General features: G+C 45.0%; 1 protein-coding gene and 1 long non-coding RNA gene across 3 annotated transcripts; one reads left to right on the top strand and one right to left on the bottom strand.

Moving 5' to 3' along the window:
• Nucleotides 1-13192: 13192 nt before the first annotated feature.
• LOC146204736 (uncharacterized) lies at nucleotides 13193-15019 on the top strand. 2 transcript variants are annotated; one of them, XR_014702883.1, is made up of 5 exons: nucleotides 13193-13345; nucleotides 13415-13517; nucleotides 14039-14194; nucleotides 14797-14838; nucleotides 14939-15019. It is a non-coding gene; the product is annotated as an uncharacterized LOC146204736 (long non-coding RNA). The 2 variants fall into 2 exon arrangements; XR_014702882.1 differs by having other exon boundaries at nucleotides 13415-14194.
• A 55582-nt stretch (nucleotides 15020-70601) lies between these two features.
• On the bottom strand, nucleotides 70602-228989 carry LOC146204737 (uncharacterized). Its single transcript, XM_084589451.1, has 55 exons — nucleotides 228184-228989; nucleotides 165444-165588; nucleotides 154602-154739; nucleotides 152895-153015; nucleotides 148419-148573; nucleotides 147650-147763; nucleotides 144433-144567; nucleotides 141904-141969; nucleotides 140132-140209; nucleotides 131679-131857; nucleotides 129074-129156; nucleotides 126560-126693; nucleotides 112149-112352; nucleotides 111963-112036; nucleotides 111077-111178; nucleotides 109800-109973; nucleotides 109092-109232; nucleotides 108910-108991; nucleotides 108257-108795; nucleotides 107360-107504; nucleotides 106314-106442; nucleotides 106095-106215; nucleotides 105682-105836; nucleotides 105048-105161; nucleotides 102166-102300; nucleotides 102010-102075; nucleotides 101827-101904; nucleotides 101542-101708; nucleotides 101149-101228; nucleotides 99840-99973; nucleotides 98659-98862; nucleotides 96711-96784; nucleotides 95893-95994; nucleotides 95181-95351; nucleotides 92773-92913; nucleotides 92444-92525; nucleotides 91024-91547; nucleotides 90779-90920; nucleotides 89270-89401; nucleotides 89035-89155; nucleotides 88402-88556; nucleotides 86262-86375; nucleotides 84914-85045; nucleotides 83558-83623; nucleotides 83393-83470; nucleotides 81724-81878; nucleotides 81529-81608; nucleotides 78898-79025; nucleotides 76660-76863; nucleotides 76414-76487; nucleotides 76234-76335; nucleotides 75977-76147; nucleotides 75266-75406; nucleotides 75099-75180; nucleotides 70602-75009 (listed from the first exon to the last, which is right to left on the bottom strand). The coding sequence occupies exons 1-55, from the start codon at nucleotides 228987-228989 to the stop codon at nucleotides 74863-74865; spliced, it is 8316 nt and encodes a 2771-aa protein (XP_084445577.1). The 3' UTR covers nucleotides 70602-74862.
• Nucleotides 228990-240063: the final 11074 nt, after the last annotated feature.

Consider the following 240063-nt stretch of genomic DNA (forward strand, 5'->3'; position numbering starts at 1 on the left):
ACATTTCTGTGAAAGTTAATGCTCATTTGTCATGTAGTGGTACACTTCCAGAAGTTTGAGAAAAACAAGAAAATTATATTCCAGAAGAAGTTTATATTATAAAGCACGCAAGCAAGCGTGCAGGAGAATGCATTTTTATTACTTTAAGAGGATTGAATATTACTGATGTACAGAAAAAAAAAGAAACTCGCCCATGAAAATTCCTTGTGTGACCCCTGGCAAAATGTCAGCGGCCGATGATCCAGTGAAGTTGCCACGTTCGCACTGCGAACGTTGGGAAAGAAAACCCAGCCATGGGTTAACAATGTTGAAGTTTTCTAATACGGTGTTAAACTTCTTGCAAGAGTTTTCAGTTAAGGGCAGTCTCAAACGCCTCCAATAAGGCTATGGGGCCAATCTCTTTACCCATGCATGACAAGAAAACAAGGTATGGCATGAGAAAATTCAGATAATTCAAGATGGTGCTGAATCCACGAAGGAATCCGTACGGGAGTTTATACTGAGTGAATGTATTGTTGGGTTCGAGGAAGACTGCTTGAAAATATATCTTTTAGCAATCTATATGAAGAGACTACCAGAGAAATAGTTATGAAGTTGGTACAGTCGTACGAGCAGCCGTGGTTGTACGTAACGCGTTAAAATACTGACTAGTTTGTTGTGATCAATTTAATTTTGTAGGTATTTTCAAACTGATACTTCTTTCAAGCGGAAACTTTACGATCAGTTTAGTTATTGTTTTCTGCAGCCCATTACTAATAATTAAACACATTTTTTTTAAAGCAGGCTGTACCTCAAGTTACAGCCTGCGAAAATCTGAAGCAGGCAGTAAACACTGGCGGTAACGAGGATGATTTACTTTGCGACAAAGACCATGGGCTGCGGCCGCCTCCTACGGCAGCACCCGCCCCAAGGAACATTACGTGGTCAGTATTCGTCACGAGATCGACCTAGAGGTGGCGCCACCGTCACTCCGGTAATGTGGATCGGCAGCAGGCGGTGCTCGCAGAAACGCACGCGGCGTATGTCTGCTTCCGAGTAAAAGGCAGGTTTGCTGGCGACGAAAACATGCCTTTTGCAATGCATTAGCGATTTACTGTTTCCAATATTCTTATATTACATAAAAAATCCGTCGATTTCGCAATTGCAGCAAAAGAAGCGCGAATTTCAGGAAAGCAAGGCACGCAACCACCGGCCTTTTAGATTTACTGGCGGTGCTTTGCACGCTTTTTGCGCTGGACCGCGCTCATGGGCCTGATATTTTTGTATGTATCACTTGCCTAATGTCAGCTTTCGTTTTCTTATCGCCTTCTGAACAGTGTGCGCGTGTCTTATACGAGTGAGACGGGCAAATTTATAGTCAAGCCCACGCAGATACTGAGCTGCAGTACTTTAGAATAAATCGAGACAGCCTCATTATATCGTACTTGACTCCAGGATTAGGCTGGTTAAAAGTAATACTGACAGCATACTGCCCCGCGGGTTGCTGTGGACTGAGTGCACATCAACCCTGGCTGGACAACCAGGCACAGTTGAATTCCCCAAAAATGAGGTTACGCATACACTGTACACGAAACCTCGCCGCACAGAAAAGCTGACTGCTCACGTGTAGAGCGGTGAGTGGATTGAGTTTGCCGAGCTCACAACAAGGCGGATGCTTCTTGCGGCAGATAATCTGGTAGTGTTGAACTGTGAAATGACTCTAAATGATTTCCTGAAACCGAGGAAAGAAGGAGTGTGATGCTTATAAATAGTAAATTTGTCGTGCAATTTTTTTTTTTTTTCAGTGACAATAAATTTCACCATGACAGAACTTTTATGCACTTGACAAAATTTAGGACTATCAGCAATTAATTTTCAGTAACGTTAAAGTGCAAGCTACAAGCTGCGAAGACATCGCAAAAAAACATCGCATGGGCGCTGGGATGTTCTGGCAAGGAATTTTGAAGGATGAAGATTTATTTATCACTGTAGTTAATGGGTGATGACTCAATCTTATGGGAAGCAAAATATTATGGTTATTTCCAAGTAAGGTGCCGGATATAAAACTATCCCGAAATAAATGGAGTTCATCTTATCATGCGACTATAAAGATGCATTTATTCCCGTACTAAACACCGATAGTCAAGCCCGTATGAAACTATTTAATCTACTCCTCTTGTCAGAAACAACGAGTTTGCTCGAAAGACAGCACTTATACGAAAAGCGATTCTAATGATTCTAATCGGCTACCAGTGAAGTGCATTGATCTAGGGGAATTATGTTATATTTAGTGTAAAAATTAGGTGCTGAGCAAAATGTGCTCACTAGCACTGTCACGGATGCGCAGAAGCCTTGAACAGCAAAAAAAAAAAAAAAAAAAAAGCAAACGAAATAAAATAAAATAAATAAATGCATATGGCCTGGGATTTAGCGCACCAAAGCGACATCGGCTATGACGGATGATGTAGTGGTGGACTTCGGTGTCGTCGGCCACGTGGGATTTTAACGTGTAGTCAAATCCCACAGCAGAGGAGCGCCTTTCGAAACGTCCATGATGATGATGATATTATTGGCTAGTCCCTTTGTATCGGGTTGGTGTCCCAGCCGAAAAGAAAAAAGAAAAAAAAAAACCTGTCGAAAGACACAGAAACCAGAAGTTCACACACAAAGCATTCCACCTGGTCACACTCACACGACCGCACTTACCCACAAACACACCCTTTGAATAGGGTGACGCCACCTCGTGGCGGCCAAGAAAATCCTGACTAGGTAGTACAACGGCTGCTCTGCCTATACATACCCATGGTGCAGCGCGTATCTCTCAGGCTTTCTATGTCGACTCGCGGTTATTTCTGCCCCTTGGTGAGCGTGAAAAGACTCGTCATGTATCATGGACATCATTGTGCACCGGCAATAGCCTAAAGTTATATAAAAAAAAAAAAAAAGAAGCGCTGCGGCTGCCTTCCGGCGAAATGTTCAAATCATGCGGCGTCGACCTTGCCGGCACCCCTCAAGCTCGAAACATCGTCACCGCCGCTATATTGCCGCTTGTGTCGTACGGTGCCACGGATAAGTTAAGAATTTCATCGTTCGACTATACTGCTCTCTTTCATACCCGCTGGAAACGGGGCTACGGTGTGATTGGTACGGGCGATCAAGTGCATGTATGCTCTGGTTCAAGAGGAACGCCTTTCGCCCTGCGCTGGTCGTTCTGGCGGCTCAAAGCTGAAATATAGGAGTGCAGTCAGCTATGTGCGCGTGTTTATTTGTGGTCGCGAGAGAAACCGCCCGTTATGCTACTGTTTCCGGCATCTGCACAAGTATAAAAACTGCACGTACGCCAAGCAACGAAATTTAAGGACGGCAATCTACAGCGCACTTAAAACGTTTGCTATCTCAATGAAAACAGCCGTTCACTTTCAAGAGGAAACAGCAGTAGGCGGCATCTAACGCAGATTTATAATTACTAAGCAGCCGACAATAGCATTTCGATCATTATGCCACGCGCGTTCCTGGGCTGACAGTGCGCTTCAAATGTGCGATGTCTTCACGGCGCCAAAAGGTAAAAGCTCTGGCTCGACAGCTAGTTGAGCAGTGGAACTAAGTCAGCGTATACCTTCACTGATATCTGTACCTAACGACGAACATCGAAACTGCTGCCGCGGCATAATTCGAATGTTTTTGCATCCCAGCTTCAGCTTTCTGTGTGGCATTCCAGTACGTGGAATCTGTATTTCCAAACATTACGAACGCAACTTCTCATCTAAACTGGGCATAAAAAGCAAAAACCAGCGCAGGATAAGTTCTGGGACAAGCATGCATTGAACGCAGTCCCCAGCGGCCCATGCACGGCCAGCGCAATGTGCCTATTGGAAAGACTGTTTGTGCCTTAGAAGGGTTACTTACGCTGCCTATCCCTGTTGTGATTTCGTGTATCCACGTGCTTAAGCTTAATGGCATGTAAAACTTTCGTAGAGCTCTACGAATTCGCGCGAAACGCGATCGCCTGGCTATATCGACTGGCAGCGCGCCGAGACTTCGTCTCCGATTTCTGCACGTCGTATAATGCCTAACATTGGTTTATTTATGGTCCTTTCCGCATCGTGACAACCCTAGCTGAAAGCATTTTCAGCGCCTTGAATTCTTTATAATTCGTACACAACACAAATTAAAGGGGCTGATCCATGCCTGCTGCATGCATTGGGATGCAGGCGCCGGGGATTTGTACTATACCCAGCAGACGCCTAGAGGGCGTTTTTTAGCACCATTTTCGTGACGCCTCCATCCTGTTAGATGACTCCTCAACTTGCCTCCCAGTATCCTACATCCCAGTCCTGTGCCTCGATGGTCAGCGCGCGAAGGCATCGCGACCCACTACCCCCAAGTCCTTCCTAAAGCACCCAACTCGCCGGTTTCTACACAGATGAAGCGCGCAAAGATTCTGTTGAAATAAACAAAAGCGTTAGAATGTTCCGAATTAACCGAAGGAAAAGTCCATGGGTCACGGGAACTATAAGAATAACAGCGCATCAAAGGCAAGGACGAAAAGACCAGACACAGCGCTGTATATGAGTCTTCTCGCCTTTGACACCTTCGTACTATATCTGCTTCGTCCACTATGTGCAACTCGTTAGATTTCAGTTCTCCACTTGATGCTTTCAAGGTTAGATTACGGAGGCGCTTAACAATACAGCCGAAAAGACGGCAGCATGGAACGGTACGCCCGCCAAAGAAATATATGTCTGCCGATAGAGTGAATTTGCGCTGGGAATATCAGGGTGCACCGTCGACCAGCGAAAAACAGTGACCACGTTTGACAAGGGACTGCCGGTGTCCCCTACAAGATAGTGAGGTGACGGATGGGCGGAAGAGACTGTGCCGCATTCTGCAGCGACCATTATTTATAGAGCACGCAGGCTCGTCCTATAGTATGTTTATTTTCGTTTCATGATACTGGTTCCTTCACGAATTGTAAGGAGACTACAAAAGTTCGTAGCATGTCCAGCGATTATTTCCACCCTGCAAGTTATTATTCACATGGGGTCGATGAGCAGCTTTTAATACTGGCATCGCCTTCAAGCCGCAAGGTTTTTCTTGGAGATACATGCTGCGTCTCTATGAAAACCCGATGAAATGTCGAACGACGTTACTCCGTGTTCTGCACATGGTCTGTGCATTTTACCGTATTTCTGCTATGATAAAAAAAAAAAATTGAAAGGTAAATAAGACAGTTGTCCTCGATTAGTTTTCTATAGTTGATTAGTTACTCTTTCGGGAATCATATTTTTGCAGTGGTAAAAAAAAAAGAAAAAGTGCATAGTTGATTAGTTACTCTTTCGGGAAGCATATTTCTGCAGTGATAAAAAAGAAAAAGTGCAGAGAAAGCAAGCCAGTCGCCATCAGTTATTTTTCGATAATTTATTACTTATACTTGGGGGGGGAGGGAGGGGGGGTGGCTGTGATCGGCCACTTAAATCAGTTGCATTTCAGATCGAGTAATTATAATTGTAGTCGGTTACTTATCTTCTGTAACGTGTGCAATACTGACAGTTGAACAATATATGCACCTAATGGTTGTATAGTATTCACGTACTCCAAACATTTCTACCCATTTGCGCGTCTAGAAAACATCTGCTTGAAGCTTTATTCATCGCCCATGCTGCATCTCCTCTCTATTCTACTAATACTGCTTTCTTTGTCACCGTAATTAACCTTCTCGTGTCTTAGGTTGTTAAAGGACGCCCGTCACTATTTCCGGGATTAATTCCTTACTGCAACCTTTTTTTTTTTTTTTTTTCTCGCATGAAGTCTCTTTGTTCTTCGGATATTGATTCGTCTAATCACCGCTCTTACCCAAGGAATCTGGCAGCATGCGCTACTTGCCCATGTTCCGTTCTAGATTATATTCTAGACTATATACAGTGCCTTTCTTCTAATTCTTTTTCTCGTTTATTTTCTTTGTTTCAATAATTTGTTATACTATTCATTTTTTTTTTTTTTAATTTTCGTTTAGTTCACTGCCGCTTCTATTTTTATTTTTTTCGCCGCTATAGTTAGGTGTAGTCAACGTTTCAAAAGTTGTTCTTCGCTCCTCTAGTACTGTTTGTTTAAAAGTTTGCTAAAGTGATAAATATTATGAGTTATTTCATGGAACACATGCTTTATGCATTCAGGTACGCACGTGAGATGTGTTTTATTTTATTTTGTTTATTTTTTAAACATCAGCAATAAGTCACTCTTTTGGCCATAATTTTTACTGTATCGTTTTCCTGAACCTGTTTATCTTTATTTTCTACATCTACCTAACGCGAAGTACACGCTGAAGTTGCCGGAATAATGTTATTACTTGATACAGGTAAGCGTGCCGGCCCATAGCGATTTTTGAACCGGCATACCATGCGACTCCGGCGATCAGTACATTTATACTGTCAAGTTTCGCAATAGGCTGCAGTGAAGTAATCATAAATTAATAAATGGTGCTTGCCGTGCCCCTCTCCGCCTAAGTATCACGGGCTACGTGCGGTCTGAGCGCAGTATAATCTATTGACGAGGTAGTGCACTGGCCCATTAATTGATCTCCGTAAGCGATTCATGTCAATCACATTGCTGCTTTCATAAGAATTACGGCGAAAAAAAACAAACAAACTCAGAAAAGTACATTTTATCCCCCCCCCCCCCCCCCCCCCCCCCTCCCTCCGCGGCCACAACCTTCACAAAGGGCTGGTTTTGGAAAAAGGTAGTTTTCGGATAAATGCAGAGACCACAATCCTACGGCCTTGACCGTCGCCCAGTCGTCGTGGCAAGCTAAGGTCGAAAATAAGTTTGACCTGAAGCCACATGGGTGCGCATTGAGCGTTGTGAAAATAAACGCGGGTACAGGAACAAACGGATACGTGCATGCTCCATGTGGCGCCAGAGGCACCAGGTAGAGCTCGCGGTGGAGTAAAAAAAAAAAAAGAAATCCATTGTCGCAATGTGATACCTTCGTCCTTTTCCTCGCTACACATCCCAAGTGCAAGGCCGACAGCGAACGTACCCGATGACACCTAAAGGCTTAATGACCCCGCTATGGGTCGCCGTCGGACCGAGGATAGGAAGCCGGCCAAGCCGTATACCTTCCGTCCCCTTTGCGCGCCAGTCTGCTGTCGAGGGGAAGCAGAGCTGCGAGACGGTCTGGCGTGGGAAAGGAGCCAGGAGAGCAGCTTGGTCACGTTATTCATTTGGTGCGGGACAGCGCAGTGGAATGGAGAAGCGTCTCAGTCGTGGCCACCCGCTTCGTGCATCGCGTTGACCTACCGCTGTAAGCGCCGAAAACCCCGAGGGCGCGATGAGTTGTTAGGACCAGCTTTGCGAGGCGCCACCAATTAGTCCGGTGAGACGTCAAAGAGGGTGACAAGGGTGGCGCCAGCCGTCGCGCGCAGCAGCTGTCGGGAGTTAGCCCGTGTCATTGCCGTCGAAAAGCTGAAACGCTGGTTCCTTGTGTGCGCTGGTGCCTCCCCAGATGGCCATTGTGACCGCGGGAGCGTCTGGATACCTCACGGAGGCCTTGACTATGTTCCCTGTACCTTGACTTGAAAGTGGTAAAAAAAAAAAAAAAAAAAGGTTGGGGATGGATGAATACTTGACCTCGTCGAGGTCGCTCCTCTCCACTTCTCAAGACTGGATGAACATTTTTCAGCCTCGTTGAAGTCTTCTTCGTGTTGGTGGCGGTTTTATAAATTTAATAAACGCAAACGAAATGAGATGGTAGGTTCCGGCAACTGCAAATTATATCGACTATCTGAAGTACCTTAGTTGTGAGCGGCGGAAATAAAGGGGTAAAAGAGAAATGCAGATAAGGGGGATAACGAGAAAGAATAAGGAAGTCACTGTGTATGACTATGTAGAAGACCATATTCACACACATATCTACACAAATGAAGAAGAAAAGTTCCAGTATCTAGGCACAGTTTCGCACAACGCGCGGTCATCGTCTCTATATACACAAAAGTACACACGGGATACTCCCGTCACTGTGTATCACGCGCGTAGTGTACGCAGAAGTATCGCCCAGTGATCTGTTCCACCGTGTAAGTATACTCGAGTATCTACTAAAATGCAATAAAATTAAATTTTATTTGCTTGCCACAATAGGGGGGGGGGGGGGGGGGGTAATAAAGTGAATATAGTGAATATGCATAAGGAGGTTCCAAGGTAATGTAACCACGAACAAAATTTTCTATGCTAGCAATGTGTTAAATAAAAAAGCAAGCAGTAAGATGCAACGTCCAGGCACAAAACAATAAAGTATTAGTTGTGATCATTACACCACGGTTGCAATTAAACAAGGACCCCCTTGATTTGTTTTTCAAGAAGTTATAAATGCAATATTTCATTGGAAAGAGCAACTCGCTTCTGCGCTATCTGAAAAGTGCAATATAAGTATTCCATTTTTAGAATGAATCTGAGGCAGAAGTAAATTACGGCGAGGTTCAATACATGTAATGTTACAGTTTAACAACAACTGGCGGGAAAATATATATCGAAGGATGCGATGTTACGTAAACTCTAAAGAATAGTACACTAAAGTTAAAAATAGAGTTGTGGCAAAGGAAAAATGTTGAGGCGGAGGAATACAGAAAAAGAAGACGAAAATAGTGGAGCGAGATGAATAGTACGTATAGCTAGTTTTTGAAGCCTGTGTAATGGTGCAAGGGGAATGTTTCCTAAAGATAATACAAAGTAATACCAATTGTTCATAAATAATGCATAGAATGCAAAGTAATTGACTTCTGTATAATAAAGTAACTTCTAGCTTTAACCATTTGAAGCAGCAAATTAAATAAATTGAAGGAAAACTATTTTTCCCTCCATTAGGCTACATATTACACATATACATTCTAAAGCCGGTATAAAACCTTTTTAGTGCCGCTAATGTTTGAGAAATCGCCGAATGCTGTGAATTAGCAACTGTTAGCATTTGGTAGATCGAGGGCCTGAACCAAACTCGGAAGCCTCTTTGCCAAGTAGTGCGCGCGGGACACGAACTCTCCGTGCGTGCTACCTAGGACGTATGCTGCCGGACACCCCATCCGGCAGCTTGTGCAATGTGGCGCACGCGCGATCTATCGCGACGCTACGTGCGCGCGGCTATGCATATACAGCCTCGTGACTGTATTATAAATAATCTCAGTAGCCACTCGCGCGCGGACACTTGCGTGCGAGTGACGCGAACTCGTTCACTTTTTGTATTTTGTAAATAACGTACAAAGCTCGCTGCCCTTTCTTGATATCGCTCCCCTCTGTACTTCCCCTCGCTATCCTCTCCCCAGCCGGGCGCAGCTCGGGTGCATCAGGTTTTAGATAGCAGTTACCGCGGCCAGCAAACTCTTTTCCTTCTATTCTGATTATTAATTCAATAAACTACAACCACTACTGCACACAAGTGTTTGAGACGAGGTGGTGAAGGAACAGCGCAAGGGACAGGACACAATGACACGAGGAAACACGAACACAAGGCGCTGCGCTTCCTCGCGTCAACGTGTCCCGTCCCTAGCGCTGTTCCTCCCCCCCCCCCCCCCCCAACACACACACACACCATGCAAAATCAACTATACTTCGCCTCAAGATATCTGCAGCACTGCGAAAGGCAGAGGAGCCCTTACAATTGTGCTCCTAAGTGCCTCTCGCCCCTGCACATTAAAATAGAGAAATGCGCTCCTACTGTCACCCCCGCCAATTTGAGGGGCGAGAGGCGCGTAGGAACACAATTACCTATTGTAGTGCTCGTGATCCTAATTGTACCGGGGTGCCTCTGCCTTTCGAAGTGCTGCAAACATCTTGTGAGACGAAGTATAGCCCGCCAACTTGCTCTTATAAATTTCAGACCGGTACTTGTTCGACGCTGGCCGCAAGTCGCATATTTGTGCCCCGTTTGTCCTCACACATCCAGACACTATTACCGGAAAGCGCTGGCCTTGAGACGCATGCTGGCACCAAACTTCGCTTTTAAGCTCCATTTAGTAATTCATTTTGCCGCGAATTCATTACTCGAGGAAATAAAGGGTTAAGCAGGGAGCGTACACCCGGTTATACTTTTTGTTTTTTGCGAGCTAAAATAATCTGAGAGAGAAATTTTAAACTAGTGCCATCTAGAACACCAAGGTATATGGATGTTCTACAGTACAAAAGGATGGCTGAAAGTTTAAAGACGAGGCGAGATTTGTCTTCTCCTGATCGGTGAACAAAAACTTGAAGGCAGGTTTGGAGGCATTTACAGACGATGGTTAAAGGCGATCCCATGCCTCAGGCAAAATTGAAGTGAGCCTGTATTTATAGATGAATATTTTGAGATGAGAAGCATGCGAGTGGAGCGTTGTATCGTCTAAACACACACACACACACACACACACACACACACACACACACACACACACACACACACACACACACACACACACACACACACACACACACACACACACACACACACACACACACACACACACACACACACACACACACACACACACACACACACACACACACACACACACACACACACACACACACACACACACACACACACACACACACACACACACACACACACACACACACACACACACACACACACACACACACACACACACACACACACACACACACACACACACACACACACACACACACACACACACACACACACACACACACACACACACACACACACACACACACACACACACACACACACACACACACACACACACACACACACACACACACACACACACACACACACACACACACACACACACACACACACACACACACACACACACACACACACACACACACACACACACACACACACACACACACACACACACACACACACACACACACACACACACACACACACACACACACACACACACACACACACACACACACACACACACACACACACACACACACACACACACACACACACACACACACACACACACACACACACACACACACACACACACACACACACACACACACACACACACACACACACACACACACACACACACACACACACACACACACACACACACACACACACACACACACACACACACACACACACACACACACACACACACACACACACACACACACACACACACACACACACACACACACACACACACACACACACACACACACACACACACACACACACACACACACACACACACACACACACACACACACACACACACACACACACACACACACACACACACACACACACACACACACACACACACACACACACACACACACACACACACACACACACACACACACACACACACACACACACACACACACACACACACACACACACACACACACACACACACACACACACACACACACACACACACACACACACACACACACACACACACACACACACACACACACACACACACACACACACACACACACACACACACACACACACACACACACACACACACACACACACACACACACACACACACACACACACACACACACACACACACACACACACACACACACACACACACACACACACACACACACACACACACACACACACACACACACACACACACACACACACACACACACACACACACACACACACACACACACACACACACACACACACACACACACACACACACACACACACACACACACACACACACACACACACACACACACACACACACACACACACACACACACACACACACACACACACACACACACACACACACACACACACACACACACACACACACACACACACACACACACACACACACACACACACACACACACACACACACACACACACACACACACACACACACACACACACACACACACACACACACACACACACACACACACACACACACACACACCATTTCCAATAATTAGAACAAATTAGCAAATCGTTATTATAAGTCGAAAATAACAATGGGGACCTAACATTGAACCTTGTGGAAAGTCTGTGCTACTTCGTCTCTAACTTGACCTCTTTTTAGGCAGCTACACGGCAGACATGTAGACGCTACAAACCTTGCACAAGCAGTTCTATTTCATTTTATTTGGCAGCACCCTACCTGCTTTTGCGCGTACTGGCTGGCCATGTAAGTGTGCCACACACTCAAGGAACTTTCCTTTCAGTGCAATGCTGCGTTGCTCACCACCGTTCAACTAATGCCGTCTAATTATGCACTATATTTCTTGTACTGCACAAGACTGCCGATACAGTGAAATCAAGAGTGCAATGAGTGACGAGCAGACGTAGAGCAACCGCTGCTTGGTGTGATTGTGCCACAACAACCAAGCAGCCGGGCAGAAGAAAGGACTGCGCTGTGTTTCTTTGCCGCGTGAGTAGGCTGTACCGTGTCTTGGTAGCGGATCATCGAACATGTTCCGCCTAATACTAACACCATCCCCCTATCCTTCCTCACTCCAACCCATAAGAAAAATCTCCCTGCTTCGTACTGGTATACCGCAAAAACTTGCGCGTTGGCGTTACTGAACAGTTTATGTAGGAGCAGCGCGACAGCCTATCACACGGCGCTGTCATCTTGCTGCTCACGAGAGTCATGATGCAAATGTATCGTCACAGAGGCGTGCGAGTTTAAACACTATGGAAATTAGTTTACAGCCTGTTCAAAGAGGTGCTAGCAGTTAACCAGCGGGCGAGTGCGAAACAGTTCCATATGAAGAGCTTCTGGTGTGACTTGTGAGGGGTAGGGGAATAGGTTTTAAAAATTAGGGAGAGCTACCAACAGAGGCTACCTTAAAGCGCTCAGAATGCCGCTGGGCAACAACCACATATATAAAACTTCTTTACGCAGCATTGTGGTGCGAGGGCTGGCCACTTGCGAGCACCGAGGAAAGAGGCACCGTCCAGTGGTAGTCTTGCTTGCGAACAGCTCTACAAATTCATACTCGGATGACTGCCCTGGCATTGCGTTCGCCTATTAGCCCCGAGAGCGAAAACTGGCGCCGCTGCGATCGCCGCAGTCTGACGTCACGGCAAGGACTCCGCCAGCCGGGCTGCTGCTCCTCCCGGCCGATGCCGGCTCCTTTCGTTCGTTTTCGCTCGCGAATAATCATGATGGTGACTTATTGCTCAGTGCGCAGTGAAACTCACTGAAGAAAGCCGGTGTAAGCTTCCACTTTACCCAAAGTTGTTCAAAATGAAGGAGGTTAGATTGATAAAGTTAAGAATGGGGAAGCAACCGTCGGCATTGCCACTAGTGTGCAGTAAGCACTTCAAAAAGGAAGACTGTGTAGCCGGTGTACAAGATACTAGGTGAGCCGTACGTGTAGCGACGCTTTTACGGGCTGTTTTTCAACTAGTCTTTTTTTTTTTAATTATTAGTGTACAAGAACAAAACTATTGCCAGACGCTGTTCCATCCGTCAACATTCACGTGCGTCCTAGCGATGCAAGGCGATCGCTCCCGGGATCGACGAAGCGGCGGCGTAAGTAAATTAGCCATTGCTCAAACTTTCATTTCCTCGATCTTTGTGTCAGTGAGTGCTCAGACATTTTGCTCAGTAGCGGAATGTCCAAGCTGAATCAACTGTGACCCTGCTTAAGTTTTTGTTTAAAATGTGTCTCGCGGCAGTGGTGTTCTCGTGTTCATTCATGCCGCGAAATTTGACACAGTCCGCACAGCTGTGCTGGTCTTTTTGTTTGAATGCTGATATTTTGCAAATTTTCCAAGACATGGGGCGCAGATTCAATGCAACGCGTCCCTAAAAACAGCACTTCAGTAACGGTTGTGATAAAGAATGTTTTTTTTTTTTTTTTTTTTTTTCGGGCTCCGTGTAGCCCTGGCTTAGCTACGTCTCAGACTTGTGTGCTATGCAACAAGCGTAGCTTTAAAGTGCACGTGATGTGCAGCTGCTCTGCGCTTTTCTGAGGTAATGCCCAAACTTCGTTAAGGCCTTGTTTCAGTGTTTTTTGAGGTTGTAGCCTGAATTTCTCTATCTGATTCCAGGTGAAAGAGGCGTTCCCGCAAAGTCGTACCAGTTCTGCGCACACGCAGAGGCTTTGACAACACACAAGAATGGGGACAGTAGTGAAAATTCGAGCGCCGTTCCAATGGACGATGCTGCACAACTAGAAGAGGAGGTGGAAGTTATAGATTGAGACGGTATGTCTACCTATGGATACGCTATGCGGCCACTATTCCTTTGTGATTTCACATTGACGTGAATGATTTTTATCAAGCATTCAGGAAAAAGAAAAACATTTATATATCCCGCATTGTCTTTAGTTCTGACCATGAAACTGAAATACATGAGTAAGCTAGAATGGTGATAAATTATCGGCTTTTGCTTCCTCAGCACTACTGTTGATCAAAACAAACAATTAATACCTTAAACAATCTCTATATTACTGCAGTAAATTCGAGTGTAGAGCTTGTTACAACATAAAAATGAAGTAATAAAATCAAGTCATCCGTAGATACACGAGGAATATTCTTTTATCTAGCCACGTCACCAAATGTACATGAAAATACTGCATTTCAACCTTATCACTCTAAGCATAATGTTACCCTAAGAACAGAGAAGGACTGACCTGTTTAAACAAGACCCATTTTTCATCCTCTTCACGTACGGATTCAATGAGCCGTTTGTAGTATTTAACAAAACGAAAAAGTTTTCAATGCGTGACGGAAATTTAGTGATATCTCTGTATCTGTAAAGAGTGGTTTAGATGGCATAATAATTCTGTCGTTTTTTTTTTCTCAAGGACCAACACACAGCGCTAACCAACGCACAGGAAGTTCTGAAGGTATGTAATACAGTTTTATACACTGTTTGCCTGTTTCACCTGCAGCTGTTTTTTTTTTTTTTTTTTTTTTTTGACAGAGTTTGCGCTTTTCTCTTTTCAGGAGTTACCGTGAAGGTTCAGAAGCTTTTCAAAGACGCTGGGATTCAGCTCAGCGCGAATGACATCTTCAAGCAAAAACAGCTAATAACAGTTGCAAAAATCATTGATGAAAGTGGTTTCTCTGCTTCACTAAGGCAGCGACTTGTTTCGCACGCTTTGTCCACGTAGGAATTTATGCTCCTCAGGGAAAGGGAGACTGGAAAGAAATTTGCAAATTAGCAGTGCCCCCAAGACATCTCATACGCGCACGGCTGCGGCGCAATAGGCAGAGGCGAACAGAATGACGGAAATGTTTACGACGACACGGTTAATAACTCATATTTCTGGCCATCAAAATGCACGTTGCTCTTGGCAAATCATGCGTAATTGCTTCTCAAAAATGCTCGACAAGTAAGATGATTCTAATAAAGTTTTAATCAGTAGCCTCTTTTAAATAAATATCCGTGCACAAATTTCACAGCGCGCAGTCCATGATGCGCGCTCTAAGCAACGTCCACAGCAAAACGGTACAAATTTATCGCGTCGCAGGCATATAGACCTATCTTCATGGTTGTATTACATTCGTAATACAATCATGAAGATAGTGACTCCACGCACATCATCAGTTTCAAGGGACGACGCACGAAAGACTCCTGCCGCGGCGATGGCACCAGCTGCGCCCGTTGCGGCGAGCGCTCGGGCAGTCGCGAGACTTGCGCTCACCGCGACGAGCCCATGTTTCGTGTTTTGAAAGCAAGAGGAATCATTATTAAATACTTTTTTTTCCTGACACTCGATCGGTGCTGTCTGCGTTGTTCATAATGTTGTTGTTATGAGAACAACCGAGGCAGCAGACTCGAAGCTACGCGGCAACCCGGAGAAGCCAGAGCGATCGGCGCAGGCAGTCCTTGCCGTGACGTCACGTCGGGCTGACCGCCAGAGGGCGCCACTCAAACTTCTCGGGGCTAATAGTGACTGCGAGGTTTCCGTCAAGGATGGTACAGATTTCTAGCACAAATATCCTTCTTCATTCAGGCAAGATTTTCATTGTTAGCGTGAAATATGCTCAGTGCAGTTCCTAACGACACCCCTATCCTACCATTTTTCTCTTCCTGTCAGAATATCTAATTGTGCCCCGCTCCTTTGCTCCGTAACTTTGCATGCTAAAAGTGCCCAACCCGGATATGGCGGGGATCCCTGTTGTCCCAGAAAGAGGTCCTGTTGCCGTGAACAGCAAGCCTTATCGAAGTCACTACAGCATCATCGTTTGAGCCGGTCTATATGTTGTCCGACGAAGAGATGAGTAAAAACGTGACTGAACGGCAATGCATTTCGAACTTTGTTTAGCTAAAAGAAAATTGTTATTTTCATTTTAGCCGTTAGCATGATGCGTAATCATTTAGCTATAGCCCTCGCGTTGTTATAGCAGAATAACGTCAAACCATGCCGAAGACTCTCGCATCATCGAGCGACCATACCAGCTTTGAAGTTTTCATTATATTTATAGGCGCTTTTCAGGGCTCTTTTGAACTCACTGAACCATGACTTAACCCGAGTGTCTAAACCTTCCGCGTGGATATATTCATATATGCAGTGTTCAGCCTGGCATGAGTCAGCTGTCGCTAAGAAAAGAACTGCAGCAGGTTTTCGGAGTAAATTGTGGGCGTTATTTTTGGAGATCACGCAGAGCCAGCCAGGTGGGGCGCTTCAAATCATACGAAATTAATTATTTCTCAATTTTGAAGCAATTTTTCTAGTTCTCGGCTCGAGTTGCAAATTGTGTCGTGTTATAAAACGAACTGAACTTCCACAATGCACAGGTTAATCGGGTGTGACATTGTTAAGCGCATGAAATACGTCTTCAAGAGTAACCGGAATGGAATGCGACCGTTTAAAAGCAGACTGCAACCTGGCGGTGCCTCACGACTATCATCAGTTGTAAAAAAAAATATAAAATACTCCTATTTGTGTGACACAATAAACCCGCACTGGATGACATGGTGACCCAGACAAGCCGCGTTTGTGGAAAAAGTATTCCGTTAGTCTCGGTATATTTAGTATCTGTAGCGAGAGGCAGAGGTGTAACAAAATATAGAGGAGATGAAAAGATTAAAGAAACAGCAACAGCTCATTCAAGCAAAAGTACCAGCAAAGAAGCCCCCGCGAGTAGCATCCCGAGCTGAGATGCGCGCACAGCAGAGCAGGGTCTGACCCGTTTCCTAGAAGGATTATGGCCCGCAGCTTTCACGCGGTTTGGGCTCACAAGCGGCACATTGTACAAGTGGCGGACGAGCGCGGCGACTAGCTTTAAACGAGGACGCCTAGGGAAGATCTTGAGCCAGGATGATGGGCGGAAAAAAGCGGGGCTATGCGGCACTTACGACGGTCATTTGGGAAGCCCTGCGCTCGCCGCCCAGCGCGGCCACACGGGGAGCTGATCAGCTTGCCATTGTGACACCTTAACTGGAAACGATCGGCGCTCCGCGTCGGTGCGAGTGGGGCGGCCGTTGAGCACAAAGAAACCGAGGGGCGTGGAACAAGAGCCCGACTGCGCGGTAGCCGAGTTGGACACGTGTACCCTCCCCACTAGACCAAAAAAAAAAGACATACTCTGTGTCACACTTTTAGCTGCTTCTACGGAAAACGGCACGTGTTTCTTGTTGAAAGCGAACGACAACAGGTGCTTAATGTTTGCAGATGCACAAGAAGCGTTTGTTGCGATCTACTTTTGGTAGTACAGGTAACGGAGAAGACCGTGGTCTTTAGTGAAAGCAGATATTTCGAATTGATCGCCCTCAACACGCTTGCACGTCATTTCCGCATTCTCACTGCCAGCAAAACAAGAGAAGACAAAACTTACCAACCATATTACAGGAGGCAAGTGTCTGAGAGAAAGCGGTTCGTAATTACTAAGTGTTCTTGCTGGTTACACCACCCACTCAACCGGCCTATGACACTGTTATTACAGGAGATTTACTCAATTTGCCGCCGGTCACGGTGCCGTTGGCACATTGAGTTCTGTTTATATCAGTGTCGTACATTTAAATAAGTGTCCATCCATTTTCTCCATTTTGGTTCTGCTTGCACATCAGAGGTGCGAAAATGCCTACCCACTATTCCCGGAGCACCTGTATCTACCTTTAGCTCGGCTAACGTTAAGACAGAAATAACACGCAACAAAAAGATCTGTTACATTATACTCGTCCTGTTTTGCGTCAGGCAAAGAGGAAACTCGTCATTTCCGAAATAAGCCAGCAGGCAAAGCGTATGATAACGATGGTCGTTCACGATTCATTCGAGAAGGGCGACGCCGGCAACGCCAGGTAACGTGAAGTGATCGCTAGCGTCACATGACCTACGGAGAAGAACCGCTCAGCGTACGTCAATGGGTCTCTTTCGCCTTCAAAGGTGGCATCCCGTGACCCGAGGGGTCTGACGCGTGAAGTAGGCGGAGCAGCATTTCCAACTGTTCCCCCTCCTCATCATCCCGACATCCCCGAGAGCAAATGGGGACCACCACGAAGGGCGGGACCCTCTCCACTTCTCGTATGGCCAGCATCACACGACCACCGAGGAGGTATCGTGTGCTGGCTGCTGTTCATTGAGCCGCCGGCTACGACGACCTGCGCGCCCAAGCTTCCGGCCTTATCTCATTGAAGTTGCAGTTACTTCCAGATGCTCCGGATGGTGGAAACAATACACTCTGCCTCTGTACCTTGGGCCCCCGTGAGACAACGTGGCGCCGCAGACCCTGCCTCACGGCAGCGAAGTCCCGTAGGCCGCTCACTCGTCCATTCGGACTTCCAAGCGGCTGTGCGGAGGCAAGCTCGTGCCGAGGTGCTCCAGTCATGGGTGTCGTTACATACATACTCTCGGTGCTCACACTGTTCGTCTTTAATGCAACTGCATGGTAAGTGCCATTTTCTTTTTTTCTTTCATTAATGATTAGACATGTCACAGCCTGAAATTATTGCCATTTTGGAGCACATGATGCCTTGTATTTTTGCACTTCTATTTGACAAAGATACCAATGGGACATCTTTGTCAAATAAAGTTGAATTATCGTAAATGGTGGCAGTGCCGGGCGCGACGGCATGTCATCAAAGGGAAATTCGGTACTGACAGAACTTTTCTTGAGTGCGCTGCTTTTACGTGCGGGAAGTCGATAGCTGGAAGATTGATATACTCAAAATGACCTCAGCCCATTTGTGAAGGGTGACAAGAGCCGCGCTTACTCAACAAAAGTTCTGTATATAGTATTCACATCTGCGGAAGTATGCGCGCTAGCTTTGTGATGTTGGTCGTAAATTACGCGCAATTGCTGAAGCGTCAATACCAGTTATCCGGATTGAAACCGAAGGAAGTCAACGAAAGTTGATAGCCAGAAATAAAGGAGAAAGGAGAGCAATCTTGGACCACAAGTCACGTGACAGCTGCATCTTTATCAAGCCTGTTACTCTTCTTTTTTTTTTTTTTTCGCAGACTGACGTTTTCGCACTCATTTTCTCTCTTCCCCCTCCCCCGCCTTTTTTTTTTTTGCCATTGCCATAAAAGACCTCAAAAGCCTCTTTGAAGTATCCGCTCGCACCCGACATAAAAAGATATAAAAGAATGCTGAGCGTCATCTCGACCGTACACTATGCTCTTCAATGCTTAATAATTGCAGATAATCGTCCCTCGTAATGTTTTCTTTGTTTTCTGTTCGGTGATCGAAAAAATTATACGAACTTTATTTTTTTCCTGTCTAATATAACCCGTTTAAATGCATTGACGCGGACCAGTAAGACAGGCATTTTCCAGTAAACACGTTCGAGAAAGGTAGATAGTTCGCGCCACTCACCTCTCATCTCGTAGTGCTCCGTTTCGCATCACCTAAGAGAAAGCCGCAGTCACGAGAAAAAAAGAAAAAACTGGGTGCGGGCAAGTAGCGCGAAAGCAGTAATACTTCCTGTGACTTTACTTGCGCATTCCTGTTCCCGTACATGTACTTTGCGCCTTTCTTAATCACCAGTCTCTTAATTTGTACCTACAATACCTAATTCAAATTCATTGTCATGTAGCCGTAAGCTGCCGCACTGCGTGAAAGACTATACCACCTAGAAAAATTTGAAAGCCCCACTTGGACCAAGCTGTACTACCGTGCCTGCATGACCTAGGGGGTAAAGTGTCCGGCTTGGCATCCAAGAGTATCGTACGTAGTACTGGATTCCTATCTCAAAGAAGCCGCCCGAGTTGACGGTTCCTATCAGCTCAGGTGCATCACGTGTCCTCATGACGTCACACAACCCGCGAACCATCAGTGCCTTGCCGTGTCACTTGCCAACTACCACCTCCCAGAGTCATGCCTATGAGTTTTCGCTCACAACGTCGACAAAGCCGGGTAAATTTCTGGAGTATCGCTTTAAAAAATGACCTAGAGTATGTCCTGGCGAACTGTTTTGAAGTCTAAAAGCGCCGGTATATGAAGCGAATATAAGACTAAACCAGTACTGCTAGCGCTAGCATAGAGTAAACACGATTATCTTTAATTGGAGATAATTTTATTAAACAATGTAAGAGCATTACGCGATATGCGAGGCGCCGGATATGCAATAAAATTTAAGCACTCGAAAGTTGTGGAGCGTGAGAAGAAACCTGTAGCGGGATAATTTTCGTTACGGTAGTTTTACCTCAAGAGTCTTCTTGCTCAGAAAAAAAAAAAGAAAAAGAAAAAAGAAAGAAAAAAACACGCGAAATCCAAAGCTCCTTCGATGCGATTTTTAAACATCAAGAGCTTGTGCAGCGGTCCCGTCCAGGTTTGCGGAGCTACAGTCGCTATCAGCGCCAGCGAGCTTCGCTGATTTCGCGTACTAGCGAAGAAAGAATAGTACACTCGCTATAAAGCTATGCTTCTAGTAATTGTGCGAATCGGGGGTTGTTTCTGACATTGCGCAATATTCTAATGTAAGCTAAAGTGCTTTAAAAATTCATTACTACTAAATGGTAAGAAATAAAGCGTACTCTTTAATCCACCGGCAGTGATGATGCCCCAATTTTATTCCCGAAGTTTTGACCAATTCTTTCATTAGCTGGCAATTGCTAACACTAGCCGGAAACTAAGGAGCAATTTCCTAGTTGGCGTTGCATAATTTCCCTCGAAGCTCTGGGCCCTCCTCCTCCTCCTTCCTTCTCCCCTATCTTTCTCCCCATCTTGCTTCTCCTTCTCTACCCTTCCCTGGCTTCTCCGGTCTGTCCTCCTCCCTCCTATTTTCTGTCCTTTCAGGTGCCGGGGTGTGGTGACTCTGATGAGCGTTGAGTTCACGCTCCTCGTTGACGTCCCTTACTACAGTACGCAAATATGCACCGACCAAGTCATTTGATACATCTTCTGCGCGTGCTGTATACGCGCGAGAATGTTTGGTTCGCGAGATAAGGATATTAATTCAAGGGCCTCATGAAACCATCTCGAAATGAACGCGTATCTTGTTCTGTCATATTCTGTGCTGTACCACACTCGAGGGAATTGTGGCTTGTATAGAACGCGATTGTGCGTGTATTTCAGGCCAGCGATTCGACTTGTCAATCACTTGGCGCTAACGCGACCTTCTATATCGTAATTAGATGCATGGACGTTTTATTCTGGTGCGCGTCCAGTGCCCACAACCTCATCGTTTGAGCTTATTGTACACGGATATTTGTTTACTAAGGGCAATTTTCTAGTTGGCGTAATCAACTAGCTGAAAATAAATCTTACTGGAACTATGCTTTTCATTCTCTGTTCTCTTTTATTTGCATTTTTTCAACCGTTATTCGTGCAGCGCGATCATTCGACTGACATAAGCTAATGTTCGCTCACTCAGGTTCGAACAGACACCCGCAGTGCCAAACAGACGCGGGCAGAGATGGTACTATTGTTACCGCGTCTTCCATTTAGCCGCTCGAGGCCCGTTCCATACTTTGATTAAGTAGCTTGTTGGGCCAGTGGGCTTAGTATTAATGCAGCTCCAGCGAAACAGACTGGCGGTACGTAACAATTAACAACCAAGTCCCGCCTCCGCCAGGACAACCTGGCGAAAACTGCCGGCAAATCGCGCGCCGTTTTAACGCGCAGCTTCGGAAATTTCTCTTCTGGTTTGCTGGAGTAGCTGTGTCGCTTAGATTTCAGTGAGCACTTCTTTTTTGAGATCAGAGTATAAAAATGTTTGCTTTCAGCATTTGCTCAGCTGACCTAATCAGCATCTCTGCGCGCATGATTTTGCTGGAGATAAAGATGAAACACGTTGAGCACGTATTGTATCTTACATACGGAGCGGAAGAAACTCTGACTTGGCGCGCGTAATTAGGAAATTTGAGGGGAAAACATGGCAAGACCTCGCACAGGACCCGGTTTATAGAAAAGATATGAGGGAGAGACCTTTGTCATGGAGCGGGGGCACTCAGTATGGCGATGATGTATATTTCTTGCTTCGTCCTGCCTGTTGCGCTGCTGCTGTGGCTGGGCTAAGTTGATCAGTGGAAAAGTAAACTTATATTGACCCAGAGATAAATGATTAATCGATCGGCATGACCACTGACTCATGAATCTCAATAAGTGGGTAAATGTTTTGTAGCAGTGAGCGTAATATGATTAATGCGCCAATGTTTCACCTTGCATGATCGATGTCTTGACCCATTACAAGAAAAGATACCTAACAATTATGCATAAGGCACAAAATGTTTGTGGTGTGTTTCGCGGCGTAGATTTTTTTTTTTATTCAAGCCAGCATCCGCAGCTGCTCATTGCACTTAGCGTTTTCATGAATAGGCCTGGCCGTGATCCACTGTGATACTTTTCCTTTCACATCTGACGAAACCGAATGAAGCAAAAAACACAGTTAACTAGGATCTAATTCTTGTTTTGCTTTGTTTTATTTCAGGTCACACAGAAACCACATGCTGTCTGGATCTAGGGTGTGTACATTTTGATACTGTCATGACTCTGATAACGTTTGCAGTCATTTCCTAAAGGCTGTCATAGCCGTTAACTGCGTGCATCTCAAATAAGACGAAAAATATGCTCAGCAGAGGCTCGCCTAATTGTCCAACACAAGCGACCATATCGTCGTGGGTTGTCATGATGACATGAAACATGAGCTCGGCGGCAGTAAAAATCGGATGAGAATAGCAAAACAAATTAATACTAATACGGCGGTTAAGCAAAACTTGTGGCGTCATTATTCGGCCTTCAATGAACAGAAATATTGCGGCCCTGATTCCATTCATTCACTCACAAATATAGTACATTACCTAAATATTAAGGGCGAGATTGACTATATTTGTGAAGCCGTGCAATGGAGAGGCTATACAATTCTTCATATGATGAATATGGCCTACTTTTGCCTAGGAAACATTCATATTTCTCGCTGGCCTAATATGCGTACGCGGCAGCAAGCATGAAGCAAGTAGCGCCAGCATCCCTGCGTGTGTTCTCAACAGTGTAGAAACCACATCCATAATATTTTTGGCGTGAATAACAGAAAAGTCACCACAATTGTTAATGCAAAATTGTGTTTACAGCAGTACGCAACCCTTTTAGGGATATTTCTAGACAGATCTGGTGAAAATCAAGGCGTTTACAGATTACATCATAGTTACTCCAGCCCGATTCCGGAAACTGCTTCTTGGCAGAGGCAATCGACCGTAAGAGGGTTTCTTTCTTTTTTTTTTTTTTTTTTTTTTTTTTTTTTTTTTTTTTTACGGTCAGAAAACAATTTTTAGGGGTAAAGAAGGGTGCTATAAAAATCTCTTTATACATGTCCGCACAGGCCAACGGGCACGCTTATAACACTACATCAGGCCTCTATGTGCTCATCAGTAAAAAGCAAGCACCTCTACCTGCGACAGGCAAAGCCTAAGATATTTTTCTGCTGCCACCACTTACTCCTCCTGCCGCTCACGCTGTTGACGGACTGACAGCACTATAACATGTACGAGTTAGGGTTTTTCACAGATTTTTGTTGAGTTAACGGTTAACGCGAGTTATAATATTGCGTGCTTTTTTTTTTTTTTTTTTTTTTTTCTGGCAGCTTTTGTTTCCAGCGGCTCGAAGTGCACTGAATATTTAATTTATCGCCCCTAAAAGCGATAAAGAATTTAGTCGTGTTTAAGCTACTTTTATTGAAGTTATACCTTAGGCACTTCTTTGGACCTCTGCTTTATTTCTTATCGAAATGTTTGGCGAATCTTCGGTGGTTTTAAAGGCGATTAACCTAATTAGCTGATTACTTCCACACACTCGTAAAATCATTTCATGTCCGACATGTTTGTGTTTTGTACATGGAAGCTGCTGAGCATGGTCTTCGGAAGACAAGCTGCTTATTGTATTGCTGCGATCATCGGCTGCAGTGTTCTGATATAGTGTCGCATACTAAATGAATAGGAATGTTAAAAAGCATTTTGGAACGAAATAACAGAACGGGAAACTATGCTTATAAAGCGGGAGTTCGAAAGGGCCGCAGGGGACGCAGAGTACGCCACATTTTAGAAGCGATCCGCTGTACGCTTCAGCGGTTGCGACAGGGAACGGGGTGGTTCATCACGCTCCACTCGCGACCCTTTGTGCCCAACCGTGCTCGGCTCCCGCAGCTAATCCTGGGGGGTGATGCTAGCCTAGACCCCGTCGTTTTAGGCTTACTTCTTCTGGGAAGCACTGACACCGTTTTTCGTTCTTTTGTCAACCACGTTAGTCGCGTTATTCCTTAACCTTTGCACCATGAAGCGGACAATCTAGGAACAACCTTGCATTATTTTCTTAATCTTTGCACTTTTTAGACTAGTGCGCACATATTGGAATAAAAAAAAAAGTAAAAAAAAATACGCGAGGTATATACGTCTGTATTCTGTTCGATTTTTACCCCCTTTACTCTCGCCCTGGCAGTTTTGTGCTTGCAATAACACCCCGAAGTGTACAGACAGGAATGATATCCATAAGCGCCTTTTCTTTCTTTTTTTTTTTTTTCTCCGGACAGGTCGGGCGTGCCACGCTGGGAACTATCGACGTTGGCGTACGTCAGGCGCTAGACGAGTGCCAAGAGCAGTTTCGGTGGGACCGGTGGAACTGCCCAGAAAGTTCTTTCGACATATTTACGAAGCGTGGAAAACTACCAGGTACGTTCTTAGACGCAATAACTGGTGTTTGTAATTGCGCAATGACCAAAACGAAATTAACTGGCAGCAGTGAATTTTCCTGCAGTGAACTGCTGCGGTCAGCAAGAGCCTAAAACTAAACCAGCAAACTCATTCCGTGGCCAATGAAAATGACATTTAGCTTTGTCTTAGAGTAGGAGCTTACCAGTGCGTCCAGTGCGGCCGTGTGCTCAGTGTAGGCACTGGAGTGGTCGCTTTAGGGCGTTCGTAGGCTTTAACAGAGTACTCCGCGTATTCGCGGCAATCCCGGCTTACCAGTATTTCTTTGCATCGCTCAGACCGCAGAGCGTTCCGGGTACCCTTGCACATCTCAGAGGCTGATCCGAGCGCATCGCTACTGGGTATAGCCTTGCTCTGCTGATGCTACGTAATAGCGTCGTGCACAATCTAGAAGTGCAAGGGACAACTCTGTCATTTGCAGTGAACGGGAAACAAAGAGGGAGAGGGTAAAGCTTAAAGCAATGTTTTATGCCTTCAGTTTTATCGGGAAGTGAGAGATGTGCTTCCAGCCAGTGTAAGCGGCATGATCTTTTGCGCTCACAGGCAGTGGATGTCTCTGTGGTTTTCTTGTTCCGTGTGTGTTGACCACAGGCTAGTGCGTAGCGAATTTGTTTAGCTCAGTGGAGGAGATAAGATGTTAAGTGAAAGCAAGCGTTCTTGGTCTCGAATGAAAACTGTGCTAGGCCTGGCTTCGAGGCGGATAATTATCCAGCGCTGTCGTGACTCGGCATTGCACGATAGCATAGTCTGCGAGGGAAACGAATTTGCTACGGCTGAATGCACTTCGGACGGACCCGGAACTTCTTTTGTCCCAAATAAGTCGGTTTTCAAAGTCCGGCGTATACCAAAACTTTCTTGTGGGTTCAGTAGTATACGGGTACGATAGTGTGTTTCAATCCAATATTTTTGATCTTGGCATGTATACCCACTGCCCTAAATGAGGCGATAATTGGCTTTTGGTGCGCGTATACTGCGAGTTTGCAAATTGCTGTTTGTGCTGCTATGTGCAATGACAATATCTCGGTGTAAGTCGTTGACTACCACCGTTAACTGCAAAATTACTCCTGGCTATTACCATGCAAACTTGATGCACGGATTTTCTGCCATGTGCCGAAGTCCAGCGCCGCATGTCGGCTGCTGCTCGCCTGAGACGACAGCTGAGCGGGACCATTTGATCGGCTCGTGGTAACTTGGAATCCGCGGGAGTTAACGCTCCGTGTATGCGAACTTCCACGAGTAGACAAAGCTGCGGGCAAAGCGCTTGCCTACAGTCTCCCCCTGACTACCCTAACAGCGTCGCTATTTTTCCGGCAACGGATCCTCTACGCTTTCTGGTTGTTCACTAATTCATTGCACTGTCGCACATCTTCGCCTGGGCGGGCTCACCGGCCTGGTCATCGGCGCTGTACCAGAGTAGAGCTCAAATAGATTAGACACACCTTTTGCCATATCTAGGAGGTAGGAACCAGAAGATCTAATAATCAACGTCTTGTTTGCCCTGTTTGTAGGTAAAGAATAACTAGCATAACCGCTTATGTTTTTCCGCACCTTTAGATGCGTGTTGTGCATGCTACGAGCGCTGAATCACCAGTGTACATATACCTGCGCATCAGAGGTCGCTGCAAGGCGGCAAACGACGCTAATGTCAGCGATAGTACTTAAATTACGAGCTTATTTAGGTGGCAGATAATGATACTGTTGACTAAGTGCGAAGAAGCGAAAACGCGCGAATGCGTATCCCTAGCCGTGTTTTCATGAATGAAACAACTAGCGCACCGCATCGGCATCCTGTTTCTGGCGCTTCGCATTCATGTAAACGGGTAATGCGCTAAGAAAGAGTCATATTGGAAGGGCACTGCGCAAAAAGACACGGGACGAAAGGAAGAAGACGTACACACGAGCGCTGTCTTCTTCCTTTCGTACCGTGTCTTTTTGCGCTGTGCCCTTCCAATATGAATCGATACCAACTCGCCCAATTGTCTATCATTCTTCTAGGAAAGAGTATCGCATTAATGCGCCAGGCAGGGTCGAAAGACGAAATCATCGCTTGACCTCGCACCCCCACCCCCCTTCCTCCTTTCTTGCTATCGCTCCCCTCTGTACTTCTCGCTATCCTCTCCCGCACAGCATAAGACTAGCCAGCAAACACGAAAAAAAAAAAAAAAAAAAACACGAAAACTTGTTCCGACGAAAGCGCCACATTTGCTTTCAACATGCGACACCGTGTGCCGCCACCATCGCGCTAGAGAAAATGCGATACATGAACAATCCACTGTATTTTGTACTATAATGTATATATCTCATTTTTATCTTATTTTAACCAAACCTTACTCGCCTTTGTTGCTGAAACGTGAAGGCTAACGAAAAGGGTTCTACTTAAGTTGAGAACAACGCACAGAGCTGTGGAACGAAAAATGGCTAAGAGATAGGAAGCGCGCAGAGTGGGTCAGAGAAATAACTCGTGTTAGTGACATTCTAGAGGAAATCAAGAAGAAAAAGTGGGCATGGGCAGGTCATTTAAGGCGTAGAGAAAGCGACCGATGATCGCTTAGGGTAACAAATTGGATTCCAAGGTAAGGAAAGAGTAGGATGGGGCGGCAGAAAGTTAGGTGGGCGGATGAGGTTAAGAAGTTCGCAGGGGTCAAGTGGATGCAGCTAGTACAGGACCGGGTTAAGTGGAGGAGTATGGGAGAGGCGAAATAAAAAAAAAAAATATGCTTATGGGCTCTGTGAACCGGATTTCTAATGCGGTGTCCATTCGGAACCTTAAAGCCAAAATACGTTCAGAACTTCCAATTACAGATTTTGATAAGCATATTTATCTGTGAATTGGTGCTTAAGGTGCTAAAAAAGTCGAACTGGCGGAGTGTGGAGGCCCGTGATACCGTGCACGCGAAGCATGGAACTTCGTTCTATCGTTCCGCGCCAAACATTTCTTGCTCCGACTGTTCAAGCTGCTCAATAGTTTCTTGTACCAGATGGTAGACCGTTCCATCATTAGCAACAGCAGCCAAACATTCTAACTCTAACAACCTCATTTACGGAAGCTTTGTCGTTTAGCGCCAGCATTTTCCCCCGGCTTTACCCAAGCTTGAGGTACGGATGTACAAAATGCATGCCAGTTTTCGTTGATGACCCACGCTACAACCGCACAGTGCTTGCAATCGCCACGACATCCGTAGCGGGAACCGCATCTGCCTTCCTGTAACCTCCGCGGCCCTGTCGAAAGGTGCACCTCGAGAAAAAGTGTTCGTCATGGTATTAAACTGTAAAGCGAAACGGCGAGGAAATTATGCTGATGTAATCAAACAGCAAGAATAAAAAAAAAAAAAAAAGGAACGGCGATCAATATGTTCTCAGATTCTCTTGCACTTTCAATGTTTGGGTATGAGGTGTGAACGCATTAAATGAAAAGCTCCGTTTACATCGGCCAACATTTTTCATTCATTTAATCATTTCTTAATTCATCATCACATATCCGACTGATGCCCTGAGGCAATAAATACTGTTACAAAAAGAATTCTCCGTTTATTCGCGCGAAATTCAACGTTGTGCGCGCGGTTGTTCCGTCGCGAGTGGGGCGCACTTCGCGGTGATGTCGACACTGTTCGCGTTCTAAACATAACAAATCCCGAACAGGCGATGTTCTTTCGCCAGTATTGGTGTTCAGAAGTAGCTCTGAAGACATTCATTTGCCTTAAAACCGCAGAAAATGAGAGCCGAGATGCTTCCCGCCGTGCAACGCGAATGCAACCCGACCGCGCCGGCCGCCTCAGATTACTCGACGCCGCCGTTGGCGGCGCTGAACGCTGCGCTCCTTTTGCGCCGCCTGGCCTCTGCAGGTTGCCTGTATAGTTAAAACAAGTTAACGCTATAGCTGAAAAGTCGGTTCAGCAAGACACCATCCAGCACGCCGGTGAATGTGTCGTGACCGAGGTTTTAGGACTTCATCAGCGCAAATAAATCGGCTCTCCCAAAAGCCGACTTCCACAAGCCACACTTGATGAGCTTGTTTGAGCATGGGAAACATAATTCAAGGCCGCTTGCTGAGATGTGTGCCTCTCATTCACGCAGCCACGCGGGAAATGGCTTTCGTGCACGCCATAACGAGCGCTGGAATCACGTATACAATCAGCAGGAACTGCAGTCGAGGCAACTTCCAGGCATGTACGTGCGACTACCGGCCACGAAAGGTTCCTCAAGGTGAGCACCAACTTTCTACAGATAGAAAGGCGGTTGCCCGTCACTTCTATCGTTGCAATAGCAATCATTGGGCACCCTCGAGAAGCGTATACACTAATTCTGCTCCAGGAAAGGTGTACGTCAGAGAAAGGAACAACACTGGCGAAGTACACGAGCTTTGTCTAAGGTTTCAAGCCCAGGGCGATTTGCTTTTGCGCTATGCCATGTGGCTCTTTACACATTTCCAACGTTCCAAGCCTCTCGAGCGTAAGATGAACCGCAAAGGTTGATTTCCACAAACGTTAGAGCCCCGGTACACGACTTTGACAAAAGATGTAGTTATCTGTTTGTAGCGAGCTCTCGAACTTGCATCGCGGATTGCTAGCGTGTACGAAGCCAAGATCTCATGCATGTCAACCCGTATATTATGACGCGGTAGCGTTTCGTTAAGCAGAGAACCCAGATTAGTTGGTGTCGTCATAGGGTTGACGTCACATGCAGAGCGACGGTATCGAAAAGTGGCTAAACCTTGCATAAATTGTGATTGCATGGTCGCAACATAACTAAAACGTCATTATGACATGTATGGGTGGGAAGCAAACTGACTAGGTTGAAAATAAAATAAGGGTGCGATGGGAATCTAATCAAAGAACCTTATGCCGCGACACACAGACATGTTATCTCAGGGCCACTGAGGCACGCTCATTGAACGCCTCACGTGTCTTGTACGACAGTGTCCGCGCCTGCCGAGTTATATCCAAAAACGACACCAGGCCCTTGAAGGGAGCCGTTAACTCTATCCCGTCATGCCCTTAAAGGTGCACTAAATGTAACTTTGAAAGTGCCTTTTAATAACGGTAGCTCGACCCACATGCTCGGAGCATTCTTCGAAGCCTGGAATTATTGCCCTGTGTGGCGAATTTTGCTATTAAAATCAAAGAAAACGTCCTAACTCCTACCCACAAATATGTAGCGGTGCTATCAAAATATTGTTTGCATCGTATCCAAAAACACCAATAAATACTTCTTTGGGTGTCTTCATATATAAGAGGAATTTCAGTGGCCATCACAGAGTGATGAGGTTGAGTGCCGCGAAAACAAATAGTACGAGCGTATTTTTAATTTACAACGACACTATCTGCAGCTAAAATTATTTATTCACGGAAATCTATAAAACAAAATAGAAGCGAAAACAAAATTTTGCTGAAACTTTTCAGGTAGCGTACGCACATTGCTGTCACGAATTGAACGGTCGATAAGCAGTGTTATCAAGAGTTAAAACCTGCCAAAATATTTCGCTCAGGAAACCCAGCAATTAGCAAGAAGTTTACCGCGTGCTATTGCCACATATATGTTCCTCCATGTACGTAACGACTACATGTAATCACTGCTCAACTGCAGGACCCAAAGTACATGATGGTCAAGCGTAGTTATCGTATCGTTGTCTGCTTTCATTACTTCCTTGCTTGTAGGATGCTTTAATGTGCAAGCCGCTTCTGTAAGCTATTCCTGGTGGAGAATATCGTTCCTGACCTGGCCCACGCTTTAACGCAGGCGCCGGCTGGACCTGGGGCGGCTGCAGCGACAACGTCAAGTTCGGCGACCGCGTCTCGCGCAGGTTCCTCCTCGACAAGACAGAAAGCAGGGACCTTCACGCCGTCATGTACAAGCACAACCACCGCGTCGGAAGATACGTGAGTAGAATGCTTCTCTGCGGGGCTCATATGTAAACAACGCCGGCATTTGTATGTGACAAAAAAAGATTTCTTTTTTGCTCAAGCATGACGTTGTCAGGTCTGATAAAGCTTGAGGTTCAGCGTTTCTTTTGTTTTCTTTGTCAGGAGTCTTTTTTATTGAAAGAAGGGGGAAGAGGGGGGGGGGGGGTGAGGGGAAGGGGCACTAGAACATTAAAGGCTGATTCACACGACGGCTGGAATCGCTGCAGTCCGCGAACGACGAGCACCAAGTAATCAGGCGTCATTGGCTCCGCCTTGTCCGGGGATGGCGCAGCCTTCGTAAGCCAAAAACAGGCTCGCGTGTTTCCGCTGTCAAAATGTGGAAGCCGTCTGCTGCTTTTATAGCAAACTACATCTTGTTGAGTGGGGCAAAAGTAGTATTTTCGTTGTTTTTGTTTTTTTTTCCCCCAACAGAGTGTAGTTCAGTGTAGTTTCAGTAGTGCCAACAATATGGCATGGTTAACTTGAAATGACGTGTTCAGTTGCCTTCTCCATGAAGGCCAAACCTGTTTTGGGGCAGAAATTGAATGGGGCGCCGGAGACAACTATTGCAACAACAATAACACCGCGTCCATCCGCTGCACTATTCGCGCGACCTTCATGATGACCACTCCTCAAACTGAGAGAGCAATGTTTTATATCTATATATATATATATATATATATATATATATATATATATATATATATATATATATATATATATATATATATATATATATATATATATATATATATATATATATATATATATATATATATGTACAAAGAGAGAGGGAACTGGATCGCAAGCACGGCTACGAGAGCTACGTTAGCTGCGTCTTCCGTCCGCGCCGCTATCTTCTCGGAGCCTCGTTCGTCGCCTGCAGACCAGCAGGAGCTAGTCACGTCTGGCGACATGGGGCTCTGTCCACGGACGGTTCGTCCGTCGTGAGAATCGGCCTGAGGCAAAGTTTACATTTCTAGAGCAAGGGACAATATTTTAATATTCACGTTAGTTTGTAGCTTCACTCTAGAGACAGTTTTGGAATACAGCTTCGGTTCTTTGGGGAGCATGATTAAAATGATGAGCTCCGGTTGACAGACCTCACAGATAGGTGCAAACATAAGGTCTGCATTATACAATTGCGAGCTTCAACTGAAAAAAAAAAATTCGCGAGGTTTATGTGCGTAAGTGCGTGGTAATGCAGCATCTGTGGCGTTATTTTAGGATGGTCTCCTGTACCATGCACCGAATCAGGGGATCAGAGCGCAAACAACGGAGCTAGTGCCTGTGAGCGTAACAAACTCTCGTGGTGGCAAGCAGAATTTATCGTGCCTTCTAGTAATCGAGGCCCCTGGTGAAACATTTTTCGAAAAGGGCCTGGGAACATATGTCATGGTTAAAAACTATGATCATATCTTCAGGACGAGCTCTCCGCAGAGTGTGTTCAGTGTGTGCGTTGGTTCTCGTCAGTCCACTTTGAGATTTTACTTGGTAGCTCATTAGAGTGACAAAAGTACAGCACCCCTGAAGAGTGAAATCACTGCATGCAGTCCACAGTGTAGTCCACACCGGTTTGTGACTGAGTTGTGCAAAAGTTGGATCTCGCGGATACGTTCGAGGCGTCGAACGTGCCTGGAGAGCAGGTAATCGCGGTCTAGCGTGGCGCCGAAGACGCACATATGCTAGAAGGGGCTTTACAGCAGCCCGCGACATCGTATCAACTGTAAAAAAAAGTCCGTAACTTTGCGGAGATTTACTACGCATGAAAACTGAACCGTTTGCCATTTTGGAAAATACGAAGTTTGCCAGGCCGTTACTGGACTGAAGTATGGTCTTCCTCGTCGTGTTTTCCAAATCAACAAAAGGTTCTGTTTTTCAACGCTGTAAGTCTCCCTAAGGTTAGAGTTTACGGAGGAAACATCCATATTCTGCCGTAGACATTGCAGGGCAGAAAAAACAAACATTCTATTGGGCAGCAAAGCTTCACACGACGCAACAGTTGACTCCTTCGACATTGTGTTTCCTCCAAATGCACTAATACCTTGCTTGAAAACTGCTAAATACAGATCAGAGGTGTTCATGATGTGCCACCGCTGCTTACTAAGCATGCCTGATCAATAATTGTTTATCAGAAAGGAAAGGCGCAAAAATCTGTCTTACTGTTTCGGTGGACACCTGAGCCTCAGGTATCACCAGAACTTCACAGAAATGTTACATTTTTGTTTTCGTGGAATATTAATGGCATTTTGTTAAGTCCTTTCTTTTTGTATCAAATTTGTCAAACCTCGCAAAGATTTTGTGCAGTAACATTTTTCTACCATTATTTTAAACATTTGAGCCACACTATGCATCTTTCACCGATATTCTAGAGCAACCTTGCAAGGCTAGACCCGGCAACTGTGATCCGCCACGCGCCGGGTATATTGACGATTTGCCGTTGGAGTCGGAATTCGACGCTAATGCGATTTCTCAGTTTTGTTAGCCACTTTGGCAAATTTAATGCGCCGCTAAACGTGTTAGTTTAGCGCTGCAATTTACACCTTTAGTATAAGTGAAATTTCTTTTTGATGTCCACCAAATTTTTATGGGGGAGTAGCAGAAATTGTTGCCCTGTGGGAGTCTTGTTGAGCAGTATATCAATAGCCTAGCCTGTCAGCTTGATGGGAGAAAACACGCTTCTCCTCGCAGGCGGTGCGCAAGTCGATGCGGCGAACCTGCAAATGCCACGGACTCTCGGGGTCGTGCACTGCGAAGACGTGTTGGATGCAGCTGGCCGAAATGGCCGCTGTCGGAACTCGGCTACGGAGAGCCTACGAACGGGCTCAGCTGGTCGTCTCAAACCGAGGTGCGCCCGCGGAGACCGAACCTAAGAACGTTCTGCTCTACGCCGTACCATCGAACGACTTCTGCCAGCCCAACCGCAGCCTCGGTTCCAACGGTACCTACGGTCGAGAGTGCTCTCGGTGAGTTGTCAAATTTTCTTACGTTTGAGTAAAGCATCTGCTATAGTACTTTGAAAATTACTGCTCAGCAAAGGCCACAGCGGTGTAAGTCCAAACCTGACCAGCTCCATGGCGCTGCCTACCAATCATTCAACTGTTAGTGCAGCAATATCCGGACAGCTTAAAAAGCAAAGAAATAGTTTTAAGGTACTTGTTTGCAAAAACATTTTCGTTAGCACGGCAGACAAGCAAGCAAGCGCTCGGAAGACATACAGATTTCAATTTACAAGTTAATGAATTGGGAAGCGAATTGGTAGGTTTTGCAGCGACAAACGCGAATTTTTTCGATTCTAGATAATAAAAAAAGGCTATAGAGCTTCCCATAATTCGACAAGTTCTGCTGTTGCAAGAAATGGATAGTGAATGTGCTGTTTAAACATCGATACAATTACCAACCTGAAAGAGTCGAAAGTACGATAACCCCGCGAGCTATAGGGCGGCAGAAACTCGACCGTAAATTAAATAATAATTATTTCAATGTCTTAAATGTACCTGGGTGCTGCGAGAGAAAGGCTGCTTCAAGCAGTCACATGTTTGCGCTGAGAGCTAATGGTTTCCGGACTTGCTGCCAATCGCAGGAGGACCGGCATCAGCGTTCCCCAAATAGAGCGAGACAGCTGCCGCAACTTGTGCTTCGACTGCGGCCATGGACTCAGACACGAGGCGGCAACGAAGAGCAGCCCTTGCAACTGCAGGTTCATCTGGTGCTGCTCCGTCAAGTGTGACGTCTGCACTACCAATGTGCAAAAGCATTTTTGCAACTGAGACACACAACTGTTGCACACAACTGAGTGCGCTGATGCAGCGAACTCCCACGTGTCGGCGCCGCGCTGCTGCAGATGATGGGAACGTCCACAGTTCTGGTATGCATGCCTAAGATCAAATCATGCCTCTACATCTGCGCACGCCAAACCCAATTCTCGTCGAACTTGAAAGGGTACTCCTGCAATATACACCTGCAACAGCTTAATTCTGATATACACGCCCTTGATCACTGTCTGCGAGGGACGTAATTATTGCTGCAGACAGCTGGCAATTTCTACAAGGCACAGCTTGCACATGTTGATAGTTGTACAGGCATATCTAGGACTCTTATTCGCCTCTGAATGCATCTTAAACAGCGCTGGCTCCATGCTGTGTTTTCGATGTGTCATTTTCTATTGACAATTATTTCTCCTAAACTTTAAAGTTATAGCAGAAGCCTGCTCTGCCCTGAAAAGGTAGCTGCTAGCGCCAGCAAATAAGCAGTATCTCATGCGACCTCGACACGAAATGTATATAGTTCGCAATGAAAGAAAAGATATAAGGAATCTTCACAATGGCATACTTACATGTATATTGCTCTCATTCTGCCTGCACTACCCTCCGCATGTGGTGTTTATACCTCAAACGCACGCGCAGTTTCTGAATATGCATATGGGGCGGGGAGTGCGCGGAGCAGCACAACGATTTCTCCGTTACCATGGCATTGAAGCTCTTCGTTTTCCTATGATGCTGTGCAAACTGTGAGCTAGAATAACCTGATGCTCTTGTGTTCTGTGTTTTTCCTTATTTAAGCAGCTGTGTTTTAGCAGCTATTCGTGCTTTATAACTACGTTTCGATGCGCAGTCACTGTACTCGGCATCTTATGATCTTGCTCACATGAACCTTTCTATTAGTAAAGAGAACACAAGGCTGGCAAATCCCGAGTCATTTTGTGAACGAAAATGATGCTGTACAAATACTAATAACAGGCGAGTTCAGTAAATGTTTCTTTGCATTGTCAAGAAAGACGGCCCTATGAAGCAAAGTATGTATTTCAGTGGCTACTTTAAAGGTATGTGCGGTTAGTTGCGTTATGCTAGATTTTCCAGAACAGTACTCTGCCTTTCTGTACGTTCATCTGTTAAACGTTCATTGAATGTGTATACCTGATTTCTCATTTTGTGAATATACGTTACCTGACTTGAAAAATAAATGTTCCGTCGTATAATTTATTCCGTTTTCCGACTTTATCTTGTATCTCTGTGGTGTCTGTTCGAACGCAATAAAGATATTTATGTAGACGTTCTCCACTTTTCTTGTGTTCACAGATATTTAACACATACAATTTAGACTTCATAATTTTATTTCTTCTTTCTTAACGATATAACCTCAACAAAACCTTTACACATCGAGAGATGAGATAAATATTATGACTGGCCTGGGTCCGGGTCGCCCAACACGTGGGCGGTATGGGCAACGAGCTGTGGCCACAGGATTCGACGGAGTGCAGCAGAAGAATTCGCTAGTTCTCCCAAGAATAGATACATGGCTGGGTACAGAACTGCATTGCTAGTAACGTGGTGACTTGTGTGGCACGTGGCCAGGTCCAATATGTGGGTGTGTTGTCAGGGTAGACTCCCCCGAAAGCAGAATTAGCCAGAGTGTTGGTTGGTGGTGGTTGTACAGGTTACATGGTAGAGAGTTCATTTGCGCTTGTCTGGTGAATGTAGATTCGCGGTGAATAAGATGTGGATGAGGGGCGGGAAGATAGCGGTTGGTGTGTCATAGTTCTTCGAGTCTTCTCTCTGCTGTTTTGGGGCATCCTTGCTCATCCTTGGGGTTTGTAACTATGCGACCATATATAGAATGGTTGCTTGGAGACGTGCTGCAAGCGAAGGCATGCTCCCGTTCGGTCGGCCTGGGACCAATGCCATAATGACTTGCAGGTTTGTGTGCTGGTGAAGATAATTGCTTAAGCGCTAGTGGCAAGAGCTGGTGAAAGTAAATTCACTCTCGCGCTGAGCATTGCACGCCGTCGTCTCCACTAAACTCATTCCATCTGTATGCAAAAGCTTTCGCACGTCCTACTCGCTTTAACTACGTTAAAACCCTACATTTTTTATATCTCGAAAAATGTGATAATTGACAAATTATTTAAGTCATTTTTTATTATTGAGTTTACGATCAAGTGCATTTCGTTAAGCTGTAGAGGTGATTATGAAACAACAGATCCAATTTTTTCTACCAATGTACCTCTTGCGCGATCTTTTTTCTGGGATTTAAAGCCCGTGAAATATTAAAAATGCTATGTGAAAATAGCATGCACTTCCCTTTCCGTTTGAATGAAAGGAACGTGCGCGCTGACCGCGACCAATTGAGCAGCCGGCGCTTATTTCGACGGGCAGCACAATGATACAAATAAGTCAATAAATTAAAGGGGCGCCACTTCAAACTGCGCCACTTCGCATATTTTATTCGTGTTTTTAAACGTTCGCTAAACGGGCCCCGTTCAGTGGAAAACCCGGCGTTATCCTGTAGACGCCCTGTCGTGAAAATTCTGATAAGTCGGCAGGGTCATAACGTCACAGCCACTTGATCTCGCACGGCATTTTAAGCACCACACAATGCTCACGTGAAACGTGATGTCACGCTGGAACAAAAAGGGTTAAAACATGACATCAAATGCAAGTTAAAGGGCCTCGCATGTCCCAAATTATTTAACTTATAGCGTCTTCGACTGGTCGCTGTGATCCTCTGGCTCAGAGCGCGCAGATCGGGGCGAGCTCTCAATACGATCCGGAGGAGACGCTGTCAGGCCGAGTGCACGTGGAGCTCTGAAAGCGGTCACGTGACGGATACAAAACACGAAAGCTTTTTGTTTCGAATCGACTGGCAGCAACATTCAGCGCATTTTAATTTGTTCATTTGTACCTCTCCGTCAAAACACATTCATATTTTATCCTCAGAGCACTCGCTGAAAGTGAGCTGTTTGATCGGCACCGCGACACTATATGCTCAGTGCCATCATTCCAGTCAGTTCGCCAGTGGACCACAAAAACATTGCCCTTACGCTTTGCACATGTATATTTATCGCACTATACGCACTAGTATAGTGAACACCTCTACAGCTTTTGCTGTCGCAATAACGGAGCAGCAAAGATGTCTCCTCAAAAGTGCAGGTATGCAGACATCGCTGAAGAGCCTTGGCGATAAACTTTTCCCACATTTGAAAACGTCGCTAGTGCAGTAATCGACACGTGGTGATCTATGCTGCTACATACAGCGAGGAAACGTTTCGAGACACCGGCACACACCGATAGACTGCATCAATGTGAAGCCTGTGCAGAACTCGGGTCCAAGAGCTATCACCCGTTGTCAAAGAGTCTCTTCGCCGGCCGCAGCCCAGGGCCCGGCTTGACCATGTCAAAGCTTCCGACCATCACATACGTGCCGGTCCTAGCTAGGATTGATAGGAGCACCCACGTGAACCAGTGAGCTCCAGTCACTGAGAAAAACGTCGGAGCGCCTAGAAGGGCCCAAAGTGAGATGCGAGCGCTAGAAGAGCCAGCCGACTCTAGTCAGAACGCCATCTCGACCAGCCAAATGTGCGGTCGCCTATTAGAAAGCTCCAGAGGAACAGAAAGCGACCGGCTGAAGACGGAATTAATATATTGATTTTACTTCAAAAATGTTTCAAGTTATAGGTAGGATTCGAACCCACGATTTCCGGTATGCGTGCCAGACACGTTAGCGACCAGCTACGCCCGCTACACCTTGGGAACAAGCAGGGGTCTGTATGCAAATCATGTAGTCTTTCAAATAATGTGCTGTCTTAAGGCTGTATGCTAATGAGTATGCTAATGAGAGAAGACCACAGGCCGCTGTGGCATCATTCCCTTACAGAGGATCTTAAGTGTCTAAATGTGTGTGTGTGTGTGTGTGTGTGTGTGTGTGTGTGTGTGTGTGTGTGTGTGTGTGTGTGTGTGTGTGTGTGTGTGTGTGTGTGTGTGTGTGTGTGTGCGTGTGCGTGTGCGTGTGTGTGCGTGTGCGTGTGCGTGTGCGTGTGTGTGTGTGTGTGTGTGTGTGTGTGTGTGTGTGTGTGTGTGTGTGTGTGTGTGTGTGTGTGCGTGTGTGTGTGTGTGTGTGTGTGTGTGTGTGTGTGTGTGTGTGTGTGTGTGTGTGTGTGTGTGTGTGTGTGTGTGTGTGTGTGTGTGTGTGTGTGTGTGTGTGTGTGTGTGTGTGTGTGTGTGTGTGTGTGTGTGTGTGTGTGTGTGTGTGTGTGTGTGTGTGTGTGTGTGTGTTTTCTTAAAATGCTGAAAACAACCACATAGCAGATACGCTAACAAAAAATTGAATCGGCTGTTTCTTGAACTCCTCTACTACTTAGCGAAACACACTTGACCTCATTGTGACTAACGAAAAATTATGTAATTATTCTTGGCTATAACTATCTAATTCGAAGGAACTGAAAAAAATCTGAGAAGCGCCGTGTGGCGGAAAGCAATGTGCTGTTGGTTGCACGTTGCAAGTTACCTGAAACACCGTGTATATGTATTCCCTTTCCTAGAACTGGCCACTACAGTTCGGAGAGAAAAATTTCCCTTCGTGGATAGAAAGTTGCAGTGCGTGTGAAAATCAATCTTCTCTGTTCACGAAAGTCATTTTGTCTAAGCCCGGGATCGAAGTCAATAGCATATTTATACAAGCGATATTTGAAAAAAAAAAAAAAAAAAAAAAAAAGGATTAGTGTTCGAAGCGAATACAGATATCGTGATCGTAATATTAATCTTTTGGTAGTAAAAAAAGGGTAATGATGTCATCTGAAGCAAAGTCTGTTCTAGTAACGTTGATAGGGAGAGGCTATAGTCCAGCGGACTTCGCACTTCTGCTGCTGCTGCTGATGATGATCCTAAAATGAAATTGTTCATTCTTTTTACATTTAAGCAGCAAAGGAACATTGTTGACGCTCACGTGAGTTGATAATGGCTTCTTTTTGAATTTTTCGTATAGTCTGATGTTAATGCGAAAGCACGCTGTCATGAGGGCGAAAATCGTCCGCCATGTGTCTGAAGCCCGTGGGTTGAAGGTGTCTGTAGGTTGTATGTATGCGTCTGTAAATTACAAAAGGTGCGGATATCACACAGGACTCGGTTATAATCCGACATGGACATTCTTACGAGAGTCCTCAAGAGGGTGTTCTTACCTTCACCTTATGAGGAATTCCCTTGACGAGAGGATGGTAGATGGTGAGGGAGGTTTGGCGCAGAAAAATTTGTGAAGTAGAGGGAGATCAAATGTGGCGAGTGAGGGAGGGGTAATTGTGCGTCACAAGGTTCGTACCTATATCTTGGCCTTTCTTTGAGTTTGCTGTACCAGGCCAGCATAGACACGCTCGATTCCAGAAGACGTTTGGGCGAGGGGACGACTTAAGGAAAGAGAAAGAGGAGTCATAGTCTAATGGTGAGGGCCCATACAAATTCCTTATTCAACCTACCCCTCGAAGGCCGCTCTCTTGCCAAAGAGTGGTCACCAGAAGTTCTACCTCCAACCCTCACCTTCCTATAGGGATTATTCCCTGACGCGTAGAGCGCGGTGCATTGTGGGGCAATGCACTATCTTTGTGTTCAGTTCGAGACGAGCGGGCAAAGCTGTCAGTTGTTGCGCTGCCATTCTGCACTTCTCTGACATATATATGGTACACTGCATTATTGTCGGCTGCAATAGCCGGAGCCAGACTAAGGAGCAGAAGCTGAAAAGCAACAAGAAGGACCTTGATTTCTTCAAGACACTGGATATCCAACTAAATGAGTACGAACCCACAAAGCTGCTGTCGGAAAAGCGGCTTCTCGAATGGCTGGTTAGGATCAACCGGCAAAACATCAGTGCCGCTCCCGATAAGTACCACGTGTATGCACGGCACTTCTTGTCAGGTAAGAACACTAGCTCTACCTGCGATATTTAATTAACGATTGTGAAGAGCACTAAAGTTGTAGAAAGTACGTGCGGCATCGCACAAAGACGTTCAGACGGCCGCCGTTACATCGGTGATGGTTCTGCGCCCACGTACGACGCGCGTAAAAGCTATCTTCTGATTGTTTGCACTGATTAACTTTTTCTGGCGTTCTCGGTGGGTAGCTCGTGATACATCTTGCGGAAAAATCGCCATCTAATCGGCGCTACTCTTTATTGTCGACGACGCGAAATCCATCTCTGCGATGGGTCGCGCTTCAATCTTCGGGACATGTGGTGGAAGCCACTGGTTTGCCCCGTCTGTGCACGAGCGTTCTTTCCGTACCCGCTGTCCATGTTCAATGTAAGAGCAGGCCTGCGACATGCGAACATCCCTCCGCGTTCTCTGCCATGCACACACAATGTGCCGCCAGGACTTCCCCGTCGTTGTCCGCGAAAATCCATGCTTTCATGGGAGGGGTTGACAGGCTTCGGGAATGGCTGATCTGCGCAAGTAATAAAGCGAGCAAATGAAGTGATTAACGGAATCGTAACTAAAGAGCTGGACGCTTACTTGCGTTAAAATGATGACAGTGCCCTGGCCAACTTTCTTCAGCCATGGCTCTTTCACCCAGCCACTGGTCACGTAATTATGGGCCTCCCGCGACTTGTAGGCTTTCAATTATTTACGAGAAACAAAACTTGTCCTCAAAACAAAGTAACCGTGACTGTCACAAAAATTCGCGGCCACAGATCGACGTTGACAGCGCAGCCCCGAGCGTCGAGCAAAAACGGATCCGCGCCGCATGCCTATATTTTGGTAGCATACCTCTCCTTGTCTGCGTCGCACAAACATGCCGAATAGACTGATGAGGGGATGGAGGTAGGTGTCCTAGCTTCCATTTCATCTGCAGCGGAACAGTGAGTGCGTACGAACAAAAAAAAAATGAAAAAAGCGACGAGACATGTACGCACGTGCTGCGCTACGCGACCGATGCCCGGCGAACATCAAAACGGCGCCTGTGGGCGGAGACGTCGCTATTACGTCACATGAATATTACTTATAGAGCATTACACCTTCCCCGTTCACATCGTCTCCGTACCGGCTCTTGGCCGCGGGTACAGCGACACAAGCGGCGAATAAGGGTTAGTTAGCTACGCAGCTGCACGATGGCGATTGCTTAAATGACCACGATGGTCTGAAACCCCATTGCACAGCGCTTGCTTGTTAAGAGGACCGGGGCTCTCTCGTGCTCCTTTGTCAGGAGTAAAGGGGCTCTTGTGAGTTGGGGCTGTCAGTTCTTTAGCTTATTTTTAGTTACTCATAATCATCATCATCATTAGCCTGACTATACCCGCTGCAGGGCGAAGGTCTCTCTCATATTCCTCCAATTAACCCGTCCTTGTGCTAGCTGCATCCACGTGATCCCTGCGAACTTCTTAACCTCATCTGCCCACCTAACTTTCTGCCGCCCCTGCTACGCTTTCCTTCCCTTGGAATCCATTTTGTTACCCTAAGTGACCATCGGTTATCCCCTTTTCGCACTACACGTTTTGCCCATGCCCATTTTTTCTTCTTGATTTCCAACAGAATGTCAGTAACTTGTGTCATTTCTCTAACCCACTCTGCACGTTTCCTATCTCTTAATGGTATACCCCTAGCATTTTTTATTCCATAGCTCTCTGCATTGGCCTCAGCTTAAGTAAAACCCTATTTGTTAGCCTCTACGTTTCAGCCCCATAGGTGAGTACAGGTAAGATGCAACTATTGTATACTTTCCTCTGGAGCGATGCCGGTAAGCTGTTAGTCATAATCTGCGAGTGCTTGCCAAATGCGCTTCATCCCAAACTTATTCTCCTTGTTATTTCCCTTTCATGGTCCGGATCTGCGGTTACTACCTGTCATAAGTAGACATATTCGCCTACTACTTCCAGTGCTTCGCTACCTAGCGTAAATTGCTGCTCCTTTCCGAGGCTGTTCAACATTACCTTAGTCTTTTGCATATTGATTTTCAAGTCTACCTTTCTACTTTTCCTTTCTAGGTCATAAATCATTCTTTGCAATTCATCCCCAGAGTTACTTAGCAAGGCAATGGCATCAGCAAATCGCAGATTACCAAGGTATTCTCCATCTACCCTTATACCTAGCTGCTCCCATTCCAAGTCTTTGAATACTTCCTCTATGCAAGCTGTGAATAGTGCTGGGGAGATCGTGTCTCGTTGTCTAACAACATTCTTTACAGGAATTTTGTTACTTTCTTCATGCAGAACTAGCCTTCTAGTACTTTTCTCAATGCCTGCATGACCGCCGATGTTTCTAATGAGTCAAATGCTTTATCGTAATCAATGAATGCTATGTATAAGAGCTGGTTATATTCCGAGCTGTCACCGGTTAATAATTAGGTATTATTAACGATGCGCCCTTAACGGTGCGCACACTCCCAGACACCCTTAGAGTGAGTGGGGGTAGCCGTTCCGGACGCAAAGGAGATGCCCTCGACCTGCGTGGCAAGCTCAGCCGGAATTCAACTACCTTGTAGTGACAGAAGTGGGGGCCGTTTGATGCCCAGCTGTCGCCGGTTCAAGCCAGAGTAAGGGTCGGAGTCAGAAGTAACAAACAAAACAAACTTTATACACAGCAAGAGATGATACATAGGAACACACAAATACCAAAATTGCACAGACAAGAGGCTCACAGAAAAACAAACGCTAAGCATGCAACTACAAAGGTATTCAATAATACAGAGGCTTTATAACACAGGTCAAACACGAGAGAGTCACATAAACAAACACCAAATTGTTCACCGGGCACTGTTGCAGTCCGACGCCTCGAGAGTCACGATGTGGCCGCCATACCGTGGGCTTGCCAGCAGCGGGTGATCCCCGGGAGCCCATTTGTCGCACTTGCGAACACGCCGCAATCACTGACTGACTGACTACACAAGCGGCGCGGCCTCCATAAATAGGGCGCGCCGCGTCTGTCTGTTATGGCACGCTAAAGCTAGCGTGCACACACACTTGGCTTCGCTGGTTAAAGCGCTCCCTTCTCCTCCCGCCGAGCCGCGCGTCGTCATTGGCTAGGACCCGTTGAAAATTCTGGAGAGCTCTGGCATATCCCAGACTGATGAATCAGCGTCATCGCCGGGCGATGAGAAAGAGGGTGACGGCGACGCGTACAAAGCTACGCGTTCTCTCGCGCGGGGTAGGAGGCTTTTCTCCAACTTTGTGGAAACTTACACGCGGCGCCGCGGGGGCCTCGCGCCGCGCCGGCTTGATAAAAATGTGCGCCGATTTCGTGACACTCCCCCTCCCTTAAAGAATATTGTCCTACAATATTCACAACGCCCACGAACATCACGCGCACATGCATGCATTCACAAACTACATTGGACAAATGTCCACGTCACACACAGACATTGCAGAAATTGCAACCACAAATTACAATTCACACATCAGAGTCTCACAACTTTCTCAGACTCTGATGACAAATTTTTTCACACATCACTACATGATGTTCACAAACATAGCAACACACTGTTGTCGGATACACATAGGAATCAGCAAAACAGAAACACACAGCTTTTCAAATGCGAAGCGCACAAACCTAAATTTCCGAGCGTAATTCCAACTTGCGATCAGTGCTTGACGCGCTTCTGTCTGTCAGGAATTCTGTCTTTGCTCTAGGCTCTCGCATTTGAGGTGCTTCCATGTTCCCAGATCGGGCTACTGCAAATTCCTTAAGGCGTGACTGATAGTCACCTTGCAAATCACACAACCAATGTGTGCCAATAAATGCCCCTACAACCAGTAGTGCCGACGGATACACGGGAACCTGCGCCAACGCGCACAGACCAACAAAAAGAATCACTGTAATAGTGTTCTTTCCTAGGAACCGGTATTCCTTCCGCTGAATGTGAAATATTCCAAGTAATGCCCCCATAAGCAGGAAAAACACTTGGGCTACCTGCATCAACGACGGCCTAGGCATTCCTGGCTTAATTTTCTGTGTCGTCTCTTTCTTTGCGGTTTCCTCCTGAGGTGTTTCCTTTTCTTCATTATTTCCCGGGGCTTTTCCTCCGGCTTCTCGGCGCCTTGTTTTCCTCGCCTTCCCCTTTTCTTTTTAAATTCACTGCAGCGCACAGGCGCGGAACTTCGATCAGGAGCCTCGGGAAATGAATTGCGCCCTTGATATTGCCCAACACCAAATCGTAGATAGGGCGTTCCATGCAAAGGGCTGTCAGTTTTCCAGAATAATATTGCGTCTGCACTTCAAATTTTCAAATTTTGCCTCAGGTAGCAACTGAATTGAGCCGTCAATTAGCCTCACAGGGCACTTCTCACCAGTCAGATCATTCTCATGAATCAAACTTCGTTTAACGATTACGGCACTGCTACCTGTATCTCGTAGCACAGAAACTGATTTTCCTCCTGTCTTTCCCCTCGAAACCGACATCCGATTCACCGCAGATCCAGGTTGCGCGTGTACTACGGCGTTCACCACCCGGATTTTCTTGCCTTTCTTCAGCTCAACAAAGCCATCGGCATCTTCTTCCTCCAGGCGACATTCCAACTCTGTCAGAGCCCTCGCGCATGCGGCCTGCGAAGCTGCCCTGTCAGCGTCAGGACACAACATCGCTTTGTGGCCCTTCTGTCCGCATTTCCAACATGTGGATGGATTGTTGGTTGCAAGTATGCGGCAGTTAGGTGCATAATGGCCTAGTTGTCCGCAGAGATAGCACCTCGGGGTTGACTTTACGCTGGGTTGTGTCTGCCGAAATTCGGGCTTTCGAGGGGTTTCAGAATTTACAATCTCGCTCAAATTTTCGCTTCCCTAGGCTTCCAAATATTGGTCTGCGAGATCCATCATTTCGTCCAATGTATGCGCTTTTCTTTCTTTTGAATAAAGCGACAGACCAGGGTGACAGCTGCCCAGGAATTGTTTCTTAATTTGGAGTTCTCGAAGTGCGCCATACTCTAGTTTAATTTTTGAGAGTTCAGTCCAGCGGTCAAAATAATGACTCATACCCTAGTCACACGGTCATTTTCAAAGGCGATTGAGTCGATAGCCTTCGAGATTTTCAATCGCGATCGAACTCGAAGGAGTTGTGCCACTGCTACACGGCAAAACTCGAAGTGTATTGAAATAGTTGTGGTGTTTGGCGCCAAACTTTTGAGGCGCCACTACCGTTGCTTTCGGTTTCGCTTAGAACTAAAATCTCTCTACAAATGCAAAATAAAATCTGTTACATTTTTTTTAGTAACTGCAGGTGGTTTAGTTGTTATTCAAAGACAACTTTGTTTTTGTTTTTTTGTTTTTTAACTCGCTGGCGTTTATGCGGCTGTGCTTTTCATTGCGTTTGCATTTCTCGGCGGCGCATGTTACAGGGGTAGAGAGTACATAAATTATTTGCTTTAAAAAGAGCGATGTTTTTTTTTAATTATTACGGATATTAATATTTTACCGCGTAAATTAAATATATAAAATAACGCTCGTTCACGTTTTTGTATCGTAAACACGCTGTGCACGTGTGTGCGTGACGCTCCTCGGGTCAGCGCTAGCAACCTTGCGGACGTTCGAGGGCCTTCGAGATCTGGATAGAGTTCTGGGCGGCTCCGCTGACTCGATAGAAAATCGACTCAATGGTCATTGAAAACGCCCGTGTGGCAGCTTCCGAAGGCCTTCGAGTCGATAGGCAGTCGTTTCGAGGGCCTTCGAAATGCCCGTGTGACAGCGGTATCAATCGCGCAACATACTGTGTTGCCGTTTCACCGTCCATAGGTTTAATAGTCCTGAACTTCTCACGAAACCCATCCGTCGTAAATCTAAACCTCCTAAGTAATGCAGCCTTCACCTTGTTATAGCTGCCTGCATCCTCAGGAGGAAGTCTTCCGATTACACTTAATGCTTCGCCGCTAAGGCAAGTGCTCAAGATGGTAGCACATTTACTGTCTGTCCAATTTGCATTCATGGCGATCCTTTCGAAGCGCAAGAGGAACGCGTCGAAATCCTCTCTTCTCTCGTCGTACTTCGGCATCAATTTACTTGCGTCTATCCGCAAACTGCTATGTCCTTCACTGGGGCTACGCACTTCAGCTAAACCGTTGTTGTTCCCTGAGTTTTGAAGCTGAAGTTTCATAGTAAGTAATTCCTTTTCCCGCTGAAATTCCTCTTCTCGCTCCTTTCGAGCCCTCTCTCTTTCTTCCTCGGCTTCCTTTCGAGCCCTCTTTCGTTCTTTTTCTGCTCTCTCTCTTTGCTCCTTTTCTCTCTGGCTAACCCATTTGCGCAGTTCGACACCGGACAAACCCAGCTGGGTGCCAGCCTCAATCAGCTCTTTCAGATTCATATCTGAAGCGCGAATTCCGTTTGGGTGTAGCCTAAAGTCTGCTTAGCGATCCTCGCCTAAACGCTTCCGCGCTGCACTACCTCTCGCTATTGCTCTGCTGCTACACAGTTTATGAGCTGTTCGTAAACTCCTCCAACTCGTTCTCCGTCCTATGAGCTTGAGTGCACCAAACGTCCTGTCGCGGACGCCAGAATAATTGCCACCCGTTAATAATTAGGTATTATTAACGATGCGCCCTTAACGGTGCGCACACTCCCAGACACCATTAGAGTGAGTGGGGGTAGCCGTTCCGGACGCAAATGAGATGCCCTCGACCTGCGTGGCAAGCTCAGCCGGAATTCAACTACCTGGTGGTGACAGAAGGGGGTGGCCGTTTGGTGCCCAGCTGTCGCCGGTTCAAGCCAGAGTAAGGGTCGGAGTCAGAAGTAACAAACAAAACAAACTTTATACACAGTAAGAGACGATACAGAAGAACACACAAATACTAAAATTGCACAGACAAGAGGCTCAGAGAAAAACAAACGCTAAGCATGCAACTAGAAAGGTATTCAATAATACAGAGGCTTTATAATACAGGTCAAACACGAGAGAGTCACATAAACAAACACCAAATTGTTCACCGGGCACTGTTGCAGTCCGACGCCTCGAGAGTCACGATGTGGCCGCCATACAAGACGAGCGCCGCTCCCTCGCAGGTCCGTGGGCTTGCCAGCAGCGGGTGATCCCCGGGAGCCCATTTGTCGCCCTTGCGAACACGCCGCAATTACTGACTACACAAGCGGCGCGGCCTCCATAAATAGGGCGCGCCGCGTCTGTCTGTTATGGCACGCTAAAGCTAGCGTGCACACACACTTGGCTTCGCTGGTTAAAGCGCTCCCTTCTCCTCCCGCCGAGCCGCGCGTCGTCATTGGCTAGGACCCGTTGAAAATTCTGGAGAGCTCTGGCATATCCCAGACTGATGAATCAGCGTCATCGCCGGGCGATGAGAAAGAGGGTGACGGCGACGCGTACAAAGCTACGCGTTCTCTCGCGCGGGGTAGGAGGCTTTTCTCCAACTTTGTGGAAACTTACACGCGGCGCCGCGGGGGCCTCGCGCCGCGCCGGCTTGATAAAAATGTGCGCCGATTTCGTGACACGAGTATTTTTCTTTCACCTGGTTATTGGTATGGGTATGATCACTAGTACCCTTTTCGAAAACCTGATTGATATTTTGCTTGATTGCAGTGTAAGGTTGTCCTTAGTTATCTGAAGCGAAGAACAAAGGGGCTGCCCTCAGATCTTAAAGTCGACCACCATGTATACCCAGAGAATGAGTGCGTTCTTGGGGTGGAAAATGTTCATCGCTAAAACTCATGAATTCGATTATTCGCTTTGCATTTTACTATCACAAAATTAAATGTTACAAAACTTGATTGCGACGTATACACTATATAAGCCCATTAAATATGCAACCTTCAAGTTTCCGCCGTTCTTTTGGGCAAAAGCTCCTTAGTATATGAATAAGTGTTCTTGAGGGCCAGATCTAGCGCCTATCAGCCTGTTTTCCGATTAGCTTAATGATTCGTGTTACTCTACCCTTAAAAAAAATCCTTCTGTACGTTCAAGAGGCCATTGACATATATAGTAAGATGCCATTGGCACATACCATTCTCGATTCTGAGAATGCCGGGGTTGCGGTCGATAGGTTCATTCAATTACTAATCCTTTCAATCAATCAATCAATCAATCAAAGTGATCTTTATTTGTAGGAAACGAAAGAATATTTGGACCGATAGCCGGGGGGCTAGTAGACGGTCCAGTACAGAATAAACTTGGTCAGGCAGCCGTAATGAGCGCATACAAACACACACACACACAAACATACAAAAAAAAAACGACTCAAACAGACAAGCAAAAAGAATCAACAGGCACGGAGAAAAATACTTTTCAGCAAGCAATTCATAGGCAATTAATACAAAACGCAAGCGCACACACACAAAAAAAAAAAAATGGGGGGGGGGGAGGGGATCATAACTCTCCTTGGCTGTTAATAAAGAACATTTTACAACTCATTTTAAAGTTACCTGCAAGTTTTACATTAATAGGCAACGTGTTCCAATGTTTTGCTCCAGAAAATTGTACTAAACGTTCTCCGTACACATTGTGGCAGGCAGGGAGGTTGAAATTGCCATTTAATGCGTGTCTTGTATTGCGAGATGGCAACAAGAAAATATCAAGTGGCAGAGGAATACTAGTATTAATGATGTTATTTACCAATACACAGATTTTGTATTTAAGCATTGATTCTAAAGAAAGTACTCGATTTTCTAGAAATAAATTATTGTTGCTGCAGTCGAAAGATACGCGGTATATTATACGCAATGCTCTCTTCTGCAGTCTCTGTAAGGGAAGTAGATAAGTTTTGTACGTTTGTCCCCAAGACTCACAGCAGTAGCTGATGTGGCAGTGAAATAACGAAAAATACAGGGAACGTAGTATGGTGTACGGGAAATACCTTTTCGCCTTGGTAAGCGCGTAGCAACTGAAAGCTAGCTTTTTAGATAGCTTATCTATCTGCTCTTGCCAGTGCAAGTGTTGGTCAAAGATGATACCAAGGTATTTGAAAGAACAAACTTGCTGAATACAATCGTTGTTTAGAGATATGTGAATCGTACTAGGGTCAATGTTTCTTCTCTTGGAGTGGAATACTACATATTTAGTTTTATCTACATTTATTGTTAGTTTATTAGCACGAAACCATTCTGAAACATTAAACAGTTCGGACGTTATCGTATTTTCTAGGCCCAAGAGTGACTTAGATGTGAACAAAAGAGCAGTGTCATCTGCATACATAAAGACTTTTGAAAATTGAACGGCCTGCGGTAGGTCGTTCACGAAAATGGAAAACAAAACAGGACCCAATACAGATCCTTGCGGGACCCCGCAAGTCACAGGTAGTAGTGTGGAGTGTCTGTCACTCAGCACTACTTTTTGTTTTCTAGCGGAAAGGTAGCTATCAAAAAACTGGAGAGAGGCATTAGTAATACCACACGATTTTAATTTTTCCAATAACTCTGAGTGACAGACGCACTCAAATGCCTTTTTTATGTCGAGGAATATTACTATTGCAATTTGATTTTTGTGAAGAGCAGTGTTAATATGGTGAGAAAGTGATGTGACAGCAGTGGTTGTTGATTTGGCTGAGATAAAGCCATGCTGCTCAGCACAGATTACATTATTATCAAGCAGAAACTTGTTCAATTGTAAGGATATTAATTTTTCAAAAACAGTATTGATTATACTAAGCACAGATATGGGTCTGTAACTACTGGGGTCATTGGGATCTCCTGTCTTGTAGACTGGCACAACTTTCGCAATCTTCAAGCTTATTGGATACTGAGAGCTAACCATCGCATGGTTAATTATGTTGCATAAGGGGGTGCAAAGAATGTCGATATTGTCTTTTAGCACCTTCGATGGTATTCCGTCATAACCACAAGCTTTGTTTTCTCGCAGATTTTTAACTACTGACCTCATTTCTTCTTCAGTTATCTCCCGGAAAGCAAAGGTATTATTTGTTGCAATAGGTCTTCCTAGGTGAGGCGTTGTTGAAGGAAAGCCATTAACCAGTTTTTTTCCTCGATCGACGAAATTATTATTGAAGGTATCAGCCATCTCCTCTGAGATTAAGTCTGGAAGGATATGTTCTTTTTTCTTTAATCCAACAACATCGCTCACAATTCCCCATATCTTTTTGGAATTTCCTTCCTGTCTCATAATTATATTAGTGTAGTATTGTTTCTTTGAGTTCCTCATCATGGCGACCGATTTGTTTCTGTAGCATCGAAACTGTTCCCGGTAATACCTATTAGTTCGATTGTTTTTCCACTTATGATAGTATGAATCTTTCTTTTTCAAGACTTCAAGTATAGCTTTTGTCATCCAAGGGCATATACCATGGTCGTAGTTACGTCTAGTGTATGTGTAAGTGGATCGGTCAATGACGTCTGTGATTTTCCTTATCAGGTATTGATATTCAATATCTATGTCATCATCATGCACGCCTTCGAAATCTGTGCACTGAAGCAGCGATCGCACTTGAGCGTAATCGATTCGGGTGGTACGTTTTTTAAACTGCTTGGGAGGATAAAGCAAAGGGTCACAGGGATAAAGAATAAAGATGGGATTGTGGTCTGAGATGGCAATGTCGCACACACCAGCAAACACATTTATGTCCTTGTTGCAAAGCACATGGTCAATCAGAGAGGCGGATTGGTTAGTGACTCGAGTTGGCTCATCTATAACATTTGTCAAGTTAAAGGACTGTATCAGCAAGAGGTAATCACGGCAATCATCTTTCAACAAATCAATGTTGAAATCACCACATACAATCAAAGACGATTTACCCGTCGCAAGTGATAATAGCGTAGTTTCCATTACGGAATAGAATTTGTTTAGACAAGCGCTAGGTGGGCGGTAAACAACACCTATAATGATGCCACACTTCATTTCAATGAACAGTGTTTCAACTACACCTGCTTCATAACTAGCATTGCATTTACAGCAGTAGTCGATCCCTTTTCGAACAAAAAGTGCGAGGCCACCACCACGTGATACACTATCCCGCGGTCGCGAGAGGAAATTGTACCCAGGAATTTCAACAGTTTCACCTTGCTTGAGCCATGTTTCTGTCAGCGCAATAACATCAAAACGATACGAGTAATGTGACAGATAAGCAACCAAATGATCGAGGTTTTTCCTAGCACTCCGGATGTTGCAGTGTAACACAGATACCTGACCGCGCCCAAGCCATTTGTTTTCGATTTGAGCAGAAGTGTAAGTCATTCGGAGATACAGCGATTACAGGGTAGCCTATTTATTACTGTACCTGGGCGAGGTCAGCCATTCGCGTCACCTGCAGTACGTGCGAGTTGTCTGTCTTGCGCATCAAGATTTTACCTTCTATGACCCAGGCATACTTCCAACCCTTCTCTTTTTTTGCCTTCAAAGCGTGGCCCAGCAGCACTTTTTTTGCCGGGCACAAATGCTCGTTTACATAGACTGGTGAACTCTTTTCTTCTGAGCTGTTGAAACCCAGGTGAAATGTGTTTAGTCTTTGTTTTTTGGCAGCTTTCAGCATTTTGTCTCTAGCGGCACGGGAATGAAATTTGACCACCACATTTGACTCTTTTTTGTTCATCGATGGCACTCGGTGAACGACATCAATGTCACTCTCACTGATTTCAATTTGCAAATGGCGTGATATATCTGTCAAAGTAGCGACAAGGTTTTCACCCTGGACTACAGGAAGCCCCTTGATTTCCAGATTACTTCTCCTGCTGTACTGCTGCAAGTCAATCACCTCTTTCTTCACGTCTTCTAGTTCTTTTGAGAGGCGATCGTTGTCTTTTTTTATTTCTACGCTTTCAGCTTTCACATATTTCAGTTCCTTTTTCATTTCAGCTATTTCTGCCTTAAGCTCCTCAAAAATTGTGTTAATGAACTCCATGGATTTCCGCACTGGCTCAAGCTCATCTTCAATTACCTTTTTGAGGGCCTCTTTCAGCTCTAGCTGATTTGTCTCAAAGTGTGCTGACATGTCAGCAAGTGCTTTCACGACTTCCTTTATAGTCGAAGGTGCCTTGTCTCCCATAATATCATGTACAAATATGAATATGAAATGTACAAATATGAATATGAAATATGAAAGTATATGAATAAGTGTTCTTGAGGGCCAGATCTAGCGCCTATCAGCCTGTTTTCCGATTAGCTTAATGATTCGTGTTACTCTACCCTTAAAAAAAATCCTTCTGTACGTTCAAGAGGCCATTGACATATATAGTAAGATGCCATTGGCACATACCATTCTCCATTCTGAGAATGCCGGGGTTGCGGTCGATAGGTTCATTCAATTACTAATCCTTTACCTTGCTCTACTTTCTTACCTTGAGAAGGGGCCTTATTGAGGGAAATGGAATACGGTGTTCGGTCGTGCAATGCTCCAGTTGTGAGAGACCAGATTCCCACGTCTAGACCAGCGTCTCTTCCTGGTCGGTCGTGAAGCCTGCCAGGAAGCCAGGAAAATTTTCGGGTCCGCCAATGACTACCATGCCATTTGGGACTTCAAGCAATTGAAAAGCAAGCTGCGATGCTATATCAATCAAAGCACGCAACACCACGCTGAATTCAAGCGGGAAGCACGTCCTTGTTCGAAATTTCCGACTAGGCCCTACATGATTTCCCGAAACCATCATTACATCGACATTGAGCTTGTGTTAATTTACCATACTATATCACCCCTCTATTTTTTTTCTTTTGGCAGTCACTCTGTTACTATTAAGCTCTCTGTTTTCGGCGAGCTCTCTGTGTTCGGGGGTGCTTATAGATTCGAAAAAATGTGAAATGAACCCAGCCGCCCTTCTTTTCGCGGTGATATCTCGACGAGATTGGCGCAAGTAATACTTTATTTGGCAATTAAACATTTTCGTCAAACGCGATTACAGTTGGCCTAGATATCAAGCAGTAGGCAGCCCTCTATGAACGTCCCGTCCTCCGTTACGGCTCTCAAACAACTGACACCAGACCATGCTACGCGCGCCCGTGATGCCCGCGTTGCCCGTGAAACCTGCAGAGCATTATGCTTTAACGCGGCAGCGAAGCATAAAACACGCAGCGTGCTGATGACTACCCTTTCTTTCTAGAGATGAAAAGAGCCTTTACGCCAGGAAGTAACAAATCAACGATAAGCTTTCTTCGTCTTTTCGTATGATAAAGCGTGTTCGGCGTATCTTCATATTTTTACTGGCAACTTGGTTGCTGCGACGCTGATCTTCGAAAGCTGAAACCTGAGCAAAACCATTCGCCTACTGACGCTGCCTGTTCGTCTCAGGTGTGATAATGTGGAGTGACGTCCTTAAGAAGGAACGGCCTAGCAGACGACAGGTCCAGTTGAGCGCGATTTGTAGGCGTGCGCTTAGCCTCAAACTGTTTCCAGCCTCGCCCGGCGCTGACGCACGGAAAAGTCGCCGCTCGCGCACGCCTGCTAAATATTTGGTCAAATATTTAGGGGAATCCCCCAAGGTGGAGTATATTTGTAACCGTATGGCTGCGCTTTGGTGAATGCAGTGAGTAATTACTCCCTTATTACAAATCTACACCACCTTGGGGGATTCCCCTAAATATTTGACCAACACCATTCCCACTTCGAGTTATAGATCATGCGCTCTCACCCTACCGACTGGTCTGCTGACCGGTCTGGTTAGCTCAGTCGGTAGAGCCACTGCTCCGGAAAGGCGCTTGGGCCGGGTTCGATTCCCGGATCAGGACTAATTTTTCTTTAACTACGAAGTTTCTGAGAACTTTCCTTTGCAGCCGTATGGCTGCGCTTGGGTGGGTGCAATGAGTAATTACTCCCTTACTACTGCTAAAGATTTGGGCACCTATACATACATACATACATACATACATACATACATACATACATACATACATACATACATACATACATACATACATACATACATACATACATACATACATACATACATACAAATAAATGCCGTTGGAGTGACGGACGTAACGCGCGTCGAGGTCGAATAAGTGGCGCGTCGAGGTTGGGAAGGCGAGGCCTGTGTATAACAAAGGAAATATGCACCTGCTGGGAGAGAGCACCGTTGTATGTCTTCTGGGGCAACAATAACGCGCTCGCCGGGGAAAAACCCACATAAGTGGCAGATTTTGGGAGAACCGTGGGTCAAGACGACGACCCTTTAGCGTAGCATGGCGCCAAGTACGGGAACGATGCGTCGAAGCGACACAACCAATTTGGCCTTATTAACCGTGGCGTTGAAATGACCAGGTGCGATGTCGACGCGTAGGTGAAACGGGGCTAAAGGAAACTGCGTTCTTGTGTTTGTTTTTCCCTTTCTCTGGAAGAGAGGGGATAATGTTTTTGCAGATCGTCGATGCGCAATCACGTGACACATGGGTGACGTAGACCACGCGTCACGTACGCGTATCTCGCAGAGTTATTTTTTTTCCCTTGTAAGAGGAAGCGCTCGCGGCAGTTTGTTTTGCCCACGCCATGGCTCCTTCTCCAACAGTCTTCTCCCATCCCCTATGGCTCCAAGCAATGCCAGGGCCGATCTCGAGGGAGAGACAATAAAACGTGCAAGAGTACTGACCTTATTCGGGGCCGCAAATATAATGAGTACCTGCACATGAGTTATTTGTACACACTCGCGCCCACAAACATGCAGTTTTGTACTGGCAAAAACAAATAACTTTAACTGCATGAGAGCATCTTGCGTGTAAACGTTGATGTTTGGAATTAAGCGGTGAAATTATACAAGATGCTACTTATCTTATGGACATACAATTTTACGTCACTACATATATAGTCTTGAAGCCGTAGGTAGCGTAAGAGGGTTCTAGCACAGCTTTCGCCCACGCTCTTGATCACGTTCTACGTGACGCTGGCGGCAACACAGGACGTTCCACGTCCACCGCTATGGTTGAGGGTGGCGCTGGTGAACAGTCTCAAGGTTCGTATACAGGCAACATTAATACCCAAGAAGGTAGCAGGTGGGACAGCAGCCGATGTAGCTCAGTTGGAAGAGCACCGGACGCGATATTCGGAGGTCGTGGGTTCGGTTCCAACCATCGGCACTTTGTTTTTCCTTCTACTTTGTGTTTATCTTTCCCCTAAACAGATTACGTTACTAATTTTTGTCATTACCGAAGTAAAATTATAAAAAAAGACAAAGTACAGTCCCCAATGCTTTTCTTGGCCTCGCCGACTGTTGGCTTCTTTCCTTCATGTATTATAACGAGCACCCTCATGTCCCCTTCATTTATCTTCTTATATATATATATATATATATATATATATATATATATATATATATATATATATATATATATATATATATATATATATATATATATATATATATATATATATATATATATATATATATATATATATATATATATATATATATATATATATATATATATATATATATATATATATATATATATATATATATATATATATATATATATATATATATATATATATATATATATATATATATATATGGTTTCACATAATTGAGGCGAATTTAAAGTTCAAAACGGCCGATTGAGCCAAGTACACGCGCACCGCAAATATTCAGCATTCCCCTCCGCTGTCGCTCAGGCCAAACCATATGCCCATACCTCACAGCTAGGGAAAAAGAAGAAAGAAGAAGGGAAGCAAGCGTGCACACTGCTTTGCCGAGGGCAGCTCCAAGCCGTCACTCGTTTGAAACTACGCTGCCTACTTTGGCTAACCTGCCCGCCCCTCCTTTCAACCTTTCTCCACTAATAGATAGGGGAAAAACAAAAATACAGAAGAAAGCGTGCGTGCTGTTGAGTACGGACGGCTAGATGGTGGTGGTGAACTCTTTTATTGCGCCCAAAAACAGGGGACCAGCAATGGACCGGTTGCGCTGGCTTAGAGGAGGTCGGCGAGGATCCCTTGGGATGTCGCGGCCTCCACCGCGCGCTGGGACGGCTAGATACTCTCCCTTCTCCAGCGCGAAGCCGCGCTCCGACGGCCAAGCGCTTTTCTCACTACCCCAGCAGAATTTAAAAAAAAAAAAAAGAAAAAAGTGGACATGACACACAGCAGTGACGTAGCTCTACGCCACTTTTGTGTCACGTGATTGAGCGTTCAGGATCTGCAAAATATCCTCCCGGAAGAGAGGACTCCGCGCGTGGGGCAGGACCCAGGATTTGGCTGGCCAATTGTGATCGCTCGGGTCGCTGCAGTTTGCATGTTCTTACTTTTTTATGCTTTTTTGCTTGCTATGTGTCGCGAGAGCGAGGTAGCACGAGAAAGTTGAAGGGATTAGGCCAGCAAGTAGCCAAATCAGGTTGATACTTGCTGCAGTTGGCTACGATTCGAGTGTGGGCTGGGCCCCGAGGGATTAAAAACTGAGCCCGAGGGTCCAGTTCAAAGTTCTGAGCTATGGCTCAGACGTCATCTTCGGTAGGCCAAAATTGCTGTAGATGCTGTGAATATCGTAAATTTTTGTGTATAAGTTTCAGTTAATCTCTGAGCTCCAATAAAGTGCTGTTCTCCGTATTTCATCATCGTATCATGCAAGTCTCGGAGTGCACCACAAAAATTCACTATATTTTATTGCTGCTATTTCGGGAGATAATTGAATAAAATTTAACGTTGTAATTACTAAGGCGAAAGCCTTTTTTGGCTCATGAGTGGCGTCCGGACGAACGCATCAAACGAGACAGATTCATAGCCAATACAACGATAGCCACATAACAAGCCAACTTTGGCTAAAGTGTCTAAACCTGGAGGTAAAAAAACTGAGAGAGCGTGACGTCACGTGGCCAATCTTTGCAAGCCTATACTCCATTTCATACATCAGGTGCACCGCAGCGAAAGCTACGCAAATAGTCCGCAAGAAAAAAAAAGGAGGCGTATCACTACGCGCTCGTTCTGTGGCCGAGTGGTTTCTGCGGAAACGGGCTTTATTCCGATCATACACGTTTGCAATAACTTACTTAGCGTGCCTGGACATCATCGCAGTGCAAAAAACCCGCTCCGAAGAGGCAGTCGAGGTCGCTGCGTTGCGCAGCACGGAGGGCACCGCTGGCAGGTTTCGGGGCAGCGAAAACGCGGCACGAACTAAAACGACAAACAAAACATACAAATTCACCGAATCCTATCTTTTCTCCCTAAAAAAGGAGCTTTTTATGGAGTTGATAGCAAATGTAAGATGTGTTAAGCTTGCAGACAAAGCAACTATTATTTCCTCTCGTCAAGAGCAGGCACTATTTTTCATCGCGGATGCGGGGACCGCAAACAAGAGCTGTAGCTTTGGCAGTGTTGCACTTGAGAGAAGCCGTTTCCTCCTTCGTTTTTTCGCTCTCCTGAGTAAGTCCCTAATATTTTGATGTCGGTATGTTTTAGTGCGCGCGTTTGCCCTGGGGCGCGGGCGCGCGGCTGTCTACAGTGGCGAGCATGGGACCCCGCCGATTCCCCGGTGTCACGTGCGCGGGGCGAACCCCGCGCAGCGCCGATTCGCGCATGCGCTCGCTCGCAGCGGTAGTAGATATCACTGCACGCTATCACGTGGTCTAATCACGTGGGGACTGACACGCTTCCTTTTAATTTTTATGGCTATGCTTCAAGGTTATCGCCGCGCGCACCCTCAGTTTTTTTCCTTCATGATCTAAATAATGGCAATCAATAGCCAAGAGTAACTTGAAATAACCTGTAAATAAAAATTAAGAGAAAAAAAAAGAAAAAAAGGAGAGAAATGAAAAAGATAAAGGAGGAAGCTAAGTGCAATCCTGTAATTTTTGCAGTTCAGTGTTTAATGGTAATTTAGAAATTGTGGAGGATCGTCGGTCGGCCCGATATCCATGATTATATTTATGATAATTTAATTGCGCGCAGAACTGCACCGCTCTGAACCTCAGTTATCCCGACACGCGCAAACGGATCCGTGCGGCAGATGAGCACCGCAAAGTCACGCAATAGTGTTGACGTCACTCACAGTGGTAGACGTCACACGCACGACGCGTTTTATCCTCGGCCCGAACAATGGCAAGCATCGTCGTGTTCATTCCCCGCTGGAGCCTCCTCGCCCGTCCAAATGTGACCTGTCATCACGAGCGCCGAGTGCACATTTTTCTACAGTTCGGGGACTAAAATGAAATTTTACTTGCCTATTTTTGGCGCCTAAAACGTGCATTTTTAGCGCCTAAAAATCCGACCTCTAGTAATTGACTATGACTACGCTTCATGACATACATAACATTTTATCTGTCATGACTATGCACGTATTCTTACATACGCTATGCCATCGTACACCGCCATAGTGAAGCGATCCGAATTTCGTGCCCTGGATGTTCGCCAACGGTCTAACTTTTGTGCTAGTGGTACAATTAATGCTTTCACATTTAATAAACCAAACACAGTGAAAGACGTATAAAAGGCAAGTGATATGCATTGTAAAACAGTAGTTTGTGACAAATATTATAGAGGTTCAACTCTGCTTGAACAAAGTTTCACGAGCGTACGCCATCAGCCGCAGTCGGTGCTGCCGCTTCGATCTTGTCTCGCCTCCTTGCTTGGTAAGCTTCTCGGCAACAGGCTGGTCTGGCTTCTTGTTCTATGGTCTCGGCAGGCTATCTGGCACGACTGCCTAGAGTGGCTTCTAGGCACCCTACGACGCTTCTTTTTGTCACGACGCTTTGTGGATTCGCCCGACACTACAGTCGCGGACCTCGCCCGCGCACTCGCCCACACAGTGTACATGTATGGCGTATTTACCCAGGTCATATGAAGCAGTGATGCAGATGGAACTTCAAGAAGACGAATATGTTCACTGCACAGCCCGGGAGGCGTATTGCCAAACCATAACCCGTAGGCGCACTGGAGCAGACGACGCTTTCAGCGAGTTAAACGGCGATTGTTGCTGAAAGGTCTCTGTGAACGCAACCTAAAGGTGGCATACACTCAATGTAAACGGCGATTGTTGCTGAAAGATGTCTATGAATGCAACCTAAAGGTAACATACACTCACTGAGGCAGGAAATGACTACGGGGAGGTAATTGCTTATTGTATCTGTTGTCATACCGATTGTTAATTAAAGGTGTCTGTGAACGCAACCTAAAGGTAACATATACTCACTGAAGGCGGGATATAATTACGGTGAAGGTAATTGCAAAAACATATTCAGAAAAAAAAATTTGAAACACAGGAGTCGAACAGATGTTTATGTGGCATCAGTGCCGAGATGGGTGGTGTTAATCCATTGCGCCACCAAAACTTTTTTTAATCTTTATTGCCTGACTTTTGCAAGACAACACAAACACACGCAAGACATTGATATAATAAGCCTGCCAGGGGCTGGCTTTTCTAAGATTCCTTAAGATCTATCAAAGGTTCTACCTTTGACAACCACTCAGGATTATCATTTACTTTGAAACCATTTGCTTAAATATCTTGGACAATGAGAATATTACTGGTTTTCGTTTGCAAGCCGTGGAAGTGAAGGTGCTGGCGTACGCCGATGATGTTGCGGTTTTTACTGTTAACCAGGAGGGTATAACCGAAGTTGTTGATTCTGTAAAAACCTTTAGCGAAGTTACAGGCAGTAGGGTAAACTGGTCCAAGTCCCTGGGACTCTGGCATGGTAGATGACAAAGTGCTCCTGATAATTTTGGAATTGTGTCCTGGGTGACGACTCCGCCAAAGTACCTTGGCGTGCCACTAGAATGCTATCGTGATAGCGAGACATTTGAGAGCATGCACAGATTACATGCGGGAAAGGGCAGATAAGTGGAAAGAAACTAGTTTATCAATTTTTGCAAGAACCACAGTGTGCAACCTCTTTTTCATTTCTAGGCTGTGGTATGTAATGCAAGAATTACACTGTGCAAGATTGAGTGTGCAGAAGCTGCATAGGATATTCGCGGTTTTTGTGTGGACTTCAAAATGGGAAAGATGCAGCCGCACGAATTTATTCAAAAGTGTGAAGGATGGCGGCGTGGGCTTAGGGCATCATTTTTTTGCGGCAGATTGTCAGCAGATTTCTGTCCCTGCGTCACGTTCATGATCCATTTTTGTTCACTGTCTGCCAAATTAGGATTGGACGTGCACTGCCAGATTTTGTTGTGTCAACCGAATGTTACACGGGAGGTATTTTTGGTTACTTTAGAGAAGTTGTTCAAAGTGTGCGATTTCTTTCTGCAAGGTTTTCAAAAGAATATTTATCAACTGTGAAAAAGAAAAAGTTGTACAAAGATTTGTGCGACGTTGTTCTTCCGGAGCCCATCTATAGGGCCATATACAGGGGAGGCCCTGGCAAGAATGTACTTTTCACCTGGCAAGAATGTACTGAAGAGGGTAAAGAGAATGAAAGCGCCGGCAGCGGCTAAAACTTTCTTTTCTAAGTTGCACACTGTAACTTTGCCAGTAAAAGTGTTTTTGCAAGAAAAAGGGTTATTTCTTCCGTGGGGTGCACACTGCTTAATTTGTAAACAGCCAGAAACAATAGATCATGTATTTCTTCACTATTGGGAAGTAGTTTATTTTTGGGACGTACTTCAAAGAACCATAAAGAAAGATTTACCTATAATTCCTTACGGAATACGGTACTTACCCAAGCAAAATGAGAAGAGGGATCCATATGATTTAATCATGCTAATGGGCCTCCACAGTAAATGGCTTTCACGCATGGCAGGATATCACTGTGATCCTGATGCGCGTCCTGCACGAATTTTTTTCCGCGAGGCTCTCCATTGGTTTATCGAGATTGTGAAGTTTGACGATCATTGCGCCACCAAAACGACGGGGATGGTAGCCTTTAAATGCGTTCTTATTCGTTTAGACAATATATCCCCTATTTGTCGCCAGGTGGCGCCTGCTCAGAGGAATCACGCGCCAGAGTGTCGTCTGTTCGAGTGCTCCTACGGTGTATAGTTTGCTAATACGCGCCCGGGAGTGTTCCGCAGTTGAAACTTAATGAAGACGACGATGTTCGCTGCACAGCGCAAGAGTGTGTTGCAGTTTTACACAATAGCACAGCGTTGCGGTGATAGCATAGTGCTCTCGGGCCTGGACCAGGGAAGCTTATGTGCTCGGTCTGGTGCGGGTTGAAAACCCACGTACTGCAATCGCGGCAATTTTTCTTGCGGCGCTGATGGAACTTCATGAAGGCGACGTTTGAAGCACAGCGCGAGAGTTCAAGGTCAAATGTTCGGAACCAGATGACCTTGAGGTTTGTCATGCTAGAAGTAGAGCTCTAAAACATATCTGAATTATTGAACACTCCCCAAAACTGATAATGTCAGTATTGTGACGGCTCGGGCGCGTGCACGAGGCTGCGGACGCCGGTCAGTGACATTTCCTGGACACTGCTGACCGCGCCATGCCGACGTCGAGTGGCCAAACTATACGCATGCCCATGTTTGGTATCGCGGTACGAAAGCCTGTCATATATGGACAGCCACTGACTACTCCCTTAGGACGGCATCTGCGAAAGGCCGAAAATCACAGGGGAGCTAACAAAGGCAGCCGGCGGCCGCGGAAACCGGTCAACTCGTGAAAAGGAGGCGCAACAATGGATCCAGGGGGCTTAAAAGAGGAGGCGAAGGAGAGACCGGCCTGGTTGATTAGCTTCCACCGGAACTGCACACCATGGTGCTGGCGAAGAAGCAGACGACGGCAAGAGCGGTACTAAGATAAGCACCCCCCTTCCCCACATCCCATCTCCCCTTCCCCTGGACGCCAAGTGTGCCGCCACGACTTAGGCCGGCATAACCCCCCAAGTAGCACAAATTGGGCTATGACTTGGGGGCCCGCGTTGGGCCCGTAGGGGCAGCCCATACGGGCCCCATGCGGGATTTGCAACACGTACCCAGAGGGGCCCCGTGTGGGCTGCCCAAATTTGCCGCGATCGGTCCCAATCTGTATCCGTGTGGGCAGCGCAAATAAGGGCTGCCCGCACTCAGCCCAGATAGCCGAATGTGTGCAGCATACTAGAATCATTAATGGGTCCTAGGTTTGTACAGGCAGTGCCACGTCATTGATCAAGGTTTTAATTTTTATGACGATTAATCTCTCCAATACCAGAATTGTACCGGCGCGGGCTTTGCGGCGGCTATCCCGATTTGGGCTAGCCCACGTGCTGCCCTCATGGATTGAATCTGGCATTTTCGGGGCCGCCCAAGTTTCATTAATCATCATGTGTGAAACACTGCGCACTATCTGAGCACCTTGTATTCGATACTCAGTAACATAAAAAAAATTTATTCCCAACGCTATAACAAGCGTAAAAGCGACGACTTCATGGCCTTCGGCTTTAGTGGGCACGGGAACACTGCAGTAATCATGTCGTCTAAGTTCTGCTTTCCTCCGGTGCAGGTGTGTACATTTTCTTTGTACGCCAGAAAAAGCGATGACATATGTTTATTGCTGTTCCCGTGCCCCGAAGTGCTATATGATTGCGACGTTGCTTCCGCCATTACTTACTTGCCCAGTTTAAGTGATCACTCTTTGCTAACCTTCGTCATTAAAGCAAATAGTCCCAAGGGTACCAAAAAGAAAAAGATCATACATGACTATAACAGAGCTAACTTCGATGCGATTAATAATGAACTATCGGCATTTATGGAAGTCTTCTTCACTAACTTCAGTGATCGATCTGTTCAAGCCAACTGGGATATGTTCGCAACAAGAATTCACGAGCTAACAGACAAATACATTCCTACCCGAACCATAACTTCCAATTCGCAGGCCCCCTGGTACACAGTCCATATCAAACGCTTATCTAACAGAAAAAAGCGCCGCTATCGCATTGCTAAACTATCTAACAGCAACGTGCATTGGGAGGCATATAAGGATGCGGCCAATGCCTACGTAACAGCCCTAAAGGATGGAAAACAAAATTTTCTTTCTTCCATTCTACCTTCCATGCTATCAACAAACATTAAAAAATTCTGGCGCATTTTTAACCCACCATCCGATGATTCTATCACTTTGTTAGATGAGTCAGGGGACTCCGTTCCCAGCAACTTATGTGCTTCTATCCTTAACGAAACCTTTGCGGAAAATTTTTCTTATTCTTCAAACTTGAATCTACCTACCACTCACCAATACAGTTATGTAGTTATGCCTCCTATACGCATCGACACATCAGGTATTGCCAAACTTATTAACGATTTGAAATTTCACTCATCTCCCGGTTATGACTGTATTAATGCCAAGTTTTTGAAAAACACCTTTCCCTGCTGTTCTGAAATACTAACCAGAATTTTTCAGCAATCACTCGATACCTCAACATTGCCCATACAATGGAAAATCGGGAAGGTTGTCCCATTGCACAAGTCAGGCAGTCGAACTTCACCTGCGAATTATCGTCCCATCTCTCTTACCAGCACATGCTGCAAATTACTGGAACACATAATATTCACACACCTTGTTAATTTTCTTGAGTCCAATTCCTTCTTCACACCCGCACAACACGGTTTCCGAAAATCATATTCATGTGATACGCAACTTGCCTGCTTCACTAACAAACTTCATGTTATCTTAGACAAATCATCACAGGCTGATTGCATTTTCCTTGATTTCTCTAAAGCATTCGACAAGGTATGTCACCGCTTATTACTTTTTAAACTAAATAAGTTGAACATTGATCCTAATATTCTTAAATGGATTGAATACTTCCTTCTTAACCGATCTCAGTTTGTTTGCGCTAACAATTATAATTCACCTTTCAGTGATGTTTATTCGGGAGTGCCTCAAGGCTCAGTTATTGGACCGCTTTTGTTTCTCATCTACATTAATGATCTTCCTTCCAAAGTGCAATCTAACATCCATCTGTTCGCTGACGATTGCGTTGTTTTTTGTGAAATAAAATCCCCTGACGATGCCAACCTTCTTCAGAGCGATCTTTCTAACATTTCTTCTTGGTGCAACGCTTGGCGCATGGACCTAAACATTGGCAAATGTAAAGTTATGAGAGTATCCCGACACACTAACACCCCCTTCAGATACTACCTAAATAACGTACCCCTAGAGTCTGTTACTACATACAAATACTTGGGTGTCCACATTTCTGCAGACCTCACCTGGTCACACCATATCGAGTACGTTATTAACAACGCTAACCGCATGTTGGGCTACGTACGCCGAAACTTCATGAAAACTCCGTCATCTCTTAAATTATTGCTTTACAAAACGCTAATTCGTTCTAAACTGGAATATTCAGCTGCTATATGGGATCCCCATCACGATAAATTAATTACTTCGCTTGAATTGGTCCAAAATAATGCCGCTCGTTTTATTTTGTCTAACTTTAACCGTGGTGCAAGCGTAACCAGCATGAAATCGTTCCTCTCCTTACAACCTTTAGCATGCCGCCGAAAAATTATTCGTCTCAGTCTTTTTCATAAACTGTACCATCATTCCGCTCTACGAAACGCGCTCATTTCTCCTCCCCACTACATATCACACCGCACCGATCATCGCTACAAGGTTGGAATTGAAACATTTAACACTGTGTCTGCATTTCAGTCTTTCGTGCCTCGTACTTCACGCGAATGGAACAACCTTCCCGCTGAAATCACCGACATCACTGATAACCAACACTTCCGCAACGCTTTAGCTAACATTGTATGAATAGCAGAATAATTTTGTAACACTCACTGTTCTTGTTTCTGTATTTTTTCTATGTTATAGTTTGTAACCACTCCCCTTTTAATGCCTCCGGCCCTGAGGGTTCAATAAATAAATAAATAAATAAATAAATAAATAAATAAATAAATAAATAAATAAATAAATAAATAAATAAATAAATAAATAAATAAATAAATAAATAAATAAATAAATAAATAAATAAATAAATAAATAAATAAATAAATAAATAAATAAATGTGGGCTGTCCCACGTCACCCCCAAAATGTGAGTCTGAATATTTATTTCGGTGGTGTGTGTAGAATAATAATCGCGCAGAACTTTGGAGGTAGTTCAGTACATACGCGTAAAGCGCAACAGTTACTGCTGCATATTTTCTTGCAATACTGTATAACTAACGTAGGTTTTAGAGTAAAATTAGATATTCTTTATTCGTGGCATCTATATGCTTCGGACAGTTATGTAAAACCTCCAGAAGAGGCAATTTGCGGCCGGTATTATAGCATGAATTACATGAATAAAATGGTGCCTTAAATATAGGGTGGAGACATTTCAGAGCGGTAAGCCCGCCTGGCCAATTCGGGGCCCACTTCGGCCTTCCATGTGCAGCCCCAATTGGGCTGATCTTATTTTTACCGCATGAAATACGAATATATGTTGCATTTCCAGCAAGTACCCCAAGAAATATCCGTGTGGGCAGCGTGGGGCCATGCCCATTTTTCAGCCCAGCCGCAGACCATGCGGAACCTATTTGGTTTTTGAGTGGGCAGCCTTATTCGGGCTAGCCCGTATTCTATTTGCTTTTGGCCCACATTTACATCAGGTCTGCCCTAAAGTGCCTCGCAAGAGACCGATCCGGGCAAAAGCGGGAAAGAGCACTTTCCAGCCCCGCTACAGGCCATAAAGAAATTATCTAGGTTTTTGGTGGGGGCTGCCCAGGAGTTTTCTGCACGAATCCCACATTTCCGTCTGACATTCCGTCGCGTACCCCTCAAGGGTCCCTTGCAGGCAATGTGCGGGCATACACGTATTTAGCCCCGCCGCGGCCCATGCGGGACCTATTGAGCTTTTGAGTGGGCAGCCCCATTTAGGTTATCCCAGGCTTTTTCTATACAAAGCCAAAATTTGCTTTGCATCGGCCCTAAAGTTCCCCAAGCGGGACCCTTGAAGGCCAGATATAGAAATATGTACTCAGTTAGCCTTTCCCGCGCCTATATGATGCCTAGATGGAAAAAGTAGGGGCAAGCCCAATTCGGGCTTGCCCGCTTGATTCCTAAAGGGGGCCCTCATGGGTGTTATTGTGGTTGCCCCAGCCCAACTTGCCCATACGGGCCCCAGGTGGGCCACGTATTGTGTGCTACTTCCAGTATCCCCACCCCCAAGAATACTCTAAAGTACTTAGTAGTAATAGTAGTAGGGCAGAAGACGGGCTGCGCCATGAACTGGAGCCCGACGCTCGACCATGACCTCGACGCTCGACAGAAGCCGGGAGAAGACGCAATGCGCGTTTGCTTCCCGTCTTCGCTTCCTTGGTAATGACACTCTAGCGCGAGAGCCAGGGCCTGATAGTGCTGAGCAAAAGCACGCCAAAGAGCTGCTTCTTGAGCATATATTAAGTGCCAGTTTATCACCGGGCTGAGGGATCCAGTGCGCAGGTTTGTCCTGTCGAAGGCGCCAGCTATTTTTGAAGGGGATGTTGAGGCAGCCGTAGATGAAGAGCGCAACGAGTTGTTGATCTCCAGGGAGGAAAACGTGAGGTTGGTAACAGAGCCAAGAGGCGTAAGCCCAGACTCAAGCGTAACCCTGCTAGCTGATAGACGACACTGACTGGAAGCGCTCCTTACGGAAGGATCAAGATCAAATAAGATGCGATTTCCGGAATCGTGAAAGGCACATTCGCTGCTATGGTTGTCGCGGTTACGGGCACGTAGATAGAAACTGTCCCAGGATAATCCGCGAGTTTGATAGGCCAAATGATCAACAGCTTACGCTGACGGAGGCGGAACAAAAGCTACTGCCCCAAAAACGCTTAGAGTCCATCGCAGCCGAGTCTGTTGTGGGTGAGATCTCTATTAGGTGTGCTATTCTAAGTGTGTTCGGAGAGCCTTGTCCAACTGCCAAATTTGTGGTGAATGGGGTCACTTACAACCTGTTGGTAGACTCTGGCTCCAGGAGAACGCACCTAAAGCAAAAGTTTTTCGACCTGCTGAGGAGAATGGGAAATAGGCAAGTGCAGAAAGCCCGACAATATCCTAATGTAAGGTTTTTGGGTATGACAGGAGCGGTTCTCGGAACTGGAAGCCTGTATCTTTTCCGATTTGCTATCGGAAACGAGAGCTTTGGCCATCCCAGTTACATTTGTTCTGACGCTGTGCCGCTACCGGATGAGCTAGCGGGTCTCGTGGGCCAAGAATACTATAAAGTACTTAGAAGTAATAGTAGTAGGGCAGAAGACTGGGGCTGCGCCATGACCTGGAGCCCGAGGTCTAGCCAACGTTCAAGTTCGGTCCCTCTCGTCTCGCCTCCACTCCTGGCAGCTCATCCCACCGCCAGCTGAACGACGCCAGCAGCAGCAGCATTCAGCATTCCACCACCTGGCCTTGCCGAAAGCTCAGCCCTTCTTCGGAGCTCGTGCCGCACCACGCCGACGCAGCTCAATGAGGCGAGTCGCAGCATTCGGCATTCCAGACCTTCTTCGGACCCGTGCCGCACCACGTCGACACAGCAACGCAGCCCATTGATGGTGAGCAGTGAGCGAAACTGAGTCAGTTGTTTTAATTAAATGTTAAAAACTATATTCCGAGTCTGTGTCTCCATCTCATCATGCCCAGTGTGGACCCTGACCACTTTAAGTAAGTCGAGTCATCACAGTATATCCGATTCAGACAAGCGAGAAGAAACGAGCCTATACACATGTATAATTACGGCGTTCTCGATGTTGTCACCATTTATAAAAACTTTTTGCAGCACTGAAGCATAAAACAGGCCCGAAACGCGCGCTTCCATTGTTTCCTGTGACCTGCCGGCGGGTTCTTAACTGGAAGAAAAAAAAAGTGCCGTGTGCTGCTCATGGCATGTGGCGGGGAGGAGAATCTAGGAGCGCCATGCTGAGAGTGGTGCTACTTTCAAGTTATCAGTGGGCTTAGACGTAATTAACTAATTAAAACACCATCTGTCAGCAATGGCAGATAGCAAGAAAACCCAACCTGACACGGTTAATAGGTGTACGCTACCCACCTCATGTTTAGGGGCAGGGTGAGAGACAACGGGTGGTTTAATTAGTGGTTTGGGCTGTGTGGCGAGAGCGAATGAATGCGCAACCGAAATGAGGCTGCCACCAGGAAGGTGGGGTGGCACTGGCTATAGGTTATGGCGAGGGCCGAAGAATGCGCAACTTGAGGGTAGTACTATTAAAACGGTAAAGCGGCTTCCTTGAAAGCAATTTAGCTATGGCGAGAGCACAGCAATGCAAGGGTGATCACTTAGGAGGAGGTCAGTGGCGGAAGAGGGAAAGGTGAGAGTGTAAGATGGAAAGTTGAGGACGATGGCCCGGCGATGGGCACTGTGAACGAAGAATTACGAGCATGCGTTCCTCGCGTCGCCCACCATCCCAGGATAACACCTGGGCCTTCAAGACGTCCTGGCTTCCTCCCGGCTCGTCTAGCAGCACTTCTCGCATCGAAGTCGCGTTATAGTGCTCTAGCTGCGCTATAGCGCCAGGCGTGGCTGTGCCAGGCGAGGTTTATTTTCCATTGTGAGGTAACGTCGGCGGACATCTTCGGGTACCCAGGATGGCCCAGTGGTATCTGCATTGTGTACCGTGAGTGCCCTCCGGACTCTTATGGTAATGTGGTAGCTGGTAATGTGGACAGGCGTGGACGTGTTTTAGGTTGCTACCCGAGTTGGCAGCTGCCGGGTTGGAAAAATGGGAATCAAACCTGGGCACTTGTATCCCAAATCAGACATTCTAGGACATACAGGGACCTTCGGACTGCTTGGTTAAAACTGGGCTTTGTCTGTGTAGGGCGGTCTATCACATATGGTAGCATATCACTGTATATGTATGACAGAGATAGGAGCCATTAACGCGGTCGTGTCATACCGTTAAAGGCAGAGCTTAATAACTGTGCAAATGGTCTGCGGTGAAAAATGTCTGCGCCGAAGAGAAATGCACGCATGCCTACGCGCACCGCTCAAGGCAAGGTCGACGAAGCCCGAAGGCACCAGGTGTCATGGGGGTATCACCTTTATAACACTCAAGGACTGAGAAAAGATTGACTGTCAGCTGAAGGACGTTTGTGTAGGATACCTAATATAGAGTAGGCTCTAACGTATACCGTATTTAATTGGCACCGAATGGCTGCCGATTCCATGTCCAATTGATAGCACGCTGATAAGAGTTATCGGGGTCACTTTCAGCAGTCTTTTGGCATTCTGCGTCGCCAGCTGTCGTGTAGTGTCAAAACACGGCAATAAAAGAATCTGGAGATTGCGCAGCTGCGGTCGCCGCGCTCACCTCGGGGAAGGGGGGGGGGGGGTGTTTAGATTCGCATGCGAATTTTGTTCCCCATTTTTTAGCGCAATTAGGAGGGTGCTTAGAATCGCGAAAATACGGTATATAGAAACATGTCTTCATGAATTTTTTGTTTACCTTAGAATATTGCAGAACTAAAATGCATATTGCATTTGTGAAGAGCTGCACTCATGTTTTACATTACTGAATATCGTCCGGCAAAAACGATTCTATTCAGTATTATGTATACATTTTCATTTTTGCAACTGCATATTAACAGAGGTGCAATAAAAAAGGCACCCATTTGCTGTGCAGTACCACTGCATGCCCAATGTGGTTGAAATTATTCCGGTGTCCTACATTACATTGTCACTCTCCCTTTCTTCCTTTACTCATACCTTCAATTCTAGCTCTCCATATTGTGGTTGAGGTATCCATCAAGAAGCAAGACAAGCAATTATTGCACCTTTTCAAGTCTTCTCAGTCTCTTACTTTTAGTTTATAAAGTGCCTGTAACACTTTTACAAAATAAATGTGGAGGCCGACACATATAAACCGCTTATATCAAGCTGCTGGCATTCAGGGTTTTTCCTAGTACTCGAAATTAAGGGGTGTCTAAATTCCTGGATGGGATCGGGGTTGGGGGTAAATGAGAAGTAGTAATCATTTTGATAATACACGCAAGTGAAAATAATGTGTTACAAATTAAGGGGGTGCCTTCTTAAAAACAAGGTTATGTGTAAGGAAATTACTGCTGCCAGTGGATCCACTATGTGGTGCTATAGGCCAAGGTGGATTCTATAGCACCCTGGCATTTACACCATCAAAGGTCTCAAATCAATGTCTTACTGCTTTGATGCACACAACAGCATATTTTTATTACTGCAGAACAGAAAGAAGTGCACTGTTCTTTGACAAAATATAGTACAAAACAGAGCACAACTAAGGCATATGTGTGACAAATTACAGCATAAATAAGCCAGTGGTTCAACAAAAAATGTTGAACTAAATTATTATGCATAAAACTGAAAAAAAAAGTATACATTTGAAACATCAAATCTGGAACACATCTATGAATGATGAACACATTAAGAATCTTTTAAATTATGCATACAAGCACACTGAACCATTTCTTTATTATTCTAGCAATCATGCGAAGAAAGCAAAAGTTAAATGCACATAGTGAAATGTTGAAGTGATAAGAAAGGAGCAACTTCTTTACACCACTTCTGTTAAATTTAAGCTTTGTTTCTTACGTCGTCTGCTTTGGCTTCAGTGCACTTCTAAATGTGTGGTGCATTGAAGGACTTGACAATGATAAGAAATGACTAATGTACACAACAATGCAACAGAAGTGCTGAAAAGTGACTGTGAAACTGAAACTGTATAAAAAAATCTTGCCAGTTTAAGGTGAGTGTGGCACATCTTTAATTGTACAGCACTGTTGTGACTGTAACTTCTGCACTAAACATAACACATTAGCAATTTCAGTCATGTGCTATATAAGTCAAAGCTGCCGTAGGCTTGTTTTGGCACAAAGAACTGTCATGAAGACAATGGCCTGTTGAACACAATCCACGCTAGTCGTAAATAAAACAAAATGTCAGAGTGGCAGCCTTAAAATTAACTCATAGAGCTTTCAAACAGACTACAAGCAAATGAAAAACTGTTCAAGGTGTGCTTCCGTCTCTAGGTTTGTGTATTTCCTACAGAAGGTCTATTTGTGGGAAGTACAATACATTCTGTGAAGTGTCCGTATACCCTCCACCCAACTATATATAAACCATATTAGAGGGAACAAAAGGACATGCCAGCCTTTGGACCTACTTCTGTGCCATCTAAAATAGTTTAAGCATGCAAGTTTGTAAGGCAGTGAAAATGATTTGTCTTACCATAGAGAAATACTGTCAATTGAACAGTGCCAATACTTTAAGATTAAGACTGTCGCATGCTTGCGTGTACCTTCTTTAGGTCATGAAACAAAAGAAACCTAACATTTGTGTAAAAGTGCATTAATTAATGAAAATTATGAGCAAAATAGGTCATTTTTTGGAAATAAAAGCTGCAGTGGCCTCCCACTCTAACCTTAACTGACCATGCAAGTTTGAGCTCATAACTTCTTGACCACCTGGATATATATGTGTTTTGATGCCAGAAGTGGTTCTTTTTGTACTGGGATCACTTTTGCACAGAGAATAGCCCTTGTTGCCAAGTGAACATCCTAGAACCTTGTCTCTGAATTGTAGCAACTTCATTCTAACCTTTATTAAAGCTGCATAAAAAAGTATGCTTCTTTGCGCTATGGAGCTTATATTGTCCAAAGGTAATGAGATTCTAGCACATGGTGCTATAACTTAGTGCTCCTTGAAAGTGACTGGCTCTGTTCTTTCTACTGGGCTGGTGGCCTCAAGTTGTCATAGTTTTATATATGCCTTCTAAGATATTCTCCTTGCACTCAATTACCTCGAGCCAATGAAATATTCTAAACATAAAAGCCCTGCTCATATAGTCAAACTCAGACAAGATACAAAAAATATAGAGCCTTGCCAGAATATTCAATGAAGAAATTGAAGTAGACATTGTACACTCATTGTCGATGATGGTGTATTTAGTTCTGAATGATAAATTTTACCACAATGCGTAATTGTGCATAGCATTCTTGATCCTTCTTGAGACTAGACATAAGGATAGTGTAACATACTGACATGATTAATCAATGTGTAAGTTAGAAGTTCACTTGAAATAAAATCTAGATAAAATCAAATGTATTGTTTTGCACTAAATAGCATCCATAGGCATAAAATGAAAATGAACAATGTGTACCAGCCTAGCTTAGTTACTCAGATGCAGGCAGTATAATACATGCTAAAAATGACAGAGGAGCATGTGTGTGCACGAGGAGAGCACATACTGTTGCATTTTCTTCAGGTCAGAAGACTGACTGCAAAGTAAGTGTGTAAAAGATGTTTACAGTGTACAGATGTTGAAAGGTGCACTTCTAACAATGAACAAGCAAACACAAGTAGTGAGCATCAGAGCTGTCTGTCCCTTGAAAGTTGACACTGAGGTTGCAGCACACAGTGTGACAAATGCTTTGATTGCTGATATGCATTAATAGGCAAAGCAAACAGCCATGTGTCATCCCACCCCAAAAGATAACTGAAAAGTTAATACTATATAAAAATACATGAACCAGCAAACAGGATTAGTTGGTAATTCATCACATCGACACAATGTACTGAATACATTTCTCAAAACAGAAAACTGATGACAAAGCACATTGTCATTTTTGTTTGTACAAGCTCAAACAACACAAAAGGAGAATGGTGCAATAAAGCTAGTGCAAGAAATGGTGAATAATTGTTTTTTAATCAGATAAAAATTTTATTCTTTAATCTCGAAAAATTATTTTCTTTTCAACCAAGAAGACAATCTATTGTTTCCTAAACAAAGCTTAGCTAATGTTCCTGCACTGTTTCTTGTTCCCCTTCCAATAGCTGTTCAATACATTGTTCATGCCTTACTGTCCTTCCTAAATGTAAGAGGTATTGTAAAAACCTCACTTTTCTCATGAAAAAATATCTTAGTGTAAAGAATGCCACCCTATGACTTTAAAAAGAATAATGAAATGAAAATATATACATTGCTACTCAGAACACAAACTGGTCACAGAAGAACCCATTCAGTGCTTCTTGCAATGCTGGCTTTCAGCATGTTGATTTGTGACATTATATTACATACAACAATGAACATGCAAATGAGGATGGAGCTCACACTTCAAATTATTTAGAACAAGCACCTCCCTTCTTAGAAAAACAGTGTACGCATTATGACAGTGAATGACAAAGATAATCCACAGGTAAGCTGCTATCATTGACATCCCACTGTCAGTTTACACATACGCTGTGCCTTTAGTAATGGGGGCTTCTTGTCAATTCTGAAGCATGAGCTTTGTTTTCTCTCGCGAATTCATCAACATATGTAGCACAGCTTCATAATTTAACATACTGCCACTCCCTGATGAGACATGCACAGTTACAGGAAGATCAGGTTGCAATGTAAAGCTCCAGTTACGCACTGGTAGTCATTTCTTTTTCATACTAAATAGGGGCAAACAAGCTTTGAGCAAAAAAGTAATGCATCACACTGAGAATACCTGCCAGCAGCTCAGCATAAGCTCATCGCATGAATAGCATTTACAAATTTATTAATTGAGGAAGAGGCACGTGAAATTTAATACATAATAAACATCAGTATTATTACACATGCCTCCTTATATTTAGCCTCTGTGCAATGACATTAGCTTGTGTTGCTAAAAAGAAGTGGGCATTTAAGTCATTTAGACACTGCAGAGGCACCTGTGTGCAGCCTGCACTCAGATGAATTTTATGCTTGACATTTTAATTTCCATTAGACCTCCTAATCTTTTACCAAGTAAGCACACTCTGAGGATACAGACGTCGCACCTGTGGACTACTTCTAAAGATAGCTTCTGCAACTGTATTGCAAAGTCGCCTCTGTAATTTCTATGAAGCTGACAGCATGAACTCTAGGAAGAAGACCATGAATAAGTTTCGTGCACACATTTTATGACCATAATGAAGCATTATTTAGGATGAAAAGGAATGTAGTGGTTATGAATGGTGAAACATTGTTTATGATTCTATCGTTTCTATCTGGCAGTCGCATTCATGATCATGGCAGCTTAATTTGGTTATGATTCACTTCACACTGGAAAGCTAAAATGTGAATTGTACTATGTATACTCTGTAAAAATGGGAGTTTTACAATAAAATATTTTGTTTTAATAAAATACTGTATGTACAAATGCCTATTTACATGACTCTTGTAAAATCACTTTGGTTAAAAAGACAGTTGTTCTTTGACTCGCACCTAAGCTCTTCCATGCTCCTTCAGCATTCTTCACCACCCATGTATCACTCGTAATACATAAAAAATTATGCATCTAAAATTTGTTCATCACAGCCTATCATATGCGTCATTGCTCATTCTTTTCTTCAATTGATTGTGATTTAAAGGTTACATTCCTCTTTGTGACAGCCTTACTTTTAACAACACATCCTGGCTTAGGAAGAAATCATCAACTGTTAAAATAGCTACAGTGGTCAGCTGAGCAATCCACGTAAGGACTCTGCAACTTTTGGTTCAAATTTCGATATCCACTTGATGTTGTTGTCAACATCTTGAAGACATTCCCTGCGAGACTGCTTTGTGGCATCAGTTTCCGGGTGCTCTTTGAGAAACTCCTTAATCTGCATGTAGAAGAAAGGCAAATAATTACAATACTGCACCTATAATTAAATATAAGAATAGCACACAGTAACTAGTGGTTATTGATCACCTCCTGCATCTTTTCTGGAGTGTTGAAATCGCTGCATACAAGTCGAAGCAGTTTTCCTGGTGTACGAGAATGTTTGCCAAACCTGGAAGAAAGAAAGAGTCAAATGTGTCAGAAGAAAACGGTGTGAATATAGTGGACTGGAATTTGTGTTTGGCTCTGGTACTTACTTGTTGATGATGAATTTCCAGTTTCCTTTCAAAAAACTCCAAGCAAGGTCATGCCCCTTTGGGTTGCTTACAACAGTCCCATAAACAGTGCCAATGTCTTGTCCTCTTATTTTTGTCTCATCTAATGTATAGTTTAGGTACCTGCAATAAGTGTGAACACCACAAAGTTACTTTAATACCTTTAGCCAACACATGCTTCAAGAAAAGGTTCAGGGTAGCAAATTTAAACAAAGCACCCTCATTAAACGTATACATTCATATAGGAACTTATTATTGGCTGCACTAGTTCTATTAGACAAATTCTGACATGCCATGTTACATGCTCAGTGTGGGACTAAAAGCAAAGTTCTTATTTTGAAAGCCTCATTTTTTTGGCATATGAAGTATTATTGCCACTAATACGTATCAAACAGATTTCTGCCTATATACAACTTATGGCATGCAAAGTGTTGGTGTCGCATTGGTCTAGCACTTGAGCTGTTACAATACAATGATTTCATTCCTTTAGTTCTATTCTGATCTTAACTTTGTAATGGCTACTGGGAGATCCTGGCGACAGCCTGAGAATGGTATCACTTGAGCCGCTCACAAAGGTATAAAAAATAAATAAATTGCAATGCAAAAGTTTTTCTGAGTAATGGCATAATCACAGTGCTGCTGTAGCTGAAGATGACTGCAAATTCCACACATCAAAAAGGCCTTCCTACCCACCTTAAGAGTATTACTTCATCCTGAACTTGTCCAAGCCCAGTCATTATCTTGATTTTTTCTGCATGGTTAGGCTCTTGAAGATATTTCTGAAATACTTGTTGCCACGTGCTTTCATCGCCAATTTGCCGCATGCCATAATGAAACACAATGCTCTTGAAGTTTGGTTCAAGTCTAGAACACAAACATTCGTACAAAAGTGAGTTTTTTTTTCACCTTTTGGAACAAAATAGAAACAATTTAGCAAAGCCAGTACTCACGATTCTCCATTCAACCAACTTCTGAAAGCATGACTAGCGACATGCAGGCAACTTTTTTCGCCGCTTCTACATGCGACCCTAAATATAGTTGCTCGCCTTAGCCTGTAAATTCAAGAAAATGTTTAATTAGGATCAGAATGAACAAGCCAGTTAATGTCAGGTAAAGAAAGGAGGCATTACCTTTCTAAGTGGGCCCCTGTGTCACTAAACTTGACACCCTTCAAAGCTTCAGTGAGTAAGCCCCTGACAAATGCCTGCAAAAATAAGGTATCACTGACAAAAAAACTATTATTTTCTTTCTAAACATTGACGATCAAAAAGAGTCTTTCTTCAAAATTAGGACTTTATTCCTCCTATGTCTGTGATACGGAGCACATTTTCATTAAAAAAATGCTCTATGATGACACAAGAAAAATCAGCCTATACCTTGAACTGCTTTCCTGTCTCCGTACCAGTGAGGCGATGATGAAGGAAGGAAGTCGCTGTGGAAAACATTGCCCATGGCACGTAGTGGTTTTCCTGCACTATGTACCTGCTCAGGTTCAGAGCAGACATGTAGCTGAGATGACCAGCCCTAGCCAGAAAAAAGGCTTCTGCTAGCAACTCTCCCCTGTCACTTGGTGTAAAGGCCTGTGAAATGTGCAATGAAGCTTTACAACAAGGTCCTGTAGGCAGTAAATGCAATTTTGTTGGTGACAAGTGAAGTCAGTATCAAAGCAATGTTCAGTTCAGAGAGTAATCACGTTATGATAAAGAGTACAACAAATACAACATTTTACAACAAATTCGTCTTGTAAGCAATATCTGTGAAACTCATATTAGATTCACACAAATAGATAGAGGTGTGCTCGACATCTTTAACACAGCTTACAGGCACATACACTGTGTTGTCTAAGATACTGCACTGCAATAAAACATTTCTTAAACAATGCTTCCATTAAATGCAACCATTAAATCCAGTCTAGCCAATACCCTAACATTTATATGCACTGGCTGTTTGTACTGGTGATATCAAAGAGCAAAGTTGTAGATTTATTCGTAACAAAGCCAACTTTGACATTAGCTCAGTATCATCTATTTGTCGCATCATTATTTTTAACTCCAACTGATCTTTCATCATAAGAGAAAAAGCTGCAGCATTCCGCTTGAGACATCCTTTTGATCTCCATGAGGGGGTCAAAACCCTTTAATCAAAGTTGCAAAATCTGCTATGTACTAAAGGGCACTGCTCGTGCAATCTGCTACTGAAAAAAACAAACATTTAAAATGATTTACATCATCTTGCTCATAATCTGCTACTAAAAATCAATCATTTAAAGCTACTTGCATCATCTGAGTTATTAGTCACCAAGCATTGCCTCATAACACCTCTGAAGCTTTTGCTTTCCCCTCATCATTTCTGCAATGATGGAGGCACATACATCTGCACCAGCACTGTGAGAGGGTTGTAATGTTCCACCCAGAACCCTTTCTTTTCTCATATACACAAGCAAATTAGGGCCAATTAGTGTGCAACACATTGCATTTTCTTAGCATGCTATCACCCTATCTTATTAGAACCAGTGATTCATGATAACAAAAGAAATTCAGTTAATTTAAGTGCTATATATTTTTGTCTACCATGACATGTCAGGAACAAATTAGTGTCCTCAGGAACACAAAGGAAGAGGTATTAGGAGGAAGCAGCAATCAATATTTGCAGCAAAAGCTAAATCTAAATTCTGTGCTCACAACAGGGCAACTATATTTGTGGACATTTCCATCCTTATAGTGACCTGAAATATCCGAAGATTATTTACTACATTTTACGCATTATTTAGGCTGCACAAGTTGAAACTACACTTTCACAGTAACATTTCATTTGATGATTTGTCTAGAACAGGCACTTCACAAAGAAGAAAAACAGCAGCCATAAAAATAATTGATCAAACATGTAACATTTCTTGCATTAACAATTCTACTCCAGACCCCAAACATGGTGTATTTGCAGCCACTTTTATAGAGAAGTACAGCTCTAGAGAACGAAAGGTTGACTTGGGCTTCATTTCCAACTGTAACAGTGAGAATTTCAGACAGCTGCTCATGATGATTTCTATCACTTTCTTTTCAATAAGTTGTGTTCTTGTGCTCAGTTCCACTGAAAACTGTTCTAAGATACGCAAAATGGCTATATTATTTGGATCATTGCACATTTTCGAGCAGGACAAGACATTTAATTATGACAATTAACTAGCAGAACCCCACTACAGTAAACTCAGATACTGTAAAGTGAAACTGAAGTCCTAGTTCGTCCTCTATAGACAACTGTACATTTTTCCCCCTTTATAGTAAAGACATTTTTGGTAAAAATCGGTTATAGTAAAGTGAGTCTGGCCGCGGCGACGACTTCCCACGAAATGACATCACCGCACTGCATTATGGTCAGCAAACTTTCTGACTGATTCTGACATTCAGAACATTAAAGTAATGCCTATATCACAGTGCCCATACTTGCATTTATATTGTTGCCATTTGTGGCAACGCAACTGCATGCTAGAACATGAGCCTGGTGAAGTTATGATTGAGCTGGTATGTGTACTTTCAAAGTGCTTGATTGAAATTCCGACACAAATGGAAGGCCAGTCATAAACAAGCACTTGCATTCAACTTTGTAAAAATACTCACATTAATGTCTCGTTTTAATACATCTTCTAGAAGAAGGAAGTTCTTCTTGTCATACTTCACAAAAAAAACTCCAGTCATATTGTTGTTAAATTTCACCCAAGCATTCTCAGAGACATCAATTTTGAATGCTGCAAAGTGAAAAAAAAAGGCATTTATTAGAGGTTTATTTTCGCCAATGTCGGTAAAATTTCACCATAAGCTAGAAATAAATATTGTGCGTGCATTATTAATTAGTTCACAATTGTATCAAGGGTTGCTGTTTTTGGCACTGAAAGCACTCAAAATATTTCTTTTCTCTGCAGGCTTAAAATGCTCACACATGCTCAGATGCCAACCTAAAGGATGCCCCCAGTCATATTTATGACCTAAAACACTGAAACATCTACATGGATATGGTCTTCATGTTCCTACAGATGTATTCATAAAGATTTCTACACCCCCATTTGATAGCCCTGCCTGTGGCACTTAAGGCAGTGACATCTAAATTATGAATGCCTCGCCTTTATTGTTGAAGGAGAAATGCTGCACAGTGCAACTAGACTGTCTTGACCTTCACCTTCTGATAGAAAGCAAGATACCCTAATGATGGTCAAATCAATCCTTAATCCTGAAGGCATGCCGGCCACTGTTCCACATTCTGAGGACATCAAGTTTACATGGCAGGTTACGATTTTGCCACATACATATGACTTTCTGCACCTTTTCTCTTTTTCAGTGCCAAGTAGCCAATTAAGTGGAATCATCTTCCAGTTAACCTCCTTGCCTTCCACATTCCTGTCTGTGTGAATTTTTTGTTTTGCTGCCAGTTCAACACTGACACACCAGATCATTCAGTGGTATCTCACTGCTGAGAAATCACAGAAAAATAGCAGTGATGATTCGTGCATGCATAGAGGTTATCAACTCTAGCTGATAGCTAAATGAGATGCAATCTGCACTACAAGCTTTTGGAGACATTTAATATAATTGGAGAGTTTTTACACAGACTTCATCTGAACATCACTTAGCACTTACCTTCCTAAAGTTGCCTTAGCTGCCAGTGTAAAGATACCAGAGACGAAAACATCTGCTGATGTAGCAAGTAGTTGAGCAAACACTTTAAGAAATTCCAAAAACTAATGAGATGAGAACAGGAAAATCGTTTTAGGAGCAAACTGTCAACTATAGAGGGCGTCAGTTATTGTAAATATCATAATTAGGTGTAGTGAACTAAATTAGCTTTTAATCAGCTCAGTCTAGCAGTTAGTACCAATGGTGACTTTAAAGCCACGGAAAAGATGAGGTCATATTAGTTTTTAAAAGGCAGAAAAAGCCATTCTTGAAAGCTTTGCAACACTTGAAATGTGGAGCTTTTTTCCATAAAACAAAAATGAAACTGAGCATGTCATGTGTGCAGGAAATCAGCAGTTCAAACGAGACATCCACCACTGATGTATTGGAGTGTCTACAGTGCTCAATTCAAACTGCCAACACTACTGAAATCAGACGCGGACTTTCTTTTGCTTTGTTCTTTAATACAAGGAAAAGAATAGTCACTGTCAACTATGCGACCATCATTTTTGAGAGCAACAAATAAAAAAAAAATATGTACGCCGCAGTACAATAGAGAGGTAGTTTGAATTTCATATTGCAGCCATTGCAACATGTCACCAGCAGATACTGCATTTACACTGAACTTCTCGCACACCCATACACTGCGGGCCAGTAGAGAATTACTTTTTCTGTGCTTCAGAAAGAGATATGACATGATCTGTGTATGAGTAACCTAACTTACACTCACCACCCAACTGTTCTAATCATAAAAAGTGAACTGAAACACCTTTTGTTAATAATAAATTAAATTATTATGAATTTTTGAACAACTGACATCTGCCATATTTAACAGTTCCTTCCTCAAAAGATTTTCTTTTTAGTACTTCAACCCCGTATATTTAGGAATTTTGGAAATGCTATTCGAAACACCAGGTATAAAGATCATACCGTAAGGTCTTATTGATATGACTTTCCTATGACCCCGGTGTACAATTATGCAGTATAAGATTTGTATAATCCAAAACACAAATGTTATAAAAATGAAATTGCATTTATGAGTATATTTCTGTTGTTACCTAGAGTGAAAAAGTTATCTAGGGCTCAGTTTTATCTTTTTATCTTCAATTTTAGTGAGAGAACTGTTTTAAAGTCCTTAAAGAAGAGCATGATAACACTCTTATGCTGCTTGAACATTCAACAAGTTACAGAATATCAACAGCATGCAGAATTTGTTCTGCTACACTTGTTGTCAACTCCGCAGCCATTGTCAGCTTCCCAGCCTTTACTTGATTAACAATCTCGGTGACAATGATAATTACGTGGATAGAAAAATCTCCAGTGATTAATTGGTGTCGCAATGCTTCAACTTTGACTTCTTCATAGTTTGGTTTATTAAAGCCTGCTGCTGCTAGATGCACATTGACAAAAGCAATAGGAAAAGGTGGCTCTGTCCATGCAAATCCATGACACAGATGCAGTAGCTAGAGCCAGATATGATCCTATTATTCTCACCATCTTGTATATGAATTTCCTACAGTTCTATTGAAAATGATGAAGGCTTTTAGACGAAAGAAGGGCTTTTTTGTTTAATTCACTCACTTTGCAGGGGTTTGGTCAGCCAAAGCAGACCTGTTATTCCTTCACTGGTATGATATGTGAGAGGAATTTTCCAGATGTATCTGAAAAATGCACAAGTCTGGTTAAACACCATTGCCCCCCCCCCCTTCCATTTCACCAAAACCAAATTCAAACTTGCAAGTGCTAAACTGGCCATGCTGAATTGCAGACACTTACTTGAATGGTGTTGGCTTGCGGCTTATGGCAGTGTCAGGATCAATCAAAAACTGTGACTGCCTCACATTAAAACTTTTCCCACTCCTTTCCACGGTAACAAGGGGAAATCCCATTTGCTTGGTCCAGCTTTCCATAATACTAGTTACACTTAAACCCTAGACAACAAACAAGCCATAAGTCAACAGAAAAAACAAAAGCCAGGAGTTAAATACATGCATACTTTGAATAAAAATGTGGCTTTAGCTGCCCTTCTTCAAACACCATTAGATGTGCAATTGATGCTCCTATACCATGTTATACAAGGCACAGAATCCCAGCAAATCATGAACTTTCCAGTGATGTACCGAGTCTAAATGTCCATGTCTGCAGGAATCATCCTTTAGATGGTAGACTTATGAATGTTTTTGAGAAAAAAACTAACGATATACTTGTGGTGTTGGATCTACATTAGTCTTAGACCATTCATCAATATTATTCAGTGAAGTTGAAGAAACTTGAGATCTAGCTCCCCCCATCCCTCTGCACATTTTATTCAATCATATCTGTGGACACATGTTAATCTAGACTCTAGAGGAATGACTTATAAACTAAATCAATTCATTCCCATTGATCTATGCCTACATTTTCTTCATGCACTTGCTCAACATTTAATACAAAAAAAAAACTGCTGGGAGCATTAATTTTAAACGAAATTGATTAATCCCAGTTGGTTGTTGGACAAAGCTGAAGCTTCTTCAGTTGGCCATAGACTAGGTCATAATCAATTAGGATTTGTTGTAGATATATTTGAGGTATACTTTTGAATGAGAGAGCTAAGCACACAAACCTACAGTATCTACTTAATATTATTCTAGGTTTTGGCAATGTCTGTGATTTAAACCAATAGAGCACTGTGAATGAACCCACTTGCCTCTATAACACACATAATGAATAAAGTCACGATATTCATTTTTGAGTAAACAACTTTGCTAAAGAACTGTCTACCACATCCTTCCTGAGAGGCAGAGAAGCATAAATGAAGGTAATCTAGTAGATACAGGCGAATGAAGAGGTGTGTGAAGTGCTTGTGCTACAGCAATGTGACGCTCATAAAAGATATTAAAATAGGAATTCACAATATGAATTCAAATCAACCAAAACTACACGGAAAGTATTCATGCATGAGAGGGGTTATCTGCAGGTCTCTGCTTTTAGCACCCCCATGTCATAAATACTCAACTGTATGAATTACGATTTCATCTTTTGGTATTATTAGATACAATCATATTTATTTCAGATCATAAGTGCATATACTATGGAAACAGCTCATGTCTCCACTATGCTGGAAATTCATAAACATTTTGCAAAACATCTAGCTGAAATATTTACCGTATGTGCTACATCATCAAAAAGAAAAAGTTAATTTCATTTTTGGAAGCAGCTAGAATTTTGGCGAAAAAGACTGATGACTTAATTGCTGAGTTGTAACAGAAACCAAAATCAGTTTTCCTTCATCTTTGGAATGTTTTATAGCAAAATACCAAGTTTAAATTAAATTTGATTACTGGTTTTAATTGTCTATAAAGCTAAAATAAGTATTTAATATTAAATTTAATGACTAGTTATTTGCCTATTAAAGCCAAATCAGTATTTAATAGAGGAGCCAGTAAATACAAAAATCACCACTTACGCTTGATGATGATGACTCAAGTTCATCCCAAAGATCAAATGTTATAGTGTTGGCAAACTTGTGCTTGTTAAGGTATTTCTAGATAAAGAAAGTAAACATTTACTGGTGTGCTACTAGGTAAAACATTTTAATAAGACTAGGAACTGGAAGGCATAACTAACTTACAGAGATGCCATTTTGGAAGTCCTCTTTTGACAAAAAGCCTTCTAACATGCGAAGTACTGATGAGCCCTGTAGGGGTATTTATTTTTGTTAGAAGCAATCATATCATGCATCTTCAGTGCAGGGCAGCAGCTTTCAGAAGTGCCTTTTTTCATGCACAACATATCACTAAAAAGAAACCACATAGCCTGTATTTATATAAAGCCCCTAGCTTTTACTTCATATAGTCCACTTCCATTATTTTAGTAGAGACTGATTCAGGTTTACATGTAATTATGTAATTCTGTTTCCATCTGTCAAGTTGAAAAGTGCTATCAGGTGCCCATGATTTTCTATGAAGATATAAGCTAGTTACTTTGAACTGACAACACTTAACATGAATTAGTATGAATGGGAGAAAATCGTTAGCAGGTAGATCAAATGTCATTACAGTCACGCTTAAGGTATTTCTATTCAAACAGTGGCACCTGCACATAGAGGTGGCATAGAACTGTGCCCCTTCCAATATAGTACCAAGTGCAACAGTAAAAAACCCAATGCAAACAGAGCTATATAAATGGGCTTTAAAAGACTCAAGGGGTCATTGCTGAGTGGGGAAAGGCAACACATATACTCAAACCAAAGTAGTGCTGTGTCTACATCTGATATCAGCTAATTAAACAGCTAAAATAAAAAGTTGTTTGCACGTAAGAAAGAGCTTATGACTGGTCATTGCTTTGCCAGTTGTAGCATTACTAGTCATAACCCTAGCCCTGATCAGCCCCTAAGCATTCTTACATGAATGTAAGTTGGTGAATTCAGCTGCTGATTAGCTGCTACCAGGTGCATATCCCCACAATTCTTCATGGCTGAGAAAGCATGCAGGAAAAACAACTAAAAACTCCAGTAACTGCTGTTAGTCACTCAAGCCATAATAGCATCTCTTGCACACATGTACATGTCTTTGTACTTGAAATGCTTAATAGTGTGAAGCTTAATAGTGCATATTGGCATTGTACAACCATTCGTACAGATGAAGTGAGGACAGGCAATGATCCAGTAGGAAATTTCAACTAAGTAAAAGTTTAATCTCCTGGAACTATTAGACCCATTTTCTCACACATTTTACACACTCTGACCATGTCATCCCATATGTGACCTAATAAATGCAGGCAAGGCCAAATTAGCCTAAGTTGACTGTAGATTGCCCCTCCCCCCTCCTCATTAGCAGTAGATTTCACTAGCTCAATTCAACGTACTATAAGATAGATAATGTTTATTTAGGTGTGCCTCAACAGCCCAGTAGCCTAAAGGAGCACACACTAGGTCAGATACATCAGAATGACCATTTAAAAACATTATTAGAACTGGTAGACTCACCTTTGCATAGGATATTACATCAAAGAGTGATGATATTTCACTAGGATTGCTAACATGTTGAATAATAGGGTGGGAAGATGTCACAGAATCTGCTTCAAGGACACCAGCTAAAATCATTGTAAATAAAGCATCCTGAAATAAAGCAGAACAATTAAATAAGTCAAGTGAGAAGAACATCAATAACAGAGGCATAAAAAACCTTAGAATTATTAGGTGTGACAGGTCAGAATCATACAATCAGAATGATATTAGCAATGATGAGATCATCTACTCATATGCTATGCTACCCTGTTAGTTATGTGTAAGAATATTCAGGCTGAGTTTACACTGAAAATCTTATATATTGCAGCTGAAGATCCAGCACAATACATATATGTGCATGGTTCATTCTTGCTTAGTTTGAGCTTTTCTAATGGGAGAAAGAAAAACTACAGCTTCCCTGTTAAATCTAGCACCTACGCAATGAACAAAGCAGTTTGCTTCAACCTTAAGCCTAACACGATAATATTTGTGTTTAAACATTATTGAGCACTTTGCTTGAATTTGCTTGCAAAAGAATAATACATTGTGCTGACCGAGAAAGTTGCTTTGGGCAGGCTGGCTGGCTTTTAACATTACCATTAATTAGCACAACCCGAATTTCCCTGTGAATGAGGCTGTGAAAGCTTGAGACAAAAAAGAAGAGCATTCATTGAAGAAGTACACAGCACAGAGTGGACATGAAGTTATTACTGTATTTACACAACAGTAAGCTTACCTGCTTTTTAAATAACAAAATCTGAAGTTGGTGGATGTCGACTAACAATTGATTCTAAAACGTGGACATTGCCATTAACAGTGAGCCAAACAAGATATCAGGGACACAACAGTATAGTTGCAATTTTATGCTTGCTCTATGGCTCTCCTCATAGCGTAAAATTGTAGATTTACAATCGTAAATGTGTAAATATAATATATAGACATAATATGTATCATTTGGATCCTCTCTCACTCTCTCATTTATATTTGTGATTATGGCAAAAAGTTGGGTGAAAATAGGAAACAAGGAGCCATTGAATGTAAGCCTCTATAAAACTGATTGATCATGCACACTGAAAAATATTACAAATAGCTTACACTGGACTGCATTTTATGGGTAGAAAAACAATAAAAAGCAAGTATCTTTAATAAGCTCTGCAAAGGCACTCCTTATCATCGAAAGAACCAAGTATATTTAATTATCTTTAGAGAAGAGACTAGTAATACTAAACCATAGGAAGCCATCATAGGATTTATTTATTAGGTTGAAGTTATATCTACAGAAAAAGACACTGCATACCCTAATTCAGACAAAATTGTTGTCACTCACCGGCTCCCACTCGGGGTAGGCATAAGCCATGCCCTTGTACTGAATATAGCTAGCAAAGCCTTCGTTGAGCCAGAGGTCATCCCACCATTCCATTGTGACCAGGTTCCCAAACCACTGAAAAAGACAATTATGTGTCTCATGTAACCTATATTCAAGCAAGAGCGATTTACAGCTAATAATGCTACCCACAACCACAACAGAAAAGGTTTCTATTTGCCCTTAGTAAGTGAGGTAAAAATTACCATGGGCACATTATCTTGTGTCCTGTGTAGCTGTGGATACATTTTCAACAACCAGAAATACTCACACTAATGAGGCACTATGTATGATGCAACTGTGCATAGTGATGCTCTCTGTCCAAGGGACAAATTTTTAAAAGACAAGCTTCTAAATTTCCTCAGGAAGGTAATTTCAAGCAAAATAGTCTTAAAAAATAGTAAGCAGCTTTCACATGTTGCTACTCAGTAATTGCTGGCTAAAACTACTAGATGTGATTTGCTTTAATGATGGTCTGCATCAGCAAAGAAACTATCCAGGAATTTAAAGCAAGAAGATACTTTTGTACCACAATTTGCCCATAATAAATAAAAACAAATGGAAGTAAAAACATATGACCATGTTTCAGGCTTCATAAAAAGTGCTCGAAATGAGCTGCTTGTAACATATCTTTTTATGCTTTTCACATACATATCAGCACTGCATTTCCTTTAGCATATTATTTTTCAGATATTTGGTTTTCTACATTACTTCAGTACTGTCTTTCCAAGCAGTTGACCATAATATGCCACATAGCAACAAGCCTTTGGTCAGGCTCAGTGGCAACTGATGTTTGCACATCAAGAACAAAGTGTGCTATGTAAGTTAAAGGCCTTTTGTCAACAAAATAAAGCAAACATACCTTATCCACACATACATACCTCATACACTTCTCAGATACAAGAAACAATACATAAGGCAGAGCATGCGTACAACAGAGCTGAGTGTCTCTGGTGCTTTACAGTGTTTTCACAATGAGCCCACTAAAATAAGTTATACCGGATTACCATGCTTATAGGGATGCTAACTGCATTTTAAAGCATTCACAGGCATATGACCTCTGTATGTGGCTCAGTAATGAAGAGCGTGCCATTTTGGCCATGCTGGTATCAAAACTCCGGCCCAGTTAGCAGCCTACATCATTAGCTGAGCCAAAATAACTCAGCTGATGCCCTGAGGCAATAAATATCGATTAAAAAAAAAACATCTAAGAGGATGGCTTCCATTGCTATGAATATAACTCAAAACTCAGGCATCATTGTTTTTATAATAGCATTACAGACAGCACCATCAATCATGTTCAGAGAATGGTAAACCTGCCATAGCACCACTAAAGAAGCTTTGCTACTGAAAAACACACAACATGCCTGTAGCACAGTGAGCACTGTTTATAGACTAAATTTCAGTTCCTGAAAGAAAAAAATGTTTCTGATGCTCTTTCAAGTTAAGTAAGGTTTACTCATTTTTAATGCTGTAATTTTAATGAAAACGAGAAATTTTGAAAACTGCATTTCAGCGAATTAAAAAATTTACATTTCAAGAATATAAATACAGTCTTCAACATAATTTTGCTACCTTAGAGAATCCACATCTTGGTACTGCTGCTCTTTGCTATGAAGAAAATGCCTACATAATTTTAATTTTAAAGAAAGTAGTACTATGAGGGCACTAGAAAAGTGACTAGAACATGTTGGAATGCTAGCGCAGGCCAGGAATGAGTGGCTGAGAGCCGTGAATCCCAAACCAAGACTGAGCTTTATTTTTCTTGTTGGCCGCTAGGCGCGTCCGTGCTACACCCTGTTTCCTCGTGCATTCCCCTTCTCTCACAGGGATAGGGAAACCATCGACTTTTGCCACCTTTTCAACAATAGTCAAGAGCGGCAAGCAGCGCGCGCATGTAGGTCGCTACAAACATTTCATGCCCAGTAAAAAACATATCAAAGCCGCAAAATTCATGAAAAAATGTTTGTAAATAGTAATGAGCCGCACCAAATTCTGTAAAAGCAAAATTTGGTTCCCTACGTCTTTTTGTGGTGCAGGTCTGAAAGCAAGACACTTTTACATTCGAAACATGGAAAGAATTAAGCCACTGCGAGATGCTTACCATGTGTGCAATTTCGTGTGCGATGATACGACATATTGTAATTAAGTCAAAGGTTGAAGACGTTTCTGGATCATAGAGAAGGCGAGCCTCCCGAAATGTAATCAATCCCCAATTTTCCATTGCTCCAGATGAAAAATCAGGAATGGCAATCAAATCTGTCCCAGAATAAAATAAGATATGTGTTTAGCATGCACAGAGTAAAATGAGCATGCTTTAGATGACATATAGTTCCGGCATTTAGATTACATTCACGTTAGCAGAGACTAAAATGGACATGATTTAGATGACATGTAGTTCAGATTACATTCACATCAATTTCAGATTTCCTTCAGTCTTGTTTGTTGCTTCAGAGTGTACCTTGAGAGCCCCCAATGGATTCTACTTGCAACCACTTTGTACGAAACTATCTTGAATGCACAGTACCAGAAAATGTAGCAAAATATTTATACAACTTTAAAGCCTACAGTCTGAAACTACAACTGTTGAAAGTACTTAACATCCTGTTGAACTGAGCCAGTTTTCCTCCACTTATGTATATCTTTCATAAAGGTTCCTGCACTGACACTGATTATTGTTTTAGCCCTCTTCCTCATATCTAAGACGAGATGTTATCATTCAAATTTGGAGACTCACCAAGCTTGGGCAAAGGGTACTTTATTCCAAAGTACTCTTCAAAGTATGTTAGAATCTTCAGTGAGGCTTCAAGGGCATAGTGAGCTTTATCAATTTCTTCCTCTCTGGCAAAGACCTTAACCTGTTTAGAGAGAAAGAATTGTAATTCCCAACTAATATGAAACACTTTTTCAGTACAAATCTAGTGCAGAGAAAAGCCATCAAGAGTAAATACAAAAAATTCAAATTTACTCACCTCTACACCATTTGAGCTATTTCCAGAAATGTTATGAAAATCGCAAACGATTAATGCAACCAAGTAAGTTGTCATTTTTACTGTCCTCTGAAATTGAGTGACTTGCAAGCCTGTTGTTGTTATCTCCTTGCCCTATATCAGGGTAAAAAAGGTGCAAAGTCAATTTTAAAATCTGTTTAGAATTAGTGAATAGTACTTATGTGTTTAAAAGGTTTGGAAAGGATTACAAAAGAGCTGCTGTTTAGAAAACATATGCTGCCCAGACAGTGGTGAAATTATTTGATTATTATGTTGTTAACCCCCATCAACTAACTAGGCCATGACAGCAGTGAGGTTATGTTTTAGACAATGAGAGATAAGAGCCTGGCTCATAACTTTCCTTATCATGTTGCATCTGACATTGTCTAGTCAAGCAGGTGCCCATTACGTGCGAATCTGGCAGAGCATAGAGGATTTTGCCTCTACCAGAAAATTCCGAAAAAGTGCCCCCCCCCCCTCCCTCCTCTCTTAAGAGTCAAAATTACAGGAAACGTGGAGGGGGTGCTTTCCCGGAACAGCACCGAAATTCAAAATGGCAACAAAAATTTTTTCTCGGCAGAAAAACAATTTGGCCACAGTGCAAATGCTCTTAAAGTTTCATTTTTCTCTGATCAGGCTGAAGAGGCTTAAAAGTGTGCACCGAGACATCGGTGAGCTGTCGCCGAATGTTCGTGCTACGCCACAGCCACTGTATTCTAGGCACTATAGCCATTGTAAACTCAGCGCCTGCCAACGTTTCCTCTCAACACACTATTTAAATATGTTCCTGGTAGTTTTATTTCTTTCGGCGCCAGCTCCTTTGGTTGCTCGCATCAGATATCTCTTTCATGGTGGTCATCCGAAGCCAGCCGTCAACCATTAGGCATGTGCACATCCGTGCGAGTCAGCACCGTGCTGGTGGCACTTTTGTTTGTTATGTTTTTGAGAGCTGAGATTGGATTGGATTCTTGAACTGCATAGGGCTGGCAGTGTTGCCTGAGGAAGTGAGGGAGGTGTGTGCTAAGGGTATATAGGAAGCAGGGAAGTGCGGCGTATTAAAAGAGTGGGGGGAGGTGCTTTCCCGGAGCGTCGTGGAAATGTGCAGTTAGCAGTAAAGTTAAAGGGGGTGCTTGCTCGGAATTTAACGGTATGTATGCTAGGACAAGCAATGCGCTGAAATCACTACAAGTACTGTTAGAAAGTGCTTTTTCTGTTCACTAAGCATATATATTGTGGTGCTGATGTCACCACGAAAACTGTTCAGGTTCTTTATGTTTGCTAATTTGTTAAAACACTTTCATTTCTTGTGTTCTAACGTGGCTTATATGAATATATAGTTTTCCCATACAACGGTCATGTTTCACTATGGTAGCAGTTTTAGCTAGTTGATGGCAAGGCATAGAATGGGTACACAGCACAAAAAACACACAAGACACATTTGTCCCATGCTGTGTATGCCTCACGTTTCATGTGTCAGATTAGTTTTCTTACCATGACAGGCATATTGGAGATAGCAATGTAATCTGGATCGTGAATTATCTTGATGCTAAAGGTGGCCTTAAATCTTGGCTCATCAAAGCAAGGAAATGCCTTTCTGGCATCAGTAGGCTCAAACTGTGTGGTTGCGAGGTACCTGCAACAACAAAATACCCACGTTATATATCCTGTTTACGCCTTTTGTAGCTGTATCCAATATGAAAAAAAGATTTGAAAAAGCCATGGTGGCTTCACTGCACCTTGTTTCATTTGCTCCGACAGGGTAGCTGCTCAGGTAAAATCCACGCAGGTCTCTCGAAAGAACGCCCTTGAATTCATAATGCAAGCTATATGTCCCAACATCCACAGTATAACCAAGCTGCATCACATAAAACTCATTGGGCTCGTGAAAAAACATACTGGACAGGGGTACCATCATTTTTGTAGACTCATCTGTCATGAAAGCTGAGGTGATGTTAAGGCTCCTGGCATGTACGTGTACACTCTTGACTGGTTTGAGGACCTCCACTTGGATATCCACCTGACCCTGGAATGTGTGTGAGTCCAGAAGGGGTTGGATCTGGAGGTCATAGTGTACAGGCACAACATGAGCAGGCAACCGGAGATTCCTCCATGGCATGTACTCGTACTCCTTGACCCAGTTGAGCACAGTTGATGCGAAGAAATTCCGCCAGCGGATGTTTGCTCTCACTGTCTCAAGCACCTGAAGGTTAGAGCGCTTTCCAGTACCCCCTTCCGGATATTCTTCAAAAAACTGCTCCACCTGAAAATCAATGCCACAGTTTTTTTCAAGATGATAAATTCAAGATCTACATTATGAGGATGACAGGCGTTTCTCAATTGGTTAATATATAAAACTTAAGAAGTGATTTTTTTCTGCAGCTGCTAAACTCACCTGAGTGAAATCTGTTGGATATAATAAATAATGCCTAACTCCAGTGAGCGATGGAAGTAAACATGACTTCTGCATTTAGTTTATGTAGTAAATTGCTGCGAATCGTAAATTAAAAGAATTCATCATGCCTGCAGCTCCATAATAAAAACTGTAATAACACCTGTTATGACCATTTTGTGTAAACGAAAATAACATACTATCTGAATACCTCTTTACAGCTTTGTGTTCTCTCCTGAGCCACTACAGCCATACTATTGTAACTGACATATAAATCTCATACAAGATGCAGTTTATCCACATGAATTACTACAAAACAAAGTTACAAAGGTTTAAGTCCCTAAATAATTTACCACTCAGATTTTTAGCAGTTTTTTTTTGTACACAACACTGAGGGCCTACTACCAATGATTAATTTTTTCTTTAAATGCAGCAAACTTCAGATGAATTCCCTGCGTAGAGTGCAGTAGCTGCCTAATGAGGGTTTCTGCATTCCCTACACATTTCAAAAAGAACTCTAGAACTTCTGTGGCTGAACCTTCATTTTATAATAGGATTTTGTTACTACTTGGCAGCTATACCAGAGCTGATTTTTTTTCTATCAGACCTTTATGTTGAGCTCATGCAAGAAAACTGGTTCCTGAATAGCATTGCCAGGTGGCCTTGTGAGACAGCAGATATTTGTTCCAAAATACCCATCTATGGCATTTATAAACAATTATGAAGGAGCTCATAGAATCCATTCATGAAGCTCTCCTACAACTCACCTTTTGAAGCTGTTCTTGTGTTGTAAAGTGTTTGCACACAGAAAACAATATGGCTCCCAGTTGTCTTTCATCTGAAGAGTATCTAATAATAATACAGAAAGCCACATTTCAGGAACTTAGAGAAAACCAGCATTCATCCATATGTACATACAGAATGCACATTGCAGACTCAGCACTTTATTTCATGCAAGAATTAAGTGCCTGTGAAAATTATTTCCTAATGTTGAAGCTAACACAATTTACGAATGCTATTGCAATAAAAAAAATGAAATTAATTTCTTAAAAGATAAACAACAGTGGTTACAAATTGGTAGTTAAAAGCTTGTTACCTTGATGACAGAAGCTCCCAATTATTTCTTATGAAATCCCAAGCTAGGGACAGCCCAACATCTCTGGTTGCAAGGTGTTCCACAAGCACTGCGAAGTCCACTCTCCTGATCACAGTGTCATTCAAGGACAGCGTGAGAAGCCTAGAAGACCCACAAAAAGTATGACATGAGACATCTCGTAGTGGGAAGCATTAGCTGCTCGACCAGCTGGATAATTTAGAAGGATGTAATTTATAAAAAAAATGTAGTCTTTTTTTATTCCTTTGTGGTTCACCACATATGCATGTAAATACGAAGCCCTTATATTCTATAGAATTGGTCACACATTAATCAGTTACTGGCTTTGGACAAAGTCATTGGTTTAAAGAGACCATGAAAAGCTATTTACTAAAAGTAGAAAACATGCACAAATGATCAGTATTTCCTACTAGTCCAATCCCTAGCGCAAACATTTTAAAGCTAGCTTCACTAACACCAAAAATATTGGGGACCAAAAATGATGCTCTTCCTCCTCCCTGCAACTCAGTGTGCTTGAGCAATCGAAAAAAATAAAGCAGGCTGTGACAGCACCCTATCCAACCCATGCCACTTGGGAGCGCCCAATGAGAGGATGCACCCAGAAAGTCAGTGACTTCAATGGGAAGAGGACGGCAATGAACGCGCGATGAGGAGTCACCATAATTTATTATGAGCAGACGCCATGAGCACTTTGCAAAATTTTACTTGCACTAAATAATAGGGCCTACGCAAAGCTCTTAAATTTGACTTGAATACTCACAGAGAACACCTCTAATGATTTGCTGTATTTGAATATTACTATAAATATAGTTTCAGGGTCCTTTTAAGCAATCTGAACCACAAAGCACATCTAGCTACAAAAACTTTCACTGAAGTTCTCTGGTTAATTCTTTTTTGCTGAAGTTAAGAATTGCTCATCCTAACATTTGACTGACATAACATAGATATCTGTCAGATCTACTGTCAGATCTACTGTCAGCATAAAAATAAATGCAAACAAGGCAACTTAGATAGAAACAATGAAGAGAAAAGACTTGAGTGAAAGAAGACAGCAGACAGATTTTCCCACTGATGGCTCGAAAACTGCTGCATGAAAGTCTAATACCAAGCTGCCTCTATTTCTCTTTTGGCACCTAATATTTGTAAGTTTGGCTTAACATTGCAGTTATTTTGTTCCAGTTTTATTTAACATTGTTAGTACATACTAAGGATTTATATGCTTTATATTCATCCGGATCTAATTACAAGCATAATGACTGAAGCCAATTTGTAAAACAACTAATAAACTGCAATACTGATTAATCTTCCATTACCACTCTTATCTAGTTTATCTCAAATTAATCCATTCAATCCTTGTAGTAAAAATCTGACACCTTCTTTTCATCATGTTTCAAGCCACGCCTGCTGCTGATATGCTACATCACATAGCATTTATTGTTTTTCATAATGTACAATGTGGGCTGAAAATATGAGAACTCATATTATGAGACACAAAGAATAGGCTGCTGCTTTAGCACTTCCTGTGCAAAACCAATCGAATAACATACTGTGCTCTGAGACTGCCAAAACAAAGAGTTCGAAATTTTGCTGTGTACAGTCAATGCTGGTGGATAAAAGTTGTATCTCCCACAAAATAACTGTGTACATTACCATCTTTGTGCTCATAAGTCTCACTGCTTGCAAGTGAGAAAAAAAAACTTTTACAAACACCGCTAGAATAAATTGATTTCAGTTTAGCTCTAAATGATTCCTGAGAACTTTGAATAATATTTTGGAATCAAATATTTCTAGTAGGATGCCACACATGCACTTTCACAAAAAAAAGAAGCTGGAACAAGTCAGCATAGTTTACAAAAGTGGAACCAATGGCATCATTCTCAAACTGCTGCACATGTTGCTGCAACAGTGCGGTATGAAAGTTTTGTTTTCATTCAGTGTTATCTTGAAGGGCTTGTAAATGGATATTTTGTAGATAAGATCACCTTGGTCACATCAACAGTTTCACTTTTAGTCAGCGCTACATACTGTAAAACTTCAATGCTAAGAACCCACTGCCATTAAGGCATCACTCTCCTCAGAGAAGTGGTTTAAAGTTCATCACTACAGAAGACGAAATTTTCATGAACTGAAGCAGCAACGATGCCTGTAGCTTTATCCCTCTCAGAATGTGGCACTATGATGACTGTTACTGATCCAATGCATGACTTAATCTGCAATAAAACATTCCAAACTCATAACTCGTACAATATTTCAGTTTTCTTTTCCAAATACTAACTAAACAATAGTATTACACAGTGATCAAATACTGAACTCCATTTCTTTCATGCTGATTTTGTATTGTTATGTCAAGTGTAAAGTTTAGCTTTTCAAAAATAAGAATGAGATTATACCTTTCAATGACCGTTTCGTTATCGATGCTCGTAAGTCCTTTTATGAGGCTTTTCCTTTCAGATGGCAGGGGCTCGCTTTTGTACTTTGAGTACATGGCTTCCCATATTGTAGCATTTCCACTCGCAGCCATTCCCCAGACATAGACTAGCTCCCGGAGATTCGGTGGTATCCTAGACAGAGGTAGCAGAGCAGTAAAAGCAGAAGATTGCACACCTGATTCTTACCTTCATTGCAACATTATAAAAGCTATTGGCAGGCTTTTTTTAGCTATTTCATTCATCATATTTCAGTTACTTACACATGCAGGCCATAACTTTGGTTTTGCAAAGTAGCAACAAATTTGGGTAGCTGGCAGTGTCACATTAAATGAATGCTAAATGTAGCATACACAGGCCCTATACTGATGATACTGTATTACAGGTGCCATCTATAAAATGGCAATATCTTGAATACGAGTATAAATGTCAAAATGAATAGGCTGTACGTGGTAATTTAATAACACCAACATGTTTTTGTCACTATATTACCACAGCTTAGAGTTAAAGTTGAGTTACTAGGATGAAAACAAACCAATGTGTGATTACTGTTCCGCTATTGAACTCTGTGCTCTATAAGGGCTTCATTCAAGTAGCATTCAATGGGAGACGATTGATCAGGCTAGTTGCCATCTTTTATCACAACAAAACTTGAAATCAAGTGCTTGGTACATACGTGGCTCCTGCAAACCAAGCCTCCAGAAGGTCTCCGGCATTTTGGAGGCAAACTCTGTCGCCACTGAAGCATGACAAGTATAAAACCACTTCACGTGCTCGCCTGCATAATAAGAAACACAAAAACAGAGGAATGAAAAAAAATGCCCTTAAAGATGTTCATAAAAAAAACTACAGAATCTCAGTTTTCCTGTCTAATTAAACAGGTGATAATATTGCCGCGAATCATTCGAATCTTTTTTGTTGCTTTCAACATTTGCCGGAGTGCAGTTTATCACTGATCACTTTGCTTTCATCATGCAGAACAATTTCGTTTTCCTTCTTTGCTCATGCTCAGTGTCGCCGAGTTGGTTATATCATTTTCCTTATCACGGAAGATGTGCCAAGATGTATCTCAAATGGCTCCAGCCACTAGCGTCTGTTTTCACAATGTTTTCGGGCGTGCTAGTCACCTTTTATGTCTTTATCTAGATGTTTCTGCACCAACTTTAAATTGGGCGTTGACGAGTGTAACGGCAATTGTAGGTCGATGACCACCAAGCATGCTTGCTGCTATCGCCACCGCTGATTCTCTTAGTTCTTCCGCGGGCACAAGCCAGCCCAATAAAGAGTTGATTTGGGTGCAACTCCAGCCTCCTCTTTTGTTGCCAGTGGCATTGTCACCACTATGTGACGATATAAGCTGCATAGATGAAAACCATGCTGACTTCATCTGAACAGTATTTTACTGCTGAAAGTATCACTTCTACCATTGTCAGCATATAGAAAACTAATAACTGTGTGACCTTTTAAATGTAAAAAGCTTGAAAACATGCTTACTTTGTTAAATGATCTCCTCTGTCTCTCCACCCAAGTTCTTCAAAGGCTTCTTCAATAATGTACTTGACATAATTCTGTAGGGTATTCAAGCAAGCTTCAGTGTTTGTTATGCAAGGGTTTGTGGCTCATAGCAACAGAAATATCACATGCAAGGTCATCAGAGACATAGGATCTTATTTATTATATGCGTTATTTTTATTCACAGCTCAAGTGAGTCAGATGTGTGCACAAGGTACAATGCCTCAACGAAAAATGACAGGTGCTATGATGAGTTTGCATTTTTGGCTTCATCCAATATAGTACTAGTATTTTTCACAGCAAAGTATTAATGGCTTTTTGACTTGTATGAGTATACAACAAAAATCACTCCGTGATTTAGCTGCTTCGTAGGCCCTCAGAAACTCAATTATATCTAAAAGTATTCTGCATGTTGCAGTAACAATTATTTCTAAAATATTAATTCCAAGGATCCACCATATCGTTTATTCCGACAAGGCCTTTTCCATTAGAAAACAGGTCAAGTAAGAGATAGCATTAGACACAACAGAAGAGTAATTATTACTTCAATAAATGTCTGTGGTATATATATACATCATAAGTATCAGCGAAAATAAAATTTTTGTGCCTGCAAGTTGACCTTGCAAATGCCATCAACATGATATTAGCCGGTGTGTGTCTTTATGAAAAGACAGGTTATCCATATGTGATACTTCAGAGCTAAATAACCCACAAAAGAAAGCAAAGGAACGTCAAAAACACTATTAGCAATCAGTTATGACCACATGCAGTGCATTAAAGCTCATGATCATTGGAAGCAAACAAGCTGCCTTATTGCAGAACATTGCCAAAGCACTCTCTACAAAAGGTTCTTAACCTTACCCTGCACCATATATTGCGTAAAATAGCATTAAATTCACAAACTTCATCTGTGCAGAAGCCAGGTAACCTATTTCTTACATCCTTTACAGCTGTATGCATTTTGTAATATCACAAGCTTACAACACTACAGGAAAGTTTACATAAAGATGTTTGCTGCAGGAAGCTTGGTTACATGCACGTGAGCCCAGAATTTTACTGCATTACCCACTGCTGAACTCTGTGCATTCTAGTGGCCAAGCGAGTATAACTCATACAAGTGAGTCTAACTCAGGAAGTATTAAAAGAAATCCCATTAATTTGAACCTCTGGCTTACTAAAGTTGACATTTTAGTCTCACCCAAACCATATATGCACTTCTACGATGGTAAATGACTGGTAATTTGAACATTGTGTATGCAATGGTTAATCTGAACAGGCCATACAAAAAACCTGCCCTGATGAGGTGGATCAGTGCAGTGTTTTTTTTAATAAAGACTTGATTGTACATGATTTCTGAATTGTCTATCTAATGAAAGACTAGTGTTGAATATATTGCAGAAGCAGCATAATGGCCTACTAATAAATTTTTGGCATGCTTTTAAACATTGCATTCAAAAGCTAGAAATTTTTGGAAAACATTGTATTTAAGTAGAAATTTGATGATGGAAATTTGATTTTTATAATTCCAGGGCAGCTGGCCACGCAGCACTATGACCAATATGTTTAATCCGCTTGCTATTGATCAAGGAGCTCTTTTTTTGAGTATTGCATCCTAGAAAAGCCAAAAGCTTGGCTAAAAGGAAGCTTGTACCCATTAAAATCAAAGGGTAACCGCCGGCTCTGCAGATTAAAACCTGTTCCCTTCAAATCCATTCAGAAAGTATTGTCTAAGAATGAGCAGGGATATCTTTGCTCTTGCATGTGGTATGTGTTGACTGCAACCAACTGAGGGATATTTTTAGCACCCAAAACACAATGATTCTTTTCGCCCCTTTTTTTTTTTTGTTAATATTGCAGCAGGTGCACAGGACAATGTATGAGTGATGTACAAATTTATAGTGAACTTGCAACTGAATGGCATGATGCTCACTAGGAAAAGGTCCTTCTCTGGGTGGCCTCTGAGACACATTGCAATGTGCTGGAAGACCCTAGATGCCACCATAAGAGGTATGAAATGTCGCTCATGCCGCAAGTATTTGGTGAGGTCCATTGCTGCAGCATATGGTGTTATGCCAGCTCTAGCCAGAAGGAATGTTTCCAGAAGAAGTTCTGCACGGTCGGAAGCTGACAATTGCTATAAAAAATAAAAAATAAATTTTAGACAGTCAAGTTGCTGCATTATTTGTCAGAAGACAATTCATACAGAACAAACTGAACCTTTAAACAAAAAGCTAGCAAAACACATTCCCAATCTAACATCATCCCATTCTAACAACCTGCCTAAGCATTCTTTGAGCTGCAAATGCTATCGACATTTTGGTAAAACAAAAGTTATAGGCCATTCTAAAGGACATCTAGCAAGGAAGCTTCTTGAGGCATCATTTATTCATAGGTTAGGAACCGATAAGTGTGTGAGTGAAACGCCTGTTGTCCTGTTGAAAAAAAAAGCTTTGTTTCTAAATGTCATGTAATTTCTTTCATATGCTTCTGGTATTTTTCCTTGTTTTATCTGTCTTCGTGTAGCCCTAGATTATCTTGATGCAGTTTGACTTATCTATCTCCTTCATCCATATTCAGTGCATATAGCTGGGCATGTATATTCAGTTCCTCGAGCTCATACAAATTTGTTTTCGCTTCCAATTTCAGTTGTCAGTTAGCACTTCTCCTGTGTCCCTCTCTTGTCCTTGTCTGTCTTGTGCTAAGCCTCCCTGTGAATCATGACCTACCAACTGGCCCAGACCTCCACTTTTCTCACATTCAACTCTCGTGCAAAACAATTATTTTTAGAGTCGCTACCTAAAGTAAGGTTAGTGCAATGTTTGCTTGCAACGATAAAAGCTTAACATCCTTTACAGCAAGGTTGAATGTCTAATTCCCAGTTGATTTATATGCCACATAGCAGAAACCAACTGTGAATGACAAACATAACTGGCGCAAGCACTAGCAAAGGATAATTATAGATTTGAATATGCCCTCTACTTTTATTGATTTTTACCCAAACGTATGCACTACATGAAACTGAATTTACACTTTTTGTTATCCTTGGTAAAGCAGCTCTAACAAACAACATACACTTTTCGAGTACATAATAGTGTTCATTTTTGAGCTTACCGTTTGATTTTCCAGTAAGAGCTGAGCAAATGTCTGCAATTCTTTCTCATCATACTTTACAAGATAGTAGCCTTTGAATTCATTGTTAAATTTTACCCATGAGCTGCCATCACTTGCGGGAAGGTTGATGACCTCTGTAAGCAGTGAAAAAAAAAAAACTTAAAGGGCAACTGAAGCATTTTCAAAATTTAACCATATTAAACGAGTTGAATCTGTGAAGGATGATAGCAAATGTCGACATTTCGCACTAGCATTTGAATTGACGGTGTAATCTATGAATAAAACTGTTTCAGCATTCAAGCTTCTCTGCAGCACATGGTGCAAAGTAGGCACACCGATGATATCATCTGCAAAGGTGATGTATTTCCAAGGCATAGCCAATGCCAACGAAGATAAAGGCTGCGAGGCGTTGTTTGGAAAAATCGGGCAACTCGCAAAAGGAATTGGACTAAAGCAGTTGAAATTTGAAACATCACCGGAAGTGCTGTCATCAAGTTTCTCCGCATCGCTTCGCTACTGTATGGAGAAGCCTAAAGATCGTCGCTACTTTAACAGTTGATTACATGATATCTTGAAATGGTAGCACAAAACTATTTCATGACCTTAATCTGCAAGCTTCATATATTATAATGCATTCATCTCATGAAATTATATATAAAGTGTTTTAGAGTTTCTTTAACAAAGAGCCTTTTTATGACAAATTGGTAAATGAAGAGAAAGGTTCATCTCTTGAATTCAATTAGGTTGTTTTCTTTAAAAATATGACACATTACAGAATCCATTTACACATCAAAGTAACACAAACAAATGAAGTTTTACTGTCTGCATGCAAACAATTCTCACTGCAAAGACTTCTATCTTATTCAGCCTAGCATTACATAACCAGCACCAACTATTAATAACTACAGTATTTCAATTCATTACAAATGTTCTACACCTTCCAAGGACGCTTATCCGTTATAGGGAATATTTGCATGGTAATATTTAATATGTTTCTCACTGCAAAGACTTCTATCTTATTCAGCCTAGCATTACATACATAGCACCAACTATTAATACTACAGTATTTCAATTCATTACAAATGTTCTACACCTTCCAAGGACGATTATCTGTTATAGGGAATATTTGCATGGTAATATTTAATATGTTTTAACAGCAAATACGCATGTAAACTCGTTTTCTTTTTTCGTAGAAACAGAAATACTAAGGTTCTGAGAAGAATTTTTTAAATGGCTAATACTCTCAGTTGCACAAATTAAAAATGGCACATATATTGTGTAACAGTATGCAACGTCGTCAAAGACTTGCCTGCTTTTTTTGTTCTCAACCAGTGAAGTCCTTCATTTCCTTCAGATGTTTTATAGCTCAAAGGAATCTCCCATGTGTACCTGGAAATGTAAGGACATAAAATTGTTTACACATGTTGTTTTAAGTTCATATTTGACAACTAAAGATAGTACTGTTTCTTTAATTTTTTAGCCATGTTAGGCAGCTCCATGTGTCTAAAGTAATGAGGCATTTAAGACGAATATGAAACTTCCATGTACAAAGTACACACATACAAAGGAAAGGATCTTTGCAAAAATAAAAGTATGCATACATTAAGCCTCATTTGCACACCTCATGCACCATCAGGATAAAATGAAATATTGACAGATGCATTTATTTATCCTACATCTACTATTTGCACAACTGTACAACCTGAATGGTGAATCATTGGTGAGGTTTGCTGCATCATCAGGGTTCAACAAGAACCTCTGCTGGACAATTTCATATTGGCTTGCATTGCTGTGCAATCGGCGAACTGAAACACATGGGTAGCCCATCTGTCTTGTCCAAGTATTCATGATGGTCGTTATATGCTGATGCTGAAAATAGAACACCTTTTTATTTCCACAAAAAACATGTCAAACACTTGGCAGCATATATTAAACTCCCAGATCATCAAAAACAAAATATAGCTTGGTAGCATTAATAGGCACATACCTTTGATGAGACACTTTCTAATGCTTTCCACAGATCCAGTGTTACAGCACTGCTGCGCTTTCGATTTTTTAAATAGTTCTGAATGTTTTGAAATAAAACAAGAAAAAGTATCAGAAATATAGTAGCATATTATCATGCACAGAAAATTACACATGTCCATGAAAAAAGTGCGCACATTCATACCTGCAGTCCTCTAATGAAGTCACCTGATCCCATGAAAGATTCTAACATCCTAATAACAGCTGAGCCCTGAAAAATAGAGAGATAACAACAAATGTTTTTAAGCTTGCACTGTCATGTGCATTACACAATAGCAAATTGTTATTTGTGGAGGCATACCTTGCTGTAGGATATAATATCAAATATTTCAGTGATATCACTTGGCTGGATGACCGGCATAACAATTGGATGGGAGCTTAAAACTGCATCTTTTTCAAGAACTCCTGATATCATCTTCAAAAGGAACTGTGTCTCCTGTGCAAAGAAACAAATTTCCAAATAATTGCTTATTTATTACTCCAAATGCACTTTGCTATTTCCAATCAAAATGAGAGTTGCATGAAATTCAGTTCCAGAGAGATGCTGAAAAAAACTGCATTGCAAGACGATGACTGAAGCTCTTTCATCCAACAGTGCTATATTTTTTGAAGAGTTATAGTATTTATTTATTTTTCCCTCAGGGCTTACAAAAGCATTGGAGAGAGGAGGGGTAAAAATACGAAAAAGTACACTCAGACTTCAATAAACCGAAAAAAAAAACGACCACACTTATTCAAAACACTGAGAAATATTACAAAATTTGCAGTTGGCTAGGTCAATGCATATCAAGCAAATTGAAAAAAAAAAAAAAATGTGGCTAACAGACTGAATACTAAGCACAAGCAAGAAAAAGAGATAAAGAATAGTTAAAGAATATTTGTAAGTGCTGTACGAAAGCGGGAGTTGTCGTTGATAGTGATTAAGGCAACCGGCAAGTGGTTCCAGTCACGGCTTGTTTTCAGTAAAAATGAATGTGCATACGTCACTGTGTTTTGGCGAGGAATGCCAATTTTATAAGGATGTAGAAACGTAAGTAGCATTTGTGATAAGGCGCGATTTGAGTTGGTTGCTATGATGATAGATCTTATGAAAAAGACGGATTCGAGAACACTTACACATTTAGATGAAATATTAATGTCACGCAAATGCCAAATTAAAAAGAATTACAGGAATCGGCACACTAGAACCGGAGTTAAGGAATGAATTTTCAAAATACAAGCAAACCAAAAATTGCCCTCAACTCAATTTTCCTGGCCTTTTGCTTTTCCATTTCATTCACCTAATGGCGACACATGTGGCACCAATCGAAACAGCCTACATGAGCACGACACTACAACGTCATAGAAGATGGCTTCTCACGGTTGCCTGTTCACTGTAACACATTTTTGCTGAACTGGACGATCTCTCTTCCATGGCTAAGACCACGTGGGCACTTTGCAGAAATGGAATGAAGAACAAAGAGACCAGGAGCAGGCAAGGCAAGGAACATTTCTTTGCCAACATGCAGCCCCAACTATTATGCTTTTCTTGTGAGCCCCCTCCTTGACCGCCCCTTTCTCTCTATCTGCCGGCATCCTGCAATAGCAAGGAGTGAGTGGTGAGGTCGCGAGGTCGTTGAATTCTTTCCTGCCTAACTTTTGCTGCATAGCCACAGGTCCGCGAGTATAGGTCGTGAAAGTCTGACGCAAAGTAGTAACTAGTGCCTCTGTTGGTGCTTTTAGAGTCACTTGCTTTGCAGCGCCTTTGTGTAAAGCAAACATGTTGAATTCATTGACTTTATATAAAATACAACAACGCGACATAACAAATTTTTCCTAACAGACTCAATTTGCTGTGCATTTGCTATTTATTCAGTCGTCAAACGGGCACCTGCTGATGTCATATCCGCTGCAAAGAACCACCAGTGTGTGGTAACATCGTCGGTACCATGATTTTGCTTCTCAAGCAAATCAAAACAAAATACCAAAACATGCACATACGACCAGTAGTAATAGCATCGCTAGACTCAAACAATTGCAACAAACAACCAAAACATTGCACTCAAATTATATTGCAGGACCCCTTTGAATATATATGTAGTAGGATGTATATTTAAATCGAAATTACAAATGATGTCATAGCAAAGCATAGGGATTACTTGGTAATTATCTGCCCATATGAGCACAACATTGATTTACAACATTGATTTATACAAAGCAAACATTTTGGAAGACTGCTTACAACTCTTCTTTTACTGAATAATTCTTCAAGAGGGCACAGGAGTGGTAGTAGGAACACTGCAGGTGCAGCGCATATATTTAAAATGATAGCCACAGGAGTTTTAAAATTAAGTGACTGCAGTGGTGAGCCCATTTTTTAAAGACGATGAATGAAACAACTGTGCATCATAATGTAAGCAGGGCATGAATAAGATGTCTCGCTGATGGAAGAATAAGGAGCTCGCAGAAGTCTTCTTTTATTTTTCAGCTAAAATAATTCAATGATTAGCACATTATTTTTTATTCAGCATTATTACAAGATGCTTAGGACATGGTGGAAAAACCAGCGAATGCACTGGCTTGAGGCAGCAGACACCAATGCACACAAGCTTTGAGATTATAGAGTAACTTGCATTGATGACAAATGTCACACACAAAATATATATTTAAAAAAATGTTATGCATGTAACTATCCTTACAGGTAGATCAAAATGACATGGTGTTTTTAAAGTGTTTGTACATTTTGTTACATTATTCCTGACTTCAAGTGTGAAGAATCCTTTTTATTATTCATTTTCATTTGCATGCTTGATCTTTTTATCAGTACTTGTAAAAGTTTCTATATAACTTCACTTATGCTTGTTGCCTTCTTTTAAATGTGAGCTATTATTATATATATATATATATATATATATATATATATATATATATATATATATATATATATATAAATTTCACTTTCATGTGCTTTAATTACACCTTCTTTTTATTGCTTGCAATATGTACTGTTATATATTTTTTGCTAGAAGGACTTCTGGACCTCCTCATGTAGTACTAAAACCCATTCACTATTACTGTTCTGCATAAAATCCTAAATCTAAAGAATAACCTGCTACAGCTGCTTTACTTGCTAAAATATTAAGGAAAACGTTGTAAACAGGTTTTTGTTTATACATATAAGTATGTAAAAATGAGCAGACTTACTGCATCCCAAGTTGGCTCAACAAGCTCAATTCCTTTGTGTGAACTATAAGTGGCAAATCCTTCATTTAACCACAGATCATCCCACCATTTCATAGTAACCAGATTTCCAAACCACTGAAAAAAGGAAACAGAAAACATATTGCAATAACAATAAGGGAGACTTGGATCATAGCACACACTGCTTCCTGAACAATGACTGCTATTATTATTAAAACTGCAACACTTTACAGAGGAAATCTTTAACAGCAAATAAAAAAAAAAGGCTTTACCTGCTATAGACATCATATGAATCTGTCTTAAACGTTTAGAGCTTACTTTCCTAGTTGGCCATTAAAAAATACCACAACACAGAAAAGCTTCACTTTTAAACAGTGATCTCCAAGTCACAAGAAAATAAAGTATATTATCGCATTCATTAGCATCCTGAAGATTCATGAAAGTGATCTACTAGCAAGTCGGATGCAATTCGGATGCAGATTAATGAAATTTTAAACTAAAGTGTCACTGAAGCTACTGTGACTACAGTTTGAACCAGCATGCCAAACGTCAAATTCTTTTGTCACTGTGCAACTATTACAATTCTCCATGCATAAAAAACCATGCTCAAATGACTCATATGGAATAATTTACAAACCATATGTGCCAATTCATGGGATATGACTTCTACAGTGCTGTAATGATCAGAGACGGATGTCATATTTTGGTTGTAGAGCATCATACATTCGCTGTACATTATCAGGCCCCAGTTCTCCATTGCAGCTGCCTGAGGGTCCGGAATGGCAATGCTGTCTGAAACACAAAGTTTATCCACACTTTAGCAGGTACAGTGCACTAATAAAAGGTAAAGGTTTATTTGCAATGTGAGATTGTATTTAGAATTTGAACATCACAGTAACTATGCATTTGTGCCTTTAGCCTATATAAAACAAGGCCTGTAAATTGGACAATGCCATGCATGGACACTACCATTCAAGTCCAACAAGGTAATGTATTAGTCATGATTTAGAAACAGACAGAATTACCGCAAAAAAATGTTGATCTCATTACCTAGCTTTGGAAGTGGAAATCTTATTGCAAATTGATTTTCAAAAAGTTCCAGAACTTGAATAGTGGCTGAAAGTGCATAATGTGCATGGGGTAACATTTCTTGGCGAGCAAATACTCGTACCTAAAAAAGAAAAAGAATAAAAGGTATCTTCAGCTTCTGAGAACACACTGCACTGACAAAGGAATGCTTTTATATATATATCTCCAACAATGCCTTACTGGTGTGCCACCAGACGTGTTGCCTGATATGTAGTTAAAATCACAGACAGAAATAGCCACCAAGTAAGTTGTCATTTTGTGAGATTCTTGAAATCTGGTGGAGACCCTCGTGTCATCAAGGTTGCGAATCTGTGAAGAAAGTAAAAACAAGGCCTGTCACATAGTCACTTCCAAATAAGTAAGGGTCTGAAGGAGCATGCTTCCAGTGTTGAAACAGCTAATCTTGAACTATTAAAGTATTTGTTTATACTGAACAGCTGGAATAAATTCAATAACAAGATAGCTCAAAATGGCTATACTATTGCCTTAAGTCTTAAACTGTTATCCAGTTGCACTTTTTTTGAGTCATTCCCATCATAAGAAGTCATTATGTAAACAAATCAACACATTTTAGGTCACTTAAAAGACTCACCTGAAGAAACCAGCAAGCATAAATGGAACACACAAAAGGGTGAGATGCACAGTACAGTGCCAAAGTGAGCTACACACATCAGGCATGCATTCATTCATGTGAGAATAACATCTTTATAAATCTGTTTGCTTCATGAAATTTCGATTGACAGCTGAATGCTGCATTATGTATTTCCCCCTTTTGTGTTCCGTATGCGTGTGTCGGTTTCTCTTCAAATGAATCCATTTCAAGTAGCTGAAGAAGCCATTCTAGTACAATGCACTTAAAACACATGACTGGAAAATAAAGAAAATAAAATAATCACTCACTGAAGCTATATCAAAGCTACAATAAAATGTAAAGGCGGCCTTATCAAAAACAACTTTTGGCCGTCAGTTAGTTCATGTGCTTGACTTGAGAAGATTCTAAGCAGCTTATCACAAAGAGTTCCAAATGTAAGCCCTAGTCATTCCTGGCAGATGCCTAGTAGTAAACAAAACCAATAGGAATATATTATGTGCCCATATGAAGACGTGACTGAAGACGGCATGTCAAAGTTTCCCAAGCTTGAACTATGGTCATTTTTCTTCACTCTTGTTTATTAGAGTGAGGATTTCATTTCACATAAGCATTGTGGTCAATAGTAAAAACTTGCCTTATCAACAGGCATGTTGGATATGGCCTTCATTTTTGCATCATGAATGACAGTTATAGTAAAATTCGCTTTGAACCCAGGCTCATCAAAGCAAGGAAATGCCATGCGAGCAAATGTGGGCTGAAATTGTGAGGTGACCATATATCTGAAAAAATAAATAAATAACAATAATGTATCAATCCAAGCTGAAGAGAAATACTAAAAGGATTAGACAATTAATTTTGAACAGCTCATGCTTAAACAACATAGACTTTTTGAAATTTTTGAACTGCCAGAGTTGTTGCATGGCCAAAATGCTTGCAGCACATTAGAAGTAAGCATCTTGCAAAAAGACCTGAATAAAGAGTTAAAAAGTGACAAAAGACTAATACTAATTAAATTCTTGAAGAAATACTCTTCAGGACAATACACTTGAAGGGGCAGAAAGACGTGGAGTAGCTGGAGTTCACAGCAAAAAGCAATGAGACGTGAACAATACAGAATAAAAAAGTAAGGTTCCTTTATGCCCCCATGTTTGATGTTATGGACTGTGGCAAGTTCTGTAAAACAAAAACCAGCACTACAGAAGGTGCTCACCCACAGCAGGTCAGTATGACACCCCCCATACTTTACAGACTCAGCAAGTAAACTGCTTTTGCGATGTAAATAGCTCCCTTTAAATAATCCACCTTTCCTCCAATTACTGTTCTAGCAGTTTAAGAAGCTATGAGTTTGCTCATTGGCTTTAGGTAAATAAAGAAAAATTTCATGTATTTTAAATGTATTTCATGTTACTTAAGTATCACTGCTCCATTTCAAACAATGTAAAATTAATTTAAGCAAGCAGTGGCTTCACATTTTTGGTATTCTGAACAATTCCCCTACACACTGGCTTTTTCTTAACCTGTTCACACTCACTTGTTGGTTTTGGATGTTTCATCCCAGTAGCTTGACTTGTAGATGCCACTCAGATAATTGAGCATGGAAGCACTGAATTCGAATTTGAGCACATATCCTCCTGGAGGAAGAACATCCCTGGTTTGTATGACCCAATAATCATTCTCCACATACAAGAACGGCTCATCACCAAGAGGCACCTCTTCAAAAGTGTCTCTCTTGTGACGTATGACAGTTGTTCTTGTGATGTTGATATTTTTTGCATGTACAAGAAGAACACTGGTAGCCTTGACTACTGTAATTCTAATTGTGCTCGAGCCCACTGTGACATTTTCCGCAGGCATTGGTTCAAGTGTGATGTCATAACTTGCAGGAATGACATGTCGAGGCAATCGCATGTTCTCCCAAGGCTCTGGAATGACGTTGGTTGTGAGCCATCGTGCCACGCTAGGTTCATGATGCTTGATCCATGCAATGTTGTTGCGGACATTCTCCAAAGCTTGCTCACGGGCTCTCCTGCCAGCGCCAGCGTTAGGATTCTTGTGGAAGAAGGCCTGCATCTATGGGTTTCCACACATTAAGATTGTTGTACTAAGAATACATGTTTGATTATGTTGTTAAGTGAATTCTCCTTTTGTGGGTTTTAAAATGGCGGGAATAAAGCAGTAACTTACCTCATTGTAGTCAAACTGCTTTGTGAAATAATCACATATAGTCTTCACAACATTTCCAAAGTTACGGTCATTCAGTGAGAACCTAAAAAGTGTGTTGACATTCATATAAGGTTACCACAAAATTCTGAACAACATATTAGCTGCAGATTCGACTTTAAGCTACCTGTATCCCAACTTTTTACCTGTGAACAAGTCTGTCCCACTTGTAACGAACGAATTTCCAAACAATGTCACGGCCAACTGGGTTCCCCGCAAGAAAGGAAAGCACACTGAAGAAGTCTTGCCTGCGTACATAACTTTCATTCATTGCATAAGCCAAGTATCTGCAAAAACAACAGAATAATGCGATACATTGTACTATCTTGCAGTCAGCACATGAAAGCCACATTATGTACCATACTCCCCTGGATGGCTATGTATGTGGCAACTGGTGCATTCAAATTGACTCACTGGCATTGTTTCAATGGACAAGCAAAGATAAGTCAATCAATCAATCCTTTACGATATCTTTATAACTGATACATGCAAGCTAACATTAGTAAGTTCCAAAATTATTTCTTTAGCTATAGTCATCATAAGCAAACTACCTGTCATTCATGTGGCAGCTTGCTAGCTCATTTACCACTTTGATAACTTTATTAAATTATTCAACAGGCTCACAAGTGTGCTAAAATTGAAATGCAAGCATCCATTAGAATTAGAAGAATGTGCTTTCACACTAGGGGAAACAAAATAATCATGCAACTTTACAGCAGTTTGTTAAATTTTTTTTTTTAAGTTGAAACTAAATTTTGTTATATCTGCATAGTCACATGCTTTCAAAAGTAAAAGTGCCCAGAGTCAAATGACAAGTTATTTTATTTCCCAGAAATAACAAACGTGCATATTACCTGTGGATTAGTGGTGGACTCCTTACATGGGCAAGGCCATAAAGCAGGTTTATCCTCTCCTGAGCTGAAACTTCTTTGAGATATTTTTCCCACATAAACTGCCATTCATGGTCTCCACTGCTTTGATATATTCCGTAGCGGTAAACAACGCCTCTAATATTTCTTGGTACGTCCCTGTGGCAAAGGAGAAAGAAATAAATTACATGCAGAGTTCAGATGAGCATATTTTCAGCTATTTACATTTCAATTCATTCTGGCCCATAGACGTATAGCAGACTCACAATAATTTAAGTTAAAATAGTTTGCACTCTCAGCAGGTTGAAACAAACATGCCAATTTTGGAAGCCACTTGATATTAACCGCGGTTTCACCTAGTTCAACCATTTTTCTTGATCAAACATTTAAAGCGTGTGTAAGGCTTAAGTCTGATATGTCGCAGTACAGCGTCAGCCGAAAATTCGGTCCCTCTGCGGTCCCACTCTGAACACAGAACGTGCCATCTTAAGTTAACTCGTATGGCTCAATCCTAAAGCCTGGTCATGTCGAGGTATGATTGACATGAGCGGCACGGCAAGCAAGCGTCAAAGTATTCTTCCTCCACCACAAACTGCAGCACACTGCTACCCACACAATCTCTGACGTGTGCACAACAGACATAATGACGGTCGTCTAGCTGTCCATATAGTTTCATCTTTCTGAGCATTGCCTCTAGACTGTGAAGTACATATATTATTGATGACGAATTTTGTTCACGAAACCAGTTAGATATTGCTGGCTGAAAATACAAATCATGCAGTGCCTTTCCATTATATTTTATGTTGTGAGGTGATTACATAACACTTCCATAGAGAATATGTTTCAAAATTTGATTCTGTGTCTACACATATATACCTATGAAGCAAATAACCACTAGACTATATTGAATTTTGCTGAATTATTGCTGAATTTTGGATAACCCAAACAAAACTTTTAAGTCCCTTGGAGTTCAAATTACTGATAGTCTACTGTAATAGCAATAAGGGGTTTTCTATAGAGGGCAAGCAAATTTTAGAGATATAACACTAGCATAAAGAGAAGGGCCACATACTCTAGTCCTTTTGAAATTATTGCTGGTAACACACACAAAATACCTGGCACAAACCCAATAGTTTAAAGTTAATTTTTCTGTCCTTATTTTTTCAATGAATAGCTTTGGTAATCTTGGTACTAGCAAAACACGGTGCAAAATATCAGCAGTGCATTTTTTTTTTTTTTTTATATGAGCAACATATACTCACTGCCCGCCATCAACCCATGCTGAAAGACGACGTTTTGCTTCTTTGAGGCATTCTTGATGGAGGTTTCGGCATGCCAAGTCCAATATCACCCGTCTCAGCATACTGAAACATCAAATGATCATTATTCCATGATGCCTTAGACAATGTTGCACTTAGTTATGTGTTTACTTTTGCTTTAGCTGGAAAGTTAATGCTCTGAAAATGCACAACCCTGCAGGTTCCAATAACTTCACTTACTTTTATTATAGCCTTAAATTATTTTTGTGTGTGTGTGTGTTTGTTTTGTTGCTGGGGTTTAACTTTTTTTTTCAAGTTAAAGAACAATGGTTGGTTGTTTAGTGACTTAATTTTAACAGTGCAAGGAAAACTTGATTGAAGAGAACTATATAGTTAGCACGCTTGAAAATTGTGTGACCCTCTGTACACAGTTTGCTTCATCAAGAACAGGGCAGTCAGTAACAATAACCTGCTTTTTGTTATATGGTAACATGATATAAATGATAAGTTTATCATTTAAAGAAGTCATACTATTAAACAATACATTGCAATGGCAATACATAATTTATATATTTTTTAACTCTTATGTAGAACAGCAAAAACATGGACAAGGCATACAGCTTGTAATATGACCATTTCGCAAGGTTCTTGCACCACAATAGTAGCTCTTCCGTAACCTGCCACAAAAGCATACCACTCAAAGAGTGCAAGCCATGTGTTTGCAGAATGTACCAGTGTTTATCTTGAGCTGCAATAAAGCTACATACATATCAACATACATAATGAAGGCTGGCAAAGTCACTTTGGTTGAGGGCTCAGTCAGTCATATCTTCACAGAGCCATATCTTGATAATTGAATATAAATGAGAATGAAATATAAGAAACTTGCTTGTTCATGTGCTTATCTCCATCTTCCCATCCAAGTGTCTTGTAAATAGGGTCTACCAGCTTGCGTATATATGTCTAGAAAGGAAAAAGGACATAAAGCATGTGAACCACCTAATAAGAAATGAATTTTGATGCTGCCATTTACACTTTGCAGCTCTGAATTTATTGACTAGATAACTACACTTACCTGCATCGGTCGCCGAACTTCAGTGTTCTCAAGGAGGTGAGTCAGTGCAAGCAGGGACCCATGAGCTGTAGACCATGGTATAAGGTGCATTTCATGGATTAAGTATTGAGTCATGTTAAACAGAACGTCATATGACAAGCGGTTGGACCAAGCAAGTTGGAAGGCATCATACAACAAGTTGGACCGGTCGGCAGGTGTGAGTTCCTAAGAGAAGAAAAGAAAAACATCTTTTTTTTTCACATTCAGAGAAATCCACCATTAATAATGTATCCAGTTTTGCTTAACATAGCACTCTTTCAAGACTGCTCAAATAATCTGGTCAAAGTTCTGTCAGATGTTTGTAGGATCTGCACATAACTCCTACTGCTAAAATTCCCACTACTAAACTCCTACTAACCATATCATTACAGGAAAGATGATGCATACTGTTACTATTTCTAGATGCTTTCGATACCTTGGAGATTTATACTGTAGCTCATTTCTATAAGTTGTTTAAGGGGAGATGGACGCTGGAGTCATACATGTTTATATATGTCCGTTATTATCTTCACCGTTTTTCAATGAATTGAGATGAAATTTTAAAGGCTGTTGGCATTTAAAGCCTAGCAAAAGCCTGCAAAATATAATGCAAATATATTGTAAACTTCTTAAAATATTATTATAAAAATTTTTGTTTTTTTTTTTTTTTTTTCCTCTACTGAAGGAATATTTTTAGAAAAATTTATACAGAGCCACCCTGAAACTTTTTCTGGGTGCTCTACATATGCCGGGCTTTCTTCTGAACCAAAACAATAATAGTGTCTGTAACCATTACTTTTTGAAAAATATGTACATAACGGAAAATTTTAATCATTTTCCGCAGAGAAAATGTGTCAAGAAAAAAAAATACAATTGCAATACCATTTGATTCAGAATGTTCTTCTAGCATTCAGAAACAACTAAAAAAAATGGTTGTAGTAACTTGAACGGATGCAGAGAAAATGTTCTTTTTGCCAGCTCGACTACTGTGCCCAAGGATGCGGGATCGAATCCTGGCCGCGGAGGCCGATTTTCGATGGAGGCGAAAAGCAAGGCGTCCATGTGCTGTGCAATGTCAGTGCACGTTAAAGAACCCCAGGTGGTCGAAATTTCCGGAGCCCTCTACAACGGCGTCTCTCATAGCGTGAGTCGCTTTGAGACATTAAATCCAGGAAACCAAACCAAACCTAGTGCCAGCAGAAAAGGTGTTTTGAGAAACCACGACTGGAAGATTTACCTTCAGTAAAGCTGTCCGAAAATGCCCCTGATACGTAGTCTTCACCATTCTTCGCTTCGGATTGTCTGGTAAGCCCTTTTATTTCACCTGCCTTCACCTTCCTACTTTTCGTGCTCTCAGCAAAGGCTTGAAGCCTGACTTTTTTCATTCTAAATCGATTGAAACGTTGGGGCTTGTTTTGTGTACTCAATTCCTCATAATTTAAGCTTCTTGCGTGTAATAGAAGATAATCGAGGAATTGCTGTTTACACAGTACAGCTATTTCACAACACTTGTGACACGCTAAAAGGTAAAACGACCGAACGCCGAGACGCCGAGACCACCATGTTTCGCGCCAAAAGCGCGTTCAATGATGTTAACGCAGCGCCGTTGCGGCGTTACAGAAAACACTGACGAACTTCCATGCTATTTCTGAAATATTATTGAAGTTAACGCCATTATGTATCGTTAAATCAAGAATAAACGGAAACACCATTGCCAGTCGCACAAAACATGCAGTGAGTAGGCGGAGCCACGGGGTTGGGGGGCATGTTTGGCGCCATTTTTAAATGGTGCGTATCTAAACATATTGATCTGGGTCCCTGCCCATTCGGACCATCCTGGGAACGAGGCAGCGTACCAATTTGCCCGAGGATTCGTAGTTAACCGGGAGGTGCGCTGCCCTGAGCTCAGGTCGGCCAGGGAGCGGATGACAACCTACAAATAAATTACTACCCACTTCAAGAAAGAAAGACAAATCTTCCCAGAACCACGTCGATCTCTAAGTAAAACACAAGTCACCTGGCGGCAGCTTCAAACAGACACTTTCTTTAATCCGTACATGTACTCCATATGGTTCCCAGAGCAGTTCAGCCCTGTCTCTTCTCTCTGTGGACATCAAAAGGCAGACACACCACACATCCTATACTCATGTAATCAAGACAAGCCATCACAGAGTCTGCAGCTCTCTACCCAATCTCAGTGGGAGGCCGCGCTGCTCAGCTCCGACCCGGAGGTTCAACTCCGAGTCACGGAGCGAGCCGAAGAGGTCGCCGAACGACATCGTCGGTCGGCCACCTGGCGTCCGGCCTAGAAGAGGAGCCCACCGCGGGGACGGGAACGTCAACCCACCCCGCGCCTACGACCTCTTCTTTAAATAAAGTTTACCTCCTCCTCCTCCTAAGAATTCTGGCACATTTCTGCATTAAAATTGAAAATGCCCTTTTTGCTCGATTTTGTTTTCCATACCCCCATATAATGATGCTTAGAAAATGGTGTCTGCATAATCTTTGACCCAGACACTAGACTGTATGACAGATTTGAGGCATTAACCAATTAAAAACTGATTTTCCCCACATGTTCTAGGCACTGTTTTTTTTTTTTTCTCGAATAGTTGTGTTGAAGGCATCTTCTATATTGCCACGAAACTTTTAAAACTGTATTTGTTTTTTTAACAACCGCCGGCATGCGGCCTTATCCCTGTGATTCTGTAATGCGTATCAATTATCCCGAGTTTGTTCATGCTCGTTGTCGCGATACGACGCGTTATCATTTTCTTTGTCGCGAACGATGCGCCGAGATCTGTCTCGAAGATTCCGATCACTTGCGTACGTTTCTGCAATGTTCCAGGTTGTGCTAGTAGCAGTTTGCGACGTTATCTAGATTGTTCTGAGCAGCCTTTAAATTGAGCGTTGACTAGTGTGACGGGCATTCTTTGTTCGACGATTGACGAGCACGTTTGTTGCTATCGCCGCCGCCGAGTTGCTTAGTTCTTTTGCGGGCGCAAGTCAGCCCAATAAATAGTTAATTTCAGTACCATCAAGCCTGTGTCTTCTTTTGATGTCAACGACCTTGTCACCATACACGTGACAATATATCACTTTGTGCTACCTGGATCTTTTGTTTCTCAAGGACTGCAAAAACCTCTAGATCTGTTATAAAAACAAGGCTGAGGAATATCTGTCTGAAATAACACCTCCATGATCATCATTTGTATTGGATGTCGCGGCCTAGAAAGGCAAACACGCCGTCTTTCGGAATAATGCTGCCGCACCACAAAATTGTCCCTGAAACAAAATGGCGTAGTTGTCACTACACTAAACAGTGAAGCTGAACATTGGTAATCAAGGGGCTTTAGTTAACTCTAGTCGGTGCGAGATTCCCTATTCGGTATACCCACCAATAACTGCCATAAGAACTGTCCACGACCAAAGTTAGTGCCAAATCTCAAGACCATTCTGCATTCATATAGTCACGTGTTGCATTTTTTTCTCTCATTATTGAAGTGTAAAGCTTGCACATTTTCTGTGAGGTTGTAGCTATATACAGAAGCGTCGTCCAGACCGTTTTTTTTTTCCTTCCGGGTATGTCGGACGAAACAGACCACTGTGTTTTGAATCTCTGACTAGTCAGTCGTACTATAAAGGAGGCTATGGTCGTACGCACCCAATGCCGTAGTGCTCGCTGTATACTAGTGCCTTTTTCAATGATTCTGTACCCAGTGATGTCGCCGTAGCTGGGCCGAATGCACGTCCAACGTATGCGTCATGCTGCTTAATCTTGCTACGCGCTCTTCCTCAAACAGAATTCACACGCTACGTTCGAGGAACTGCAAAAAGATGTCCGCCCATTCTGATGTCTCCGAACTCCCACAAATGACACAGTCGACAAAGCACGCGGTTGCGCGCAGCGAGCATCTCTACAGCACTTACAGCACCAGGTTGCATGCAGATAACGGAGGCATGGCAATGCGATGTAGGCTCCACTCCAAAGTCACGGAAAAAGGTATACCAAATTCTAGTCGAATCTATGCGAGTATAACCTGGTATACAGCGGCGATGACCTGGCCGACGTGTCTACCGAGGCGAAGGCGAAGCCGTGTAGACGATTGCAACGCCGGGGAGCAGCGCTGAAAAGCCGGAAGCCTGAACATCCCGCTTTCGGGCAAGCGACATGCAAGGGAAGCGCCTAGCCCACAGCTTGCATTGCGCATACGTGTGGAGCCTAGGCAGCCGTGGTTTTCCGAATGGGTCACGTCAGCCGTCGCCACACGCGAGCAGGGATGCGGTGCGCGAAAAACTTCGACGACAGCTAGCCGCACGGACGCCATTCATGAAGCGGACTTCGGCGCACGACAGAAAAATATTTATTCTTCATGATTTCATGTTTACACAGAAATAGGATAGACGCAACTCAGCAGCTCGTACGCTGCAACCCAATGACGTGCGCTATAACCAGTATGCAACCGAAATACTACATGACGTTTTTCGAGTGTCTAGAGGTACAAACAGCGGTTGGCGCGCTCGAAGCATGCACACCGAAGGCTAATCACCCTATCCGGTCACTGGATGGACGTGGGAACTAAAAAGCAGTGGCTTGGGATACGCCACCGCGCGGCCCGCACCAATTGTGTCAACATCGATTGGCCCTGTTATTACAGACAGTAAACGGAAACACACCGTCGCACTGGTCGTATACCCGTGATATCGAGCCTACGAGAATTTTGTGAAATACTTTGAACCTGGAAAAACACAGTGATCGGATCCATCCGATGTATCAAGAAAAAAAAAAAAAGCGAATGTACCTCGTCTGTCCGACGCACCTTAATCCACAATTTATTATAATCACCCCGTCAAGGTCTATATCGGGATTCTGATACATGCTACGTCGTGCTATTTCGAAACAATAGACCGTTTTATCACGGGCGCTGCCATTTTGTATAGGTGGTGCCATCTAGCGGCTAAGTTGAAAACAACCACCATCGCGTCCGCGGAACAGGAGGCAAGCAGCGCACATCGGCATTGCGGAGCTGTCGCATTCAAATTTTTGCGTTCTGAAAGTACCTGACTAAAAAGGAAAAAAAAAACGGCATCAGACGGCATCTCGTAAATTTCTGCCGCAAATAATATCATCCGCTTGTTGCACGGGTATTCAGTTTTTCCTGTCCCTTCTCTACCATCACATGTTCCGAACTCGCAAGAAAGGCTGCCAAGGCGAAACACTTTCGGTTGGTGCTTGAAATTCAGAGGCCGCTCGTCTTCGCCCGATTGAAAGAGATTCAACTGGAACAGCTTACAGCGATCCGTAGCACGTTGCCGCCGTTAATTACCTCTGTCTTCGGATGTTATTCTCCTGTTAATTCAAACAACAAAGTAAATAAAAGTTCCGAGAGCACTGCAGAATCTGCAGTAGAGATCTAAATGCGAAAGCCTGAGCATTGCTGCTGCACACGGTACACCGCGTGTCCCTTGTCGACCACTACTAGGGTGCCTAGGGTGCCTCGCGCTACATTGAGGCACTCTAACCACAACCAGCGTTCCGTTGAACGCATCAAAGCTCACCGACTTCCTATAATTGGTTTACAGGAAAGGAAAGGCACGGTGTCTGTCACTCGCGGAATCTCGCTGATATATCTCGCGAACAAATCTCGCCGACGCGAGATATTAATTGGTTCACAGGAAGGAAAAAGCGCAGTATCGATCACACTTATTTCAGTGGACACCTGAAGTCTGTGGGGTACAAGCGAGTCCACACGCCGGCGACCGGATTTTCGTGTAATGGGGCTAGTAAAGCTTTTTTGCTAGCCGCGGTACTTGTTAGCACCTGAGCTGCGGTAGGTGGAATTATATCAAACGAACGTAGGAAGAAAGGGAGGGGAAGGAAAGAAGGCGGCGAAAGAAAGAACGGGTAGGGGTTGGGTATGTACAATAGCCTACAAAATATAATAAACTGTAAAGATAGCGCAACCCCCTTCTGCTATTGTCGTATCAGCCTATTATTATTATTATTATTATTATTATTATTATTATTATTATTATTATTATTATTATTATTATTATTATTATTATTATTATTATTATTATTATTATTATTATTATTATTATTGCGCATTCTGCGTATAGTATGCCCTGGCGCCCCCGTTGCTACTACCGCGTCCCCACATACCAGAGAGGATGAGTGTCAATAGAGAGGTTTAGCTTACCGTGATCCGCGATCCGCTACTGGGATCCGCCACCGCGCGTTCCACTGCGCATGCCCAGACCCCCCTTGACGTCGACAGATGGCGCCACATACTGGATGTCTGCACACAGACCTGCCGCGTCGGGGCCAATTAGCTTGACCGCCCCGCCCACGCGCGGTAGAGAGCCACGGTGGCGGATCGCGGATCACGGTAAGCTAAATCTCTCTAATATATAAGCTTTGCCACAGTTCCGCGATTTTTTTTTCAGCGCCAAGCAACCATGCATCACAGTAAAGCCAACTCGACGGGCACTCCGGCTGCATTTGGTCCCTCGTGGGGACGGCGTGCCACGCTGTGTGCGAGCTGTAGCAACGGTGACTTATTTCAATTAGGACAGTCAAAGTAATCACCTCTACACTGCCTTTCCAACCTCAATGCTCGACTCCTGTAAAGTCGACGCATGGCTTCGCTGCACAGTTTGGTTGCTCATGCGGCACCTTCGCACAACTCTGGCAAAGCTTGCAGGGTATTTCTGGTAAGTTTAAGCAATTTTAATGAATAGTACGTTTAAAACAAGAAAAAGGTGTTTGCAGGAATAAACTCTCATGGGCGGTTAGTAATTGATGCCGTGAACGAGGCGATGTCAAATCAGTTACTAATTTTCTAGAAGGTCCTGCAGTGTGAGGAAATCCGACGCTTTTTCCCGTACGCAACCGAAACTGAGCGCACGAGGAGCGCGGGAAGTATGGCGCATAACGTCCGCTCGTGACGTGTAATGAAACGCGTGCGCTAATTTTCCTGGCTAGGTGCAACGTCCGCTCGTGACGTGTCGTAATGAAACGTGTGCGCTAATTTCCTTGGCTAGGGAGCTTCGGCACTTAGCTTAGACCGCGGCCGTAGTTATCGTTTGCTTCGTCGCTCGCTTCGTCGCTTTTGGCAACACTGATAAGCTCTGGCCTGGAGCTCTGCCTGTCTGGTCACCTTCAGAAGGATTTTTTTTTATCTTCATCAACACATTTGTGATAGCGTGTAGATTGCTGCTTAATGTTAAACAGGGCCGGTATATTTACATGCATTGCATTATTACTGTCAAGCTATAATAAACGAGAATGATTTCGTAGTTGAAAATATTCCAACTAAAAAGTTGGATGGAGGCGGCAAAACTTTATTCTCCAACATATTGTAGCGCCCGAAGAAGGAGCGCGAAGAAGAAGAGCGACAACGCACTGACGCTCATGGTTACAACCTCCGGAGACGTGACGTTGATTTTCGACCTGGTGATAAGGTCTGGGTTTGAACACCGGTTCGCCGTCGAGGCCTTTCGGAATAACTTATGAAGCGCTGCTTTTGACCCTACACGGTTATTCGTCGCATCGGTGACCTCAACTACGAGGTGCTTCCCAGCGGAAGCCGACCATCGCCACGCCTTTCCTCACGTCCTGAAGTTGTTCATGTTGTCCGGCTAAAGCCGTATTACGCGTGACCCTGGAGGAACCCTTCGACGTTTTCTCCGCTGCATTTTTATCGCAAAACAACACGTGCAGACACTACCCGTGTTTTTTTGGGTTCTTTCTTTTTTTTATTTTTTTTTTTTTTTCGCTTAGCATCGAGACGATGCTTCTTTCGGAAGGGATGCAGTGCAGCGCCCGAAGAAGAAGCGCGATCGCTTCGACAAAGACGACGCTGCTGCCGTGACTCGCACGCGTGCTGCTTCCGCTGCTGTTGTGCTGTACTATGCTGTTGCCCTGTTGACCCAAGGTTTTTGCTGCCGTCGTGTCCCTGTGTGTCAGGACGTGACAATATACAGGATAGGCGTCAACCTATCCGCCTACACGTCAGCCTGGATCCCTTGGACCCGGTCGGCGTGTTCGGCCAGTAGTATTACACCTAGATGAGTTGGAAATGTAGCACTACGTTGCTTCGTACTGGCTAGCTCGATGCGGTTGCCGTGTATTGTATATTTTAATAACTGAAGTTGGTTGCAGTCCCACTTGGACACTACACGACATAACTACTACTTGGATTGCCAAGAAATAATTTTTACATGAAGTGTTCCAACTTCTTGCCGTTCACTGCGATGAAAAGGAGAATGCGATATTTAATGGAGTTCACAGCAGAACCGAGCATCTCTCGCGGAGTATTTTCAACTGATATCTTGACACGCTGATTCAGGTCTTCCGAGGTTCGCTGGCTCCATCATGCAGAAACCACACACACACACACACACACACACACACACACACACACACACACACACACACACACACACACACACACACACACACACACACACACACACACACACACACACGCACACACGCACACACGCACGCACGCACACACACACACACACACACACACACACACACACACACACACACACACACACACACACACACACACACACACACACACACACACACACACACACACACACACACACACACACACACACACACACACACACACATATATATATATATATATATATGAAGGAAAGAAGCCAACAGTCGGCGAGGCCAAGGAAAGCATTGGGGATTATGTTTTATGTCCTTTTTTTAATTTTTTTTACTTGGATAATCACAGAAATGAGTAATGTAATCTGCTTAGGGGAAAGATAATTAAAAAACAAGAAAAATAAAAAAAGATATAAAACATAATCCCCAATGCTTTCCTTCGCCTCGCCGACTGTTGGCTTCTTTCCTTCCTGTAATATAACGAGCACCCTCTTTTCCCCTTTATTTATCTGCTTATATATATATATATATATATATATGAAAGAAGCCAACAGTAGGCGAGGCCAAGGAAAGCATTGGGGATTGTACTTTTTTTTTTCTTTTTTTACTTCTATAATCACATAAATTAGTAATGTAATCTGTTTAGGAGAAAGATAATTAAACATAAAGTAGGAGGGAAAACAACGTGACGATGGTGGGAACCGAAACCACGTCCTCCGAATATCGCGTCCGGTGCTCTTCCAACTGAACTACATCGGCCGCTGTCCCACCTGCTACTTTCTTGGTTATTAATATATATATATATATATATATATATATATATATATATATATATATATATATATATATGGACCACTGGTAACTCGGAGAGAAATTCAGAGACAACGCCTTATGAATACGCAGTTTGTGTACTTTTTCCGTAAGGCGGCCTCCGTCTATGAAGTAAGGACTGACAATACGGCCTTCGTAAATGCCACACCAAACATTTTCTGACCATCTTACTTGGTACTTGTGCTGACATAGTCAATGTGTGTTCTTGTCGCATTTAATAACAATTGTGCAAATTAACATTCGAGTCCCTGCAGAATTGGACCTCGTCTGTCCAAAGCACTTTGTGCAGAAATTTTGGGTCTTCATCATATTTAATTCGGCCCCATTTGCAAAAAAATACAGCGGTTTCCGAAAGACATTCGGTGACAGTTCTGGTGAGGACACACATGATATGGGTGGCAGCTGTGCCATGGAAGTGACCTCCAAACTGAAGTCCGACTGGCTCCGTATACGAGTTGCAATTTCCTGGGCAATTGCTTCAAGACTGATAGAAACGTACGCGAGGACTTCAATGTCGAAATCACCAGTTCCGCTCCCTGATCTTTTCCTTTTCTGAACATAGACTGATCCAGTAGTCTTACATCTCAGTTCAGTTCAGTTCAGTCGTTCAGTCGTGTCCGACTCTTCGTGACCCTATGGACCATGTCACTCCACGCTTTCCGGTCTCTCACTATCTTCCTAACATCACATAACTTCATCTGCAGCGCCTCGAGGATGCCATCTAACCATCGCGTTCGCTGCCTAACCCTTCTTCGGCGACCCTCAACCTTTCCCATCAAATCTTTCTCCACGACTCCTCTCTTCTCATCAGATGACCAAAGTAGCTGAGCTTTAACTTTAGAATTTGACCCTCCAATGAGCAGTCAGGGTTTTATATGGTCGACAATATCGACTGATTTGATCTTCTGGCAGTCCAAGGAACTCTCAAGAGTCTTCGCTAGCACCACAATTCAAACGCGTCAATTCTTCGGCGGTCAGCCTTTTTCACAGTCCAACTCTCGCATCCATACATCACAACTGGAAAGACCATAGCACGAGTTATACGGATCTTGGTTGGCAGACTAATGTCTCTGCTCTTTACTAGGCGGTCAAGGCTAACCATTTCTCTCTTTCCCAGAAGCAGGCGTCTCCTAATTTCATGACTGCAGTCTCCTTCCGAGGTAATCTTGGAGCCCAAGAAGAGAAAATCTGTCACAGCTTCCACTTCTTCTCCTTGATGCTCCAGGACTTGATAGGGCAAGACGCCATGATCTTTGTCTTTTTAATGTTCAGTTTAAGCCCAAACTTCTCACTCTCTTCTTGTACGCGCATCAGAAGTTTCTTGAGTTCCACTTCACTTTCTGCCATTAAAGTGGTATCATCCGCATATTCTAAGGTTGTTGATACGTTTTCCAGCAATCTTCACTCCAGCTGAAGACTCGTCCAAATCGGCCTTCCTCATGATGCACTCTGCATATAGGTTAAATAGGCAGGGCGACAGTATGCAGCCTTGCCTCACTCCTTCCTCAATCGGAAACCAATAAGTAAGACCATGCCCAGTTCTGACTGTGGCCTCTTGCCCTTCATACAGGTTCCTGAGGAGACAGATGAGGTGAATTGGAACTCCCATCTCTTGGAGAGCTTGCCACAATCTGCTGTGATCTACGCAGTCAAACGCTTTCGCATAATTAATAAAGCAGAAGTAGATGGGTTTCTGGAACTCTCTTGCTTTTTCCAGCGAAGGTTGGCAATTTGATCTCTAGTTCATCTGACCTTGCGAAACCCAGCTTGCACGTCCGGAAACTCCCGATCCACATACTGCTGCATCCTACCTTGGAGGATTTTCAACATCACCTTGCTAGCATGCGAAATAAGCGCGATCGTGCGGTAGTTGGAACAATCTTTGGCACTGCCTTTCTTTGGAATGGGGATGTAAACTGACCTCCTCCAATCCTGTGGTCACTGCAGGGTTGTCCAAATCTTCTGACATAATGGATGCAGAATGTTAACAGCATCATGGTTGAGGTTTTGAAGCAACTCAGCTGGAATGCCATCAATTCCGCTAGCTTTGTTCTTAGCAAGGCTGGCTAAGGCCCATTCAACTTCACTCTTCAGGATGACCGGCTCGAGATCAGTAATCACAACCGTCTTATATTGGGTTTGCACATTCGGGTACTTCTTGTACAGTTCTTCTGTGTATTCCTGCCACCTCTTCTTTATCTCTGAGGCTTCAGTGAGGTCCTTGCCTCGTTTGTCCTTTATCACGCCCAGCTTAGCACAGAAGCTTCCTTTGATATCTTTGATTGTCATATACAGAGCTCTTGTGTTCCTTAATTGGCTGTTGTCTTCAACTGCTTGGCACTTTATGTTCAAGAAGGCATTCTTGTCTCTCCTTGCTATTTTCTGAAATTCAGCATTGAGAACCTTGTATCTTTCTCTTTACCCCATAGCTTTTTCCATCCTCCTTTCCTCAGCTATTTGCAAAGCCTCTTCAGGTAACCAGTTTGCTTTCTTGCATTTCTTTTGCTTTGGAACTACCTTAGTAGCAACTTCTTGTATTATATGACGAACATCAGTCCACATCTCTTCGGGCTCTCTGTCTTCTAGATCTAATTCTTGAAATCGATTCCTCACTTCCACAGCATATTCTAATGGAATTTGATCCAGATCATACCTGAAAGACCTTCTAGTTTTCTGCGTTTTCCTCAATCGAAGCTTAATTTTGGCAACAAGAAGCTGATGATCGGTGCCACAATCGGCCCCAGACCTTATTTTTACTGCTTGTATAGCGCTTCTCCATCTCTGCCGGCAAAGAATATAATCGATCTGATTCCTGTACAGACCGTCCGGTGAAGTCCATGTGTACATGCGCCTCTTGTGCTGTTGAAAATGAGTATTCGCTATGGTCAGGTTGTTTTCTTGACAAAACTAGTCTTACATCTATTAAATATTAATATCAACGTGGGACAAGTTGACACACGATGAGCCGGAATTTGAGCAGCATACCATCTGGATGCTATCTCCGTGTCCACCTGCGCCCTGAGAAAAGCGATCACAATCCACCTTCTTGGCAGTTGAGTATCGCAGCTCGGCTGGCGCGGCTGTCGCCACAGTTCACACGATGCGGCGTGACGTTTCAATCCTAGGTGGCACTTACACCATTCAAGTGATTTGAAGCACTGTCTCTGCGATGACCTTGCCACACACGCACCTCCAAAGCAAGCACCTCAAATGCTGTACTTTTTGAGAAAGAGGAGCTAACACATGCTAACGCAACGTAGCATACAGCCACTGCCACGCTAGCCTTCATTGCCACGCGGACAACACTTTTCTTCGGACACGGTCCATGGCATGCCGCGATTATAGGGAAACGGAAGGTCACCCAAGTGAATAAATAAGTGCAAGACGGCGCCTCAAATCGAGCCCGTCGGCCAGCCATACCAGAAGTTGCGAATAAAAAGAAAAGAAGAAAAGAAAACGAAACTGCAGCTGCGCCTATCAGGGCTCTCAAAATCGACGTTTCCGTGGCTGACGATGGCTATCCTTTTTCTTACTCCGAGGGACGAAGCAGACGGTAAAGCCGGCCGCGGCCGAGGCTCCCTAGTCAGGGAAACTAACGCGCTGCTCTTGTCGAAATGGGCGCTGCACTCAATTACGAGAGGTCACCAGCAGACGTTGCGCTTGCACCATACTTCGGCGCTCCTCGCGCGCACAGTGTCGGTTGTGTGAAGAAAAAAGCGTCGGGTTTCCTCACACTGCAGCGCTCCAGAAAATGCGTTTTTCTTCGTTTCAAAAACTGATATGGCATCGTTTCGTTCACGTCATAAAACTCGCCATTAAGATTAACCACCCACCTACAAAAATTAATATTTAATTACTGGTTTTCGTTAATTACGTGAAAAATTACAGGCTTTGTGCAGCATCGCATCGCCACCAGGCCGGAGAGTTTGTTCCTGCAAATATTTTATTTTTTTTTTTTCTGTTTTAAACCTACTATTTTTTTTTTTTTTTTGTAAAATCACTTAAAGTACCCTGCGTAGCCCTCCGAGCTCCAGGCGATGTTCTTCCTCGCCGAAACGGTCTATAAGGAGGATAAAAACGGTGTCCCGCAAGCACTTGCATTGCTCTTCAGGACTATCATTTAGAGAGGTAGCTAGAAGAAGGAAAGAGGGGGGCAGGGAGGGGGGATAACAGTTTACACATTGCTGCGAACCGTTGTAATCTTTCTCTGTTGCTGGCAGCAGCTGGCGTACGACCTTATCAGTTTGCGTTTACATATGTATACGCATAGAAAGATCTTGTGCGCTTTGTTTATTTACTCTCAGTATCGCCGAGACGCGGTTTTATCATTTCTTTTAAAGGCGAAAGACTTTATTGGCTCATGCTGTCGTGGACAAAATGTGTCCGCTTTTGCGGCGGCTCTGATTGGCCGAGGCGGGATGACGTCATAGAGGCCTCGACCAATCATAAAGCACCACCACAATATGCGCGAATGTGCGCCTTTATGGCCATATGCCAATCAATGAGCATTTAGTTGTCGCGCAAGTTGTCGCGTCGAAATTCCAGCCATTCGCCTCTGTTTCCACGAAGTTCCAGTTCTGGTCACTTTGTGCGGCTTTATCTAGATGTTTCTTTGTCGACTTTAAATTGAGCGCTGTCGAACGCAGTTTAGTTCTTTTGTGGTCGCAACTCAGCCCAATAAAGAGTTAATTTAGAGCAACGCCAGTCTCTGCGTTTGCTGTTTTCGGCGTTGTCACCACCACGTGACAATATACATATAGTGTATAATGCATGCGTGTTTTAAATGGTACGTGCACGCAATTTATTTTCTTATATTTTTTTAACCCGTTGCGATTTAGCTCGGTTACATTGCATTCAGAGGCGTCTTTTTCAGTGAACTGGAACGGAGATAATGCCCGAGGTAGCCAACTTCAGAGGCGCATAAGAATGAATTCACCGTAAATTATTGAAGTTTGCCGCAAGAAGTAGCACTGAAAGTCTATCTAGCCACAACTTCGCTGTAAAGCGCGCGGTTTTTTCGTCCACTCACGTCTTTACCAACTCGGCCACGCGTAACATCTCAACCTCTCAGTGCCGTTGGTTCCGCAGTTTGGACGTGCAACTTGCCGCCATCAAAAATGCTGGCGCTCTCTCTGGCAGCAGTGCGTACCTCGTGGTGCTTCTGGAGGACCTCTCCGAGCCGCTGCCAGTCAGTCGGGTCGTAATTGACAAGGTAGTATCCGGTCTGGTTCACATTGAATTTAACCCAGCCGTGCTGCCCAGCATCATAAATGTGAAATTCATCTGAAAGAAAAAAATAATAATAAAGTGGAACGTTATTAAGTAAGTGTACTCGCGTGGTAACAATGCGGTAATACCAGCAAGTGAAATGTGTCGCAGGAACTCCCCCTTCCCTTCTCGTAATTGAAAGCTCTGCGGGTGTCTGCACATTTTGAGAAGGCATGAAACGTAACGCTCGGCAAAGGTTTGCAGTGTCGCATAGAACAGCGGGAACGGAGAGGTGGCCACGGCGGGAACCCGAACAGGACTGAATGACCATTTGCGTATTGAACAGTCGACCTCCAATAATCACACCCTGTCTGGAAAAAAGAAAGGAATGTCGAAGTTCCTGAAGCACTGGTGCTCACTTTCGATATGCTGCTGCGACGCTAAGTCGCTTTCACGATCGAACAGCCGACAATGGAAGCCTGCATCAAAGACATCGGCGAACAGTACGCAATTTTCAAAGCGAATGAACAGCTCTTCATTCTGTGTTCTTACCAAAGCCAGCCAAACGATGAAGGGTAAAAGTCGCTTTCTACTTTTACGAGCGCTTGGATGCGAACGAAAGTCTTCGCTTCCCAATTACTTCAAATTTTCGTTCGCTTAGAGGCAAGGTTTTTCTTGTATTTTCTTTTCAAGAGCAGAGCTTCCTTTCATAGCTACAGCCCGCGGACGCGGGTTCAGCACCGGTTGCGACAGCCATGTTTGATCGCAGGCAAAACGCGGCCGTGTGCAGCGCAGTGTCAGTGCACTGTAAAATAACCTCAGATGATTGAATTATTTCAGAATCCTTTCACTACGGTGACTCAAATTCAACGACGCACGTTACAGTCTGAACGTTTTGAAAAACAAAACCGAAACAAAACAAAAAACAAGCAAGAAACAAAACAAACCACGAATTCGTATAACGGTCCTTAACAAGTAGCCACCGAAATAAGATGCCGCCGGCGACCTGTCGTAATCTAAAGCATACGTTAGTCGGTCACACATCACGTTGCGTCTCCGCCGGGGTGGCGCAGTGGTTACGGCGCTCGACTACTGTTCCCAAGGATGCGGGATCGAATCCCGGCCTCGGCGGCCGCTTTTCGCTGGAGGCGAAAAGCAAGGCGCCCGTGTATTGTGCGATGTCAGTGCACGTTAAATAACCCCAAATGGTCGAAATTTCCGGAGCCTTCCACTGCGGCGTCTCTCATAGTCTCAGCTGCTTTGGGACGCTAAACCCCAGTAAACCTAACCTAAATTTGTGGGGACCGCGCCAGCCACATTCAAAGTTCCCGCGGCTACCGATGCGCCGCCGCTTAACCCTTCTTTCTCCTCTCTCGTTCCCGAGATAACCGGTTCCGCGCGAGGGTATGGAGGAAGGCGCACGCCGTTGCCTTGCTCTCTTCGCTCCTGGCTGATCGCTGCCTGCCCTCCGAGACGATGACCCCGATGACCTCCCGCACCGCCATGGACGGACCCATTCGGATGTGAGATTAAAGATGTTTATTACACGGCCCGCTGTGTGTTTGTCTCGCGTATCCCTCGGGCTGAGGAATCGCTCACAAACTAAACCATTCGAGTGCATCAAAAATGTGTCGCCTGGCTCTTCAAACTGATGGTGACGGGGATTATGCCCAAATTTAACCAGCCCCTTCAAATTCTTCATGACATCTCACTAACAATATCCTGGCGCCACCACTGAAAATAATGATGAATGCCGGAGCTACAGTATTTACTGAGAATTCTTCACTGACACGGATCCGTGAGAGAAGGCATAACTATACTTCATTGTAAACGGAGTTCAATCAACGTCCCTCACAATGCAATGTGCAAGTAACTTCGGGCAGGCCGCGTTCAACAATACAAGAGAAACTAAATGGAATTTTTCACCGCCTCAAGAAAAACAAAGTCTGGGCCCTAAAGCACAAAATGCAGCATCGTACTGCGCTACTGCTGAGTTCTTAGTTGAGGGCTGCAATGCCTAACACACAGCTCATTTTCACCGCCTACCAATATATAAATATAAGCAGCAAACACACGCCTTCGGATCTACGAAAAGGTGTCCCGCATCTGATCGGTTTTGTTATCGCTCGTGACTTGAAAGTTCAGTCTAATCAGGAGCGCCGAAGAAATGCAACAGCGCTGTTTGGTGGACTAGCTAATTGGTGCGTCATTATTTTAGAATTTGAGGCGCTGAAAACGTCGGGTGACATGCACAGCAAATTCCGTTTTTCCCTTTGGTTTTCTATTTGAAATGCGCGATCTTTCTGCTTATGCTTTCTGGTGGCACAAATACTGCAGCACACAGACTACGTGCGTTTAACCGGCGAACAGCAAAACGCAGTCCGTACAACTATCGCCAGTTGATCATGACAGGAGAAGCGAGTTAAAGTGAATGAACATTGAATTGACGTCTGACCTTGTTCGTCGTGAAGCCAGATCTGTTTGACTTTGTTTTTCGCTGCCGAAGTCTTGTAGCTCAAAGGAATGCTCCATTTGTACCTGCGGGGACAAAGAGAACAGGAAAATGCGAACGTTGCTAGACTATGAAAAAAGAATGGTTGCTAGGGCGCACCCCCGTACGCCCCCGTCACATGGATGCAAGAAATAATTCTGTCTGCCATTTTAGATTGGGTAGCAGTACTGTAAAATAAAGTATAAAAATGCTTCAGGCATCCTTTCCTGAAACGAAACAATGGAGCAATCACACTGCATACAGGCATATACAGCAGTCGGATAGAACTCAAGAAAAAGCAGCCCTCTCAAGACCCCTGCCGCCAATGGCGTTCATCGATCAACCCGAATAATCCCCTCGGACCATAGCGTGACAACGCAGCGTGTGGCAAATGAAAGGGGGCTCACTACGCCTTAATCAGATTAACAGTGATGTCTCAAGGATTGGTCAACGCCGCTTTTTCCTTCTGTTGTGTCCGACTACTAGTTACCATTAGTTAGCTACCAGACGAAAAATTAACGTAGTCTGGACTATTTTCGGCGCTTTGGGGAAGAAAAAGTTTGCCATTTCGTCAGCGGCAACCCCCCCCCCCCCCCCAAAAAAAAAAAAAAAAAAAAAACACTCTTGTCGAACTTTGAAACGCAACTGGTGCCTCTTGCAGTTGCATGCACAAATGCTGTTTTGCTCAAAATAACGCACTCGTATTGTTATTGCGTATAGACGTTTTCACGTGGGCGCTGCCATTGCCGCTCGGCTGCCGCACCAGCCACCTATATATATATATATATATATATATATATATATATATATATATATATAAAGGGCGCGCCATTGCTTTCCTCCTTGCCAGCGAAAACGGTCTATATACGTACATATTAAGCGCCACGATATTGTGACGTTTTTCTTTTTGCTCGGTTAGTACAGACTAGAAATCAAGTGGCTGTGCTAAAATCGAATCCATTTCTTGAAAAGCGCTGCGCTGTATTCATTTGAGATCGTTTGCGACATATTCGCAGTCATTGCTTCCTTTAAGCCAATAATACGCTTAGAAAGTGGAAGAGTAGATACTACGCTCAAGGCACGTGCTACTAGCCCCCAACCTACTACAGACCAATACCATATAAACCAAAATAATTTGTAATCTTATACAACGCGTAATTTACTCTAATCAGATCTATTTTCCTGACATTATTTTTGGCCACAAGTCAGCACAGTTTTTAAAGTTCCTTATCTTCAGAAAGAGCTGTTTTCCTTTACTGGTTTCGATCCATTTGCAATACGTTTTTGTTAGCTCATATCGTTGGTCTATCGCTCGAGCTATATCGGAGGTGCGGGTGCCACACGAATCCGTTACTGTACACGAAAGTACTTCCAAAAGGCAATCCTTATATTTCTCTTGTACTTTATATTGAAGACTGTGCGGTGACTGATATTTGTTTATAAACAAGTGATTACTGAGACGATTTCGTCCTTGTGATCAAGTGGCGCTGCATACTTGTTTTACGGCCACTTCGTACTTCAAGTGCAGCGGAAGTTTTATGAAGTCTCGGCTAGATTGAAAATCTCGTATTCCTTTCGCATTTTAGACCCTAGTTCGGCGAAACTGACAAATCAATACCTTCGAAATCGCAAGTTAAGCTATATGACGCCCATAGTCTTATGCCACATGACTAAACTAACCCTAAAATGACCACATCAAAGACCGTATTCTGTAATTGTTCTTTTACTATTCTCTCATTTGAGCCTAGGCTACTGAACCTCCCCGCCAACGACATCACATACGGCGAGCGACGTTATTTGCTGTATATGTGAAATCAAGCATCTCAGACAGCTGCCAGTAATAAAGGGGCAAACTAACGTATCGGGAGATAAATCGCAACAAACGCGGCCCCTCGCTTTACAATCGAGGTATCTTTTTTTTTTTTTTTTTTCAAATCTTTTCGTAACTTTCTTCTTTTCTAACGAGACGTTTAAAGGAAAGTTCATTCTCCAGTAATCGTTCTTGTCGCCTTGGACCGATTGCCCCCTAAAGGCTGGAGTTGTACCAGTCTAAACTATTTCTTACTCGAGTTTCTATATGCTAAAAACGTCGAAAAAGTGTCTCCATCACTACTAGACATACGTGACTAAAATTCAAAGAATGTTACCCACAAAGAAGTCCTTGTTCCTCTTCTCTGTAGTGCTTTTTGGGAGACTGGGAGAGTAAAACTAAGTAAATAAAAACTAACGCTATAGTTGCGTAATCTTCAGCATCCGTCATATTACGTAGGCATGAAAGTTCAGAAGAATTTCAGCACCATCTAAGGTGCGACAGTCAACACGGCGGTATCACTGAATAGCTAAATTTAAGCGGTATTTTATTTCTTCACGAGTTTGTTTGGACAAAACGTTAACGTGCTTTACGACATAAGTAATTCTTTTGAGTGCGTCTGGATCAGTTAACTTAGTGCTGCACTGTTTAAAATAAAACCGAGAAAAAGTTTAAATAGTGCCAGGTCACCACAGCAGTGGAGCGATCAAGTAAGCTATACGGGTTGGCACAGCAGCCGGTTAGCGGGCATGTACACACCCGAATGGTGAAGCGTCGGAGCCATTCCGCTGGTGCTGGTTGTTCCTCAGGAAGCGTTCCTGAACCACGCGGATGAGCGTGGGGTCGTCGGGGCTGCGGCTGATGGTCACCACGGGGTAGCCCATCTGGCGCGTCCACGTGTCCATGATGGACGACACGTTGTAGCCTGCCGGCAGCGTCTGCGCGAACACACACTCGTGAATTTTGCGCGCCAACGCTCGTATATAGTGAGTCTGACGACTCACACGCCGACGTCTAGGGTATGGTATTTCTTTTAGTTTCCAAGCAAGAAAATAGCGTGCTCCTTGAATTATCAGTAAAAAAAAAAAAGTCTACGAAGATTTCCACCAAATTTCCATATGACCCTCCCCTCCAGTCCATATTGATTTCCTCCGAAACGGCCAATACGCATCCGAATACGCAGAGGGATCAGAGTAAATAAATAAAGAAGATTGTTAGAAGTGCTGAAACTCTACTGTCTCACGGTGCAATAAGAATAACAATTACAAAATTGTAACCTAATTTGGATGCCGACTGGCTTCTTCTTGAAGAGATACCCTTGATTTGTTGGTCTCTCTGCTTCCCTATTTAGGGCAGCCCAGTGCTCGTGCAAGAGCGCCGGTTCGTGAGCGAAAATCACAGGGTCGCCTGGTCCCACCTATATTTAGTACCTCACCTCGGGAGACCATTGGAGTGCGCACGCTAACTTCACTCTTGCGCACGGTAACACTGCAGGTTACACGCTTATACACCGTGGAATTCAATCAATTGCTGCACAGTGTCTCCAGATGAGCACGCGACTTGGTAAATATTTTATCGAAGCGCTTCTATAGGTGCTTTCACGAAAACAGTGAAAGCCGGCTACATTCCTGCAGGACAGAATAGTACGGCCATTTCCAGCCCTGTTCAAAGGATAGCTTTTCGAAAGCAACAAATGAAGATGAACGCAGTGATCTTTTTTGGAGAGCCTGAAAATGTCTAATGCTGTAACTTGTTTTTTTTTTCTTATGCGGTGAAATGTTTTAGTTAAGGACACTTTGACACACTTCCGCTGAGTCTTCTTTGCGGAAATAGCTTCGATAAGGAAAATTAATTGGGGCCTACATGTGTTTTACAAAACAATACCAGTTACAATTCTGTGAGCATATGAGCGTGCGGCCAGCGTCAATTTCTTCAGTTTTAAAGCCATTCATGTTTCTTCACGAAAAGGAGCATTCCAAATATACGCAAGGAAACTTTCAAATCTTGATTGAAAATGAAAAGCCATTAGGCCGCAGTTTCTCTCCGATTATCTCAGCAGCAGACACCATGACGCGCGTCAAAGTGCATATGCCAAAGTCTGGAACGCGAAACCTTATGGCACTCGCAGCAACGATACTCGGCGGCGGACGAGAATTACGGAGATTTAGGAGTGAGAAAAACTCTGCTTCAGTGTGTTTCTCGCCACGGTAAACTTGTTTTGTGCACACTTGCAGTGGCTGAACTGTCTATAACAACCCGTGCACAAACGCACACCACGGGACTCGCTTGTCCCTTGCCACCCATTTGTATGCTATAAAAATAAAAATAAGAATATACCGGACGCCAAATTATTAGTAATAATATCGCATCACGGGATTCATCTGGTATGTGTAATAGGGGACGCAGCAAGTAAAGGCCCGGAGCATACTAAAGCCATAGCCTCCATAAAGGAGGCTATGCTAACGCCAACCAAAACCGCTCCCTCCGCACCCATCGAATTGCAGTAGACCCCACAAAAGCATCACAGTTTTCCTTTCACTGCACCGTCTATACTTCGAAGAACCAGACATATCCCAGCTCCTTTCATCCAGAAATGGCTACGCCACTGCGCGGCGTAGAATTAAAGTACACTGCCTTACATGTTACAGCGAGGGGAGAAAGTTCAGTGAAATGAGCGTTAAAAAATGTCAATATTGTTGCGCTTCACTTTCACCAAGTGGTTGAGGATTGAGACGAAGAATTAGCGCGTGTTGTTGAAGTCAAAGCCTCGCGGAGGTGCTCCTATGCGAATCGGTTGTAAAAATAATCAGGGGCTTTCCTTCGAGTACATTTCGAACGAAACAGATGGCCTCGCCACGCAGCTCTGCTGTCCGTGTACCGCCTGGTCACGTCCCGCCCCCATCCGCTGAGGCCAACACTAGCATTGAGCGCACCGGATGAGCTCGAAATTTGTAACCAGCGCACAAAAGACGCATTCGCTTGAAAAAGCCGCGAGAGAAGCAAAAACCACAAGGACGGCGAAGAAGACGTCGTCGGCTTTTCTACCACGAATCTCAAACAGAAGACGACGAATACGCTGACCTAATATCCGCGTCCGGCGGAACTGCGTTGAAAATTGTTGCCGGCGCTCTTGTAAGCGCTGCCTTCGTGGGCCTGCCGCGGCTATGATAGCATGCAGGCCGCACCTGAGATGCATTCGAGCTGAGAAATACACTCAAGGAGGCAGTGGGCAGCCGACGTGAAATGCTCGAAAAAGCGAGCTCAGGCGCGGTTTAAGCAAGCTATCGCTTTATGCTTCGCCGAAGCGAAAGACGCCGGCAAGGTTTTTGAAGACTGAACACAGAGAGAAAGATATCGGGTATCAGTGCACCAAAACTGACGCACTGTGCGATTCTCTTTTTTTCTTTTTACAGTAGGTGAGGGGGTCTGGTTGGGTTAATGATTAATTTTAAATCTATATTAAACCCGATATTTTTTTATTTGTTTATTTATTTATTTACCCATTTATTTGTTTATTCATATACCTTAATGACCCTCTTTAAGAGGGTATTACATAAGGGGACCACACTATAAGAACACTGATAACACGTCGTGACTCGTGAGAACTCAAAAAGTAGCAGTAGTAGCAACACTGTAAAGTGCGCAAACACAATTATTTGAAGTACCAATAATAAAAGGGTTTCTGCGCTTTCTTCTTTTACGCTTGTTATGATATTTGCGTTAGGCAACGTTTGAAAAGGTTCGTTCATATGTAATTAATCCCGCGAGTGGCGTCGCTACTTCTGCAATCGGGACGCATACTATAGGTTGAAATATTACCCGGCTTTTCCACCATGCAGCAGGTAGTTCTTCAATTTTTTTCAACGTTCACTGCGACTACAAGTGAGCATGCGATTTCTGTGCGCACGGTGCAAGTTTCGTTGTAAGCCAGGCTGCGTATAAGCGCCGCCATATTCGCCGAATTAAGAACCCTAACCCAAGCGCTATCTTATCGCAGTCTGCGCTGCAGCAAGTCGTCTCACACGTAGTCCACAATAGCCTGCAATCCGGAGCACGCTGGTATAAGGTACCTTCACTACAGGCACGAGAGGAGGTGATGGACCGTATACTGAATGATATTAAGACTCACGTGCCGAGTATCTACAGGGCTATGTTAGACTAAGTGCCTTTAATAGAGGAGACACCTGGACAAGTTGGTACGGCGACATGATGAATAAACAGCGCTAAAGACGAGGACGAAGAGCAAGAAGCAAACAAGACGGACGCTGACTCACAACTGAAGTTTATTCAATAAAACGCAGAATAAAAACCCAAGCAAAGCCGCACTAAACCGCTCACTGAACAAATACCAAGTCATGACGACCCAGCACGCATGCCACGTTCAAGAAAAACAACCCCATTGTCTGTTAAAGCGATTGACGGGTCATTAACACATTTTTCACCTAATCGCATGATATGCCTGGCCTCAATGATTTCCCGGATAATCTGTGCCAACTTTCTAAAAAACTATTTAAAAAAACGCGGATTGAAAAGTGGGTGTTAAAGAGGCTATCGCTGCAACACTCAGCTTTCGCTACATCACTAGGTTCTAAAGCTGAGTGTTGCAGTGATAGTCTGTTTAACACCCGCTTTTCAATCCGCGTTTTTTTTTAAATGATTTTTTAGAAAGGGAAAGGCGCAGTATCTGTCACACTTGTTTCTGTGGACACCTGAACCGCGCCATAAAGGAAGGGAGGAGGTTGGGAGTGAAAGTGGATAGAGAGACCATCCGGCACAGATTATCCGGAAAATCATTGAGGCCAGGCATATCATGCGATTAGGTGAAAAATGTGTTAATGACCCGTCAATCGCTTAACAGACAATGGAGTTGTTTTTCTTGAACGTGGCATGCGTGCTGGGTCGTCATGACTTGGTATTTGTTTAGTGAGTGGTTTAGTGCGGCTTGGGCTTGGATTTTTATTGTGTGTTTTATTCAATAAACTTCAGTTGCGAGTCAGCGCCCGCCCTGTTTGCTTCTTGCTCTTCGTCCTCGTCTTTAGCGCTGTTTATTCATCATGACTAAGTGCCTGTAGAATTCATTCATACGTCTGCTACATTACGTCTTTGGCCTGTGGAGGGTCTATGTTTGTGCTATCAAAGGACTGAAAGTGGACATGCTTTTCGAACAATATTAGTATTGCTAATAGTATCCTTGAAATCTCTGCGCCTTCGCCAGCGCCACATGAATACGAAATGTTTTCACGCATCGATTCGAAGAGGGCTTTAAAATTTTATGAGCTAGAAAAATACTAATATGTAATTAAGTTCGCTGAACTGATTTTTGCTGAATTTGGATGGCTTAACTAAACTTGTAAAGTGGGATAGATGGTTCATGATTTGAAAAGGTTAAAGTTTGCCTGACAGATGAAAACGAAGGAAAAAGAACGCGGAGCAAGCGCTAACTTCACAAAAGTCGGTACGAGTACCTTTCGAAGTCAGAAGGTAATACTTTATTTCGCACGCAAGACGAAACTACGGAGGGAGGCGCAAATGCGTTGCCTGATGCGACAAAGAAACACCACATAAAAATTGTCTCGGGTATTATAAATGAGCCTGTCTATAAATAGTAGACGTAATGGATTGTTCGTTGTTAGAAACTCACACCTGTATGGAACCCTTTCGAAGGCAGAAGGCAATTTATCTCGCACAGCAAGTTTACATACGCACGTATGAGCGGCATGAATGTCTTGACTTAAGATGAAGTAGAAAGGTCCCATATAAAATACTCTAAGGCGGCTAAACAGTACTGGAAGCCAGACAGATGGTCCATTATTGAGAAGTGACGAACCAAATACGCTGATCTGAGACGACGAAGTACAAAAGCACCCTGTGTATTACAAAGATCACTCAACAGAACTTGTGAATCGGCTACGTGGTCCTGGTTTAAAAGCACTAACAGCTTTTAAACCACGAACCATTTAGACTGCGCACAAGTGATTGAGTAGCCTTTATAATACCAAGGGCACTTTTGTGTTTTGTCGTCTTAAGTCAACGCACCTGCGCCTCTTTTCTTCGCTTGCAGTTTCCGAGCAAAATATATTGCCTCCTTCGATTGCAAGGGAGTTGTATCGACAGGTGTGCTAGCGCTAGTCCCGTTGCCTTTTTTCTCTGCGTTCGGTTACCAGCTGCGCTCTGCCAGTTTTAAAATTATTCGAGCCCATTAAAGAAGTGCACGAGTACTACCCGAACATGTACGATCCCAGTATGACACATGGAGCCATGACGCCATCCTTTGTCGTGCAAAACATTTCTCTGAGCAACGCATGAGCTCTGCCCATAGTTTCCGAGGAACATGACTGTTTTCGCCCGTGTCAACGCAAATAGGAAAGACAAGAAAGAAAACTAGTAAGGAGGGAGGCGGCCAAGTTAATCAGGAGTATGTTACCGATTCGCTACCCTGAGTTGAGAGGAAGGAAGAGGACGTATAAATTGGCGCGAGGAAAAAAAAAGCTAAGCAAAGGCACAAGTGCACTTCGAAATTATTTACCTGCAGCTGTGGAGTTTTTTCAGAACGCCACGCACCTGACTTCGCTGCACACTCGCGTATAGCACTTCTATGCGTCTTTTTTTGTTTTCTATTTTTACAACTCTCACCTTCGATTCTATTCAAATATTGCGGCCCTGGGAGATCCCAGTGATTGCGGAGGCATAGCGTCGTTTGATTTAATGACGGAATGCGGAAACAATCGCATTTAAATAGAATTTCAGTAGACGCCCAGCAATAGCGTAGCTTTGCTACATAATCGGATACGAATTGAACAGTGGGAGAACCTAATGGAACGCGAATAGAATATTTTTGCAAACATTCACGACTTTTTCGATTGCTTTAACAGCAAACATAAGAAACAGCGAAGTGCTAGCGGCACCATTGCGGTACCACTGCAACAGTTGTTAAAAGACGGACACTGATCAAGATGCTGTAATACGAAACCAGTCTAGTAACCTTACCACCGTCAAATTATACGCGTAGGAAAATTACTGTTCGTCGCTGATGACGGAAAATACCAAACTAGCTTCACACCTCACCACACTAGACAGGCGAGAGCTGCGTATGAGCTATGCCATCAATAGGACCGTGTCGCGGTGCTGAACCCTCCATCCCGCGCATACTGATTACGCCAGCATGCTGCGCGGCGTGAGTGGTAGTTTTTTAATAGCCACGAAGGAAACATACTGCAGGCCTTATTCTCACTTCATGCCAATGATCCGAAATGTATTCCAAAAATAGGGAATTTATTCGATTAGTTTGAAACAATATTGAACATGCACTATTCTATTATTTCGTGGAATCGAATGGATATTCAATTCGATATTCAAAATCTTATTCGCACACGCCTACAGTTCATTATTGCCTGCCGTCAAGGCGCTAGCCAAAGGCGGACCGCTCTTCCACACGTTCTTCAGAAAATCCGACGTCGGCGCTGTCGGCGTCGAACTTGTGAGCGAAATATCACGGACATGGTTCTTGTAGGTGGCAGATGACAAGTCCGGGCACTGATTGACGGTATAGGGTTGTGCAATGTTACACGCCCACGGCTGAGGTGGTGGGAGTGATTTCTAATTTCAGATCAGAGATTGAAGGGAGTCGAACCACCTAGGACGCTTGCTATCTTACGACTGTATGATAAAGAGTATTGGTGAGATGGCAGAGGCATAAAATAAGAGATTACTGATCAAGCGAGATGCAAATTATATTTACACGAACGAAGATCCGTACGGAGAGCCGTGGACGGGAGCCGTTAATGCTCCCGCGTCATACGCTCCCCACAATTTTATTTTTGCCGGAGCGCCCCGAACCCTTTACCGTCGGTCCCTTAACAATGCACCGGCCATTCGCCGTGCGCATTAGAGTCCTTGCTGCGTCCTTTATTGCCACTGCACGCAGTTTTACTGTGCTGTCCAAGCGAAGATCAAGGGCAGCGCGGCGTCCGTGGCCCGCCGCCGCGAGTGAAGGTTGATGACACCGACGCAAAGATAAGGACTAGTTTAACGTGGTCAACACAAATAACAACGGGAAAACTGTCTGCTAGTCGTTTTCCGGTTTCAACTATATCATCGTGCTCCGTTACTTCATCGCAGTCTCTGTGTTGATATCGCTTATTCTACTAATTCGTTTGTGCTTCAACATCGTTGACTGTATTGCATCGTCGCAAACCCAGCGCGTGATATGCATCAAGTGCAGTGCAAAAATGGACATCCCGAAAGGTAAGCGTTTGCTGTCATGGTTAATATGCTAACGTAAGCTGGCTGCTATGGCATATCTTATACTGCAGTTTCACGTGTGTTTCACGCTTAACATTAATAATTATACATTCGCTTTTTGGCGTGCTGCGAAGTGCGGAAACCTGTCTTGTTGAGTTGGCGATGGATTCGCTTTCCTCGCTGCGTGTAAAAGACTACATGTAGGCTAGCAAACGTACCATGCATGCCACTACGTGTACGGCTGGCGCGTCCCAATACAGCGCGTAGCGTGCACTAAGCCTGATCCCATTCTGATACTTTTGTTTGAACTCTGGTCACATTTCGTACGTAGCTCGTCACAAAGTAGAATTGAGGCGATACGCTGATTTTGCGATGATGTAGTAGAGTGAGCCCATATAAATATGTAGAATAAGCGATATCGGTGCAGAGACTGCAATTTATTGTAATGGAGCAGGGAGGGAAAGTTGAACAGGAGACACTTTTTTCCATGATCCTTTGCAGCTGACCTCGAAAACGCAGCTCCCACATTAAATAAGCAACGTGAAGACGTATGAAATTGGCCGCACGCAGCGGATGTTGTCCGGACCGTACACCGGGCAGCATTTGTGTCGGCATATTAAATGAAAATTGCTGAAGGAAAGCGAAAGCGTCAGAGCTAGGGAGTGAAATGAGAGCTTTCACGCAAGTTGTTTTAGCGGTCTTATGGAGCAAAGGAAACATGCAAGTATTGCATGTATGCCTATTTCAAAGTATTTATTGACATACGCAACGGCAGCTCTTCGTCTATGGCGTCCTGCTGGCAGCGGGAACCATATTTTGATGGTGGCGAAATGCGATACAACCCGCATAATTACATTTCGGCACACCTTAAGAAATTCCAGGAGGTATATAGCAAGTTAACTTATGCATGCACGTAAAAAAAGAACGCAAATATATTGAAGAATATGTTGGCACATTTGTGACATACTCACATAACCGGCAGCCTCAGAAAGCTCAGCCCACAATTCTTCCGTCTTGGCGTTTCCGAACTGGTGATTCCGCAAGAACGACTGTAACGAGTAGTGCAAGAATTTCATTTAATTATGCATTGGAACAAACATGTATGGCTCTTCACTATGGCGTAAAACATACGAACAGTAGAGCGGTGTAAACTCTGCGCATAAATGCGTCGGTTGTTTTTATAGCTATACTCTGAGGCATGTAGGGCCAGCTGAGCATGCGCTGTTTGCGGCTGGCATACAGATAGCGGTGCACGGTACATTATAAGGCTATGCTAAAGCTCTCTAATTAACTCGACGCCTGACGTCGCACATCCATCAAAAATGCGACAGTGTTTAAAGTGTTGCAATATTTTGCAATGCGAACGTTCGTTTTATTGGTAGAAATTTATTTCTTCTGCTTATTTATTAGTTCTACTATGCACTTAATGAACATGTATGCCGTTGCGGGTGCGTATTAAGCGCAAAAACGTCCGGACGAAGGTCATTCCAGTCATTTGAGAGGTCTCGTAATGACGCCGGTTTTCCTGTTTTTTAGCTTCGTAGTTTGTTACTTTACATGTTTTCTTTTGATAATGGGCGCGACATCGCTCTCACGCTGTGAACCTCGAGACAAGACGTAATTCCCGGATGTCGCTATAGACCTTTGCAACGAGGGCCTCCTAGGCGTCGTCATATTGCTCGCTGGGCTGTTGTGTGCGCCTGACGTCAACACGGTGGAGGCGGCTGCAGAACCGGTTTGCAACAGTCCAGAGAGGAGGAGTTTGGACAACCTCCTCGCCCGATGCAAAGTTCTATAGAAGAGACAAGTTATGCCAACAACTAACCGATTGCGCGTTATGCCTCGTTAAGGCTGGAGCTAGCGCATGCCAGCGGGAGACGAAATCAAACAGTTGCGATGTGCCACGCCACTTCATTTCAGCTACGCCTGTCACATAGTCGACACAGCAAAACTTTGCAGTTGACCGTATGAGGCGCCCACTTACAGGCCGCGCGTATTTCAGACCACTTCCCTGAAAATCCGCCCCAGCCCCAACGAACGGAGGCGAACGCGAGCCTCCTTGCCGTTTCCTTGAACTGTTTGTTTCTAGCCAAGCAGAGACGGCGCGGATTTGACGCAGATGTGAAATGACCTACTCTATCAACCTTCTTTTTACTCGCGCCGAAATAAAAGCGGATGTCCACAAGATCCCACTTGCACAAGCGCATTACATGGCAGCAAATGGGCTCTGGACAATCGTGACGCCAGACAAAAAGACCGCCGAACAGACGCGCCGGTTTGAGGAAAATGAAGTAACCGTTTTTGGTGGTTTAGTTGGTGTGACATAGCTCAAATAGGAGTTGTCTACGCAAACTAGGACGAGGACACAGAGCAAGCAGAAACAGCGCTTGGCTAATCTGTTTTTCTTTTCGTGTTTCTTCAGTGCCCTCGTACAGATTATGCAACCATGTATATTGTATTCAATCGCGAGGGGAATTTTCTCAGCGACGACCCAGTTTCGAAATTGCAGCGCGTTGTACGTCTCCTAGTCACGGATAGTAAATAACTGCTGGACGTAGCAAATATGTGGCGCCCAAATGCGCTGTTATCATTTTATTAAAGCGGCCTCGTCACTGTTCCGCTTCAATCCAGCTAAGCCACCCAGTGCTTGCTAGCACAGGAATTTGAAAATAGAGACAATAACTCGAGATTTATCAAGTATGACGAACTGAAATGTGAAAAAATGTGATGAGCCTAAACTTACCGATACGCCCCTTTGAAACACTGAAGGTCCAAGGAAGTTCTCGAGCATTCGCAGCACAGACGCGCCCTGAAAGAGACAAACAAGCACTGTATAGTTTCGTTGAGAAAAGTCAGAAATACGTGGCATCAAGGCTGCAGCTCTGGCACTCCTTTGGAGATATTCTGCTAGGCCAACACTAGCATTGTTTCTTTACGCCCTCTTTCTTTCTTTTTTTTTTTCTTCGACCTTCGACCCTTTTCAGTAGTCTGTACGATTCCTCCAAATGTCACGCCGCGTCCTTCCCAAATCGCATTGTATTCTCTCCAACGTCTCGCGCACTTTGTCAACTTGCGCGTCCTGGGGAACGATTTCGAAAAAGTTTTACACTGCACTTCATATTTTCCACCATTCTACTGATAAAGCATTCCGTAACTATTCAGGATGCCGGAAAATATTCAGGTACATTAACAAGCTGTTTGCTAAGCTGGTCTTAGGGTAGGTGGGTATGTGGTAATTTTTTATGTGTGCAGAGAGCTTCTGGAGAACCACAGCACCTGCCCACAATACACGTTTAAAACGAAGGTGTGACGTAGGGCACAGGAGTACTGGATCTGCGTGCGAGCTCATTTTTACTGCAGTAATTAAAAACTAGATCGCACCTGCATAGTTAATTCTTATTTCAGACCTCCCTGCATTGTTAAGCATGTTCGAGCAGCCAGAATACTTCTTCTGTTGCCTCTCTTGTTATGCCACAAACAAAATGTTTCAAAAGCAGCGTACGTAATGTATTTTTCTAAAATTGTTATTTAAATTTCAGAGGAAAATTGGTTGCATTAGCAATTTGTAATGTGAACTATTTCCCGTCTGTCGAGTCATATCAGTAAGGCTGGATCATGATGGTCATGCACAAACGCTAGACAAAACCCGACACGTATGTATGCACACTATTGGCCTGAAGCATGCAGATTATACGCGTTAGTGGGATAAACCATACCCCCTACACTAATGCCCCTGTTAGGACGCTGTAGGTACCTGAGTAAATAAATGAAAGCCCAGCAGTCGGGCTCTTCCGCCCCTGATGCTCCAAAACCCTGCAGTGCAAACACCCCTGTTCACCACGACCTTGGAGCGTAAAGTTGGGACCAGTTACACGGCTCTGAAACTGTTCCTGTCATGCGCGTTGGTCTCATATACGTCAAGAAAAGGCCCGTCTAGTTTTACCTGGGAGTTCTCTTTATACAACTCTAGCGTTTACTAACGTGTTTTCTTTGCAATCGCTTGGTCCGCAAGAGACATAACGCAGCAAGCTGCTTTCGTCTATAATCGGCTGAGACGTATGGCCTAACGCGCTGGCTGCAGCACACAGCCGAGTATTACGCCCTGCCAAACCAGCTCCGCTTGGGAAACTTTTCTTTCTCCAGAAAGTTTGAGACCTCAAATTTGGCAAAAAAAAAAAATAAATTTTTACTGGGTTATAAGAAATGTTAAGGTACAAAAATGTTTCACTTGTCCTAAATTGGCGAAATTTTCAAACCTCGTTCCAGGGAAAATTTGGGTTGAAATAAGGAACTGTGAGTTTAATCGGAGAAATTTCCGATTGACGCGTGGAACATCGCTGAGCCAAAAAGTACTGTTTTCTATGGGCGCTCTCTGTCTCTCTCTCCCCGTAAAGAAAGAAATTGCGATGATTTTGGACGGTTTTGCCACCAACGAGCAATTCCAATTTATACGCAGGCTCATTTGTATTCCTATCATACGGGTACGTTTTAGTTATTCTAAGCTGTAGAGCGGGTGTCTAACGGTATTTATAGCAGAAAAGTGGATAGCTGGGCGAGTTTGCATAAGTTCATCGTTTCGCAAGGAAACATACAGGTTGCTCTGGCGAGATTAGCTGTCCGCGCGCGTCCCGTGAAACGCGGTTTTCTTGCGTCCTCATCCTCGTTCCGTTGCGAAACTGTGACAGAGATATCCACAGACGCATCTGCGACGCCAGCGAATCTTGTTACAGCCAATATACATGTACTGATACTGTTAAAAAAAGAAACATCTTATCACTTGCTTACTCGCTTATTTCTTATCGTATATAGATCACGATGAAGAACGAAGGAACGGCGTTGGAGTTGAAAAGCTGCACTGTTTGAACTGGAAGCGGCTTTCCCGAAGGTAAACGGGAACGAACAGCGAACGTGGTAAACAAACGCGCCCTTGAAGAGACGCGAAACCGCACGGGAGATCCCTGGGGCTGCTGCGTCGTGTGATTACCCACTCATTAGCAAGAGAGAGCAAGAGGGGGGCGAGCCACATGCATTGGAGCTGTCGATGCACCGTTAGCGGGCGCCAGCTTTCTCGATGGCTGCATGACTGCTGTCACGTGGGCTGACTCAGAAAGAAGGCAATAGGGCAGCGCGGAACGAGCATGCGGGAGGCGCCATCGCCTGCCCTTTTTCTTTTCCCCGGCGCTGCTGCGGGCCGGGGCTGCCTTCCTTATTACGAACCACGTAGGATCGAGTATAGGACAGGACAGATGTGATTGCGGTTCCATTCTCATACCTTGTTGTAGGAAATGGTGTCGAAGATCTCCGTGATTTCGTCCGGATGGCTGACGCTCTGAACCACGGGGTGGGAAGTGGTGGTTGAGTCTAAGTCCATCACAGGTTGCAAATCCTCAGTCAAGAACTGGTTCATCTGCACAGACGTCGTGGAGAGACAGCTTGTCGACCTGTTTAAAATCTGTGCCCTCTACGTGCAGCCAGTCTGCTTTGCTTGCGCTAGCATGCCGCGCGAGTGTCCGCATCCCATATGAGACAGAACGGTTGAGTTGGTTACAGCAGGCTCGGAGCAGAGCAAAGGCTTTGACCAAAGCAGCGCTCTGCGTGAGGCGTAATGGCGCCTGCTATGCTTGTTGAACTACGTGGTCGCTTTTTGGCTTACGATTTTCGACAGAGCGTTCAGCGATCATCTGCAGCTCATCACAGTCGCAACCCCACCAATATGCGCTTTCTTCAATATGAAAGAGCGCAATAAACGGGTTTCTTGAGGAAGACAGAAAGGCCTGACTTTTGCTATCAGGTGCTTTATAATGTGCGGGCCTAAGGCTCAAAACATGTGCACTATACGTCAGGTTATTGACGTTCTCTTCACATGAGTCATGCGAGCCCTCAACGCTGAGTCTGCTGTTCTGCACACTGTTCTACACACTCCAGCGGATGAATAAGTAATAAGCGTAGCCACTCAGCAATTTCTCCACAAAAGACAAAAGAGACTGCTAAATGCTTTCCTCTTCAAAGTTAGGGTCACCTGATGGCTTGTACCGCTGACGATCTATGCCTCTTCAATGATAGAGGTCGTGCATTTAGGTTCTACGGATTAGGTTCTTGGTGAGATCATGCACACGTCAAAGGAAAAGACACCCCGATGCCTCGCCCTTTAGTTCCAAAATCATTCAAGGTTTCAATAATAGGCGTCTACAGAAAGGACGAAAATTTCGAGCTCTTTTCGATAACAAAAACTAGTTTTTTAAGGATCTACAGCTCCAATCGCTTTTTCGTTTTTTTTTTCTTTTGTTTTTTCCGTGACTTCAGTAGCACAGAGGCTCGCATTTTCATTAATCACTGTCATGTTTGTCGGAACAAAAAAAATTAAAACAGGCATTTTTACGACACAGTTACCCCTCTCATGCCGCAGAGCTTATAAGCCAATGCATATCTGCGACTCCGAGCGCGCTTGCACATCGCGCCGCAGCCGAATGGTGTAGCTATATACTGCACAATATGTGTGTGCGTGCGTGCGTGTGTGTGTGTGTGTGTGTGTGTGTGTGTGTGTGTGTGTGTGTGTGTGTGTGTGTGTGTGTGTGTGTGTGTGTGTGTGTGTGTGTGTGTGTGTGTGTGTGTGTGTGTGTGTGTGTGTGTGTGTGTGTGTGTGTGTGTGTGTGTGTGTGTGTGTGTGTGTGTGTGTGTGTGTGTGTGTGTGTGTGTGTGTGTGTGTGTGTGTGTGTGTGTGTGTGTGTGTGTGTGTGTGTGTGTGTGTGTGTGTGTGTGTGTGTGTGTGTGTGTGTGTGTGTGTGTGTGTGTGTGTGTGTGTGTGTGTGTGTGTGTGTGTGTGTGTGTTTCACAGTCGTTAGTTTCCTGTCACGCGCCACGTGAGAAAAACCGAAATAAAACCACCAGTTTCCCGAAATAAGACTCTCCCTCGTGCATACTCTTCACACGGCGAATGCACCAGTGGGGAGAAATCATGCTCGCTAGCGATATATTGCTACGCCTATATACTGCTGAAAAATTGACGCTCTAGCTCGAGGAAAACAGTAAACTGCGGGCGGAAAGATGCGGATTCTTCGACGACCGCACCACGTCTGCGACACCTCGCCGAATTTCGGAGCCGCACTCAATCGCTGCCGCCGTCTGTACAACCCGCGACCTGAGGAGGGAACGATTGCGCTGTCACCTAACCTCGGGAGTGGCGGCCCCGACATTTGGAGCCGACGAAGGTGGACCTGTCTCACGGCGGAAGTGACCCGCGCAGATGTGGAACGCGCGTGCAAGGTCGAATATTATCGCAACGCCCGCCGCGCTCCCCCAAGCCACCCGAAGGCGTCGAGACCAACGAGGCACGCGGTGTTGCAGAGCTCGGTAACAAGGTGCCGCCGAATAAGAGAGAGAGAAAAAAATGACGTCGCAGTAACTTAGCTCGTCGGGCGTCAGGGGTGACGTGCTCAAGCCCAGCGAGCCAGGCGTGAAGTATGACGCGATTTCTCGCCTTGAGGCCCAGAATGTGCGCTCTTTCCCTGCCAAAGGCGACACGGCGGGTATAAATGTCCGCGAAAGCATGATGAGGCCGTCAAATATCAGACGGTGACTATATTTTCTTAGTGCGAAAGCTCTTAACAGGCTAAAAACCGCACGGTGCCGTTAACCTTCGCTGAAAAAGAAAAATATATATATATATAATTTAAAGAAGCGAAGGTAAACGTTTGGGATTTATTACTATTATTTTTTTTTTACCTCACTTGTTGATATTGACAAGAACAGAGTCGGTGATTTAGGGAGAAAGAATATTAAATAAAAAGCAGAAGGAAAAACAACCACAGCCCACCAACAGCGCGTTGTTTTTCCTTCTGCTTTTCATTTAATATTCCTTCTCCCTAAATCACCATAAGACTCTATTGTCAATATCAACAAATAAGGTAAATAATAATAATAATAATAATAATAATAATAATAATAATAATAATAATAATAATAATAATAATAATAATAATAATAATAATAATAATGAGTGCCATCCTACTGAATTATGTCATCATCATAACCATCCACTTTACTGCTACTGCCGGACAAAGACTTCTCCCCATATCCCGCTAACTGACCGTTAAACGTATCCTAATGCAATTCATGTTATTGTTACAGAACAAGGAAATAAGATAGCACTTGACGAGCCGAGTCTTTCAAGCAATCACGCCAGATCGTGAATATCAATAAGCCATTAATTTTTTACTCGATCGAGCCTGATCGCGCGGTTTAGCTGAATAAACACAACACATTTCTGCGAGAAAGTAGTTATCACGTCAATGCCATTGGTTGGCAGCGTGACAGACTGTGCAAGCGACTGCCAGGCGTGGGCATATAGTGCTCTTAAAGAGTATTTCGTAGCAGACACGGCTACAACGCAAGCCACGCTACGAGAACTCAAAGCAAGACCTGAATGCGGTCACGCTCTGAGTTTACATTTTGGCAAGAGAAATTTGGCCGCACTGAGCACCTGTACTTACCATGTCCCATTCAGGTTCGACGTGGTCGATGCCCTTGTATTCGATGTAGCTTGCAAATCCCTCATTAAGCCAGAGGTCGTCCCACCACTTCATGGTGACGAGGTTTCCAAACCACTGCAAGTGCCAAGATTCCAAGAGAGGAACCTCAAGATAACTGTTAAGACTGTTTTATTGTGCTCTATCTGTTATTTGCATCGTCTCATCGCTGTGGTTAAAAAGAATTGCATATGCTCCCCAATGCTACGCACAGCCCTCGTGAACACTGAACAAAATATGTGTGCAGTGAATTCCCTCGTGCGCTCCACAGGGCGTGACAGCTAGACGCCTAATTCCGCGCGAGCAGATTTTTTTATTTTTTTTATTCTCGTCTGTGTGTGTGTGTGTGTGGGGGGGGGGGGGGAGGTAAGGGTGCCTGTAGTTATTGCATATTACGCGAACAGTACCCCTCCTCTATTCAATCTACTATATCTGTATTTTCTACCATATTTTTGCCGACTGTAGATAAGGCGTCTGGGTGATATGTAGCTGTTTCCGTGGCCGACATACACCTTCCCCCTTCATTTTGTTTTTCTTTTATAATTCGACATCATAAGAAAAGCTAGTACTGTAACTCCTAAAAAATTCTGCTTAAAAAAGCAGAAAAAATATTGGCGGAAAGCCTGCTCCGCGCAGAAACGAGACACTTGATACATCCAGATATGCGTTGTACATGAACGCTCTGAAATACATTATGATCAATTCTGGCTCATATCTGACACATGCGACGTACCTGGTGGGCAAGCTCGTGCGCTATGACGGCCGCCACTCGCTGCTTATTCCGAGGACTCGATTTTTTCGTGTCGTAGAGCAGGTTCACCTCTCGGTAGGTGATGAGGCCCCAGTGTTCCATCGCTCCGGACACGAAGTCAGGGATAGCAATCATGTCTGCAGGGTGCGGAACACTACTGAGTATATGAAGCCAAAGCCACTTCTTCACTATCGCCATTTACACGCATAACCTGAAGACGGCGAGAAAAAAAAAATAGCAAATTCTGATATTTACTACCAGGTAGCTAACGGTTAAAGGTTGTAAAAAGCAAGAACGACGAGTCCGAACGTTACGTATAAGGCGGATATGTAGGGCGTTTAATTTCAGTTTATAACGATGAAGTAGTACTTACATCGCATTGCGTAAAGGGAAAAGCGATAGTGCGCTTGAGGAACGAGTACATACAAAAAAAAAAAAAAAAAAAAAAAACCCCTGAAGCAGAAGTCAACACAAGGAACACAATTTTCTGCATCCCGTTTTTTAACGTGTGGCCTGAAATTTGGTGACTAACACCACGCAAACGTGTGTCAGGGACCTTCTGCAGAGCTATAGGGTAAAGAGAAGGCTCATTCTGCAGTGATGCTTGACATTTTGAAACAGGAAAGCTCCGCACAGACAAGGCTTGTATTTTGTTTTTGTTTTTTGTTTTGTTTTTGTTTTTAAGGGAGATAGAGACTTGGGAAACCTCAAATGAAGCACCCGTTAAGACACCTTGGCCTTTGTGGCCTCCCGCATAATTAAAATGGAGCAGTGGGCTAGTCGGGGGTGGCACTTGCGCTAATGGCTACGTGGAAGAAAAACACACAAACAATAAACATCAGCGCTGCGTTTTCACATCTCTGTTTGCATTTCGCAAGCTCAAGCTCTCTCCTTTTATGCCGTAAGGCATAAAACAGACCTCCCGATGGATCTTCGTAAAGGATTGTCCATCAACCTTATGCAGGGCAAAATAGGGTCGATCGGCCTTGGTATACTGAGCGAAACTCAAATGGAAAATGCTCTTAAGGTCGGGGCCTCGGAGCACCAGTCAATCAATGACAATGAAGCCGCTCATTGATACGCTCACGACCTTCTCTCACCTATACGCTACCCAACTCCTCCATTAGTGGGACATTCTGGCGCGCTACAGGCTGACCATACATACATAGCACCTCCCTCAGACATTTCATACTATAGTACCCCTCACTTTACTGAGCGAGCGGGCCACACTCTACCACATAATATGGGCATACCAACACACTCCCACTCTCAAATCGATGTTAAAGCCCCAATCTACGCACTGGGAAGCTACCTCTCCAATCATGGCTAGGCCACTAGAGCAGCCTCATCTAATACAATCCCCGAACTATAGGGACGCCATTCTTTGCTTAACTTGTAGATAAAGTTTTCATGACCATCATCATCACCTGAGCTGCCACATGACGCATGTGCCGCACGATCAGTGCGAGACGAGGGTCTCTTTCAGGCGCATTAGTGCCAGGTGGTTTCCACACGTGTACAGCGCCTTCGTGGGGGCTGTGCCTGTTTTAATAATGATTCCTGAAGAATGAAGTATTGCGTAATGCGTTTCATCTCAACCTTGTGTGCAGCGTCGTCGCAAGCGCTCCAGCAAAAACCGTCATTTTTGGATGAAAGCCAGACTGATGATTTTAGTATCCCAATTATAGGTTCCTCCCAAGAAGCTAACATGATATCGCGCTGGCTCATAGAGACCAGGCGCAAAGGAAGTGAAATGTTGGCCGTCCATGATTGATGGCAGGGCAGCCGTCTGACGGGGATGATTCAACCGAACACCACAGGAGTTAAGCGATACGCGGAAAACTTATTTACAAGAGCGTTCCACGGGGTATAACCCGGGGGAATACCAGCACATATATGGAACGAGTTCACTTCCCAGCCTGTATGGAAAGTATCATATTCAAGAAAACTTACAGGCGGTACGACAGAAGCGCTGGTTCACAACGATGTTATCCTATATCTCCTTTAGCAGGAAACAATCCATCGTAGTTCTTGTAAATTAACGTGAATATAAACGCCGGAGTAAAAACCAGTGCCGCAGAAAATAGTATAAAAGAGAGAGAGAGAAAAAAATACGTGACATATTATTTCATTTACAGTAAAGCAATCACAAAACTTGAGGTATCTATAAATTTTAATGAAATTTCGCTGTGTTCTGCCACCTATAAGGCCACCAAGGTCACCGTAACGTACCGAAAGACGCAGCACAGCGCCTATGCTTACTTTGGCATCGTGCCGAATGACGTTCGGCAGCAATCAAGCGGCTACACGTGAAGACGGCGTTTATTTCAAACCGACGCTTTTAAACTTCGAAGCATCGATCCCTGCTGTAGAACCACCCATCAATCTGGCCGCATGTTCATGGAGCGCACTGGTTGAGGAGCTTCACAGTGTCTGCTTGCCCGGCGGCTCGGACTAAAAGCCGTGGTTGTAATAGCGACAGTGCAAAGAAGATATTTATTTCCGTGACTTTAAATTCAGCAAATCGGGATTTTAGCAGCTTCAAGTGTAAGATCAATGACGAATCCACTACTACTAGACTTCTTTCTTTTTTCTTATTCCGCAGATTCTATCTGGCGGATGGCCAATCGAACGAAAACAAACGTGTTACTTTTATGCCAGAGAGGAGGGGCGAGCGGTGCACGTATAGGCGCGAGCTTTATAGCGCTAGTTAAACCAATTTATCTTGAACTATGCGTCTCGGATACCCTCAAGTCCACTTTCCTCGGACAAAAAAGCATTTTATATGTGAGGCAACCGCGGAATATTTTAATACGCTGTTAAGCACACGTTGGCGGGAATGGTCTAAGCTTGCGATGAGTGGCAAAAATATTCGTATAAGGTTTTTTATTTTAATACGCTGTTAAGCACACGTTGGCGGGAATGGTCTAAGCTTGCGATGAGTGGCAAAAATATTCGTATAAGGTTTTTCTTTTTTTTTTTCTGCGTTCATAAAGCGTTTAAGGCTGCCACAGAAAACCAATGAGGTCCGTTTTTTGACCGTAAATAGCAAAAACTACAAAGGCACCGAGAAGGGACCTGTGGACGTGAGGTGCAGCGATGCAATCGTGAAAAAAAAAAAAAAAATGTTCAAAATTTTTTTGCCAGTTTGTCTAAAAGTTCTGGGATCGACTTCGAGACAAAAAAAAAAATCAAAAACAAAAAACTTTTTGCCATTTGAATCGCGCAGAAAAGGTATGACCTAAATCAAATATACGATACATATATTGTTCCACCTCTTCCTCACATGAGTTCGTTAAACAGTTATATGTGTCTTATTACGATGGTGAACGAGAATATATAAACAAGATACAAAGAATAAGAACACAGGCGATCACTTAGTCGGGCCGATCTGAGAGCATGACATGCATACTCGGTATAATATTCGCCACTTTTCTCTGGAACGGGGAGGTATACCGCATCAAGCGCCTAAAAGCAGTAGCTCATATGTGAGGAATAAAGCCAACTAAGAGCTATTAATCTGTCGGCTACGGCTACTATGGCCTTACCATGCACGTCAAAAGTACGAGCCGGCTTCTAACATGTTGCCAAACTCAGGAAGCTAACCATGCGCACTCGCTAACTAGAGATCCAGATGCACGTACTGGGCGATCGACACACCCTCAGCTGCACTGCTGTTTGGCACCAGCGTGCCGTAAACATCTCTGCGACCGAAAGAGAAAGGCCTGCTCCCTCATGCTATTAATCGGCCCAAAGGTCGCCCGGTTTTCTCTCTGACCACCTCCGCGTTTTTTACCCTGAAGCGCGCTGCTACAGAGTGAACTGCGCCTCCGAGGGGCAACTGCTCAGGTTCGCCCTTCTGCTGCTCTCTTTCCGCTTCGAGGCTGCTTGGCAATGTGGTAGCTTTTATATATATATATAAACTTGAAGTAGGTGACACACGGTGGAAAAACAACACTTTAATCCGACGTTTCGGCCGGACCCCGGCCGAAACGTCGGATTAAAGTGTTGTTTTTCCACCGTGTGTCCCCTACTTCAAGTTTATGACCTACCGGACCCATTCGAGCTTCAACCCCCTCCTTATATATATATATATATATATATATATATATATATATATATATATATATATATATATATATATGTTAATAAGTTCAACGAAAGAACCAAAGGCCCAAGGAACCGCGCTGACCGCACTACTATTACGAAAGCGTATGGGCAAAGGATTACTTAAGCCCAGGCTTAATGACAGCGGGACTGGTTGGAGCGACTGTAGTATTCGCTGTGTGGAAAGTTGGACGAAAACTCATCTGGTCGAGGAGAATCGTAATAAAGGTTGAAAAGCCGACGCCAACCATTTCGGGTTTTAAAGCTTTCGCCGTAATATGTGATTTCCGCATGTAAATACTGCAGTGTCGATATCAACCGCCGCAGTATTTGAGTACACTCATGATTTACCTTGCTTCGGCAAAGGGTACTTGAGCCCGAAGTATTTCTCGTAGAAGTTGAGTATCCTCGAGCCGATGTCGAGCGCATAGTGAGTTTTGTTGAGCTGGTTTGGCGCAGCATATACGGAGAACTGTAAAAAGAAAAAAAAAAAAAAAAAAGCACGAGAACACACATGAATGCCCAGCATGCGAGGTGTGTCTAGACCTTCTTTCGGATCATGCGCTACGCTCACAGACCTGAGCACGTGGTGAATGCGAAGATCACTTTGTCCATAATGAAAAAGGTTTGTCTCTATTGAGCTTGCAGCTAGACCAGTTATTTATTATTATTATTATTATTATTATTATTATTATTATTATTATTATTATTATTATTATTATTATTATTATTATTATTATTATTATTATTATCATTATCAAAACAATATGATAATTTTGTACCGTGCTCGTAGGCCCAGTCGTGCAAGCCAACTCAGCCTTTGAGCGGTTCGTGTTGTAATACATTGCTGGCGGCAGTAAATGTACATGTTTCCTATTATTATGCAGATTGTCATTCTGTGCTTTGTAGGTCTAGCGCGCAAAGAAAGTTTCCAAGTACTTGCTATTCAAACTATTCTGCATTAAAATCATCGAAGTGACAAATAATCAGCGCGATAAAAATCGCGTGGAGTGAACATACCTTAGGGTGGGTGAAGAAAAATAAATATCAAGTCACCCTCCACGTATCATCGAGGACGCTGCAGGATATATAGCGCGCGCTGTAAAACGGTTGCCCTCACGAATGCCTTTTGCAATGGAAATTGCTGCATTGAGCTTTGAATTGAGTGCACTCGGTGGTGGTGCCCTCAAGGCCAACTATACCGGTCCCCCTGCGGCTTCAGGCAGCGCTGTGTACTGCTGAAGTTCACTTTAAATGCACAGTGAGCAACAAGAGGCCGGAGAAAAATACCCACACTGACGGATAAAAGTTTGCGAATGCATATTCGCTGCCACTGACGACGCATTAATTAACTACCAAGGTGCTACTCTGCCGCACACGGCTAGGTACTGCACGCGCTATGTGTTCGCCACAAATATACTAATACCCCCCCCCCCCCCCTTTTTTTTTTTCTTCTCTCTTTTGCTTGTTAACTTTAATCGTTGCGTCCATGTTTTGCTTCATATGGAACCTTGCATAGACAGGTCGGTTCCATGCGAACGCTTGGAACTTTTTTTTTTTTTTTTTTTTTTTTCACAGAAGAGATTACGCGGCGCAAAGCCGCACGAATGCTGCTATGCTTCCCGTCTGGTAGCTGTAACCCCAAGGTCGGTGCACTGTGGGCGAAAAAACGTTCATGGACCACTGCAGCTGCACGAAAGGCTCGGTATCGGAGCTAGGAATCGTAAATTGAGGCTTTTACTTGCGTATTCCAGCAGTACATGTGGTTCACACCCGAATTCCAAGTTTCGCGGCCAAGGCAAAAGAGCCAACTGAGCTCGTTGAAGACGAAGAGGCCAATCTAGTGCACCCCTTGAGCACCGGATAGATTGCAGCAAAGCCGAGATGGTTTCACCGGACGTACGCTTCATATCTCAGTGAGACAAGCCGCGGCGATGTCGGAATACTATGAGGTGAAACTAATACTTGTTTACGCTTACAACGATGTTTAATCATCTTCCGAACAAATGCCACTAGACTATCGGCTTCGTAATTATTACGATTTAGATTGTCACTTACAGGTATCTGGTCCACTGAGGCCAAGGTCTCCGTCCTTTCAAAATCGGACACGATGAAGCATACCAGGTAAGTCACCATTGGCACGGATTCCTCAAACTTGGTCACCATTTTTCCATCTTCACGCATAACAGGATACCCCTGCACAGCAGAAGAAAGAAAATAAGCACAGATGGTAAAAGGTAACAAGAGCAGTTGACTTGTATGACTTTTTACTTCGAGCATTCCAATGTATTACGTCGCAGTCTATAATAGGACTAGCCCGGATGCACGAAGGCTCAGTTCGTCAAGATTAAAAAAAAAAAAAAAAAGTGAATCAACGATCGGAAGTCAGGTTTCGTGCAAGAGTACACGCTTGGGACAGAATGCATTCGCTGTAGAATTGTAGCTGATGATATTCAAATAATGAGTGAGCAGCATCATGACGTCCGGTTTTCTCCAATTCGGAGAAAGGGAAAAGACCATCGTTTTCATACTGCAAATATTTATTCAAATACCCTAAAGGCCTTCCGGGGAGGTATTACATAAAGAAGGTCCGGGGAGGTATTACATAAAGAAAGAGAAGGGGGGGGGGGGGGGGGGGGCGGCATTATAGCAGACAGTATGGAAGATAAATGAAAGCATCTGATTGATGCAGTCCGCATTCTCGAAGATCACTAATCATCATCCATTGTTTTTTTTTTGTTTGTTTTTTCAATTTGCGTGCCGAGTATGTTGCCCAGGGCCAGCAGCCCAAATTCGGCGTTTCGCTGACGGCGGCGTGCAAACCAAGCGTTTTATGGCAGCGTGGGAAGTTGCTCTAAGCTTCAATTTCAGCAGTGAACATTCATTCAATGAAGTTGTGCCAGTTACTTATATCTTATCACTCAGAATTCCCAATCAGAACATTCTTAAAGAGCTCTTGTGTGGAGCTGCTCCGGCGGTCGAGGCCATTGAAGGATTCAAGATTCGCTGCGGATCGTGGTGTTGCCACTTCGAAGAATAAACAGGAGACAAACCCATGGAATGGTGGTCGCTCACGCTCGTAAACCGGCACGGGAGCCCTTGCTTCTCTACAGGTATAATCCAAGGCTCCACCCTGACACATGATATACAAATCTAGTGAACAGATTTTCCTCGTCATAAAGCTGTATCTGAATTATTCATCATCATCATCACCAGCCTGATTATACCCACTGCAGGGCGAAGGCCTCTCCCATATTTCTCCACTTAACCTGGTTCTGAGCTAGCTGCATCCACTTGACCCCTTCGAACTTCTTAATCTCATCCGCCCACCTAACTTTCTGTCGCCCCCTGCTACGCTTTCCTTCCCTTGAAATCCAGTTTGTTACCCTCAGCGACCATCGGTTATCCTCTCTTCGCACATGTCCTGCCCATGTCCATTTCTTCTTAATTTCCACTAAAATGTCGGTAACTTGAGTTATTTCTCTGACCCACTCTGCACGCTTTCTATCTCTTAATGTTACCCCTACCATTTTTCGTTCCATAGCCCTCTGGGTTGTCCTCAACTTAAGTAGAACTCTTTTGGTTAGCCTCCACGTTTCAGCCCCATAGGTGAGTACAGGCAAGATGCAACTGTTGTATACTTTCCTCTTCAGCGATACCGGTAAGCTGCTAGTCATAATCTGCGAGTGCTTGCCAAATGCGCTCCATCCCAATCTTATTCGTTTTGTTATTTCCTTTTCATGGTCCGGATCTGCGGTTACTATCTGTCCTAAGTAGACATATTCGCCTACTACTTCCAGTACTTCGCTACCTAATGTAAACTGCTGTTCCTTCACGAGGCTGTTGAACATTACCTTAGTCTTCTGCATATTGATTTTCAAGCCTACCTTTCTACTTTTCCTGTCTAGGTCATCAATCATTATTTGCAGTTTATCCCCCGAGTTGCTTAGCAAGGCAATGTCATCAGCAAATCGCAGATTACTGAGGTATTCTCCATCTACCCTTATCCCTAACTGCTCCCATTCCAAGTCTCTGAATACTTCTTCTAAACAAGCTGTGAATAGTACTGGGGAGATTGTGTCTCCTTGCCTAACACCTTTCTTTATGGGAATTTTGTTACTTTCTTTATGCGGAACTATGGTTGCTGTGCAGTCACTGTATATATCTTCAAGCACTTTCACGTACGGCTCGTCTACCCCCTGATTTCGCAATGCCTGCATCACCGCCGAGGTTTCAACTGAGTCAAATGCTTTTTCGTAATCAATGAATGCTATGTATAAGGGCTGGTTATATTCCGAGCATTTTTCTATCACCTGATTGATGGTATGGATATGATCGATAGTAGAGTACCGTTTCCGAAACCCTGCTTGATCCTTTGCTTGATTGCAGTCTAAGGTTGTCCTGATTCTATTAGCGATTACCTTAGTAAATACCTTATACGTAACAGACAGTAAGGTGATTGGTCTGTAATTTTTAAGGTCCTTAGAGTCCCCTTTCTTATGAATGAGGATAATGTTTGCATTCTTCCATGGTTCCGGTACCGTCAATGACGCAAGCAAATCTGTAGTTATCTGATCCTCTCCAGCCGATTTCCCCCTTTTCATAGTTTCTAGTGCTTCCTTGACCTCGTCCTTCGTCACTGGTGGAACGTCTGACTTTTTCCCTACCGCCAATCTCATTACGGTCCTGACTACTTTGGCTACTGCAGAGATCTGTATAGAACTCCTCGGCTACTTTGACTATCTTGTCCATATTAGTGATGTCGTTGCCCGCCTTGTCCCTTATCGCATACATCTGGCTTTTGCCTATGCCTAATTCCTTCTTTACCGCTTTAAGGCTTCCACCGTTCTTTACAGCACGTTCAATTTTCTTCATGTTATACTTCCTTATATCGGCCACCTTGCGCTTATTGATTAGCTTCGATATCTCGGCGAATTCGATCTGGTCTGCTGGATTGGAAGCTTTCATACTCTGGCGTTTCTTCACCAAATATTTCGTCTCCTTAGACAGCTTAACGGTATCCTCTCTAACTATCCTACCGCCTACTTCTACCGCGCACTCCGCAATCATATCTCTGAAACTATTGTTCCTTGCCTCTAGGGTAATGTCGCCATCCTCAGAGCTGAATACCTATTCTGTAGTGACATCCTGAACTCTTCTGCCCTCCCCCTCACCGCTAATTCGTTGTTGGGTTTCTTTCGTACTAATCTGTTGCGTTCCTTCTTCAGATTTAGGCTAATTCGGGACCTCACCATCCTGTGGTCACTGCATCGCGCTTTCCCGATTACCTCTACACTATTGCGCTCTGCAAACTCAACTAGTAACTCTCCCCTGCTATTCCTAGAACCAATGCCATAGTCACCTCCTGCCTTGTCTCCTGCCTGCTTTTTCCATACCTTGGCATTGAAGTCGCCCTTTAGTACAGTATACTGAGTCTTTACTTTTCGCATTGCCGATTCTACATCTTCGTAGAAGCTTTCAACTGCCTGGTCATCATAACTACATGTAGGTGCATAGGCCTGTACAACCTTCAGTTTATACCGCTTATTAAGCCTAATTACGATGTCTGCCACCCTCTCATTAATACTATAGAATTCATCTATATTACCCGCTATATACTTATTGACAAGGAAACCTACTCCTAGTTGTCGCCTCTCTGGTAAACCTCGATAACACAGTACATGCCCATCCTTCAGTACAGTATATGCCTCATTCGGCCTCCTAACCTCACTAAGCCCTATGACATCCCATTTCATGCCCTCTAGTTCCTCTAACAGCACTGCTAAACTAGCTTCACTAGCTAGGGTTCTAGCATTAGACGTTGCCAGGGTCAGTTCCCAATGGCGGCCTGTCCAGCGGAGCCAGGTACTCTTAGCACCCCCTGCTGCGTCACAGGTCTGACCGCCGCCTTTGTTTTGTGGACCTTATCATGAGAGGTTGCGGCCAATTACTGCACCAGGGTGGCCAACGCCTGTTCTGGTGAGGGAGCGCGTTCCCGGAGGTGGTCACCGGCATCAGGGCGCACCCCAAACCTGCTTATGCAATTCCATCGACACGCGTATTTTTTTTTCATCCGGTGGAGAACTGGAGAACGGTGGAGAACCCCGGTCCTCTTGCATGCGAGGCGGATGTTCTACCGCTACGCCACCGCTGCTACGATTACAGTTCTTCAAAAGTGCAGTAGGTAAGTACTGCGCACGTTCCCTGCGCTTAGTCAGTGGAGCACGTGGAAACCCATTTGAATGCTGACATCGCAGACCGACCGTTTCATTTTGGTGCGAAATTTCGCTTCCAATAGAGATGATTCATCGCAATTAGAGCTTATTTGCTCGAAAGCGTCCACGTAAATTTTGCAGTGACCCAGCACTTGGTAAGCATCCCATAACATATAGCAACAACAACAATAATAATAATAACAATAATAATAATAATAGTAATAATAATAATAATAATAATAATAAAAAACTTCGGACAACAGTTTCAGCTTTCAACCTGCGCATAGCGACGTTATGGTTTCCGCTGTGCAGCGACAGCGCGGTTGGTAGACATGTTGCGGCGGCGATCACGTTGCGGTTTGAAGCCAATATCTAGAAACTATACAGTTCTCCAAAATATTAAAAAAAAAATTCAGGCACGGTTTTCAAGCCTCTTTCTTGGTATGCTACACTGATAACCGCGCAGAAAGTTACAAGAGCGCCTCTTGCCTGCGTGCAAATTTTACTGTACATGGAAAAAAAAATTAATAAATATACTACAAAGGGATGTAATTTACTCCAGGGCTTTCCCGAAAGCTTTCGAACATCATATATACTACCTTGAGAGAGCGCAAAATCCGCATAATACCCTGCACTGTCCGCATAACAGGTCGTCCCTGTGACCGCTTTCCCAGATAGGCAAGTGCGTCAGCGGCTACGTTTTGAAACGTCACCTGTGACTGGACGCAGGGCTTCTCAGCTGATGCCTCACGTGACCCCTCAGGCGATCGAAGTTGGCTCATCTCCTCGCGCACCCACGCATTCGCCGTACAGCCGGCGCGTGTCAACCACCGCCGCAATGACGAATGTTATTAAACGTCATCGCCGCAAAGGGAGCACTTAGCGGGCTCTTCCGACCAAGCCGCGGCGACCGCACAATGTAGCGAGTTAGTGGCGACCTTGCGAAAGCGTCCCGTACGGCGCCCGTTAGGCTCGTTCGCTTCCTCCGGTGACTGGCACCACTTCGTCTGGGCGGGATTCCCGCGGCCTGTGGCACCATGCTCCCGCCTCACGCATAAAGACGGCGCGCGTGAAATCGCCTGCTCCTGGCTTCCGCTTTCTGTCTGGTATGTCCGGCTGCCTCCATAAAACGGCTTTCTTGGCAGCGCCCGTGACAGCAGAAAAGCTAGAGGGATACATTCTCAAGGACGGGCAACTATCGCGTGCCGGGGGTGCTTTGACGCTGCACTAGCGCGCAGTTGAACGTTTCGCCTATTCGAACACCGGACGGGAAGGCTGATGGCGAAGCAGTGCTGGCGGTGAAGCTTGTTTGCGTTCGACACGCGTTCGTAACTCCGCCATGTAAGCCGTGCTGAGGAGTCACCAGTTGCCCGCCCATAAACAAAAGGACAAAAGTTTGTAAGCGCAGATGCTCAACAAACAGGCAAAGAAAAAAAAAAAACCTCTCTCACCCTCCGATTTTTTTTTTTTTTTTTTTTTTTTTTGCGCGATATATTGGGCGTCCATTGCGTTGACCTCAGGAGTTCCCTTCGGCCAGCGCCGCGCCTTCTTATTATTTACTGATCGACCAATATTAAGCCTCGAAATGAGCTCGGTATGGTCGTTACGTGTGGCGCACTGCGCTGGGAAAACGATCCATCACGCTCCCCACCTCCTTCGAGTTCAATGTTCAAATTGAAGGCACCCTTGATTGATCGATCTGAGCATATATTAGGGAGGCTTTCTTTACGCGGCACATGTTCGTAAAGCTTCATCGTTCATGATGTGCACGCGTATTGTTAGTACGACCATCAGACCCTATTTAGGGCAGAATGCGGGCCATACTTGAGAAACAACCAGCTTGGTTCATGCGGCCCTCAGCGCGTTCAGCGGCGATTTCTCATGGCGATAATGATGGCTGCCGCAGCGACTACGTGGCACGATCAGCGCTCCCATCACAGGATGGTGAAGAATTGCGTGCGCTAGCACTGGTTACTTCCTTTGATTGTTGTGTTCGGTCGTAGTGTCGGATGACAATGATTTAACCTTTTCTCCCGTTCGCTACACGTTCACCCTACGCTGCTTAGTCTAAAAAAAAAATAATAATAATAATAATAATTCTTGATGTTTAACGTACCGTGATTAAGATAAAACGCAACAAGAAGGCCTAAACTGATGTGTGTGCAGCTATTCGAACTGTGTACTTTGAGAGAGGCGCGCTAGAACATTGGCTCTCGTGGCCCCGCGGAGCGCTCAAAGTACCTGACAGCTTTTAAACGCACATGGAAAATGCGAAGTCGTCGGTTTCTTCCGTTTCCATTTTACTTTTTCCATCGTGTTTTACTTCAAATTTTCCTGCCTCGTTAACCTAGACGAGACAGCGTATTCTAGTGCGTCAGATGTTGCTCATACAAATGCAAGGCCCGGGCGCACGAAACGTGCTGCTGAGTTTCCTTTTTCTCTTTCCTCATTTCTTTCTCTTTTTCTTCCACCGTTCCTCCCTTCTTCTTTCCTTTATTTTCTTCCATTGTTTAATCCCCCCCCCCCTTTCTTTTTTTTTTTTTTAGTGTCGCTTTTCGAATGTGCGGGAACGTCCGCAACTGCCTTTGCATGGAGTTTGGTGGGCCGACTGCGGTCACCGAAAAGGGGTGTGGTCGTTTAGAAGGAAAGCAAAGTACCTCAAGGAAGCAGCGGGTTGTCCCTTTTGCGCCAATGGAAAACATCGCGAATGTCGGAGGAGGCATTAGTCTAATGATCACGTAAGATGGCGGTAGGCTCCATTTCTTTCCTGCTGTACGCGTGCCGCGCATGTGGCCGAGGATGGGCTCCCTACTTGGCTCGCTTCCCGGTGCAGCGACGTCCGCCCAGGCGTGACAAATAAATGGAACCCCGGCCAGAGTCCTGGGTTGCACGTTTAAGATTTCGCCTGGGGACGGCCCTTCCGGCGCTCCCTTTCATGCGCCTCTGGGTAAACAGCGAGGTGGGCGTTGGATAAACAAAGGCCCCTTGCCTCGATGGCACGCCGGGGGTGCAAGTGGCGGTAAGCAGGAAAACGTTGTTTGGACCTTTTGACCGGGAACAAACGCGGCTGCCGAGCGCAGCTGACGTCGCTCGCGACCACGTGGCGCCGAGCGGGGAGCCCTCGGCGCCCAGTTTGACGCCTTTGACAGGCGTGCGTGCGGCCGGGAAGACAGCGCCCGGTGCCGCTGCGCGTGCAGTGCAAGCATCGAACGGACGTACTCGTCTTATTTCCTCTTCGCAGCTGTCCACGTTCGTGGCGCTATTTGCGGCCGCTTTATTTCATACGCCATGCGGCCAGGCGCGTCCGCATTTGGAAGCGAGCAATCAGCAGCGGGACCTTGTGAATGCATGCAGCCGCTGGCGGGACGTACCCAGGGGGAAGGCGAGCTGTACGCGATCGGCACTGCTGGCGTTTTACGTTTAAGAGTAACCAGCGCATTGGTCTCCGCAAGCAGAGCGTCTGCGCAACAGCGTCTAGAAACCCCTCACCTATTCAACCACGGCAGGCAGCAAATAAATTTGCTCTCGAGACAACCGACACAGCACATGAGAAGCACATCAGACACTCCTACTACTCTGTAACATGTCCGTTGTTTGCGTCGCATGCTGCAAACCTGCGCCGCGTGTAGTTCTGAAGCTTACGTGAATGAAGCAGCCGTTGGCGTCGTGTAATGCTTTTTTGTTTGCGCCGAGACTCTCGGACACGCGTGCATGGTCGCTGCCTCCTGTAAAGCTCTCAGTAGAGCTTGGCTTTATTTCAGTGCGTTTGTATGACTAACAAGCAAAGTATATGCTTCGACCGCGGGGATTCCTTCAATACACCGGCTGACACCACGGAGCAAATGTATGTGTCTGTTCTCCTTCAGTTGCGCTACCCTCACCAAGACCTCTAAATAATATGCGAAACGTGGGGCGGTGCATGCAGCCAAGCAAAACGCGGAGCCACTTCTCTTACGTTATGGGCAGCGTGCAACCACCCGTTTCGACCTTACGCTCTGCTTACGTTTAGCCGCTGGCCACGCCGGAACACCAAATGAACGATCGCTTGCTGCTGTATCGAGTGGCTCATTGGGCAAATCACAGAAGCCATTGTGGCTAGCCGCGTAGGGGACTGCATTATACTGTCTTTCTGTTGTCACGATGTGCGGTGAACGTAAAATTTGAAGGGTCGGTAATATTCCACTGCCGTTTGCACGGGATAGATCTGGGGCGTAATAATTTTCAATCAAACGAATGAAGGAAGTTTAACTATGAGCTTCTAAAAAGAGTGATTAAATGGCGGCTCCCTTTAACGCGATGACGTTAAAAGGGGGGCGGGGGGAGGGGGGCGTTGCTTCGAAAATCCAGCGTCGGTGTTGTGAGCGAGAAACCATACGCATGGCTCTCGCAGGTATTAGTTGGTAGTTGACCAGTCACCGACTGGTCATCTGGTTCTGTGACGTCACGACACCACGTGACGTGGCCGATTTGGCAAGCGCTGTGAACTCGGGCAGGCGCTGCCCCTTGGCCACGCAGGCACGCTTGTTAAGTTTCTTAAAAGCGGGGCTTTACTTCTACGTTAGGTGGCCTCTCATACATTCTATTTGCTTAATGGCTGAATGCTAATCGATATGCGTGGGATTATGAAGGCACAAATTAAATTGTTAATGATATACGAGTAGCAAAGTGCACGTACGTGAACGAGAGTCCGCAAGGGGAGCCGGCAAATGGGAGCCATTAACCCTTAAAGGCACAGCTTGTGAACCCCACTTTTTTTTGTCTCGCTGCCTTACTCTCCTGCTAAGCCGTTAGATGGGACGAGAATAGAATTCCGCATAAAGCGATATACTCGCAAGGGTGCGTCGGCTACCTAGTCTACGAAGAATGGCGAACACACAACTCAGTCACTGTCCCCTATATAGTATCATAAGACCAACTCGTCAAGGCCGACAAGACAACAATAACAAAATATTTTTAGCTCCCTCCCATTTTTCTTTCCTGTTCAACTTTCCTTACACTTCGCGACTTTCTGTACTAAACTTCTGCATCGACGTCAAGTTTGGGTCTCTCAGTTATATTCACTCGCGCTTCCAAAGCATTTGGTCCGATTACACGACCTTCCTTGTCGTCCACCCTCTCTTTAAACGATGGTTTTCTAAACGTTCCTCGTTTACTTATAGCCGCGCTCAGTTCTCATCAAATATGCGCTACGTCCAAAAATACGAGTACGTACTGAACGAAGCGGTTTTCAGTTTTTCGTCTACCACTCCCGTATGCGTCTATAAAATTCAAGCAACCGCGATGACGGGCTTCCCAAGTAATTACCGTAAAAAATAATAAAAAATAAAAAATAAAGTTATCAGCTTCCTGATTGGATTGTTATGTATGGGAAATTACAATACTCGAGAAATTATAAATAATACAGCATTTTCTCGGTTTCCGAGGGACGTCAAAAAACATGACTTACTACATAAATTCTAAACAAGAAAAAAAAAAAAAGAAACCTCATGGTTGCGACAACGTAAGACAAAATTCAGCTACACCTGGTGCACAACTGGAATCTATATTGCGAATTCGGCCGGCGGAAACGCCTCTTACTGCACAGAGCGGCAAGGAGATGGTAACGTCGTGTCATGGTCACGGAAACGCACGCGATCACACGCCGAGCAGCTGTAACCAAATGGGTTGTGCCGTATTTGTTTGTGAAGCACCTTTGCGGCTTCTCCTGCCTTCGTTTCGCCGTGAGCGCGGTACGCTCTGCGGAGTCTTGATGATGCTGAAGCCTGTTTGCTTCAGCTTTAATCCGTGCACACTGCAGGGCCTACATGCCGCATCCTCATCTGCTGCGGTTGCGGCGTTGCGTACTATAGGATCTTGACGCCGAAGCTTACTGGCCCTGCATTATTCTGCATGAAGTGCGTGTTCTTTATACGACCCCACAGCTTCCGTAACGCTTGTGCGGCAGTATAGTCGCACTTGACAAGAGAGATTCTGCGCAGTCGAACAGCCTGTTAGTCCAAAAATATTTGCTGGCCCAAGCATACATGTATCCCATCCGAGGAGGTTGATTACACCATGAGAAGCGGGCGTGCGCCTCCACCCAGCGCTTTGCGAGATGGGGGACATCATGAAGCCCGAGGTTTAAAGTTCTAACAGCTGTCATTGTAAAAGTAAGCGGAAACGCTACAGTTACACTGTGTAAGCGCAACCGCCGTGGCTCAAAGTTAGTGCCGTTTTTGTGTGGCGTAAGAGTCGCCCACATGCTATTTTCGTTGCCTCCGTTTCACGAGCGAAAGTGGCACGCTCGTTCAGGAACGGATGGTTGCCGTCCTTGTGCCCAAGTTAAGAATCAACTTTTGTCCTGTGTAGTAGGCAAAACCCGCGATCGCTTTTTGGCGAGGCAAGGGGAAAAGGAGGGGCTGGCAGCTAGGGGGCCGCGCCCCTCAGCTTTGAGCTGCGCTTGTACCGACGATTGCTGAAGCGTCCTGTGCGACTACAGCGCTTTGAGACACTTCCAACGGGCGACCGCGAGACCATGCAATTAACTGTCCACTCACGAAGCGCCCCCAAAACACCACGCAGGCTTGGTTTACGGCCTGCATATCTTGCATGCTGCCAACTTTCGCAGTGACAAAATCTCTTAGGCTTAGAACAGCTTCTTGCATGAATTAAAAAAAAAAAATGGAAAGAAAGGAAATTGCCTTACGTTCAGCACGGGCATGTTGGACAGCGCCATGTGACTGCTGTCGTGTATGATGGTGACGTTGAACCTCGATTTGAAGTTCGGCTCGTCGAAGCATGGAAAAGCACGCCGTGCGTACGTGGGCTGGAACTTCGAGGTAGCGAGGTACCTGCAGAAGAGGAAAAAAAAAAAAAAAAAGAGGAGCAATGTGTTTCAATTAAGCACATACTTCACTGTGACATTTCAATCGTACCTGTTTGTTGGCTTTAAGAAGAAAAAAAAAAAACGACAGATTCCAACAGTACCGAAGACTCCTTCACACTACCGGTCGGCTTTTCTCACAGGATTTTCTAACGTACCGAACTGAAGAGCGCACAGTTCTGTCGTTGGGGAAAGAGAAATATCCGCGTGATGACGATGTCTCTCGTGACATAAACAGTTTTTAGATGAACGCACGTCGTTCTTGGCTCAGAGCGGATGAGAAAAAAAGCAGCGCGTGAGAGATGTCGTCTCTTGGGCAACCATGTGCGTGCGCCACACGACTTTTCTGCTGTACAGACGGTTCGTGGTACGCTCTAGTGCTTGTGACCTGTAGTGCCTCCGCTGAGGTGCCTGACGTACCGCGAGCGTGGAATTTTTATGAGCACATTAAGCAACGAAGACCGTCGTGCAGCGAGAAGTAAGAGAACAAATAACCAACAGGAAGCGGATTTTGCTCGCCCCTTCTGCCTCAGCGCTTCACCGCTGGCGGCGTTCCCATGCACTTATGCACGCTAATGAGATTCCAAAGACGGCGCTGAAGATTCCCGAGTACAGCCGGCTTCCGGCCGCATTGTCATTGTCAGCCGGTCCGTAGTGCTCAACTAAGCTAAATGGGTCACCAGTTCTCAGACGGCGCACGTTGTCGTCCAGAATTCCTCGCTCAATCCTTACTTGGCGGGAACGACGAGCCAAACGAGCAACCATTTCTCACAGATATTCACTCCACCGCGGGAACGCGCCAAGGCCGGCTCCCACGTGCTACCCAGCCGAGTCGTAAAGTCTAAGAGACCAACCGAGAGAAAAAAAAAAGTAACGCCAAGCTAGGTTTTTAGCACATGTCTGCGTTCATAGAGGTAGCGCAGCACGTTCTTATGTTGCGTTATGCTGCTATGACGTAAATCAGTTCGTCGCAGTTGAATGTATGTGTCCCGATATCCTCACGCACATTTGCTACCGTGTAATTGAAGGGGCCCAATTCGAATTCATTGAATTTCTCAGGCCGAGTAACGCTCGTATGCGCGTCGAAAATAGAAATAATTTGTCATTTAGATATGTTTTATGAAGAGAGTCAGTTTGCAGATCGAAAATCCCGGAATGCTGAAAATGAAGCTCAAATTGTTATCGTGGTCTTTTCTGTCGGCGATCTAACCTGGTGGCCAAGCCTTTCTCTTCGATGACAAGAGTTTACAAGCAGGAAAATGAGCTGACTACTCTAACACTTCTGTTTGACTGCGCAGGTCTGCATAGACAAAACTAACCGAATCATGTGCATGGTGTACTGCTTAGTGTAACTTGAAACTTGTGGCAAAAAAAAAAAAAAAAAAAAAAATACAGGAGCACTATTTTAACCAATGCAGCCCCGTTGCACGGTGGTGTTTTGATTGTTTGATAGAGCGAATAGGAAAAGAAAGTAAGGGCAGCACATTCCAATAGCGCAGCTGAAATCACAGTTGTTCCACATGTTCTATCCGCGGAGTCAATTCTCCTCTGAGCGTGTGTTGCCGTAACTAAGCAACCTAACAGCATTATTTATCGCTGGAGAACTATATTTTACTTTTGATTTCGAAGTCAGTCTTCTCGACATGCCAAGATTGAAGAAGTATTCTTTCCTACCAATAAGCGCGAGCACGAGTGCCACATCTTTTGATGATACGCAGTATTGTTTGAGAGCCCTGTACTCGGACCACCCGGAAGCGCGAACGGGAAGGGAAATACGGGCCGAACCATCCACTAGAGCACTTCAGAAACCGTTCAGAATCGGTTCAAATCGTCCGTGGTCTATCCTATTGTTTCCTGTACTCGCCATGTTCGTGACCGCCAACTGAACCGAAGATACCGCGGCACATCTTCCGCGCATCGGCCGCTACCGCGTGAAGCCTCGATCCGTCAGCGCAGGCGGACACCGCCGAATCTCGCGACAATTTTAGCTCTCCTCGTGTTGGTGTCGCGATCGCATTTCGTTTGCGTCCTTCGCGGTACGAGCCAATTTTAGACATTCGCGATTGGGAGTGCATAGTGCCTCTGGAGGAAATGCGCAGGAGCCGACGGCTCCTCGCTTATAATGCCCAATGATTGCGTCGCACAGTTCTCTTGCTTGAAGGAATCGTGAAGTGAGGAGAACCACGAGACGGACCGCAGCTACAGAGCCAACAATTCCCATCAACAAATAAGCGCCAGTATACTCGGAGTTAAGTAAATAAAATTGAAGGGCCATGAATTATAATGATGTAGTTTTTTCTCTTCCAGTATTCCACTTGCGTCGGTCTCAATAATGTCGTCCAATAGGGGTGTCTTTATACAAAGCCCGGTGGGTTTTGTGCACTGTACGATGACGAGAGCGGCGACGAAGCAAGGGAAGAGCGCGTCTTTCAATCTGTGTTTTGCAAAGTAAATGCACGAATATGTAAGCGACACTGCGCTTCAGTTACGTGCAACTCACCTGCGCAAGCTTAAGCGCGTAATATTTCAGTTACCGCTAAAGTAGAGGCTTGGCAGCGGCATTCGACTGCTAGTGCTACAGAATGCACGCGAGACAGCAAGAAGACGGAATGGAGAGATACCTATAATTCTACATGCGTAGCTCCTAAACGTCAATCTCTTGCAGAAACCAGCACCTTCACCACGATCCAAGGTCCGAAGGAAGTGAAAAGGCAAGAAATTAGGCCATTAAGCATGGATTCATTATTTACACGCACGTCTTTGAGTGTTATATTTAATTATAGAGTAGTGGAAGACTCTCGATACATCGGTCCTTGTATTCGCGCAACAATAGTAGTCTCAGAAAGCTTCTGCAATCACAGGCAGAAACATTTACTTGCAAATTTAAGCGGAAGTCATGGCAAGGTCAAGATTTTTTTCGATAAACAGTTGTTGGCTGTAACCTAGTATCATAATCACATCGCTTTTGTTCTTGAATGTTACAAACTTCCAGGATGCTTAATCCTGGTTGCCGCAGCTGAAGTCAAGAAGAATACATCAATCACAACATGGGGTGAATTGTGCTCTGGGTGAGAGCTAGCGCATCTATTGCTAGCACCTCCTTAAATATTTCATATCTTCTTTTTTATCCACATTTGGATATCAGGCAATACCAAATCGTTCGCTACAACGCATGTTTTTGATGTATCGTAATTCAACTCACTGGTGCGTTGCCGATGGTATTTGTTGTCCGCATTTCTGTACGCCGGAGTCTTTCATTACCAATTACTCTTGCATTAAATAACAAAATAATTACATAATCGCATGATACGCTTAGATAGATGCTAAGCATATATCTTGAGCATTCAGACCCGTTCTTATAGATACTTATGCCGCTCTATTAAAATATGCTCGATCACTCGAACGTTTCTTTATCACAGGCCGCCGCCTGCTGCATCCGGGCCCCGGGGACCACGTTTCGATGGAGGTGGATCGCAAGGCATCAGTGTACTGTACGATGCTAGTGCACGTTAAAGAAAGGTGGTCGAAATCATCCAGAAACCTCCCCTACGGCGTTGCCCATGGTTTGAGTCGCTTTGAGACGTTAAACGCCGTAACCCAAACCAAACATGACACATTCAATGACGCCTTCTGTAAGCTAACTGTGGTTATCCAACAACATGTGCCCTCACAATAACCAACAACCCCTAATATCTACTCAAAGTAGCCTACAACCACTCACATTCACTCGCAACTCACGTCCACTTGCAGCCACTCAGTCGCACTCACATTCACGTGAACTCTCAACCAACCACTCGCACTAACGTCCATAAACACTCTCACCCCTCATGTGCACTCAAACTCACAACCTCTCACTCATATTCACTCATGTCCACTCGCATTTATACTCACGGCCATCCACACATATGTCCACCTCCCCTTATAACCACTCACCCGCAATCATAGTCACGCTTAATACGGAAAGTTGAGCTAGTTGGTACATGATTGCAAATTACGAGCGCTGCGACAGAGAACAACGAAAGAGTAATGACAAGGACAGGCGCTTACAACTATTCACATTCATAAATCCGAGCGGGAGTTTGAGTGAGCGAATATGAGTGCACTCAGTGTGCCGGCATATGCCAATGAGCAAGCACCTAAGCGTTGATCTGTCAAACACAATTCATTGTACTTATCGCGGCAGATTCTACGGAAAATGTTTGAATACTAATAATGCAAGTGTTCGCAAGATCTACGACGCATTAAAAGGCACGAAGACGCTCGATCTGTTCCTCGGCGCAAGATGTAATTGGAAATGAGGAGCACCTAAATCGCAGAAATTGTAGCGAGTTATGCGCAAGACATCACAGCAGATGTGGTAATTTTTCAAGGCTGAGTCGATGAAAGGAGCAAATTGGCTCAACTGCGCTATCGCAAAGCCTTTCACTGCGTTTTCTTGACGCCCAACATGCATTACAGATTCGTAGCACAGTTCGTCTCAGTCGCACCTTTAACGCCTGGGATGTGCGCATGGTACCGTTTGCAGTTGCGACTAATTTCGCTACAGTTTGGTTTTTGTTTATATAGGGTTTCAAACTTTAACCGACTCGGGTAATTGTGAGGGACGCCATAGTGGAGGGCTGTGGAAATTTCATCCACCTCGGGTTCTTTACCAAACACTGACATCGGATGCACAGTACATGGGGGGCCTCGCTTTTCGCCGCCATCAAAAATCGGCGGCCGCTACCGGGATTTGAACCCGTGTCCTTTTCGAGCGCCCTAACAAGCAGCCACCGCGGCGGGTTGGCTGCTTGGCGCCTATGACTCACATATGACTTGACGCATATGACTCACACATTAGGGTGCTTTTTCAACAGTGCACAGAAAATGGCGTGAAGACAGGAGCCCCAGATGATATCCCACTGCAGGTTACAAATAACCTTCCATCTGCATGGGTACATGAGCCGCGCCTCACAAACAGATGTTCTCAGTCAAGAAGTTAAATGCTTCGTTCATTTCATGCGATGTTGAAAAAAGTCATAGCGGTCGCCATGCCACAGCGGCCGCCATGTTGAGGAAGCCCGGATTTCTGTGAAAGTAAGCGCTTAGCTTATCTTATCGTGGCCTGATCCGATGCGCACTCTGAAAGTCATGCGTGATCGACCCATCACCATGGCGTCTGCGACGTCACGTGCAAGCCATTTATATGAGCGGGAGCATTACGATGATGAAAGAAACATAAAACATACAAACAATAAAAGAACTTTTAGATGAAAGAGTATTAAGCGATAGCTTATACATCTCGTTCGGTCTAAAAGCCATCGGCGTAGTAGTCGACACCGCGTGTGGGAAATAATCGGAAATCGTATCATGTTAATGTGTGGTTCTAGTGATTGATGATTGATCAATGTGTGATTCGCGACGACGAGTTAATGAAATAGTTGTAATTGATTAATTGTTTATGATAAACTAATGAAATGAAACATTCAAAACAAGGGGGGTTCAAAGGTGTCAGAATGCTCAGAATGAAAAGCCAATGCTTCATGAGGCAAATGAGAAACTTCAGAGTGTGTGATTGATCATTTAATTAATTTAAATAACTGAAAAATGAGAAATGAAAAAAGAGAGGTCCAAAGGAACCAAAATGCTCAGAATGAGGAGTCAATGCTTGTCGATGCTGACCAAAAAATTTTAGAGTGCGTAATTGATGAATTAATTAAATGCAATAAACGATAAATGATGAATTGGGTTCAAAGATGTCAAAATGCTCAGAATGAAAAGCCAATGCTTGATAGCGCTAGTTAAGAAAATTTTTATTGTGCAATTTATCAATTAATTGAAATAATTGAAAAAAAAAAACGAAAATGTGTTAATGAAGCCAAACTGCTCACAATGAAAAGCCGGTGTTTGCTGCAGCTAAGCATCGGCGTATAAGATTGAAAAAGAAAATAAAAACATTAAAACTTGAAAAGTGAAAACATCGGCCGTGTATGCGAAACGCTATCGCGCCATACTATCACGGTAGAGCTTAAGGGTCCCCCTAATTTTTCTTGACACTGAATATAACTACGGGCCATCTCCTTTTAGTTTGTTGAGGGGCTGTTCATTGCGTTTTAAGCAAGCACAGGAATCAAACAGGGGAAACCAACCTCACTCAGCACAGATCTTGTTCATAAGACGCTTTGAAAGCTTCACAAGCCACTTGCCGCCGGCGATATGCGATCAGCGGACATCAATCAACGGCGGGACATTACTTTTTATCGGCAAAATGAAGAAAACGATGCATTGAAACCGTGCGACGGCCAGATCTTGCAGCCGCTCTTGCAAGATGAGGTGCAGCAGAGCCGGGGGGCCCTTTATATAACACAACGCCGACAGCAACGCCAGGGGCTGCAGTGGTGAGATCGTGACCAAACCTCTTCGGTATTAATGTTCTTTGTTCGGCAGCATCAGGTGCGCTCAGAACACTCGGAACAGACGAAACCAAGCTGCAGTGCAGTCTGACCCCGCCTCCGACCATGGACCAAATGCTGCGATTCCGGCGCCCTTTGTTCCTAACCTGGTCGCTATTATGTGGTGAGCTCCAGCCGGCACACTTGGCGGCTTTTTTTCTTTGTGTGTGTGCCTTAAATATTTTATTCCGTTTGCAAACGTTTCTAGGGCATAAAGTTAGATATCGGAGTCACTAAGGCGGCAGACTGACGACGAGCAAGAGACGCGTTGTCCTTGTGACAACTCTCGTTCCGCGTGCGACCAACCAGGCAACGACTGCAGGTATAGGACGCTTATCTGCCAGGCGGTGTACTCCTTCAGAAGTCGGCCTGAAGCACAGAAGCTATACAGCCTGATCAGGGACAGCAGTGCGGCAAGGAACAAGCCTGAAAAGCTGTGGATAAGAGCAGAGTCGCATACTACTGGCACTCGTGACCAACACAAGTATGCTTGAGAGTGGTTCCGATTGCACAACTAATAGGCGCGGGTACGTCTGAGTGAAGGACTCGCTGATGATTCTAATGCCACTCAGGTTCCGTTCCGCGTTCCGCGCTCGGAGACGCGTCGAACGTGCCTCGTGCTCGTGTGCGAAAGCGCGTTCGGACACCACTCGCGCACGTTCAGCGCCGCTGCGTTCGGCCCCTCTATCGTTCGCCGCGCACTCGACGCCGCCCAGCGCGGTGCCTCTAATTAGAAAAAAAGCTGGCGCTCCACGCTAGACGTAGAAAGAAAAGCACCCGCGTAAGGACACGCAAGGCCGCCAGATACGGAACGATCTTCGCTGGCACAACGAAATGCTTCACCGCTTAGCTCACTCCTACTCTTGTCTCGTGTTCATAGGAGGCGAAGGTGCAAGGTATAAGAGAGATGGGGCGCGCCGCTTCTCTAGAAAAACCTGGCTCACGGAGCGCTCCTGAGCGCTTTTGCGGCGCACGCTCCCTCGTTTACGGGCAAGCTTGTGCCCAGCCTGCATTTTTATTCCTATATATTTTTTTTTTTGAAAATGACTGTAGCTAAAACAGAACAGGACGACGGACGCAGACGAAACGAGGTCCTTCCATTCGCTTCTCAGACAAAAAGCTGGCCTATTTGCGTATACTTAAATGATAACTTTGGCTGGACAGCATATACATGTACTTATGAAGAGGCTGTTGAAATTTCAGCGCTCCTCCTTGTATCTTCTTCGTCCGCCGCTCTAATTTTAGGGCTGCAGTATGTACCAAAACACCACATTCGCCGCATTCTAATTTTCAGGCTTTCCTGTGTTTCTTTTTTCGTTTTCAGCGCTGTAATTTAATTTCAATCAGTTTCCTCGTACTTTTTGTTTTTCTAGAAGCCTTCCCTGCTTGACGAAATGGTATCAGCAAATAGTTCGGAGGGTAGCTAACTTTTAAAAGGAGAAGACGAACAGTAGATAAAAAAAAAAATTGATGTGCATGGTTTCCTTCGTAAGCTTGTCATTAATCGCCCGCTAACTCCAAAGGAGAAACCCAAGCTTTCTATTTGATAGACGGCCATAAAAGGCGCTTTACGCGTAGTTTCTATTCGATTCTCATAAATTCATTTCGGGTGTGGTGTCGTGCATGCAACACGTCCTCATGTGGTAGTCCTGGCTGGTGCACTACTATGCAAATCAAGGAAGCCGTTGCAAGTTTGCTGAAGCTAGGCCCCGAAGTGTCCGCTAAGCATACATGTCTATCTGGGTTAGCGGCGACTCTCCAGGGTTGGGTGCAAAGGTGTCAACGGCCACGCGACGGCAGCTGGCTCGTGTTTCCTGTTACTTCATTTTGGCGTTTATAAGGCTTTGCTGAATAACAGAGCTACAAAGACACTTTTAGACGCGGATAACTGAAGGCAGTCTTCTGTCGTGGATCAGCGGTTCCTGCTGCCGCGCAACGTGCGACATTTCGGTTCCACCTAGCTGGCCTGAAACTGCACCTGTCATTGCATCAATAATCGTAGTGCAGAAGAAGATATTTAAAAACTTGTGCGACGAATACCTGCGATATATATTAAAAAGTTAGAAAGCAGAACAGGCAGCCTTATTTGATTTGACTACTTCGGGAACTGCTATTAACGCCACCAACGCTCGCAGTGGGGGTGATCCCAGACGGGAAAATGTTCTGCCATAGATCTTTAAAACAAAAGAATGCACCTATTTTAGTCGAAGCCATGCCAACCTATGCACAACCGCTTAATAGAAACTTTCAGAATGCGGGCTTCAGTCAGCGGCCTCCATAAAGGCAGTCATTATACTTTGCCCTGGAGCTTCACTACATGCCGAAAGTATACGTGCTCCGGATGCTGTGTTTTGGTATGAGCGCCTTTGTTTTTTCTGAACGCATTATATTATATATAATTATAAGACAGGATAAAAATTGAGAATCCAGCTGCGTTCGTAAAGCGTGAGGTGATTAACTGCAAGCGCCGATAGCTGATCTAAATTTCACGCTACCTCCCTATGCTCAACATCGAGATTTTCCACCCTGCAAAGAGCTCACTACTCAGTGCGTTTGGAAGTAAACCTAGGTCTCTTATGATGTTATAGAAGTAAAGGCCATACAGACCGCATGGCGAAAGAGATCTCAGAGTAGGAGGCGTGGCCCAGCAAAATTACAGCCCATTTCTCATGTGTGTATATTATGTATATATGAGTGAGAAAAGGAAAAAGCTGACCTTCAACACATCTACGCAAGCATAAAAAGCCATCGAGATTATTGTTTACCGCTGAGGAACCGAATGTCAGATATTATCGCGGTCTTTATTACAAAGGTAGACATTTTCCCTCTGAAAAGAGGCATGAGCTATGTAGGGGCGGATTTATAGGTGGCTCTAGTTAACAAACAGTTAGGTGGGGCGGCTCTATTTGAGCAATGGTTTATGAAACTTTGATCATAGAAAATTGCATTTTGCTTGGCTTTTCAATAAACATTTCGTTCTTGGGCACAAATGACTGCTCCGCCGAGCCCGGACTATTGACAGGTGCCAGTCTGTAACCTTTTTTTCGCGAAATTGGCGAGGCGATTCGCTGCTTCCCAAGCGTCGCTGACAGATATTTTATGAACAGTTCCTTGCCACCAGCAGTGCAGCGGATTGAGCTTTCTCCAAGACGCCCTGAGTTGACTAAGGTTCTGCATAGCAGCGAAAGCGTGGTGATGAGTTCGACTTGCTAAAGTGTGTTTGGGGTGTGCACTGATGTTGCAGTAACACTAATTTAAATAATTGCAGTGATATAAACAAAAAAAAATTTATAAAATTCGCAGGATGAAAAGGCGGTGTTAAAAGAGTAATCGCATCTACTCTTAAGGCAAGTATGAGCGTCCGCGTAATTACTAATAATGCGATAGCTATAAGACTCCCAGAAGATATCTACATGTACAATGGCTGCACAGCAAATTATGTAATTAAATTCTCATAAGGAAGGGCGTTAGGCACGGAGGCACGATCTCTCCAGTACTATTCACCGCTTGCTTACAAGAAGCATTTAGAGACCTAGAATGGGAAAAGAGATAAGGGTTGACAGACAATAAATGCCTCAGTAACCTGTGATCCACTGATGGCACTGTCTTGCTAATTCAAGGAACGAATTGCAAAGAATGAATAATTATCTAGCCAGACAAAGCAGAAAGGGAGACCTAAACATTATTATTCAAAATACTAAAGTAATGTTCAATTGCCTCGGAAAGGAACATATCAGTTCACAATATAGGTAGCGAGGCGCTAGAAGTGGTAAGGTAATACTTCTTGTAAAGAAGAACCAGACTAGGACGGAACACATTCGGCAAGCACTCTTGAATCATGAATGACAGCTCACCGGTGTACATCAGGTGTATCTTACCGGTACTCACGCATGGGGCTGGAACATTAAGCTAACGAAAACGGTTCTACTTAAATTGATGACTACATGGTAAGCTATGGTACGGAAAATGGTATAGGTGTTACGGTATGAGACAGGAGACATACCGAGTGCGCGAGTTAATTACATTCGAGCAGAAATCAAGAAGAAGAAATAGGCACGGGCATGTAGTGAGAAGAGAAGATAACCGATAGTCGCTAAGGATAACAAATTGAATTCCAAGGGAAGGAAAGCCTAGCAGGGGAGGCGGAAAATTAGGTGGGCGGATAAGATTAGGAACTTAGCGGGGATCGAATGGATGTAGCTGGCATCGGACCGGGTTAACTGGAGGGATAGGGGAGAGGCGTCTGCCCTGCAGTGGGTCAGGCCGCTGATAATCATAATAAGGCTCCCGTTCTGCAGACAACTCGTCATCGGTGTCGCGTTGTTAGCGAAAAAAAAAAAAATCACGAGCATGTCTTTGGTAGGTGGTAGTTGACATGTAACAAGGCCAGTCACTGAGTGCAAATTTGGCGAGTTCTGTGACGTGCACCTGAAAACATGACATGGCCTAGTAGGCAGCAGTTGCGGGAGACGCAAATCGAACATCCCGGGACCCTTGGATACCGAATCAGAAACGCCCCCCTTGGCCATGCATTCAAATTCATGTTAAAGCGGGGCTATGCCGGGCGGTCTTTCCAGCGGCATCTTCCAACTCTATATGAATACTTGTGAGATAATACAGGTAAACATTTAGGAATTTGTGGTCAACCGAACAGCAGAGAGCATGCACGCAAGTAAGAATTCGCAAAGTGAGCCAGGTCAGCTTTTTTTGTTTATTTGTTTTAATAATCATAACGTAAAGGATAGAAAATTCTGTAGCTTCTAAACTCGTTTTAAAACAATGACGCACAAAGCGCATATTCGAAATATTTATTCATTCACATATTCCTTGACTGAACATGCTTAATGATTTTGGAAACTTTATTGCGAAGCATTAGATATCCTGTTATATTATTTGTGTCACATATACATCTACATTATCTGCACCATAACACCGTGCAATAAAGTAGTATTTTTCTGGGTGAATAAATGTTTTTGACCGCACCCCCCCTCCCCTTCCCTAATTTGCCTGTGTTCCCGCGATAAGGAATGAGTTATTGTTTTCCTCTACAAACACATCCTCCACGAGGCGCCAGTGGTAAAGTCACTCTAATGCTCTGCGTCAGTCAGATCAGGTTCGAGCTCAAGGAACAGGCGGCTGACGAGTGTCTTACGGAAATAATTTAGGCAAGACCGTTTAACAATTCAAGCCAAATGCATATGCAGCTTTCCGCGCATATTCGTTTGGTGGAGCAAAAGATGAAAAGCAAGAATGCGGCTTAGGAAGGTGGTGGTGGTAGAACCACCACCTTCCTAAGCCGCATTCTTGCTTTTCATCTTTTGCTTCACTAAACGAATATGCGCGGGACGTCACCAACGAGGCCGCAGCGAGCATGGGTAAAGAGGAGCAACAGCTCCCAAAGTGCCACTTAGGTATGCGCAGCTTTGGTCTGGAAGTGTCAGCACAGCAGGTGAATCGCGCAGACACCCATCTAATGACTCGAAGCCTGCAAGTCGACTGCTCTCTCGTGCACGATAGCCAGGTTGCGAGCGCCCGTTTCTAGCGAGGTCGTTTTGATGCCTCGTTGACCAGACGCGTGCTAATTCTATCGCAGTGGCAGCTTCATAGAGTGCCCAGCGCCCGAAGCCTTATTGCATTCATGACGTAGCAGGTACAAGAAAGCCCGCCAGGCAGCGGCACTTGTTGCGCAATACAAGCGGTCTGGCGCTCTCGAGTGCGCCGTTCGTCGCATGCATCTTCCCCATCGAGATGGATTTCGGTCTGGTGGTTACACCACTCTATTAAGGCTGCGGTATTTTGTTTTGATTTACGAGCAAGCGCTTATCTTAGAATGCGCACACATAATTGGGCAGTGTGCAGAGGAAAAGAGAGAGTGAAAATACATTGAAACCCGCCAGGGCGCCGTAACTCGCCTCTTCCACGTCGCGGATCTGTGGAGAAATTGACACATAAGTAAAGGTGTGGAGGAAAAGCGCAACAAAGGCGCCGCGGTGTCGAAGCGAGATTGGCAAGGGCGAGCAAAAGAGAGAGGTAAACGAGGACATCTTCGACCCATGTGTTCGACGCTGTCCAGTGTACGCAACTGCATGCCACTGGCGCAAATCGCTTCTCAGGAAATGGCTTCCTTTTATTCCTTCTTTTTTTCTCTCGTACCACGGTGGTATCACGTTTGGTAACAGCCTCGAGGCCAGCTGCAAACTCGCACAATTCGCGTGCCCAGTCGTCCGCCCCGCAGCTCTGATTAGCGTCCGCAGAACGCACTTTCGTCGTCACGACTGCCTTCATTTAGAGCTGCCGGAAGATGACAGCGTCACTTCCGTCTTGGTTTTAGTCGTTTCCTTTTTTTCTTTTTTGGTTGTGGTTCTTCAAAGGCTTCTATAGAGACGTAGCGCAAGTTGCAGGCCTTGCTGTGCTAGAGAAAACGTCATACAGATGTCTATATATAGCTCCGATGTGTACCACTACAGCTTTTGCTACACACGCACACGGCAGGCTGCGCGGTCAGCGGGAGAGTAGAAATTGTACGTGTTACTTCACGAGGGTATGTAACACCTGGCTCTCACAAACTATCAGCACCTTTGGTAGCCATAATTCTTTCGCGTAAGCGCTTCCCTCTCAGGAAGCCTGTCGCCATCTCGCTTGCAAGCCGTTATCCGTATTCCCCTTTTGGCGGGAAGAAGGAAAGACATGGAAGACCGGAATGTATAGAGCAGTCTTATAGTTCGTGTTTTGCACTAAAAGGCCCACGAGATTGTTTGCTGCCTCACGTCTGACAGCCGTACTCAAATCCGATGGTTGTGCATGCATAGAGGCGTTGCACATTGGATTACATATGGTGTTTACGCACACCTCAGTGACGCTGTTTTACCCAAACGTGGGAAAAGGCACATGGGCTAGGCTAATGCAGTTACGTGCGCGCATTACGAAACCACATGAAAATGCCGCCGGTTTCGTATTCTGCGTCCCGAAGCGTTCTTCCTCCCACACAATACCTCCGAAGACACAACAGGACGGGCAACGAGACCCCCTCGAGGTCGGTCCCTTTTTCGTTCGCTCGCGTCCTTTCAGTCTAAAAAAAAAAAAAAAAAAAAAAAAAAAAAAAAAAAGAAAGGAAAAAAAGAAAAGCCCTTCAGAGTACGCTCGCAGGAAGCGTGACGAGAGATGATGGGCTGGCGTGCTTAATTTACAGCGGCTCTGCCACAGCGGGCATACGAGAGTGGGTGTGAGGCTTTATCTTAATCTTGCAAGAATTTGGCGGAGGTAGCTCTAAGACGCCGAAATAATCGCAAGCACAGTGATCGCAAGTACGCGTGCAGCGGGCGCTATTTGCGTACTGATAAAGTGGATGAAGCATTGAGAGGCGGGTTCTGCGGCGATTAGAGCCCTGTAGAGTCCCTAAGGTCCGCCTGCCAGCCTCAGCGAGCATCCGCCGACCACGCGAAGTACGGGCTCCGAGTCTGCTGACCTTTTCAGTAAGAAATAATTGTAAAAATCAGCTTCGCCAATGGTCTTATAGCGCTCAAACCCACAGCACTGTTCGAATGCTGAACAGGGTTCTTCAGGCTGCGCGTCTTTATGCGAATTGAGCTAGCGCGCGAAAGACTATTCCAATGAAGAGCGGCGGTTGGCATGCGCACAGCTGAACTCGGCCTCATGAGCTCCTAGCCTGGCCGGAGTGCGCTGTGCGTGCAGGACCATTGCGAGCCCACCCCCGCGAAGCGCTGCGCGGCACTTTTTCGAGTGGCGCGTTTCGCCGCCACTCTCGAATTGTTCCCCGGCGCCGTTACTGCACTGCGTGATCGTTGTTGCACCGCGGCTGAAATTGCGCCCCGCTCGGGGCAGGAGCGACATTATCGGAAGCTGGCGCGAGACCAGCAGAGTGGGCGTCCGCCAGATGTAGGGCGGCCCGAGAGGGCGTCGTCGAGAGCGGCCCCAGTTCGTTGGCCCACTTCGACCGGTCTCTGCACGAGCCGATTTGCAAATTGCCGTATCGCTTCGGGGATCACGACGTCGCGGCGTAACGGCAATGCGTGTCGACGTGGGACCCAGAGGCGCCTTTGCCATCGCTACACAACGCGTGTCCGGCGTTGTCGTGCCCTATAGTGTACGGTGTGGTGTCACACTAGTTGCGCCTCCAGACAATTACTGCCGCGCTGCCGGAACGCACCTTTCGCTTCGACACGCTTGAATGCAGCCCTAAATTCGCGGAGCAACTTCGATGCAACCAAAGTGCGGCGCGAGGTGTTTCAAGGTTATATAGGACCCGGGTCGGTATCCGCGGGGCAAGGTTCGTGCAAGTGGCCGTCACTGATGCCATTCACCACGGCGCGCATCTGTACGCTCATCCTTCCATTAATATGGGCACAATCGCGACTTCGATAGAGGAGAGTGTGGACGGTGCGCACTGTGCGAATTCTCCACCCGTCGTCTCGGGCGATTCTTCGTATAGCTTCGAACCAATTTGCAGCCGTTTAATTCAGTAATCAGTCTCGACTTGTGGGTGCTGGTGATGGGCAATCCCGTGCCAAATAATAAAAAAATGTGATAAAATAGATACACAATAAGCCAAAACCGGGCTTTATCCCGGCTTCCCTTGATGGATTTGAAGGCTGGAATTATGCAATGCCGCCAAAAAGGGACCCAGGAGCTTCGGTGTAGAATCCAGAAATAGGCGGAAATATAATGTATGCACCGATAGCGCTGCGACTATATATCGCATAGATCACAGGTAATGCTCCCTAGGAACTTTGGCCAGTGAACGCCGCATCGCGGTTACACCGCGGGCACTGTTTCGATGAATCAAAGCGACAACACCACAACACTGCGTCTCACGAGAATCGGAACGCGCAAAAATGACTCCCGCGGCGCACGCCTGCGGTCTGGCGTTTGTAATCTCTCGCGGCGGCGATCACGGCTGCAGGCGGTGTGCCCCGAAGCAGCATGAACAGCGCGATCAACCGCGGCGTGGAAAACGAGGCTAATGCGAATGTGCAGCGCGCCACGCTCATTTCCCCTTCCTCTCCTCTTCAAAACCACGCTCGTTTGCTCGTTAGCGCAACGACGGCGATTAACGCGTCGCTCTGGGACAGGCCACTATACACTACTTTGGAGTGCGCTGTGAGCCCTTCTAACGAAATCTAGCCGCGTGGAGAACGTAAGTGGCGACTAAGTATTGACGACTAATACGCAAATATATATATATATATATATATATATATATATATATATATATATATATATATATATATATATATATATATATATATATATATATATATATATATATATATATATATATATATATATATATATATATATATATATATATATATATATATATATATATATATATATATATGTGTGTATGTGTGTGAAGGAAAGAAGCCAACAGTCGGCGAGGCCAAGGAAAGCGTTGGGGATGGTACTTTGTCTTTTTTTTTTTTAATGTTTACTTGGATAATCACAGAAATTAGTAATGTAATCTGTTTAGAGGAAAAATAATTAAACGCAAAGTAGAAGAAAAAAACAACGTGCCGATGGTGGGAACCGAACCCACGACCTCCGAATATCGCGTCCGGTGCTCTTCCAACTGAGCTACATCGGCCGCTGTCCCCCCTGCTACTTGCTTGGGTATTTATGTTGTCTGTATACGAACCTTGAGAGTGTTCACCAGCGCCACCCTCAACCATAGCGGCGGACGCGGAACGTCCTTTGTTACCGCCAGCGTCACGTAGAACGGGATCAAGAGCGAGGGCGAAAGCTGTGCTATATTTTAGAACTATATATATATATATATATATATATATATATATATATATATATATATATATATATATATATATATTTGCGTGGATGCACCGCAATTTTTGTTTCATTGAGGCAGATGTTTACAGGCTCGTAGTCACTGGTCACCGCTTTAGTACGATAGTGTAGTTTAACCAAACCGTACTAACATGCTTACATGGCCTGAGTTGCGTATCTGACCCATGCGCTCTGGAAAAGGCTGATTCCGGTCCCACCTTCCAATCTCAAACGCGCAACCCGAGTTGGCAGCTCCGTCCAGCTTTGTCATATGTGGTCTCGTTAAGTCACACATCCCATCGACGAATTAGTGTTTGGCATGTCAGCTGTCGACTACAACCTGCCACAGGCATGCCCATGATTTTTCGCTCACAACGTCGAGTTTTGTGCAGAACGGGGCACTTAACGCTAGAGTACTGCACGGGCTCGGACCGGCACAATCCTGCCCGCGGGCCGCAGGCCGGACCGGCACATGAGTTCTTCCGCTGATCCTGGGCCGGGTCCGGGCCAGAAGTTGCGGGCCGGGTCCAGGCCCGGGCTTGAAGTTGTGGGCCTGGGCCAAGCTCGCGCTTAAAGTTGCGGGCCCGGGTCGGGCTTGGACCCGTACATAGAGCGCACATGCCCAGCTTTTGATTCAGTATTTTAGACTGAAGTACGTTTCGGGCGTTGCAGTAGCGGCAAAAATAAATTAAAACCGTGGTGTGCTGTAAGAAAAGGATGACCTTTGTCGACTTATTTGTTTACTTAATAATTATCGCGCCGATGTGGCTCATTGGTTAAGGCGTTCGTCTATAGAACCGGGGTACCAGGGCTTGGTCCTTGGTCCGCGTTTCGATAGATAGAAATGGGGAGCATATAGTACCCGTGAAACATGCGAAGTCATTGGACATTGTTTTAAATAAACTCCAGGTGGTCGAAATGATCAGAAGCTCACCCTCCTCTCCGGCGCCCCTCATAGCTCGAGTCAATTTGAGGCACGCACAAATCCTTTTGCGTTTTGTCTCTGCTGAAAGGCGTCCAGGTTGGCCGTAAATTTAACCCGTGAAATTATGTTCAATAAAAATAATGACATCCGACTGGCTGCAGGAAGCTTTAATATTTAGACATCGTGGGCCGCAAAATATGACCGGTCAAAAATCTCGAGGGAATGCAATGCTGTTTATTATGCATCTATATCGATATGAAACTTTTCATTTGGCTCTGGAACTACCGCGTTCCTCTGTGTTACAATTCTGCGTCCACGAAATCTCTGATCAAAAAGCTAACTAGATTAATACAGCTCATTATCACTTATTTGTGTTGGAAAAAAAATCCTTTCATTTCGGCTTCTTTGTCGATTATTCTTTACTTGTTTAGTAGGAGTTTACTTGCTAACATGGAGCAATTTACCTCAGGCATTACTGTGAGCACAAGCCCGGGTCAGGCTCTGGCCTGTCCCAGGCTGTGCCACACTGCGAGCTTTACGGGTCGGGTCGAGCTCAGAAGAACGACAAGTTAGCGGGCCCGGGCCGGGCCTCGAAATGTGGCCCGTGCAGTGCTTCGCCTCATCTCACTTTAGTGGTCCAAAGTGCTCTTAGAATTTTCAAAATGGCGAGAACATATTCAGTTCGCTCGCGCTAATTTTGAACATACACTATTTAGTTCGTTCGAATATTCGAGCAGGAGGATATTCGATTCGTTTTTTCGAACAAGTATTAGCACGTCCATAGTGGGCTAGAACTCAGGAAGCCAGCAGCAAATATTTCTCAACTGAGGCCCTTCAGCCAATGGCGCCGACCCACTGTCATGACGTCGCGGCGAATCTCCTTTTATGGAAACGCCTGCAATTCATTGCTATTCACGTTTCACGGTTTTCACCTTCTTTCAGATCTAACATGGAACCACCATATTAACCTTATTCTTGCATCCGCTAATCGGTCGGTCTCTTAAAACATAACTTAAAGCATGCTCCCTCCCACCTCCGATTACGTGCTTCCACCACTCTCATTCGCTCTAAAATTGAATATGCTTCGGCTATTTGGGACCCTCACCAAGCGTACTTAATAAGTAACATCGAATCATAGCAGAATCGCGCAGTTCGTTTTATCTTCTCTGATTATTCTTAGTCATACCAGCATCACAGCCTTGAAGAAACGCGCCGGTCTTCAGGATCTATGTCTCCGTCGTAAGCTTGCAAGTTTATCGCTTTTTAACGCTTCATAATGACTTTTTTTCTTCGCCTTCTTCCATTTTTGACCGCCGCGACCATCCATTTAAAGTTAAGCGCTTGTCATGTCGTACATCTAACTATGCCCATTCATTCATGCCACGTACGACAACTGTCTGGAACGCTCTACCTTCATATGTTGCTACCGTCACTGATGCGGATAAATTTTATTATCTATTGGCTGCCGCTACCCCTGCTTAAACTTTTTCTGTTCATTGTTCACTTACCAGTGCATCAGGTTTCTGACTTGTATTTCTGTTAATGATAATTCTCGTTTTATTTTCATGTCGTTATTTGTGAACGTTACTGTCTGCCGCTCTGTTCATGTTTTTTTTTTTTCCCCTTTTAAGCTTCAATGTTTAACTTTGTGTTTTGTATTTTTGCAAATAGTTATATGCTTTTATCTGTTTTGTTGTTTCTTGTAATTGTGGTTTATTTGTTTACTTTTGATTTCATGCCTGTATCCCCCCCCCCCCCCCCCCCCCCTTGTAGTAACCTCGAACTGAGGGCCTTTAGGGAATGTTGTATAAATAAATAAATACAAATAAATAAGACAACCAACTTACCCAGCTTTGTGCATAACTCATCACTTTGCTTAATGTACAAAATGCATTTTGTTGTTGAAATGAATCAATGCCCATTTATCAAGCCTATGAGCCACAATGTAAACCTTGGTTCTGCAAACCTGGTTGAACAAACTGACCCATATAAAGATTGACAATGCCTAGCCAGTTTTTAGATAGCAGAAGAAGCCGCTAAGCACGACCGAGAGGGTCAATCATGACGAATAATGGCATGGCTTCATGAGTCATGGTGAATCATTTCAATTACGCTAATTTATGAACTAGTGATGCTTAGTCAATCGCCCTCGGACGATCACATATCAAACATTATCATTATCATGCAACATCATAAATCACACATGTTCCCCCAGGCACGTATTCAAAGGGGGCCCTTAGCGCCGAAATCAAAGTATGACCCCCTCCCCCCCTTTCGTCCTCACCCCGCTTTTTATAAGAAATGACTGCCTTTGGCCCCTCCCAAAATAGAAAAAAAGCCTTCCAAGGCCCGCATTCCGAGTTCGAGCCATTTTCAGAAGTATCATTTTCGCCGTTTCCGCCCTCGTCTGAATGGAGAGTGTCGGTGCGCCACTGAGAACCGAATTGAAATCCGGTTCTGGTGTTTTCACAAATCAGGCGACTTGACGTTGGGGCGAAAACAACACTTCTGAAAAGGACGAGAACTCGGTATGGGCTCTGGCTACGCGTGCCCGACTGCCAACATATCCACTTCATTAAAGGATTCGGTGTGACGCCGGACGACAACGCGCAACGGGCCGACGAGCCCCTTATGCTATCCTATAGAAACAAACAAAAACATATCAGAAAAAGCTGGCGCTTTTGCGCATCGCTTCCTTTACTTCCAGCTCCCATAGAGCCCGACAGGGTCGGTACCAAAATGCGACGAAAGGTTTTTGTCGTCCTACCTTAACGACATAATGGCGAAGTCGCCTGTTGTCGCGATCGAACGGCTTTGTTCCTATGCCAGTTGACTGCGCACTATAAAAGAAAATGCTGTTGTCACTACAAGGTCATGTCCCGAATATAGGGTTCGCAAGGGGTTTACATAACAAGCCTTAAGCTGAGTGTTTTCACTCGAAGGCGGAGTCAGTTCTCAGCTCGCATCATATCAAGACCTCCTGGCTCCGCTGAAGACGGATATGTGTTATATAACTGTGTTCTCGGCGGTACGCTGTTACGCACGCACACAGCTTGTGGGGGCGGCAATGAGTATGCGCAGAACGCAGGCACGAACCATATGTCTTACGTACGCGTACAAGCCAGCGCGCTGCGGCCTCTGCAGGCTTCGTATTTAACGTTGACAACATGGCGGCGCTCTGCGCGCTCGCTCCACTTAAGACCAACTGCAACGCCGCCGCTGTATCCTTCGACGAAAGAGTTCAATTTAAATGGTTGGAATCGCTTACATTTTGAACATTTTGGCCGTTACGTCCCCGCAGTGATGGTGCAGTGGTAAGACACCCGACTACTTTGCCGGAGTTTCCGGGTTCGATCCCGACCGCCGCCGGCTGCGTTTGAATGGAGGCGAAACGAAGAGACATCCGTGTGCTGTCCGATGTCAGTGCACGTCAAAGAACCCATCGTTAGGGCACCACTTCTCTCTCTCCGCTTCCACTCCCACCTTCCTCCCTTACCTTAGGGCTTGGTTCAGGTGCCCACGAAAACAAGTGTGACAGATACTGCGCCTTTCCTGTCCTGTGAACCGATTATTATTATTATAATAATAATAATTATTATTATTATTATTATTATTATTATTATTATTATTATTATTATTATTATTATTATTATTATTATTATTATTATTATTATTATTACTGGCCGTTGCGTAATGATACAGGCGAGAAGAAGACCACTTCTTTATATAAATGATTCATTTTCTTGCTCGTAAACCTAAGTGTGTACACTGTTGTCATAACAACTGCACTGGGCGAGATAATTGAACTTTCTGCAGCCATTTACATCGATATAATTATTTATTTTAAAAAGAATGCAGTGAAATACATTCACTACTAGCTATATCAAAATATAAAAACGTTTCCCCCCGCACACATGAGGAGATTTGTCTTGCTGACATGCATGGTGCCGTGGTATGTTACGCTTCTCCGGCGCTGCGTTGGCTGCGTTTTCTACGCTCAAATGAAATGGTCGTTGTCAAGCAGTGCGGCGTCATGTCGCCAGTTGCGTACGCAAGGCCTTTAGCGGACGAGTAGCCATAACTGGAGCGGACGCTATGCTTTAGCGTTACTCAGCCTGCACCCAGGCGGCAAGGCTGACGGATTCTCGTGGGGAACCTTTCCAGCGCTCACCGAAAAAAAAAAAAAAGAAAAAAATACGAGGAACTTCAAGTGATGTTAGAAACAAGGGATCAAGAACTTTAGTTGGAATCACCACGCGAGAAATACCTGGGGCGTTACCTACCACTCTGGACTAGAAATCAAAACGTGTTCATGGTCAAGCCTCGACGATCGTGAGACAGATTTATAGAGGAAAGGGTTAGAGGCCAAGCCTGATAGTCAGCTAACAGGGCCAGAGATAAGGGTGCCGGGGAAGAGGAAAGTTACAGAGGATAACGATGACAAAGCTTAGAGTGATTATACAAATTACGGCTTTTTCCAGAAGTCTAGACGCCTCGTGTGCGCGGCAAACTTAAACTTAAATCTGGGTCTACTAGTGGAGGAGGAGATATGGCGGAGGTTTTACTAGTTCCAATGACACGTCTATACCCACACGGATTAGTTAAAGGGCCACTGTCCAGGGAAGGAACCTTTAAGCAAAGGGGCCCAGTGTTTCGATCAGGTTCCGGAGATAGTCTGTGCAAAATTCAACAGTGACACACGCGGCGCAAAGCAACGAAAATACAAATCAAAGCTCCCTCATGTTCTCCTTCGGGAAGCCAGCTTCCCCCTTCCCTGCGCTCGCTCGTCGAGCCGAAGCTATGACGTATTTGTCGAGAACGACGTCCATTGGTCTGTCTCGCTGTCTGAGGGAGAAGGATGGGTGGCTATCACTCGTTGCTGCGCGCTTTTCCCTCGCCACGACCGGACTGAATCCAACGGCGCGCGCTCCCTCGCCCCCCTTTTTTTTTTTTTTTTTTTTTTTTTTTTTTTTTTTTTTTTTGCGCAGGCGGAGTGCTACGTTCCACCTCCCGCCAAACGCGGAGAAGGGGAATATGTCTTGCGGAGGCTAGACGACAGGGCAGGAGAGTGAAAAACCTTTGCGAGGGAACGGGAGGAGAGAAACACAACAGAGTCGGGTGATTGCGGTGGCTGTAATGCGTTATTAGTTACTCTTTTCAAAAACATTTTGCGGCCTTGCGTTCTGGGGGCGGAGTCTCACAGTCACCGGGGGAGAAAATATTTTCGACCGGAGGGTGGACAGTGGGGCTATAAGGCAGCGAGACTGCAGCGTCATGCTAAGAAAATGGAACAGCGAAGACGTAACTGGTCGCGCCGACGAAAGCCAGCGTCGCGTTGGCAAGCTTTTCTATGCATATTCCGCCTTGAAAACTATACGGCTCATACATGGCGATTTCTGCAAAAGAATCACGTATTCTCCTTCAGCATTACTGGTTGCCGTTCATAACGGTGCCGTGTTTTCAAATGATACGGCTGCTGCTTCGAGCGCTCTTTCGCTCCGCTCTTCCAGGCAGACAGAATGCGGCCGTCCGTCCACTTATTTGTTTATAACTAATGGCATAAGTAAAGAGAGCAGGGCCGGAAAAGTAGGTCCGTACAGCGTGCTTGACCTCGGACACCCTGAAAGCTGGACCTCCATGCGTCCGCCAACTCAAACGCTGGTAGTAAATAAGCCGTTGCGCCGGCTGTCAGCGGCGCAAAGGAAGGGGCGCCGTTTCGAGTGGCGTGGTGAGCCGCGCCGGGCAGCCGCGGCCGCCTCCACAAAAGCGGCACAAAAGCGGAGACGACGCGTGGCCACGCAGTCCCACGGCGCCGCACAGATCAGACGGATTCGACCGCCACAAAGGATGCCGTGAATGGCGCGCGAGAGGAGGACAGCTGTCGTGCCACGAGGCTTCGTCTTTGCACTCGCGCGCGCACCGAGTGGGTTTGATTACCCGGGTTGGGCTCGCTGCGGACTCCTTGTGTGCGCACGAAATCCAGGAGACAGGCAGGCCCACACGTACGCAGAGAGCTCGAAGGCTTTCCCGCTCGCGTTCGCGACGGGTCGTGCCTACAGTTCCACATACGCGTCTGCTGTCAGCGGACGACGGCTCGCCCGCGGGCATTGCGCCATCTTGACACGTGCGCGCTCCTGCTTTGACAGCGCGTAGCGTGAGAGCAGGCACCCTTTTTCTGTCCCTCCCCTTTTCTCCTAGACTGACAGGACGTTCCACTATGGCCGCTATATGCACAGCATAGAAACCGGAAGCAGTTTGCTCGGCAGGACTATAGAGGCCTCTATAGCATGACCTTCGAATGCGTTGACGTCATCACGCATCCTACATCGTGTATTCAAGCAAGTTTCCAGAGTCAACAGACGCAGGCGCTGCTACAACAGGGATTCGAAAGCCCTAGAAACGCTGGGGAAGCGTAGAAGAGGAAGCAGTTGAGCTTCCGTGACGTAGTGTAATAGATCCCCCGCGGCCGTGAGTTCTCACTGCGTTTCTCACGGGCAATTTATCAGCGCAAGAGGTGCAAATGATGCCCCGTGTATTCTATACGTGCAAGCCACATATCGTGGATGCTCGTGGTAGGCGTCGTGCAATTCATTTTGCTTCGTAAGAATGGAAAATGGGGCGCAGCGTGTGGGTAAACATAGAGCAGGTAAAAAAAAAAAAAAGTAACGAGGAGTACTACGAAAGTTGAAGTACAATCCTTTGATCTCTTGCAGCTTCTCCGTGTTCCTTTTGCCCTCAAGTAACTTGGCAAGCGAAGGCGAAAGTGCAGCAAGGTGCAAGCGTCTAATGACGATAAGGCTATTGGTGTCAAACCGATAGCACATGAAACACAGAACACCGAGAGCTGGGAAATACGTTTTTCGAAGGTCGTTCAAGGCGGCGGGACGTAACGCGGGCGTATCGCTGCATCACCGCTCCTCGCGCTAAATAACTCTCGTGAAACGAGACATGCGCAGGCGAGTTACCGGTGCCTGTCGATTCTTATGCAAAAAGGAAACCTTTCAGGAGACGACGTTTCTCCTCCTCTCACATCTCTCGCACTCTGCTTCGTTGTCATGCTTCGTGTCCTGCCTCATCTTTGGCGGAGAACTCCGTGCATATGGCGCCCCGACGATATACAAGGGAAGGGGGGGGGGGGGGGGGGGCGTGCTCTTGTTTGTGCTAAGAGGTTTTGACGAAGGAAGTCCCTGTACAGTTGTATGGCGCAAGATAAAGTTCGTATACAGGATGTGTACGATCTAGAATAAACAAAATCGCAGAAACGAGAACTCGTTTAGTTTAACTGTCGGAAACTGGTTTTGCGACATCCGGGTGACGCTGCAACATCAAGGTGCGATTCAGTGCCCGGTGGCCTGGAAGAAACTAAAAGCCGGACTTCGTTGAGTGGCCCGACAAAATGACATCTAAATGATATCTAGTGCCCCACGTGAAGAATTTGCCTAAATCTTGATGATCGAAGCCGACGTTGGCAGGGGCACCAGAGAGGGTGGTTTGCAGGAGGTGGAGAAGCTTTGCATAAATATGCAAGATCCGAGGGCGGTGTTGAGCTTTCTTGAGAAGCACCATTCAGCCGAGCATTCCGGTCATGAGCAAAGGCGTTCAGAGACAGATGGAGCCCTTATGTGCTTTTCAAATTATTCATTCACGCCTATCATGCGCTTCATCTGCGCTATATATAGTTGCCGTTGTTGGCCATTTCAGAGTACTGGAGACGACAGCGCTGAGCCGTACTACGTCAGCGTTAAGGTAAAATGCGAATACCGGCTTCAAAACTATTTTACAGCAGCCGCGAAACCATTCGATTTTTTTTTTTTTTCATATTTGCCGTCGTTTGGTATCGAAATGCACTTTCTCAGGCGGTCATAAAGGACAACGGACAAGAAAGACGCAACGTGCGGTATAGGCCGCATAAATATATGCACAAGCTTTCTGTTTCTCGCACAGTCGTCAGCGCGGCTGTCTATAGAGCACTCGAAAACTGACCTGTTGCATAAAGAAAGTGAAATTTTAGAGCAGGGGTACGGTTCTAGGGACATTGATGGCGCTAGAACGAATGCACGTAGGCATACTATTTGCACTGACGAATGCACCGTACTATTTACAGAGCAGCCCAGGCAATATTTCGCTTTGTTTGCTCAGCAGCACACCGCCCCAGCGCTCTAGACGATACGTACTGCTTTCGCAGTGATAAAAGTTAAGGTTTTTACTTGACCCAGTCTGTCCTTGCTACACGCATGCGTAACCTTGAAACACTCGCACATCTAGAGCAATGTAGCGGTCGCTACAAGAATACCAGCCGATGACCGCGTATCGGAGCAGTTCGCTATGCCTACTCGGCGCAGTTTGTGGCGGATAGCATCCCGGGCCGTAGGGCCGCGGCCGGACGGGGTGCGGCCGGTGGCGAGGCGGCGCAGGCGCCGAACCCTCGGGGCAGGAACGGTGCTTTGGGTCGTGGTCCCGCGCCGAGCAGGAAATGGATGCCCTCGCCGGGTCATTCTGAGTCATCGGCGCGGAACCCGAATGATGGGCCGCCGTCATCGCTTGCGCAAACAAGTGCCATACTACGGGAGGGACAGCGGTGGCTCCCGCTGTTGCACACGTTTGGCGCGGTTCCCATACATGGCCACCGTGCAATGACCTTTCACTGACACTGTAGGTGCAGCGAACTAGGGCGTGTACACACGAGCCCATCCAACTGAGACTGCGCGAGCACCAGATGCGCAGAGTTGTGCGACGGCTGCTCCGAATGATCCGGGAGATACTGAAGTGGGAGCACTGCACTATGCGCAGTTCTCACGAGAAATCTTATTGGTATAGCATGATGCCCAGCTCCAGCGATGAGCCTGCATCTGATTTGGCTAAAACAATGCGGTGGCCTGTGAGGTACAACTTAGCGGAAGGCTCCGGATGAACTTCGACCATTTGTTTTATTTAACGAGAACTGACGTCACACCGCGCACTGGCATCTTCATTTGCCTCCACTGAAATGCGGACGCCGCGGCATGAACTGAGACCGCGACTTCGTGCAGCCGATCGAAAGCCCTAGCCACTACGCCACCGAAGCGTGTTCCCGTACCTCGTCTCGCAGATAGCCGGTTGAAGGACCCGCCAGTCCAATGTTGTTGACGACAATGTAACGCAAATCGCCATGCTAAAGCCGGATACTAAGGGTAGACCTTCCTGTAAAGCTTTAAACTCTAGACGGGAGTAAGAGCAGTGAAATTCATGACTAAGGCCTTTCAATATGGGTAAATAGGTAGGATTAGCGATTGACAATATCTGCAGCGTCAATTACAAGTTCAGTTCAATACGCGCGCTGCCGGGCACAGACGAAGCCATTGCCAGCAGGTGGAAGGCCTCGAAAAGGAAACAAGCCTCCTCGCCGTGTCCGAAAATAGAGGCCTCGCGACAAACCGGTCAGGTGACTGCATATGTATGCATGCACGGTGACGTGCACCTTGCTGCTGCCCTCCTGCGCGGGATGACACAAGAAGCACTTGGCGACGTCTCCGATCGTTTGATACCAGCAGCACCCCGAATTCAGAGCGAACTGCGCGTAACAAAGCACGCATGAACGGCACGCTTGCTGGCGGACCAGGACGTGTCCAGCAGGGATGACGTCAAGCGTTAACGGACAAAAGGATGGCGGTCTGCTTCCGCCTCGCAGACATGGTGCATGATTTCCTCTGCATTTGCATCAGGAACAATGCAGCCCAGCGAGTCCCGTCAGAGAGACGAGGGCGGCCAGCCCATCTCTGAATAGCAAACAAGAGCGCGCGCTGAATATTTTACTGTGTCGATGGTCACCCATGGCACGTTGTCACCCGGTTTCGGGTTAGGCATTGACGTTTATATCGAACAGAAGAACTTCCTGGCGGCAGTGCAACATATTACGAACGACATTCAGCTATCGACGTAAAGCATGAAGAATGCGGCGGTGTACAAATGTTGCCCATGATAAAGTTACTACTCGGTTGGCACGACGGGTTCCCGCGATTTCATGGTACGGTTATTCGACGGTTGTGGAATGACGTAGTACTTGCAGAATGGCAGTTTTTAAAGTCAGTGCTTTGTCGCTTGCTGGGTGATGCTCAGCGTACCGGAAGGTAAACACAGCTCGACATTTCTGGCGGATTCCACAGGGCAAGCGGGAGCCCTCAAAATCCCCCCTAAAATTGCTCTCCCAAAAGAGAGCTGTCAGAGGCAGACTGCAGGGTCTCTTCACTCTTCGAGTGTGAAGAAAGTCACCTAATAATAAGACGTCATATTGTTGCTGTTTTGCACGTCCTCTTTTTTTTTTTTTTTTTTTTTTTCTGTCGGCGACAGTGAAAATGGCGGCTGCGAAGCCTTGGTGCTCGGCTAGCTCCGCGTAGTCGTAGTCATGATGCTGGTAGCTTGGTTACCATCGAGAACGCGGGATCAACTTCAGCCTCTCAGCTGGGAGAAACAAAGGTGCAAAACTGTTATTGTCTTACTGAGGTTCTTCAAACTATGCGACGACTACAGTAGTGACAATTTTTGGAGAGCCAGCTGTGATTCCGGTTCTTCCAACTCGAACAGTGATGATCACTTAGAAGTGTATCGTAAACTCCAGAAACTATCATTTAAAAAATAAAACAAAACAAAAAAGAACGCGGTTAGCGACTCGTTGACGATCACTTCAGTCACATTGTGGCTAGTCGGCACACGGAGAATGATAGAAAAGCAAGCATCACGCGACATAATGCTCTCGGAGCGCTGCTTTCCAACTGCAGAATTTTCACTTCCTCGCTTGGCATACCACCGCACTGCTCCTCACTGCTGGGCGTCTCAGCTGCCGCCCGACCAATGGAACACGCCATTATGGCCTTCTGTGCGATAGCGTTCCGGCCGTGTGAAGTACAAGGAAGAGCGGTCAATTGCCTCCTAGCAGCTACAGGCAGGAGTACTCGCACGTGTAAGAGCTCCGTTTTCCTCTCTTGACCTGTAAATATCCCACCATGTAAAACGTTGTATAAAACACTCTTCTTTGCCTCTCCTCCTTGGCTGCTCCTGCTCCTTCATCTCGGCTCCTCATGGTGCGACGGCGGTGAAGCCTAGGCCCCCAAATCCCGGCTACTTCAACTGGGCAGGAGTACTCGCACGTGTAAGCCTGATATACAAGAAGTGTGCTGCATAAATCTAGCGCCCCTGCTCTTAATTCCGCCTTCTTCCACGTTGAAAACAAAGAGGCAAAGAAGGCGGTGATTGATACCATAACGTCGTAGCGATCAGTGAATACTGAAAAAAAAAAAAAAAAACATGAAAGGGAAGCAGACCAGGTGCACTGAAACCATACAGGTGAATAATAGGGCTGACATGAGTAGCGCCCCTTAACGGCATCTCATTTACGGATAGAGTGACCAGGGACACTGGGAGTGGCTAGATGACGCCAGCTCGTCAAGCAATCAGTAATTTTGCGAACTGCTTACATACTCAATTTAACCTGCGCACGTCCTCCATTATCAAAGCCGCACCTGCAAGGGCCAGGGCTTCAAGCGTTTCACTGAACGCGCAAAAATAAAATAAAGCAAGTAAAAGAAAAGGGACCGTGCTCTACATTCCGTGCCTTATGATTCCATATAGCCAGGGGCGAAGCCTCGGAGGAGAGCGGACGAGCCGGACAATGTCCAGCTCCGTCAAGGCTCTTTGTTGCTTCTCGATACGGATTATTATGCGACACGCCGTCTCACGCTCATCTGGGCGCTCACGCGGCGGACGCTCGCAATGGAGGCATTATGAAAGACTGCCCTGTCCCCCAAGTCACGCCGACATGAACTGCTCTCGGTACAAAAGGAGGCGAAGAAGCGCACAATAGCCCCTGCTCCGTCCGGGGAGGCCCGGACCGCGGCCACTTGGCGGCCGGCAGAGCGCGCACCGGTGCCAGGACGTGGGCCAGACAATAACATCAGGGCCGGCTTTTGTTGGCCAACAAGAACACGGCAGGACACGGCGTTATTGATTCTTCTGAGCAGCCTCGTGGAAGCCGCGCTCGCTCTGCGTCGTCGAGCATTTGTAAACAGGGCCCGTGTGACCTCTTGCTTTAATGACCGTGCCGATGATGACAGCGTGCCGCGATGCGCCACGTTTCGACACGCGAAGCGACTCATCTATGGTTTTCTCGTACCATCTCAGCGCGCACAGTGCCGCATTGGAAGAGATTCTTAACAGCCGAAGTCGAGCTCTTATTCGCGAAAGCTTGAGGTGATCACGCAACGAGGCCGCTTTTTTATCGGCGGCGCAAAATTGATGCGTTGTTCGAACTCGCTCCGTGTTTCAACAGCGCGCAAATGGCGCTTCGAATTGCACTTTAGTCTGTGATCGCCCGAGTTGACCTGCGCAACAGGTTGCCGCGAGCCGCGTCTGTTCACGGACGCTGCCAACTGAGCGTGTGCAGGTATACTCGGCGCGCGCGCTGTTTATGCTCCAAAAGAGCTGCGATCCATTGTAACGACCGCGCACGCAACAGTTAGCCCGACGAACTCGCCTTTAAGCATATGACGGGCACAGCAGCGAATGAGATCTACGCAAGAGACAGTCATGCTCCGTCGTCTTATGCAACGTGCTCCGCTCCCTGTCGCGGTCATTCAGAGCTCCTTAGTCACTCCTGCCTCTCAAGGACAAAAAGTGTTCCCTTCTGACGAGTTTTGTTTTGAAAGACTGCAACTTATGCTGAAGACGCACGACGCCCTAAGCTAACAGCCCTGCGAAAGCAGCCGTGTCACTGAGAAAACATGATCAGCCGGAGTGTATCTTATACGTTTTAATTAAGTTATAAATGAGGCCTACACAGCATATTTGTGAAAGTGGGGACAAAGCGTATTAATAGTTTTCTCAGCCGTTTTGGAAGCTATATATACAAACATTTTCACCCTGATCGGTTTGCCTGCCACTCGAGATTTTTTTTTTTTTTTTTGCCCTTTTGGAAGGGCACAGCTGCAACCGCTCGGCAGCAACTATAGTTGGGGTTTCGATACCCTCATTGGTTTTTTTTTTTTTATCCTTTTAATACTCGCGAACACTGCTGCAGGCAATTATTCCCTGCAGTTTGATTGGAACCTATTAATTATAAAGCCAGCTGCAACCCGTTAATAGTTACTGAATTATCATTCACAAATACGTTTGGATCGACGCGTAAATGTGCTCGATAATGATAATCTAACAAAAAAAAAATGCAATGTTTTATAGCTACAGGTATTGCAATATACTTACTTACGAACAATCTGTATCAAATACAATCGAAAGCATGTTAACTTGGTCCCATACAATAGTGAATGTCTTGAAGCAAATCTGCAATGACTAACATTGCCTAAAATTTTGAATCTGTTTCGGGTATAACAGTTCTTATATGAACTTTTAGCCTCTTCGAAACTCTCAGTCTGCTCTTGCAATTTTGCAATTCGAGTCTTTTTTTTTTTTTTTTAAATCGTGCATCTATGAATAATTCCGACACAGGACAATAAACAAGTTATTTTAGAGTACTTTCCAAATCTTGATAGCCTGAAATTTTGAACAGATGGCTTCTTGCGTACTTTCGGCCGATTTTCTGCAAGAGTGCAACCCCGCTTCATGTTTCCGGCTGCTGTGAGACATTCCCGCTGTAGCTATATACCATAGAATCCCGCGCTATGCTTCGGATAAGGTTGAGCCTAAACCGCGGCGGTTCACTGCGCGCGCCCGCGGCATGGCGACGACACTCCGGTGCTGTTTCCAGGGTGCAGCGACTATTCCGACGCTTTGCGTACTTGCGGGCATCGTGAATTTTCTGGTGGCTTTTGATACAAGTTCGGCGCCATAGAGAAACAAGTGCGCAATCAAAGGCGCGAAAATGAAACTGCTGCTAACAACGAAACTATGTCGCGAGCTAAGCGTGTCGTTTGGGGCGAGTCAGTTGCGCGCTTATTGACGCTTTAACACGTGCACTTTGAGGTACGCGATGAACCCGCACACGGGGGGCTGAGCGCGGAAGAGCGCTGCACGAAACGATCTAAACCCCGGCTATAGAGCACTATATCCCGGCGAAGAGTGCGCGCGCAGTGCTGCAGGAAATGCAGCTGCGCGCGGGTAGGCTCCGAGGTTTTTGTTTATTTCATTCGCTTTTGTATTGTCTTCTACAGTCCAGGCGAAGGTTTGTATAGATCTAAAAAGGGGTAAATGGCACCTGATTTAAGAAGTTGCCGCGAAGAAGTTACTGACCGCTCTCTGTCAGCGTGTGGGTCATCTCACGCTTGCAGAGCAATCACGCATCACGCTGACGAGAGCCAAACGTTTTCGCGACCGTCTCGTCCTGGCCGCTGCTCGGATCCAAGAGATCCAGGTCGACGGCTGAGGGGGAGGGCATGGCTGGGACAGAGCTGCGCCTCGGATCCTCGCCAACCTTTTCATGGGTGCAAATAAATGTTATTTCTCTCTCGCGCGCGCGACGTGTACTGCGGTTACAAGAGATCAAAAGAAGTGGCACTCAGAGATGCAAGATTGTTTCGCGCGCCGGGATTGAAGAATACATAAACACGAGTCGCGATCTGCTCTTTTCATTGTGCTCTTCTGCTGCGTTACCCAGCTAGTACGCTATTTTTTTATTTCGCGGAAATGTTACAAACGCAACTACAATCACGTTTTCAAAGTGTAGTCATACCGTGAAAACAATGTCGCCATTTTAATGGGACTGAATTCATATTTTAGCATTGCAAATTGCCGAAAGCTTTCCAGAGTTATAGCCTAATAGAGTTGTCATTGATATTCATAGCGGACACTTAGTTACCATTACGTGTGACGATGCGGCAGCATACAGCCTTGGTGTGCGTCCTTATGTACACGTAGGAGAAATACGGAATGAAACAGGCGAGCCCGTGCGATGCGAGCCGATCGCTGCTCTCTGAACACCATAATCAAGCCCTGTCGAGCTTTTGCGCCGTCCGCTTTAGAATGCAGTGCGGCAGCTGTGCATGTCGAAGTGCTCTTTCGCCGCGCATTCCGCTTCTTAAATCGGAGTCACTGTTCTTAAGTTTCTTGGTGCTCTAAATATTGCGCCCATGCATCGTTATGCTTGCGCCGGGACACGCATCCTGAAGTTTAGAACAGACAGAGGTGTTCGATCGGTCCGTAAAGTTACGGGCTCGCATATTTCCTTTCATATTACTTAACTGTATGCCCGAGCACTCGCCCGAGCGCAGCTGTCGCGCCGCTGCTTACTGCACTTTGAGCCAGCCAAAAGTACAGAGCCGACATGCACCAGGTCCCTGTGCAGTGGGCAGCAGAATAGAGTTTCCAGAAATTGCGTGGGACGTGGTCTGGAATACCATACCGTTAAGGGATTATTCGCGTTATGATTATTTCAAGGTTATACTGCAATAATAACGAGTACGGCGTTAGTACAGAGCATTGTAATGCGACTACACTACGCCGTGCGCATACCGATGGCAGCGACGTGAACGCTGCTTCTCCCCGCCGGTTTCTGTGTACGCTTTCGTAGTGCCCTTGTTTTAACAACGTACAGTATGTCGCGTGCATTCCTCATTATAGTCCCAGATTTACGTTCACATAGGCCTTCAGAGGTGTAAAGAAAAATATTTCGGCGTAGTTGGCGCTCGAAAGCTATTGGTTCAACATAAGGTCAGATCTGAAGCCGAAACCGTAACTGAGGCCACATACGCCTTCTACTTGGTGCAGTAACATCGTGAGAAAAGCCCCGCCTCCTTAGCCGTGTCTGCACCTGCAGCCACAGCAAGCTATCCCCAAGTACAGTCGGTTGTCAAATTAACGGAACTATTTAGTCAGGTGACCTGACATATGTAACGTTTCTGCGTCCTTCCACCTCGTCAGCAAAGCTGCGAACGACCACACGCCTGCCAGATGCGCGGCTCCAGTGGTCACGTGGCATGTGATGTCACGTTCCGCGCCAGCCAATCACGATTTTGTGTGACACCGCCGCACAATGACAGCAGGTTTTCCACTCCAACAATGTTCTAATGACACCGCGTTAAGAAAATGAGAAATCCTCCAGTATCTTCAGAACGATAGCCTTCCCACTCAGGCCCACTTTTATCTCTTGTCAGTGACCATAGCCAAAAACCCAAACAAGTTTCGGGAGTGAAGAGAGCCGTAGCGCTCCCGAAACGTCTTTCATTTTTTGTTCATGGTCAGTGACGTGCGAACTTGATCGACCATGATTCCTGACCAGACAGTACGCCGTAAACCCGTCGACTACACTTCTATTTCCAGGAGCTATAACTGTGTTCAAAACTGCACATGAATAACGAAGCTCTGCAGATGTGCACGTAGCTGTAAAATACTTTTTGTTATATATATATATATATATATAATCTGTACAGCCTTTTCATAAAGCTGTGGAAGATGCGCCTATATACTGGCTACAAATGGATAGTAGAGCACGCAGACATTATGTCCATAGAAGTAGGTAGTTAAAAGGCCGCTAGTAAAATATTACTAACTCATCATTTTAATTTTTTGTTTTACGGTATAATTATAATATAGCAGAGTCTCGGCATCCAAGATCGCAGGCGAACCCAGTTTTTTTAATTTCTATGTCGGCACTGTCATTCTAGATATCGAGCATGGAATTACGCGGAGACGTGTTTAAAGGACAAAAGCCGAATCAGTATTTGCGTATGACGCTTCGTCTGACGGGAAAGCGCAGTTACAGGCGACGGTGATTGCTTTCCGTTCTTGGCTCACGGAACTATGCGGATGGAATCATCACCACCGAGATTCCTTCCTCCATGACCGAGATCTTGACAAGGCCAGCGCACTCTAGCAGCCTACGTCACGACTGCGAATGGGCGATAAAGTGTCAGCAAAATAAGCTGCGAGCGTAGACCTGAGTCGAATCGCGTTGTGTCCCCTCTCCACTTTACCCAAGCCAGTGCGCTCAGATTCTTTTGCTGAACCTTTATTTCCCATCCCCTGTCTTGACGTTCGCTACTGAGAGAGAAGGTCATGCGCCGGTCTTGTTACATTGTTAAATTATCGGTGGTGACAACGGAGTGGGATGAAGGCTGTTTCTCCACACGATTGGTTGCCTAGACAAGAAGGAGTTATCACCGTTGGCTGCAAATCTACATTCCTATCAGACAAAGCACCATACGAATCGTCAAGCCAGGGAACAGCTTGCCGAGGGTGCGGTCTCTCATGTGTAATTGGAATTAAATTTTAGACACGCACATCTCAGGACACAGGCGCGTTACGAAAATTCTGCAAGACAGGGTGGTCACCCAATGCCACTTTCACCAAGTTTTAAATATACAAATGCGTGCTAACTGCAGCACGTAAAAAGTTAATGATTGCATTCTTTACTGACATTACGTTGACAGTTATTGAACGTGATCCTTCTAGATTCAAAGAATGCCTGACATGCCATCTTATATCATATGCTTCCTCTTCTTTTTCATTTCAGCACTTCTACCAGTTAGGTGTGATTTTGTAATGAGCCTTTTGACAGTTTATGCTTGTGTTTTGGTCATCAATTTTAGTGCTATATTTACGTGCTATCCCCCCCCCCCCCCCATCTTATGTAATAGCCCAATGATGATGATGATCCAACCTGCTTGCATCCGCCTGGCAGCATGTCCAATGTACAAAACATTTGTTTTGTGCTCTTTGTTCTTTTTTTTTTTTATAATTTTGAACACCTTATAATATCTCTTAATGTTTCCCTAAAGGTAAGACTCTCTTCCCCGGGGAGGACAATGGATGTCTTTATGTTACAGAGATTAGCCGTAGGTGAGGCACAAGTGGTCGACTACACGAGTGCGACGCAAACCATGCAGCCTGCTGACTTTTAGCAAAAAGACGATACACTACTTGTTTACCACCCGTATAACTGAGCCTGGATTCTGTTCCTCATTGCCATCAAGCGCCATTATGAAAGCTAGCTTAAATAATTCAAGCCTTGATTTCACAAGAGTGCCCACTACCGCTAATTTGCACTCACGGGGCAATAAACACGTCTCGAGCAAAACGTGCTTTTGTATGAGTGGCAGTTAATTCGAAGCCTCCCATAGCAGAGATGTTTGCAGGTGAGGGTGGTTCAGTAATTTGTTTTTCTACTCATTGTTGGGACACCTCCAACGCTAAAGGACAGTAATTTGGCTAAAAGTAACGACTAAGGGAAATAAATGTGAGTCTGTCATACTCCTGAACTCAGAGAAGCTTACGGAGGACGAAAAAGTATTAGCAATATGAGCTTTTGGCGGTATAGGTACGTCGTTCGAGTTTACAAATGAAGGCAATGTAGATTGGTAAGAGGACTCAGTTCGGCAAGTTTTTCTGCATAAGTTCAATTACTTGACCTGATCGTAAGTTTCAGCGAACATGGCGACGGCACGTTAGTTCTTTCCGAAAAAGCGGGACGTTGACGAGAACAAAATGAATGCGGTGGATATGCGGGCGACGCCAACGCTCTAGCCCGGCCGGCGTGGCGATCAGTTTATAGAAATGCGGTGACGTGCGTCGTACATAATGCCGAATATTCCGAAATGCTTTTTAAGGCGAAATCCCTTCTAGGATCATGGAACGAAATCCCATGCGCGGGATCTGTGCGTCGGATTTTTGCGCTGATGTGTCACTTGTCAATAATCCTGATGACGTCATCACAAAAATAAAAATCCTGTCTCCACCGGGAATCGAACCTTCATTCCTTGGACCCCAAGCCGAGCGTTTAAACCCTTACTCTTAACATCGCCACACGGCGGGATCGTGAAACGCGCATCATAACCCTCCTTGTCTACCGTGAGGATGATAGTCGCGATGACAATGACGCTACAGTTAGAGGTAATGACAATGATGACAGTAGAAATAATAATGACTGCGCATTTAGTCGATAATGATAATGAAAGCAAACGTGATGCACCATGTGCAACAGCAACGCTCCGGCTTTCGCATTCTGCATTGTAGATTCGACAGCGTTATCGGATGTTTTTTTCTTTTTTAGAAATGCCACTGGTTCTCTCGCTCACCGCACCTTTCATATGTTCCGCTATTCGAAAACGCATTTCGATCGCCAATTTCTACTCTGCCATCAATTTCGAACAATCCTATACCTGCTGCTTTAAGCAATACGATATACAGATATACTACCTCCTCTATAACCAAATATGTCATTAAAAACCGCATCTCTAGCATGGGTGCGCCGTATTTACACTTCTGGCTTACACAGATGCTCAACCGATGACAAGTTTCATATGTGGAATTGTTGACATGTCGAACTTTTTCATGATTCCCTTCGAGTTCGATATTTCCGGGATCGACTGTACATGGCCAGCGTACGTTGCAGAAGAGGTAGCCGCTGTGCTATGTGTAACCGAATATTATACGTCGCCGCGCTTCCAGGGACAGGCTAAAAGAAATGAAATCACATTATTCCCTGACTCCATGCGTTTGTGGTGAGTGTAGGGACCCGTTAACCAAGCGGAGTTCGCAGCTGTATCTGCGTGCCTGCAAAGCGATTTGGCGCACTTCCCGTAAGTTCAGTGTCATATATTCCACCTTGGCCATTTTTAAGCTTTGCTCTGCTGTTTACCAAGCCGCTAGACCCTATCAGAAAGGTTCCACAGCGTCGTTAAGCCCCTTCTTCAAAGAAACTCGCTTTTTGATCGCACTCCGGTTCGTATGCCGCTACTGCATTACAAGTAGAGCTGGGTCACGCAAACAGGTATACGTGCACGGGGCGCCGTTCGGGAGTTGATTTTCTATACGTTGTTGCACAATGAAATCTAAAACCCCTCTGCTCGCAAACCACTGATCTGAAGTTGAACACAGCTCCAGGCGGAAGAGTATTTTTTTCTACATCGTGCGGTGCAATACGCGGAGGTAGAGAGAAAGAGAGAGAGCCGCCAAGACGTCCGCCCCCTCGCCAGCGCGTCCTTCCCGGAGTCTTCGTCTGCGATGTCGCAACGCATGCGCGCGCCTGTGCTGAAGTTCTGCCGGAGCCACAGTCAGTCGAACACGTTGTGCTCGCACTCTAGGGGTCGCCCGCGAATTTGCTTTTCGTTTACCTACAGCGAGGGTTCCGCTGCCTCCAGTCGTTCGCCCTCAATCCCTCCCCCTCCCCCCCCCCCCCCTTGCTCGCGGCTGTCTAGGCGCGGCCCACCACCACCGCGGCTCTGTCTTTGCCGTTCTAATGCATTATGTGATGAGGGCGATACTTCCTCCACGCTTCAGCCATTACGATTATATCTACTAAACACGAACGCCACTAACATTGCCCTTCATAAGGTTATATCCACTATCCTACCCATCTTGGAGCATAAGAAATGCTAACAGCTCAACGTTAAAGATTCATCGATGCTTAGAGAAGCGATACAGACGCAGGAACACAACCAAAATTACTTAGCATGAAAAAGCCCTGAACAAGGGTCGAGGGGGGGCCGAGGTTCGCAAGCCGCGCCAACGTTTCGACAAGGGAACTTGTCTTCGTTTGGGCATACAATATCAAAGAGAACTAGACAAGGGTTAAGGGGAGGCCTCAATTCGCAAGCTGAGGCAACGTTTTGACAAAGGGACTTGTGCTCGTCTGGGCAAAATTATTTAGGAGTGATGACGTTGATATGCTCTATGTCTAGGGCAAACCTCAAGTCTATCAAAAAAAGAAAGTTGCACTCTTCAGTGCAGACTTTTCATATGTTAATCGGGCAGACGTTTCTCGGTGTTTATTTTAGAACGCAGTTATCGATGCTTCTTTTCTCTTTCTTTTTTTTTTTTTTAACCCGCGGATATTACTTGGCCCGAAACAACTGCGTTTCTTTTTTCGTGATACATGCGGCGCCCGTGTGCGCAAATAGGCAAGCATAGTTTAATTGTGGTGGTTTGTAAGCAAAATCAGTTTTTGTATTAATAATTTTTGCACAACTAGTCGTTTTATAGCACCGGTTCAAATAATAAATGCAATCACTGTAAAAAAAAAGGGGGGGGGGGGGGGGGGACGTCATGCAGGTTACATCACCTGGCCCGGCCATAAGTAACAAACGTAAACAGAAGCTCAATACTAAAAACAAGATTGCGCAAAAAAAAAATAGATATGAAAACAAAAGAAAACAATACGAAAGCAACTTACAGGCGAGAAACACACACACACAGACTTCCTTCCTTGAAGAAAGCGCAACATCAGACTTACTGCGAAAGCAGTCTTACTGTCGCAATCAGCAAGATGCACCGCGCATATCTGAACAATTCCGACTTTTTTTCGGCTAACACCAAATTTTTAAATATGAATTCGGCTTACTTTTAATGTCTCTTAATTTCTTCTTTTTATACCGGAGACAGCGACACCTCTTTACATCAATAACGTGCTGCCGAGGGGGCTATAGCATTACCCTTAATGCCATTCCTGTGGCATTAATAGCACATCAGTTGATAATGACAGTGCAGCTGATGTCACAGAACTGCGCTGCGCTGATGCAGTGGTGTGGTGTCCGCGTGGTGCCCGTAACGCGAAAGGAAAGATTCGCGGAACGGGGCACCGAAAAGGAACGCGAGAGCCTACATTGGACGCCGCGGCAGAGAACGAGGCAGCCTCATCCATCATTGTGCCGGCCGCGGTGGGCGTAAGCGTTGTCGGACGTCTCCTGTTTGTTCAAACACTTGCCGCTCATTGTCCTTTCGCTGGGCCAAACAAGCGCTCCATCAAGCGGCCTCTTCGTCGCCTGGCACGCGGGCGTCGGAACGGAGAAGCAAACTGCAAATCCCCTGCTGCGCCATTGTGCGCAAACCTCGCTGCCGCGACCCACCAAGGAATGCACTTTGGTGCCTAGGTCGTAAGCTCGATTCCACGTAGCGATGAGACCACAACAAGTGGCTGAAATATTTCAGAATCATTCCCTACGCAGTCTCTCATAGTCTGCGGTTTTTTTCGGGCGTATAAGACTACCGGAGAGGACTCCTTGCGCCCTAAAACTCACAACCCGTTTGCTGCTTAGTGAGATAAATGTCAAAGAAGTTGCTAACCTCGCGAATCCTGTTGTAGTCTACCAAGCGAGCGACACACAACAGGCGTCATTTCAGCAGGCGTCGCTGCTCACGTTTGAGCAAACGCGGTTCAGAGTGCTCCTAAACAGGGCTTGAAATGTGGCTCCAACGAAGGGGGGTCTCTACTGATTTGAGCACCGGTGGAAATGGGAACAAATATGGAGAGTAAGAGAGAGAAAAAGCGGCATGGTGACCTGCTTCGCACATTGTTTTATGTAAAGGGGAGAAATTATATCTATTCGTCCTGGGTTTTAGAAAACTTTAATTGTTTTTACTGAAACTCACTGCGATGTTCTGACAACCACTGACAAGGATAAAGAATGGCAGCCTGCTTTGTTCATGCAGTCCTTACATATTTAAGGGGAGGGGAGGGGGGGGTCTCAGACTTCTCTTAAATACTGGCAAGTGGTGTCAGACCCCCCGAGACCACCCTGACTGCTAACAAAATAAACATTAGCAAATGCATTGCCGTCAACTTGAGCCTGCTCGGACGCCAGTCAAGCATTTTCGTTTGATGGCGTCCTTCAGCTGGTTGATTAACGCAGACTGATAAACAGTGAAGCATTATGAAACCCTGCTGGCTGCGATGGTTCGTACAAAGTAGGCGGTTACAAAAGCATACTTTTTCATGGAATTTCCCCCTTCCATTATTTTTGGTTCACAGTTACGTTTTGTGAGGTTTAGGAAACACAAGGAGAGGAAAAGGAAACGCGCACGCCTCCTTGTGACAGTGTTATCCAAACGCGAGACATCAGGATCAGCTACTTGTTTCATTCGCATGTCCTGCAGTTGGCTCGATCGAGTTAAATATTGGCATTGCACCTGTCTCCACAGAAACCCGATCTTCGCCACTGCGGGAGGAAAATAATATAATGCAAGGAATGTAACGCTAGTGGAAGGAACGGTCTCCGATGCGCAGCTTTTGAAAAGCTTCCAGGCATTTGGAGAACGAAGCTAGAATTACAACTCGCGTTCAAGACGTAATGCCTAACGAACGCCTAACAAGCTCCTTACACGACAATAATAATTGTGTGCTCATCGTCAACTCCATTAGCGCGCCAGTTGCGAACAGTGGTGTTTCATTCAGGAAACTTTCCCTTTGCGGGAATTTGAGCGGCAAAATTTTGCGAAAGGCAATTTTAAAGCAATTTCAGAGAGCGTTAGGAACGGGATTTGCCCCGCTTTTTCCACGCTAATAGATTTTTCAAACTGCTGCAAGGAAAAAGAACTAAAGGTAAGAAAGCTCGGGTCCAAAAATGTTCGGTTACAGCATGGAACATCACTAATACCCTGGTCAGACGGACACGCTAACCGCGGTTATGCTTAACTACGGTTAGCCGAAAGAAGCGTGGTTACAGGAAACCGTCATCTCGCCGCTGCCACACGGGGATTAGGCCCACCGTTCGGCGGTTTGACAGCGATCACGTGGTTTCCAAATAAACAACCAAATTGCCATAATTTCTTACAATAAACGACTTAATAACACTACACGGTAATGTTTTTATCCACAAGGTATATGCACGTTGTGCAGCTACACGTGAATGCGCTATAGGGCCCTTGCAGGCCAGCGTTGAGGTCGGCAGCAATCGCCGCATAAATGCGTGCGTTTCTCGTACAGGCCCGCAAAGCGTGGAGCCTCTCCTCCCACAGCCGTATTAAAATCATCGTTGCTTCATGCGACCACAGAAGTCTCGTAGCTGCAGCCGGAGATGCCAGAGATGCAGGAGGCACAACGCACGTACCACTCAGAGACGCCGCCATCTTTACTCTGGTTCACGGTTTGAGCGATGAAACCGAGGTTGCCAAGCTCGGTTCGCGCCAACCGTAGTTAGCGGGCTAACCACGTTCGGTTCCGCCGTGTGAACAACCGTAACCGCGGTTACCGATAACTACGGTTATCGTAACCGCGGTTAAGCATGCCCGTGTGACAAGGGTATAAGATGAAATGTAAGTCTTAATGTCGCAGCACTAGCGTTCAGTAAAGCGTGGTAAGCTGTCAGCTCCGATTTTGACACAAATATATGAAGACTAAGTTAGCGTCAACAGGGGCTCTGACTTGGACCAATTCGTGCGTATTGAAATGGGATGAAGAAATAAGGGGTGAAGCTGCTTTCCTTCCTTAGTGAAGTCGTTGATGTGCTGCTTTTCTGCTATTCTTTGAAATTAGCTGCACCGACGCAGAAAAGGTATAACCGATATTGCACTAGCGAAATACCGTGATATTTTAGATTCTCATATGTTAGATTCGCACCAACTGGCTTTTAAATTCAGAAAAAGGTAGTTTACACGGTCGAGTAATAGGTTAAAAACTATGTAAAGTTTATATTAATGAATAAAAAATAATTAATCATTAGTCAATAATTGGCCAGTCAGTAAGTTATCATCATCTCAAAGCTTTCATTCTTCAATGATTTATTTCAACCTGCTGACAAGAACTACGCAGCACTGAAAAACAAGCAAAAAAGCATGGAGGAAGGAAAGAACTTAGGAGAGGCCCTGACGTCATTTTTTTTTTAAGTCGGCGCGTCCGCGCCGCGACCGGACGCTGCAACGTCTCTCCTCCTCCTCTACCCTCCGAACTCTTTCTCCACGACGCTCACGTACCTAGGGCCCTTAGCAACGCTGTTGCTAGTGGCCCGAGTTTTCATAGCAACAGCGTCGCCGCTGCTAATGGCGCGACTTGGCTAACCCTAATTTTTGACGTCACTTCTGCCACACTTTCTCCAATGCATTGGGAATAGCAAGGGCCTCTCCTAAGTTGTTTCCTTCCTCCATGCAAGAAAGCAAAACCAGCGCACACCTTAGTACAGAGTTTAAATCGTGATTGTGTGAAACAGCAAAGAGAATTAAAAATCGTCAGCGGAAATTGTAATGAACTATGGGCACAATGAGTCCGTAGCCCCCGTAAATAATTAAGGTTTGTAGGTGGACAAAACGCGCAACGAGCTCTGCGACTTTGCAGTAGAGTAGGCCGCAGATATATGACTCCCGAAATAGTAAGCATGCGTAGGTTTCATTTCGTACCACTGCATGCAGTCCTGCGCTTTGGAAAAAGAAGTCGCTCATTTTTGCTGAGATTAAAAATCAACGAAACGAGTACAAGTTTCATTCGCGACCGCGCCACTGCTATCATATAGTCTTTTTGCATCTGCTTAAAAGACGATTTTGAACGAGTTATTTTGAATTTCCCGATATAACGGCAGCGTAAAATTACGACATTCGCGTCATGCTGCATGCATTGCACAAATCTTGGTGGTTCAAATGCCTTCTCCTTTCATGAAAATGCCCAGTTCAGACGGAAACAAACGGGCCTTTTTCGCATGAGTGGTTTGTTTGGAAAAATGACCCAGATCGCAACCTGCCCCTGCAGTGCTTGTTACACATTTCACTAGCATGCACTACCGCCTGCATATACTCCGAGTTGTCAGCCAAGTTGCCAAGATGATCGCTCACTGTACTCGGTGTAGATGCGCCGCAACCCAAACGAGTGCACGCAAGAACGAATTAAAAAACAAAAAACAAAAGAAAACAGACACTGCAGGAGATGGAGGAGCAGGAGGGAAGGCTCATCGCTTGTGCGTGTGTCACACACACACACACACACACACACACACACACACACACACACACACACACACACACACACACACACACACACACACACACACACACACACACACACACACACACACACGCACACGCACACACACACACACACAGACGCGCGCGCGCGCGCGAGCCAAGGCTGTCCGTGCTGTCTTGCCCGACGCCTGGAGGTGGTGGCCGCCAGGGCGGCCTTGCGGCCGACCTTGCGGCCATCAGCCGGCCCTCGGAGCCCGCCGCCGGGCACACTTCGGCGGGGCGGCGGTGATGCGGTTGCGGCACTAAGCAGCAGCGAGAGGCGAGGGGGAGGCGCGGGAACGCCCTTTCCAATGACGTAATCAAGCTTCCATCAGCTTAAGCTCAGCGGAGCAGGAGGGCACGCGTTCGCCGCGTCGCTCAGAGATGGTGCGCGCGCATTAATTGGAGCGCAACGCACGACGTACGTAACAGGTCCCGGACCCACGTGAAACGATACGCTCATTCCACATTTGTAACGGTCGAGTTATGTGCGGCTGTCGCAGCGCATACTGATTTGCAGGTCCTTGTTCAGGGAGGCTTACCGTCACAGCATACATTACGGAAATTGCGACATCTGCAGCCTTTGCAGTGTATACACGCTTACGACGACATTGTCCGCGCTATTCATGGGTTCAACAAAAATAGCACTAAAACAACATCTTCGCGGGATATCTATGCCATGAAATCAACAAATTGTAAATTTCTTTAGAATTGCAGTTTCCTTCAGTGGCACACGCATCAGCTATCACCCGAAAAAAAAAATTGGAACTTAATATATAACTTTGGAATTTGGGCTCTGTTCTAATGGCATAATGATACATGGTCACTGAATGTTCATCCTTATCATCGCAGCGGTTCTAAATTGCAACACGATGCACCACTGCATCGGTTTTGCTGCTTTTTTACGTTGGCATTTTCGTTTAAAAAATAAGCACACGAGGGACGAATTTGAGCCTAAAGTTCGAAAAATAATGTAAGACGATCGGGGTTATGCGAGTCGATTAAAGTTTACTGGATATACGACGTGTCTACTTTGTCACGTAAAACATTTCGCCGCGTTCGCTGCCACCATGTCATCTTTGTGACATTCGGTAGATACATGCACGGTTGGAGTCAGCTGAAAATTCTCACTCCGCGCGCTAGTGGTGCGCATGCATCGATGCATTCGTGGAAGGTACTTTAGAATGTTTCCCAGAGATGCATGCACTATAGGGCAGGCACTTCGGCGGTGTCGATTTACTGATTCTTTTACAGGAACCACACCGCTTTGGCTGTTTGCCAATTTCGTCTATCGATGCCCGCTGATTGGGCGGGCAAACAAAATAAAGCAGTAGACTTCGTTGCTGCCCACAGGTGCCGCTTTCACCGCAAGTCGCTATTACGAGACGTGAAGCGGAGCTCATCTAAAGAAGCACTTGTCACGGGGTTACGAAAGGGAGTGGCAGTTGTCGCCCTTACATATAGCAGCAGCACCCACGCCAGCGCCGCCGAAGCCCACTCCAATCCGAAGGCTGCGCGCGGTTAGTCATTGCGAATCGAAAACATGTCTGCATTCACTGTCGCCGTTGAGAACTTGTTTCCCTTTGTCTCCTGAGAAATTATGAACCGATCACCGGCACCTCGAGTTCGACCGCAGAAAGTAATAGCCGCGTTTGTACTGAGACAGGCTATGTTTCGTTGAAGAGCCTCGTTAAAGCGCTTTCAGTTCAACTGAAGCCAGCGACTATAGGAGTATTCTCGGTAGTCGGATGCGATGAATAATAATAATAATAATAATAATAATAATAATAATAATAATAATAATAATAATAATAATAATAATAATAATAATAATAATAATAATAATAATAATAATAATAATAATAATAATAATAAAAAGCGTAGGTGATGAAATGAGCAGCTAGTGTAGATGCTACCTCCGCGTGGAACTAAGAGAACGAAGCTCGTCTGGGCCAATTGAGGACGTGTTCGGAATAGAGGCAAATACGAGTGCGATGTATTGGCGGTATACAGGCTCGGACATTGGACGAACACAGCGATGCTTCGGCACTCACAATGCTTAGGGAAATACTCAGTGTTCATATATAGTGCATATACTTGGTTTGTCTTTTCTTTTTTTCTCTCTGTCTGCAGCACAGCGCGATTTCACCTGCCGCGCCGCGACAATAGATTTATCACCATGGGAGGGGGCCACAACCATGCTGTGGCGCTTCTTTTTTGACCGTGGAAACAGCTTTAGTGCATTTGAATATCAATCACTTTCGGAGTAATAAGAGCGATGTTTGATTTTTAAATAATTTTTAAAATCCTACGCATTTAAAAGAACGGTCTTTCGCATGCTCGAACAAGGAAATTAAGTTTCGGATGCAATTGGTACAGCGTTTCTCTTGTTAAAAGACAGTAATGTCCTTCGGTTGATCGACATGTGCCAGCAGTGTTGGTAATACCTTTTTTTCGCTCATTGCATTCTGTTTTGTTGTGTTGATGAATTGTTTCCGCACAACCCCCAACAATATTACCTTTCGGGACGCTGTAGGTATCTTCAGTGAAAGAATAACAAACAAACAAACAAACAACCTGTTGCGGCGAATTTATCTCGCCGGTTTTCCGCCCACTGAACAAGGCAAGCGAAATGCAGAATGTAAAAATATTCGCGGCAGGAACGCAAGTTTGGAATTTCTTGCAAAAACAGTGCTTTCGACCAGGTCTCCTACCACGTTCACACGACTTCGCGCAGTTGCAACCACAACCGCCACCGCAGCACGCATAGCATACATGCGAGAGCGGACGCAGCGTGCATGCTATATACGCCATGGTTTCGCGCAATTCCTTCAAGGCGTGAAAGAAGCTTGCAGAATAGATATTTTTTTTTATCTTTCGTCATTTGTTGTTTTATTTGCCACTGTACAACATTCTACTTTAACCATTTTCTGTTATTTGTGTGATTTAGGCGCCAGCTAGTTTTATTCAACAAACAAATATTGATGTAAAAGCGGGCCTGATTTTTTTTTTTTAGGTGAAAGGACAAACATATTGCTTCAGATTAATTAATTCCCGGCAATATCTTAAACTTTGGTCAGCTGGAACGCCGCGTATACCCTCTTTCATTGAATTTATTACTTCTCGGTGTATTCTTCGCGCTCACTGCGTATTATGTGATGCTGCATGCACTGAAGAACGAGCAATGCTGCACAGCCCGGAAGCAGGCCCACTAAACCACGTATCTTCGAGGACAGCAACACAAGCAAAATAATAGGAGCCACTGCGCAGCATTCAGCGAATCTCTTAGACATTCAATGTAGAATCACAGTGCAGCGAGTCCCCAGAAAAATCCGCGGACTTCAGCCCGACTGGAACAGTTACGGCTTTATGACATTTTATAGCGGTAGCTGTACTTCGCGCATAAGTCGAACACGGCTTCGTGCCTCGGTTTGATCTTCGTTTAACCTTGGTAAGCACAACGACGACCCTCGGCATTTGATGCGCGCTGATCTCGATAACCCAAGCATAGTAGAGCGAGTGTTGCATAAAGATCTGGGTTTCATGGAAGGCGCGCCAAACATGAAGCAGTATAGCCATCGACGTGAAGCAGAGCTATTTGCCGTGATGAGGCAATTATAGGAAAACTGTCTGTTTTCCTTACACTGTCGGCGCCTGAAATGTACCGGCCGGATTTGCTGGCATTGCTGAAGCGTTTGTTAATGCATCCAGCCGAAGTTGGCGTTAACAAAGAAGAGATGGATAGAAAATACGCCACGGCATTGATGAACGGGGATCCGGCTCTTGCGTGATCTATTTTGAATAACATATATGGTTCGCGTAATCGTGTCGATCCTGCAGCACAGATTTCTCCCACCATTAGCCATGCTATAAACCGAGCTATCGCTTGCCGAACTGGGTTAGTTTTTTGTCGCAATTTCTCTAGCATCTCAGAACGTTTAAACAGACATCGAGCCCATCGGCTCACTACGGCGCGACATGGACACATGCAAGCACGCCGACAGAAATCGAGCATGATGCCATGATTGGGAACGGCCTCCCCAAAGTGTTTTTTGCAGAAACAGCCTTCAAGAGGCACGTCACGAAGCGGGCGAATAAGCGCGCGCTTACACTGAGCACGCGCGACGTATTGCTTTCGTAAACCCGAGATGCGCGCGTATACCCGAGAGGCGCCCTTGGAACCGCTGCGAAACAACGCACAAACTGAAAAAGCGAGCGGGATCACTGCAGGTTGCATACCTGCGCTCCGGCACGCATGACACCTGATCGGAGTCGATTGCGCCTTTTGCGCGGGTAATTAGCGTTGGTTGGTCTGCGGACGGCATACCAATGAGGTGCAGAGGCACTGAGAAGTCACAGGCACCGCTCGTTACTTTTAGTGGAGTAAAAACTGCGACAGATATGCCTATATTCGCAGCTGGCGGTGGTGGACACCGCAGTTTGCTAAAAACAATCGCTCCCTCAATAGCTCACAATGAGTGCAGCGAAGCTACGCCGGTGTTGTTTTGGGAGATCAATAATAGTGCATAATCGACCCCGTTTTCCCACTGGGCGAATCCCATGCAAGCCGTAAGAAACCGACCGCATTTGTCTGGGGGGGATTATGTACTGTCGCCGCCTAGTCACAGTGTAGCTTTCAGTGGAAGCGAGAGCAAACCACTGCTCGTAGTCGTACTGCTGCAGTTCAGTTTACAACACCCGAGAGATAACCATAACAAGCACAAAAACGGCAATTAGTTGTTTAAAGGGACACGCGGGATGCTTCCCGGGCAAAGTGTAAGCCGTTGCCATCATATTTTCCATGCAACAATGAATACCCTGGACAGGTGGTAGTTAGGCATGCAGTAGCATGACCTCAGAGCTACAGCTCATGGATGTCGATGAAAAGATCCTGGCAGTTTCCTGGTGCCCATCGCGTGATCACCGACACCTTAGTCGGACTCAGCGCGCGGAAGGGTGGCGAAACAGCCTTTCTGGGCACTTTCGCAATTTCGATAAACGCTGTACCTATGCCTAGATCGCTTACACGCACACTTATGCACAGGTGCCCCTAGTCGGACGCCGCATGAGCGCTTCAGAAGTGCATCGCGGTTTTAAGGTCTCGCGAAGGCGCGCACCTCACGGAGCAGCACTTCCCTTCTGTTCCACGCGCAGATGGATTTCTTTCTTCTTTAGCACTCGGTATTTTTTCTTAGTTGGCACCACTTATGCACACCCTCCTCGCAAATCTTGACACGGGCCACGTCCATGCCCATTACTCGGCCCGACCAGAAATGAACGCTCCGCTGCCCCTGTCCCCATTCTCCGTGCGCGCGAGAAGTCCCGCGTGATTGGAAATCGTGCGCGGGAGGAATTACACAAGCGTAGCTCCTCCCCTCTTCGTTTCTCTCCCGGGGATGGATGCACCGTGACGCCATCGTGCTGTGGCCACGCGTCAGATTTCAACGGTACGTGGTTATTCCGACGGGATCCCTCAGCTACTCGCTCGTGGCATGCGAGGGTATCGAGGACACGCCATTGAGCCAACGTTTTCGTGAGCTTAATCTCGCCCTCGCGTAAAGCAAAGCGTCGCGCTGCAACAAACACCGGGGGCGTGGAGGCTCATGGGAACGCGATGCACGATAGCGCCAAGACGTGCGATGACGAGACGGCCATGACAATAAAATGATCCAAAGGCGGCAAGAGCTCTCTCCCACGAGTTGTTTTCGCGCTCCGAATATCCTCGTCGTGAGGGACCTTTGTTCTAGCACCGCTGTAGAGGAAGAAAAAAAAAAAAGCCCCGGGTAGGGCTTCCCTCCGGCCACTGCGGCTGACGCGCCGCCGCTGCTGCACGCGTACTAAATCCACTAAAGCCTCGAACGCCTGTCTCTGGGGCGGCTTTCCCTTCGCTTCTTGTTCTTGGGCGCCCGCGCTTATCGCCCACTCCGTCGCCATTGGGTTTGCTTCCGACCTCCAGACTTCCGCCTACGCGCACCGGAAACTTCCGCCTTGCGTTTCGCGCAGTACCGTGTTTTCTGTGCCCACTTGCGTGGCCGAGCCGGAAGGCACTGCTTACGCTGGCTGTCAACCTCACAGCGAGAAAAATCGGTATAAGCAGTGAAGATTAGAATGATTTAATTCCGTTATTATACATTCTACCGTGATTCAACGAGAAAAATCAGTACAGGAAAGACTAGCAATGGCAGATTTCGCGAAGAAATGTGTTACCGCTTTATAACCTTTACTTTAAATTGCATTCACCGCAAAAGAAAAAAAAAAACATGAAAAGAGAAACATGCCCCTGGCTCGAGACCTCCCTTTGCTTACCTTCCCTCATGATTTTATATAAAGACCGTCCACCCACCACTCTCTCATTTTTTTTCTCTATCGAAATTTGTTTGCCCGAGGCACAATGTTTTATGAAATGGTTTAAGCACGGGCGGCGCAAACGTTTTTTTTTTTTTTTTCATTAGTCCAACCAAATTTTGCTTGTCGTCATCGCACCTTTGTGTCGCTCTTGTGGCAAGCAATGAGCTTGTAGCAATATAGAACTCTTTGTGGACAAGAATTTATTTCAAAAAAGTTGCGCATCTTTTAATACGACACGCTTCAACTTATTCTGTTCAATGAAACAAATAAACAAGAAAAAAAAACGATGACGTTTCAGATATACGATATGATATAATGATTACTTATTTACAATGTTATTTCCGTTGTTGTGCACGTTTCCTTTCGTGCTTGTACAATTCGTGCCGCGTTTGTAACCTTCATGACGCGGCCCAATCATGCAACTCCTCGTAAGAGGCTAGAAGTATGTTAGAAATAAATAAGTAAATAAACAGTACAAAGCGTAATATATATATACTGCTGACGTACTGGCACATCCTAGTAAAGCCTTTATTTTACCCTCAGAGAAAAAGTCATTACAAAGGGTATAAAAAATTAGAAACAAAGAACAGAACAGAGGGGATGTTGCAAAACAAATTCATGTTTCTCCGGAATGGAAAGAAAACGTTGGTTGCACTGTCGGGAGAGTGCGGTTGCACTCGACAAACGTCTGCGGAAAGCAAGGACACATAAAAAGGTCGTGGATCCTAATCCCATCAGAAACACGCGCATGATTTTTGTTGTTTTTGTTCTATTTTCTAATCAATTATCTTTCAGGTGAAAAATAGTTACCCTACTAAATTTCAATTCATCAAAAGCAAAAATAAATAAAAAAAGAAGTCTTATACTTCCCTCGGTTTCAGTGACCGTTGGCTTTTTCATATGTGCGCGTCCCGGCAGCCCCTCATTTCCTCATCCTTGTCCCAACACGTTCACTGAGGCAGTGATTTTCGGAGCCCTAATTTCTCCGCGCCGTGACCCACCGTTGGGTATATACTTTTTTTATGTAAGTAGCGGCGGTGCGTGGGGCGACGCACAGGTAGCCATGGCGAAGACGATTTTTTGTAACCGCCTAGAAATGGCAATAGAGACCTGGCATGTGTGAGTTGCACAGCCTCTGACAAATCTCAGCTGTCCCAAATTCGTTTCGGGACTCGTTGTTCCTTGCCACACAGCATGAATACACACCGTGACGAACCGGTGACCCACAACGCAGGGAGCGCGTTAAGTAACCGGTAGTAAAAATTAGATGGCAATGATGTTGCTCGATTTAGTTTGTTAAGAAGCTATACAGTATGTGTGCTATGGTTCTCGAGTTAGTAAACTTTGCTTTCAAAAGAAGGTACTTGACGCTGCTTTTATTATCTTCAGTCAATACTGAAAATAATAAAAGAAGCGTCAAGAAGATGAGTGCTCTGGTTTGAGTCAGGCATGCACGATTCGACGACTTACGTCAAGTTTTCTAATATTATAGATTTAGTTTATTGATTACTGAGGTAACAAATGCAGATATGGGAAATGGTATGCAGAAGGATGTTCCCGAGTCCGTAAACTGTATTACGATCGAGTTGCTGCAGTGATAACAATGGTTATATATTTGTTCTCAGCATAAAAAAAGCATAAAAGCAAAGCATAAAGAAAAAATTACATAGGCGAAACATTTCACCAGAGCCCCGCCGGGGTGGCGCAGTGATTACGGCGCTCGACTACTATTCCCAAAGGACGCGGGATCGAATCCCGGCCTCGGCGGCAGCTTTTCGAGTGAGGCGAAAAGCAAGGCGCCCGTGTGCACGTTAAAGAACCTCAGGTAGTCTAAATTTCTCGGAATCCTCCACTACGGCGTCTCTTATAGCCTGAGTTGCTTTGGGACGTTAAACCCCACAAACCAAACCAAACATTTCACCAGAAAACACATAAAGCCAGATAACATTTGCCTATCATAATGAAATACATATAAAACGAAAACAGAATCACGGAATCATAAAGTCGCAATCAGAAAAAAGCATAATATAATAATAGAATAATTAACATCTTAATAGATACATACGCAATTCATGTGCGTTCATTTTACACCAACAATGGAAGAAATTAGGCATTTGAATAACACCAGACGGTGGTGGTGAAATCTTACAACCTAATGTCTGAACAGGACGAAAGTCCCCAGGTCGATTTTTAACATGTGCATGGATATCATGTTTTTACTTTGGACTGTAATGTGGTCTGCCAAAGAAAGGAACACGAATAAATTTCCATCATTTGTGCGCACTTGGAATAATAAAAGGTTGTTAATGGCTGCAAACCCGGTAAGATTAAAATTTATGAGATGGGAATGAATTAATGAGGCAGTGCTACTGACGCCATTTCACAATTTCTCCACTCTTTCTGGCAAGGAGAGAATCTTAGCGTCACGAAGTAAGGTTTGGTTTTGTATTTGAGGTTTAACGTCCCAAAGTGACTCAGGCTATGAGAGACGCCGTAGTGGAGGACTCCGGAAACTTCGACCACCTGGGGTTCTTTAACGTGCACTGACATCGCACAGCACACGGGCGCCTTGTTTTTCGTCTCCATCGAAAAACGGCCTCCGCGGCCGGGATTCGATCCCGCATCCTTGGGCCCAGTAGTTGAGCGCCCTAACCACTGCACCAGCATTGCAAGGATTAGCTAGTGAAGTAAGCGATCGTATCTGAACTCAGTGTAATATGGGTGATAATGCGGACGTCCTGATTCGAAGTCTGCAATGCTATATATAAGTATTATGAGTATTGCGAATATATTATGAGTTTATATGAGCATCACGCTTCAGGCTTCGCCAAAAGTATGAATATTATACGCGTATGTATACTGTGTGGTTTGATTAATGCAGCAAATAGCGATAAATACAATAGCGATATGAAAGTAAGCGCGCGTAATGAGTAACACCCTTATGATAGACAGCTGAATTGAGTAGCCTTGATTTCGCCGCGAAAGCGACTGCGCCCTTCTCTCAAACTGTTTCTGTCATCATCCGGTGCATGACTAATGCAGACATGAAGTCACTCAGGTGGTCGTAAGCAGCGGACGGCTCTGGCGCCTTTCCTGGCAGGTTACTGCTGAATCTGCAGCAGCTAAAATTAATAGCAGCTCATAGTGACAGTGGAAATTTGAGCTAAATGGCTTATTTATATTCGTTGTGCTTTGACTCAATGTCATATTTTGACCTGTAGTGCACAGCGTTTTGCACATTTTCTGCTTACTAAGGAGAAGACAGACTAAGCACTTAATACTAAATGGTCTAAATAGTGAATCATGCGGAGAGACTAACACGTCGCGCTGACAGTCAGGGGTCATCGGTCTATAGTGCGTTAAGCCCTATATAGCCCTATAGACCAATAGCACTATAGAAGTGGCGAAAGCTGTGATACCACTTCCGATGAGGTAATAACCGCCGCAGTGGCTAGTGGACATGAAGCACCGGTATTCAGTACGAGGTAGTGGGTTCGATCCGGGCAAGGCCATCAACATTTAGATGGAGGCGAAACGCAAAAATGCTCATTTGTTGTCAGTTAGATGAACGTTACCCAGGTAGTCCAAATAAGTATGGAGCACCGAAATACGCTGCGAATCATCCCTCATCCAGTCCGCAAGAGGGTTTGAAAAACGGTGTTTGATAGGCTAGAAAAGACTCGCGCGCCTCCAGCTCCAGTTTGTTTTTAGCGAAATTCGCGTCGCTTTCTTCGAAAGCGATTTATATGTGGCAGCTGGATTTTGCCGTGGTACACTGAGTTACCACAATCCTTTTTCTGGATGACACACACACACACACACACACACACACACACACACACACACACACACACACACGCACGCACGCGCACACACACACACACGCACACATACACGCGCGCACACACACGCACACATACACGCACACGCACACGCACACGCACACACACACACACACACACACACACACACACACACACACACACACACACACACACACACACACACACACACACACACACACACACACACACACACACACACACACACAGAGAAACTAAAGGGTAAGCTACTCTGAAAAACCATACACATTTCATTTATGAACAGTTGTGCCGGAATAACTGATCGCGCCCAGTGCCCGGCGTTCTCCGTATCTGTCAAAGTTACAGCAACGATGTATCATCTTCCTTCGGATGACAGCCGATACCGTAACACCGGTTCACCGCAGGTTTTCTTCGCTCCATGTGACAGCTCACCTAGCTGCGAGAAGGACTGCGGGCTAGGGCGTTGTCCATACAAAAAACAACCTCGGCGACCTGCTAACAGCTTGCAAGCAACCACTGTGATGGCCAAGTCAGCGACCGGTATTCCATTTTTTCTTTGTAACCCATTTGCACGGTGATTAGCCAGGCACGGCTTTTCTACGCCGTAACTGGTTTTGTTGCATCACCGTTGAAAGGGTGCCTCGGTACGGAGATCGTTGTATTTTATATAGTTTGCACCAAGGGACAGGAGTCCACTTCAGCAGTGCCCGCGTAGCCAATAAGAACTTCACAAACGAACAGCGAAGGAAATGAACATAAAATCGGTAGCAAATCCTCGGGTGAATTCTGCTTTAAATTAGTCGTGACACCGCTTCCAAGAGCACGCTTCAATAATGTGGCGGTCAGTGAGTTTGTATGAATTTTGTTTTCATGGTTTTTCATCGATCTTACGCTGTACATACAACACCGAACATTCTTCACGGCGAACAAATGACGCCAGCATGATGTCATTATGACCGTATTGATGTCACGATAAAGTCAGTTAATATTGAATTACATTGCATATAGCACTACCATATCATGTCTGCTTATAATACATTCTGTTGTTCTGGTATTACTATATCCTCTACTGCAGTGTCCTTGGCTATGAGAAATTCAAATTCAAAGAGGCTGTTGCGACAAGCAACCCCCCCCCCCCCCCCACACACACACACACTTTTTTGTTTTTTACAGAAACCTTAATACACATTTATCCCTATCGCTGCAGCATATCTTCAATCCCCTACATGGTAACGATCCCCAAGGAAACATTTCGATGTTGCCACCGTAGTATTCACAGCAACAACTACTTATTCGGCATCACCTACGGTGGTGTTTAAAAAATAACATGCGTGTTCTGACGTCTGTCGAATTCGTTGTTTAGACGGGCTAACTGTGAACAACGAATATAAATAGTCTGAATAAGTTACCAGTTATTAAAAACAAGCGCTCACAGAGAGAGAGAGAGAGAGAGAGAGAGAGAGAGAGAGAGAGAGAGAGAGAGAGAGAGGGAGAGAGAGAGGGAAGGCTTCTTTTTTATAAGCACGAAGACCGGACAACCGGAACAGTTTCCAGCAGGCGCTGTTTGGGCTAAAACGAACGCCTTGGGACATTTCTCCCAGCTAAAAGGCAGCATGCCATTGCGGAACACGTGGTAAATGCGCAACAGTAGCACTGTATACCGTTCACTCGAATCGGAGCATTTTCCATCCCTTGAGAATTGCACGGGATTAATTAATGAAATCTATATATGCGTGCGCTGCGGATAGTCTTTTCCAAAAATAACCAGGTTGCATGGTTTGAAGTCTTATCCCGCGCCCAGAGCTCTGAATCTAGAGGAGGAAAGCTTGCCCCTATCCCTCAAGATCTTTGATCTTTATGAAGACTTTAACGGACCCACTGTAGAAGTGACAAGTAAACCATGCTGTCTGTGGTTACTATTGGCTAAGACAGTACGCCATCGCGGTGACGGAGTGCCATTGCAAGCACTCCGGGCGATAGAAGCCTGCACATCTCATTCGGGCCGGCAGGCATATCCATGCTAACCTTACGTTTCTCCCATGACAGACTGTGCGAATAGCGACAACGTGCGCGTGACGCTGCGCGCACTGGCCGATACGCAACGCACCCACTTGTCGAGAGAAGCGGGCGGCGCTGGCGGTTTCGCTTTTTCGTGTGAATGACCCCATTCTTTTCTTCGCGCTGAGCGCTAGCCTTGCTTTTGTGTGCGTCGCGGCGTCTTTGTTCAGCGAGTCGCTTTCGTTTGGCTTCGGCCCTTTTATATCAACGGGTCGCCTTTGCCGTGCTTCCACTACACCCGTCCCGCTTATTCCCGCTTATTTTATTTATTTCCTTTTTCGCCGCCACGTGGCGGCTGCCATTTTGGCCGCAGCAGCGGCGACTTGCGTTCGATGGCGTGTGGCGCGTAGTGAGTGCGTGAATTCTCCACGGGGGTCCCATGCGTGCGCGCGGGTGAACGGGCAAGGGGCCAAAAACATGCCGCGCTTATACGAGTTTCTAGCGATTTTCAATGAGCATTGGTGTCGTAACCACGCGCAGAATGATGTGACGGCCTCGAGCTGCCTGTCTGCCCTGCACTGCAACAAAGCCGGCGGTGGGAGTAGCGGTTGCAGCGCCTCCACATTTCCTCACAGCCCATTCTCTACAACGAAATACGAGGGAGAGGAGGAGGGCGAGGAAGGAAATAACAGGGAATAATAAAAAGAAAGAGCAGGCAGTTCCGCTTATACCGCTTCATCTATAGCGCTTTCAAGAGGTTATGAATAGCACCCGCGAGGAAAGCTTTTGGTCGCTCAAAAGGGCGAAGGCTGACGGAAGTGCAGCATGAATTGATTTCCGCTTTGAGTGTATACGCTGAAACATACAATCATGGGCTTCTACAGCGACCGAAGCTTAGTTTCGGTTTTCCTGGTTTCCTTGAGCTCCACATCACTTTCACACCATTATCATACGTAAATCGAGAGTGAAGCTGTGTCATACCACTGGAGGAGAAGCAACTCGATAGCATGTTCAATGATATGCTGTCCTTTTCACGTCAAAATTTTAATGCTGATTTAGCCAGGAGGAAGTATTCATCCCCGCTATCATGTGGAGCATGCAACTCCACAGGGCTTACTACTACTCCTTGCACACACTTCTCAGTTATTGACCCAATGCATTCAGTTAGAACTACGTGGTAAAAATTTCGTTTGGTTATAAGGCCAGTTTCGGTCCACAGCACTGCAGTGTTGTTATCGCTTGTTGTTGCTCCTCGGTAACGCACTGCTTTTCCCTCTGTCGATTTCTCCACGACCACTTGAATCGTGCCTTCCTCTGACCGCGCTGTCAGGCTGGGAAAGACAAAGGGGGAAGGGTTGTTCTGGTCCGCCTAGATTGGTTCGGGTAGTTGGGTGTACCAAACGCGTGCCCCCGGCGACGATGGCGGCCGGGGACCTGTTTTGCGGCGCTGGGGCGAGGAGGGGCGGCTGGCCGAGTCAACGTCCCTGACGCGCGGAGGCCTGCCGTCGGCGGCAGCACGCGGAAAGATGCGGCCGCCGACAAGCCTCGTGCGCGCCCACCGAGAACCTTCCGGAAAAGCCGGCCGTGCGTCCTGTGACGGGCCTGCATGCCGGATTTGTATTGGCGAAGCCGATCCTGTTCTGCCGCTGCTCGCATTCTGGGTTCCCGACGCAAAACGTCTACAAGGGCTACGGCGAAATCCGGGCGCGCACAGCGGCTGGCGCCCGAGCCCGTAGCCATGGCCATGAGCTTATCGCGGTCATCGTTTGCAACGGTTCTGAATGCAGGAAGCCAATTCGGAGGAGATAGAAAAGACAAGGCAGGCTAGCGTCACGGGTGAGAGAGGGGGAAGCAAAAGGGCCGGAAGCCTACATTAAGTGTAGACATTTCCTCGTACCCATCGGTGACAAAAACCATGACGTCTGCACTGTTAACCAATCTATCTGCAATTGCTAGCTACTTGTTATCCCTGCATGCAGCTGAACTTGTAACGCTTCCTTCCAACATTTTTTTTCTCTTTAAGGCTACATATTCCAGTGGCTGTAGGTAGATCTTTGAGTGGTTATAGACATGGCTCTGAACGAGATGATCTCTGCCAATAGCCTCACAAGAAGGGAACGAAGAACTAGTATACGCTCACTTGCGGGCCCCTAACGATGGTGGAGAACGAGCAACTCTGCGTCGGCGAAAGAAGCGTCCGCGTATCAGGAGGCAAATACCTTGATCAAAAACTGTTTGTCATATGGCCGATGATATTGTAAGCGCTGCTACCAGGATGAGAGGAAAAAATGTCAAGCTCTACACCTTATCGGATGACAGAGGTTCCTCTATGGAGGATGCTGCCGACCGAAGTGAATGCTTAGTACTTTTTTTTTTTTTATTTTCGATTGCAATATTACACTCACGGCAAAGCTTCGCTCAAAAGAAAGGTTGCTATACAAGTATCGCTGGAAGAAAATTTATTCGCGAGCAGCTCACTTCCCTTTGGTAGCCTTGAACGCTCCGCCCAAACAGCTTATTATAGAGAGCGAGAACACTGCAGAACATGCCCATACCTCGTCGTTTGGGTGTCGTGTAATTGATGCCGCTGCTGAATAACATTGGCAAAGCGTTGCGATGGCGAAATAAACAAATCACAGGTTAGCTGTGCTGATGATGAAATGACTGCGAGAGAATGCAAGGTAAAAAAGTGCGATCGAAAGCATGCCACTGTGCGTACATTAGTAAGAGAGGGAAAATGCTCATACCTGGCGAATAAAACACGACGTTGAATGAATATATCGTATCTCATTTACAACTCACCAAGAGTTGCCGCTTTTTCGCCTGGCCCAAGTAACGCAGTTCCGCGTCAAATCTGAGCGGGTATACATGCTCCACATGCAGTGGCTGTGGACTCAGCGCAGTTACGGGAACGTGCTAAATGCCGCGTGGGCAGGGTGGGTCTAAGCGTGACACCACGGAGATGGGACTTCTCGCTCTAAAGCGCTGTGTACGTCGTTGAAATTGCACTTTTTCGAGGAGAACGTGTGCGATCGTGTCTGGAGCACCAGAGCTGTTGGATGGAAAGGCTTTGAATGACACGCTCGCAATGCGTAACAACGCAAACTGGTGGGTCAGTCGGTCTGACACATCAACGCTTTGTCTTGCTTGTTTTTCTCCTGTCCTTGTGCTGATTCGGTCTTTCGCTTTGACATCTCATTGCGTCGCTGTGCGCTAAGTGACACGCGTCGGGGGAAGATGAGTCAAGTTCTTCACTAAATTACGATGCGTTTGTGAGCACACATATCGGGACACAAATCCGGGCATACATAGTGAGCTGTTTACGAGCAAGCGCAGATGTGCACTGGCACCGAGCCCGCGGGGACCACGTATTTATGGAGTCTTGTTTTGCAGAATGGGCAATCGCATGCCCTCTCTTCGCCCCTCTGCGAGCAGCCCGAGCGTTTGGAGGCCCCTCCCGCGATGACCGAAAGCGCCAGGAGGCTCGGAAAGAAAACATTGTAGCGACGGGACGAAGACGTTCTGACCTTAGCATCGGATAATAAAAACATCACGGAGGCGCTTCGCATCGAGACATGCTGTGCTCTTTCAGTTGGACTTTTCTAAATTTGTCTTTGAGGAACAGCCCAGATTCTGGGTATGTTTATCACCTTGCTTTCTATAACAAATTTGAATATGTCCAAACAAATCACGTGTCTCCAGGAATGAGCTTTGCTTCAACTTACTTTTTCACTTTTCGTCGATAGCATCACATTAATGTCCTTTAAGCGACAGGGACATAACGCGAGGCTCCCTTTTCCGGTAGGCCCCTGTCTGCCTTAGCAAGTGTTTGAAATAGAAGCACGGTGTCAAGATTGAAAAAAAAAAAAAAAAAAAAAAAAAAAGAAAAAATGGTTCAAATATTACGAGAAGTTCCAAGATGCGTACATAGCCAAAATATTGCCAAGATTTCCTAAAGTTGATCTGCACAAAAATAACATAACTAAGCATTTCGTTTCGGCGAAGACTAGTGTATATGTACGTGCAACGCATGTGAAACCGGGTGAAAGGGTGGGGGGGGGGGGGGGGGGGGGGGGGGGGCAAGTGCATATGCGTGGAAGCCATAAAACGCGTTCACTTTATTCAGATTACTCTTTGAATTTTTTGGTAAAATTTTGATATAATGTAATATGTTACGGACGAGGAAAGGGAATATGCGGGTAGTGGCGTAGGCTGGAGGGCTTCAGCTATAGGCTTGCCACCATTATTGAAAACACTCTCAATGTCATCAGTCACGTTCTCTCTTCACTGACTTTTCGCCCTGCCCCAATATATTGTCACTCGAAGTAACGAAGACATTTTAAGAATTTTAGGCGACTTAACTTTTCAGTTCGTGCACCTTGGTGGCAGCCACTGCCGCAACATTAGCGCGTATCTGCGCAAGCGCTCACTTTACGGAAGCGTATACAAGCTCAGTCGGTAAGAAAGCCGTAGCCCAGAATTGAGAAAAACGGTGTCGGAAAAAATACGCACGTGGTTTCGCATCTAAATTGTGCGCAACCGTTCTCTGTGCAGCGCTGAGGGTGGTGTCGTAACATTTCGCTTCTCATTTAACGTCTATCTCCTAGTCAAGTTGGAGGCTAGTCCGCGACAGGGATTCGAACCGACGACATGTGCACCTCAGAAAAGCTGATGTAGGTGTCCACCCAGAAGTGAGACAGATATTGTGCCTACCATTCCCCCCAAAACCAACCTAACAAAAATATAAAAGTATTCGCAGAATGAACACGCGGTGTTAAAGGCAGTATCGCGTCTGCACTAAGGCGAAACTCGAGCGTCCCCCGACTTTTTTTTTTTTCTCATAGAGAGCTTTTTTTTCTCACTATAGCCGACAGAAAGGTACACGCTAAACGAGGCTTCAACGAAGGGAGCGAGGCAATATGCGAATTTGACGTCAAGGTTGCCCGACATTCGCGCCGGCTCCCGGCAGCATTTTTGCCCCCCCCCCCCCCCATACATAGGCAAACGATTCCCGTAGCGAGTCGTCACAGAACGCATGCGCTCTACCTGTAGTTCTTGAACTATACAACAGCACATGCGAGTTAGCTTCTTCGTTCCTGGCAGCAACCGCTTTCTCCGTGGAACCTTACAAACCCACAGAGACATTCTGTGTTCTTCAGACAGCGAGGGGTGACATGTAACCAGCGAAAGCTATGCGCACAGCGTTGCAATCTCGTCGTGTGGTGTGCGCTATTATGTTTAGTACGCGTCCACGAAATCTAAGCAATTTGTTAACTGGCTTTGCTCTCCTTTCTACTCACTGTACAATCCTCTTAAGCTGAACCATTAAGCACGTCGTCGCGAAATTAGAAGACAGATCACTCCTTCAAAGTTCCTTCGGGCAAGTGAGCACGACGAACGAGGTATAGCGTGGTAGAATTGCGCCACCAAGCACCGCTAAGTAACGCTACGCAGGTACTCTCCATAGCATTCTCCATCACCAGGCCGTCACACATCCCCTGTTGTGACCGCGACAGCACAGGTGAGCAAGCGCGTCTCGTTATAGAATTTAGCGACCGCAACAAAGATGTATGCACATGATATTGCTCTGAAAGCTCAAAGCAGCCGGGTATGTATACTCTATTTCACCAGGGTAGAAATTTGGACAAGTCGGTACTGATCCATATACCATCTTTTTCGCAACTTTTTTCAATTTATTATTATTTTTCTCCTAGGTCAGCGCACGCGCTACTTTTTGCTCAGGTTCCGTCTGACATGGTTGGTTTTGGCTTTCTTCGTCAGCCGAAAGTTAGCGCCTGTGTTGTGGTGTGTGCTCTCTCCCCTTACGCTTCTCGTATGGTATGTACTCTGTAAAGCAGCGTTTTAGGGAACGGAGCATAGGAATGATTGCACAGGGCGCGGCTCTGTTTTATGATTTATCCCTCGGCTGAGCAGACCATTCAGTGATGATTAGCAAGGTTCAGTGCGACTGTAATTAACAAGTAAAAAGCAGTTACGTGGGACGCCTCCACAGGTCCACTTCTTTCCTTTCGGCAGGAAGCACACCACGCCGTGATTTTTCACGGAACGTTGCCCCTGCTGCCGTTTTGCTGTGGGAACAATATAATGACTATTCCGCAGCTGCGCTTTCATTCACTGACGTCTTCAGTTCGGTACAGTAAGTATGGCTGTGTGCAGCGACATTGTCAAATTTCCTAAGCCTAAGCTGAAAATACGTCCCATAAGCCGAACCTACACTCGAATATGGCGTCCTCATAATGTATTGCCGATTCCATACAAAAAGAGGCGGCAAACGTTTCTGTGCAGCAACGTCTTCGATCATCCGCTGGAGTGCATCCTGCTAAGTTGTCGAGCATGCAAGAAATATGGGAGGACTATATGGCCGTATCAGAATTAAAATCTAGCGATTTGTAACTTTGGCAGAACGGTCTCTACACGTACTGCTTCGTGTAGACCGGTGGCGACATGATGCACCTCCTAGTGCCGCACATAAAAAGGACCGAACCAGTTTTGCTGGGCAGATTACAGCGTTCGACTGCTGAACCCAAGGACGCGAGATCGAATCCCGTCCGTGGCGGCCGCTTTTCGATGATGGCGAAAACCAAGGCGCCCGTGTATTGTGCGATACATGTGTGCGTTAAAGAGCACCAGGTGGTCGAAATTTCCGGAGCCCTCCACTATACGGCGTCCTTCATAGCCTGAGTCGCTTTGTCACGTTGAAGTCAGAGCGTCTAAACCTAACACAAACTATTGCAGTGTGTTCCTTCGGTTGGCAGTGTGTTCCTTCGGATGGTATGTCGTGCGGACGCAAGCAATTCCTCTTTCATACCCGTGGCCTTTATATCACAGAAAACTGCGAGCGACACATCCTGATCCTCTGCGCCGGTCTCTTATTTTAGACACTACAACCCAGTTCCGGGGTTGGTTTTTGTTTTTTTCTTTTTTTGTTTCCCATTGCTGTGCGATTATCTCGCATACTTTGTTGGCTGTCGAGATGGCATGTAGTAGGCACCCTACATTTTCCTTAAACGACCGCCTGTACACGATTTACTGCCAAGAAATGCTTTCGGACAGGGGGTATAACGAGCGCCTCACGAAAATGAGATCATGTAAGGTCTCCCCGCGCCGAGAGTTCGTGGACAGCCCGCACAAGATGCTGGCGGCTAATACAACTACCGTTATGCGAAACTCTGCAGGGAGATAACAAAAAAAAAAAAAATAAAAGAGGACCAGCACCAACTTTATTTCATCACGTTCGAGAGAAAACGAAAGCTACCTAACGTTTCGCGCAAACCTGTGGCGTGCCGGAGACGTGTCACGTCTCTCACTATTTACTTCTCTGCGGTGGCTTCCTGCGTCCGCAGGTACACGCATTATATACGAATGATACACGGTACCAACATGTGACATTGTCTCGCTGCGGGCCGTTACGCTGCGGCACAAAACGCCAAGGCACCAGTGGCAATCCCACTTTCACTGCTCGAAACGCGGGAAGGCAATCAGATCGGCGCTCCCCGAGACCGGTCGTTTACGAGTGCGCGAGCAACAGAGAGCTGGCCGTTGAACTGCCAGCTTCCTGTCGCTCGCAGTCGAGCGAAGAATGTGGGGACGCTTACCTAGTTTCGTTGTCGATCTTGTAGCTGCTCTTGTAGAAGCCCACGATGCCGCCGACCAGAGAACCTCTGAACTTGAACCGAAGGTGGTACAGGCCCGCAGGTGTGGGGCCTGCGCCTGCCTTGTCTGCCACGGGCACAACGAAAAACTCGTTGAGGTCGTCTTCGAACGGCGCTCCCGTGCTCAGGGGGCTGCCGTCCTCAAAGAACACCTCGGTCTCGTCGACTGTCAGCCGGAAGACATGCACGACGAATCGGTCCACGGGCCGTGTCGCGTTCACCGTGATCCAGACCTCGCCGTCGAACGAGTCCCTGCTCAGGTGCGGCTCGAGCGTCAGGTCGTAGGCAAGAGGGACGATGTGCGCGGGAAGCCTGAAGTCCAGCTTCGGCTTGGGCGGCTCCAGCGTGGTCGTCTGCAGTGGCCTGGGCGTCGTCGTTGTCGAAGGTGGCTGGGTCGTCCGCCGGTTCGGAAAGTTGTCGTTGTTTACGCCGCGTCGCGGCGTCGGCCCCTGACGTGTGTGGGCATCGCGTGTCTGCTGCTGGTGGCCCTTGAGGAAGGCGATGAGCAGGCCCACACTGCACAGTAGAAGCATGAGCACGACCAGGCCGCAGGCGGCCGTCGACCGCCGGTGGAACGTCTTGCTCATGGTGGCGCGGGCCCGCGAGTCCACCGCCACGGACCGTCCTGCACGTGCGACGGCATCCGTCGCTTTGAAAACGGTGCCGCCGCCGCGCCGAGGCGCCATGCAAACTGGTTTCATCTCGAGGCGCTTTGATTCAGCGCCATCTCTCGACGACGCGTCGCACATGGCGGACGCCGTCAGCAGCAGTCGGCCAGTGCGCTCAGCTGAGCGGGGAAAAAGAAAGCCGGAGACAAAGGCGGCCCACTTGAGGAGCGGCGGCTGCTCAGACTGCCCCTGTTTAGTGCCCGGCGTCTCAGCGCGCCACTGGCCACCACGAGTTGGCCGAGCGCGGGACCGCAGTATCGGGGGCGCTGCCTCTCTCCCGCAGCTAAAGCCCTCGCCGCGCTCCCGACGTTTTCCCTGCGCCGCCCGCGCGGCGAAGAAACACCGCGTGTCACGTGCACGGGATCACTCGTCCAGTGCTCTTCGACGAGAGGCGCGATTCAGAGCTGTCGGCCGACGACTTCCAGGGCCGGCGAGGCGACGTCCGGACGTAGAACAATGCCACGGTGTGCCGCCATAGGAGAGTGCGATTATGCAAGTGGGTCAGGGCACTAATTGGACGTGCACGTCATTGCGGTGCACGACACGCAACGTAAGCGCGCCTCTGTTGCCTCGACCTCCGTTGCCGGCTTCGAAAAACCGTCGACTGACGCGTCGTGCTTTTTATGCGCTCAATGAGGGGCGCGCGATTTTTCCTCTCCCCTGCGGCCGGCAGGCTCGAGGAAAACAATGCCACGATTGGCGAAGCACAGTTGGGGATATGCTGCGGAAGCCACTAATCGAATGCACAAGCGATTAAATTTCGCAAGCTCCGCGCTGCGCTGACGGAGGAAACGTTGAGCTAGCACGTTAATCTCCAGCGCACTTGTATTAAAGAACGTTGCCTTTTTGCTTTTATCGATGATGTTTTTCTCTCATATCTTTCTCATCGAGTGCGTTGCACAAGCCACCGCACATGAAAAATTTTTGCGCGACGCTCTCCTCTGCAATCTCTCGATCCCGTGGCGGTTTGTTCCCGTATTTTTTTTTTCTTTTCTTTTTTCAACGTCTTACGCATAGCTAGTCGGTCGCACTTCGGTGCGTACTGTTTCACTCTCGGCTGGGTTCCAAGGTCCCCGCGCAGCCTGTCACGACCGGATGCGAATCAACGGTGCGCTTCTTGCGAAGGGCTACCAGTTACCACAACTGGAAAACATTTCTGATCTCGCAGCTTGCACGTTCTTGTGCCTGTAGAAGGGGCAAATAGTCGCTATATAGAATCATGCCATTTAGCAAGAGCAAGCTAACGTGTGGTGATTAAATTTTGCTCTTATGACGCAGTCTATTCAGCACAAGGCATTAGCTTTTCGTTGCCAGTGTCTGGCATTCCTGGAATGGGCGAGTGAGTGAATGAATTTGTTGGAAAATATTCATTCTTAATTTTGTAATTTTCTTCTTATTCCTTCTCATTTGGTACTAGAACGAGACTCTCAGGTGGCACTTTGAGGAAAAGGACATTTGTCCCTAAATGTAGTCGCAAGCTCACAACCCTGCGATGCCCACTCAATGAAAACGTTTAATGAAAGATATTAACTTCCAACGGTCCGTCATTAGCTGCTCCGGAATTGTAGAAGAGTAAAAACAGCTAGATTTATTTAAGAAAGATCCCGAAGAAATAAATAGGACAAATTCTTATGATTCCTGAACGCCCAACACCGAAAAATGTGCTCCCCCTTACTTAGGCTCATGCAATTAATAAATAGCAAAGTGGAACTAACTAGTATACTGCCTGGCAATGCAGTAGCACGCTCGATAGACATTTAGGTTGTTCTGCCGGCAGGGACAGCTTTCTCAGTGAGTAATTTCCAGGACGCCTTTTCTTTGCCAGAGAGCTTCGGAAAGGTATGCAGGAAAATGTGGTTTATGCGCTATTGTTAGCAATGCCTATAGTAAGCGAGCATAAACGAGAACTATAATCACCTTTTTGCAGTTTGTGTTGTGTGTAGTACGCCGTTCAATACAGGGTTGAAAAAAAAAAAATGAAAGTGGTTTAGCTATATTTTAGTGCAAGTTTTTCGTACGAAAAGTAGAAATGCTTTCGGTCTAAGTAGTTTATTAAGACCTATTATGCTTAGCTAAACCTAATTAACAGCAAAATTGGGAACACGTCATTGCGCCAATGTGCATTAAGAAACGTTCAGACTTCATTTTCCTACCTGTGCTTCAAGCAGGTTTAGTCAGTTCCACTCAGGCTAATTATCTTTGACCTTGACCTTTGTCATGATCATGGTATACATTTTGACTCATAGCAGGTTACAGTGTAGGCATATATCAAAGTTAGGCTTGGTTGTTGGCATAGCAACACTCGGTTCCGCGGGCGGAATCCGAAAACGCCAAAAACCTATGGTGCTAGGCTAAGTAGAAGTGCTTTCGCACTAAAAAGACCGATGTTCATTCATATGACTGGAAGCTTGCTGAAAACAAACAAACAAATATATATATATATATATATATATATATATATATATATATATATATATATATATATATATATATATATATATATAAATTATTTTTTTTTTTGTGGGGTCGAGTGAATCTGGTTAATAAACTACTGAATCACGAAGACGAGAGCTTGCTCCAGTTTTCGAAAATATATTAGCTCGCTGAGCAGCGAGACGAAGCAAGAAAAAAATTCCGCGAATTTGGGTCCCGCAAACTTTTGTCCTAGACTGTGCACAATACATGCAGCTACTGCAGGGGACGATTCGTAAATGAAGCAATCGGTTTCGTTCTTGGAGATTTCGTTTCCAATGGCTGCAGCTGCAGATCCGTATATCCCCGATTGTAGCATACGTTTTGCAGCGCATAAATGGTTACGCAGTTTAGCCGTACGTAGAACTCGTAATCTTGTGATCGGTGCTCATGGACTAATTGATCTGCGAGTTGTACGACCCTCTAGAGAAGCTGTGGTGGGCCGCTAATTGCCCACTGCCACTGAACCTCTGGTGAAGCAGTCCTCTGAGGTTAGCGCTGCATTTACGATGTCATAGATGGCTGAGCAAACAGAACACCCGAGTGCAGCTTCGCACAGTCAGGCGTGTAATGCAAGGGGCACGACGACAGTATAATTGACAGCACAGCGCCTGCTGTTTGCAATGTAGACGAGGTAATTGGCGACTCTTTTTATTTTAGCGCTGCTATATAACCAAGGGTAGAGCTCAGGCTGCGTACTGAGGCCAGCGTTATTGCGCATATAAGACGTCTCATATAAGCTGAAAACCACTACGGCGCAAAGACGACGACAAAAGAAAGAAAGCGACACCACATGCGCCCGATGATGTGCGCATGTGGTGTTCCTTTTTTTTTTTTTTTTTTTTTCTTGTGTCGTTGTCTTTGCGCCGTAGTGGTTTTCAAGTCATGACCAACTCGCCCCACAGGCCGTCGTTCTAAAGTCTCCTATTTCACATACGCTTTTGCACAGAGCACTCTGAGATGTACCGTCTTTGCCAAGAGTAACCAGGCTACAGGATCTGCTTCTGAGCCATGTGGTAGCAGATTCATACAACTTCTGATGCTCTAAATCTGTACAATGAAAGGTGAGCACTACTCCTCACTTCTCAGCTAGTTGTGACAAGGTGGGAATCCTGATTGGCTTTATAATACAAGTAGGAAGTAAAACAGGCTGCCATGGTTACTTTTGGCAAAGACCTAGCTCGGAGGACAGAAAGCTTAGAAAAAGAAAGCAAGAAGTTTATGTATAAACCGCTAGTTATTAGTTACCACGAAACCCTAGGCATATAGCGCACTTGAGGGCACTGTTAAAAGGCAATCTATCTTCAAAGTTCTTCAGATACAGTATTGAGCCGATTACGCATGCTGTGTTGGGGAGGGGTTATGTCCACCTGGGCTTATTAAAATAAATGCATACAGAAACCTGACTACACGGACTCTTTGCATTTCGATAACATCGGAAACAGCCCCTGTCTCTGGAGACTCATGTGGTTATCTCGTGCGGCGCAACCAAAAGCCCCAGTGGCGCGATCTAAAGCTCCACTTCAGGACAATGTGAGGCGTTTCACGTAAGCTTAACGTCACCCTGAGCATTACAAGGTAATGTCTTGTGTAGTACGTGCATTTCGATTTCTCCTCCTGTTGACTGTGCAACGTTTTACGCCCACAAAAGTAGAAAACAATTTACAAATTATTAATATAATAAGCGTTCAGGCAAGCTGTCACGGTGTTTTCTTCTCTGGCTTCCTATGCGCTATACCCGACTGGCTTTAAGCCGTTTTTTTCTTAAGGTGTGCTCTATTTATACCGCAGTAACAAGATTATCTCCATTTGAAAACTAAAGAAAAATACCAGCTGCCTGCACAATAACACGAACAAGTGACAGAAAAAAAAAAAAGCGCTGTCGTTTTGTGCTTTCGATCAGTTGTCTCTGTCGCCTACCGAGCGCCGCTAAAAAAAAAAAAAAAAAAAAAAAGAAGAAGAAAAAAAAAAGAAGAAAGAAAAAAAAAACAAAACAAAACCCTATTTACTGGTACAGAGAATAGGGCTCAGGAAAATAAATTTTCTTGCCACGCAGCACTAAACAGACAGGGACACAGCGAGACACGGGATAGCGCCCGTCCCATGTGTCTCGCTGTGACCCTGTCTAGCGCTATGTGGCAAGAAAACCGTCACCAACTCGCCCAAGCTTCCATCCTGGCTCAGGAAAGACACGTGCCTTTCATTTCGACAATTTCATACCTCGCGAAAGAGTAAAAAAGAAAAAAAAAAGAGTATTTATACACTAAAGCGAGTAGGACGTGCGAAAGCTTTCGCGCACACGCAGATGGAAGTTGGTAGAGACGTCGACGTTCAATACACAGCGCGATAGTATGTTGCAGTGCGCTGCAGCCGCGGCGATAGGTACAATATTCCGTACTTCTCTGTTTTTGTTTTTTATTGTTAAAATAATAGAAGCGGACACGCAAGCGTTAGCCGATTTTGCCAGGCTCGGAACCTCTGGTACAGCGCTTTTGCACTAATAAAGAAGGAAGGCTCAGAGAGTAGATTCGATTTTTTGGTAATAGAGCTCTTCGATTCGTTAATTCCATTTGTATAAGAGCAATTGGAATTTTATATACATGCTGAACATGACAGGGAACGGAACTTTAGTAAAGCGGGCAAGCTTGTTCTTCGCCGACAAGAAAACTGTTAAAAGTGTTGCGGGCGGAAGCGCAACAGAACGTTAAAGGTCTCCTCGGTAAATAACCTTTGGAAACTAATTTTAAACGTTTGTATCCTTACTTTTGTCACACGTCTGTAATTGCTATCACGCTAATATTAAGTATTTCCTCACTAAATGATCTTCAGAAACCAAGCTTGACTGCCCACTTCTTTTAATTCAGTGTTAGGCTGCATCGTGTGCGGACCTTGACAAGAAAAAAAGATTAGGAAACCAGCCGCCTTGACCGCAATTTTCTCAAGATTTCCACAGCAGTAAGAAGACTCGGTCTCGAGTGTGCGAATCATGTGTCCGGGTCGAAAGTGAGTTGATACATGTGGACTAAATCGTGTCGTTTTGTTGGAATAACATTCCTGTTCTCTTCTTTAGTATCATATATATCAAGGGGTATTGGAATATGGGGCCAAAAGAGGCATGTCGTGCTTCCATTAATTCGCTTAAACTGTCCCTGTTGAACCCTGATGGCGCTGACTGACTTTAAAACCTAAACAGGCGAAAAATGCTCCCATTTTCGTGCTTCGTAAAAAGTTAATGAAATTAAATCAACCACCGTACAGCGCTAAATCTATGCCTTTCCCCGAGATAAGCATCATGCATGAACAGCTTGATCAGTTCTGAAGACTGTGCTTGGCTACGGAGGAAGTGCAAAAGCGACAAGAGACTTACGGTTTGCGTAACGCATCGAATGCATTAGCCCTTCCAGTATACGCTCCCAGCTGCACACAGTTGGCAGTCAGCGCAGGAGCGTGGTGCGTCCCAGGATATCCTCTTGTAGGCAACTCTCCCTTCTTCTCTTTCTTCTTCACTGCCCCACACGAGCCAGCAGATAGTTTAATCTCATAATGCTGCCTTATTCAAACGTTTGGTGTAGGCCACATTTTTGTATCTGAATTATAGTATGCGCAGCTCTCCAATTAACCCAGAAAATTACCCATACTGCCACGAGCAGTATACCGATAGCATGGCAAATCCGCGTGATCGGCAGTGATAGAAAACTCACTCGGCAATCATATTAGATTGCTGCGGTAGGGCCGTGTGATGAACATATTTTTATTAAAATTAAAATATGCATAATCTTTGGTTTATTAATCTTTTAATTAATAACTTGATGTACAGTACATGGATAGCGTGTGTGTGCAAGCACTCTGACTGTGTATTTCGCGTTGTGAAACGCTGGCCAGTTTTTAGTTTCTACTCATTACGATAAATTATAATTTTAACGGAAATCACAAGACTTCTGTCCGTGGAATAGGTGGAACGTCGCACGAGGATGCGGTGAAGTGCATATTATTGGCCGCTGTAGCATGCAAGTCAGAATGCTTTGCATATTCTCAGCTGGTTACCTAACCTGATCGCCTGATACGGCCCACTTGTTCGTGGCAAGCTACCTTTTACGTGACGCTCCGGTCTTGTATAATTCATTGGGCACGCTGCGGTATACTGCGTTTCGAGCCCTCCGCCTCCTGCGTAACGAACCTTGGTTTAGGATTACATAAGTCAGTCCAAAGCGAAAGAACGCAACAGCACGAGGGCGAAATGCTTGCGCTGGCATGCGCTGTTTTTGCCTCGATATGCCAAACTAGCTTGTCCATCAGTTTGTGTTGTAACTCTTATTTTAATGATCGAATAATCGAGGTAGACATCGTTTTTGTTTTCTTTAGCTGAACACAGAACGATGTGAAATGAAGAGAAACAGCCGGAGCCCATCGCTGTTAAGTGGCATTTGTATAATGCTGATCAATGCTGCGTTAGAGCACAAAAGAGGTATTTTCGGGGCTCTTTTCTTTTTCGTAAATATTCAAGCTATTGCTTTTGACGACAAAGGAAATGCGTGCTTTCTGCATGCTGAATGTGAGAACGGTGCGACCACGTCTAAAGCAACAACATGCACGTTAACGGTATTTTCTTGAATGGACAATGAAGACGGAGGCCACTCCAGGCTCATCCTCGTTCATTCGTTTATTGCGATGGTAAAGGCAAAATCAGAGGTAGCACGCTGTGCAAGGGGCACGTTTTTCTCTCTCACTGGGGCCCCACAGGTGCGCTTTTGTCCACAAACGACAACAGCAAGCCCCAGTTGGTCCCAATTTCTTACGATTTCCCAAAATGTTCAAAGAGAAAAAGTCGCCTTTTGAAACATTGCCAGAGCTAGCTTGAGTTCACAGACCCGAATTAACGTTGATGCTGCAGGAGCGTGGATGACCAAAATTTTGTATGTGCTACACGTTATCGTGGCCAGGTGCTTCAAAGTGCGTTGGCATTTTCAGGCACACCAGTTCTCTTTTTGCCTATGGCACCCGAAGACGTACATGTGCCTCTACTCACCAAATGCATGCAGTTTGTGGTGAGCAGTCGGCCGGACTGCGGGTGCATATTTTCGTGAGAAGAGGCTACGAGAGGTACAGTGTTGAATTCCCACCCGACCATCCTCACACCCTCTGAAACTGTCCAGACGTGTGAGCCGTCCTCATACACTTCCTTTGCACCTCACCCCTATACATTGCTGCTTCTCCGCACATACCAAACAGCTTTCTTCGCGCCTATCAAAATAATAGTAGTATTTTAATGCCGGGCATGGTGCTTCATCAAAGACTTCATTCCTTTCGCTCTCTCTTGACGTCAGTGTTCCGAGTAAGGTCGATAGTGAAGTCTGATAGTTGCGTTGAACAAGGAAGTAAAAATCTCAAGACCCGCCAAGAGTACAATGCCCTTTACGATAGCTAAGACCACCGCATGGATCATGGTAGGCAGCGTGCGCAAAAGTGGCATCCTTACCTATAACAGCACTGTGCAACATCTTACCGCGTTCTCTTTCCGAATGCAGAGGACGTCCAAAGCAGTAACATTTTCAAGACGGATTTTGTACTATCACTACAGGCTGACACATCTGATAGGGCAGAATAAAAAAAAAACACATTGTTAAAGGGCCTTTAGCTCCTAGCTGTATTAGAGACTGAAAGCACTTGCTTCGTGTTGTGTTCCGTCTACGTAACCATCGTGAAAACGTGTATAGTGCCTCTGAGGTCACCAGATGCCGCTGGCCATGATACCTATAAACTCGTTATGATCTTAACTCTTATCCCGACTGCATTGCTCGCAACTTGTTAGCTCCTCCCCCTCTCGTCTATCATGTTGCAGCCACTGTTTAAGCGCAATGGTGCGCTTCCTTTTACAAAGTGCTTCGACGAAAATACGGATTTTTCTTCGTGGACCCCGCAACTGTTGTCCCTTTGTTCGCCAGCGCAGTCTCGAGTGCACTTACGCAGGCTGCGGCCCTTGCTCGTGATGCGCTGCGCTCCTAGGCGCCCGCCGTCGTTGCTCTCGTTGCTCGAAGCGTCCCCTTGCTGCTGCTGCTGCTGCTGCTGCTGCTGCTGCTGCTGCTGCAGATGCGCGCAGCTTTCGCTCATGGCTCCTTTGTGAGTTCGTCAATGGTCGACGACGTACTTCCGGACTTGCTGGAAGATTGTCCTTTTGTACGGGACATTACGTCGTCGTTGTCCTTGATTACCCTTCTTTGGACGACCAAAAAAATGCGGCCGTTTTGTTGCCGCCCCAAGCGCAGCTCATCTGAGCGCTACGCGGAATGATGTCTTCGTGCTGCTCGTCCCGGACGGGCACTTGCGGACGTCGCTGAGGCTACTTTGCTGTTTGCTCCTAAAGGGACACTGGAGGGGAATACGGAGTTAGGCTAGTAGGTTAGCGTCACACGACAGCAAATGTGCAATTTTTGCCTAAAACAGAGCTTTTATCATTATAACCCTGAAAATTGCGTAAAAGCGAGTGGACATGGCTCCATCACTGGCAAATACGCTCACCGGCCACGGCTGGCGCATTTGGCATACTTCTCGAGGAACTCTCTGAAAACTAAGGTCGAAATTAAAAAAACAAAAAACAAAACAACAACAATAAGGCGAGAGTATATCGCTGGGAATGACTTAACAGGAGACACAGGGAAGACACAGGAAGATGAAAGGCAGAACAGCACAGGCGCTGAGTTACAACTGAAGTTTATTCGAAAGATGCATACACATTAAGTAGTTTGGAGGCAAGCTAAATATGCGAAGTTTCATAATTAAAACAGTGCATAACAGACGACGGACACAGAGGCTAGAGGCAAGCACGAGTGCTGAATCCTTCTGCGTGTGGCCGGTGTACTCAGCCAGTTCCTAACCGCTAGCTCTCAACGGCCTGCAGGCGCAGTTGTGCTTGCTACAGCGGTTTCGTTCTCGTGCAGGCTGCGGGCAATTCCAGTGCTTAGTTCGTCGTTCTCGGCGTTTTTGAATGTCTAGAATGTTCCCAAACAATATTCTTCAGTGGGGGGCAGTGTCACAAGCTGCCTCACCTATACAGCGGAAGTTGCGGGATCTCCTGCCTCACATATAGAGCGAAACTCACGGAATCTCCCCGCTCCTCTGAGCAGGCTTCGACATAATATTAGGGGCAGCGACCGCGCGTTCTTGACGCGGGCACTGCGCAGCCGGCCGAGAGTATAAAAGCGCATACCGCAGCCCGACCGCGGCAGTGTGCTCTGGGAAGATTCAGTCTTCCGGGCCTCTCTCGCGGCCGCTCTGGGAAACCGTTGTTGTTGTTGTTCTCCTCTAATTTGATGGCACATACCCACACAGGGGGATCGGCCAAGAATTGGGGTGCAGAGATATTAGATTTTGAGATGTATAAGTACATCACAAAAATAAATGGAAATAAATGCTAGGGAACAGAGAAGGAAATGTAAACATGAAAAACCAAAATAAAAAAGAATAAATACTAAAGCACGCAGAGGGAGAATGTACTAAGATTTGTATGTACAGATTAAAAATTCAAAGCATATTAGCAATACAGACGTTTTGTTTCCATTAAGAAGTTTTGAATGGTGTTAAAAACAGGCCTGTGGCTGTACCCAAGCATGGTGGCACCGAACGATAATAAAATCTGGCTGCTCAAATTAAGACCCAGCTGTTGTAACGGCCTCTCTAAATACCATTTTCTCATCAACGGCGGCAAAATATTAAGAAGTGTTCCATTGTTTCCTGTTCCCCGCAGAATGCGCAGACGGGAGAAAGCGTCAAACCAGACCTGTGCATATATAAATTTAGGGGCGGAATACGACAGCGTAGCCTGGTTAGAGAGACCTCAGTCTGCCTTGATTGACATGATTTGCTATTCCAGGAATACTTGAGATGCAGGTAGTCATCCGATGATAAAACAGATCCGGACTGCGTGCTTAATAAGGAACGCCTCCGAAATCGTGCTGCTGTTATGTACGCTGTTGCCGGGAGGATGGGCAACACAGGGCCATTCAGAGATTCTTTAGCTAGTCTATCAGCAACCTCATTGGCTGTCACATTACTGTGGCCTGGTACCCACACTATATGTATGAGGCTAAAATGTTAGGGGAGCAATGAAAGAAAGGTGTTTAAAATTGTTGAATCCATATTCGAAGAAAGCGACAAGCACAAGGCATAAGAGTCTGTAATTACAGCCACTGTTGAGAATGGTGGGTCTAGTTTGCGCAGAGCAAGCACCACCGCCAGCAACTCCGCCTGGAAAATTGGGGTAAAATCCGGAACGCGGACTGAAAAAGCCCAGTGTAAACGCGGACAGTATATTCCAACGCCGGCATTTTCATGAAATTGAGAAGCATCAGTTGCTATCATTATGCTAACGGGAAGACTTTGTAAATTATCTTCTAATAATCCATTTAAAATGGAGGTGATAAGTGTTTTGCATTATTTGGGAAAATGTCATCATAAACAATTTGAACCGACGATGCACTTACTTTTGTTGGAAGAATGTTAGAAAGGACTACGTGCAAAGGTTGTAACAGATTTTGCACTAGAATTACCTGTGGGGTATGAAACCGAGGCCACCTGACTCCAAAAAAGGAGTCTGGCTCGCAACAAAAAATTGATAGGGAGTGGTGGAATTGTGATTCATATTGTCACGCACTTCCCGCGGTCCTTATTGAAGGAAGATGAGGTTTGG

This window comes from Amblyomma maculatum, chromosome 1 (genome assembly GCF_055883805.1).
Source record: "Amblyomma maculatum isolate TAMU_Amacu chromosome 1, ASM5588380v1, whole genome shotgun sequence".
Taxonomy (NCBI): domain Eukaryota; kingdom Metazoa; phylum Arthropoda; class Arachnida; order Ixodida; family Ixodidae; genus Amblyomma; species Amblyomma maculatum.

Coding starts and splice junctions, on each gene's coding strand:
- LOC146204737 (XM_084589451.1), bottom strand. CDS start 228,989: ATGTGCGACGCGTCGTCGAGAGATGGCGCTGAATCAAAGCGCCTCGAG. Junction 106,216..106,313: donor ACACGTCTGGTGGCACACCA/GTAAGGCATTGT, acceptor TTTCTTTTTTAG/GTACGAGTATTTGCTCGCCA. Junction 95,995..96,710: donor AGAGGAGATCATTTAACAAA/GTAAGCATGTTT, acceptor CTTATTATGCAG/GCGAGCACGTGAAGTGGTTT.